The sequence below is a fragment of the Macaca fascicularis genome, chromosome X (assembly GCF_037993035.2).
Source record: "Macaca fascicularis isolate 582-1 chromosome X, T2T-MFA8v1.1".
Lineage (NCBI taxonomy): Eukaryota > Metazoa > Chordata > Mammalia > Primates > Cercopithecidae > Macaca > Macaca fascicularis.
The window spans coordinates 47,174,701-47,451,422 of NC_088395.1; the positions used below are offsets into that span (position 1 = coordinate 47,174,701).

Here is a 276,722-nt window from a genome sequence, read left to right on the forward strand (position 1 = left end):
ATCACCAGAGAGATAGATCCTATCTAAAGTGACAAGACTGAAAAGGCTTCAGTCAGGCATCTCTTAAATATATACTCTTTACAATATTCTGTTTGGAGTCTTGTGAGTATGTTGATGTCATGGGATTATGTGGTGTCAAGGGGAGCTTTTAGGCATTATAAACATTTTCATGATTGAAAAATGTACTTGCCAAAGGTCACTGGGTAAATCAGTAGTGAAGATAAAGGTGAAGTTGGTTCTCTTTCTCTCTCTCTCTCTCTCTCTGCTAGAGAACTGAAACTACAGGTATACCCCGTTATAGCCAACAAAAGCTATTGAGTTTATACTAATGTGTACATTTCCAATGGGAGATGAATCTTTGTCCTTGTGTTGAAGCAACTTTAAATTCAGAGGATAAGCCAAAGGATGCACAGTCCTGGGTTATTTTCCTTATAGGACTTTAAAATCCTCAGTATGCTTGCTGACCTTTCAGAATTGGGGGAAAAGTACATGATAGAAGTAAAAACTAACTTACCACTGAATAGCTTTTATGTGATATTTTCCAAAAAAATCTACTTATTTATAAATTATATTAGATTTTCACAACCTTAATTCAGCTATTTGCAAGTTTTAATAGAAAGCAGCAATTGTGTGGGTTTTTTTATTTATTCTTTTAACTAACAACCATGCAAGCTTGGATTTTTTTAAGTAACTTTTAGTTAATAAAGACCCACCCTGAGGCTGTCACTTCTATGTGGGAGCTTTATAACTGTCTAGCACTGTAAAAGAAGTTTCTTTGAATATGGTTAATTTTACTATACAGATTGGATCAAATTGCATGACCTGAAGAGGAGAGGATAGTTGTTCTTCAAATAAATCAATGTTAAGGAGGATCAAGCCCCAGACTAGTGTTCCCTACTCTATGTAGTCACTGATGATCTTTTTTTTTCTTGAGTCAGGGTCTTGTTCTGTCACCCAGGCTGGAGTGCAGCAGCACGATCAGAGCTCACTGCAACCTCCAACTCTTGAACTCAAACAATCCTCCCGCCTCAGCTCCAGAGTAACTGGGACTACAGGTGCATGCCACCATGCCTGTCTACATTTTTCTATTTGTAGAGATGGAGTCTCACTATATTGCCCAGGCTGGTCTCAAACTCCTGGGCTCAGGCAGTCTTCCCACCTCGGCCTCCCAAAGTGCTGGCATTACAGGCATATGAGCCACGATGCCTGGCCACTGATGAATTTTTTTTTTTTTTTTTTTTTTTTTTTTTTTAGGGTCTCAGAGCATCTATCATTTCTCATTTTGTTAAGATGGATTTGGATGTGAGCAGTCCAGCCTCAAGGCTTGAATGCCCCAAGCTTTAAATTTCTTTCCCCTCCTCTCACTACTTCCACTCTTCTTCTCAATTTCATTTATTATAACTGAATATCAGGTTATAAACAAGGTGGAAAGATGGAATTGGTCTGTTCAAGCTGTACTGATTACAGTGAGTTATCTTGAGTTGGGAGGCCATTTGCGGAACCATCTTTTGCTCAACATTGCTTTCTAAAGTATTGCCATGATGTAATGACGCTGCTTTCATACACCACACATGGAAATGGATCTCATTATTTTATAGTCATTTCTCACATGAGAAAACTTCATTAGAAAAATTGCTGAAATTTTGAAAATTATAATCACTTCAGCCTCACAACAGAAAGACACTTCAGGTTGGACCAGTACCATTTTAGATCTTTCAGCTGCTTGGGGAAAAAAACATTAAATATGTGTTCCTGCTTCAGATAAGCCTGGCATAGGTGCCAGCGTTCTGGCAACAGATTTTTCCTCTCTTCGCCTTAACTTTTCTACTTTCCGAAACTGGATCTCTGGTTATTTCTTTCCCCTCCCCCTAGCTCTGCAGACAAAGGTGGCTCTAGGGGTTAAGCAACAACAGTGTTCACAAGGTGGTGGTTAGCTGTGTGCAGTACTATGGCCACTCAGTCTTTTCAGTCATATTTGCCTTCAAGGACAACAATGAACAAGATCAGACAGTGCTGCCTCCATCTTTGGGGCAGAATTTTTGCCCATGTCTTGTCCCCCAGTCCTTAAAGATGGACTGAGAGCTGCATGAGCAGTTTCAAGCTAAAGGTCAGTTTCAAGACAGCTACTTGGGGCCGGGCATGGTGACTCATGCCTGTAATCCCAGCACTTTGGCATGCTGAGGTGGGGAGGATCGCTGGATCCCAGGTGAGACCAGCCTGGGCAACATGACAAAACTCCATGTTATAAAAAATATTTAAAAAAAAAACCTTGGTCGGACAAGCCAGGAAACTTGTTTGGGACCCGTCAAGCCTTCAAATAATAAAAGTTACAATATTCATCAAGCCCTTAACCTATGGCAGGCCTTTTGCTCAACCTTTTACATGGAGCTACCTTTTATTTAGTTCTCACAACAACCATATGAAGATGATACTATCAGCTGCATTTGATACGTGAAAACTGAGGCCAAATGTTTAAGACAGTTGTTCAAAGCTAGAACCTGTGAGGTTGCCTCAACAACTCATAATTTTAGTCACTTTGCTTGACTCCTGTGCCAAAGCCCCCTCTCTAAACACTCTTACTCAGTTTCTTCCTGAAGAAAGCAACCTGAGTTGGGGTTTGGTCATAAGGATTCTGTACCACTTGATCCGTGACACCTGGACAGAGCTGATTGGACCAAAATTAGTCATGTAACACAAAGTCAGTTTCAAGGTTCACATCCAAAACACAAGCTAATTCACACAAATCTGAACAGTACAGACCTCACAGATCTAGGACCTGGTGAATTTGCCTTCTCCATAGCTAGTCTAACTTGTAACTGGGCATAGTAAAGATAAATAATGGCTCCCCAAAGATGTCCACTTCCTAATCCCTGGAGCCTGCGAATATGCTACCTTGCATGGTAAGAGGGGTTTAGCAGATGTAATTAAAGTTAAGGGCTTTCGTCCCCAACCATTACACATGTAACAAACAAGCACATGTACCCCCGACTCTAAAATAAAAATTTAAGGACCTTAAAATGGGGAAGTTATCCTGGATTATCTAGGTGGGCCCAACCTATATAGTCACAAGGGTGCTTATAAGAGGGAAGCAGGAGGATCCGAGTCAGTAGTAAGAGATGTGACAATGGAAGCAGGAGGTTGGAATGATGCAAAGAAGAACCATGAGCCAAGGAATGCAGATAGTTTCTAGAAACGGAAAAAGACAAGAAACAGATCCCCCCCATCCCAGAAGGTTTTCAGAAACAACTCAGCCCTGCCTACACTGTGATTTTAGACATTTGACCTCCTGAACTCTAAGAGAATACATTTGTGTTGTTTTAAGCCACTAAATTTGTGGTAATTTTTACAGCAGAAATAGAAAACTAATACACTAGGCATACTGAAAGTGCTCCTTACCCTTTTGGGGGAGTGTTCCTTTCCCAGTGTGCCCATCTCTGCTGTGATACTCTAGGTTGTCCCCGTACTTTCGTTAGTTGAAACTCTTTGCATTAAATGGAAAACTAGTGTGTTTTTTGATCAATAGAATCCTCCCCTAGAGAAATTAGTTTTCTCTTTCTCGCCCCATCCCCCCAACACTTTTTCCAAGGTAGCCTTTGGTACTTCTTAGGTAGCCTTGGATAATCCTCCATGGGCCTGCTGGATCCACCGCAGCTGAATCTGGCACTGCCAGAGGAGTTGCCCATAGGTTTGTATGGTCCTATTGTCTGAAAAACTGTCCTGGGGAAGTAGAAATAATTCCTTGAGTGATACTCCACGGGGGAAGTTATAGAAGGCACATATGGCTCATTATGAGAAATGCTTTCGTTATCAGAGCCTCCTAAAAGGAAGTGAATGGCTTGAGAGTTGAGTTCTTAAACACCCCAGATACCTGAGCCGAGCTTGGAGGTTAAAGAATGCAACTCTATGCTGCCTACAAGAAGCCCACTTTAAATATTGGCCGGGCGCAGTGGCTCACACCTGTAATCCCAGCACTCTGGGAGGCCAAGGCGGGCAGATCACCTGAGGTTGGCAGTTCGAGACCAGTCTGACCAACATGGTGAAACCCCGTCTCTACTAAAAATGCAAAATTAGCCAGGTGTGGTGGCACATGCCTGTAATCCCAGCTACTCAGGAGGCTGAGGCAGGAGAATCACTTGAACCCAAGAGGTGGAGGTTGCAGTGAGCCGAGATCACAACGTTGCTCTCCAGCCTGGGCAACAAGAGGGAACTCCATCTCAATAAATAAATACAAACAAACATACTGGCTGGGGTGGCTCGCGCCTGTAATCCCAGCACTTTGAGAGGCCAAGGTGGATGGATTACCTGAGGTCAGAAGTTCAAGACCAGCCTGGCCAACATGGTGAAAACCCATCTCTACTAAGTACAGATCACTACTAAAAGTATGGGCATGGTGGCACGCACCTGTAGTCCCAGCTACTCAGGAGGCTGAGGCACAAGAATCACTTGAACCCAGGAGGCAGAGGTAGCAGTAATCCAAATTGCGCCACTACACTCCAACCTGGGCGACAGAGTGAGACTCCATCTCAAAAAAAAAAAAAAAGGAGATAACCTGAATAGCTCTTTATTATTAAATAAATTGAATTTGCAGTCAAACTTTTCTTTGAGGAAACTCTGCCCAGATGACTTCACTGGTAAATTCTAACAAGCTCTTAAGAAACAGATAATACTAATTATACATAAACTCTTCCAAAAAATTGGACAGGAGAGAATACTTCTCAACTCATTCCATGAAGCCAGCATTACCCTGATACCAAAACCAGACAAATACATAAGAAAACTAGAGACCAATATAAAAATTAATGCAAAAGTGGCCGGGTGTGGTGGCTCATGCGTGTGATCACAGCACTTTGGAAGGCCAACGCAGGAGGATCACTTGAGGCTGGGAGTTCAAGACCCAACCTCGCCAAGATGGTGAAGCCCCAGTCTCCACTAAAAATACAAAGATTAGCTGGGCGTGGTGGTGGGTGCCTGTAACCCCAGCTGCTTGGGAGACTGAGGCAGGAGAATTGCTTGAACCGAGCAGGTGGAGGTTGCAGTGAGCTGAGATCGTGCCACAGCACTCCAGCCTGGGTGACAGAGTGAGACTCCCTCTCAAAAATAAAAATAAAAATAATGCAAAAGTTCTTAACAAAACGTTAACTAATTGAATCGAAGAATATATCAAAAGTAGGATTTACCCCAGACATGCAAGATGGACTTAACATTTGAAAATCAATCAATGTAATTTACTGTATCTCAATAGATACATAAAAAGCATTTGAGACCAGGCGCTGTGGCTCACGCCTGTGATCCCAGTGCTTTGGGAGGCTGAGGCGGGTGGATCACTTGAGGCCAGGAGTTCGAGACCAGCCTGGCCAACACGGCAAAACCCTGTCTCTACTAAAAATACAAAAACTAGCCGGGTGTGGTGGCAGGCGCCTGTAATCCCAGCTACTCGGTAGGCTGATGCATGAGAATTGCTTGAACCCTGAAGGCGGAGGTTGCAGTGAGCCAAGATTGTGCCTCTGCACTCCAGCCTGGGTGACAGAGTGAGACTCTGTCTCAAAAAAATAAAAACATTTGACAGTATCTACTGCTGATAGTAGTGTTCAGTAAACTGTGAAGAGAAGCTGAATAAAGGATATCTACCCAGAACCTTATAGAGGACACCTACAAAAAACCCTACAGTTGGCCAGGCACATTAGCTCACACCTGTAATCCCAGCACTCTGGGAGGCCGAGGTGGGAGGATCACTTGAGCCCAGGAGTTCCAGACCACCCTGAGTAACATAGTGAGATCCCATCTGTACAAAAATAAATTAAAAATTAGGGTGTGGGGGCATACCCATTTTTTTAATCAGATCATTAGATTTTTTCCTACAGTATGAACTCCTTATATATGCTGGTTATTAATCCCTTGTCAGATTGGTAGTTTGCAAATATTTTCTCCTATTCTGTGGGTTGTCTCTTCACTTTGTTGATTGTTCCTTTTGCTGTGCAGAAACTTTTTAACTTGATGTGATCCCATTTGTCCATTTTTCTTTGGTTGTCTGTGCTTGTGGGTTACTCAAGAAATCTTTGCCCAGGCTAATGTCCTGGAGACTTTCCCCAATGTTTTCTTGTAGTAGTTACATAGTTTGAAGTCCATTTTGATTTGATTTTTGTATATGGTAAGAGATAGGGTTTGTGTGTCTGTGTGTGTGTGTGTGTGTGTGTGTGTTTTGTTTTGTTTTTTTTTAATAGAGACAGAGTCTCATCATGTTGCCCAGGCTGATCTCGAACTCCTAGCCTCAAGCAATCCTCCCACCTTGGCCCCCCAAAGTGCTGGGATCATAGGTGTGAGCCACCATGCCCAGCCAAAACCACTACTTTTTTAAAGATGCTATTAATAGGCTGAAAAGAGAAATCAGAGACTGGGAGAGAAGAATTTCAAAGTAATTATGCTGAGCCAGACAAAACAGAATACATACTGTATAAATATAATCCCAGGTACCAAAAAACCTACAAAATAGGAGCAAATCTAGAGTGACAGAGAGCAGATCAGTGGTTGCTTGGGGATTAGGAGCAGGGAAGGGTGGGAGGAAGGGATAATAGGGCAGGAGGAAACTTTTGGGGGTGACCAGTATGTTCATTATCTTGGTGGTAGAGATAGTTCTAGACATGTATACATATGTCAAAACTAATCAAATTATACTCTGGCCAGGTGTGGGTGGCTCATCCCTGTGATCCCAGCACTTCAGGAGGCTGAGGCAGGAGGATCACTTGAGCCCAGGAGTTCAAGACCAGTCTGGGCAACATAGCAAGACTCTGTCTCTACAAAAATTTTAAAAATTAGCCGGGTTGCCGGGCGCGGTGACTCATGCCTGTAATCCCAGCACTTTGAGAGGCCGAGGCGGGCAGATCACGAGGTCAGGAGATCGAGACCATCCTGGCTAACATGGTGAAACCCTGTCTCTACTAAAAATGCAAAAAAATTAGCCGGGCGTGGCAGCGGGCACCTTTAGTCCCAGCTACTTGGGAGGCTGAGACAGGAGAATGGCGTGAACCCGGGAGGCGGGGCTTGCAGTGAGCCGAGATCGCACCACTGCACTCCAGCCTGGGCAACAGAGCGAGACTCCGTCTCAAAAACAAAAAAAAATTAGCTGGGTGTGGCCGCATGCATCCGTGGTCTCAGCTACTAAGGAAACTGAGTCAGGAGGATTGCCTAAGCCCAGGAGGTCAAAGCTGCAGTAAGCCATGATCACACCACTGCACTCTAGCCTAGGCAACAGAGTGAAACCCAGTCTCAAAGTTAAAAACTAATCAGCCTGGAATCGGCAGGTTTTACATTGCCTCTTGACCGGCAATGGTTGGCCTTCAGCCAGGTTCCGTAGACACGAAGTTGCCCAAGCATCATCATTACAGCCCATGGACATTCTCATAAGGTCTTCCAAGTCTAAAACTGCAAGTCTTTGATACTAAATATCTGCTTCCTTCATGTTTTCCTTCTATAATGTTCTCCATATGGCACAATTTCTCTAGAGTCAGTTTGAAATTACTGCAGCCACACTGGGGAACTTTTGAGATGAACAAGGTTGTTCATTTAAGAGGCATCTTAGAACAGAGTGAAGAAAACCTTATTAGGAGATTATTTGGTTTTGCCTAAAAGAAAAATTGTTTTGGGGGGTAGGTGACCCCCCTCCTTTGTTTCCACTTTTCAAGGATTAGTGAGTGGTAGCTTTAAAATTATTTACGTGGATAAAACTGTCAAAGGCCCAAGTTATTGTCTCCCTCCCCACCCCCCAGTGTGTTTGTCAAAATGGGCTTTCTATATTTATATATTCTTCCCTGTCCTTCAAGAAAGAACGAAATTAGACTTTGATTATGTTGATGCAAAAGTAACTGCAGCTTTTGCCATTAAAAGTAATGGCAGTTCCTTTTGCACCAACCTAATAAATGACAATTTCATATTCGTCTGAAGCTGGCTTTTTGTTGTTGCTGTTCCTCTCCCTCTCTTTTACTCCCTTGGGAAACTTTAAAGATTAACTGATCAAAAAAATATAATAATAATTCAGGGCCAGGCGCAGTGGCTCAAGCCTGTAATCCCAGCACTTTGGGAGGCCGAGGCAGGTGGATCATTTGAGGTCAGGAGTTCAAGACCAGCCTGGCCAGCATGGTGAAACCCCGTCTCTACTAAAAATACAAAAATTAGCCGGGTGTGGTGGCAGGCACCCAGCTACCTGGGAGGCTGAGGCAAAAGAATCCCTTGAACCTAGAAGGCAGAGGTTGCAGTGAACCAAGATCACACCACTATACTCCATCTTGGGCAACAGAGCGAGACTTTGTCTCAAAAAAAAAAATATTTAGTTGTTATGCATACGCTCTAGAAATATCTAGTCCTGATAAACTGTCAAAAGTGTCTAAAAGAAGGAAAGAAAAAGTTATGGAATGTGTTTCTTTTGGGGAACACTAGAAAGTATATTTAACACAATAGTCTTTGTCATTATACTTATGAAAAAATAAGAAAAGAATTTAATTTCAAGATAAAGAAGAGCTTTCAATTATGATTGAAGGTCTTTAAAAATAGTTTACCATTTTAAAGTAATGTCAGAACAATATTTTTGCTTGTACAAAAATCAGGATTAAATTACTTAAGCTTTCTAAATTTCCTACACTGGTTTTATGGGTTAAGTAAGTTACCATTGTTCCTGTAACTTCATACATAGATGAACGACTGAAAGGAATAATACGAACAGGTGTCTTTTTAAGTAGTTTAATTTTATGAAAAAGAAAATTTTTTGAGACAGGGTCTCACTCTGTCACCCAGGCTGGAGTGCAGTGGTGCAATCATAGCTCACTGCAGCCTCGACCTCCTGGGCTCAAGCGATCCTCCCATCTCAGCCTCCTGAGTAGCTGGGATTACAGGCATGAGCCACCAGGCCTGGCTAATTTTTTTTTTGTTTTATTATATTTTGTCATTCTGCACCTTCATGAAATAATTTTTATTGTTGTTTTTGTTTTTGTTTGTAGACACAGTGTCTCCCTATGTTGCCCAGGCTGGTCTCAAACTCCTGGGCTCAAGCGATCCTCCTGCCTCAGACTCCCAAAGTGCTAGGATTACAGGTGTGAGCCACTGCACCCAGCCTGAAAATTTCTTAAATTTCTACAAACCATAAGGATTTAATGTATTGGCTAAAATTGAAATCTCTGGATCCTAACTTTAAGACTTGAGATAAAAGATTAAGTTCATTAATAAATAATCTTTGGACACATTGGAAACTGACAGTTTCTGAGTAAGGAATAGATAGAAAACACTGGTCACTGAAGGTGATTTTTTATTCTCATTTCCTAGAGTGGCACGGTCCTTATCAACTGTCAATTCAGAAAATGTACAGAGAACTGGACAGGCATGGTGGCTTACACCTGTAATCCCAGCACTTTGGGAGGCCAAGACGGGTGGATCACCTGAGGTCAGGAGTTCAAGACCACCCTGGTCAACATGGTGAAACCCCGTCTCTACTAAAAATATTTAAAAAAAAAAAAATTCGCCAGGCATAGTGGTGCATGCCTGTAGTCCCAGCTACTTTGGAGGCTGAGGCTGGCAAATCGCTTGAACCTGGGAGGCGAAGCGTGCAGTTAGCCAAGATTGCGTCACTGCACTCCAGCCTGGGTGACAGAGCGAGACTGTCTCAAAAAAAAAAAAAAAAACAGAGAACTCTTGGAATTCTAAAACCACCATAATCAAAGCTCTTAGAAACCCCTCGAACTTCCATAGCCTCGAGTATTGCCATTATTTTTCATGGCAATAAGATCTGCACCCCCCTACCCAAAGGATTCACAAGTTATCTGCTTCTGAGATAATAACAGGTTTCCCTATGCATTTGGAAAGTATTCCTAATCCTAGACTCCACCCTATGACAGGCTGATATAACTCATTACTGCAGGGGACTCCTACAATACCTCCAGCTTTCTCACCAACAGGTATAAACTGCATTTTCTTTTTTGTTTGTTTGTTTTGAGACAGAGTTTGGCTCTGTCTCTCGCCCAGGCTGGAGTGCAGTGGCCCAATCTCAGCTCACTGCAACCCATGCCTCCCGGGTTCAAGTGATTAGCTGAGTAGCTGGGATTACAGGCGTACGCCACGATGCCTGCCTAGTGAATTACATTTTCAAAACCCCCACCTCAGCAGGATCTCAAACCCGAAGGTTTGGTTTTCTGAAAAGACATCAGAGAAAAACTACTTGAGTCCCCATGGAAGACCTTATCAGGGACTGTTAGCAACTGACACAGCAATAAAACCCCAACGGGACACTTAAGTTCCTGTTTCCCAGCTTAAAAGATATACATCAGTTTATCCTGACTCCTGGATGTCTGTTCCATTGGGACACTTTAAACTAAGAGGCTCTTAGGAGCCCTCCAGAAACTTCTTCACTTCTCCAGACTGCAGAAGTGGCCAGATTCAACTCAAAGTTAATTTTCTGATTCTTCAGCAGCCCTTTTCTTTCCCTTCATTCTCTTACTCATCTTGTCTGTTGTACTTTACACTCTCTCTATGATACTAACAGACTAAAAGGCTTCTCAGTGTGTTCTCCCTTATCCTCATCCTGTGACTTCTGAACCTTTACAGTCCCCTCTCACTTAAGAAAAAACACAGCCTGGGCAACATGGCGAAACCCCATCTCTACAAAACAAATACAAAAATCAGCCAGACTTGGTGGCGTGTGCCTGTAGTCCCAGCTACTCGGGAGGCTGAGGTGGGAGGATCACTTGAGCCCAGGAGGTTGAGGCTGCGGTGAGCCATGATCGTGCCACTGCACTCCAGCCTGGGTGACAGAGCAAGACCCTGTCTCAAAAATAAATTTTAAAAAAAGAAAAAAGAAAAAACAAAGCACTCTGATAAGTTTTTCTCAGAGCATAGCTACTGCTCTGAATTTAACTGTTTGCTGACAAAAAAAATTAATCATTCTTCCTTAAACACCACAGAAGGTGCATTTCCTTTAGTAAGCCTCTTCTGGTTCTTAAGTTTCCCTTGCATCATTAACCCCAAACTTTGGTCTTATAAAAACTGGCCAGGCACAGTAGCTTACGCCTATAATCCCAGCACTTTGGGAGGCTGAGGTGGGAGGATTGCTTGAGTCCAGGAGTTCAAGACTCGTGTGGCCAACATAGTGTGACCCCCATCTCTACAAAAAATAAGAAAAAAAAATTAGCCAGGGGTGGTGATGTGTGCCTATAGTCCTAGCTAATCACAAGGCTGAGATGGGAAAATTGCTTGAGCCTAGGAGGTCGAGGCTGCAGTGAGCCACAGTCCTACCACTGCACTCTAGCCTAGGAGACAGAGCAAGACACTGTCTCAAAAAAAATTTTTTTAAAGGGTGGGGAGACTAACCCTTGTTCTACTACAGACAGTTTTCTTGGAGCCACCTGTAGATCAGCAAAATCCAGGTAAATGGTGAAGATCACAAAATTGAATCATATCCTATGGCCTTTACTTAATCTGATGTTGGACAAAAGGGGAGATTGAGAAAGAAAAGCAGTCCGTGACATCCAAAATCCGCCATGGCACCCACAGCTAGGCCTTGGCATTCTCCTGCTGAACATGAACAATTCAGAGATCACCAACATCAGACAAGGCCATTCTGGGACTGTGATGGATCAAGACAAAAACAAGATTAATCGTAGACTGTCCAAATGACAAAAATGGACTAGACGTGATGGCTCATGCCTGTAATCCCAGCATTTCGGAAGGCGGAGGTGGAAGAATCACTTGAGCCCAGGAGTTCAAGACCAGCCTGGACAACAAAGGGAGACCTCGTCTCTACAAAAAAATTAAAAATTTAGGCCAGGCTGGTGGCTCATACCTGTAATCCCAGCACTTTTGGAAGGCTGAGGCAGGAGGGTTGCTTAAGGCCAAGAGCTCAAGACCAGCCTGGACAAAACAAAGTAAGACCCCGTCTCAATTAAAAAAAAAAAATCACAGGCTGGGCGCAGTGACTCAGGCCTATAATCCCAGCACTTTGGGAGGCCGAGGCGGGTGGATCACGAGGTCAGGAGATGGAGACCAGCCTACCTAACACGGTGAAACCCTGTCTCTACTAAAAATACAAAAAATTAGTCAGGCATGGTGGTGCACGCCTGTAGTCCCTGCTACTTGAGAAGCTGAGGCAGGAGAATCACTTGAGCCCAGGAGGTTGCAGTGAGCGGAGATCACGCCACTGCATTCCAGCCTGGGCGACAGAGCGAGATTCCGTCTCAAAAAAAAAAAAAAGAAAGAAAGAAAAAAGAAAAAAAAATCACAAAAATGACTAAACATCGCCCCATCCTGGCTCATCTGAGTGAGGGCTGCTTGTTCTTCAGCCCATTCTCCTTGTCTTTTAGATGAAAATTAAAATACCCAATCATGGAGTCACCCCTACTCCCTGACAGCATTCAATCCTTGGACTCGCCCCAAAATCACATCACCTAATACAAGGCCAAATTCTATAGTAGGTTCTTTTTTTTTTTTTTTTTTTTTTTAGACAGAATCTCACTCTGTCACCCCAGCTGGAGTGCAGTGGCATGATCTCTGCTCACTGCAACCTCCGCCCACCAGATTCAAGTGGTTCTCCTGCCCCAGCCCCCCACGTAGCTGGAATTACAGGCATGTGCCACCACACGCACTAATTTTTGTATTTTTTGTAGAGACAGTGTCCCCTATGTTGGCCAGGCTGGTCTCGAACTCCGGACCTCAAGTGATCCGCCCTCCTCTGCCTCCCAAAAGTGCTGGAATTACAGGCATGAGTCACCGTGCCTGGCCTATAGTAGGTTCTTTCTAACAGCCTGTTACTGAGATGTCCCAGGGTACCCCATGGAGTGTGTTCTCCCTCCTCACTGTAAAGAGTCAATAAACCCAGATTTGTTTGACTGCAGGTGGTCTGCGAATAAAGAGCACTTATATTGTAATAAAAGATCCCGATGTACCCTCAGAGAACTCCTGATAAAGCAGGAGAGACAGATAAACCAATGGATCTCAGTGTGATGAGTAATGTAATAAAACATAACAAGGCGCTGGTTATGGTTATTGAAGAGCAATAGGTCAGAGAGCCAGGAGGGTCAGCGAAGTCTTCCTGATGGAGGGGACATTCAACTGACTCTTAGGTAGAAGTTAGTCCAGTGAAGAAGGGAGCATTGGATTAGTGGTTAGAGAAAAGTGTTCTAGGCAGAGGGAATAGCAAGTTCAAAGTCAAGAAGCAGAGAACGTGGCTAGAACATGACAGAGATCAAGAAGGGACTCCCCACAAGTTCGAAGGGCCTTGTGTGCTCGGGGTCCATTGCAGGGTGCTATGACATTTTATTTTTTTACTTTATTTATTACTATTTTTTGAGACAGTGTCTCACTTTCTCGCCCAGACTGGAGTGCAGTGGCATGTTCTTGGCTCACCACAACCTCCGCCTCCCGGGTTCAAGCAATTCTCCTGCCTCAGCCTCCTGAGTAGCTGGGACTACAGGCATGCGCCACCATGCCCAGCTAGTAGAAATGGGGTTTGACCATGTTGGCCAGGCTGGGACTTCAAGTGATCCACCTGCCCCGGCCTCCCAAAGTGCTGGGATTACAGGCATGAGCCACCATGCCCAGTCAATTTTAAAAGATTCATAACCACATATTATGATCAAAGTTAACAAATCAACATTCGTTTGCCTCCAGATGCTGAGAATACAGCATCACTTTTGTAGCATTGCCAAAAAGGCATAGCCTGAATTAACCACGAGGAAAAATTAAGGAATCCCAAATTAAGGGACATTGTACATTTTGAATTCCAAAAACGTCAATGATGTCAGAAAACAAAAATAAAAGGCTGAGGAGCTGTTCCAGGTGAAAAGGAACTAAAGGCAGCTAAATGCAATGCCTCACCCTGGATTGGGTTTGGGCATGAAACATCTTTTTTACTGTAGCCTCAACCTCCTGGACTCAAGTGATCCTCCTGCCTCAGCCTCCTGAGTAGCTGGAACTACAGGCACGCACCACCACACCCAGATATATATATAATTTTTTTTTTTTTTTTGAGAAGTAGTTTCACTCTTGTTGCCCAGGCTGGAGTGCAATGGCACAATTTCAGCTCACTGCAACCTCCACCTCCTGGGTTCAAGAAATTCTCCTGTCTCAGCGTCCCGAATAGCTGGGATTACAGGCATGTGCCACCACGCCCGGCTAATTTTGTATTTTTAGTAGAGACAGGGTTTCACCATGTTGGTCACGCTGGTCTCGAACTCCTGACCTCAGGTGATCCGCCTGCCTCAGCCTCCCAAAATGCTGGGATTACAGGCGTGAGCCACCATGCCCGGCCAGTATTTTTTTGTTTTTCATTTTTGGGGATTTTTTTTTTAATTTTTAGTAGAGACGAAGTCTCCCTTTGTTGCCAGGTTCATCCCAAACTCCTGGGCTCAATCGATCCACCCACCTCGGCCTCCCAAAGTGCTGAGATTACAGGCCTGAACCACTGTGCTGGTCCTGGCTTTTTTTTTTTTTTTTTTTTTTTTAATGTGGGTTATTTAGAGAAAGCCTGTACGGTCAGATGGCAGGACCAGGAATACATTTAGGCTAAGAATGGGGTTGTGGAGCTGCGTGCCCTTGAGGAATGTGTTTTCCATATGATTTGAAAATGAAATCGAGCCTTTCCTCTTCCCCCACCAAAAAAGTTTTTGCAAGAGTTGGCCTTCAGCCACCAGGGTCTTCTCCACTAGGATGGAGAGGAGCTTTGTTCTTTCCTTTTTAACCTGTTTGGGTTTAACCCTCCCAGTCTCTCTCTGTTCGGCATTTAACAACTTTTTTTGGTTGAAGTAAGAGGTAAACTAGCTATTCGTCCAAACTCCAAAGCTCAGGTTCACTGGGCCGTAAGCCTGTACCCACCATCCCCGTGCCTGCCAGGGGCGGCTTTGCAGGATTCTTCCAGCCGCGGGGTACAGGGACGGGGACGGGGCGGGGTCCCAGGCCCGTGCCATCCACCTACCAAGCCGCCGGGTCCCGGGAGGCGTTTCCCCTCTCCTTGGCCCGCTGCCTGACCTTCGAGCCGCCTGAGAAGTTTCCAGCCTGGCGAGTGCCGAGCCAGGACGGCCTCCCCGCCCCCTCCTTGGAAAGGAAAGGCCCCGGCGACAACAGAGCCAGACCCGCTCCTCCCGTCCCAATCTCCCGATCGGGGGCAGCCAGAAGGAGACTGACCGCCCTGTGCCCACCCGGGAACCCGGGCCCTTTCAACCGGGCTGGCTGGTGCGCCCTCTGCAAAGCCTGAGCCAGGGACGAGGCAGGCTCAACCTTCAGATTCCCAGGGCCTCTCTGTCACTGTCGCCGTCACCGTCGCCCGAGGCCCCAGCGGCTCTACCAGACTGTTGTGGAGGCCTCTCACCCGCACAGGTACCCCGGGGGCAGCTCGGGCGCTTGACGCCCCCGTCCCCGCTCCCTGCTGCCCAGCCACCCCTTTTGTGGCCACGGGCCGGACCTAAATGGAACATTTGGCTCCCCTGTCCCCTCCCCACTGGCTTCTATGAGGGAGCATGGGGTTAAAAGTCGCTATGGCAAAACTCCTGCCTCTGATCTTGAGCCTTATCTAAGACTGATAGGATGAAGGCCTTTGGAGTCTGAACACTGCCCGCCCCCTCCCTTTTTTTTTTTTTTTTTTTTTTTTTTTTTTTTTTTTTTTGAGACAAGGTCTCAGTCTGTAGCCCAGGCTGGAGTACCATGGCCCAATCTTGGCTCACTGCAACCTCCTCCTCCCAGGTTCAAGCGATTCTCCAGCCTCAGCCTCCCTAGTAGCTAGGACCACAGGCTTGAACCACTAAGCCGGGCTAATTTTTTGTATTTTTTGTAGAGAGGGGCTTTCAGCATGTTGCCTGGGCTGGTCTCAAACTCCTGACCTCAATGATCCTCCCACCTCAGCCTCCCAAAGTGCTGGAATTACAGGCACGAGCCACCGGCACCGGCCTGAGCCCATTTTTAATAGCCAAAAAACATTCCAAATGCTGCTGCAGATGCGGATACTTTGTATTTGGGACTGGTTTGGGCTGTGGTTTTTTTGTTTGTTTTGGTTTTGGTTTTTTGGTTTTTCTGTTTTTTTTTTTTGTTTTTTGTTTGTTTGTTTGTTTTTGAGAAGGAGTCTTACCCTGTCGCTCAGGCTAGAATCCAATGGCACAATCTCGGCTCACTGCAACCTCTGCCTCCCGGGTTCAAACGATTCCCCTGCCTCAGTCTTGTGAGTAGCTGGGATTACAGGCATCCGCCACCGTGCCCGGCTAATTTTTTTGTATTTTTAATAGAGATGCGGTTTCACCATGTTGGTCAGGCTGGTCTTGAACTCCTGACCTCGTGATCCACCTGGCTCAGCCTCCCAAAGTGCTGGGATTACAGGCGTGAGCCACCACGCCCGGCATGTATTTCTTTTTTAAAATATAGCTTATTGGAGGAAATATTAGATCAAACATTATTTTTCTTTTTCCCCCCTCTATTCATTTGCCCACCCATGTGTAGGATCACTTACTTCAAAGCAGATAGCTACCCTGGGAGAAGGATGAAGATGCAGGCAATTTTTACTTATTTATTTAGAGACAGGTTCTTGCTCTGTTGCCCAGGCTGGAGTGCAGTGGCATGATCACGGCTCACTGCAGCCTCCATCCCCCGGACTCAAATGATCCTCCCACCTCAGCCTCCCGAGTAGCTAGGACCACAGGCATGTGCCATTACACTCGCTAATTTTTTGTTGTTTTGTAAAGTCAGGCTCTCACTATGTTGCCCACACCGGTCCCAGACTCCTGGGTCCAAGCAATCTTCCTGCCTCAGCCTCCTAAAGAGCTGGGATTACAGGCCTGAGCCCCTGTGCCTGACAAATGCAGGCAGTGTGGATCATTCCTGGAAACCGCCTACTCAGGGCAGAGGTACAGAAAGAAAAGATTGCTTTTGCAAGTTGCCTGTCTTTCCTCTCCCACATGGGATTCTTATCTGATTTTTTCTCCTTTTCAGATAATTTTTCTGTCTTCTCCCAGTTCGCTGGTCATGGTCTCTGGCCTAAAGTCCCAGCATAGAATGTTCCTCTCCTGTGGAGTCCAACACTCCTTGCCAAACTGGCACGGTGTCTTCCTGGGAAGCAAGAAATCACTGAAGGGCTGTCAGTTCCTGCCAGGGTGGTTCAATGCTGTCCTTTTCTCCACTCCTTCCATGGTCTGCGTTGGAAAATGCGTGTTAGTTCGAATTCAGCGAGTTCTCATTGGGGTGAACATAGTCCTAAAAATGCAGTTCATAAAAATCAACCACACAGAGAAGAAAAATAAATCAGTAAAGCAGCTCAGAAAAATACAGGTGTGGAGGGCCCTGGCCTCTGCACCCTCAAAGAAGGGGCTCAACAGCATCAACAGAAGGGGGGGAGCAGAAAGTGCCCTGCAGACACCCAGAAGGGCCACCAATGAACAAACTGCCGGCTCCCTGACCCGCCCTGGGGCCCGGGGTATTGACATAAAGGGCAACCTTGCACTATTTCAACAGCCAGTTCTCTGAGGATCACAAACACCAAGGAGTGGAGGTCAGGGTGTCGCTTTTTTGTTCTCTTTTTGAAAGATCATTTGAGAAGCACGTCACTGGTAAGTTGGTTGAAGATGTTTCATGGTCTGTTATCAGCTCTTTTCTTTTGCCTACATGTGTCTCTCCCTGTCACATTGCATATCCTTGTCTGATCTGGGGGAAGTGTATCCAGCCTTGCCAGTTCTTAGCCAGGTGTTTTACTATATTTGTTCTGTGCGATGACCTTTCACTCACCTCTGTTACCTTCAATAGATCTCCCCCGCGACCATGTCTTCCATTAAGATTGAGTGTGTTTTGCCGGAGAACTGCCGGTGCGGTGAGTCTCCAGTATGGGAGGAAGCATCCGACTCTTTGCTCTTCGTAGACATTCCTGCAAAAAAGCTTTGCCGGTGGGATTCACTCACCAAGCAAGTACAGCGAGTGACCGTGGGTAAGGATGAAGGCTGGGCTGAGATCAGCCAGCTACCTTTTCCCACGGCACCCTTCTTGTCAAAGCACACTGAATACACTTGTCATGTTGTCTGTCCCCACTCCATATCCTTCCACTCTGACCCAGGGTTTAATTATGGATGGTCAATACTGTCCTCTTCCTCTTTGAATGAGGGACAACATTCCAATTTTTTGGGGGGGAGGAGGGAGGTTGTTTGTTTTTTTGTTTGTTTGTTTGTTTGTTTTGAGACAGGGTCTCACCATGTTGCCCTGGCTGGAGTGCCATGGTGTGATCACGGCTCACTGCAGCCTTGATCTCCTGGGGCTCAAGGGATCCTCCTGCCTCAGCCTCCCTAGTAGCTGTGACTACAGATGTGTGCCACTACGTCCAGCTAGTTTGTACTTTTTGTAGAGGTGGTGTTTCACCATGTTGCCCAGGCTGGTCTCAAATTCCTGGGCTCAAGAGATCCACCCACCTCAACCTCCCAAAGCGTTGGGATTACAGACATGAGCCACCACGCCCAGCCCATTCCCAGTTTTGTTTGGATGCTGGGTTACTCTAGTTTCTGTCTTTCCTTAATACCATCAGATAACCATGGAAAGTTAAAGACGCAGCTATCTGCCTTGGGTCAGGCCAAGACCTTAATTTTCAAAACAAAACAAAACAAAACAAAAACAGGTGCCTCCCTTCTTTGAAAGTGAAAACTAGCTTTTGGATGTATAAAGAGTTAACCAGGACCATCTTTGCTCACTGCACAAAATAGGATTCATGATGCAATTTCATGTGAATTTGAGTGTGATGCGTTTATGGCCCTGTGAATTCTAAAGAAGGAATTTATCACTTCCTATGGCCCAAGGGAATGGGCTTGATGTAATTACCGATAGAGAAAAAAGTTTCTGGTTTTCACTGAGCCCATGGGAAAAAATATCAGGAATTCCTATAATCTTGGGACATTCTTTCTCAATCCGGAACTCGGACCTCAACTTTTTTCATTTTTTTAGACAAGGTCTGGCTCTGCCATCCAGGCTGGAGTGCAATAATGCAAACATGGCTCACTACAGCCTCAATCTCCCAGGCTCAAGCAATCCTCCCACCTTAGCCTCCTGAGTAGCTGGAACCACAGGCGTGTGCCACCACACCTAGCTAATTTTATTTTTATTTTTTGTAGAGACAGGGTCTCCCTATATTGCCCAGGCTGATCTTGAACTCCCGGGCTCAAGCAATTATCCTGCCTTGACCTCCCAAGGTGCGGAGATTACAGGCATGAGCCACCACCGCCCGCTTTAAACTTCTTTATTTTTAAATGAAAGGGAACAACTTTGTTTTTTTTGAGACGGAGTCTCGCTCTGCCGCCCAGGCTGGAGTGCAGTGGCGCAATCTCCACTCACTGCAAGCTCCGCTTCGCGGGTTCACGCCATTCTCCTGCCTCAGCCTCCGGAGTAGCTGGGACTATAGGCGCCGCCACCACGCCCGGCTAATTTTTCGTATTTTTAATAGAGACGGGGTTTCACCGTGTTAGCCAGGATGGTCTCGATCTCCTGACCTCGTGATCCGCCCGCCTCGGCCTCCCAAAGTGCTGGGATTACAGGCGTGAGCCACCGCGCCCGGCCCCGGGAACAACTTTTTAATTCACCCAGAAGTATGACTGTGGTAAAGTGACTGTGACCTCTGAGGGTAGAATGGGGATGCGTTCCCCTTGCCTTTTCTAGTCTCTTTTGCAGCAGACACACGTGCCAATCTGTGATCTGAAAAGCGCCTCCCCCCCGCCCCCCACCCCCAACCCATGGAAAAAGCTGTGGTGTCAGCAGTAGCTTAGAGAGCTACCAAGAGAAGTCTCAGGCTGTAGGTTGGGATCCCCGATGAGAGTTGTCCTACACATTCCCTGGGACCCTTGATGACTCCAATCAAAGTGTGAGCAGGGCTTTGAGCTAAGGGTGGCTCCTGAAGCTCCCATTATCTTACACTGAATGGGTGCTTAGGAAATGTTTTCAAAATCAATTCTGATAAATTTATTTCACCACAGCAGTCAATCTCTCCACTTAAAAAAAAAAAAAAAAATTCTTGGCCGGGTGCAGTAGCTCATGCCTGTAATCTCAACACTTTTGGGAGGCTGAGATGGGTGGATCACTTGAGGCCGGGAGTTCAAGACCAGCCTGACCATGATGGTGAAACCCTGTCTATACTAAAAATACAAACATTAGCCAGGCATGGTAGCACAGCCTGTAATCCCAGCTACTTGGAAGGCTGAGGCAGGAGAATCCCTTGAACCCAGGAGGCGGAGGTTGCAGTGAGTCAAGATCATGACACTGCACTCCAGCCTGGGCAACAGAGCAAGACTCCATTTCAAAAAAAAACAAAAACAAAAAAAAAGTTTTCTTATACATGGAAAAATATTAAACAAAGAAAACCTAAAATTTAAAAACATAAAATATAGTAATATAATGAAGAGATGTGATTATACTATCTCTGCATCTACATTTCTATCTGTTTATTATTTTTTACCGTGGTTACTTCCAAAAAAGGATCTGAGAAACAATTTGCAATTAAATCCATATAAAATAGGGCCCCTTAGAAAAGACAAATCCTGGGTCAGGTGCGGTGGCTCATGCCTAATATCCCAATACTTTGGGAGGCCAAGGCGTGTGGATAACCTGAGGTCAGGAGTTCGAAATCAGCCTGGCCAACATGGTGAAACCATCTGCTAAAAATACAAATAAAATTTAGCCAGGCGTGGTGGCACATGCCTGTAATCCCAGCTACTCAGGAGGCTGAGGCAGGAGAATTGCTTGAACCCAGGAGGCAGAGGTTGCAGTGAGCTGAGATTGTACCACTGCACTCCAGCCTGGGCAACAAGAACAAAACTCTTGTCAAAAAAAAAAAGGCAAATCCTGTATCGGAGAGGCAGAGAGATGTCACAAAACCTAGTTGCTATAACTAAACTCAGTTTGTGTCTCTGAATTTTCTGGAGCATTTTTTGGCAAAATGGGGTATCACTTGCTCTGCGATGACTGTCCCAGTGCCCCTAGATTAGAAACTCCTCCTCTGAACTGGATGTGGCACTTGCTCCATATCATGGCCACTGTGCTTTCACTCCTCTGCTTCTCCCACTAGACTGGGAGCTTCCAGAGGAATTAGGTTTTATTCACATTTCTATCTATTGCTGCCCAGATCAGCACACATAATTCATACTCAACAAATGTACTAGGTTACATAGCCTTCCCTACTCAACAGAAGGAAGAGAGCGCTCCCATTGTCACGAGAGCTGGGCTCCCACTCTAAGCGATGCCAGGTAGCACAGTGACCTCAGTGGCCTCAGCCACTAAACTGGTACTGCTTTTTAACTGTTGCTTTGCCTCTACAGATGCCCCAGTCAGCTCTGTGGCCCTTCGCCAGTCGGGAGGCTATGTTGCCACCATTGGAACAAAGTTCTGTGCTTTGAACTGGGAAGAACAATCAGCAGTTGTCTTGGCCACAGTGGATAACGACAAGAAAAACAATCGCTTCAATGATGGGAAGGTGGATCCCGCCGGGAGGTACTTTGCTGGTAAGATTTCTCTTAACACCTACTTACTGAGCCTTGGAGGAAATACTTTGACATACAAAGTTCTCACTACTGGCCAGGGTGGTGGCTCACGCCTGTAATCCCAGCACTTTGGGAGCCAAGGCGAGTGGATCGCATGAGCCCAGGAGTTCGAGACCAGCCTGGGCAACATGGTGAAATTCTGTCTCTACCAAAGTTACAAAAAATTAGCTGGGTGTGGTGGCGTGCACCTGTGGTCCCAGCTACTCAGGAGGCTGAGTTGGAAGGATCATCTGAGCCCAGTAGTTTGAGGCTGCAGTGAGCCAAGATCGTGCCACTGCACTCCAACCTGGGTGATAGAGTCTCGAAAGAAAAGAAAGGAGGAAGGAAGGAAGGAAGGAAGGAAGGAAGGAAGGAAGGAAGGAAGGAAGGAAGGAAGGAAGGAAGGAAGGGAAGGAGGGAAGGAGGGAAGGAGGGAAGGAGGGAAGGAGGGAAGGAGGGAAGGAGGGAAGGAGGGAGGGGGGGAGGGAGGAAAGGGAGGGAGGGAGGGAGAGAAGGGAGGGAGGGAAGAAAGAGAAGAAAGAAGAAAGAAAGAAAAGAAAGAAAGAAAGAGAAAGAAAGAAAGAAAGAAAGAAGAAAAAGAAAGGAGAAAGAAAGAAAGAGACAGAAAGTAAGAAAGTAAGTTAGTTCTCACTACCTCAAAAGTGTTATTTATAATGAATCTTGGGTTCTTCTTTTATTATTGCCTGAGTAACTTGTAGCACACACACACACACAAAAAATCCTATGATAAAATCTTCATTTGTATTTCCGTCTCTAGCAGAGACTAAAATCTGTATGGTATTTTGGTGGTTTAAGTGAGTTTTAAATACAGGGGTTTTGTTGTTGATGTTTAAATCAGAAATATTTTCAAATTTACAGAAAAAAATAAGAATAGTACAGGCCGGGCGTGGTGGCTCACGCCTGTAATCCCAGCACTTTGGGAAGGCCGAGGCGGGCAGATCATGAGGTCAGGAGATTCAGACCATCCTGGCTAACAAGGTGAAACCCTGTCTGTACTAAAAATAAAAAAATTAGCCAGGCGTGCTGGTGGGCACCTGTAGTCCCAGCTACTGGGGAGGCTGAGGCAGGAGAATGCGGTGCACCTGAGAGGCAGAGCTTGCAGTGACCCGAGGTCACGCCATTGCACTCTGGCCTGGGCAATAGAGAGAGGCTCCATCTCAAAAAAAAAAGAATAGTACAAACAACACTTGTATTGTATACCTTTTACTCAGGTTCACCTATTGCTAACATTTTGTTCCATTTGCTTTATCATTCGCTGTCTGTATATGTCTAAACATATTTATCTCTGGAGTCCTTTATTTAAAAAAAAAAAAAAAATAGAGATGAGATCTCACTCTGTTGCCCAGGCTGGTCTTGAACTCCTGAGCTCAAGTGATCCTCACACCTCATCCTCCCAAGTGCTGGGATTACAGGTGTGAGCCACTGCGCCCGGCCTATCTCCAGAATCATGTGAGAGTAGGTTGCATGTATATCCTATGTGCCTTTACCCCTAAAATGCTGCAGTGTGAATTTCCCAAGAAAGATGACATATTCTTACATGACCACAGTTAGAGTGATCGACTTAAAAAAGTTTAGCATTGATATGGTCATTTTATCTGATATACTATTTAAATCCCAGTTTTGTCAATTGTGCAAAAGTGTTCTTTCTCACGTTTTTTCCCTCCAGCACAGGATACAGTCTAGGATCATGGATTGCATTTCCTTTTCATATCTCTTTGATCTTTTTTAAAACTGGAACATTTTCATAGCTTTTTTTGTTGTTGTTTTTTATAACATTGCCATTTTTGAAGAATACAGCCAGCCCTACCCAACTCCCCCCTTTTTTAACAGGGCATTCCTTATTTAGTATCTGTCTGGTGTTTGTGATCAAGTTGATGTTATACATTCCTGACGGGAATACTGCATAGATAATGTTCTGTTCTCAGGGTAACCCATCTGGAGGTACACGATGTCCATGTGTCCCCTCGTTGGTGATTTTGATCGCCAGGTTAAGCCTCTGTCAGATTTCTCTACCACATAACTATTTTTAATTGCAATTTATAAACAATTTGTGGGGTTTGTTAGTTATCTATTGCTGGATAACAAATTACGCTGAAACTTAGAGGCTTAAAATAAGAAATATTTATTATCTCAGATGGTTTCTGAAGGTCAAGAATCTGGGTGCAGCTTAGCTGGATGGATCCAGTTCAGGCTATCTCATAAGACTGCAGTCAAGCTTTCCGCAGGGACTGCAGCCTCGGAAAAGGCTGGATTCTCTGAAGAGGCCTAAAGGATCCACTTCTAAGCTCATTCACATAGGGGTTGGCAGGAGGCTTCAGTTCCTTAGCTGGTGGGTCTCTCCATAGGGCTGCTCAGGACATGGCTGCCCCTAGAACTAGTGATAAGAGGAGAGAGAGAGAGAGAGAGAGGAGAGAGAGAGAAAACGCATGCACCCAAGATCCAAGATGGAAGCTACAGTCTTTAGCCAATTGGAAGTGACATACCATCACTTCTGCCATATGCTATTTGGTCACACAGACAATGACAGAGGGAACTATCCAAGGGTGAGAATGCTGAAAGGTGGGAATCATTAGGCGCTATCTTGGAGGCTGGCTACAACATGGGGAGATACTCTAAGTCCACACAAATATCCTGGTCCTCATCGAAATTTCTCCCTTAAGTTTTGCATTCGTTGATGATTCTTTCTTGAACCAAAGTTTACTATGATGGTTGCAGAATGACTTATATGCAGGTTTAAAAGAATTTTATCTACCGTTTTAAATTAGATAATGCATTTCACATATATTTCTCATCATAATAACCTTCTAAGTTAGCCAAAGTTGATTCTCCATCTCTGCTATTCCCACCTTCCCACACTGCCGCCTCATATTGTTGGCCCTGCTGTCCTGGCCCTGTGCATGTTCAACCTGGAAGGCAGGAGAGGTCAGAGCAGCTGACTGTAGACTGCTTCCCATCTTCCTGGGCTTTATACAACCACAGATATGGTCAGGGACAGGTTGAAAGATTAAAGATGAGGATCTGTTGGAAGCCCTTCTGCAGTAATTTCTGCAGGATAAAGATATGTGATTGGATATTTCGCCTCCTGGTGAAATTGATTTTCTTTCCCTCTTTTGAGTAGAAGTTGACAGTTCTGCGCTCGCTTCAGCAGCATATCTACTAAAATTGGAACAATACAGAGAAGATTAGCATGGCCCCTGCACAAGGATGACACGCAAATGCATGAAGAGCTCCATATTTTTTTAAAAAAGTTTACAGTTCTGAGGCACTTTGTGAGACAAAAATAAAGATGGCCTCCAAGGCCTGCATTCTTAGCATGGAGTCTCTGGGCCATCAAGAGACCTCTTAAAATTGTAGGTGTCTGGCCGGGCGCGGTGGCTCAAGCCTGTAATCCCAGCACTTTGGGAGGCTGAGGCGGGCGGATCACGAGGTCAGGAGATCGAGACCATCCTGGCTAACACAGTGAAACCCCGTCTCTACTGAAAATACAAAAACTTAGCCGGGCGAGGTGGCAGGCGCCTGTAGTCCCAGCTACTCGGGAGACTGAGGCAGGAGAATGGCGTAAACCCAGGAGGCGGAGCTTGCAGTGAGCTGAGATCCGGCCACTGCACTCCAGCCTGGGCGACAGAGTGAGACTCCGTCTCAAAAAAAATAAATAAATAAAAATAAAAATAAAAAATAAAAAATAAAATTGTAGGTGTCATTGTGGGTGTAACTATTAGGTATTACTATAATATTCTATAGTACTAATACTAATACTATAATATTATACTTATAATAATATATAGTTTTACTTTATATATTATAATATATAATTTTAATTTATATATTATAATACAGTATAATTATATAAGTACATATAATTATATTAATATAATTATATATTATATAATTGCATTATATAATATATAATACAACTATATATAATATTATATATTATATTTATATATTATATTATATTATATATAATTATGTTATAATACTATAGTATTCTTGCAGATGCCTAACACTAGTACAGTAGTATATACCTAATAGGTTACTCCGAGGTGCCCCAGGCCCAGAAAAAGGTGGGGTCATCTTATAGTCTAGATGGATTCTCAAGGTGATCGCACCCTGAAGATATCACCACACCCAAGATCTGACCTGTCTATGCTTGTTACTAGATAATGAAGCTGAGGCTCTAGATTATTCTGTCCACCAAGGAAGAGGCTTTCCAAGCAGCAGGAGATTCATGTGCATGTTCCAGGCCTCTTTTTCTGTGAGGCAGATATTGTGCAGGGAGAGCCATGAAACAAACCCAACTGACCTAGAGCAGGAAACTGCCAAGGGAACATCTTTCTCCCCAAGGAGGGAGGATCAACCCTGTCTTGCTTGCTATTCAGGCTTCCCATCTACATTATCTCTTTGGCATCTGTGCCATCTCATTTTTGGCATCTGTTGATTCTCTTTTCCTATGTGAGTCGAGATTTCCATGTTTCTTTGTGTTGCCAAGTAATCTGGGGTTGTGTTCTAGACATTTTGAATATTATGAGGCCCTGAGTCCTATTGAAATCCTTTGGCCGGGTGCGGTGGCTCAAGCCTGTAATCCCAGCACTTTGGGAGGCTGAGGCAGGTAGATCACTTGAGCTCAGGAGTTTGGGACCAGCTTGGGCAACACAGTGAAATCTCGTCTCTACAAAAATAAAAAATAAAACAAATGAGCCAGGCATGGTGGCTTACTCCCACAGACCCAGCTGCTCAGAGGCTGAGGTGGGAGGAACGCTTGAGTCCGGGAGGTTGAGGCTGCAGTGAGCTGTGATCACGCCACTGCACTCCAGCCTGGGCAACAGAGCAAGACTCTGCTAAAAAAAAAAAAAAAAAAAAAAAAAAAAAAAAAAAAACAGAAGAAGAAAAAAAAAGAAGAAGCAGAAGGAGAAGGCGAAGGAGAAGGAGAAGGAGGGGGTTTGGCATGGCAGCTCATGCCTGCGACCCCAGCACTTTGGAGGCCAAGGCAGGTGGATTGCTTGAGTTGCTTGAGCTACTGGGGAGGCTGAGGTAGGAGAATCACCCGAGCCTAGAGGAGGTCGAGGCTGCATGAGCCGAGACCGCATCACTGCACTCCAGCCTGGGCAACCAGAGTGAGTCTAGGAGTTTGAGACCAGCCTGGGCAACATGGCAAAACCCCGTCTCTACTCAAAATACAAAAACAAAACCAAAACAAAACAAACAAACCTAGCCTGGCGTGGTGGTATGTGCCTGTAGCCCCAGCCACTCAGGAGGCTGAGGTAGGAGAATCGCCTGAGCCTGGGAGATTGAGACTGCAGTGAGCCATGATCGTGCCACAACACTCCAGCCTGGATGACGTATCGAAGAAGAAGAAGAAGAAGAAAGAAGAAAGAAGGAAGAAGGAAGAAGAGGAGGAGGAGGAAGAAGAGAAGGAGGAGGAGGAAGAGGAAGAGGAGGAGGAGGAAGAGGAAGAAGAAATCCTTTGAAGAATGTTGTTATAGTTGTCTTAGCAGGCAATGTATATGTGTAGGTTCAGGCCACAAGTTCCAACCTGTTTTTTATTAGATGTTATTAGGATCTGTCTCACACGTGTGCCACCCAGTGGTCAGTCTGGGACCCAGAAGGAGTTCTATCAGCTCTGCTCTCAATGTCTTCAGTAGGCTAATTCGAATCCAATTCATGCATGTATAAGTCCAAGTTGGGGTGAGCCTAGGAGATCGTAAACAGCTTAACGGGATTGCGTTCCTAAGCAATTGCCCCTTCACTATTTCTCAGTCATTTCCAGTTTCCTGGACCTCTCCTTTTCATTCCACCAGCCAGAAACCACCCATTTCTATGACTGTGCTGCGTCTGGGACCAAGCAGCGAGGACAGAGAAAGATTATATAAAAGCAACAGTATTTGGCGTCACCCTTTTGGGGCTGCAGCTTCACCCAGTGGAGATGAACGTCTCCTTCCCTTGGAGTTTGCATTCCTACAGTTTCCTGCTGCTGGCCATTCTCTCTGCCATTGCTGCTGCAGACTTGTCTGGGGACTGGTGCGTGAGAGAATGGAGAAAAAGGAGTGGAAAATAACCTAGGGATTTTCTCCACTCTCTCTGAGCTTCAGGAGTTTCCTTTTCTGCTCCTTGAACCAGATCTAGGGGGTTTCTCTTGGATCTCTGTCTGCATCACAGTGCACATTTCCAGATTTCAGGGTGCGTTGAGTTCAGGCTGGCAGATACCAGAGAAGAAAATGAAGAGCTCACCATCAATTCCATGGTACTTCCACGTCTGCTGTTCTTCCCTGAGCTACCTGCTAATATTTGCTTTTCAGAGTTCTAAGATGGCTGTGCCATGTATTTTATCCAGGTTTTATAGCTGTGCTCAGTGGGAGAAAATGAGGTTCGTGCATGTTTACTCCTTCTTGTTTTGAACCAGCACCTCTAGGCACAGTTTTAATTTGCATTATATGCAAGGTAATTGTCATTTTTAAAAAATGTATATATATATATAGGGCCCAAATTGGAATTGTATAATGATTTCCTTTGATTTAATCACTGGAAAGGATCCCTGGTGAGAAAGGATGGTGTCGTGCATGGGGCAAGATGCTCTGGGGCAGAGCTGAGCGCTCTTTGGTTTTCATAGGCACCATGGCTGAGGAAACAGCTCCGGCAGTTCTTGAGCGGCACCAGGGATCCCTGTACTCCCTCTTTCCTGACCACCACGTGAAAAAGTACTTTGACCAGGTGGACATCTCCAATGGTTTGGATTGGTCGCTAGACCACAAAATCTTCTATTACATTGACAGCCTGTCCTACTCCGTGGATGCCTTTGACTATGACCTGCAGACAGGACAGATCTGTATGTATTTTTCATTATTTGTCTCAGTGCTGCCAGTATTGTTTTCACGTGTTTGTGACTAGTAAGGCGCCTCTCCCTTGCCTCATGTGAAGAGGTCCTTACTTAAATGGAGAGCTTTCTGATGCTACTATTCCAATACAGTAACGATAGCACAGACTTGACTGTGCTGCCAGTCAAATCATGGCCCTCAACATATTTAAATATGGCAAGAGTTTGGCATAATGTGGATAGATCTGGGGAAGCTAATAAAAAATAATTAATACAAATATAGATTCTCAATCCTCTTCCTTGCCATCATCACCAGAAAGAGGCTCACTGCAAAAGGGATCCTGTTCTACCAGGAGGTGCCTAAAGGCAGATAATACTTAATGGAATATTGGCGCAAAAGAACAGAAATCTTGAGGTTTTTGATTGCTATTTCTTGTTTGTACTTTAGTTAACCATAGGCAAGTACTCAGAAGCTAATTACCAACCTTTCAAAATGGAAATGCAAAAAAAAAAAAGTAATTGCACGTTGTCCAACTCCATCAATATGCTTGAAAGGAGCCATAGTTGGAAAATGGGAGGGAAGGAATTATTTAGAATCTAGAAGGGAGTCCTTGAAACTGTTTCATGAAAGGTGCCAAACCTTTTATGAAACAAAAGAGCAACACTAATAATAAAAATGACTTCGAAAAAATATCCCCAGAACTCTGCATGCAGATTTAATCAGAGGCAAACTATTCTGGTGCAGATGTTTTGCTTTGAAATATGTAGTGCTTGGGAGGCTGAGGCAGGAGAATTGCTTGAACCCGGGAGGCAGGGGTTGCAGTGAGCCAAGATCGCGCCACTGTACTCCTGCCTGGCAACAGAGCGAGACTCCATCAAGAAAGAAAAAGACAGAAAGAAAGAGAGAGAGAGAAGGAAGGAAGGGAGGAAGAAAGGAAGGAAGGAAAGAAGGAAGGAAGGAAAGAAGGAAGGAAGGAAGGAAGGAAGGAAGGAAGGAAGGAAGGAAAAGAAAGAAGGATGTAGTGCTCTTTTTTATGACTGTTTGTACCCGTTGTCATTATACGTGGTTTTAACATTTTTCCATTATACCTCAATCTGATGACTGTAGTGACCTGGACTTTGTAGCATAAAGTTCTGGATTTTGATATTTGTTTTTTGTATACCACGGTTACCCCCGCTTAAGGGCACCTAGGTGGTTTCTGCGTGCCCCTCCTGCCAGAAACAGGCTCTTCTAATATTTAGTCTTGATTTTGGAGCACTCAGTCAGGCAGAAAAAGAACTCATACATCTTGCTAGTTTTTGTGCATGAACTGTTCACGTGATACCATTAAGTTGCCTTGTGGATCTCAAGAGTTTTGTAACTGAAACAGCAAAGGTCTAACCACAAGCTGACATGTACTTGACATAGACATGCAGGGCCCCAATTCAGGTCAGCTTCAAAAAGAACTATTATTGGCATTTTAGTAAGAATTCTGCTTTCTTTTTTCTCTCTCCCTCTGAATGCTTAAACAGATGCCTGTACCCAAACAAAAGACAATGAATCCATCCCAATCATGTGGTAAAAATCCTTTGTTCACATGCCAGACACTGGATAAGCTGAAGTGATCAGTATTTATAACCAGCTTGAGAGCTCCCTGTTTGATTCTCAGTATTTAGTGGCCTGTTGTTTTGTTGTGGTTCTGTTTTTGTTTTTGCCTTTTAACCATAGCCAACCGCAGAAGTGTTTACAAGCTCGAAAAAGAAGAACAAATCCCAGATGGAATGTGTATTGATGCTGAGGGGAAGCTCTGGGTGGCCTGTTACAACGGAGGAAGAGTGATTCGTTTAGATCCTGTGACAGGTAGGCCCACAGCAAAATGAAAAAATCCTTGTCATGGCCAAGCAGAGATATAGCCCGAAAGTTAGTCAGAATTTCTCTTCCTGTAGAAGTGCATCTTTTTGCTCAAAATAAATTGTCAGGGAAAGTAGATTAAATATTAAATGCACAGATGAATCCTGACCTCCCCAGTCTTCTTAGATCTTCCCTAGAAACAATACACAGGTTGGAAATTGCTGCAACTAAACTTTAAATAAAATACTTGGTGGTCTAGGGAAAAGACTTCAAACTGTGAAGCTGCCTGTTGATAAAACAACTTCATGCTGCTTTGGAGGGAAGAATTACTCTGAAATGTACGTGACCTGCGCCCGGGATGGGATGGACCCCGAGGGCCTTTTGAGGCAGCCTGAAGCTGGTGGAATTTTCAAGGTGATAGGACTATTTCTTTGATTTTGGGGGTTGGGGAGGATCCCCTGTAAGTAACTGAGTGGTTGGTACTTTTGTATACTTCTAAAGCATGATCCTATTTAGTATGTTAAGCTCATCATGCTAGACTGAAAAGCATTTTATTTCGATTTTCTAGAGAGTAAGTTATCCGAATTCCAAGATGATGTGTTTAGCCTACTTTGTACATTAAATTTTTTTACTTCCTGTTTATTGAAATTCTTCAAATCAGTAGAATGAACTTGGAAAACCAATATTTACATCATGCCTAGAAGATCAGTTGATTGTTTTGATGTCTTAAGGATTTTTCAGATTTTTAACATCTTTTAGCAGCAGAATAAACCCTGATAAAAATCGTAGAGCTTTTGAGCTGAAAAGAAATACATAATGTAGAAACCCCTTTCTTAGCAGGCGGCAGATGATAGAACTAATTCAGTTTTAAATCTAAGTTAGTCGTAAAAGATTGCTAGTTGAATTATAAACTATATGAATAATTGGGTTGGACCATAAATATCCAGTCAGGTAATTCCTTTTTATGATAGGAAATAAAACAAAGATAATAGGTGGCTACGTATATTATTACAAATCATAAAAATGCTTTTGAAGAATACTTGTGAATTACCTTTCGCCTGAGATTCTCTCTTTTCTTTTTCAACAGATAACTGGTCTGGGGGTCAAAGGAATTGCTCCCTACTCCTATGCAGGATGAGGATAGGTCTTCTTTCCTGCCAGAGGGAGCTCTGAAGACAACTAGACAATTCTGGGGCTGAAATTTCAATCTAGTTAGAAAGAAAAATGAGGCAATGATATTTTTAACGGGGTTAAGTTTTAATGTACAACTTTTAAAAGGCAGAGCGTTTTTAACAAGGAGTGACAGGTGGCTTTGATAACACACTTATAAGGCTTTCTGTAAAAGGTACTATAGAAGAGCAAAGAATCGTTCAACTGTCAATCAGCCTCTTGATTCTTTGTAAATTGCCAGGGTGGGTGGGTACATATCTCTTCTTGATTCTGCATTTCATACTTAACTATATTAAAGCTTCAAGGAACAATAAATAATAATCTGGTAACGACCTATTATGTTCCCTTTTATTTTCATCATAATCTTATAAAATATACCACAATGCTAACTAACCTACATAGATATTACACTTCCTATATGTTATTTTACAAACTAAAATACGGCTGGAGGATAAGACGCAAACATACTGTCAAAATCCATGGTTCCAGCTGCCACCTACTGGATGTAAAAGTAATATGTCTCTTTGGAAAGACTTATTTCAAAAATAGCTTTATTGAGTTATAATTGGCCTGTACATATTTAAAGTGTACAATTTGACAAATTTGTCACAAATATACATTCATGAAACCAACACCACAAACAAGATAATGAATCTATCTACTACTCCAAAACTTTCCTTGTCCCGTCGTAATCCTTTCCTTCAGCCCCTCTGCCTGCCTGTTCCCCGCCCCCAGGAAACCACTGATCTGCTTTCTGTCAGTGTAAATTAGTCTTAAAATTAGGTAGTATGATTTCTCTAACTTTGCTCTTTTTCAAAATAGCTTTGGCTATTTTAATTCCTTTGACTTTCCATATAAATTTTCAAATCAGCTTGACAATATCTACAAAAGAAATCCAGCTACAATGTTTTAACTGGAATCGTGAATCGCTTTTTTTTTTTTTTTTTTTGACGGGATGTACTCTGTCGCCCAGGTCGGAGTGCAGGGGCGCGATCATGGCTTACTGCTGCCTCTACCTCCCAGACTCAAGCAACCCTCGCACCTCAGTCTCCCAAGTAGCTGGGCTGAGACTGCAGGTGCGTGCCACTATGGTCATTTTTTCATTCATTTGGTTGGTTGGTTTTTGGGGGTTTTGCTTTTGGAGATAATTGACATCTTTACTATTCTGAGTCTTATCCATGAACAGGGCATGTCTCTCCTGTTATTTAGGCCTTCTTCAATTTTTGTCATCAGTGTTTTGTAGGTTTCAGCATACAGATCTTGTACTTGTTTTGTTAGATTTATATCCAAGTATTTCACTTTTTGGAGCTATTGTAAATGTTATTATTATTATTATTTGAGACAGGGTCTTGCTCTATGGGCCAGGCTAGAGTGAAGTGGCACGATCATAGCTCACTGCAGCCTCGAACTCCTGTACTCAAGCAGTCCACACACCTCAGCCTCCCAAAGTGCTGGAATTACAGGCATGAGCCACCACACCCAGTCTTATTATTATTTTTTGGATTTGTTTCCAGTTGATCATTGCTTGTTCATAGAAGTGTGATTGACGTTTATAGGTTGACTTTGTATCTGATGAGTTTGCTAACCTCACTAATTGGTTCTAAGAGTATTTCTGTAGCTTATCTGAGATTCTTTGGATATATAATCATGTCTTCTATGAATAGAGACAATTTTCTCTCTTTCTTTCCAATTCATATGTTTTTCTTTTTCTTGCATTATTACACTGGCTAAGATTGCCACTATTATGTTGAATGGAAATAGTAAGAGTAGATAGCCTTGTCTTATTCCCAATCTCAAGAGAAAAGCATGCAGTCTTTTATTATTAAATATATTAGTTATATGTATTTTTGTGGATGGCCTTTCTCAAATTGAGGAAATTCCCTTCTCATTTACTTTTCTGCATTTATTAATGTGATTATGTGGTTTTCCTTCTTTAGACTGTTAATATGATCAATTCTTGCATTCCTGAGATAAACCTCCCTTGGTCATGATATATTATTACTTTTATATGTTGCTGAATTCCATTTTCTAATATTTTGTTGAGGATTTTTGCATCTACTATCTTTTGTCTGTGGTTGACATCAGGGTAATTCTGGCCTTATAAAATGAACTGGAAAGTATTCCCTCTTCTACTATCTGGAAAAGATAATGTATAGGCCGGGCACGGTGGCTCACACCTGTAATCCCAGCACTTTGGGAGGCCGAGGTGGGCGGATCGAGACCATCCTGGCTAACACAGTGAAACCCCGTCTCTACTAAAAATACAAAAAATTGGCCAGGCGTGGTGGCGGGCGCCTGTAGTCCCAGCTACTCGGGATGCTGAGGCAGGAGAATGGCGTGAACACGGGAGGCGGAGCTTACAGTGAGCCGAGATCGCGCCACTGCACTCCAGTCTGGGTGACAGAGCAAGACTCCTTCTCAAAAAAAAAAAAAAAAAAAAAAAAAAAGATAATGTATAATTTTTATTATTCTTTAAACATTTGGCAAAATTCATCAGTGAAACTATTTGGACCCGGAGATTTCTTTTTCTGAAGTTTTTAAACATTCCTTAATAATTATAAGGTCACTTGGGTGCCTTATTTAATTTTGGTGAGGTCTATTAGCTTGTGGCTTCCAAGGAATTGATCCTTTTCATCTAAGTTGTCAAATTTATATGTGTAGAGTTATTCGTAGTATTTCCTTATTATCTTTTTAATAATGCCTGAGAGGTTTGTAGTGATATCCCCTTTTTTGCCTGCTATTGGTTATTTGTGTCTTTTTTCTTTGTCAATCGTGCTAGAGGTTTATCAGTTGCGCTGATCTTTCAAACTAGCTTTTGATTTCATTTTTTGGTTGTCAATTTCACTGATTTATCCTTTTATCTTTGTTATTCCTTCCTTCTGCTTTATTCTGATTTATTTTGCTCTTTTTCTAGTTTCTTACATTGGAATCTCAGATTATGGGTTTAAGACATTTCTTCTGTTCTAAAATAACATTTAATGCTATACATTTCCTCTCAGTACTGCTCTTTCTGCAGCCCACAAAGTCTGATATATTGTCTTTTCATTGTTGGTAAATTCAAAATATTTTCTAATTTCCTTAGAGACATTTTCTTTGACCCATGGATTATTTAGAAGTGTGTTTAATTTCTAAATGATTGGAGATTTCATTATTATCTTTTTGGGTATTGATTTCAGGTTTAATTCCATTATGGTCAGAGAGCATATTTTTTATTTCAATTCTTTGAAATTCAAGTTTGATTTGTTTTTTGTTTTTATTTTGAGATGGAGTCTCTCACTCTGTTGCCCAGGCTGGGGTGCAGTGGTGTGATCTCGGCTCACTTCAATCTCCACCTCCCAGGTTCAAGTGATTCTCCCACCTCAGCCTCCTGAGTAGCTGGGATTACAGGTGCCCGCCACCGTGCACAACTAATTTTTGTATTTTTAGTAGAGACGGGGTTTCACCATGTTGACCAGGCTGGTCTCGAACTCCTGACCTCAGTCTCCCAAAATGTTGGGATTACAGGCATGAGCCTTTCTCCTTCATGTTACAAGTGTATTATATATTCTGTATACATTGAAAACTCATCAATGTTAAATTTTTTTGCTTTGAACAGTCAAGCATGTTTTAAAGAACTAAAAAGGAGAATAGTCCCTTATATTTACCAAGATGTTTACCATTCCCATTCTTCTTCCTTCATTCCTGATGTTCCAAGTTTCCTTCTTGTATCCTTTTTATAAAGAACTTCCTGGCTGGGAACGGTGGCTCTCGCCTGTAATCCCAGCAGTTTGGGAGCCTGAGGCAGTCGGATCACCTGAGGTCAGGAGTTGAAGACCAGCCTGGCCAAGATGGTGAAACCCTGTCTCTACTAAAAATACAAAAATTAGCCAGGCATCATGGTGGGCGCCTGTAATCCCAGCTACTCAGGAGGCTGAGGCAGGAGAATGGCCTGAACCCGGGAAGTGGAGGGAAGTGGAGGTTGCAGTGAACCGAGATCACACCACTGCATTCCAGCCTGGGCAACTTGATAAAAAAAAAAAAAAAAAAAAAAAAGGAACTTCCTTTAGCAATTCTTTTAGAATAGGTATCCTTTAGCAATTCTTTTAGAATAGGTATCCTGGCTATGAATTCCCTTAGTTTTCTTTTCTTTCATATGAGAATGTCTTTATTTCACTCCTTCATATGAGAATATCTTTATTTCACATGAAGGCTATTTTCACTGGATGTGCAATTCAGGGTCAATAGTTCTTTTCTTTCAGCCTTTCAGCACTTTAAAAATGTGTCATTTCCTTCTGTCTATCAGAGTCTGTTTTGTATTGCTATCATAGAATACCTGGGTCTGGGTAAACTTACGAAGAAAGAGGTTTATTTTACTCACAACTCTGGTGGCTGGAAAGGTTAACAGCATGGTGCTGGCATCTGCTCAACTTCTGGTGAGGGCCTCATGCTGCACCACAACATGGCAGAGAAGCCAAAGGGGCAGCAGGTGCCTGCAGAGAAACCAAACACAAGAGACAACCTCACTTTATAACAACCTGCTCTCATAGGAACCAATCCATTTCAGAGAAATAATCCATAAGAACTAATCTAGTCTCACGAGAAAGACATTAATGTATCTTAACAACCTAATCATCTCTTAAAGGTACCCTCTGCCAACATTGCTGCACTGGAAACTAAGGTTTCAACGTGAGTTTTGGTGGGGATGCTAAAACCATAGCGCTGACCTTCACGGTTTGTGATGAGAAATCCATAGTCATTGAAATCACTGTTCTCCTGCAGGTAATGAGCCATTTTTCTCTCACTGCTTTCAAGATATTTTATTTTGCCTTTAGTTTTCAGCAATTTGATTATGTGTCTGGATGTGGATTTCTTTGGCTTTATCCTATTGGGGGTTTGCCCATCTTCTTGACTTTATGTCTTTACCTAACTTGGAAAGTTTGGGGCCATTATTGCTTTAAATATGTATATTTTTTGAGACAGTGTCTTTCTCTGTCACCCAGGCTGTAGTGCAGTGGCACAATCACAGCTCACTGCAGACTTGACCTCCTGAGCTCAAGCAATCCTCCCACCTCAACCTCCCAAGTAGCTGAGACCACAGGCAAATGCCACCACACCTAGCTTTTAAATTTTTTATTTATTTATTTTTTATTTTTTAGAGACAGGATCTCCTTATGTTGCCTAGGCTGGTCTCAAACTCATGGGCTCAGATGATCCTCCCGTCTTGGCTCCCCCGTAGTGCCGAAATTACAGGCTTGAGCCACTGGCTTCACCCAGCCTCAAATACTTTTTTTGCCCCACACTCTTCTCTTTCTTGGACTCCAATAGCTTGAATATTAGACTTTTTGTTGTTCCACAAGTTCCTCAGACTGTTGTTGTTTTTCAATCTTTTTTTTTCTCTGTGTTGTTCAGATTTAATATTTTTTATTGATCTATCTTTAAGTTCACTGGCTCTTCACTCTGTCATCTCTATTCTGCTGTTGTGCCTACCCAGTGATTTTTTAAAATTTTATCTTTCAATTCCAAAATTTCCATTTGGTTAGTCTTTGTGTCTCCTCTTTTCTATTCCAATACTTTCCATTTTAATATTTGTTTCAAGGATGATTGCTCATTCAATCATTTTTATAAAGCTGCTTTAAAGTTCTTGTCAGATTATTCCAACATCTGCATCATCTCATTCTTGGCATCTACTGGTTGTTGTTCCCCATTTGAATTGAGCATTTCATTATTCTTTGCATGCTGAGTAATTTTGGATTGTATCCTGGCCATTTGGAATATTATGTATTCAAAATACATAATATGGGCCTTGTTTAGATCATATGAAGAATGTTGATACATTTGTTTTAGCAGGCAATCTATACGGTTAGGTTCAGGCCACAGGTTAGGTTCCATCCTGTCTTCTGTTGATGTAGGGTTTTTTTTTTTTTTTCCATTCAGTTTTTACAGACTTTACAGTGTTATTCAGGTCCATCCCATTGTGTACCACCCAGTAGTTAGTCTAGGACTTGGACAGAGGTCTAGCATTAGCTCAGCTCACAGTCTTTGGTATGTAAATCAGGATCCAATCCATGCACATGCGGTCAGGAGCTGGGGAAAGCAAAGTAAAGTTGTTTATGAATTCCTGGGCTCAAAGCTAACCTGCAAAGACCATTTCGTTGGAGCTCTCCAAGGTACCAGGTGGATATGACGGCCCAGGCTGGCCTCCTTCTCCCCATCTCCAACCCTCACTGTGGCCTACTAGTTGTCTGATCTCTACTTGGTTCTTTTTCATTCCCATTTCTCAAAAAAGAGTGTTGAGAGAGCAACAAGGCTGGCACAGGGAGGTTCCCAATGCTCCAAAGAGAGTATAGAGGTCTTTATTGAGGACCCTCAGAAGGCCAGGGATGATCTGAAGCCTAAAATAGGGAACCTTCCCCCACCTCAACAGAACTGGCTAGCCTCCTAATCCAGTCACTTCCAGCCCATTTCTCAATCAAGGTAGAGGGGAGAGGAGTGGAATGGCTCCAGGGAGCTCCAGGGGCCACAGTGGTGTGTCCCGAGGAGTCTGAGGAGGAGATCACCAGGAATTACAGGTGATCCGAGGTCCCCAGTGTGGCTCTCTTGCCCTCTCTGGAACTCCTGGACCTGGGAACTCAATCTAGTGGGGCAGAGGCTGTAGCTCCACTCCCCAGTGGTGGAAGCCTCTGCCCTGACAAACTTTAAAGTCCAGCACTATCTGAGTCTTTTTTGGCCAATTGTCTAAATGGACATCTAGTCAACTAAACTTCTAAAAGGAACAGTTGGTTGAATCAAGACATCTGGTCAACCTGTGAACCCAGAGTTATGGTCAACCCCCAAATCAGAACATCTTATCAAACCACAAAGCAGGCCATGCGGTCAATCTGACTTACCAAAAGGCAATGTGCCATGGTTCCTGAGGGTCCCTGCACATTCATGCCAGGCATGCCAAGAATGCGAGGCCCTGACCACTCTTTACAGAAGCAGTTGCTCAGTGAGCTCCCTTGAGAAATCAGGTAATATCTCCTTCCAGACAAAAGCAGGGCTTGTCACTGTTCATTATAAAAGCAACAAATCCACCACATTCAGTGTACCTCTCCTATAACACAACCCCACTATGTGCACACACATGCATCTAGGCCCACCTGCATACCTCTCTGAGACCTGGGGGCATGGCAAACCAGCCCAAACGTCATGCTGATACTCTGGCTACTGCTTTTGCTGTGAATAGTAAAATCCTTTATCTCTGACCAAGGAATCTCTTGTCTTCTGCTTGCCTCCATGATATAAGACATCTTATTGGCTTGAAAATAGGGTAAAACTTCAATTCCTTTACAGTTCTAGACATTGATTCTCACCCATCAGACACTGAGTTTAAGGTCCCCAGGCAGACACTAACACCAGACTCCTCATACCAGACACTAAGTCCTGCCTTCCCCCTGCCAGATACTATGTCGCCTGCTACTAGGTCCCCAATTCCCCCTTCAGAAGCTAACTCCACACTAATAGCTCTAGGACCTAAGTCCTACTTTATGCTTCAAGGCTGAGTCTTGACCTCTCTTGCCAGAAAGCAAGTCGGGATCTCTGCCTCCAGAGGATAAGTCCCAATTTATGCCACCAGTACCAGGTTCCTCGAATCCCCCTCCAGGGACCAACTCTCCTCCACTCCCCCTACAGATGCTAAGTTCTGATTTCAGCTCCCAAGTCTAAGTCCCCACTTCATAGTCCTGATAGGAAGTCTCTAATTTTCTCTGCAGAGGCTAAGTCGCAACTGTCACAAGCAGTCACTGAAGCTGTCTTACCACTCGACCTCAGCCTGGAGATTTTGTGACCCCATTTCTCATGCAGGGGAGAAAGGAGAAGAGAGGGATTGGCAGAGGTAGCCCTGGAGACTTCCACAGAGGATGCAGAGTCCTTTTAGAACAGACCTAAGGGAGGCCGGGCACGGTGGCTCAAAGCCTGTAATCCCAGCACTTTGGGAGGATGAGGCGGGCAGATCACCTGAGGTCAGGAGTTCAAGACCAGCCTGGCTAACATGGTGAAACTCCATCTCTACTGAAAATACAAAAAAAAAAAAAAATAGCCAGGCGTGGTGGCGGGCACCTGTAATCCCAGCTACTTGGAAAGCTGAGGCAGGAGAATCACTTGAATCCAGGAGGTGGAGGTTGCAATGAGCCGAGATTGCGCCACCGCACTCCAGCCTGGGCCATAGAGTGAGGCTCCATCACAAATAATATAATAATAATAATAATAATAATAATAATAATAATAATAATACTTTCTCTAATTAGCCATAAGAAGTTACTTTGAGAAGAGTGTGTTATTTTGGTGTTTTCACTGAGCTTATTCTCACAAATACTGCTGATTTCATCTAAATTTATTCTAACTCACAATAAAAAGTTACTTTGGGACCAGGTGCAGTGCCTCCTGCCTGTAATCCCAGCACTTTGGGAGGCCAAGGTGGGCAGATCACCTGTGGTCAGGTGTTCGAGACCAGCCTGGCTAACAAGGCAAAAGCCGTCTCCACTAAAAATACAAAAAAAAAAAAAAATTAGCCACGTGTGGTGGCACATGGCTACTCGGGAGGCTGAGGCTGAGGCATGATAATCACTTGAATCCGGGCAGCAGAGGTTGCAGTTAGCCAAGATTGTGCCACTGCACTCCAGCCTGGGTGACAAAGCGAGACTCTGTCTCAATTAAAAAAATAAAAATTAAAAAAAATAAAAACAAAGAAAGAAAAGTTAATTACTTTGGAAGAAAAATGTGTGATTTTTGGCCAGGCACAGTGGCTCATGCTTGTAATCCCACCACTTTGGGAGGCCAAGGCGAGCAGATCACTTGAAGTCAGGAGTTTCAAGACAAGCCTGGCCAACATGGTGAAATCCTGTCTCTACTAAAAACACAAAAAAATTAGCCGGGCATAGTGGCACATGCCTGTAGTCCCAACTATTCCAGAGGCTGAGGCAGGAGAATAGCTTGAACTCAGGAGGCAGAGGTTGCAGTGAGCCAAGATCACGCCACTGCACTCCAGCCTGAGCAACAGAATGAGACTCTGTCTCAAAAAAAAAAGAAAAAGAAAAAAAAAAGAAAGAAGAAAGAAAGAAAAGAAAGAAAGAGAGAAAGAAAGAAAAAGAAAGAAAGAAAGAAAGAAAGAAAAGAAAGAGAGAGAGAGAAAGAAAGAAAGAAAAGAAAGAAAGAAAGAAAAAAAAGAGAGAGAGGGAGGGAGGGAGGAAGGGAGGGAGGAAGGAAGGGGAAAGAAAGAAAGAGAAAGAAAGAAAGAAAGAAAGAAAGAAAGAAAGAAAGAAAGAAAGAAAGAAAGAGAGAGAGAGAGAGAGAGAGGGAGGGAGGGAGGGAGGGAGGGAGGGAGGGAGGGAGGGAGGAAGGAAGGAAGGAAGGAAGGAAGGAAGGAAGGAAGGAAGGAAGGAGAGAGAAAGAAAGAAAGAAAGAAAAAGAAAGAAAGAAAGAAAAGAATGTGTGATTCTAAGCACATTTTTACTTATAATGCTTATGCTTAGACTAATCTAAATTTGCTCAAACTTTGCTCAAAGAATTGGTTTCCTTGCCAAAGAATGTGAGGTTCTAAGCTTATTTTAAGATGTGCTGCTTCTTTTCATCTAATTTTGCCCTAACTCACAATGGGAAATTACTTTTGAGAACAATGTGTCATTCTAAGCTTGTTTTCACTTATATTGCTTAATTTTACCTAGAGTTGCACTAAGTCACCATATGCAGTTATTTTTTAGAACTATGTGTGATCTTTTGCTTGTTAGTACATATACAGCTAGTTTCATCTTCACATACTCTTAACTCTCCATAAGATATTACTTTTGAGAAAAAAAAATTATGATTCTGAATATTTTAAAATAAAGCTCTTAGTTTCACCTAGATTAACTCACTATAAAAATTTATTTAGGGAAAATATGTGATTCTAAGTTATTTTGTACATAAATTGCTTAGTTGTGCTAGATTTATTCTAACTGATATTGAGAAGTTACATTGGAGTAGAATGTGTGATTCTGAGCTTGTTTTCACATCAATTACTCAGTTTCATTTAGATTTACTTTAATCAGTTAAGAATTTTTTAGGGCCCAAGTTATTTGAAAGTAAACTGCTTGGCCGGGCGCGGTGGCTCACGCCTGTAATCCCAGCACTTTGGGAGGCTGAGGCAGGCAGATCACAAGGTCAGGAGATCCAGACCATCCTAGCTAACACGGTGAAACCCCATCTCTACTAAAAATACAAAATAAAATTAGCCAGGCGTGGTGGTGGGTGCCGTGGTCCCAGCTACTCAGGAGGCTGAGGCAGGAGAGTGGCGTGAACCCGGGAGGCGGAGCTTGCAGTGAGCCGAGATGGCGCCACTGCACTCCGGCCTGGGTGACAGAGCGAGACTCCATCAAAAAAAAAAAAAGGTAAACTGCTTAGTCTCATCTAGATTTCTTCTAAATCATATTGAGAGGCTATACTGGAGAAGAACATATGATTCAGATTTGATTGTCCCAAAGATGGACAGGGATCAGATTTACCCTCCCACCTGAAACAACCAAAGAAACCAGAAAAATGCATGAAACAACAGGTTTTGAACAATGGACAGCAGGCAACCAAGGATTGAGAGATGGGAAACAAATGAGATGAAGAGTTAAACGATTCCCCAGTTTACTGCCTTTTTTTTTTTTTTTTTTTTTTTTTGAGACAGGGTCTTGCTATGTTGCCCAGGCTGGAGTGCAGGTGGCATGATCATGGCTCACTGCAGCCTCGACCTCCTAGGCTCAAGGGATCCTCCTGCCTCAGCTTCCCAAGTAGCTGGGATTACAGGTGTGCACCACCACATGCAGCTAATTTTTTTTTTATTATTTAATTTTTAGTAGAGACAGCATCTCCCTATGTTGCTCAGGCTGGTCTCAAACTCCTGAGCTCAAGTGATCCTCCTGCCTTTGTCTCCCAAAGTGCTAGGATTTAGAGGCGTGAGCCACCACTCCTGGAAGACCAGTTTGGCCCCTTGAGAAAGTGTTCAGGCTTTGGCACAAGGTGGGAGAACTGAGGTAGAGCCCACCTGACTCCCTGAGTTGAGGATTTGGAGCTAAGACTTCTGGGAGATCAAAATAGCTAGAGTTGATAGAACAGAGTACCAGAAAGCGAAACGCTACACAAAGAATGTGATGGTTAATTTTATGTGTCAACCTGGCTAGGCCTTGGTACCCAGATATTTGGTGAAACATTATTCTAGATGTTTCTGTGAAGGTAGTTTTTAAATGAGATTGACATTGAATCAGTAGACTTTGAGTAAAGCAGATTACCCTCCATAATGCACACGGGTCTCATCCTATCAGTTGAAGGCCTTAATAGAAAAAGACTGATCTCCCCAGAAGAGAGAATTCTGCCAGGAGGCTGCCTTCGGACTCACACTAAAGCATCAGCGCTTCCCTGGGTCTCCAGCTTGCTAGTCTACCTTGAAGGTTTCGAACTTTGCCAGCCTCCACAATCATGTGAGCCAATTCCTTAAAATCTCTGGGTGGATGGATAGATAGATAGGTAGGTAGATAGATAGATAAATATAGATACATATATCCTAATATATCTCATTGGTGCTGTTTCTCTGGAGAACCCTAATATAGACAGAGAACCCTGGAGATCTGAAGAGCATATGCTTCGGTATTCAAAAGACTACTTACTGATCAGTATATGCATGTGAGGAGACTGCCTGGGGCCAGGGAGAGAACATCTGAAAGGATTAGAGGGAATAGTGCCTCATGCTCACACAGAGCCAGTAATAGTGCCTGCTCCCACCAGTCAGATTGGAAAAAATGCATAATTCATGAGGTATTGGGTAGAGTCCTCAGGAAGGTCTTGTCTCAGTTGTGGAGAATAATTAGCCCTACAAAAAGCACTGCTCAAGACTCCATCAAACAGATCATAAAAGCTAGACCTTAAAAGATAAAAATATTTCCAAGGAAACTTAACTGCAACTCAACAAAGTTCAAGAAGATTTATATTGAATACAAAAATATCCAGCACCCAAAAAGAAAAAAAAAATCACAATGTTTGACATCCAATCAAAACTTAATAGGGCCGGGCGCAGTGGCTCATGCCTGTAATTCCAGCACTTTGGAAGGCCGAGGTGGGTGGATCACCTGAGGTCAGGAGTTCGAGACCAGCCTGTCCAAAATGGTGAAACTCTGTCTCTACTAAAAATACAAAAAAATTAGCCAGGTGTGGTGGCGCGTGCCTGTAATCCCAGCTACTCAGGAGGCTGAGGCAGGAGAATCACTTGAATTCAGGAGGCAGCCATGTCAGTGAGCCGAGATGGAGCCACTGTACTCCAGCCTGGGCGACAGAGTGAGACTCCGTCTCAAAAAAACAAAAACAAAAGTAAGAAAAGAAAAGAAAAACTTAATGGGACCAGGCACAGTGGCTCATGCCTCTAACCCAGCACTTTAGAAGGCTGAGGAAGGAGGATTGTTTAAGGCCAGAAGTTCCAGGGCAGCCTGGGCAACATAGCAAGATCCTGTCTCTACAAAAAATTCAAAAATTAGCTAGGTGTGGTGGCGCATGACTGTAGTCCTAGGTGTTCAAAAGGCCATTTGGGAGGATTGCTGGAACTCAGTAGTTCAAGGAGGCAATGACCTATGATGGCACCACTGCACTCCAGCCTGAGTGACAGAGCTGACCCTGTCTCTAAAAACAAACAAACAAACAAAAAACTTACTAATCAGGCGGGGCATGATGGCTCACGCCTGTAATCCCAGCACGTTGGGAGGCCAAGGCAGGTGGATCACGAGGTCAGGAGTTCAAGACTAGCTTGGCCAACATAGTAAAACCCCGTTTCTACTAAACATACAAAAATTAGCTGAGTGTGGTGGCGGGCGCCTGTAATCCCAGCTACTCAAGAGGCTGAGGCAGGAGAATTGCTTCAACCTGGGAGACAAAGGATGCAGTGAGCTGAGATCGCGCCACTGCACTCCAGCCTGGGCGATAGAGCAAGACTCCATCTTGGGGGAAGAAAAAAAAAATTACTAATCATGCAACAAGGCAGGAAAATATGAAGACAACAATCAATCAATGAAAACCAACCCAGATTTGATGCATAAATTAATTAGCAGAGAAGGACATTAAGAGTTATTAAAGCTATGTTCCACAACTTCAAAAGAGTTCAACGAGAGACATAGAAGATATAAAAATGGCCCAGTGGTGCAACATTTTTCAAAGAATGAATTTTAAAAACTGTCAACCTAGGGAGCAAGATGGTTGAATAGAAGCCTCCTGATCATCCTCCTCACAGGAATGCCAAATCGAACACCTATCCACATAAAAAAGCACCTTCATAAGAACCAAAATTCAGGTGAGCAATCACAGTACCTGGTTTTAACTTCCTATCACCGAAAGAGGCACTAAAGTGGGTAGGAAAGACAGCCTTGAATCACCTACACCACCCCACCCCCATCCCCTGGTAGTGGGTATGTGGCATAGAGAGAGAATCTGTGTGCTTGTGGGCAGGAGAGCACAGCAGTTGTGAGACTTTGTACTGGAACTCAGTGCTTCCCTGACACAACAGAAAGCAAAAACCGGAGAGAACTAAGCCGGCACCCCTGGGGGGAGCACTTGGACCAGCCCTAGCCAGAGGCAAATTGTCCATCCCAGCAGTCAGAACCTGAGTTTTGGCAAGCCTCACCACCGTGGGCTAAAGTGCTCTGCGGTCCTAAATAAACTTGAAAGTCAGTCTAGGCTACAAGGACTACCATTCCTGGGCAAGTCCTAGTGCTGTGCTGGGCTTGGAGTCAGTGGATTTGGATACACAACCCAGTGAAACATCGGCTGGGGTGGCCAAGGGAGTGCTTGAGCCACCCCTCTCCCAACCCCAAGCAGTGCAGCTCAAACCACTGGAAGAGATTTCTTTCCTCTACTTGAGGAGAGGAGCGGGGAGAGTAAAGGGGACTTTGTCTTGCAACTTGGATGCCAGCTCAGCCACAGTAGGATATGGCACCAGGCAGAGTCCTGAAGCCACTGTTCCAGGCCCTAGCTCCCAGATGACATTTTTCAAACTTTTTTTTAGAAGGAGTCTCACTCTGTCACCCAGGCTGGAGTGCAGTGGTGCGATCTTGGCTCACCGCAAATTCCGCCTCCTGGGTTCAAGCAATTCTCCCTGCCTCAGCTTCCCGAATAGCTGGGATTACGGTCACGTGCCACCACACCCAGCTAACTTTTGTATTTTTAGTAGAGACGGGGTTTCACCGTGTTGGCCAGACTGGTCTCACACTCCTGGCCTCAAGTGATCTGCCCACCTTGGCCTCCTAAAGTGCTAGGATTACAGACGTGAGCCACTGTGCCTGGCCCCAAATGACATTTCTAGACACACCTTGGGCCATAAGAGAACCTGCTGTTGGCTGGGCGTGGTGGCTCACACCTGTAATCCCAGCACTTTGGGAGGCCGAGGCTGGCGGATCACAAGGTCAGGAGATCGAGACCATCCTGGCTAACACTGTGAAACCCCGTCTCTACTAAAAATACAAAACATTAGCCAGGCGTGGTGGCGGGCGCCTGTAGTCCCAGCTACTGGGGAGGTTGAGGCAGGAGAATGGCATGAGCCCAGGAGGCGGAGCTTGCAGTGAGCTGAGATCGCACCACTGTACTCCGGCCTGGGCGACAGAGTGAGACTCCATCTCAAAAAAAAAAAAAAAAAAAAGGAAAAGAAAAAGAGAACCTGCTGCCTTGAAGGGAAGGCTCTAGTCCTGGTATAATTCAACATCTGCTGACTAAAGAACCCTCGGGCCCTGAATAACAAACAGTGGTACTCAGGTAGTACACCACGGGCCTTGGGTGAGACCCTGAAACATGCTGGCTTTAGGTGTGACCCAGCATATTCCCTGCTGTGGTAGCCACAGGAAGAGACACTCCTCTGCTTGGAAAAGGAGAGGAAAGAGTAAAGGGGACTTTGTCTTGCAGCTTATGTTCCAGCTTCACCACATGGGAGTAGAGCACCAAATAGGCTCTTGGGGTCCCTAATTCCAGGCCTTGGCTCTTAGACAACATTTCTGGACCCTGCCTGGGCCAGAGGAAAGCCCACTAGCCTGAAGAGTGAGTCCCAGGCCTGACAGCATTCACGACAAGCTGAATAAAGAGCCCTTGGGCCCTGAGTGAATAGCAGTGGTAGCCAGGCAATATTTGCCAAAGACCTGGGTCAGTGCTGGCCACAGAGAGAGACTCCTTTGCTTATGGAAAGGGGAAGGAAGAGTGGGAATGACTTTGTCTTGTGGCTTGGGTGCCAGCTCGGCCACCATAGAATAGAGTACCAGGTAGATTCACAAGGTTTCCATGCCTAGGCCCTGGCTCCTGGATGGCATCTCTAGGCCTGCTCAAGACTGGGGAAACTTGCTGCTCTGAAGGGAAGGACACAAGCCAGGCTGGCATTGCCACCTGCTCATTGTAGAGTTCTAGGGCCTTGAGTGGACATTAGTGGTAGCCAGGCAGTGGTTACCATGGGCCTTGGGCAAGACCCAGTGCTGAGCTGGCTTCAGGTTTGACCTGGTGCAGTCCCACTGGTGGTGGCCACCGGGGTGTTTGTGTCACCTCTTCCCTAGCTCTAGGTGGCTCAGAACAGAGAGAGAAACTGTGTGTTTGGGAGAAAGTAAAGGAAGAGAACAAGAATGTTTCCCTGGTAATCCAAAGGAATCTTTTGGATCTTATCCAAGACCACAAAGGTGGTACCTCTATGAGTCTACAAGAGCCACAGTGTTACTGGGCTTGGGGTTCCCCCAATGCAAATATGGCTTCGATGACAAAAAACATAGATCACAACACCCAAGTCCCTTCAAATACCTGGAAAGGCTTCCCAAGAAGGATGGGTACAAACAAGCCCAGGATGCAAAGACTGCAGTAAATACCTAACTTATCAATGCCCAGACAAGCATCATGACCATCCAGGAAAACATGACCTTACCAAATGAACTACATAAGACACCAGGGACCAATCCTGGAAAAACAGAGATATGTGACCTTTCAGACAGAGAATTCAACATAGCTGTCTTGAGGAAACTCACAGAAACTCAAGATAACATAAAGAAGAAATTCAGAATCCTATCAGATAAATTTAACAAAGACACTGAAATAATGAAAAAAGAATAAAGCAGAAATTCTGAAGCTGAAAAATGCAATTGACAGACTGAAGAATGCATCAGAGTCATTTAGGAGCAGAATTGATCAAGCAGAGGAAAGAATTAGTGAGCTTGAAGACAGGCTATTTGAAAACATATAGTCAGAGAAGACAAAAGAAAAAAGAGGCCAGGCACGGTGGCTCACGCCTGTAATCTCAGCACTTTGGGAGACCAAGGTGGACAGATCAGAAGGTCAGGAGTTCGAGACCAGCCTGGCCAAGATGGTGAAACCCCATCTCTACTAAAAATACAAAACTTAGTCAGGCCTGTAATCTCAGCTACTCGGGAGGGTGAGGCAGGAGAATCGCTGGAGCAGGAGGCGGAGGTTGCAGTGAGCCGAGATCGCGCCATTGCCCTCCAGCCTGGGTGACAGAATAAGACTCTGTCTCAGGAAAGAGAGAAAGAAAGAAAGAGAGAGAGAGAGGGAAAGAGAAAAAGAGAGAAAGAAAGAAAGATTGAAGAATGCCTACAGAATCTAGAAAAGAGCCTCAAAGGGCAAATCTAAAAGTTATTGGCCTTAAAAAGGAGACAGAAAGAGAGATAGGGAAAAAAAGTTATCTGTTAAGGGCTAATAACAGAGAACATCCCAAACATAGAGAAAGATTTCAATATTCAAGTACAAGGTTACAGAACACCAAGCAGATTTAACCAAAATAAGACTACCTTAGGATATTTAATAATCAAACTCCTGGCCAGGCGTGTCGGCTCATGCCTGTAATCCTAGCATTCTGGGAGGCTGAGGTGGGTAAATCATGTGAGCCCAGGAGTCTGAGACCAGCCTGGGCAATATGTCAAAATCCCATTTCTACCAAAACAAAAATACAAAATTTAGCCAGATGTGGGATCATGTGCCTGTAGTCCCAGCTACTTGGAAGGCTGAGATGGGAGGATCACTTGAGCTCAGGAAGCCAAGGCTGTAGTGAGCCATGATTGCACCACTGCACTCCAGTCTGGGCAAAAGAGCAAGATCCTGTCTCAAAAATAATAATAAAATCCCAAAGGTCAAGGATAAAGAAAAGATCCTAAAATCAGCAAGAGAAAAGAAACAACACAATGGAGCTCTAATACATCTGGCAGCAGACTTCTCAGTGGAAACCTTACAAGCCAGGAGACAGTGGCATGACATATTTAAAGTCCTGAAGGAGGCTGGACGTGGTGGCTCACGCCTGTAATCCCAGCACTTTGGGAGGCTGGTGGATCACCTGAGGTCGGGAGTTCAAGACCAGCCTGACCAACATGGAGAAACCTCATCTCTACTAAAAATACAAAATTAGCCAGGCATGGTGGCGCATGCCTGTAATCCCAGCTACTCGGGAGGCTGAGGTAGGAGAATCACTTGAACTCGGGAGGCAGAGTTTTCGGTGAGCCAAGATCATGCCATTGTACTCCAGCCTAGGCAACAAGAGTGAAACTCCATCTAAAAAAAAAAAAAAAAAAAAAATGAAAAGATGAGCCAATTGAAAATGATAACTATGACAGCATTTCAAGACATAGTACAATAAGATATAAATAGGAACAACAAAAAGTTAAAAAATGGGGGATGAGGTTAAAGTGTAAGAGTTTTTATTGGTTTTCTCTTTGCTTATTTGTTTGTATGTTTATACCATCAGTGTTACTTTGTCATGAGTTTAAAATAATGGGTTATAAGATATTTGCAAGGCTCATGGTAACCTCAAATCAAAAAACATACAACAGATATGCAAAAAATAAAAAAGCAAGAAATTAAAACATACCACCTGAGAAAACCACCCTCACTAAAAGGAAGACAGGAAAAAGGAAAGGAGGAAGAGAAGACCACAAAACAACCAGAAAATGAACAACAAAATGGCAGGAGTTGATAAAGCTCAACATCCCTTCATGATAACAGTCCTCAAAAAACTGAGTATAGAACAAACATATCTCAACACAATGAAACCATATATGATAGACCCACAGCTAGTGTCATTCTGAATGGGGAAAAATTGAAAGCCTTTCCTCTAAGACCTGGAACAAGACAAGGATGCCCACTTTCGCCACTGTTACTCAACATAGCACTGGAAGTCCTAGCTAGAGTAATCAGACAAGAGAAAGAAATATGGCGGGGCAGGATGACTCACACCTGTAATCCCAACACTTTGGGAGGCCAAGGTGGGTGGATCAACTGAGGTCAGGAGTTCAAGACCAGCCTGGCCAACATGGTGAAACCCCATCTCTACAAAAAATACAAAAAAATTAGCTGGATGTGGTGGCGTGTGCCTGTAATCCCAGCCACTCCAGAGGCTGAGGCAGGAGATAATCGCTTGAACCCAGGAGGCAGAGATTGCAATGAGCCAAGATCGAGCCACTGCACTCCAGCCTGGGTGACAGAAAGAGACTCCGTCTCACAGGAAAAAAAGAGAGAGAGAGAGAGAGAGAGAGAGAAAGGAATAAAGGGCATCCAAATTGGAAAGGAAGAAATCAAATTATACTTTTTTGCAGATGATCTGAGCTTATATTTGGAAAAACCTAAAGACTCCACCAAAAAACTATTAGAACTGATGAACAAATTCAGGAAAGTTGCAGGATACAAAATCACCATACAAAAATCAGTGGCATTGAGACCCCCATATCTACAAAAGCAAAAAAAAAAAAAAAAAAATTAGCCAGTTGTGATAGCACATGCCTGTAGTCATAGCTATTTGGAGACTGAGGAAGGAGGATTGCTTTAGTTCAGGAGGGTGAAGCTACAGTGAGCCGCACTATAAGAAATGTTACAGAGGCTGGGTGTGGTGGCTCACACCTGTAATCCCAGCACTTTGGGAGGCTGAAGTGGGCGCATCATAAGGTCAGGAGTTCGAGACCAGCCTGGCCAATATGGTGAAACCCCATCTCTACTAAAAATACAAAAATTAGCCAGGTGTGGTGGCATGCGCCTGTAGTCCCAGCTACTTGGGAGACTGAGGCAAAATAATCGCTTGAACCCAGGAGGTGGAGGTTGCCTTGAGCCAAGATCACGCCACTACACTCCAGCCTGGGTGATAGAGTGAAACTCCGTCTCAAAAATAAAAAAAAAGAAAAAAATATGTTACAGAAATGCATCAAGCAAAAGGAAATTACTCCAGTTGTAAATAAATAAATGGTAATTATATGGATAAATATATGTTTTTTCTATTATTTAAATATATTTAAAATATAATTGGCTCCTTAAGGTTTACAACATATGTAAAAGTAGAATGCATTAATGAATAGCATAAAGGCTAAAAGGAGAGAGATAAAAGTATAATACTGTAAGGTTTTTTAATACTATACATGAAGTGATATACCCCTTGAAAGTGGACTCTGATAACAATGTATACTATAAACCCTAAGGCAACCACCAAAGCAACAAAACAAAGACTTATAGCTTATTAGACAACAAAAGACATGAAATAGAATCATGAATGTATTTAATTGATCCAAAAGAAGACAGAAAAAATTTAAATTTGGAACAAAGAACAGATGGGACAAATAGAAAACAAATAGGAAGGTGATAGAATCAAACCTAACTACCACATCAATATGACATTAAATATAAGTGGTTTAAACCCTCCAATACGGCCGGGCGCGGTGGCTCAAGCCTGTAATCCCAGCACTTTGGGAGGCCGAGGCGGGCGGATCACGAGGTCAGGAGATCGAGACCATCCTGGCTAACACGGTGAAACCCCGTCTCTACTAAAAATACAAAAAACTAGCCGGGCGCAGTGGCGGGCGCCTGTAGTCCCAGCTACTCGGGAGGCTGAGGCAGGAGAATGGCGTAAACCCGGGAGGCGGAGCTTGCAGTGAGCTGAGATCCGGCCACTGCACTCCAGCCTGGGTGACAGAGCAAGACTCCGTCTCAAAAAAAAAAAAAAAAAAAACCCTCCAATACAAAGGCAGACATTTCCAGATTGGAAAAAAAAGCAAGACCAATCTCCGTGCCCCCTACAAGGAATGCACTTCAAATACAAAGACGCTAATTTAAAAAAGTAAAAGGATAGAAAAAAATATATCGTGCTCGTATTTTTAAAAAACTTGGAGTGACTATTAATATTGAAAAAGGTCAATTTCAGGGATAAAGAAGGTCAAGAAGATATAAAAATCCTTAACATTTATAGCCTGAAAACAGAGCTCAAAATGCATGAAGCAAAAACTGATAGAACTGCAAGAAGATGTAGACAAACCCACAATCATAGTTGGAGATTTCAATAAGCCTTCATGTTTTTTGTTTGTTTGTTTGTTTTTGTTTGTTTTGTTTTTTGTTTTTGAGATAGAGTCTTGCTCTGTTGCCCAGACTGGAGTGCAATGGTGTGATCTCGGCTCACTGCAACCTCTGCCTCCCAGGTTCAAGCGATTCTCCTGCCTTAGTCCAAGTAGCTGAGATTACAGGTGTCCACCACCACGCCCAGCTAATTTTTGTATTTTTAGTAGAGATAGTAGAGACGGGGTTTCACCATGTTGGTCAGGCTGGTCTCGAACTCCTGACCTCAGGTGATCCACTCACCTCAGCCTCTCAAAGTGCTGGGATCACAGGTGTGAGCCACCTTGCCTGGCCTCAATAAACCTCCTTTTTTTCTTTTTCTTTTTTCTCTTTTTTTTTTTTTTTTTTTTTTTTTTTTTGAGATGGAGTCTCACTCTGTCACCTAGGCTGGAGTGCAGTGGCATGATATTGGCTCACTGAAACCTCTGCCTCCTGCGTTCAAGCAATTCTCATGTCTCAGCCTCCCGAGTAGCTAAGATTACAGATGTGTGCCACCATGCCCAGTTAAATTTTTTTTTGTATTTTTAGTAGAGATGGGGTTTCACCATTTTGGCCAGGCTGATCTCGGACTCCTGACCTCAGGGGATCTGCCCTCCTCGGCCTCCCAAATTGCTGGGATTACAGACGTAAGCCACCGAGCCTGGCCAATAAGCCTTCTTAATAATTAACAGAATAAGTAGTCAGTCAATATCAGCAGGGACATAGTAGACATGAGCAACACTACTAACGAATTAAACGTTACTAACATTTGTAGAATACTCCTTCAACAGCAGAATACACATTATTTTCAAGTGCACATAGAACGCTTACAAACGTATATTCTGGGCCATTGACAGGCTTCAATACATTAAAATGGGCTCAAGTCTAATGAGAAATGTTCTCTGACCACATTGGAACTAAATTTGAAATAAATAATGGGCCGGGCGCGGTGGCTCAAGCCTGTAATCCCAGCACTTTGGGAGGCCGAGACGGGCGGATCACGAGGTCAGGAGATCGAGACCATCCTGGCTAACACAGTGAAACCCCGTCTCTACTAAAAATACAAAAAAACTAGCCGGGCGAGGTGGCGGGCGTCTGTAGTCCCAGCTACTTGGGAGGCTGAGGCAGGAGAATGGCGTGAACCCGGGAGGTGGAGCTTGCAGTGAGCTGAGATCCGGCCACTGCACTCCAGCCTGGGTGACAGAGCAAGACTCCGTCTCAAAAAAAAAAAAAAAAGAAATAAATAACGGAAAGATTCTTGTGAAATCCTCAAATAAAGGGCTTCTACAAAAATCCTACATCTAACAGCATACTTAATGGTGAAAAACAATGCTTTCCTCGTAAGATCTGGAATAAGACAAGAATATCTACTCTTATCGCTTCTCTTCAATATTGTACGCAAAATTCTAACTGGCTTCACCAGTGAATTCTAGCAAACATTTAAACAGGAAAAAAACACTAATCCTAGGCCAGGCACAGTGACTTACACCTGTAATCCCATCATTTTAGGAGGCCAAGGCAGGAAGACTGCTTGAGTCCCAGAGTTTGAGACCAGCCTGGACAAAACAGCCAGACCCCATCTCTACAACAAATTTAAAAATTAGCCAAGTGTGGTGGTGCACACCTGTGGTCCCAGTTATTCAGGAGGTTGAGGTGAAAGGATTGCTTGAGCCCAGGAAGTTAAGGCTGCAGTGAGCCATGTTCACACCACTGCACTCCAGCCTGGGCAACAGAGTGAGAACCTGTCTCAAAAACAACAAAACACCAATCCTATATAAACTTTTCTGGAAAAGATATCACAGACCTGAGGTTGCACAAATAGTATAAGGAGGAATTTATTGCATCAGAAATAATTTTACATGAAGGAATGTATCCTCTATTTCTGGACAAACTAATCTTTTCCCAAAGTCTCAACAACCATCCACTTTTATTTTTCTTGAAATGGAGTCTCGCTCTGTCACCCAGGCTGGAGTGCAATGGCATGATCTTGGCTCATTGCAACCTCCACCTCCTGTGTTCAAGCAATTCTCATGTTTCAGCCTCCTGAGTAGCTGGGATTGCAGGCACCTGCTGCTATACATGGCTAATTCTTGTATTTTAGTGGAGACAGGGTTTCACCACGTTGGCCAGCTAGTCTTGAACTCCTGGACTCAGGTGATGCACCTGCCTCAGCCTCTCAAAGTGCTGGGATTACAGGCATCAGCCACTGTGCCCGGCCACAACCATCCACTTCTGAACATGCATCCCAGGCCCCTCTGCAGAGCCCAGACATACATATCCAATTGCCTCCTGGATATTACATATGTGTGTGTGTGTGTGTGTGTGTGTGTGTATCCAGAATGTATTTTTTCTGACCATTGGCACTCCATGAGGGCAAGGACTTTGCCTGTCTTGTTCCCACCTATATATTCAGTGCTGAAGATACACAGTAGATGACTAAGAGTTTAGTTCCTATTTAAGAAATACCTTCCCACAAAGAAAATAGTGAGCCCAGAGGGCTTTGCAGTTGAGTTCTACAAAACACTCAAGGAACAGATTACTTTAGTACTGCATAAACTCTTACAGGGAAGAGGAAAAAAGAGGCTTAAATCTCCAATTTATTTTAGGAGGATAGTGTATTAGCTCCATAGAAGTGCCATTACAGACTACCACCAACTGAGTGACTTAAAACAACAAAAATTTATTCTCTCACAATTCTGGAAGCTGGAAGTCTGAAGTCAAGGTGTCTGCGGGGCCGTGCTCCCTCTGAAACCTGTCGGTGAATCCTTCCTCTCCTCTTTTAGGTTCTGGTGGTTTGCCAGCAACTTTCGGCATTCCTTGGCTTGCAGCTGCAAAACTCCAATCTCTGCCTCCGTGGCCACATGGCATTCTCCCAGTATGCTTCTGTCTTCACATGGCCGTCTTCTTATAAGGACATCATCCTAACTAATTACATCTGCAACAACCTTATTTCCAAACTTTACATAAGATCATATTCTGAGCTACTAGGAGTTAGGACTTCAACATCTTTTTGGCGGGGAACACAATTCAACCCATAAAAGATAGCATAACACACAAGGATCACTTGAGGCCAGGAGTTTGAGACCAGCCTGGGCAATATGGTGAGACTCTGTCTGTAAATAAATAAAAATTTAGCCAGATGTGGTGGCATGCACCTGTAGTTCCAGCTACTTGAGAGGCTGAGGTAGGAGGATCACTTAAGCCCAGGAATTCAAGGCTGCAGTGAGCCGTGATTGCATCACTGCACTTTAGCCTGGACAACAGAACGAGACCCTGTCTCTAAAAAATAAAAGTAATGATAAAATTTTTTCAATAAAGAAAATTTTCAGGTTTATCTCCTTCATGAACATAGATGCAAAAATCCTAAAAAGCTAGTAATACATAAAAAGGTTAATATATTATAAACAATAAACAAGTTGGGTTTATCCCTAGAATACAATATTAGTTTAATACTGGAAAATTAAATAATGTAATTTACCTTTTCTCTTTCTTTCTTTCTTTCTTTCTTTTCTTTGAGACAGTCTCAGTCTGTCACCCCAGGCTGGAGTCCAGTGGCATGATCTCAGCTCACTGCAACCTCCGCCTCCCAGGTTCAAGCAATTCGCCTGCCTCCCAAGTAGCTGGGACCATGGGCATGCACAACCACACCTGGCTAATTTTTTGTATTTTTAGTAGAGAGGGGGTTTCACCATGTTGCCCAGGCTGGTCTCGAACTCCTGGTCTCAAGTAATCCACCTGCCTTGGCCTCCCAAAATGCTGGGATTACAGGCATGAGCCACCTTGCCCAGCCAATTTACCATATTTACAGATTAAAAGAGAAGACTCTTGTGGTTGCCAAGAAAGACACAGAAAAAGCATCTGACAAATCTTAACATCCATTTATAATTTTTTTAATTAAAAAATTAGCCAGGTGTGGTGGTACACACCTGTAGTCCTAGATACTTAGGAGGCCAAGGTGGGAGGATTGCTTTAGCCCAGGAGGTCGAAGCTGCAGTGAGCTATGATTGCACCACTGCACTCCAGCCAAAGTGACAGAATGAGACCCTGTCTCAAAAAACAAAACAAAACAAAATGCTGAACATGATGGCTCACACCTCTATTCCCAGCATCCCAGCCCTTTGGGTGGCTGAAGTAGGCAGATTGCTTGAGTCCAGAAGTTCAAGACCAGCCATGGGCAACACAGCAAAACCTCGTTTCTAGAGAAAAAAAAAAGAAATAGCTGGGCATGGTGGCATGAGCTTATCCTACCTACTTGGGAGGCTGAGATGGGAGGATCGCTTGAGCCCTGGGAGGCCAAGGCTGCAGTGAGTGGTGAGCAATGATGGCGCCACTGCACTCCAACATGGGCAACAGAGCAAGACCCTGTCAAAAAAAACAAACAAAAAACTCCTATCAAACTAGGAAAAGACAGGAAGGTTTTTTTTTAACATGATAGTCTCTATAAAAAATTGTTCTCAATGGGAAAAGCTGAAAGACTTTCCTTTAAATCAGGAAAAAGACAAGGGTTCTAGTATCAATACTGCCATTCAACATTGTACTGAAATTAGCTGGGTGTGGTGGAGGGTATCTGTAATCCCAGCTTCTCGGGAGGCTGAGGTGGGATAATCGTTTGAACCCGGGAGGCAGAGGTTGCAGTGAGCCGAGATCGCACCACTGCACTACAGCCTGGGCGACAGAGCGAGACTCCGCCTCAAAACACAAACAACAACAACAAAAAACACATTGTACTGAAGATTCTAGCCAGTTCAGTAAAACTAGAAAAAGAAACGAAACTATAAAAACGAGTAGTCTGTGGAGGTCAGTGATTGTGGAGGGCAGGGGGCATCTGTGAGGCTCAGGTCAAGAGCTCAGGCTGCAGGATGACAATGTCAGGGTTACTTAAAATAAAGCTCCTGAATAGTTCAGTGCACATCCTGGGCAACCTACACTGCCTACCCTCTGCTGACAAGATTACAAACTTCCCTGCTGATAAGATTACCTACCTAGGCCAAAAACCAGGAGATCTGTCCTAGGACTGTCTCTGTGCTAGCCTTTCTCTGAGTCAAAACTGTGAACCTGATAGGACACGTGGAGGTCGGATTTGTCCAAGGGAGTGGAGGTACCTCACAAGACACATGGAGATAGATAGGATTTACCACAGAGAGGTGGGGGAGCAGCTGCCCTGCAGCACAGCCAGTCCCCATTCACATTCTCCCCACCTCCCGCCCTGCAAGTCCCGAATCCATAGGGGTGTATCCCAGTGTGTTACTGCCTCTGTTCTCACAAATCTTCTATGACTTTGCACTATGGACATGCTGAGGATTTTCCACAATACTAGGACATCATATATATTATATACTCTATATATTACAGTATTATATAGCATATGCATTCTATATTATCTCCATTTTCTAGATAAGGAAACTTCTGAGGCTCAGAAGGAATCAGAAACTCGACCAAGGTCATACTATGTTAGTAAGTAGTAGAGCTATGTACCAAATAAATGTAGGTCTGAATCTAAAGGGAGACTATTACCTAAAAAATTCAACTCCATGCTTTCCTGAAGACCCATTCCCACCTGCCTGGGGCAGCTGTTTCCCACAGGGTCCTCCAAAGTCTCCAAACAGTAATCATACATAGGCCCAATCACTGACCCTCCAAGAATCCAATTAAGGAACCAAAGAAACCACAATCAAGGCCAGGCACTGTGGCTCATGCCTGTAATCCCAGTGCTTTGGGAGGCCAAGGTAGGAGGACCTCTTGAGACGAGGAGTTTGAGGTTGCAGTGAGATATGATTGCACCACTGCACTCCAGCCTGGGTGACGGAGCAAGAAAGAAAGAAGAAAGAAAAAGAGGCTGGGTGCAGTGGCTCATGCCTGTAATCCCAGCACTTTGGGAGGCCAAGGTTGGCAGATCACTTGAGGTCAGGAGTTTGAGACCAGCCAGGCCAACGTGGTGAAACCTCATCTCTACTAAAAATACAAAACTTAGCTGGGCGTGCTCGCTTGAACCCAGGAGGTGGAGCTTGCAGTGAGCCGAGATTGTGCCACTGCACTCCAGCCTGGACAACAGAGTGAAACTCTGTCTCAAAAAAAAAAGAAAAAAAGAGAGAGAGAGAGAGAAGGAGAAAGAATGAAAGAGAAAGAGAAAGAATTAGAGAGAGAAAGAAAAGGAAGAAAGAGGAAGGAAAGAAGGAAGGAAGGAAGGAGAAAGAAAGAAAGAAAGAAAGAAAGAAAGAAAAGAAAGAAAGAGAAAGAAAGAAAGAAAGAAGGAAACAAAGAAAGAAAGAAAAAGAAAAGAAAGAAAGAGAGAGAGAAAGAGAAAGAAAGGAAGGAGGGAGGGAAGGAAGGAGAGGGAGGGAGGGAGGGAGGAAAGGAAGGAAGGAAGGAAGGAAAGAAGGAAGGAAGGGGAGGGAGGGAAGGAAGGAAGGAAGGAAGGGGAGGGAGGGAAGGAAGGAAGGAAGGAAGGAAGGAAAGAAGGAAGGAAGGGGAGGGAGGGAAGGAAGGAAGGAAGGAAGGGGAGGGAGGGAGGGAAGGAAGGAAGGAAGGAAGGAAGGAAGGAAGGGGAGGGAGGGAAGGAAGGAAGGAAGGAAGGAAGGAAGGAAGGAAGGGGAGGGAGGGAGGGAGGGAAGGAGGGAGGGAGGAAGGAAGCACAGAGTGTCAGTCATCACTGGCTCACACAAACACTACCACTATGGCCCCTCTCCCAGTGACTGACAGCCACAGACACTCAATCAGTAGCCTCAAAGGCCTCCAATTATTAATTACCTCAGGATTCAAATCCCTGGAGCCTCATCCTGACACCATTGGCAACCAATCACTACCTTCCAAAACTGCCAGTGACCAGACCATAGAGACTGTCAGAGCATAAAGAAAAATCCCTCCACTGTTGATTGTCAGGGTCTGCGAAAGGTCTGAGACTCCACCCTCTTACAAGCTAACATGTTTTAGAGATGCTGACAGAAAACATGAGACTCCTGGGGCTGAGACAAAGGACCTTCCTGCTCCTGGGACAGCAGCAGCATGCATGTCACAGGGGCACCTGCTCCCCTTGTCCTCCATCTCCCACAGCAGTGATGCAGAGGGTCCCTGGTGGATGTTGCACACACAATAGGTTTACATCACAGCCAAGAAACACTGAGCTTGGGTCATCCAGCCTGTCTTTCACCCCAGAGGGAGACATTGCCTCATCCCACAGGGTTGCTCGCTGTCATCACAACCCTGAGAAATGGCTGAGGTAATCAGTGATTGGGGCCTTGTATCTTTAGGCAGCCACAAAGTAGTAAAACTAAGGCCAGGCTACTATATGTACAACCCACACAAAGGAATTTAGACTGATGTGCTGATGTTTGGTGTATTGTCAATAATTTAGGGGGCAATACATGGGCCCCAAAGCAAACCCTATCCCAAGTGGAGAGACATTCTGTTTCCCACTGTTCTCCCCATATACAAATATACCATCCAAAGGGGAACAGTTCATTTCACTTCAACATTTGTTGTTCAAATTGATTTGACTCACCATTACATTGGTTTGGTAGTGTTATAAGAGGTAGTCTATTCAGGCTGCTATAATGGAATACAATAGACAGGGTAGCATATAACCAACAAGTTTATTTCTCACAGGTCTGGAGGCTGGAAGTCCAAGATCAAGTTGCCAGCAGATTTCTGCATCTGGTGAGGGTCCACTTCCTGGTTCACAGATGGCCATCCTCTCACTGTGTCCTGACATGGAGAAAATGACAAGGGAGCAAGCACTCTGGGGTCCCATTTATAAGGGCACTAATTCCTCTCATGAGGGCTCTGCCCTCAAGACCTAATCACCTCCCAAAGGCCCTACCTTCTAATACCTTGGGGCTTAGGATTCCAACATATGAATTTTGAGGTAACATAAACATTCCACCTATAGCAAGTAGCATCTTAGTACTTGTAGCTCAATTGCTAAACATGGCATAATCCAAGACCACTCGAGTGCCAGGAGAAGCAGATGAATTTGGATCAGCCAGATCTAAACAAGGTTGTGCTGGTCCACGTATGTCTACAGGTATGAGGGAAGCCTGTCTTCAGGAGCTGCTGTTGATGGCATCAGGCACAGCAGAGTAATTCAGGAGCAGCCGTGCTCACATGCTTTTTTCTGTTTTTGTCACCCAAGGACAGTGATGGCAAACCTAGCAGCAGGTCAGATTGCCAGCTGCACCTGCTGCTTGACTCCAGCAGACCAGATGATTGTTTCGTTGGACTGCAAGTGCTCGATCTAGGGGACAAACAGAGCATTCATTGTCTCCCCATCTTGCACCTCTCAGGGTCTAAGATATTTCCTCCCTGTATTAGTCCATTTTCACACTGCTATAAAGAGCTACCTGAGACTGGGTAACTTATGAAGAAAAGAGGTTTAATTGACTCAGAGTTCTGCATGGCTGGGGAGGCCTCAGGAAACTCACAATCATGGCAGAAGGTGAAGCAAAAGCAAGAACCTTCTTCACAAGGCGGCAGGAGAGAGAACAAGGGAAGAAAGCCACCCAGTTTTTTGTTTTTTTTGAGACAGGGTGTTGCTCTGTTACCCAGGCTAGAGTGCAGTGGCGTGATCTTGGCTCACTACAACCTCCACCTCCCATTCTCCTGCCTCAGCCTCCTGAGTAGCTAGGGCCACAGGCACACACCACCATGTCCAGCTAATTTTTGTATTTTTAGTAGAGACAGAATTTCACCATGTTGCCCAGGGTGGTCTTGAACTCCTGAACTCAGGCAATCTGCCTGCCTTGGCCTCCCAAAGTGCTAGGATTACAGACGTGAGCCACCGCACCCAGCATCACGCACTTTTTAAACCATCAGATCTCGTAAGAACTCATTCACTCACTATCACAAGAACAGCATGGGGGAAACTCCCCCCATAATCCAATCACCTCCCATCAGGTCCCTCCCCTGACACAGGGGGATTCCCATTCAACGTGAGATTTGGGTGGGGACACAGAGCCAAGCCAACCATATCACTCCCCAAATGCTCTCCTTCCACACCTCATGAAATCAATGTATCCCATCTCAGAGCCTGTAACTTCACTTTTTCCCAATCATCCCCTATTTGTACCCAGACCTTTCATCCAGAAGGGTCAAGTACAAAAGGGCCAAAGGCATTTTTATAAAATTTACAGACTTTTTTTTAAATGTCTTCTATCTTAGCCCATGTGAGCTGCTGTATGGGAACTTGGTGAGTAGTGTACTCAGTCAAGCGGTCATTGTCATTAGGATCTAGGACCGTGTCCACCCAACAAGAGAATTCAGGTGACTGACCAGAATTAAGTTTAAGTCCGAGCCAGGCATGGTGGCTCACGCTTGTAATCCCAGCACTTTGGGGGGCCAAGGTGGGCAGATCACCTGAGGTCAGAAGTTCGACACCAGCCTGGCCAACATGGTGAAACCCTGTCTCTACTGAAAATACAAAAATTAGCCAGGTGTAGTGGTAGGTGCCTGTAATCCCAGCTACTTGGGAGGCTGAGACACGAGAATTGCTTGAATCCAGGAGGCAGAGGTGGCAGTGAGCTGAGATTGCACCACTGCACTCCAGCCTGGGCAACAGAGGGAGACTCAGTATCAAAAAAAAAAAAAAAAATAGTTTAAGTCCCCTCGGGCTCTTTTGGGCTGGGCTGCTGCCTGGAGGGTTACCAACTAGGTTAGCCTGGGACCTGGGATTACTGTTAAAGGAAAGAAAAACACATCACGTCCAGGAATGGCAACGGTAGTATCCCAAATGCCTCTATGGCCCACCCCTTTTGTCCTGACTGTTATCCGAGGTACACAATGGGAGATGATCCCATTCTTGGGACAGCCACATTTAGTGACCAAACTGCCTTACTAAGGTGAGTAGACCAGGAGAAGGAGAGAGAGGTAGGTTCTGAAATCCTTTTGAGTTCATTTTTGAGGAGGCCATTTCAATGTTTAACAATATCAGATACCTGCCCATGGTAGGGCACATAGAACATCTATGGAAGGCTTTGACTACTGGCCCATAGTTGGTTGGCCTTTGCAACAAAAGGCACACCACTGTCAGACTGCAAATGGTCTGTGTCAGAAACATACAGTAATTTACTTTGTGCCCAGTCTATGATGGTGGATGCATTGCCATGTTCAGGGGGCAGTGAACTAGAAGTGCATCAGCTGTTTGATTCCAGTCGGCCTCATCAGAGAATAGGCTCTTACTATGGGCATCTACATGAGTGACCCAGACTGACCACTTCCACCAGTAGCTCCCCACCCACTTATCTGTTAAAAAGGCATACAATGTTTTAAAACGTTTGAAAGTCACAGCTTTAGAAGTTTAGCTTTTCCACTAACCATCTATTACTGATCTCTACAGACCCCAATATTGTCCCTAGAACCCTCCCATCACTCACCCCAGAAATCTTCTATCAGAAACACCCGTCCTCCATCGTAGCCTCTCAGGCCTAAAATCTCAAATCAAATTCCAATCCTAGGCCAACTCCCCAACCCTAAGACTGCCTTTTCTGGGGCAGCTCTTTCTTCACAGGTGCAGTGAGGTCATCGTTTCTGTACAGCGCAGGAAAGCTAAACTTCTAAATCTGTAACGTTCAAACTTTAAAAAAAAAAAAAAAAAAAAAAAAAAACAGGTAAGGCTGGGCGCGGTGGTTCACGCCTGTAATTCCAGTACTTTGGGAGTCCGAGGCGGGCGGATCACCTGAGGTTAGGACATCGAAACCAGCCTGGCCAACACGGTGAAACCCCGTCTCTACTAAAAATACAAAAATTAGCCGGGCGTGATGGCGTGCACCTGTAATCCCAGCTACTCAGGAGGCTGAGGCAAGAGAATCGCTGGAACCCGGGAGGCGGAGGTTACAGTGAGCCGAGATCGTGCCACTGCACTCCAGCCTGGGCGACAGAGCTAGACTCCGTCTCAAAAAAATAAAAAATATAAAATAAAAAACAGATAAGCGGGTAGGGAGCTCCTGGTGGAACTGGGTTTCCTCTTTAAGGGAAACGAGGAAAAGGACAAGATCCCGTCTTTTCTGCACTCAGTCGCCCCGCCCCCAACTGAAGCGGGCATGTTTATTGGATATTAAGAGGGTCAGTCAAAGCAAGGACCAACTCTCTACTGCCAAAATACACGTACTACTCAAGAGCCCCTGACTCAGACGTTCTCACTGGTCGGAATGCCATCAATCAAGTTCCAATCCCCGCCCCCTTCTCGCGGAAGAACTGTAGGGTCTAACCTCTCTCTTACTGTCAGGTCTGCTGTCAATCGGCTCCGCATCCTCTAGTTCTGCACGTCCCCAGCCATCAGAGCAGGAACTTCTGATCGGTCCGCCTGCCGATCTTTCACCTATAGAGCCCACCCTCTAAAAGTGTCCAAGCTGCTCCAAAGAACAATTGATTAACCCAACGGCTGTCTTTGGCCCTCAGAGCTGTCACACCTGGCTCCGCCTCTTCCCGGACATCATCTGTTGCCCCAGACAGTGTCGGGCCTGGAAAGAGGCTCTGAGCCCATCCACCTGTCTCTGTTGGATCCTGTCAGGTCTCTTGTTCCATGCCCAATGTCACTCGAGTAGGGAGGCAGTGGGGCACTGTTGGTTCTCATCCCAACCCCGAGTCTGCGCAGCCGCAATTCGGGAAAACAATCTGGAGGCGAGTTCAAAACACTAAGATTGAACGCGCTCATGGTTTGGTTTTCTCCTATAGCGCTTTGGTAGTGGCTTTTATCCAGATCCCCCCGGAATGAATCCTGGTATAGAAATGTAACCTGTATGTGTGCGTGTGATTTTTAATATGTTTAAATTTGATGAATCAAAAGCCTTTTTCAAGGTCAGATCCCAGACCGACCCCTCTGCCCCTCCCCTCGCTTTTTTTTTTTTTTTTTTTTTTTTTTCCCCAAAATGAAAGCTTTCCCAAAGAGGCCACGTTTGTAGGGCTAGTGGAATTTTTTTAGAAAAGGGAGAAAGCGGATTCTGGATGAGGACAATGGTGGCCCAAAAGTCGCTATGACTTAAGAGTCTTGGCGGAGGCAGAGGCTGGGAAAAGCAAGCAGATAGTGTTTTTCATTTAGGTGGCATCTGTATGAATCCTAGTTTGGAAAGGTGCAAATGTTATGTGCCTTTGTTTTTAATATTTTGGCTTTTTAATTTTTGGTTTCTTTTTTTCACTTAGTTTTTATCTTCGAATTTTAATTTTGCTGTTTTATTTCATGTTTTTAAAAATTGTATAATTAAACAAATTTTATTGCTACTGGCTTTTAATTAATTCATTAATTAATTTTGAGACGGAGTCTCACTCTGTTGCCCAGGCTGGGGTGCCGTGGCAGGATCTCAGCTCACCACAACCTCCGCCTCCTGGGTACAAGCGATTCTCCTGCCTCAGCCTCCCGAGTAGCTGGGACTACAGGCGCCTGCCACCATGCCCAGCTAATTTTTGTATTTTTAGTAGAGACGGGGTTTCACTATGTTGGCCAGGCTCGTCTCGAACTCCTGACCTCATGATCCGCCCGCCTCCGCCTCCCAAAGTGCTGGGATTACAGGCGTGAGCCACCGCGCCCGCCTTACTTTTTTTTTTTTTTTTTTTTTTTGAGACGGAGTCTCGCTGTGTCTCCCAGGCTGGAGTGCAGTGGCATGATCTGGGCTCACTGCAAGCTCCGCCTCCCGGGTTCACGCCATTCTCCTGCCTCAGCCTCCCAAGTAGCTGAGACTACAGGCGCCCGCCACCACGCCCGGCTAGTTTTTTGTATTTTTAGTAGAGACGGGGTTTCACCATGTTAGCCAGGATAGTCTCGATCTCCTGACCTCGTGATCCACCCGCCTCGGCCTCCCAAAGTGCTGGGATTACAGGCTTGAGCCACCGCGCCCGGCCTGCCTTACTTATTTTTAAAGCAAATTCTTCCAGATCCTGAGTTTCTGGCTTTTTAAATTAAAATTACAAGAAAATGTATTTATTACTCTGGTGTTAACAGGTCTAGAGACATACATTTATGATGCTTTGGACCTACTGATAATCTATAGAGTACTTTATTCATTAATTGTTTCATTCTAAAAACCCTGCTTTATATATCCCCAGAATACCAAGGCCTGGTGGGGAATATCTTATAAATAATGAATGGTTATTACTAATTATTAATAATAACCGTCAATGAAAATAAGATAGACACTGTTAAGAGATTCAATTAAGTACTGTGTAATTTCGTGTTGATTATATCTGCCACTAATATTCATCATGCATTGCATAGAAGTGGGATTGTCTCTTTCTTTTTCTCCTAGTTGGTTTGTGAGAAAATTGTGAGCAATTTTGCACAGGGAGGCTTCCATGTCTTACTAACATTTATTGACTGCTTGTATGTACTAGGAATAATTCTAAATGCCTTTCATGTATTTTTTTTCTCTTTCTTTTTCTTTGTATTTGTCATTCTAAATGCCCTTCATGTGTTGTCTCATTTAATCCTCACAAATAGGCACCTTTATTCTCCTCATACTACAGACAGGGAAACATCTGTAAGTGGCAGAGATGGGATTTGAACCCAAGCCCCCTTAAGGACTGCACTGGAAGGATGGTTTTTTGTTCTCTAAAATGGGGGTAATAATATATGTAAAGTGATTAGGACATATAGTTAGCTCTGAATACATGGCAGAACTTACTGTTTTTACAGCCTTGTTTAAAGCTCCCAGCCACGCTGTGAGTTAGGGACCAACACGATCCCCCTTTTCTACAAGAAGAAACGGGTTCTGAGAGAATAAACGACTTGCCCAAGGCCACTCGGTGCATGGTCTAGCTGAGCTCATGCTGTGGTTACTTTCCTGCTATAAACCCTTCCCAAGTTCCACACCCTGCTCTGGATAAACTCTTGGTGCATCAAGGCTTTTGATTCATAAAATTAAATATATGTCTAAGCTGGGTATGGTGGCATGCACCTATAGTCCCAGCTTCTCGGGGGCTTAGGTGGGAGGATTACTTGAATCCAGGAATTCAAGTCCAGCCTGGGCAATATAGCAAGAACCCATCTCTAAAAATAAATAAATACATTTCTAAACACACACATGTCAAACCCCTGTGTGATCTGGCCCCAACCCACCAGCCCTGCTTTATCTTAATGGGTTTAGGGGTTTTTGTTTGTTTGTTTGTTTTTTGTTTTTACTTATTTTTATTTTATTGTTATTATTTCAGTAGTTTTGGGGGAACAGGTGGTGTTTGGTTACATGGAAAAGTCCTTTAGTGGTGATTTCTGAGTTTTGGTGCACCCATCATCTGATATGGAGTTTTTTACCCCTTACCCCCTTTTCACCCCTCCCCCAAGTCCCCAGAGCCCATTGTATCATTCTTATGCCTTTGGGTCCTCATAGCTTAGCTCACACTTGTAAGTGAGAACAAGGCGGGCGCGGTGGCTCACGCCTGTAATCCCAGCACTTTGGGAGGCTGAGGCGGGAGTGGATCAATTGAGGTCAGGAGTTCCAGCCCAGCCTGACCAACATGGCGAAACCCTGTCTCTACTAAAAACACAAAAATTAGCCGGGCCTAGTGGTACACACCTGTAATCCCAGCCACTCGGGAGGCTGAGGCAGGAGAATCGCTTAAATCTGGGAGGCAATGAACTGAGATCACGCCACTGCACTCCAGCCTGGACGACGGAGCGAAACTCCATCTCAAAAAACAAAACAAAACAAAAAAGTGAGAACATACGATGTTTGCTTTTCCATTCCTGAGTTACTTCATTTAAAATATAATGGTTTCTTTCCTTCCTTTCTTCCTCCTCCTCCTCTTCTTCTTTCTCTCTCTCTCTCTCACTCTTACTCTCTCACTAAAATAACCTAATTTATTTTTTTTAATTCCCAGTACTTTGCCTTAAACTTATGAGTAAGGAAAATAATGATTCGGGGTGATGCCCGAATCCTCACTGCTAATGTGAGACGAATTTTTGAGCGGTAAAGGTCGCCCCTAAGGTGACCAGCCTACTTTGCGGGATGCCTGGGAATCGCGATCTGCCTGACACCTTTACACCTAAAAAATAGACTGGGGGCCGGGCGCGGTGGCTCACGCCTGTAATCCCATCACTTTTGGAGGCTGAGGCAGGCGGATCAAGAGGTCAGGAGATCGAAACCATCCTGGCGGGCCGGGCGCGGTGGCTCAAGCCTGTAATCCCAGCACTTTGGGAGGCCGAGACGGGCGGATCACGAGGTCAGGAGATCGAGACCATCCTGGCTAACACGGTGAAACCCCATCTCTACTAAAAAAATACAAAAAACTAGCCGGGCGAGGTGGCGGGCGCCTGTAGTCCCAGCTACTCGGGAGGCTGAGGCAGGAGAATGGCGTGAACCCGGGAGGCGGAGCTTGCAGTGAGCTGAGATCCGGCCACTGCACTCCAGCCTGGGCGACAGAGCGAGACTCCGTCTCAAAAAAAAAAAAAAAAAAAAAAAAGAAACCATCCTGGCTAACACGGTGAAACCCCGTCTCTACTAAAAATACAAAAAGAAATTAGCCGGGCGTGGTGGCGGGCGCCTGTAGTCCCAACTACTCGAGAGGCTGAGGCAGGAGAATGGCGTGAACCCAGGAGGCGGAGCTTGCAGTGAGCCGAGATCACACCACTGCACTCCAGCCTGGGCAACAGAGCAAGACTCCGTCTCAAAAAAAAAAAAAAAAAAGTAGACTGGGGCCGGGTGCGGTGGCTTACACCTGTAATCCTAGCACTTTGGGAGGCCGAGGTGGGCGGATCACTTGAGGTCAGGAGTTCCAGACCAGCCTGACTAGCATGGTGAAACCCGGTCTCTGCTAAAAATACAAAAATTAGCCGGTGTCCTGGCACACACCTGTAATCCCAGCTGCTAGGGAGGCTAAGGCATGAGAATCACTTGAACCCCGGAGGCAGAGGTTGCAGTGAGCTGAGATGGTGCCACTGCACTCCAACCTGGGTGACAGAGCGAGACCCTGTCTAAAAAATAAAAAATAAATAAAAAATTTCCCAGTACCATGACCATAACTAAAAGAACACCATGCCTAATGCAGTTTGTGTGTGATATGGAGGGAAAAAATTTGGAGAGTGAGTAATAAAAGGGGATTGGAATTTTAAATAAGGAAAGTCCACTTTGAGAAGTTGATGTTTACCAACGACTTGAAGGAGGTGAAGGAGTTGGAAAGAAAATAAAAAGACAAGACTGACTGATCACAGTGGCTCTCACCTGTAATCCCAGCACTTTGGGAGGCCAAGGCCTAGGAGGTGGGGGGGAACTCCTTGAGCCCAGGAGTTCCAGACCAGCCTGGGCAACATAATGAGACTATGGAGACTATTTCTTAAAAAAAAAAAAAAATTTTTTTTGAGACAGAGTTTCGCTCTTGTTGCCCAGGCTGGAGAGCAATGGCACGATCTCGGCTCACTACAACCTCCGCCTCTCGGGTTCAAGCAATTCTCCTGCCTCAGCCTCCCAAGTAGCTGGGATTACAAACATGTGCCACCACCACGCCTGGCTAATTTTTTCTATTTTTAGTAGAGACGGGGTTTCTGCATGTTGGTCAGGCTGGTCTTGAACTCCTGACCTCAGGTGATCCACCCGCCTTGGCCTCCCAAAGTGCTGGGATTACAAGCGTGAGCCACCGCACCTGACCAAAAAAAATTTTTTTAAAAAAAAGGAACAAATAATTTTGGGTAATGACAATAGCTAAATAAATATGTAAATATATACCACCATTTTTTTTTTTTGAGACAGGGTCTCACTGTGTCGCCCAGGCTGGAGTACAGTGGCACAATCACGGCTCACTGCAGCCTTGAACTCCCGGACCCAAGCAAGCCTTCCACCTCAGCCTCCCAAGTAGCTGGAACCACAGGTGTGCGCTACCACCTGGGTAATTTTTAAAGATTTCAAAGATGAGGTTTTGCCATGTTGCCCAGGCTGGTCTCAAACTCCTGAGCTCAATCAATCTACTCGCCTTGGCCTATCAAAGTGCTGGGATTATAGGCGTGAGCCAACACATCCTGCCCCACCACTTTCAATAACAGAGCCAAAACCTCGAAGCAGTGACTGCCAGGGTTCCAAAACCACCTTCCATCTTGGGGTCCACAGTTTGAACATTCCCCAAACCATTTTACCACAATCTCATTTTTGAAGAAGTTTTTTTTTTTAATTTAAAAACTTCCATGATTACAGTATTAATATGAAGATTAATTCATTCAGCCAGCCAATGTTTACAAACAGTTAATCTGTGTCAAACAACGTTGTAAGCACTCAGATTAATCCTCTCGATATCCTTACAAAGTAGTTAATATCATTAGCCCCAGTTTACAGAGGGGGAAAATAGGAGTATGAGGTCACACATTTAGTATGGAGGAAACTGGGATTTGAACAAAGGCAGTATGGCTCCAGCGGACCTTCCCCTAACCCCTGTGTTAGACTGTCTTGAAAGTCTTACTCTTTCAAAGTTCTCTCTTCAATTAGACACTTCCCTCAGGTCTTCATCAAACGTCATTTTTAAATTTAATTTTTTTTAAGAGATGGGGGTCTTGCTCTGTTGCCCAGGGTAGAATACAGTGGCAGGGATCATAGCTGACTGCAGCCTTGACTTCCTGGGCTCAAGGAATCCTCCTGCCTCAGTAGCTAGGACTACAGGTGTGCGTTCACATACAAACACATACACACACAAATACTCACTATATTCTTCCCTGCTTCATTTTTGTCCTCAACATATATCACTATCATATTATATATTTTACTTTTTTTTTTTTTAAGGCAGGGTCTCACTCTGTCGCCCAAGCTGGAGTGCGGTGGCACAATCTCAGCTTACTGCAGCCTAGACCTCTGTGATCCTCCCACCTCAGCCTCCCGAGTAGCTGGGACCACAGGCACATGCCACCATGCTCAGCTAATTTTTTGTATTTTTAGTGGAAATGGGGGTCTCGCCATGTTGCCCAGGCTGGTCTTGAACTCCTGAGCTCAAAGGATCTGCACCCCTCAGCCTCCCAAAGTTCTGGGATTACAGGCATGAGCCATGGTGGCTGGCCTATATTTTACTTATTTAGCTATTATCATTACTCCAAATTGTTAATTGTTCTTTAAATTTATCATCTGTCCCCTGCACTGGAAGAAAGCTCCAAGAGGGCAGGAATTTTTGCCTGTTTCATTCACTGCTATATCCCTGTCACATAGTAGGCACTTGATCAATATTTGTGAGATGAATGAATAAATGATTGAATGAGCAAATGAATCCTTCTTCACACTTATGTATAGGTAATGGTTGTTGATTCCCAGCTGCTTTGCCTGGATCCTGTGCCTTCAACTGGCCCTGGATTCACCCCTCTGACTCACATGCAAGTGACCTCTAAAGTATTGGCCCTGCTTACGAATACTAACATTTAAAATTGGAATCAGACCGGGCGCAGTGGCTCAAGCCTGTAATCCCAGCTCTTTGGGAGGCTGAGACGGGTGGATCACTTGAGGTCAGGAGTTTTAGACCAGCCTGGCCAACATGGTGAAACCCAGTTTCTACTAAAAATACAAAAATCAGCCCTGCATAATGGTGCTCAGCTGTAGTCCCAGCTACTCAGGAGGCTGAGGCACAAGAATCACTTGGACCCAGAAGGCAGAGGTTGCAGTGAGCCAAGATCACACCACTGCACTCCAGCCTGGGCGACAGAGTGAGACTCTGTCTCAAAAATTAATTAATTAATTTAATTTAATTTAGTTGGAATTAAGGCCGGTCTCGGTGGCTCACACCTGTAATCCCAGCACTTTGGGAGGCCAAGGTGGGTGGATCGCTTGAGCCCAGGAGTTTGAGACCAGCCTGGGCAATGTGGTAAAACCCTGTCCCTACTGAAAATACAAAAAATTAGCCAGGCATGGTGGTGCACGACTGTAGTCCCAGCTACTCTGGCAGCTGGGGCACAAGAATCGCTTGAACTTGGGAGGTGGAGGTTGCAGTGAGCCAAGATCATGCCACTGTACTCCAGCCTGGGCAACAAAGCGAGACTCCATCCCCAAAAAAAAAAAAAAAAAAAAAAAAGGCTGGGGCGGTGGCTCACGCCTGTAATCCCAACACTTTTGGAGGCCGAGGCGGGCAGAGATCACAAGGTCAAGAGATCGAGACCATCCTAGCCAACATGGTGAAACTGTCTCTACTAAAAACACAAAAATTAGCTGGGCGTAGTGGTGTGCACCTGTAGTCCCAGCTACTCCGGAGGCTGAGGCAGGAGAATCACTTGAACCTGGGAGGCATTACAGTGACATTACAGTGAGCTGAGATCACGCCCACTGCACTCCAGCCTGGTGATAGAGCAAGACTCTATCTCAAAAAAATAAATTAAAAAATAAAAAATAAAATTGGAATTAGACCAACTCAACTCAGGTGAATTTTTAGTGAGCAACTTTGAACCAGAGTGAATTCTCCTGAGCCAATTTAATTCCTTGATCAATGCCATGCAGTGGTGCAATTAACCCAAAACCAATTTTGGCTGTTTTCATTTCTCTGAAGTTATTTTCACTATGATCATTTTCTGGTTAATTTTTACAATAAAGATTTAATCCATATATTGATTCTCTTATCTGTGTCAAATTCAAGCAGTAACAGCTTCCCTCAGATAGCTCCTTGGCCTCAGGCTGCTCATTGACCATCTCAGGCACATTCTTGCTTCTGGAACTTGGTACCCATTGTTCCTTCTGCCAGAAATGCTCTTGCATCTGTGTGTTCATCTCTGGCTTCCTTCACATTTTTTTCCTTCAAGTAATGAACTTTGCTGACTACCCTATTTAAATTCAGGTTCCCCCTCCCCCCAACTCCCTGACACCCCCTTACCAGATTTATTTATTTATTTATTTTTGGAATAGGGTCTTGCTCGGTCACCTGGGCTGGAGTGCAGTGGCCCAATCTCAGCTCACTGCAACCTTCGCCTCCCCGGCTCCAGTGATTCTCCATCTCAGCCTTCCGAGTAGCTGGAATTACAGGCGTGTGACACCATGCCCAGCTAATTTTTGTATTTTTAGTAGGGACAGGGTTTCGCCCTGTTGCCCAGTTGCCCAGGCTGGCCTCAGGCTCCTGGCCTCAAATGATCTGCCCACCTCAGCCTCCCAAAGTGCTGAGATTACAGGTGTGAGCCACCACACCCAGCCCCTGGATTTATTTTTAACTTAATCCATACTTACCACTTCCCTACATACATATAATATACAAATTAATTGTGCTGTTTATTTTCTGTCTCTCCCAGCTGTAATACAGGCTCCATGAGGGCGGGCATTTTTAAATCTTTTGTTCCCTGCTGTGTCCCCTTTGGCTATAACAGTGCCTGGGCAGGAGGATCGCTTGAGTCCAGGGTCCAGGCTGCAGTTAGCCATGGTCATGCCACTGCACTCCAGCCTGAGCAACAGAGAAAGACCCTATCTCAAAACAAAAATAAAAACAAAACAACAGAGTGCCTGGGGTCCGGTAGGCACTTCAATAAATATTTGTTGAATGAATACCTCCTGTCATTCTGAGCTTTGTTTGTGGACAGTTTCCATTGAGTCCAATATTTCAGGATCAAAATTTGCAGGTCCACATTTTGTTGAGAACATCAAAAACTTCCATCAATTTTTCCCTCAATACAGTTTCAAGTTCACAGTTTTGGCTGCTGTCAGTTTATTCTGCGGTGCTTACATTTATTGGTAATAGTCACTGTGAATCTGGTAAGATGTTCTATTTTTATTTTCTGGGTAATGTCCTATTAGATTGAAGGATAAAGGAGGCTGGTATCTGTTATGTTGGCAGAACAAAGTTGCGTCCAAAATATGAAAGTTCAAAGGTCCCTGGGGTCGAACAGCAGGGTGAAAACATTGTGTTAAGGTCTCGGACCACCCCCACCAGCCTCCGCCCTCATCCTGGGAAATTCCTAAGGGCAGGGACCCTGATATCCACCAGTGCCTGGCACACCGTTGGGGCACACTGTTGGGGCTTAGCACTCAGTAGGCAGTCCCTCCCTCTTCATCCCAATGTGGTCCTTACAAGGTCAGCCATCCCCAGCCTGACCAACATGGTGAAACCCCATCTCTACTAAAAAATAATACAAACAAAATGAGCCGGGCATGATGGTGGGTGCCTGTAGTTCCAGCTACTCAGGAGGCTGAGGCAGGAGAATCGTTTGAACATGGGAGAAGGAGGTTGCAGTGACCCGAGATCGTGCCACTGCATTCCAGCCTGGGCAACAGAGCGAGACCCTGTCTCAAGAAAAGAAAAGAAAAAAAAAAGTTCGGTCATCCACCAGAATGGCTACAGTGAAAAAGACCAGAAACGCCGAATGATGGGGAGTCACCTCTGGGAAAGTGTAGATTGGAAAATTGGCATGATTTACTGAAGCTGATTGGTCACATGTCTACCCAATGACTTAGCAATTCCATTCCTAGGTATATACCCAAGAAATGAGTGCATATGTCTATCAAAAGATGTGTACAAGAATGTTCACAGAATTATTCTTAGCCAGGCACAGTGGCTCACGCCTGTAATCCCAGCACTTTGGGAGGCCAAGGCAGGTGGATCACTTAAGGTCAGGGGTTCAAGACCAGCCTGGCCAACCTGGTGAAACCCTATCTCTACTACAAATACAAAAATTAGCAGGGCCTGGTGGCTCACGCCTGCAGTCCCAGCTACTCAGGAGGCTGAGACACGAGAAATGCTCGAACCCGGGAGGTGGAGGTTGCACTGAGCCAAGATCACACCACTGCATTCCAGCCTGAGCAACAGAGCAAGACTGTCTCAGAAGAAAAAAAAAATTCTTAATAGCCCCAAATATAAAACAACTCAAATGCTCAGCAACGTAAGAATGGCTAAAGTCTGGTCTGTTCATACAATGAAATAGACTACAGCAATGAGGATGAACTAACTACTCACGTATGTGATGATGTTGATCAGTCTCACAAACATTGTGCAGAATGAAAGAAACTGGACACAAAACCAGACCAAAGTAACCTAACATTGTTAGAAGTCAGGAGAATGGCTACTTTTGGTGGGGAAGAGGGAAGACCTGAAGGGAGCTTCTAGGGTTTGCCATGTTGTGATTTTTGTCTGTCTGTTTTTGAGACAGAGTCTCACTCTGTGGCCCAGGCTGGAGTGCAGTGGCATGGTGCGATCTCGGCTCACTGCAACGTTTGCCTCCTAGGCTCAAGCGATCCTCCCACCTCAACACCCTTAGTAGCTGGGACCATCAAGCCTCGTTAATTTTTGTATTTTTTGTAGACGAGGTTTCACCATGTTGCCCAAGCTGGTCTCAAACTCCCAAGCTCAAAACATCAGTCCGCCTCTGCCTCCCAAAGTATGTTTCTTGACCTAAGTGCTGGTTATATGGGTGTGCCCAATTTATAAAAAGTAAATGAGCTTTGTGTGCTTTTCTGCATGTATATTTTAATTCAATCATTTATAAAGAGTCAGCCAGTGTGGCTGGGTCACGATGAGGGAGGGGAAGGTAGTATTGTAGTCAAAATGGGGCCAGGGCTTGGATTTTAGGATTAAGTCTAAGCGCAGCCTTTTGTTTGACCAGAATGGAGGCTTCTGGAGAGCCCTAGAGCTTGATGAGGCAGAGCAGAGGGGAATGAGAAGTGTTCATCCTCAGGGGGTGTAAGCCAGAAGGCAAGGATGGGGATGGGATGTCACCTACACAGGAGGTATCAATACCAAATGTTTATCAAGCACATACCGTGCCAGTCACTGCTCTAAGTGAATAGAACATATGTGAATACCTGCCCTTCTGGAATTTACATCCTGGTGGGGAGTGGAGAGAATGTGCTCTCTGGGCACCAGGCTGAGGCTTATTATAGGGGTTATTGCTCCAATATACCCAGGTACTTGGTGGCTGGGGTAACATGCCCCTTTCACTTCCATAGTCCCACTAACTTCAGGGGGGAGGGTAGAGAGTACTCCCTTCACACATCAGTACTCTCTGCTTTGTGGTACACTCGAGTTGGGAGCCCTCAGGGTCTTCCTCACTTGCAGGAAGGCTCATGCAGATATGGCTCCTCCCTCAGCCACATGTAAGTGGATTTGGGCTCTCCTGAGACCCAGTAGCTAGAAGTAGGGCATTGCCTCTAGTGGTGAATTTGGCAAGCCAGATTTTCTTCCTGTAGCCAGTGGCTGGAGGCTCCTATACCCTTCGAAGCCCCAGGCAGGGACAAGCACAGAGATGGTAGCAATGAATACATGAGGTGGTGATTTGAATGTGGGAGCTGTGGAAGGAAGAGATGCCAGGAGGGTGAAGAGAAGCCCACACTTAACAGAGATGCCTCTGAAAGAAACAAACTCAGCCAGGGCCAGAACAAGTCCCCTACTCCATCTGCCAGACTGAGAGACAGCAACCCTGGTGCAAGGAGACAGCCTATTTCCACAGAGGAAGAAAGTAAGGGAGAAAAGACTTCTTGATTTTGAGACACAGAAAGACAAAGAGAGGAAAGGGGGTGAGGAGAGAAGCAGACCCACATGCACATACATACACACACATACAGATGCATATCTTGAGTTAGAAGTCATCCAGATTTGGGGCAGAAGGGAACACAGGCATCCAGACTCACCAACACACAGGACAGGGGCAAAACACACAGGACAGGGGCAAAACCCAAAGCTCAGAGAGAAGCAGAGAACACAGGGAGGAGAGACAAAACACCCACCCTTAGCAACAGAAAGCCCTGCACTCACTCTCCACCTTAATCCCTGGTTGCCCTGGCCTCTCTTCAAACATAGGAGGTCCCAGTGAGGTGGTCTGGCTCTAAAGATAGGTGCCAACAATTTCTTCCCATGTGCCACACTCTCATCCAGCGGAGCCCCAAGCCATCATGTAAGAAGCCGAGGTTAGGCCCGGTGCAGTGGCTCATGCCTGTAATCCCAGCACTTTGGGAGGCTGAGGCAGGTGGATGATCTGAGGTCAGGAGTTCGAAAACCAGCCTGGCCAACATGGTGAAACCCCATCTCTACTAAAAATAGAAAAATTAGTTGGGCATGGGGTGGGCGCCTGTAATCCCAGCTACTCAGGAGGCTGCAGCAGAATTGCTTGAACCTGGGAGGCGGAGGTTGCAGTGAGCCGAGATCATGCCATTGTACTCCAGCTGGGTGACAAGAGCAAAACTCCTTCTTAAAAAAAAAAAGAGGCTGGGCACGGTGGCTCATGCCTGTAATCCCAGCACTTTGGGAGGCCGAGGCAGGCGGATCACGAGGTCAGGAGATCGAGACCATCCTGGCCAACATGATGAAACCCTGTCTCTACTAAAAATACAAAAAATTAGCTGGGTGTGGTGGCAGGCGCCTATTGTCCCAACTACCCTGGAGGCTGAGGCAGGAGAATCGCTTGAACCCGGGAGGCAGAGGTTACAGTGAGCAGAGATCATGCCACTGTACTCCAGCCTGGGTGACAGAGCAAGGCTCCGTCTAAAAAAAAAAAAAAAAAAAAAGTCAAGGCTGTTCTGCTGGAGAGAGGCCATATGGAAGAGGACTGAAGTGCCAGACATGTGAGTGAAGAAGCCATCTTAGACACCCAGCCCAGTTGAGCCTTCATATGACTCCAGTCCCAGCCACCATCTAACTACAACTACCCGAGACCCCAAGAAGAGCCACCTTACTGGGCCCAGTCAACCCACAGGGCCATGAAAGAGAAGACTGAATTGTGGTCTTAAGCCACTAAGTTTTAAGGTGTTTGTCACACAGCAATATATAGCCAGAACACCCAGGGAAGGCTGCAGCAGCCCTTTTAAAGCTTCTGACACCCCTACCCCATATCCCCTTCACAACACAATCAACATTAGCGAGTTGGACTTTCAGCCCCTTTAATTAGGTGCTCTGAGAAGAGGTCAGAATGGCAGGCAGGAGGTGGGGAAGGTGGTACTTCTTGAGCCCCACTCAGCAACTGGTCACTCATCCTCTGGCAGCTGGATCTTGCTGGGGTCGAAGTAGTTGGATTCTATGAGGGGAAGGCCATTGGCCTCTCGGTATTTCACAAGTCTCTCAGCTTCGCGGCGGGACCACTCTTTCATCCTGGCAGTGCAAATAGCAGGGGTAGACGTGAGGGAGCCTCAATTGACACCAATCCCTCATCTCAGCTCCCTATTCCCAATGGTGCAGGAATAAGACTCCTGCAGAGTCCCCTTCAACCTCCATCCCTGCCTCGGGCTCCTACCCATCCCACGCTCTTGGACACCCCATGCACCTGTAGTCAGGCAGATAGGCCACATAGGTGCTGCCAAGGACCAGGACGACGGAGACGCCAAAGAAGAAGACAACTCGCATGTTCCAGACGTCTAAAACGGGGTCCTTGTCATAACCATGGGAGTCTGGGTTCTGTGGAGAAAGAGAGGTCAATGAGGGCTTCCTGCTGCTCCACAAAGCCTTATTCTGGCCCTGCATAACTTGGTCTCCATACGCCCCTCTCACTAAATTCCTCTGTTTCCATTCTTGGGATATGTCAAGCTCCTTCCCACCGCAGAACCACTGCACTTGCTGCTGTCTTTGCCTGGAAAGCCTTTCTTCCAGCTCTAGTCATGGATGGATCTGTCTCCTCATTCAACATTTTGGATTCATCACCACTTCCTTCAGGAGGCACTCCCTAGTTACCTTGTCTTTCAAAGTTGAAGCATAGGAAACTGCTATTTTTATAGGTCACAAATAGTTGAATACTGGCAATTTCTTATGGCTCAACCTAATGAAATAGCCCCCTACACCCAAGTCATCCTCTATCCACTTACCTTGCCTAACTTTGTCTTCACATCCTCTCTTCCTTCCTTGTCTCTTTCTAGCCTATGTTTACCTAAGTAGCACACCTTCCCCATTCTCTGTATATCATACATTCTCACATTATACTATCTATTATACTACTCTGTATTATTGTTTTTTAATATTTTACGTGTTTATTTTCTGTCTTCTGCACTATCATGTAAGCTCTATGAGAGCATGGGCTTTGTCTGATTTCCACACTGCTGTATCCCCAGGGCTCTGAACTGAGCCTGGCACACAGCAGGCCCTCAATACATATTTACAGAATGAACGAGCATCCTATACATCCAAGCCCCTTAACCAGAGATTAGTATTGCTGAAGTACTTACTATGTGCCAGTCTTTTCACATAGACAAACCTCACAAAATCTCAGTGAGATGAAACATGGCAATAATAACACATTCTAGTGCTGAGTACATACTTACGAAGTGCCAGCTGCTGTTCCGACCATTTTTACTCATTTAATCACATGAGGCAGGTGGGGTGTCTTACTTTTTAGGTGTCCTATTACTGTTCCCATCTTACAGACAAAGAAACTGAGGCACCAAGGGTTTATGCCACCAAAGTCACATGGGTAGGTAACTGTCAGTGCTGCCTGATTTCACAGCGTCTGCTATTAATACAGCACAGCAGACCTGGTAGCCCTAAATTCAAATACCAGTTCCACCTCCACCATTTATTCAGTTATGTGAGCTAGGGCAATCTACTTAACAGCTCTGTGCTTCAGTTTCCTTATCTGTAGGATGAGTATAATAATAGTGCCTACCTCGAAATGGGGTTTGTTTTTAGGATAAGATGAGCTAATGCACATCAAGTGTTTAGAACACAGATGGGGCCCAGAGCGGTGGCTCCTGCCTGTAATCCCAGCACCTTGGGAGGCCGAGGCGGGAGGATCGCTTGAGCCAGGAGTTCGAGACCAGCCTGGGCAACAGAGCGAGATCTCGTCTCTAAAAAAAAAAGAACACAGACAGCAACGAGCAAGTACCATATCGGTGTTTAGTATTATCGTTGTTGTACTACTATATTGCTTCTAATGCGTTTTGAGCGCTGTCCACTTGAGGCGTGATTTCTGTCTGCAAAATAAAACCAGTCCTGCCTCTGGCCCTGGAACGCGGATATCCACAGATAAAGGAGGAACACAAGATAGGCAAAATTCCCAAGTCTTCTAGGCTTTCGCCGGCCGCGCAGGCCTCTACTGCCTAAGAACGTCCTCTACAGCGCCCCACCTGCCGATCCCGGATTGACCCCTTCAGGGTTCCGTCCCCCCCCACCCCCCCCGCCTCTTACCTTCTCATACAAGTTTTGGTCTTCGGGTTCTGGGTCCTCTTGCCACTGTGTGGTCGGTTCCAGGGCCCGCTTTCTCGCCACAGCGGACGGGGCGACCACAGTCCTGGAGAAGCTAGATTCCCAGCGGACGCGGGCGGCCGGGAGCCCTCGCGTTGCCGCTGCCGCCAAAAGACGGCGAGCGCTCAAACCAAACAGCCCAGCCGCCATGACAGATGGTGCTGCAGGGTCTGAGGGGCGGGGACGGAAATGCGACTGTGCGCAGCTGCAGTGGGTGAGAGCGCGACAATTATCGCTCCGCCTCCGCCATGCTATATAGGTCCCAGATCTGATTTTGTTTTCCAGTGAGGCGGGGCGTTGAGCAACCCTCTTTGCCTCCAGTTGTCGTGGCTTCGTGGGGCCAACCATTCTCTCCCCCTTTCGGCCAGGCTGAGAAATTTCTTATTGATGGATCTGCTCATTTCCTGGATAGGAAGAAATCGGTGACATTGGGTGGATATAGTTCCCAGCCAATCGCCCAGAGTTCCCTCGCCCTTTGGGGAAAGAGGTGGAGCTTCCGCTAGTCTTTCATCTTCAAAGGAAATCAAGCTTCTAAAAAGCGGGCCCTGCCGGATTGGCCAATAGCTACTTCTTTTCTCCACTAGGGGAGCGTTCGCACGGGTGTGGGGAGGTGTGGGGAGGTGGCCAGCGCTTGCCAATCAGAGGAGGCCAGGGCTGTCCCCTGGCGGGCGGTGACCAATCGCCGGGGCCGGCCAGAGCGCGCTTCCTTAGTAGGTGGATGGTGGTCGGAGCGCCGACTCCCTTCTCGTCGTCGCCATTTTGAGCTGGTGACTGGCCGGCTGGGAGTAGGCGGCAGTGAGTTTCCTTGGGAGGGCAGCGCGCTTGGCGCTTCTCCCCTCCCCCCGATCTGCCTGCAGTCTCGGACTTGGTAGTTGCGCGCTCCGGCTCCGGCTGAGCTGGGAGAGTTGGAGGAGGTGGCGGCGGGCCGAGGTGATGTCTGGGAGCCCTCCCTTGACAGCCCGGGCCGAGAAGGTGAGCGTCGACGCTGGTCGTGGGGGCGGAGGTAAGGGGCCCGGGGCGGGGACGTAGAGGAGGCGCGAGGGCGGACTTCGGGTCGGTGGGATGCGCGGAACGGAGGGGTTCGTGCAATGTCTGTACCCGGGAGGGGTTTTTTTTGTTTTTTTTTTTTTGGTGGTTTTTTTTTTTTTTTTTTTTGGTGTGAGCAAAGGCGCGTGCGCGACTGGGACATGGGATGGGTGCGTGCGGGTTGGGGGAAGGGAGGGACGAATGGGAGTGGGCTACTGTGGATCACTGTGTCGGCTACACCGAAGTTTATCATTGGGGAAGCGGTTGTCTGCGACTTGTGCATAGGAGAGGGGATGCTGCTCTGTGTTACTCTGGTGTTTATCGATCCATTGGGAAATATTCTGTGGTTCTGGTCTTTATTCCTGGGGGATCAGAGGGAGGATGTGGCTCTGGTCTTTACCCTTTGAGGGAGAGTGTCTGTGACTCAGATCCTTATCCATGGGGCGGGGCTTGGGGGACGACTGTCTTGTGATTGACCCTAACCCACTTACTGGGTGGGGAGGGGGATGCAGGGAATGTGTGTGTGACTCATTGCCCCTTCTTTTGGGGAGTTTGTGAGAGTGACGCTCATCCATGGAAAGAGGACCTAGTGTGTAATTGTGGTCCTTACTGTGGATTCCTTCTGTGATGTGGGCCCGTAGTTATTTGGGGCTCGTGTCTGTGACTGGCCCTTGGCTGTGGTGGATGTTACTGTGTGACTCTGGCCCCTTTGCCAGAGTCTCTTGAGGGTTTTTGTGCTCTCAGCCGCCAGTGCCTCTGGTGTGATTCTAACTCTTGCCCACCTGGGAGCAGGTAATTCGGGTTCCCTGTGGCTTGAGGAGGAAGAGAAAGTTGGAATGTGCGTGTGTCTGTGTGTGTGTATGTGCACGCGCATAGAGCAAAGGCGTGGCAGCAACCTAGTGTTGGGCAGGTGCTATTTTTGCCTGGCTTTACCTGATTCCTGTTCAGAGGGTGGAGCCTGAAGATCTGGGATTCATCCTGACCTCTGGCTGGGTCACAGGGTTCTCAGGACTCCTTGAGTTCTCACCACAGCCCTGAGGGTTGGATGAAGTGGCTGCTGCTCCATCCCAGTAGAAGAGCACGGTGGTTCAGAACAGCCTCCAAAAGGGCCCCTTTTGCCTCTGGAAAACGGGCTTGAGCCCTGGGGAGGGAATCACCTTGGGACCTGGCTGCACATAGGAGACAGGGCTCAGGGCTGAGCCAGTTGCTGTGTGAGGGCCAAGGCTGTGTTGGCCAGGAGCCCAGGGAGGTAGCAGCTGTCTCGTTGCCAAGTTAGCCCCTTCATACACACCCCCAAGAACCTTTCATGGTCTTTTGCTGCCTTATAGGGGACAGCCAGCAGCTTGTTGGGAGGATGAGATGGTCCCTTGGGGCCCATGGAAGGAGCCTGGTGGGTGCCTGGGGCTCCCATTGTTGTGAAGTCTTGCCTGATGTGCTGAATCTCAGGCAAGACTTTCAGCCCTGAGAGTATCCCTACGGCCACCCTGGGATGCAGCCCCAGGCTTGAATTTGTCTACCTGTCTTAGGTGGCAAAGCCCTGATCACACCGTGGGTGGCCCCGCCAGGTCTCTCTGCAAGATGCCCCTTGTCTGCTGAAGTCTTTGCTGTTTTCTTTATTTTTTTATTTATTTTTTTTTTTTGAGACGGAGTCTCGCTCTGTCACCCAGGCTGGAGTGCAGTGGCCGGATCTCAGCTCACTGCAAGCTCCGCCTCCCGGGTTCGGGCCATTCTCCTGCCTCAGCCTCCTGAGTAGCTGGGACTACAGGCGCCCGCCACCTCGCCCGGCTAGTTTTTTGTATTTTTTAGTAGAGACGGGGTTTCACCGTGTTAGCCAGGATGGTCTCGATCTTCTGACCTAGTGATCCACCCGTCTCGGCCTCCCAAAGTACTGGGATTACAGGCTTGAGCCACCGCGCCCGGCCGTCTTTGCTGTTTTTTAAGGCAGTGGGCTCTAGCCTCATGTTTGCGGGGAAAGGGAGGAGCAGGCCAAGTAGGGGCTACCTTCACACTGTGATGCACAGGAGTGCTGGGAGCTAGAAGACAATGTCCCTGGGCTAAGGGGCGGCAAAGAGCCTTGACAACGAGGGTTTCTCAAGGAGGCCTTCTCTGTCCCAACTGTTTTGACCCCTTTTTTCCCTCTATTCTCCGCAGAGTCCCTGCAGGAAGCATCACCCAGGCTGGCAGATCATGGTAGCAGCAGCGGGGGTGGCTGGGAAGTGAAACGGAGCCAGCGGCTGAGGAGGGGCCCCAGCAGCCCCCGAAGGCCCTATCAGGACATGGAGTATGAAAGACGGTGAGTTACCCGTTCCCAGCCTCCCAAACAGCCTAGGCTTGCCTCTATGTGAGAATTGATCCAAGAAGGTGCTAGGTTGGGGCTTCTGGGTAGAGGAAACAGCAATAGCAGATGAGGAGTTTCTTTTCAGCAGACAGGTATTTGGCACCTGTTGTGAGCCAGGACTTGTGCTGGGCTCTGAGAGTGCAGTGATGAATGAGACATGAGATTGTATCCTTCTCAGTACTCATGGTGTCGCAGTGAGGCTATGCAGTTAACAGGTGGGAGGTTGAGGTTGGGGCTATAGCCTGGGGTATGAGGGATGGGTGGGAATGGCACCATCAGAGTCAGGATTTGCCCAGTACCACTAGGGAACAAGTCAGGTTAGATAGTGGGAGATTCCAGGGACAGTATGGGCTACAGTTGGCATGATACTTGCTTGGAATGGATACTCTCAGATAGTTATTTCTTCAGCTCTGCTATGAACAAGGAATAGCCAGAACACTGGGTAAAATACAGAAATCCTGAGTAAAATTCAGTGATCCCTTGCCATCCAGGTGATTCCGAGGCAGGTAACCCAGCCATGACACTTGAAGATTGCCTAGAAAAGCAGACTTAACTCTCCCAGAAAGCCTCTATTAAGACTCAAGAGTCGATAGCTTCATAAAAAGAGAAAATAATTTTTAAAATGTCTTACAAAGAGTTTCTTCTACCACCACCCCTTTTAAAAATGTAGAATTGTAATATTTTGTTTTCTGAAAAGTGAGCCCAAATTTGAGATAAGGTCATCACCTAGTGTTATTCAGTCTTGGCTTTCATTAGAAATGTTTTTTGAAGGCCGGGCGCGGTGGCTCACGCTTGTAATCCCAGCACTTTGGGAGGCTGAGGCGGGCGGATCACAAGGTCAGGAGATCGAGACCACGGTGAAACCCCGTCTCTACTAAAAATACAAAAAATTAGCCGGGCGCGGTTGTGGGCGCCTGTAGTCCCAGCTACTCGGGAGGCTGAGGCAGGAGAATGGTGTGAACCCGAGAGGCGGAGCTTGCAGTGAGCCGAGATCGCGCCACTGCACTCCAGCCTGGGCGACAGAGCGAGACTCCGTCTCAAAAAAAAAAAAGAAATGTTTTTTGAAAGACATTTGATTTTGGATGGTATTCACTAGAAGTGCACTGTGGCCATTTCTGAATTTGAGTAGCTGACATACATACTTTGTTCAAACTTTATTACCAAGTAAATCCATTGACTTTTAAAAGCCCTCAAGTGCAGAGGTTTGAATTCATCATACTTTCCAGTTCAAGGTAGGTTTTTGTCATAGGTCAGCACAAGGCTTCCTCTTGCCACGTTTATTTTTTCATTTTATTCCCAATTCGCACCTCTGTGGGCAGCTGCTCTGTGTGTTTGATATGTATCCTTCTATGATACATATCATAGAAAATGTATCAGATTTATTATATACATTGTTTTCATATAAATGTATCATAGATACATGTGTCATATAAATATACATACATATACAAATGTATTATATAGATACATGTATCATATAAATATACATACATATATAAATGTATCATATAGATACATTTTCATAGAAAATGGAAATATGAAGTGTTTTGAGCGACTGTGTTTTCAGTTGACACACATGGCATAGTGCCACAGTTTTCATTTTGTTTCCTGAACTTTGTATTACTTAGAGTGGGAGGTTTTTTTTGTTTTTTGTTTTTTGTTTTGAGACAGGGTGTCTCTATGTTGCCCAGGCTGGTCTCAAACTCCTGGGCTCAGGCAATTCTCCTGCCTTGGCCTCCCAAAGTGCTGAGATTAAAGGCATGAGCCACTGTAACTGGCCAACAGTGCTGTTTTTTTGTTGTTGTTGTTTGTTTATTTTGAGACGGAGTTTCACTCTTGTCGCCCAGGCTGGAGTACAATGGCACAATCTCGGCTCACTGCAATCTCTGTCTCCGAGGTTCAAGTAATTCTCCTGCCTCAGGCTCCCAAGTAGCTGGGATTACAGGCGTGCACCACCATGCCCGACTAATTTTGTATATTTAGTAGAGATGGGGTTTCTCCATGTTGGTCAGGCTGGTCTCGAACTCTTGACCTCACGTGATCCTCCCAAAGTGCTGAGATTACGGGCATGAGCCACTGCACCCAGCACAGTGCTGTATTTTTGACATCTGTCTGTATTGCCGTGTGTATGTTACTGCTTTGTTTCCAGTTGCTGGCAAGGGCATCATGGGGCATGTCTACTGCATTTTACTTAATAATTCCCCAAAGAGTAGATGCCTGTTGTTAATTTTGATGTGCTGACATCACTTTTTTTTTTTTTTTTTTTTTTGGAGACAGAGTTTCACTCTTGTTGCCCAGGCTGGAGTGCAATGGCACAATCTCGGCTCACCGCAACCTCCACCTCCTGGGTTCAAGAGATTCTCCTGCCTCAGCCTCCCAAGTAGCTGGGATTACAGGCATGCACCACCACGCCCAGCTAATTTTTTGTATTTTTAGTAGAGATGGGGTTTCTCCATGTTGGTCAGGCTGGTCTTGAACTCCTGACCTCAGGTGATCCACCTGCCTCGGCCTCCCAAAGTGTTGGGATTACAGGCGTGAGCCACCGCGCCTTGCCCAACATCACCTTTTTTGCCTTACCTTTTAATGTATAGTTGTTTTTGTTTGTTTGTTTTTTGAGACGGGGTCTCTCTCTGTCACCCAGGCTGGAGTGCAGTGGCCGGATCTCAGCTCACTGCAAACTCCGCCTCCCGGGTTCACGCCATCCTCCTGCCTCAGCCTCCCAAGTAGGTGGGACTACAGGCGCCCACCACCAAACCCGGCTAATTTTTTGTATTTTTATTAGAGACGGAGTTTCACCATGTTAGCCAGGATGGTCTCAATCTCCTGACCTCGTGATCCGCCCGCCTTGGCCTCCCAAAGTGCTGGGATTACAGGCGTGGGCCACCGCGCCCAGCCTAATGTATAGTTTTTACCTTTTGCATTCAGATCTTTAATCCATCTAGATTCCACTCTTGAATATGGCATAAGGTAGGCTCCGGTTTTATTTTCTTCCATATAGTAGGCAGTTTTTCCAGTACCACCTCCTAAGTAGTCCATTCTTTCTTTATTGATCTGTGGTACCGCATCTGATTTCAGGTTCCCTCATGTACATGGATTCGTCTTGAGCGATGTAATTTGTTCCGCTGGTCTATTTACACATTCTTGTGCCAGCACCTTACTGTTTTTATTATTATGGCTTTATAGAATGTCTTAATAGCTCCTTTGCACTTATTTTTCAAAGTTGATTTAATCATTCGTGGGGCTTTATTCTATATCAAAAGTTATCAAAGCCCCTCAACAACAACAAGAATTTTGATAGATATTGCACTGAACTTCTCTATTAATTTGGGGAAAATCATCTTTGTAAGTAGTCATCTCATCTAAGACCTGTGTAGAGAATATTTTGAAATTTATGTGAAGAGCATAAAAAGCTTTCATTTTCATAAATAGAAATACAAGTCTTATGTATTCTTTTTTAAAGTAATCCCTAGGTACTTCAGTCACTTTCATTATCTTTTTCTTTTTATCGAGACTTGGTCTTGCTCTGTCACCCAAGCTGGAGTGCAGTGGTGACCTCCACAGGCTCAGGTGATATTCCTACCTCAGCCTTCCAAGTAGCTAGGACTGTAGGCACGTGCCACCACGCCCAGCTAATTTTTTGTAGAGACGGAGTTTGCCATGTTGCCAAGGCTGATCTTGAACTCCTGAGCTCCAGCAATCCACCCACCTTGGCCTCCCAAAGTTCTGGGATTACAGGCCATTATCTTATTTTTTGAAAAATATTTTTCATGCTGGTATTTGCTGGGGTAGAGGAAAGCTGTTGATTTCTGTAAGTTACCCCTGCTGTATGCCCTTGTTATTTCTAATACTTCATTGTTGATTCTGATGTTCTTTCTAAGTAGTTGGTCATATTGTATGCAAATCTATCCTGTCACTTATTTATTTTTCTTCATTTATAGCATTGTCCAGGACTTTTAGTACTATATTAAATAGTATAAGTGATTCTGGGTGCACAAATTAAGATTTACTTTGGCTAGTTGTGGCAGAAAATCCAAAGAATAATGGCTTAGACAAGATAGTTTACTTTTCTTTCCTACAAAGGCAGTCTGCAGAAGAGCAATTAATCTAGGGCTGACAGGCAGCCCCTTCTGTGTAGCCATCCTCAGCACATGGCAGTTGAGACAGTAGGAAGAAGGGGGAGGAATGAAAGGGAATGTGTCTAAAGTTTCTCCATTAAGTATGATGCATGCAGTAAGTTTTTAGAATGTATCCTTTAATAAATCAAGAAAATTATCTGATGTTCGTTTGCTAAGATTGACCATAAATAAGTATTAAACTTCAAAATCCTGTGCTTTTTTTCTCCCCTTGTCCATTAATTTCATAAATTGTGGCCTGGCTTGGTGGTGGATCACAGCACTTTGGGAGGCCAAGGTGGGTGGATCGCTTCAGGCCAGGAGTTCAAGACCAGCCTGGCCAACATGGTGAAATCTCATTTCTACTAAAAATACAAAAATCAGCCAGGCGTGGTGATGCATGCCTGTAACCCCAGCTACTGGGGAGACTGAGACATGAGAATCGCTTGAACCTGGGAGGTGGAGGTTGCAGTAAGCTGAGATCGTGCCACTGCACTCCATCCTGGGCAACAGCGAGATTCCATATCAAAAAAATAAATAAAAATTTCATAAATCGCATTAAATTGTATCCTTGGCATTCTTGAGCTATACCCCACTTGATCATGGTATGTATGTATATGTTTATGACTTCTTACTTTGAAAATATCTCAAATTTACAGAAAGGTTGCAAGAAGAAGTATAATGAATTCCCATATATCCTCTAGTCAGAATTACTTTTTGTAAGTATTTTGCCACATTTGCTCTATCACTCTATATCCTTTTTTTTTTTTTCTTTTTTTTTTTTTTTGAGACAGAATCTCACTCTTTCGCCCAGGCTGGAGTGCAATGGCGTGATCTTGGCTCACTGCAACCTCCACCTCCCGGGTTCAAGTGATTCTCCTGCCTCAGCCTCCCAAGTAGCTGGGATTACAGGCGCCCGCCACTACGCTTGGCTAATTTTTGTATTTTTAGTAGAGACGAGGTTTCACCATGTTGGTCAGGTTGGTCTCGATCTCCTGACCTCAGGTGATCTGCCTGCCTCAGCCTCCCAAAGTGCTGGAATTACAGGCGTGAGCTGCCGCACCTGGCCCACCCTATAGCGCTGTATCTTTACATAGACACACACACACATGCACACACAATTTTTTTTTTAATCGTTTGAGTTGGTGGCAGACATGCCTTTTTTTTTTTTTTTTTTTTGAGTCAGAGTTTCACTCTTGTTGCCCAGGCTGGAGTGCAATGGTGCAATCTCGGCCCACTGCAACCTCTGCCTCCTGGGTTCAAGCAATTCTCCTGCCTCAGTCTCCCAAGTAGCTGAGATTACAGGCATGCACCACCACGCCCGGCTAATTTTGTATTTTTAGTAGAGACAGAGTTTTTCCATGTTGCCCAGGCTGGTCTCAAACTCCCGACTTCAGGTGATCCGCCCGCCTCAGCCTCCCAAAGTGTTGGAATTACAGGCGTGAGCCACCGCGTCCAGTCTGACATGACCTTTTAAGTCTGGCAGCATGTATGTCCTAAGAACAAAGGTGTTCTCTTCCATAACCACAATATACTTATCAATATCAGGACATTTAACAATTATATAGTACTTTTATCGTATATAAAGCCCATATTCAGATGTTATCACTCTTCTCAGTAATGTCCTTTATAGCGGTTTTCCCCAACCCAGGATCCAGTCCAAGATCATGTATTGCATTGAGCTCCTTGTCTCCTTTAATCTGAAACAGTTATTCTATCTTTGTCTTTTATGACCTTGTCATTTTTTTTTCCTGAACCTATGGATTATATTGAAAGCATGTTTTAAGGTTAGTTGTTTTGTAGAATGTCTCTCAGTTTGGATTTTTTTATGCTTACTCATGAGTTTTTGGCAGAAATGTTAGTGATTTATGTATATTTTTAAAACCTTGTTAGATTTTATTAGCTGTTGTATCATCTAGGATATCTACACCTGTATTTATCAGTGAAGTAGTCCAATAATTTTATTTTCAGTATTTATCTGGCATTGGAATCAAGGTAGCCTTATGACATGAGTTGGGCAGCCTTTGTTATTCTCTCTTTATTGGAGAAACTTGTAGAAGAATTATCTGTACCTTGAAAAACTTGGTAGAACTTACCTTTAAAAGCATCTGGAGGCTGGGCGCAGTGGGCCAAGGCAGTTGGATCACTTGAACCCAGGAGTTTGAAACCATCCTGGGCAACATGGCAAAACTCTGTCTCTACAAAAAATACAAAAATTAACTGGGCATGGTGGCAGGTGCCTATAGTTCTAGCTACTCAGGAGGCTGAGGCAGGAGGATGACCTGAGCCTGTGAGGTTGAGGCTGTGGTAAGCCGTGATCATGCCACTGCACTCCAGCCTCAGTGACAGAGTGAGACCCTGTCTCAAAAAATATAAAAGCATCTGATGAGCTGGTTTTTGATTACCATTTCATCTCTTCTGCCAATTTTAGCATTTTATATTTTCTAGAAATACTCATTTTGTGAAGATCCTCATATATGACGATTCAGTCCAGCATCCTAGAAATGCTTTATAAAAGGGGTATGCCTTTGGAAGGTGTTTGTTCAGAGTGCTCTGGTGGCCAATTAAAAGTATTCCTTTCTATCTAAATATGTTCCCTTCCTGAGTTTAGATAGCAAGAGTTCAATACCTGAATTTATTTAGTTTGGATATTGGATGTCAAGAGAGTTCAGGATAATTTCATCTGAAAATTTATAAATTTATTCGTATCTGTTCAGTTCTTGATTTTTTTTTTTTTTCCTTTTTTTTGTTTTTGTTTTTGGAGATAGTCTCACTCTGTCTTCCAGGCTGGAGTGCAGTGGCATGATCTTGGCTCACTGCAACCTCTGCTTTCCAGGCTCAAGGGATTCTTGTGCCTCAGCCTCCTCAGTAGCAGGAATTACAGGCGTGTGCCACCACGCCCGGCTAATTTTTGTATTTTAGTAGTGACAGAGTTTCACCATGTTTGCCAGGCTGGTCTCGAACTCCCTACCTCAGGTGATCCACTCGCCTCAGCCTCCTGAAGTGCTGGGATTACAGGCGTGAGCCACTGTGCTGGCCCCAGTTCTTGAATTTTGATGACTACAGTTCAAATCGATTGTATCAAGAACCTTAAAACTACTCATACCACTAACAGTGATTTCTTCTCCAGGCATTTACTGTAAGGAAACAATTTGGGGCCAGGTGCTGTGGCTCACGCCTGTAATCCCAGCACTTTGGGAGGCGGAGGCAGGTGAGTCATGAGGTCAGGAGTTTGAGACCACCCTGGCCAACATGGTGAAACCCCATCTCTACTAAAAATATAAAAAATTAGCTGGGCGCGGTGGTGGGCGCCTGTAATCACAGCTACTCGGGAGGCTGAGGCAGGAGAATTGCTTGAACCCAGGAGGTGGAGGTTGCAGTAAGCTGAGATCGTGCCACTGCACTCTAGCCTGGGCGACAGAGTGAGACTCCATCTCAAGAAAAAAGGAAACAATTTGGGTTCCAGGCTGAGTTCATTGGAACAGTGACTTCATTTTGTTCACAGCAGTATCCCTATCACCTAGAACAGTACTTATCGTATAGCAAATGTTGGGTTAATATTTCTTGAATGAATACATGAACAAGTAATTGTTTAAAAAAATGGAAATCCACATTTTTTTAAAGAGACAGTGTCCAGTGGTGTGATCATAGCTCACTGCATCCTCCAGTTCCTGGGTTCAAGCCGTCCCTCCTGCCTCAGCTTCCCCAGTAGCTGGAACTACAGGTGTGTGCCATAACATCTGGCTTTAATTTTTTCTGTGGGGTCTCGCCATATTTCCCAAGCTGGTCTCAAACTCCTGGGCTCAAGTGATCCTCTGCCTCAGTCTCCAGAGTATCTGGGATTGCATGTGTGGGCTACTGTGTCTGGCTGTTCACATTTTTGAGCACTATTTGCTTGTGAAAAGGTATAATGAAGTGGTAGTTTTCATTTTTACTGTGTCTCATGTTTTGTGTATTTTTGTTTCATCAACTAAGATGCACTGTAACATATCTGAAATCTGGATATATTATCAATGGTTTGTCATAGTTTTGTTAGCCATACATTGCCTTTTAGTGGTGCCTAAAATAATGGTACAGTTGTGAGGTGATCTTAGAGTTGATGAAGCATAGTATGCAGGTAGGCCTAATGGAGGAAGATGGTACTATAAAAGCAAGAAGTATTTTTTTTTTCGTAATGACCGAACGCTGTTCTGTGGATGACCTACCCTTTCCTTTAAACACGATTCTCTCACTTCTAACTCCAAACTTGCTCAACTAATCCTTAAAAATAAACTTGAGGTGGAATTTGAAAAAAAAAAAAAAAAAGGAAATCAACCAAAATGTTTGGAAACATGTTTAATGGATATTTGCCCCATTTGTTACTTATCTTTATGGTGTTTTCCATATTTTAGTGTGAAATTTCAAGCATGTAGCAAAGTTTAAAGAATTTTACAATGAACACCATATATACCCATCCACTAGATTCTTTTTTCTTCTTCTTCTTTTTTTTTTTTTTTTGAGATGGAGTTTCGCTCTTACTGCCCAGGCTGGAGTGCAATGGCACAATTTCACCTCACAGCAACTTCCACCTCCCGGGTTCAAGTGATTCTCCTGCCTCAGCCTCCCAAGTTGCTAGGATTACAGGCATGCGCCACCACACTTGGCTAATTTTGTATTTTTAGTAGAGACGGGGTTTCTCCATGTTGGTCAGGCTGGTCTCAAACTCCTGACCTCAGGTGATCCGCCTGCCTCGGCCTCCCAAAGTGCTGGGATTACAGGCGTGAGCCACCATGCCCGGCCCACTAGATTCTACTATGAACGTTTTACCATACTTGCTTTATTACATATTTATTTCTAAGTTTCTCGTATTTTTTACACTCTATAGAGATTTATAATTTTTACAAAGCCAGATTTATTCATTTTCCTTTTATGACTGCTGGGATGTGGCTTGCTGAGGAAGACCTACCCCACTCTTTAAAAGATACATTTTTTTCTTATGATTTCTTTCTAATATTTATTTTCTTTTTTTTAAAGTTCAACTTTTATTATAGATTAAAGGATGCACATACAGGTTTTGTTTTGTTTTGTTTTGTTTTGTTTTGTTTTGTTTTTTTAACTCAGTGAAGAAGTCTGCACAGCAGGAATCAGGTGGGATGGCCCTTTTCCCCAACGCTGGACTACTTGATGTTCTCTTCCATCTTCCCTCAACCCTCATTTAGATCATGACGTCAGAAAATCAGGTTAAAAGTTAAGAAAAAGAATAATCAGATCATTGGGGATTCTCAGTAGTAGCAGTGCTGTTGGGAGCTGCTAGCCCAGCGGGTATGCCCCATGCCACCCCTCTGGATCTTGGCTCCATGGCTACTGGGAGGAGGTCTTGTTGGCCAGGGAGGCCACGCAGTGCTGCTAGAAGCTGGGCGACATGCTAGCAGTGCAGCCAAGTCTTGGGTGCGGCAGCTTGGAGGTACCACCCGCATAGGCGTTGGCCTTCCAGGGTGCGTCCTGGCCCATCATGCTGCTGCAGCAGCCGGGGCTGGCGCTGCATGTCCGCTCGCCTGCTAGGCTGCCCACCGGCTTAGCCAGGAGCTTGCTGTGCCTCAGCAGGGCCACATCCCCCATGGCTGCTGTGGCTGTGCTCTGGTCTTGCAAAATGGTGGTGATGTGGTTCCGGAGGTCTTTGAAGAACTCGCTCACACCCTTGTAGCCTGTGAAGGCGCTGATGTCGATGACGGCATGCTGCCCCATCTGGTTGTTGATGATGATGTCGGTGCCGAGCAGCAATATTCCCAGCACCTGCCACAGGGCCTGGGGGAGTTCCCAGATGATCTTTTTGCTCGGCTGCTCTTGAACAGACCAGACCCCTCAATCTTGTGCACCTCCGTCAGGACCAATGATGACTCCGGCTTTGACTCCTCGTGGCTATTGAGGAAGATGGATTCGCGGTCACATTGTGTCCGTGGAGTTCTTGAGCAAGGGTCAGAAGAATGAAACCGGACCCTTACCTCTCACCATATACAAAAATTAAGATAGATTAAAGATTTAAGGCCGGGCGCGGTGGCTCAAGCCTGTAATCCCAGCACTTTGGGAGGCCGAGACGGGCGGATCACGAGGTCAGGAGATCGAGACCATCCTGGTTAACACGGTGAAACCCCGTCTCTACTAAAAAATACAAAAAACTAGCCGGGCGAGGTGGCGGGCGCCTGTAGTCCCAGCTACTCGGGAGGCTGAGGCAGGAGAATGGCGTGAACCCGGGAGGCGGAGCTTGCAGTGAGCTGAGATCCGGCCACTGCACTCCAGCCTGGGTGACAGAGCGAGACTCCGTCTCAAAAAAAAAAAAGATTTAAATGTAAGACTTCAGACTATAAAAGTCCTAGAAGGCCAGGTGCGGTGACTCATGCCTGTAATCCCAGCACTTTGGGAGGCTGAGAGTTCAAGACAAGCCTAACCAACATGGAGAAACCTTGTCTCTACTAAAAATACAGAATTAGCCAGGCATGGTGGTGCATGCCTGTAATCCCAGCTGCTTGGGAGGCTCAGGCAGGAGAATCACTTGAACCTGGGAATCACTTGAACCTGCGATGAGCCAAGATTGTACCATTGCACTTTAGCCTGGGCAACAAGAGTGAAACTCTGCCTAAAAAAAAAAAAAAAAATCCTAGAAGAAAACCTAAGAAATGCCCTTCTTGATACAGGGTTTGACAAAGAATTTATGGCTAAGCCCCCAAAAGCAGTTGCAACAAAACCAAAAATTGACAAGTTGGACCTAATTAAAGAGCTTCTGCACAACAACAGAAACTACCAACAGAGTAAATGGACAGCCTAGAGAATGGGAGAAAACGTTCACAAACTACGCATCTGAAAAAGGTCTAATATCCAGAATCTACAAGGAAGTTAAATCAACAAGCAAAAAGCAAAAGTTCCAGTTAAAAAATGGGCAAAGAACATGAACAGATACTTCTCAAAGGATAACATACAGGTGGCCAACAAACATGAAAAAATGCTTATCATCACTAATCATCAGAGAAATGCAAATCAAAACCACAATGAGACACCATCTCATTCCAGTCAGATGACAATTATTAAAAAGTAAAAAAAAAAAAAAAATTGGTGACGCTGCAAAGAAAAGAATGCTTATATACTGTTGGTGGGAATGCAAACTAGTTCAGCCATGGGAGAAAGCAGTTTTGAGATTTTTTTTTTTTTTTTTTTGGAGAGAGAGATTTATTTAATATTTTTATGGTTTCTATTTGGGGATTTAAGTTTTCACCCATCCAGAGTTTATCTGGCATAAGAAGTAAACAACTTTGTTTTCTTAGTAGGCAACACTTTTCTGTAAAGGATCAGATGGTAAATATTTTTGGCATTGCATTGCAAGACCATCTCTGTTGCAACTAAACTGAAAGCAGTCACGGACAATTTATGAATGAATGAATGAATATAGCTGTGTTCCAGTAAAACTTTATTTATTTAATTAATTTATTTTTTGAAACAGGATCTCGCTGTGTTGCCCTGACTGGCTGGAGTGCAGTGACGCGATCAGAGCTCACTGCAGCCTCTGTCTCCCTGGCTCAGGGGATCCTCCTACCTCAGCCTCACACACTGCTAATTTCTTTTTTTCTTTCTTTCTTCTTCTTTTTTTTTTTTTTTTTTTTTTCTAGTAGAGACAAGGTCTGACTATTGTGTTACCCAGGCTGGGTCTGGAACTCAAGGGTTACTCCTGCCTTGGCCTTCCAAAGTACTGGGATTACATATGTGAGCCACTACACCTGGCCTCTACTAAAACTTTATTTAAGGAGACTGGATTTGGTCCACTGGCTATAGTTTGCTGATCCCTAGGCCAGATATTTATTGTAACTATTATTTATTGACTAATTCATTTTCCCCTTGTTAGTTTGAAATATAACCTTTGGCTTATACTGAACTTCCATGTGTGTTTTTGTATGCTGTAGATTCTATGTCACTGATCTGTCTATTCATGTTTTAATTCATTTACCTTTATGATGTTTTTTGTTTTTGTTTTTGTTTTTTTGAGAGAGAGAGAGAGACAGAGGGGTCTGGCTTTGTCACCCAGGTACAGTGGTGCGATCATGGCTCACTGCATCCTTGACCTCCTGGCCTCAAGTGATTCTCCTGCCTCAGCCTCCCAAGTAGCTGGGGATACAAACACACACCACCATGCCTAACTAATTTTTGTATTTTTTTGTAGAGATGAGGTTTTGCTATGTCACCCAGGCTGGTCTTGAACTCCCGGGCTCAAGCGATCCGTCCACCTCATCCTCCCAAAGTGCTGGGATTAGGGGCATGACCCACTGCCCCTGGCTTATCCTTTGTTTTTTTATTTTGTTTGTTTGTTTGGAGACGGAGTCTCACTCTGTTGCCAGGCTGTAGTGCAATGGCGCGATCTCAGCTCACTGCAATCTTCGCTTCCTGGGTTCGAGAGATTCTCCTGCCTCAGCCTCCTGAGTAGCTGGGATTACAGGCACGCGCCACCACACCCAGCTAATTTTTGTATTTTTTGTAGAGACGGGGTTTCACCACGTTGGCCAGACTGGTCTCCATCTCCTGACCTCGTGATCCGCCCACCTTGGCCTCTCATAGTACTGAGATTACAGGCATGAGTCGCTGCCCCCAGCCTATCCTTTGTTTTTTTAAACAGTGCTACAGTAACTTTTTTGTACATGTGCAAGTATATGTGTACTTTAAATTCCCAGAAGTAGAACTGTGGGTCAAAGGGTATGTAGATTTTTAGTTTTGTCAGCTGTTGCAAAATTCTCCTCCATAAGTATTATTCCATTTTTAACTCCTACCAGCAATATGAAAGTGCCTGTTTTCCACACAGCCTTGCTGTTTGTTTTCAAACATTAGACTGTTGTAAATCTGTTAAAATAAAAATGTTCTATCAAATCTTCCTTACAGAAGAATTCTAAATAATAATGATTATTGTATAGTACAATATAGTATTTAATAGTTATTATAAATAATAATTTTTATGTAATTCCAAATAATGTAGATACTCCCTCCAGGAGGTAGAACACAATTACCCTCCTTTTGACTGGGCTGGTCTTGGGAGACTCACCTCTAAAGAATAGAGTATGGAGGCCGGGCGCGGTGGCTTATGCCTTAATCCCAGCACTTTGGGAGGGCGAGGGGGGTGGTTTGTGAGGTCAGGAGATTGAGGCCAGCCTGGCCAACATGGTGAAACCCCATCTCTACTAAAAACGCAAAAATTGGCTGGGGGTGGTAGCGGGTGCCTGTAGTCCCAGCTACTCGGGAGACCGAAGCAGGAGAATTGCTTGAACCCGGGAGTCAGAGGTTGCAGTGAGCTGAGATGGTGCCACCGTACTCCAGCCTGGCAACAGAGTGAGACTCCATCTCAAAAAAAAGAAAAAAAAAAGAATAGAGTATGGAAAGAGAAATAGAGAAATTTTACAGGGAAGAAACCTGGCAGACACCACCTTAACTAGGTGATCATGGTTAACATCACCAGAGATAAGTCATGTTGTTATCATGTACTCTCTTTTGTGATATGATCAGAAGGGCATCTCACTATCTCCCTTCTGTTGTATGCTTCTCCAAAAAAAAAAAAAAAAAATCCATAATCTCAAGTCTAATCATCAGAACACATCAAACAAAACCAGTTAAAGGGCATTCTACAAAATACCTGGCCAGTGCTGTTCAAAACTGTTAAGGTTGTTAAAAACAAACAAGGACAGACTGATAAACCTTCACAGGCCAGAGGAGACTGAGGGAATGTGACAACTACATGTAATGTGATATTTAGGATTAAATCTTGGATCAGAAAAAGGGTATTAGCGAGAAAATTGGTGGAATCCTAATATAATCTGTAGTTTAGTTAATTCCTTAGTTTTGACAAATTTGCCCTAGTTTTGTTAATATTAGGGGAAGCTGGGTGAAGGGTATACAGGGATTCTTTGAACTTTTCTGTACATGTAAAATTATTTCAAAATAAGAAGTTTGACTTCATCAAAATTAGAAACTTTTGTTTATTTTTATTTGTTTTATAGCAATGAGTTTCCGCTATGTTGCCCAGGCTGGTCTCAAACTCTTGGGTTCATGTGATCCACCCATCTTGGCCTCCCAAAGTGCTGGGATTACAGGTGTGAGTCCACCATGCCTGGCCAAGATTAGAAACTTTTGGAAGTCTCTCTGAACCTATTCTAGTTCAGGGACTGCTAGTAACAACAACAAGAGATGAGAAACTTTTGTACTTCCAAAGACACTATCAAGAAAGTGAAAAGACAACCCACAATGGGAAAACATATTTGTAAATCATATATCTGGTAACGGATTAACATCCAGAATATAAGAACTCTTACAACAACAAAATTACCCAATTTAAAAATGGGCAAAGGGTTCATGACCAGCCTGACCAACATGGTGAAACCCCTGTCTCTACTAAAAATACAAAACATCAGCCGGGTGTGGTGGCAGGCGCCTGTAATCACAGCTACTCGGGAAGCTGAACCTGGGAGGCGGAGGTTGCAGTGAGCTGAGATCGTGCCACTGCACTCCAACCTGGGTGACAGAGTCGGACTCCATCTCAAAACAAAACAAAAAAAAAATGGGCAAAGGACTTGAATAGACATTTCTCCAATAAAGATATACAAATGGCCAGTAAGCACATGAAAAGATGCAAAATAACAAGTGTTGGTAAGGATGTGGGGAAATTGGAACCCTTGTGCAACACTGGGTTGTATGTAATGTAAAATGTAATGTAAAATGGTACAGCTGCTGTGGAAAACAGTTTGGCAGTTCCAGAAAAAGTTAAACATAGGATTACCATGTGATCCAGCAATTCCACTCCTAGGTACATACCCAAAAGAATTGAAAGCAATAATTCAAACAGATACTTGGACACCAGTATTCATAGCAGCATTATTCACAATGTCCAAAATAACAAAGGGGTGGAAGCAACCCATCTGTGTATAAAGAGATGAATGAACAAAATGTGGTGTGTGCATACTACAGTAGAAGAGTATTATTCTGCCATACAAAGGAAGGAAATTCTAACATATTGCCTTGTGGATGAACCTTGAAAACATGCCAGGTGAAATAAGCTAGACACATAGGGACAAATATTATATGATTCCAGTTATATGAAGTACCTAGAATAGGCAAATTCATTGAGACAGAAAGTAGAATGGAGGCTGTGGGGTGGGGTGAGAATTGTTTAATTGGTACTAAGGTTTTGTTTGGGATGATGAAAAATTCCTGGAAAAGGTGATGATTGCATAACATTGTTAGTATACTTAATGCCACTGAATTAGATAATTAAGAATGGTTGGCTGGGCGCGGTGGCTCATGCCTGTAATCCCAGCACTTTGGGAGGCTGATACAGGTGGATCACCTGAGGTCAGGAGTTCAAGACCAGCCTGACCAATATGGAGAAACCCTGTCCAGTGGTGGTGCAGGTCTGTAATCCCAGCTACTCGGGAGGCTGAGGCAGGAGAATCGCTTGAACCCGGGAGGTGGAGGTTGCGGTGAGCCGAGATTGCGCCATTGGACTCCAGCCTGGTCAACAAGAGTGAAACTTGTCTCAAACAAAAAAAAAAAGTCTGGGCGCAGTGGCTCACACCTGTAATCCCAGCACTTTGGGAGGCCAAGGCAGGTGGATCACCTGAAGTCAGGTGTTCGAGACCAGCCTGGCCAACATGGTGAAACCCCATCTCTACTAAAAATACAAAAATTAGCTAGGCATGGTGGCACACACGTGTAGTCCCAGCTACTCGGGAGGTTGAGGCACAAGAATTGCTTGAGGCCGGGCACAGTGGCTCACGCCTGTAATCCCATTATTTTGGGAGGCCGAGGCAGGCGGATCACGAGGTCAGGAGTTCGAGACCAGCCTGACCAACGTAGTGAAACCCTGTCTCTACTGAAAATACAAAAATTATCCGGGCGTGGTGGTACACGCCTATAGTCCTAGCTACTCGGGAGGCCGAGGCTGCAATGAGCCGAGATTGTGCCACTGCACTCCAGCCTGGACAACAGAGCAAAACTCGTCACCAAAAAAAAAAAAAGAATCGCTTGAACCTGGGAGGCAGAGGTTGCAGCGAACTGAGATTGTGCCACTGCACTCCAGCCTGGGTGACAGAGCAAGACTCCATCTCAAAAAAAAATAAAATAAAAGGATGGTTAAATGGTAAATGTATATTTTACCACAATAAAAAAAATCTAGAAAAAATATACAGAAATTAAAATTTTAAGTATATTTTAGGCCATGTGCAGTGGCTCATGTCTGTAATCTCAGCACTTTGGGAGACTGAGGCGAGAGGATCACTTTAGTCCAAAAGTTCAAGATCATGCTGGGCAACACAGTGAGATCCTGTATCTATAAAAAATTTGAAAATTAGCTGGATGTGGTGGTGCATTCCTGTAGTCCCAGCTAGTTGGGGCTGAGATGGGAGGATTGCTTAAGCCCAGGAGGTAGAGGCTACAGTAAGCTATAGTTGCACTACTGCACTCAGCCTGGGCAGCAGACCGAGACCTTGTCATAAGTAAAATAAAGTTTATTTTAAAACAGTCTATCCAATGTAGTTTTAATTATCATCTTTCTCTTGAGATGGAGTCTCACTCTGTCATTCAGGCTGGAGTGCAGTGGTACACTCATAGCTCACTGTAACCTAGAAGTCCTAGGCTCAAGCAGTCCTCTCGCCTCAGCCTCCTGAGTAGCTGGGATTATAGATGTGCACTACCATGCCCAACTAATACGTTGTGGTGGTGATTGATGGTGGTTTTGTAAAGACGGGATCTTGCTATGTTGTCCAGGCTGGTCTTGGCCTCAAGCGATCCATCCTCCCACTTTGGCCCTGCAAAGTGCTGGGATTACAGGATGAGCCATCTCACCTAGCAAAATTTTCATCTTTCATTGTAAGTGAGATAGAGCATGTTTTCAGATACACATAGTTTATATTTTTATCTGTGAATTCTGTTCACTTCCTTTCCCCATAGTTTTTCTTAGTTTATTGTCTTTTGACTTGGTTAATGATGTTTTTTGTTTTTCTGTTTTTCTGTCCAAGCAAAAGTATTTTATTTTTATGTAGTTGAATTTAGTAATCTTTTCTTCTGTGGCTTCTGGATTTGGATTATAGGTTTCCCCATTTCAAGATTATAAAGAAATTATTCAATTATTCTATATTTTCTTCTTTTACTTTTATGATTTCATTTCTTTCTTTGTTTTTTTTGTTTGTTTCTTTGTTTGTTTGTTTGTTTGTTTTAAAGACAGAGTCTTACTCTGTCATCCAGACTGGAGTTCAGTGGCTTGATCTTGGCTCACTGCCGCCTCTGCCTCCCGGGTTCAAGGGATTCTCCTGCCTCAGCCTCCCAAGTAGCTGGGATTACAGGCGCGTGTCACCACACCCGGCTAATTTTTGTATTTTTAGTAGAGATGGGGTTTCACCATGTTGGCCAGGCTGATCTCGAATTCCTGACCACAAGTGATCTGCCCACCTCAGCCTCCCAGAGTGCCGCCCACGCCTGGCCTGTGGTTTCATTTCTTATATTTAAATCTTTGATCTGTTTGAAATATATCCTGGTATATATGTGAAATATAGTCATAATATCTTGCACATGTCTAGGTATTTAACCTTTTTGATGAATTGTACTTGGGACCTTTCTATTTTCTAAACAGTGGTTACATTAATTTGTACCCAGCATCCTTACTGATTTATTATTTATAACAGTTTTTTCAGTTGATTCTCTTAGGCTTTGCAGGTATATTCTCTTATCATTTACAAATAATGGTAATTTTACCTTCTTCTTTCCAGCTTTTAACCTTTTTTCTTCCTTCCCTGTTTAATTGTTTTAGCTAGTGTCTTTAGAATAATGTTAAGAATGCTGTTGATAACGGACATTCTCATGTTGTTCCCAACCAGAATTGGAATCCTGTTAGTATAGTAGCATTCTTCTATGTCATCTAGTTTTTTCTATTTTAAGTAAACATATATTGGTTGCTTTTAGAATGCTTTTTTAGTCATTATTTGTTCAAAATAATTGTTGAGCGCCTACTGAGTGCTAGGGAATATGGCAGTGAGCCAAGGTCCCCTCATTTCCTGGAGCCCATATTCTAGTAATTTTTTAACTCATCAAAGAAACACAGATTAGGCCATGCACAGTGGTGGAGGCCTGTAATCCCAGCACTTTGAAGGCTGAGGTGGGTGGATCACTTAAGCCCAGGAATTTGAGACCAACCTGGCAATGTGGTAAAACCCCATCTCTACAAAAAATACAAAAATGAGCTGGGTGTGGTGGCACGTGCCTGTGGTCCCAGCTACTCAGGAGGCTGAGTTGGGAGGATGGCTTGAGTCTGGGAAGTTGAGGCTGCAGTGAGCCCTGATCATGCCACTGCCCTCCAGCCTGGGCACCAGTGCCAGATCCATTCTCAAAAAAAGAGAAAAGAAAAATGCAGATGAAATCAGCTTTGAGATAATTATTTTACAGTTATTGCGGTAGGAGAAATTTTAATGAAAGAGCTGCTAGTGTCGGCAAGGTGACAGTGAAGCAGAGGTAGGGGACGTGGTGCAAGACAGGGAGGAGGGCCCTCACCCTTGGGGATCCTGCAAACTGCATGGGACCTTGGTGAGCATTTTGGTGTTTGATCCTGAGACTGAGGGGGAACCACTGAAGGGACTGAGATGGGTTTGAGTGGCTTTGCCTTAGAGAGCACTCATATTTGGGATTTGGGATGTAGAGACTGAACTGGGGAGGTCCAGGTAGAAGTGAGGAGACCAGCCAGGCCACAACCAAGGTGCTCATGAGAGAAGCCAGCGGCATGGACCGGAGAGTGACATAGGACCAGAGAGAGGCGGGTTGCACTTCAGAGATGTGGAGTAGATATTTAGGAATCCCTGTTCAGGGGCAGGCCTGAGGGCTTCCAAAGAATAGAGTAGAGGGAGGGAAAATGAAAGTTTACAGGGGAGAAACCTGGCAGACACTGCCTTAACCAGATGACCAAGGTTAACATCACCAGAGCTAAGTCATGGTGGTAGCATGTACTTCCTTATCTGATAGGATCAGAAGGGCACCTCACTTCTGTTGTATGCTCCTCCAAAACAACGAAACCCTATAACCATGAGAACACATCACCTGGGCCTCTTGCACCTTTTAGAAAGGGCAACCTTCTGATCCCTCCCCATCCTTCTTCCTCCACTAGTGGTGGTCGTGGTGACAGGACTGGGCGCTATGGAGCCACTGACCGCTCGCAGGATGATGGTGGGGAGAACCGCAGCCGAGACCACGACTACCGGGACATGGACTACCGTTCATATCCCCGCGAGTACGGCAGCCAGGAGGGCAAGCACGACTATGACGACTCATCTGAGGAGCAGAGTGCGGAGGTGAGGAGGGGCGAGCTGCGCCAGGCCTGACTGGGATGGGCTCCCGAGAGCCCTCTGTGTCTGGCTGCAGCACCGTGTGCAGGCGGCTCTCCACTCCCATGCCTTCAGACTGTGCTCGGTGGCTTTGCCTCACCTGGAGGGCCTGTTCCCACTCCCCTCTCTGAGGGCTCCTCTCCCAACCTGGGTCTCCCTGGCTTCCACATGCTTGGCTCTGTACTTCTGAGGGCCCCTGGCCACCACTCTTTCCTTCTCCCTGTTGTTCAGTTCGGGCCCATGGCTCACTGTGAACCCTATACTGCCCACTCCCAGCCAACTTGAGCACTTGAAGAGCCTCTTCCGTGGGACCCGGCGTCTGGGGTTGGGAGGACAACCAGGGGAATGCAGACTACCAAGCTGAGGAGCTCTGGGAGGCCAGCCATGGACATTCCCAGTGGTGACAGAGCCCCTAGACAGAAGGGAAGGATACTTCTAGAAAAGCCAGTGCCATGTTGGGTAGTTCACCCTAGCCTAAGGGATGAGGCATGATGTTTACACCATCAGGAGCCCCTACCGGAGGGGAACAAACAGGCTTGCCTTAGGGGAATCCCAGTTGGAGGGGCAGTCAGGGCCCTGGTCCACACGAGCAGGCAGCTCTCCTGTCCAGCAGGCTGGGAAGGGTGTTCTTGCAAGCCCAGCCCTAGGGGGCAGGCTGTGAGCTGCCCACTGCCCTCTGGAGGGTCCAGGGCGAAAACTCCTTTGGTGGACTGCCTGGCTTCTCCAGTGGCAGCTGTCAAGCTGTACCCAGACGTCTCCAGGAGCACTGGGCCCTGGCCAGGGTAAGAATGGAGCACCAAGTTATCTGGCGCTTCCCCACTGTGGGTAGGAGGGCTTTGGCCCGAGGCCTGGTCTGCTTAGTCCTGGAATAGATGAATGGGCAACAACCCAGAGCCCAACAGCCATACCATTTTGAGCGTGGTGTGTGGTGGAGGACTGGCCAAGGCTGAGGATCAGGGACTGAGGAGGAAGTGTCTGCAGCCCTCACACCACCTCTACCAGCTCTTGCTGGCTGGCTCTGGCTGAGATCTGAAGCTGTTCTTATGCCCCTAGCTTAGTTGCAGGGTGGAACCATAGGAGACACACAGCCTTCGGTGGTACAGTGAGCAATTGAGCACACCCCCTGAGCTGGCCAGAGAGGAGGGGGAAATCAAGGGTGGGGTCTGGTGTGCTGACCCCAGGCCGTCTTGCCTCAAGGAGGTTTAAGCTGTGTTTTGTCAGCTACCTTTGAGAGATCCCCCCCAACACCAATACTGCCACCTACCTCTCCCCACCCCCTGAAGGCAGTCCCCAAAAGGACCCCATGGAGAATTTCCAGCCCCAGAAGGATTGCAGGCCAGGGCCTGCCCACCCTGCCTGCCTGAGCCTTTAGCCGGAGCCCGCACATCCCTGGCTTTCAGAGCCTGCCCGCCTCACAGAGCCAGCGGCCAGCTCCTAGGCCTGCCCAGACTGACTGCCCGTCTGGTGTCACTCATCTCATTCTGTCGGCCAGGATTCCTACGAGGCCTCCCCGGGCTCCGAGACTCAGCGTAGGCGGCGGCGGCGGCACAGGCACAGCCCCACCGGCCCGCCGGGCTTCCCCCGAGACGGCGACTATCGGGACCAGGACTATCGGACCGAGCAAGGGGAGGAGGATGAGGAGGAGGAGGATGAGGAGGAGGAGGAGAAGGCCAGTAACATCGTCATGCTGAGGATGCTGCCACAGGCAGCCACTGAGGATGACGTACGTGCCCCCCATGGCCCCGGGCAGGAGGCCAGGCTGGGTCTCCTCCAGGGCCCTCAACTTTTCCCCACCCCTCCCTCACCCGCAACCTCAGTGCCTTTCATCCCTTCTCCCCCTCCAGCTACTATCCCCCAGCACTGATCCGTCCTCTGTGGGCAGGTCCCATTGGCCCCCCGGTCTGGAGGGAGGAGTGTCAGAGAGGCCGGCTTGGCCAAGGGGCAGCGGCTGTGGGTATCCGGCAGTGGTGGGTTTGGGCGGGAGAAGAGCAGTCCTGCACATTCCACTGGTCGTCCAGCCATTTTGCATGTGTGCATCAAGGGCCAGATACTCACCGGGCCAGTGCTGGCTATTGCTGGTAGCAGAGATGACACTGGGGCCCTGCAACCATTGGGGGAGGGGTGGGATTTTCTGAAATTTCCTTCTCCTTTTTCCCCATCCTCTTTTGTCAGCAGCCTGGCCTGGCCTCAGAGCCTTGGGTGGCTGTTAACAGCCTCCCCGCCTGCCTCCCTTTCCTCGCGTTTCCTTTTCATACATACTTCTCATGACAGCCACACTGAAGCCCCATGAGGCCTACCAGAATAACTTCCAAGAATAGTCTCCCTGATCCTGGTCCTTCTTAGTCCACTCTGCCGCCCCTCACCCCCCACCCCCATGAATTCTCTGAAATTCCCTCACCCCCTAGCCCTCCTCTGAAATCTGCTAGCTGCTCATTTTGTAGCAGAGAAAATCCCACTTGTGTATTTGAGGGTTTCTAAGGTCTGGCCCACCTGCCCTGTCCAGGGTCAGACAGTAGCTGGTTGCTGACATTTGTTGAGAATGTATCTCAGGATGGGCCATGTGTTAGGTGTGATTCAGTCCCCATGGCATCCCAACAGGGAAGGTACTGAGTGGGAATGTGACTTGCCTGAGGTCTTACAGCCAGTGAATGGTGGAGTGGAGCTGGAGTCTGAACCCAGGCAGCTGGACCCCAGAGCGCACTTTTTGCTGCTTCCTCAGCCTTCCCTGAGTTTGGAGTCCTGATAAGCTCTTCTGTGTGTTTTTCCTTTTCATCCTGTGTATGGGTGTGTGTAAGTCTAATCTCCTGTCTTGTTTAACCTGGTGGGGAAACTGAGGCCCAGAGACATGAAGACTCCTTCCCAAGAATGGTTGGCATAGGCTCCTGGTCCTCTGTGAGAGACCTCACTGGCCTAGAGACCCTGCCTCACCTGTTCCAAATCCTGAATTGCCTCTGCAGTCTCGCTCTGGCCTACTCCATCCAGGAAGCAATCCCCAGGACTATATCTTTTTGCTTTTTGTCTCCACCCTAAGTTATTGCTGCAGTCATGGTCTAGGGTACATGGCTAGGATTTGCTCAGACTCCTGTCCTCCCCAGTTTGGCATTTATGTCATGGATCTCTTTTGACGCAAGCTGCAGGTCAGCGGGGCAGGGGCGGGGGCATGGGTTATCCCCTTGCCAAGGGCAAGAATTACTTCCCAGGTTTCCTTACTTCATGGCTGCCACGGAGCCCTTTGTCAGATCACCCTGCCCACCGTTCTTAAATGGCTGGCTCACTTGCTTTCTTGTTCTCTGTGTCCCTGAGGGTCGTCCTGCTGCCATGCTTTACCTTGCTCTGTGCCCATTTCTTCATTTGATTCACTTTCTGCAAGTCTGGGGCTGAAAGTCAAGACTGTGAACTGGTGTGGGCCTGGGACTGTTGTCACTCAGGGAAAAGCTGCGAAAGAGGCAGAGGAGACTGTGTGCACATCACGGATGACCCCTTGGGATCCAGAGGCCTCCAGCCAGCCTCAGGTACCCAGCGGCCCCATTGTGCTGAGCCTGCCCCACTCTGTATCTCCCCATATAGATCCGTGGCCAGCTGCAGTCCCACGGCGTGCAAGCACGGGAGGTTCGGCTGATGCGGAACAAATCTTCAGGTGAGCTTTTGTTCCCAGTGCCCTCCCCTTCCAGTGGCCAGCCTCAGCCTCGGAATCTCCCTCCTACCTCTGCCTTCTCCCCGACTCCCTCCACCACCTTCCTGCCACAGCTGGGAATGGGCAGTGTGGGGGGTGCCCTCTCTTCTCTCCCCTTCCCCACACTCTCCTCACAGCTCCAGCCAAAAGCCTCTTCAATGGGGCTGTCGGGGCAGGGGTGCAGCTCTGAGCTGAGCTGGGTGCTCCCCGGGGTCACGGCCAGGGCCAGGCTCCCAGGCATCTCCTCTCTGGGACTCTTGAGTATCTGAGATGGTAACCCCCTCCCATACACTCCCTTCCCTCTCCTTTCTTCTTCCTCTGCCCCTCACTTTCCCCTACATTTTTTGGTAACAGCCTCTGACCAGAAAGTAGCTCTGACGTGGTGGTCCCACGTGTGTGTCCCAAGGGGGAAGCAGGGGATGGCTCTTATCCAAGGACACATCCCAAGGAACAGCCAGGACTTCCTGGCCTCGCCTGTTCCCTCCCTCCCTCTTGCAGGCTGCTTGGAGCTGGCCTGAGGTTAGCAGGGTGGTGGTGGGGGGAGTTGTCTCTACAGGACCTCTGCCCAGGCTCCCCAAGGCAGGCACAGTGGGGCCTCACTCTGCCTGGGCTTCTCTCTCCATCTCTCAGTCTCTCCTCCCCACACCTCCATCTCTCTCTCTCTCTCTTTCTCTCTCTCTCTCCCTTTCTCCCTCTCTCTCTTTCTCTCTCTGCCCCCCCCCACTTATATTATTCATTCCATCCTCCTATGCATCCTAACGGTTATTCTTTTGAACATTAAGCATGCCCCCCCCAAGCCCCTCTCATCCAAGCCCTCCCCGTGTATCTGCCTCTAAAGGACATGCTATCCTGAGGCCTCAACCCTGAATCCCTTTCCTAAGCCTGGAGTCTTGGTTGCATGTAGGTCTTGCTCTGCATCACCCCAACTACACCACACATGGACAGCTTCTGGGTCTCTCTCTCCCCAAGGTGTTACAGGTGCAGACCCCTCGATGGCCCTGGGCGCTTCTCCCAGGCACCCATTGATTCTTACCTCTAAGGTCCTCCTGGCCAATCCTGGCCACCATTCTCCTTTTGTCCAGGGGAACCTGGACTGTTTGTGGCTGTAGTCTCCACCCTGTGGCCCTGAGGTGGCTCCCTAGAGAGGCCCGCCTCCCCTGCGCTGCGGTGAGGCTGAGATGAGGTCGTGTCTTTAACCGCCCCTGGTTCTCAATGGGCCAAGAGCCTTCCTAGCCTCACAGAGCAGCCTGGCCCAGCTTCTCTTTTGCTCCTGTGATTCAACACCTGTTACAGGACCCCTCCTGGGTGCCCCTGGCCTCGAGCCGGGTCCGCCCTGGAGTTACGTATTGTGGCTTGTGTGGAGCCAGCAGCCTGCCCACCGTCCCCTACCTCCTTCTCTGGAGGCAGATCTCTCGTATTCTTTCCCTCCCGGCTGCTTCTCTCCGTCTCTGTCACCCCAGGCTGGCTCGGCAGGTCTGCCCGAGCCCCATCTCTTTCTCTCTTCCCAGTTGGTGTGTGTGTCTCTCCCACTACCGACCTCTGGTCTCTGTTTTTCTCCCTCCGCCTTCCCTGCCCCACCTGGCCATCTACCTTGCCCCCCACACCTGCTAGTCTTTCTCTCTCTGATTGCCTCTTTCTCTTTCTTCCTTTCTCCTCTTCCCCTTTCCCTCTCTCTGCCCCCGTCCTCTCCCCTCGGGTCCCGCCCCCGGGAACGCCGTGTGTCCAAAGCTGTTGACTAACCCACTGCGTCTGTATCTGAATGCTGTCTCCAGGTCAGAGCCGGGGCTTCGCCTTCGTCGAGTTTAGTCACTTGCAGGACGCTACACGATGGATGGAAGCCAATCAGGTTGCTTTGCCGCACTTGAACCCCCCCCCAAACAAATACTACTTTGTAATCGAGCGCTCCCCATCGCCTGATTCTTATGGACACAGTTCCCTGCCCTGTGGCCCTGTGTCCCATTCCCCCTGCCCCCTCTCTTCCCTTCCTGACCCTCACTATCTCCTCTTCCCATCTCTCGCTACCCCACTGGGCTTCCCATCCAGAGCCCACACTCACCACTGGCCCCTTCCTACCACCAGGCACTAGCGCTGCCCCTTCACCTCTCCCAGCTGACCGTTCAGAGAAACAGCTGCCAGGGTGGGTTCTTTCACCTAGCTTCCCACTCCCCCCGGGCGGGGGTGGGGGTGGGGCACCCCTCTCTGGGGTTAGCCAGAGCCAGGACCTCATTCTACCCTCAGGACCACTGGAAGTCCTGCCAGTGAGGAGCTTAGCTATTGGCACAGTCACTAGCAAGACTCATTTTGTCAGCCCCCTCCCTGCATGTGAATTTGGCCCTTTGATTTTCATGCAAGGGGACAGCACTGCTCTGTTGATCTCAAGTTCCTGTCGAGTATGATAGTTTTATCGACACCCTGGCCTCACTTCGCCGCCCCTACCCTTCCTATCACATCTCCACGCTCACAGGAGGTACTACCTCAGGCAGCTCCGTCTTCTCGGCAAGGACCCGTGCACAGTCAGCCCCCGGGGGAGCCTCTTCCCCAAGCCTGCCTCGGGATCCCAACTCAGCAGCTTTGGGACCTCCGAGACCCAAAGATCTGCCTGGACACCCACCCCTGCCCAGATCCCTGGTGTAGGGCACTGGAGAGAAGTTTCAGGGGAGGAAGGGGCAGAGGTGGTAGAATGGGGGATCCCGGCAGAGGCAGCCCTGAGGCCGTCTCCTCAGGGTCGGTAGGCTAGTGCCACGGGCCCAGGACCCAGCCATCCATGGGAAGACGGCCTCACGGCAGAAACTTCCATCTGTTCGAAATGGCTCTTTCTTTTTCCCCTTCTCCAGCACTAGCGCACCTGCGCTCTCTTTCTCTTTCTCTGCCCTCTCCCTCCCCCTCCCTGTCTCCCCTTACCCCCCAAGTGTAACCTGTGTAGTCCTGGCCCTGGGTGTGGCCTGGCAGTGTCAGGGCCGAGTGGGGGTTTCTCCCCACTGTCCGGCAAGCGTCGGTCAGCCGAACACTGTGTGCCTGGTGGTGTGTGTTCACATGTGTGCGTGCGTGTGCCCGGCAGAGCAGCAAACAGCTGCGCCCGAGAGCTGTGGCGCTTTCCCTCCCTACTTCCCTTCTTCCCTCCATCCGCTCTCCGACCTCCCTCCGCTCCCTGTCCCTCATCCATCCAGCTGAAGGGCTCGCTCACTCTCTTCTCCTGTGCTGAAACGGTGCGTGGGGCACTGCTGCCTGGGCCTCACTGTGCTCTGCTTTTTCCTGCAGCACTCCCTCAACATCCTGGGCCAGAAGGTGTCGATGCACTACAGCGACCCCAAGCCCAAGATCAATGAGGACTGGCTGTGCAATAAGGTACAGGGGCGGTGGGCAGCAGTTGTCATGGACAGAGACAGCAACACAGCAGTGGCGGCGATCCCTCCCTCCCTCCCTCTCCCACTCTTTCTCCCCCCATCTCTCCCTCTCCCCCAATCTCTCTCCTTTCCCTCCCTCCCTCTCTCTCTCATTCTCTATCCCTTGATCGCTCAGCTTGAGTAGTCACCATTCCTAGCCAGCCATATACAAATGTGTAGTGAGCGTTCACTTGATGCAGGCTCTGTCCTCCTAAAATGCAGTCTTGCCTGGAGTTCCAGTAGACTTTAAGGAAATATATACGTGGATGATGAATTAGTGACAGTGTAGGCTTGAAGTGGTGGTGTGGAGAATGTGGGCTTCAGAGCCAGACTGGCTGAAATGAGACTATCCTAGATTGGCCTTGATTTTGGCCAAGGTGCTTAGCCTCTCTTTGCCTCACTTTCCCCATCTCTAAAATGTGAATATTAATGACACCTCTCCCAAAAGGTGGTTGGGAGGATTCAGCTCTGTTAATGAGAGGATAACACTCAGAACAGCACCTGGCCCACAGTTAACACAGTCGAATTGTTAACTAATCATGAAAGCAAAGCACAGAGCGTTCTGAGAGCCCATATCAGGTAGCTCAAGCCTGAAGGCCACTCTGACCAGGCCACGTCAAAACTGAAACTGGAGGCTATGGTTTTGTAGTCACCTCTGTCTTCCCTAAGGGGAAGTTGAGGCTCAGAGAGGTGGAACTATGGGTGAACCTTTAGCTGTGCCCTGTGCCTTGCTCCTGATCACAGGAACTTGGATGCCACAGTGGCTTCAGGTCTGCCCTGGGGCCAGCATTGTGATTCTACAGTTTGTAGAGGCCCCAACCCTCTCCCCAGGAAGTACTCTGCCTAGTCAGGGAGAGTGGCGCATCTTTTTTTTTTTTTTAAAAAAAGGCCTATCAGAGGATTGGTGTTCAACGCTTCTGGAGAGAGAAAGACAAAGTGACAGTGGAACGCCTTCCTGTATTTCCAGATAGCCTCAAAACCAGGGAATTCTCTTTTTTTTTTTTTTTTTTTTTGAGACAGGATCTGGCTCTGTCACCAAGGCTAGAGTGCAGCAATCTGGGCTCACTGCAACCTCTGTCTCCAGGGCTCAAGCCATCAGCCTCCAGAGTAGCTGGGACCATAGGCGCATGCCACCATGCCCACTAATTTTTGCCTGTTTTTTTTTTGGTAGAGAGGGTTCCGTCATGTTTGCCAGGCTGGTCTTGAACTCCTGAGCTCAAGCAGTCCTCCCGCCTCGGCATCCCAAAGTGCTGGGATTACAGGCATAAGCCACCACGCCCAGCCCCAAACCAGGGAATTCTCATGAACTCCTTCCCCTCCCCTGCATCCTGTTGGCCACCAGGTCCTGTCACTTCCATCACAGAAACGCCACCTTCCCTCCCTTGCCATTCCCGCTGCTCATGCCAATCGTCACGCTCTCACCCGCTCGCTATGGAGCCCTCTCTGGTATGCCGGCCTCTTGTCCTCTTTCTCCCATGCCCTCACCTGGAACATTCCTCAAAACCACCTCTGACCACCCACGCCCATCCTCTGCTTAACCAGCCCCAGCTCAGCTTAAGCATAAGATCCTCCATTACCTAACTGACTTCCTTCCCTGGCCTTGGCTTTTGCTTCTCCCCTTACTCTCCCACACCAGTTTTGGAAAGTCCAGTGTTCCCTCCGATAACAATTCCTCCCCAGCAAGGCTTAACAAAATGAAACTTCTGGGCATCCCAGGTCAGACGTCCCTGCTTCTGTGCAGGGACTGTCCCTGCCAAGTAAGTGGCACCCCACCCCCAGCCCGTTTCCCTCCCCGAGCCCCTGCTGGATGGTCCACACAGACCGACCTGCCCCTCTTCATGCTGCATCTGCCCCCGTGCTATTAGGCCATGAGGGCAGAGACCATGTTCTGGCCATGTGCAGCAGGACCTGGCCCGGGACTGGTGCTTAGTACCTGAGTCTGGAATAGAGATGGAATGTAGTAGAAGCTGGGTATCCAGATGCTGGAACATTCAAGGAAAATTTCTCAAGCAAAGCAGGATCCAACCCAGTCCTAGAGCTAAGAGGAGGGGTGCAGGTCTGGCCAGAGGCTACTGACTTCTAGGGCTGAAACACTGAAAGGTTTCTGAATAGAGAAGCAAGTTTCAGGGAGAGGAACCTAATAAAGGGATTGAATACGTGAGGCGGGGAACAGTCCTGGGAGTTGGTGGCCTTAAGAAGGCAGAGGAAGGAGAGGAGGGAGTTGTTGTAACAAGGGGGGAGTTGTTCATTCCTGAGCTGAGCGGGCTGGCACAGAGAACAAATGAGAGTCTGGAAAGGGAAGATGCACAGTACTGAGAACCACATCAGAAGGTTCAGAAGGCACCTGCCACCCTTGCCTGGGGACTTTCCTTCCTGGGGCACTGCGGGGTCCCTGGGAGATCTCTGCATCCAAGTTTGGAGGGTGCAGTGGGAAATCCCTGCTCCCTCTGACGGCCTGGCCTGTGCCTCACAGTGTGGCGTCCAGAACTTCAAACGCCGAGAGAAGTGCTTCAAATGTGGCGTGCCCAAGTCAGGTGAGGCCCACCTACCCCTCGCACTCCCCAGGGCGGGGCAATTGGGGAGAAGGGAAGGTGAGGGGTCTGTGCTCAAGGCTTGGTATAGGGAGGAGGGTGACCAGTCATGGAGCCTCCCCCTTATCACCAGCCTGTCTCCCACCGCCCCTGACAGAGGCAGAGCAGAAGCTGCCCCTCGGCACGAGACTGGATCAGCAGACACTGCCACTGGGTGGCCGGGAGCTGAGCCAGGGCCTGCTTCCCCTGCCGCAGCCCTACCAGGCCCAGGGAGTCCTGGCCTCCCAAGCCCTGTCACAAGGCTCAGAGCCAAGCTCAGAGAACGCCAATGACAGTGAGTCAGTTGTTCCTTCTTCCTCTGTGCCCTAGGGTGTCTGGGCTGGGCTCACCAAGACCAGAGAAATGGCAGTGAGCAGGACCTCATCCTCATGGAATCTCCACTTGGTGCGGGGATAGACATTTGATGTAGGGAGAGCAGAGGGAGTGGCAACATCCTACCTGACTTTGGGGGTGTGTCGGGAAGGTTCTCAGTAGACAGGCAGCCAGCCTGGCACCTGGACCGCCAAGCAGAGTTGATCCCGGAGGAAGCAGTGAGGGAAGCGGCAGTTGCAGAGGCATGGGGGGGTGGGGGCAGAGGAAAGGGAGCGGTGGGGGGCATTGAAGGGCAGGGCTGGCAAGAGTGCCGGGGGCGTCCTCTAACACTGGGCCCCTTCCCACAGCCATCATTTTGCGCAACCTGAACCCACACAGCACCATGGATTCCATCCTGGGGGCCCTGGCACCCTATGCAGTGCTGTCCTCCTCCAACGTGCGCGTCATAAAGGACAAGCAGACCCAACTGAACCGCGGCTTTGCCTTCATCCAGCTCTCCACCATCGTGGTGAGGGCGGCACAGTTGGGGGCCGGGCAGCCAGGGTCCCGGCCCCCAGGGTGGGGAGGAGGGTCCCTTTCCCCAGCCTCCTACCGCGGCCCCCAGCCTGGAAACCGGGCAATGGAGCCGGGGGCCTCCCCGGGCCTGACCCTTCTGTCCCTGCCTCACCTCCTCCCACAGGAGGCAGCCCAGCTGCTGCAGATCCTGCAAGCCCTGCACCCACCACTCACCATCGACGGCAAGACCATCAATGTTGAGTTTGCCAAGGGTTCTAAGAGGTCAGGGCCCCACCTATGTGCCTTCCCACCCTTCCCCTCCCCACCCTCCCACTCCCCCCCACCGCTTGGGGGCTCCCATCTCACTCCCAGTCTCTAACATCCTCCTCAGGGACATGGCCTCCAATGAAGGCAGTCGCATCAGTGCTGCCTCTGTGGCCAGCACTGCCATTGCTGCGGCCCAGTGGGCCATCTCACAGGTACTCAGACCCCTTGTGCCTCCCAGCGTCCTGAGACCTGGGCTTTCTCAACCCTCCTGCACCCTCTCTGAAGCAGGAAGGCTGGCTTGCTATCCATGGATGCAAAACCCTCTCCCAGTAGCTGGCATGGCCATTCTACCTTGCTCCTGGCTCTCTAGACCCCCTGGGACATTCCCCTTCATCATCACCGTAGCTTTCTTCCCAATTGCCTCCCATGCGCTCATGTACGACGCCATTGTGCCTGGCATTCTGTTCTGTTTGGTGGGGTTTTTATTGTCCTGAATTGGTATGATATACACATATCCTTATATGTAATATATACATATATGATATACACATATCATATGTTCCCGAATAAAAATAATGTATAAGTGGTTGAGAGAAAATTGGGAGAAGAGAATAAAGAAGTGAGAAGATGGTGTCTTCCTTGGCCTGACACCCAACACACACACCACACACAGCAGAATCAGCAGAATCAGCCCTGGAACATTTTGGCGTTCGTCTGTTTTTATGTCTTGTGTTTGCCACTGGCCTATTTGTTCTCTTGTGGCCAGGCAACCCTTGCTTTCCACTTGTCTTAGGCTGCATGCTTTTCTGTCAGGTAGAAACACTAGCCCCACGTGTGGGACAGATGCTTCTAGCAGGTTCCCCACCTCCCCATCCCCACACCTTCCTGTTCTAATGAACCCCTCCCACCTGCCCTTCAGGCCTCCCAAGGTGGGGAGGGTGCCTGGGCCACCTCCGAGGAGCCGCCGGTCGACTACAGCTACTACCAACAGGATGAGGGCTATGGCAACAGCCAGGGCACAGAGTCTTCCCTCTATGCCCATGGCTACCTCAAGGGCACCAAGGGCCCTGGCATCACTGGAACCAAAGGGGACCCCACCGGAGCGGGTGAGCCCCAGCATCTCTCTCTGCAGCTGTGGTGGGGGCCAGCAGGCATAGAGTCCCCGGCCCCATTATTCACAGGCATTCTCCCTGCCCTGTCCTTCCTTACAGGTCCTGAGGCCTCCCTAGAGCCTGGGGCTGACTCTGTGTCGATGCAGGCTTTCTCTCGCGCCCAGCCTGGTGCTGCCCCTGGCATCTACCAACAATCAGCCGAGGCAAGCAGCAGCCAGGGCACTGCTGCCAACAGCCAGGTGAGTGAGCCCTGTGGGTATGTATCCCAGGGAGGCAGGCAGGTGGCAGGGGTGGCATGGGCAGACACTGAGCCCTGTTCTCCTGTCTGGCCCCATGACCAGTCGTATACCATCATGTCACCCGCTGTGCTCAAATCTGAGCTCCAGAGCCCTACCCATCCTAGTTCTGCTCTCCCACCGGCCACCAGCCCCACTGCCCAGGAATCCTACAGCCAGTACCGTGAGTACCCACAGCCTGTGGGTAGGGATGGGGAGTTCTTAATAAAGCAGGGAAGAGTGTGACCCCGCTCCCCTCACCCCCTAGCTGTTCCCGATGTCTCCACCTACCAGTACGATGAGACCTCCGGCTACTACTATGACCCCCAGACCGGCCTCTACTATGACCCCAACTCCCAGGTGATAGGGCAGCCCAGAGAGGGCAGAGAGGGATGGGGTCGGGTCAGGTCGCATCGGGGGCAGCTGGCCCTGCAGGTTCCCTTCACAAGGTCTTCCCTCACATCCCTTCTTCACTCCTCCTCCCTCAGTATTACTACAATGCTCAAAGCCAGCAGTACCTGTACTGGGATGGGGAGAGGCGGACCTATGTTCCCGCCCTGGAGCAGTCGGCTGATGGGCATAAGGAGACGGGGGCACCCTCGAAGGAGGGCAAAGAGAAGAAGGAGAAGCACAAGACCAAGACAGCTCAACAGGTGAACACCAGGGTCCAGCAGTCACTGGCTGACTGTGTGGTGTCTTCCAGCAGCGGCACTCTGTCAGCTCTCGCCCTCTCCTGCCGAGGGAGATGGCAGGCGGGTGTGGATGTGGGCGGTGACTGCTTAGCAGACCATGCTCCTGCTCCAGCTCTGCTCTTTGCTGAATGGCCTTGAGCCAGAGCAGTCTCCTCAGTGCGTGACAGGGTTGCCCAACTCCAGGAGGTGGCTTGTGCCATCCGAGTAAGCCCTGTCAGGTGTCTTCTGTCCCATGGTGGGGACCCTCACATGCTGCTGGTGGATATGTATATATATGCCAGAGAAATTCTCACAGGCCCATAAAGGGGTGGGCAGGAAAAAAGCCCTGCAGTGTTTTGTGGGAGTGGGCAAATGGAGGGCACCTCAGTGTCTGTCTGTGGAGAAAGGGTGTGACACTGTGAGTGTAGCATTTACAAGCAAGCACAAAGTGTTCCCTCAGCAACCTGGTGAATTCTAAAAATGGTGCTGTGCTGGCGGGGGAAACATGGAAATATAGAATGTGGCATTGTGTCATGCATATAAATTCAAATTATACACAGATAAACATTCCTATGCATTTTAAAATGATAAAATGGAAATGCACAACAAATGTGACAGCGTGGGTATGTGTGAGGGGAAGAGGAGTGTCTTCATCCATTTGCTGCTCTATAACAATACCACAGACTGGGTAATTTATAAGGAAAAGAGATTGATTTGGCTCACAGTTCTGTAGGCAGGGAAGCCCAGTGGTGTTGGCATCTGGTGAGGGCCTTCTTGCTGCATCATAACATGCGCAAAGGGCAAGAGAGCATGCATTAGAGCAAGAGAAAATTGGGCCAAACTCCCCCTTTTTATCTGGAACCCACTCTCAGTGATGGCATTAAATGGAGACTCAAAAGGTGGAGGGGGGCCGGGAGTGGTGGTTCACACCTGTAATCCCAGCACTTTGGGAGGCCGAGGCAGGTAGATCACCTGAGGTCAGGAGTTCGAGACCAGCCTGGCCACGTGGCGAAACCCCGTCTCTACTAAAAGTACAAAAATTAGCCGGGCATGGTGGCAGGCGCCTGTAATCTCAGCTACTCAGGAAGCTGAGGCAGGAGAATCGCTTGAACCCAGGAGGCGGAGGTTGCAGTGAGCTGAGATCATGCCATTGTACTCCAGCCTGGGCGACAAAAGCGAGATTCCTTCTCGAATCATATATATATGATTCATATATATATATATAAAGGTGGAGGAGGTGGGAGAGGGTGAAGGATGAGAAATTACTTAATGGGTATGATGTACATTATTTGGCTGATGGATGCTCTAAGAACCCTGACTTCAGCGCTATACAATCTGTGCATGTAACAAAAGCACTTGTTTATTTTATTTATTTATTTATTTATTTATTTGAGATGGCGTTTCACTCTTATCGCCCAGGCTGGAGTGCAGTGGTGCAATATTGGATCACTGCAGCCTCCACCTCCTGGGTTCAAGCAATTCTCCTGCTTCAGCCTCCCGAGTAGCTGGGATCACAGGCATCCACCACCATGCCCGGCTAATTTTTTTGTAATTTTTGTAGAGACGGGGTTTCACCATGTTGACCAGGCTGGTCTCGAACTCCTGACCTCAGGTGATGTGCCCGTCTCGGCCTCCCAAAGTGCTGGGATTACAGACATGAGCCACGGCGCCCAGCTACAAAAGCACTTGTTACCCCATAAACTTGGACAATTTTTTTAAAAAGCAGCCGTGATCTCTTGAGGAGGGCAGAGCCTTCGTGACCTAATCACCTCTGAAAGGCCCTGCCTGTCAACACTGTTGCATCAGGGATTAAATTTATTTTTTGAGACAGAGTTTCATCCTTGTTGCCCAGGCTGGAGTGCGATGGTGCAATCTTAGTGCACTGCAACTTCTGCCTCCCAGGTTCAAGCAATTCTCCTGCCTCAGCCTTCCGAGTAGCTGGGATTACAGACATCCACCACCACGCCCAGCTAATTTTGTACTTTTATTAATAGAGCTGGGATTTCACTATGTTAGCCAGGCTGGTCTCGAACTCCTGACCTCAAATGATCCACCCGCCTCGGCCTCCCAAAGTGCTGGGATTACAGGTGTGAGCCACCGCACCCAGCCGAGATAAAGGCTCACCTGTCAACGCTGTTGCATTAGGGATTACATTTCTGACACATGAACTTTGAGGGACAAAAACCATAGCAGAGAACACAGCCAGAGAGGGGCTTGACAAGAAGCACTGGTGACTGGTGACGGAAAATAGGAACTTGTACTACTATGTCCCTCACCTTCTGCTTGTTCTGCCTCAGCTTCCTCTCATCTGCCTCCCAGATGGACCCGCCACCCTGTCCACACTGCTTCTGCCACCTCACCATTATAGACCAGTGGGGGTAGGGTCACGGGGTGTGTTCAGTGATGAGGTCAGGAGTAGCCAGGTGCCGAGTGCCTTGCAGGCTGTGGTTGCTAGTGTTTGGGTTTTATCTTGGTGTGGTGGGAGGCGAAGGAAGGGTTTTAAGGACATTGTATTTGGGGTGGGAGTGGCTTATACTTCGTAAAAGAGTGCTCTACTGGGAGAAGGGGTCAGGAGCCATAGCCCAGAAGCCAGATGAAGCCTTCTGCAGTAGTTCAGACTACGGATAGTGGCCAGCCTGTGTTTGAGGATGCAGGGCAGTGGGTCAGCGGATAGTTGGTAGCCCCAGGGGCATAAGCGTTCTGGGAACCTCACCTCCACTCTCACCCCCAGATTGCCAAGGACATGGAACGCTGGGCCCGCAGTCTCAACAAACAAAAAGAAAACTTCAAAAATAGTTTCCAGCCTATCAGCTCCCTGCGAGATGACGAGAGGCGGGAGTCGGCCACTGCAGATGCTGGCTATGCCATCCTCGAGAAGAAGGTGTGTTGGGGCCACCCCCTTGCACCCTGCCCCACAATCTTGTCCTTCCTTTGGGCCCTCTGCGGAGTCCCTGAATTTCTGTGTCCCTCCACCCCAGGGAGCACTAGCCGAGAGACAGCACACCAGCATGGATCTCCCGAAATTGGCCAGTGACGACCGCCCAGTGAGTGCCTAAGGCAGAGAGGGGCGGGGGCTCTGATCTGGCCAGGCCTGACCTCCCACCCTCACCCTCTATAGAGCCCTCCGAGAGGGCTGGTGGCAGCCTACAGCGGGGAGAGTGACAGTGAGGAGGAGCAGGAGCGTGGGGGCCCCGAGCGGGAGGAGAAGCTCACCGACTGGCAGAAGCTGGCCTGTCTGCTCTGCCGACGCCAGTTCCCCAGCAAAGAGGCGCTCATCCGGCACCAGCAGCTCTCAGGGCTCCACAAGGTAACTGAGTGGATGATTGGCCGGGCATGCTGGGGCTTGGCCCACTGAGGCTCAACCTCTTCATTTCTTATCCTGTCCCCCTTACAGCAAAACCTTGAGATTCACCGGCGAGCCCACTTGTCAGAAAACGAGCTAGAAGCACTAGAGAAGAATGACATGGAGGTGAGGTGTGACCTGCCCCTGGGCTCCCTCCCCTCTGTCCCTTCCAAGTCCCCATCACCTCAGGCAGCTGGAGTTCAGTTTCTCACGTGGTAACCCCATGAGCCTTCTTCCCCATTCTCCTACCTCGGCTGCTTGTGCCCGTGATGGCCTGACCCTCAGGACCTGAGCCTCATTGGCCAGATGGCACACCCTGTGGGACCCCACTCCCCATGCCTGTGTTGCCTGAGAAAAGAGACTAGCTCCCCAACATTCACACACACACACACAAACTTTCAGCAAATGAAGTACCGGGACCGTGCAGCTGAACGCAGAGAGAAGTATGGCATCCCCGAGCCGCCAGAGCCCAAGAGGAGGAAGTACGGCGGCATATCCACAGCCTCCGTGTGAGTGGCTGGACCAGGTGAGGGGGTCTGGGGCCTGGGGCTGGCAGGCCAACCACTCATGCTGTGCACCGCCCCTGCAGAGACTTCGAGCAGCCTACTCGGGACGGGCTGGGCAGTGACAACATTGGCAGTCGCATGCTCCAGGCCATGGGCTGGAAAGAGGGCAGCGGCCTGGGCCGCAAGAAGCAGGGCATTGTAACGCCCATCGAGGTGAGTCTCAGGCAGTCCTGTCCCATCCCCCAGCACCCCTCACAGCATCCCTCACCAGCCTGACAGAGCCTGCCTCCCTCACACAGGCCCAAACACGGGTGCGGGGCTCCGGCCTGGGTGCACGGGGCAGCTCCTACGGGGTCACCTCAACCGAGTCCTACAAGGAGACACTGCACAAGACAATGGTGACCCGCTTCAACGAGGCCCAGTGAGCAGCTTCAAGAGCAACTTCTCCACATGTCGGGTGTCCATCCTGGGGCAGGGAAGGACAGAGTGTTGGATGGCTGGGACGGAGCCTTGCTCTTGTCGGCCAGCCCACTCCCCAGCCAGAGAGGGCTTGACCAAATCAAACTGAGGTGGTGACTTTTGTTGGAAAATTGGGCTGGCATCATGTCCTTTTTTGTAATAAAAGCTGAAAAGCCTGCACATTGGCCTCTCCTCTTTCTCGTGCTCTAGCCCAGTTGTGTAGTTTATAAAGACACGGGGACCCAAGCAGATGGACAGGGGCCCTTATATCAGGCCAAGGTGGATGGCAGTGGTGGCATTCACAGTGTCTGGAACATAGTGGCTACTAGAACATGGGGTTCTGACCTGTACCCCAACCCATGATATCCTGCTTGTGACCCCTCTCCCTTGTTGGGTCCAGCAGGTTATGCTGTACCAGGAAATCCAGTATCACCACGCATGAAGCCCCCCGATCAGAGCTAGGACTGGGAATCCCCATCCCCTGTCCTTGCTGCCCCCCAGCTGTACTTAGCCTTCAGTCCCAAGGCTAAACTGCAATTTGTGTCCCTAGATCTGGGGATAATGCCCTCAGGCATTTCCAAGTAGAAGACAGCAGGTACTCAGGCACCAGTTGGCCCAGAGCCCTCAACATGCTGATGACTTCAGAGTGGGGGAGGTGGAGCTTGGCCTGCAAATCCAAGGCCAGGTCCCAGGGATGCCCCTTGAGAACGATTCAGGCCTACCTTCTCTGTTGTTACCACAGCACCCCACCCCTCTAGTCACTGCAACGCATGATTCCCAAGTATGTGCTTGTGCTCTCAGCAGAGGTTCTGGGTACAGTGGACTGTGATGCTGGGGCTGCCCTCTTCCAGGCCTCAGAGGGCCACAGTGTGAAAGGGGGATGGTGCTAGAAGACTAGTTGGTGCAAAGCCCCTCCCCCATTTATTAATATACATTGTGACACCACCCTGCACCAGTCATGGGAGGTGGGGTTAGAAAGAAGGGACCCCTAGAGGTAGGATGGTGCTGATCTGGGGTGGCGGGTGTTGCCCGATGAAGGAAGGGGATGGGAGAAAAAAGGGGTGAAGGAAACAGGAATAAAAAGAGGCCTCTTGGGCCTGGGCACAGTGACTTGCACCTGTAAGTAATCCCAGCACTTTTAGGAGGCTGAGGCACGCAGATCACTTGAGCTCAGGGGTTCAAGACCAGCCTGGACAACACAGCCAGACCCTGTCTCCAAAAAAAAAAAAAAAAAAAGTCTGGGCACAGTGATTTCACGCCTGTAATTCCAGCATTTTGGGAGGCCGAGGCAGATGGATCACTTGAGCTCAGGAGTTTGAGACCAGCCTGGGCAATATGGTGAAACCCCGTCTACAAAAAAAATGTACAAAAATATAGCCAGCTGTAGTGGCGCACACCTGTAATCCCAGCTACTCGGGAAGCTGTAGTGGGAAGATTGCTTGAGCCTGGGAGGTGGAGGTTGCAGCAAGCTGAGATCGCGCCCCTGCACCCCGGTTTGGGGGACAAGAGTGAAACCCTGTCTTGAAAAAAAGAGGCTGCCCTAGTCTCAGGATGGGTGTGTCTTAGCAGAGATGCCTCCACGTTCCCTTCCCTCTTCCCACCCCAGAGCACTGCTCCCAAAATCCCACAACAAGGAACCCTCATACCTCAACTGGCAGGAGTGCAAAATAGTACAGCCACTCTGGAAAACTGGCTGCTTCCTATAAAGTTAAAGTATGCTTAACCTATGGCCCAGCAATTCTACTCTTAGATATTTAGCCCAAATACATGAAAACATGTCAACAAAAGACTTGCATACGTATATTTGTAGCAGCTGTATTCCTAATAGCCAAAAACTGGGAACAACCCAAATGTCCAACTAGAGAAGAATGGATACAGTGTGGTATATTCAAAGGATAGACTACAGCTCAGCAATCAAAAGGAACAAAATGCTGATACAGATATCAAAGGATGAGCCTCACATGGTGAGATTGTTCATACGGTGAAAGAAGCCAGATACACAAAAAGCACATAATGTTTCATTCCATTTTTATGAAGTTCTAAGTCAGGCAGAACAATTTTATGGTGATAGTAGAAGAGGGTTGGGGTGGGGAGGGCGTCACTGGAAAGGGTTACAAGGTAGCTTTCTGGAATCATGAAAAGTTTGTGTGTCTTGATTGCAGTGCTGGTCACATGGGTGTATACCTATTTAAAAGTCCAACAAGCTGTATAACTAAAATCTGAGTGTTTTATCGTATGTAAACTATACAAGAAGTTGGAAAAAGACCACCACAGCAAACCTCAATAAGAAGGAAATAATGAACAGAAATTGATGATACAGAGAACAAAAAATGTCAGATTAATAGAAACCAAAAGCAGAATCTGAAAACAAAAATTAAGAGGAAACACTTGTGGCAAGACTGGTCAATTGAAGAAGATAGAAGATGCAAATGCAACAGAGGTTTTAAAAATAAAGAATGTATCTGAAAATCTAGATGAAATGAATATATTCCTAGAGAAATACCAAATGCCAAAACTGTTCCATGGAGAAACTGATTACTCAAATGGAGCAAGTAGTAATATAGAAATTGAAATGGTAGTGAAGATCTTCCCTTTCCCCACCAAAAAAAAAAGGGGCCCAGATGATGTGTGTTTCTTTCTTTCTTTCTTTCTTTCTTTCTTTTTCTTTTTCTTTCTTTCTTTTTCTTTCTTTCTTTCTTTCTTTCTTTCTTTCTTTCCTTTCTTTCTTTCTTTCCTTTCTTTCTTTCTTTCTTTCTTTCTTTCTTTCTTTCTTTCTCTCTCTCTCTCTCTCTTTCTTTCTTTCTTTCTTTTTTTTTTTTGCATGGAGTCTCCCTCTGTCACCCAGGCTGGAGTGCAGTGGCGTGATCTCAGCTTACTGCAACCTCCACCTTCTGGGTTCAAGCAATTCTGCCTCAGTCTCCTGAGTAGCTGGGACTACAGGTGTGCACCACCACACCCAGTGAATTTTTTGTATTCTTAGTAGAGATGGGGTTTCACTATGTTGGCCAGCTGGTCTTGAACTCCTGACCTCAGGTGATCCACCCGCCTTAGCCTCCCAAAGTGTTGGGATTACAGGCGTGAGCCACCTTGCCTGGCCCAGATGGTTTTTCTAAATGCATTCTACCAAACTCCCAAGGATTCCTTTAAGTTAATTCCTTTCTTATTAAAGTTTTTCTAGATATTAGAAAAAAGAAAAGATGTCTATTTTAAGAAGCTAGTGTTAGGCTGCGCGCGGTGGCCCATGCCTGTAATCTCAGCACTTTGGGAGGCTGAGGCAGGTGGATCAACTGAGGTCAGGAGTTAGAGACCAACCTGGCCAACATGGTGAAACCCCATCTCCACTAAAAATACACAAAATTAGCTGGGCGTGGTGGTGGGCATCTGTAATTCCAGCTACTCAGGAGGCTGAGGCAGGAGAATTGCTTGGAAGCAGTGGAAGTTGCAGTGAGCTGAGATCGTGCCACTGCACTCTAGCCTGGGCGACAGAGTGAGACTCTGTCTCAAAAAAAAAAAAAAAAGCCATATCCTCGGTGAAGCTGCGAAGGAAGAGGCACTCTCATACATTGCTGGAGGCAATGCAAAATAGTACAACCCTCTCTTCCACCCTCCCGCTCCCTCTCCTTTGTCTATTTTCCTGGTGGTGGTGGTGGTGCTGGTGGTGGTGTGTGTGGCAGGGGGTGGGGGGTGGGGGTGTCTCACTTTGTTGCCCAGGCTGGTCTTGAACTCCTGGGCTCAAGCAATCATCCTGCCTCGGCCTGCCAAAGTGATGGGATTATAGGCGTGAGCTACCGCGCCCGGCCAAGACTCCATTTATTAAAAGGCTGAAGAATTTTGCCGGGTGCGGCGGCTCACGCCTGTGATCCCAGCACTTTGGGAGGCCGAGCAAGCCGTATCGCCTGAGCTCAGGAGTTCGAGTCCAATCTGGCCGACATGGCGAAATCCTGTCTCTACTATGGTAATATATGTAAACATGGAAAAGATAACAGTAAAATGTTCTGTGTTATAGGACCGTTGACCGAAATGTAATGCAGCACATGATTGTATAGACATAATTTATATTACTGTGTATAGTCACAGATATCTATTATAATACGGATTTGTATGTGAAACTATAATTTCACTTATTGTTATGTTTACGGTCTGTGTCTCTTGCTAGAATGTCAGGTCCATGAGCTCAAGGAAGAATTTCCAGCATCTGGCCCATGTCAAATGAACTATTTTGGCCACCTGAGTCTCGGTCTCCCCATCTGTAGGATGGGTGTGTCTTTCCATGTGGAGGCACCTACACATTCCGTTTCCTTTTCCCACCCTACAGAGCACGGCTCCGGCATTCCATAGCCCAGGCTTACATTTTCCCATATTCTGGACGCTGATGCCCACCACGTGCACCAGGCACTGGCCAGACAGGACTACCACCCCCAGCATGCCGCGCGCATTTGGGCCGTACCACAACCTGTAGGGGCATCTGGGTCTGAAACGGGCACCAGCGACGCGGGAGCAGGGACCTACGCCCCTCTAGCAGAGCATCTGTGGTACATCCCAGACCCGGGGCTCTCCGAGGCCCCGCGCTTCCGAGCTCCGCGCAAACTCTGGCTTCTCTTGTACGACGGAGGTGGTTTGCTCTTCCGTTGCCCCGTGGCTTCAGCTCATCTTTGGCAGGAAGGCGAGGCTTCCGCCCGGCACAGGGGGTGAGCTGGAGCACCGTGCCCCCAAGCCTCTGGACAGCATTTGGAGGAGGGTGCTTCCCTAATCCCAACTTCGGGGATCTCCTCATGGGCGTATTTGGAGCCTCCAGGCCCGGGGTGATATTTAGGGGGCGTCTACTTTTGAGGAGACCCTTAGGGGGTGCCGTTTGGGGACTTTGGGGTGGGATTTGGGAGTCTGTTTTGGGGAGCACCCCTCGGAGACAGGGTTTGGGGGGCTTTGGGGAGATTCTTAGGGTCCGTGTATGGGCACCCTTGTCCGTGGAGCAGGATTTGGGTTATTCTTCAAGGGGAGAAGCAAAGTTTGAGGTTACTAAAGTCAAGGCGGGACTGGGGGAGGGCTTGTTTCGGGACGGGGTCCTGGTGACAGTGAGAACAATCGGGACCGACGTGGCATAGTGGAGGTGTCAGGCCTTTGTGACCTCTGGCTCTGTGATGAGGTCCTCCCCGCGCCTGGAGGCTCAGGACTGCGAGACTGGACACGTCGGGGGCCCAGATGTTTCTAGGGAGAGGAGCCTCCCAGCTCAGGCTAGGGAAGGGACGCCGGAGCCCAGCTCTTCCTGAGCCGACGCGGCGCCACCCGGCCTTCATTTGGTCGCGGCTTTATTCATTATTCATAAGGAGGTGGGGCTGTGGTAGGAGGCAGTTTTTTGCCTCTTTCGCACCTGGTCCGCAGAAGGGAAGGTATCGGCTTGTGAGTCATTCACGAGGGGCGGATCAGCGTGCTGAAGGGGCGTTCTGAAGTCTGCCGCGCAAAGGAGAGTTCATTGATGATTCGCAAAAGTTAAGTAGCACTCTGAGTTTTCAGTGCTTTTCTAGGGGTTCCGTGCTTAATTCATGAGGAGCGTGGCTTTTGCAGCTTTATCTGCATGATCCGCGGTTAGCTTTCCCTTACAGGTACCAGAGTTAAAACCTGGCGTCTAGCGAAGGGATGAGGCCTCCTACATTGTTCATTTCTTATGGCCTGGTAATCTCAGATAATCAGCCGGGGCTCTGGATTCAAATCCCATCGATCCTTTCCAGTTGTGTGATCTTTGGCAAATCGTTTTGTAAGCCTGAATAATGGGTAGGAGGATAATGATAAGATTAGCTTACACTCGTTTAGCTACTTAGCGCATTTAATCTTCACGACAATCCTAGGAGGTAGGTTATTATTACCCCCACTTTATAGATAAGGAAACTGGGGCACAGGAAGGCTAAGTAATTTGCCTAAGGTCACACAATCAGTGAGTGGCTGGGCCGGGATTCAAATTGGGGTCTAGTTCCGCAATCTGTAGTCTTAACCAGATGCCATAATGTCTCCCCTCCCCACTCCCCCGCGCCGCCGTTTAATAGTACTACTACTAATATAACACTTAGTATGTGCCAGACATTGGTCTAAGCCCTTTCTACATATTTCTTCATTTAAACTCCATCGCAAGGTAAGTTGCTGTTGTTATTCCTATTTTATGGATGGGGAAGCAGTGGCCCAAGTTGGGGGTTTCTCTTGTGGCTGAGTATTCATAACTAATTTTATATTAATGTAAATATATATTTACATATCTTAACATATTACCTTTATATTAATATATAATGTTTTAAAAATTTAACAGTGCCTTGTGCCAGCAATGTTCTAAGACTCATCCCATAATTTATATTCTCTGATTTTCTTTTTTTTTTTTGAGACGGAGTTTCACTCTTGTCGCCCAAGCTGGAGTGCAATGGCACGATCTCGGCTGACTGCAACCTCTGCTTCCCGAGTTCAAGGGATTCTCCTGCCTCAGCCTCCGCAGTAGCTGGGATTAAAGGCGCCCGCCACCACGCCCAGCTAATTTTTGTGTTTTTAGTAGAAACAAGATTTCACCATCTTGGCCAGACTGGTCTCGAATTCCTGACCTCAGGTGATCCACTCGCCTCGGCCTCCCAAAGTGCTGGGATTACAGGCGTGATCTGATTTTCATAATAACACATCTCTGTGAGGTGGATGGGCTCTGTTACTATCCTCATTTTACAGTTGTGAAAACTGAGGCACCTGCCAAAGACATGTAATGAGTTTGGGTTTGATTGGACTAAGGCAGCCCTTGTTCCTGAGGCGGGGAGAATGGAGGGAGGTGTGGGGAGAGGAGGCAGGGGCAGAGAGAACACTTCCCCTGGGTTTTCTGGTGGCACTGCAGTGACATCTTTCATTATTCATGAACAGGAAGGCGTGCTCACTTTGCCTTGGCTATAGCATCGTAATCTCTATTTGCTGGGTAGGGCAGTCTTGGGTGTTTGTTCGCCTTATGCATAATTCATAAATTGGGTGGAACCTTTCTTGACCTCTCTTGAGTTTCCAGGTTGAGCTACTGCAGCAGCGTAATTCATTATTCAGAACCTGGGAGAGTGTGTTTTCTCTGCAGTAGCCCCATTTCCCTGCTTATAGTGTATTAGGTGCAGCAATAGGTGGGCGTGCTCCTTTTATTCCAACCCACTGGGTCTTATGCATTATTCATGAGTAAGTTGTGGCCTGGGTCTCCTTGGATTCCGGGCCCCTGCAAGATCATCATTATTCATGAATGGAGGTGTGTGACTTCCATGTTTTAATATCTGCTGTCTGGTTGCTGGTTGTTAGTCTACCAACCACTCAACTTTATGCATAACTTATAATCAGGAAGCGTGACCTTAATGGTTTTTCTTCGCTTCCATGACAGCCTGGCTGCAACCATTCATTATTCACATTCCATGAGGCGTGGCCTCTCTTTTACCTGTTTTCGTTGTTACTGCCACAATGCCCACCAGGTGGTACTGTTCCACTTCTAACCGAATGAATCGCAACCGGACCGGGAACTTTATGCATGATTCATAAGTAGGCGCGGCCCGCTTGCATCCGGGTTTCTGGGGGTGGGGCCCAAGGTTTTGTTCCGGCCCCAGGCTCAGCGGCCGCCATCTTGTGTCGGCGGCTCGGCTGAAGGAGGTGGCAGGGACAACCACAGCCACAGCGGCCGGGGGAGGAGAAGGCGGCAGCGGCGATTCTAGGCGGCCCAGGCGGCGGGGAGGAGGAGAAGGAGGAGGGTGGCGGCCGGGCTTGGCTTCGGCTCCTTGAGGAGTTGGCGGCGGCGCGACCCGGGGAACCGGCATTGGTAAAAAACGTCCTTTCACTGCGCCTCGCCCGGGGCAGGGGTTTCGGGGAGGCACTGGAAGGGCCTGAGCCACGCTGCTGTCGGGGCGGGCCGCGGTGACTCGGGCGCCAGGAATCAGCGGAGTAGGGAGGGGGAGCAGAGCCTGGGGCGGGGCCGACTTTCCCCGGCCAGGACCACCCCGGATCCCTCTAGTTCCAAAATCTGACCTTGGAGTCGGACCCCCACGATGTGCTTTTAGAGACTCATGCCCAACATCTCTAGTCTGGGACCTGACTCCGTCCCGAACCTTGTATCTCAGATCAGAACTCTCCCCAGTCTCCGATAGAGATTTACGGGGATCAGCATTGCTGATCAGAGCTTCTCACCATTGAATGCCATTAAAGACCTGCCCCAGAATCTCCTTTGAGACACCTCCTAGCCTCTCAGTATTTGCCCTCAAGGCTTCCAAGACAGGCTAGACCTGGAAGGGGTCCATAGGCTCTTTATCTCTGTAAGAGAGTCCTCGTTTGCATTTTCCTTCAGACCCCCCATCCCACACACATGTTAGCCACGCTCAGAGCTTCCAGGGGTACTAGACCCTGTGAAAGGCCATTTGGGCCTGGCCTTTGTGTCGGGGAACCCTCTTCGCCTCACCTCAGGTCTCCTAACCCCACCCTGGCCCTAGCGTCTTTCATTAGAGACTCTGCCCAGTATTTCTACTCAGAGACCCCTCTTAGCATCTGCCTTGAGAGACTTCAATTCCTAGACTCCGTCCTTTGACACTTTCTCTACTTTTACGGAATTTCTTGCTTTTCATACTCCCAGTATTCAGAGACTACTGAGAGGCTTCAGCATCTTCCCCATCAGACACCTTGAACCCCCAGAGCCTTCCGGTGCACCAGATAGCAGGGAGGAACTGTTTGGATACATAATCCTCCATCAAAGAGCCCCTGCGAGCATCTGCTCTTGCAGTCCCGGTTGGCTTCTAGCCCCTTCCATCAGAGACTCGCCTCCCCTACCCCACCCTAGACCCAGCCTCTGCCGTCAAAAGACAACCCGGGTTCTAGCTGCTTTTTTCAAAGATCTCTTATCCTCACATCAGGCCTCAGAATCTGCCCTCAGATACTTTCAAGGTCCCTAATGTCTGCAGTCAGGGGTTTTCAGCTTCTGCTTTCAGACTCCTTGGACCCCAGGATCATTGTCAGATGTCCCTTCCACCCACAGGCCCTCTTGTTTTCTTTCTTCTTCCTTTTTTTTTTTTTTTTGAGACGGAGTTGTTTCACTGTGTCGTCCAGGCTGGAGTGCGGTGGCGCCATCTCGGCTCACTGTAACCTCCACCTCCCTGCTTCAAGCGATTCTCCTGCCTCAGCCTCCCGAGTAGCTGGGATTACAGGCATGCACCACCACGCCTGGCTAAATTTTTGTATTTTTAGTAGAGATGGGGTTTCACCATATTGCCCAGGCTGGTCTCGAACTCCTGACCTCAGGTGATCCACCGCCTCGGCCTCCTAAAGTGCTGGCATTACAGGCGTGAGTCACTGCGCCCGGCCATGGCCCTCTTGTTTTCTACCGCAATAGAAAACCCTCTTCTTAGCATCTACCTTCAGCGTCTCCATGGGGTCCTACATAATTGGTCAGAGAAACCCAACCCCATTTGGGGACCTAGCCAGTGTTTGCTTACTAACCTTTTTAAGGCCTGAACTATCTGGGCCCAGCTTCCCTTTTCCACCCCCTCAGAGCAGCTGTGATACCTAGCATGTCCTGTCAGAGATTGACACAGGGCCTTTGTGTTCCATTAGAAACCTCTCCCAGCCCCTCACCATCCACCCTCAGAGCCTCCTGGGATTCTGTAGTAGGAATGTCAGATACAGCTCTCCTCTTGCATGTCCCTATCTATTATTTTTGGTTAAAGATTTCTCTCTGCTACCAGCATCTGTCTCCAGAGACCTCCAGAGCCTCAACATCCTCCTGATGGAGACTACCCCTCCCCCCAGACCCCAACGTCTTCCTGCTGCCTCCTCAGACTCTAGAATCCCCCACCCATTCCCTTTGCAGCTTCCATGGGGCCCAGCAACTGCCCTCCTACCTCTTTGCAGCCTCTGGGGGCCTCCACTGCAATTTTTCAGCCTTTCTCTAAAAGATCCTTTTCCAGAGATCCGAAATTTGAGTCTTTTCCTAACACCCTAGCCTAGTCCCTTCCCTCCCAGGACTTCTAACATCTCCTTTCCCATTTGCCTCAGAGCCTCCTTGCTCTTAGACACCCACTTCCTGATTTTCCTCTCACGTTCCCATGGACTTCTCAGTTAACCCCTCCCGGAAAGCTTGACATGCTCCAGCCCCCCTTCTCTATGCCCTAGCTTCTCCATCCTGCTAACCTGCCTCCTCTCACACCTCCAAGACTCCTCCCTCAAACCCTCTGGTTTGAGAATAGAGAATGCTTACGCTTGAAAATCTTCAGTTTGGAGACTCAGGTATGTTTAGAAACTAAGCCGCAGCTCAGCTTTGCCAAACAGTTCACAGTGTGTATGTTATAGTGGGGGCCTGAGCAAATGTTGAGGGAGGAAGGGTGTAGATTGTTTTTCTGCTGGGGGTGGGGGATCTTTAGCTCCTATCCAGAGTTTCTGTCCCAGACTCCTGCTTGCCTTGAGACAGGGCTGTTCTAAACATTTGCAGTCGAAATCCAGTTGAACAATCATCTGAAACTTCTTAGACCCCTGCTGCCTGCACTAGGGATCCAGAGGGGAAATGTCTAGAAGTTAAAGTGCTCTCTGGCCCTGGATCATCTCTAATTTACGGAGTGAGGAAATGGCGTGTCCCGAACAAACTGACCAATGACAAGGCAAGGAGATAACTAAGTAATGGAGGCCACTACAGGTGCCCAGGGAGGAACTCACATCCTCAGGTCAGTGAGTTCTGACCACAGACCTTGGCTTCTTTAACCCTGCCAGCAGCCCCTTGAAGACAGTTTCGTTTGTCCCAGCTTTTGGAGAAAATGAGGCTCAGAGGAAATGAGATCTCTAACCCAGGTCAGTCAGAGAGTCAGTAAATGGAAAATATGGTTCGCCTTTGTCTCTACTAACTCACCAAGTCTCTTGCTACCTAGGTTGGCTCTTAGCATTCCAAGCAATTCACCTGGCTATCTCAGGGGCTCCAACTAGCCTCCTGCCTCCCCTCATCTCCCATTTCTTAGTCCTCTGGACTGGGCCCTGAGCCCAGGGGCGTTTGGCAAACAGTCCCCCACCAGCTGCATGCCTCTGGGCGAGTGAATGGGGTTCTCTGAGCCTTTGTTTTCTCATTTGTGATTTGGGCATAGGGTTATCTGGGTCATGGGGATTGTTAAGATTAGACAAAGCCCTTTCCTCTTTGATTGACATGCAGTATGCTCTTGGTAGATAGTAGGGAGCTCTTGTCATTGTGGTTGGTGCTAGTGACAGGTGCCAAGATGGAATCTTAGGTACACTGGGATACTTAGTGTCATAAAAGTCTCAGTGTAGGAGGACTTGTGTGAACGGAAGACTCAGTGCCTAGAGGAGCACTGGGGGTGAGGGGAAGTGACGCTGGGTCCTCCCATCTCCAACATCTGGACCCAGTCACCCGCACCACCAGATTTCACTTCCACAGCAGGCTGTATTGTTCTGTCTCTGGAACCTAGCAGTTGACCCTGGGCGAGTTACTTGACCGCGTGAGCTCACGTTTTCTCATTTGTCCTAAACTCTGCCTTGCTGGGTCAGGGTCATGGAGGGGATGAAACGTGATAACACGAGGAAGCAGCTTGGGCTCCAGAGTCAGCAGATCCTGGTCTGGTCCCAGCTCAGCTACTGTGTGGGAACCTTGGTCACCGAACGTCCCTGAGTGAATTTTTTTCCTTCACTTTAAAGTTGGGGGGTATTATTGACAGCAGTCCAAACCCCACAGGAGTGCCCTGAGGACACAGTGAGACAAGGCTTAGAGAAGTGCTTACTATGGCATCTGGCACGGGGAGGACTCCTAATAAGTCTAATACTCATTTATCATTGTGGTTAACCTGTTTAAGGGAGTCCACATGCAGATGAGGCTTGGGATGTGTTTGTTTTCTCTCTTTCTGCAACCTCTTTTATTGGTCTGTGTCGGTTTTCCCCTCCCAAAGCTGGGGGCAGGGTTGGGCTTTATAAAACTTCCCTCCCTGAGCCCCTCTGGGGACTGGGTTCTCAGCAAGTTACTGCTCCTGCCATCATGCCACCCTGATGGATGTCCAAGCCTCACTTCCCTCCTGCACTCCCCCCTCCCGCCGCCGTCCCTGGGATTAAGGGAGAGGAGAATGGCTGCTTGTTACTGCCTACCTACTCTGTGCCAGGTTCTGTGCTCTGTGTTATTTATCATCTCGATAACCCCATGGGGAAGGTAAGTGGTATTATCACCCCTGTTTCACAGGTGAGAAAACTGAGGCCCACGGTGGTTAATTATTACTGTTAGTGGCAGGCTCAAGATTTGAAACCAGGTCTGTCCTGAATCCACATCTTTTCCCCTGACCTCTGCACAAGTACATTCTTGTCATTCCTTTCACTCCAGGATTGGAGTCTCTCCCTCATTGTCCTGTGCTGGGAAGAAGCAAATGGCTTAGTGGTCAGCAGTGTGGATTTGCAAATCAGACCACCTGGGTTCAGATCTTAGCTCTGACCACTGTGTTACCCTGGGCAAGTCCTCACCTTTCTGTGCCTGTCCCCTTTTTGCTGTAAAATTGGGGTACTAATACTTGTCTTCCCTTCCCCCACAGTTGCTACTAACAAACAGAAAAACGGTACCCATGTGCCCCAGGGTCACCTCTGTCCTTCTTTTTTTCCTCCAGATGTCCAGCTCGCCGCTGTCCAAGAAACGTCGCGTGTCCGGGCCTGATCCAAAGCCGGGTTCTAACTGCTCCCCTGCCCAGTCCGTGTTGTCTGAAGTGCCCTCGGTACCAACCAACGTGAGTGTCCTCTCCCTGGAGACTGGCAGACGAAGTGGTGGGTGGGAAAGTCTTCTGTATCACTGTCTGTCTATCCATGCTCCACTCCTGTGTGTCTCCCTGAACTTGTTCTTTCCCTCTATCCCTAGGGAATGGCCAAGAACGGCAGTGAAGCAGACATAGACGAGGGCCTTTACTCCCGGCAGCTGTAAGTGGGGCCAAGGCTGGGCCGAGGGGTGTGGAATGGGACATGGAGAGGATAGGGTTGGGTGGGGCAGGCCCTGACCTAGAGTACCCCCTAACCTGGCAGGTATGTGTTGGGCCATGAGGCAATGAAGCGGCTCCAGACATCCAGTGTCCTGGTATCAGGCCTGCGGGGCCTGGGCGTGGAGATCGCTAAGAACATCATCCTTGGTGGGGTCAAGGCTGTCACCCTACATGACCAGGGCACTGCCCAGTGGGCTGATCTTTCCTCCCAGGTACCTCTTCCTAGCACCCTTCCCCCTCTCCCCCTTCCCGAGGCACCACCGTTCCCAGTGCCTCAGCCATTTCACCTTTTTTCCCTACTGCACACCCTTACAGTTCTACCTGCGGGAGGAGGACATCGGTAAAAACCGGGCCGAGGTATCACAGCCCCGCCTTGCTGAGCTCAACAGCTATGTGCCTGTCACTGCCTACACTGGACCCCTCGTTGAGGACTTCCTTAGTGGTTTCCAGGTATCTTAGGGGTACCACCCAGCCTTCTGCCCAGTTCTCTCACAGCCCATCTCTGGTTTGTTCAGTGGTGTTTAATATAGATTTAATGGGTCGGCCTGAATCCTAGGTTTTGTGCTGGGGGACTAGAGTATGCAGGCAGCAGTTAGCCCCTGGCCCTGCCTTTTCTGTTCTGTTCTGTTCTTTTTTTGAGACCGAGTCTTGCTCTGTCGCCCAGGCTGGAATGCGGTGGCACGATCTCGGCTCACTGCAAGCTATGCCTCCTGGGTTCACGCCATTCTCCTGCCTCAGCCTCCCAAGTAGCTGGGACTAACTACAGGCACCCGCCACCACACCTGGCTAATTTTTTTTTTTTTTTTTTTGTATTCTTAGTAGAGACGGGGTTTCACCATGTTAGCCAAGGTGGTCTCGATCTCCTGACATTGTGATCCGCCTGCCTCAGCCTGCCAAAGTGCTGGGATTACAGGTGTGAGCCACCGCGCCCGGCCTGGCCCTGCCTTTTCAAGTGGGGAAGATGTGTACAGACAGTACGGCATAGTGGTTGTGGGCACAGACTGTGGAGGGAGCCATACTGCCTTGCTGCGGGCCTCCAGCCTTGGTAGTGTGACTTCAAGCAGGTTGCTTCATCTCCTGTACCTTAGTTTTCCTGTTTGTAGTCAGTGCGTGGTAGCAGCACTGACTTCATGGACTTTTTGTGAGGGTTAAACACGTGGAATTGCAGCTGGCACGTAAGAACTGGATAGGTGTTTGTTAATTAAAAAGTCCAGGCCAGAAAGAGGTGCTCTGGAAGCTGAGAGTCGGCCCTGGGTTGCCAGGGCACTGCAGCTAAATCCGGATGGAGGAATAGGAGCTCACCCTGGTGGGGAAGGATGGACATTCAGGCAGAGAGCAAAATCCCAAAGATCACGCGGAGCAGGCATTGTCTTGGGAATTGGAAGCAGGTGGGTGTGGTAGGAGTGAGCTCAGACTTTGGCGGGAGACAGAGTTTTACTCCAGTGTCTCACAGGGCATGGCAAGCAGACAGCAGCGGGTGTTTGTCAAATAAATGAGTCAGCTCTTCTCCAAACTCCGTCCTCCCAGCTACCTCTTCACCTTTCCTGGTATAGTCTAGGAGTTCATTTTTGACCCCCACAGAGTCTGATGCACAGTAGGTGCTGTGTGTTTGTGAAAGAGGCTGACCCAGCAAAGCCTGGATGTGTCTGCCTTGAGGACTGCCTGAGTCCTTGACATCAGCCCTCCACCATTTTCTCCTCTTCACCCCAATGCTGGGCCTGAGCCTCCATCTCTCCACAGGTGGTGGTGCTCACCAACACCCCCCTGGAGGACCAGCTGCGAGTGGGTGAGTTCTGTCACAGCCGTGGCATCAAGCTGGTGGTGGCAGACACAAGGGGCCTGTTTGGGTGAGTGGCGGCCCACCCCGCTCCCTGTCCCCTTTTCCTCCAACTCCTACCAGGCCCAGGCCAAGACCTCTAGGCTCTCCCTGCCCTCGTCCCTCCTCAGCTACCCAGATTTTGGGTTCTTTGTGTTCATCTCTCCTCATGTGGCACAAGTACCATCTTACATCCCAGCAGTGATAGGCTGAGTTTGCTCAGCAAGTTTTCACTACATCTTGAGGGACCTGTGGGGCCTGTTTGTGCATGGGACACGGGCATCAGCCCTATTGCTTCCCTCTACAGGCAGCTCTTCTGTGACTTTGGAAAGGAAATGATCCTCACAGATTCCAATGGGGAGCAGCCGCTCAGTGCTATGGTTTCTATGGTTACCAAGGTAAGGAGACCAGCCCTAGGGTTCCTGGCGGGCAGGTGGGCTGTGGTAGTCCTTCCTGTCCGCTCTTGGTACCCTGGGCCTGTTTCTGAGACTCACTCTTCCTTTAACCAGGACAACCCTGGTGTGGTTACCTGCCTGGATGAGGCCCGACACGGGTTTGAAAGTGGGGACTTTGTCTCCTTTTCAGAAGTACAGGGCATGGTTGAACTCAACGGAAATCAGCCCATGGAGATCAAAGTCCTGGGTGAGTTGGGACCATGGGGGAAGCAGAGGGAAGCTAGGAGATATGTTCCTGGGTTCTGGCTAAGGAGTTGAAGGGAGGAGACATGGCCCTTGGTTCAGATTGGGGAGACACATCCTGTTGTTTAAGATGAACTACAGACAGAATCCCGTGGGGTCCAATAAGAGCTGGTGGGCATGGGGGAGAGGTGCTGTGTTCGAGCTATTCCTGGGAGAATGTGTCCCTGGTATCTGAGCTGAGGGGGAAAAGGTCTCTGGTGTTTGAACAGGGCAGGTCAGAGGATCTACTGTGTGTGAGCTGATTTGGATGGGAAGCAGATAAGGTCTTCCCATGTAGACTTGGAGCCAGGGACATAGGGTCTCACAGGGTCTGAGCTGGGTCTGGGGCACAGGAGAGATGTTTTCTGATGTCCATGTGGAGCCTGGAGCAGAGGGGAGATGGCGTCTGATGTCTGAGCTGAGTTGGGGCAGGAGGTTCCTTATCTTGCAGGGGTTGTGGATTTTAGGGAGAATGGGTAGACTGATAGCTCTCTTCCTGCCCTCTATAGGTCCTTATACCTTTAGCATCTGTGACACCTCCAACTTCTCCGACTATATCCGTGGAGGCATCGTCAGTCAGGTCAAAGTACCTAAGAAGATTAGCTTTGTGAGTGTGTCAGTGGGAACAGTGGCTATGTGGGGTAGTTCTAGGCATTCCCGAGTTCTCCATTCCTCTCTTCTGGTTCTGATGACCTCCCCCTTCCCCCGCCACAGAAATCCTTGGTGGCCTCACTGGCAGAACCTGACTTTGTGATGACGGACTTCGCCAAGTTTTCTCACCCTGCCCAGCTGCACATTGGCTTCCAGGCCCTGCACCACTTCTGTGCTCAGCATGGCCGGCCACCTCGGCCCCGCAATGAGGTGGGTGGGTAGGCGAGCCAGCCAATGCAGACATGCCTGGCACTGAAGGCCCACCATGCTTCTGCTTATCCACACTCCCTGCCCTCATTGTGGCCTGACAGATCCTCTTTTGGTTCTTTCTGGCCTACCAGGAGGATGCAACAGAACTGGTGGCCTTAGCACAGGCTGTGAATGCTCGAGCCCTGCCAGCAGTGCAGCAAGAGAACCTGGACGAGGACCTCATCCGGAAGTTGGCATATGTGGCTGCTGGGGATCTGGCACCCATAAACGCCTTCATTGGGGGCCTGGCTGCCCAGGAAGTCATGAAGGTCAGCATGGGTTAGGAGAGGCAGGATTGGGGTGGGCCAGGTGCCTCCCTGACTCCATCACTTGCTCTCTGTGTCAGGCCCCTGTTAACCACTGACCACCCCCTCTCTCCCTTCCCCTCTCCAGGCCTGCTCCGGGAAGTTCATGCCCATCATGCAGTGGCTATACTTTGATGCCCTTGAGTGTCTCCCTGAGGACAAAGAGGCCCTCACGGAGGACAAGTGCCTCCCAGTATGTGGGTGGGACCTGTGGGGAGGGCATCATTGGGGGCATTTCTGGGGAGGCCTCTCTCTGACCCTCCTCCCTTTGCATTCCTTAGCGCCAGAACCGTTACGATGGGCAAGTGGCTGTGTTTGGCTCAGACCTGCAAGAGAAGCTGGGCAAGCAGAAGTATTTCCTGGTGAGTGGTCCCCTTGGATGCCTGCTCCCCTCATCTTGGCCTCTGACCATCTGCCCTGGGGCTTCCTTCAGCATTTCAACGCAACCTGTGGGGCATTCCCTTTGCCATTCTCCTTATCTTGAAGGGAAGCCCAGTGCATCCCTCGTTTCCCGCTCTGGTTCCTCCTTCCTCACACGACTGCATGTCATTTCTTAGAGTCCTGGAACCTGAAGATGTGGTGTTAGCCCCTCTCCCCATCTCTCAGGGGAGTGAGGGGTGATGGGTAGCCTCACACTAACCTGCATCACCCTGACCAGCCTCTGCCTGTCTTCTTGGTTGCCTCTTAGGTGGGTGCGGGGGCCATTGGCTGTGAGCTGCTCAAGAACTTTGCCATGATTGGGCTGGGCTGCAGGGAGGGTGGAGAAATCATCGTTACAGACATGGACACCATTGAGAAGTCAAATCTGAATCGACAGTTTCTTTTCCGGCCCTGGGATGTCACGGTGAGTAGGGTAGGAGGTGGGGCTTTGTCATCTCACTTTCCTCCTTTTTCTTTTTTTTTTTTTTTTTCTTGAGACAGAGTTTTGCTCTTGTTGCCCAGGCTGGAGTGCAGTGGCATGATCTCTGGCCCACCGCAACCTCTGCCTCCTGGGTTCAAGCGATTCTCCTGCCTCAGCCTCCTGAGTAGCTGGGATTACAGGCATGCGCCGCCATGCCCGGCTAATTTTGGTTTTTAAGTAGAGACAGGGTCTCTCCATGTTGGTCAGGCTGGTCTTGAATTCCCGACCTCAGGTGATCCGCCTGCTTCAGCCTCCCAAAGTGCTGGGATTACAAGTGTGAGCCACCTCACCTCGCCCCTCCTTTTTCTTGTTCCCATTCTTTCTGTCAGAGATCTTTCCACCTCGGCCAGAAGCCTTTCCCAGCTTCTGTATCTTACTTGTTTTTTTTGGTTTTTTTGTTTTTGCCTTGACCTTAGTGCTGGTTGGGACAGTGTGTCTGGGGTCCTCAAAACCACTCTCAAGCTCAATTCACCAAGAGAACTCATGGGACTTAGCATATAGTCGTGCTTGTGGCTACAATTTATTACAGCAAAAGGAAACAGACCAAAATCAGCAAAGGGAAAAGGCTGGTGGGGTGAAGTCTGGGGGAGCCAGGTACAAGTTTCTAGGAGTCTTCTCCCTGTGGGAGTTAAACAGGGCAGCCTTTATTTCCCCAGTAGCAACAGTAACTACAGAAATAACAACAACAAAGTGTAACAAGATGTGAAATGTTGCCAACCAGGGAAGCTTGTTAGACTCAGCACCATCGTGAAATGTTGCCAATCAGGGAAGCTTGTTAGACTCAGCACCATCTCTTTTACTTGGGACTGGTCATGTAGGCGCCCCCTTCCTGGCACATACCAAAATTTCCAGACTCCCAGAAGGAAAGGTGTTCAGCATAAACTGTATTGTTTGCATGAACAGTTTAGGCACAGTGAACCACTGATATCAGGTAGGGAGTGGTGGGATTCTTCCCGAATTCCAAGTTCCCAGACTCCAGCCAAGGGTGGACCTTGGAAGCAGGCCTTTCCAAGGGTTGCAGTTTCAGTCTCCTAGGCTTACACTTCTCTGCCCATATGGAAACTGGGTTGGTTATGCAGGGATCTCTGAGAAGCCTTCTGTAGGGAACAATGTCATTTTTGCTTACCCAGGATTTATTCCCCCTTTCATTCATTTCATTTATTCACCAAATAGTTACTGAGGTACTGTTTTAGGTATTGGGGATATACCAAGGAATAAAACAAGATTTCTGAAAGGGGAGGGGAACGGACAGCAAACAATAGATACAATACGATCGTGAGGTATATAGTTAATGTCGGTGATGAGTGCTCCTCAAAGGAAACAACAAAAACCAGACAAGGGAAGTCAGGGTGTCAGGGAGAATGGTTTGTAGTATTGATGACAGTGGTTAAGGAAGGCCTGAGTTCTGCAGAGACCTCAAGGATATGAGGGACTAGAGCGCCTTCTGCTGCGGAAGAGCCCACGCAAAGATCCTGAGGTGGGAGGGTCAGGGAGCCAACTCATTTTACGGTAAGTGGAGGTGGGATCCAGGGGAGGATTCTGAGCAGAGGAGGGATGTGGCCCACCTTGGGCTTTGAAAGGATCCTGCTTGTCTGTGCGCTAGCATCCTGGTGCTGGTTGGGGGAGTCTACGTCAATCCTGGGTGCTATTACCTGAAAAAATAGTAGGTGTTAGATGAAAGAACAGATGTCTGGCCCATTGTCTCCAGTCTGTTCCTGTCCACAGCTTCCCTTTCCACTGATCCCCTGCCACATGCGTCATCATCCTGGCCATGTGGCATTGTCACAGACCGTCTCTCCTGCTAGCCACCTAACTCAGGGCCTGGGTCTTCCCCAGCATTAAGTAAATCCATCTCAGGCAGGCAACCCTTTATAGATGTTTGGGCCAGGTGTGGTGGCTCACGCCTGTAATCCCAGCTCTTCGTGGGGCCGAGGTCTTTGAGCTCAGGAGTTCAAGACCAGCCTGGGCAGCATGACAAAACCCTGTCTCTACCAAAAATACAAAAATTAGCCACGCATGGTGGTGCACACCTGTGGTCCCAGCTACTTGGGAGGCTGAAGTGGGAGGATGGCTGGAGCCTGGGAAGTTGAGGCTGCAGTGAGCTGTGATCATGCCACTGCACTCCAGCCTGTGTGATGGAGAGAGACCCTGTCTCAAAAAAAAAAAAAGATGTTTGTTGGGTGAATGAACAGATAAGTGAGCTCTGTTCCCCCGTCCCCACCCTGGAACTGCACTTTCTTAACCCTTTAGAAGTTAAAGTCTGACACGGCCGCTGCAGCTGTGCGCCAGATGAATCCACATATCCGGGTGACAAGCCACCAGAACCGTGTGGGTCCTGACACAGAGCGCATCTATGATGACGATTTTTTCCAAAACCTAGATGGCGTGGCCAATGCCCTGGACAACGTGGATGCCCGTGAGTTTGGAGGCGGGTGAAGTGGTCAAGGGCAAAGTTGTGTGTGTTTTGGTGTGTATATACCAAGAGGGGTGTCTGTCTTCCTGTCCTCTCCTAATGTTCCTTTCCCGGCTGTCGCTTTGTCCTCCCCGCAGGCATGTACATGGACCGCCGCTGCGTCTACTACCGGAAGCCACTGCTGGAGTCAGGCACACTGGGCACCAAAGGCAACGTGCAGGTGGTGATCCCCTTCCTGACAGAGTCGTACAGTTCCAGCCAGGACCCACCTGAGAAGTCCATCCCCATCTGTACCCTGAAGAACTTCCCTAATGCCATCGAGCACACCCTGCAGGTGATAAGCTGTGGGAGAAGGGGAAGAGGCCGGGCATCTGGCCAGGCCGCTGCCTCTCTGCCCCCAGGCCCTTGCCTTGCCTTCAGATGTTGCATGCCTAAGTGTAAGATGTACCTTTTCTCCAAACCTCCCTCCCTCTCTTCCCACCAAGCAGCCTAGGTTTCTAGAATGACTCATTCTTTTTTCACTTTTACTTTGAATTTTTTTCAACACATAGAGAAATATTAAGAATATTATGATGAATACTCAAATACCATTCCTCACCTAAATTTAGCAATTCTTAATGTTTTGCCACATTTTCTTCTTAGATGTATATAGATTTTTCTTCTTTGTGCTTAAATGTGTCACGGACATAACAGCCTTTACTCCCCTACTATTTCAGTGCCTCTGCCAAGTGAGGATATGTTGCTATAGAACAGGGTTTCTTAGCTTCAGCACTACTGACATTTGGGGCTGGTTACTTCTTTGTTATGGGAGAGGGGATGCCCTGTGCACTGTAGGATGTTTCTCAGCATTCCTGACTTCTTATGTCAATAGCACTCCCCCTCCATCATGACATCTAAAATGTCTCCAGACATTGCCAGATGTCCCCAGGGGTGCCACATCACTCCCAATTGAGAACTACTTCTATCTAACAGAAACATCACTTTCATGCTCAACAAAATTAACAATCATTCTTACCATCTCCTCCAGTTATTTATTTGTCTCTAATAGTCCATATTCGGGTTTTCCCCAGCTGTTACTTAAAATGAGTTTAACAGCTGGTTTGTCAGGATGATTCTGTGTGTATGGTGCATGTACCTACAGAACAGTGCACATATTATCTAGCTCAGGGGTGTCCAATCATTTGGCTTCCCTGGGCCATATTGGAAGAATTATCTTGGGTCACACATAAAATATACTAACACTAACGATAGCTGATAAGCTGAAAAAAAGATCCGTGCATAAATCTCATAATGTCTTAAGAAAATTTACAAATTTGTGTTGGGCAGTATTCAAAGTCATCCTGGGCCACATACGGGCCACAGGTTAGACAAGCTTGATCTAGCTGAAGTTTTACAAAGTGAACACACAAGTGACTACCACCTAGGCCAAGAAACAGAACCTAGGGATTACCATTGTGCTGTCAGAATAATTCTTAGTGCAGTGTTTGAGGCCAAACCATTTAGAATAGTAGGAGTATGAGGGTGGGAACAAAATAGGGAAGGGGAAAAAAAAAACCAGTTCCATCTGTCACTTTCTCCCTTCTGACACTGCAGTTCCAGAGTGGGTATGTTTGTATTTGTGCACCCACCACAGTCTTACTAGGTCATGTGTGACCTCTCTGTGCCTCAGATTCCTGTTCTGTAAAATGGGAATGACAGTAGCATCTACCTCACAGGACAGTTGTGAACCACTTGCCATTTACCGTGTGCCTGGCACTGTTTTAACCAAGCTTTAAATATATACGTATTTGCTCATTTCTTCCTAGCAACCCCATGAAGTAGGTATCACTGTTGTAACATCTGTTCTAGAGATGAAGCACAGAGGTAAAGATGTTATCCTGTGTGCCTGAAGTCACAAAACTAGGTAATACGTGGCATAGCTGGAATCTGAACATGAATTTCTCACATCTGTACACTCCAAACCACCTCGCTAATGACTGCGAACTGTCCTAGGAACTCTCAGAGGCCAGAACATCTGTCTTGTTTGCTATTTTATTTTTTGAGACAGGGTCTCATTCTGTCACTCAGGCTGAGGTGCATTGGCACAATCATAGCTCACTGCAACCTTCAGCTCCTGGGAAGTGTGTGTGCGCGCATGTGCGCCTGTTAACGTTGACCAGGCTGGTTGCAAACTCCTGGGCTTAAGTGATCCACCTACCTCAGCCTCCGAAAGTGCTGGGATTACATGTGTGAGCCCCTGTATCCAGCCTCTGTCTTGTTTTCTGCCGAGTCCTCAGGGCCTGGATAGGGATCATTTTTGGTTTGGTCTGAGTTTTTTCTTTTTTAAAAAATTGTGGTAAGATACACTTAGTTGAAGTTTTTCTTTTTTATGGAGGCATAACATATCTAGAATAAAGTACACAGTTTTTGTTTTGTTTTTGTTTGTTTGTTTGTTTGTTTTTTGAGGTGGAGTTTTGCTCACGTTGCCCAGGTTGTAGTGCAGTGGCGCAGTCTTGGCTCACTGCAACCTCTGCCTCCCGGGTTCAAGCGATTCTCCTGCCTCAGCCTCCCAAGTAGCTGGAATTACAGGCGTCTGCCACCACACCGGGCTAATTTTTGTATTTTTAGTAGAGACAGGGTTTCACCATGTTGGTCAGGCTGGTCTTGAACTCTTGACTCAGGTGATCCACCCGCCTCAGCCTCCCAAAGTACTGGGATTACAGGCGTGAGCCACCTCACCCAGCCTGGTACGCAGATCTTAATACATTTTTAGGCTGGGCTTGGCGGCTCACACCTATAATCTCAGCACTCAGGAGGCCAAGGAGTGAGGTTTGTTTGAGCCCAGGAGTTCAAGACCAGCCTGGGCAACATAGCAAGACCTTGTCTCTACAACAAATCTTAAAAATGAGCCGGGTGTGGTGGCATGTGCCTGTGGTCCCAGCTACTCGGGAGGCTGAGGTGGGAGGATTGTTTCAACCTGGGAGGTCAAGGCTGCTATGAGCCGTGATTGCGCCACTGCACTCCAGCTTGGGTGACAGAGTGAAACTTTGTCTCAAACAACAAAACAAAACAGTTTTCCATATACACAGCACTATTGTAACCACTGCCCAAATCAAGTTCATTGGTTTTTCTTTTTTTTTTTTTCTTTTTTTTTTTTGAGATGGAGTCTTGCTCTGTCACCCAGGCTGGAGTGCAATGGCATGATCTCGGGTCACTGCAACCTCCGCTTCCCGGGTTCAAGCGATTCCTCTGCTTCAACCTCCCGAGTAGCTAGGATTACAGGCGTCTGCCACCATGCCCGGCTAATTTTTGTATTTTTAGTAGAGATAGGGTTTCATCATGTTGGTCAGGCTGGTCTCGAACCCTTGACCTCAGGTGATCCACCCACCTTAGCCTCCCAAAGTGCTGGGATTACAGGTGTGAGCTACTGCACCTGGCCTGGTTTTTTTTTTTTGAGACGGAGTCTTGCGCTGTCACCCAGGCTGGAGTGCAGTGGCCGGATCTCAGCTCACTGCAAGCTCCGCCTCCCGGGTTCACACCATTCTCCTGCCTCAGCCTCCCGAGTAGCTGGGACTACAGGCGCCCGCCACCTCACCCGGCTAATTTTTTGTATTTTTTAGTAGAGACGGGGTTTCACCGTGTTAACCAGCATGGTCTCGATCTCCTGACCTCGTGATCCGCCCGTCTCGGCCTGCCAAAGTGCTGGGATTACAGGCTTGAGCCACCGCGCCCGGCCCTGGCCTGGTTTTTCAATTGAGGTGGGGAAATGGGGAAGGCTGGGGAGCTTCCCCACTTCCAGAGTAACTGTGAGCCTTGTACTTGCTTTATTCACTGATGGTCCTTCTAATAATGCCTGCGGTAACCCATTTTGTCAACTGTGGCCACATGTAATCTGTTTGCTATGTCTGCAGTGGGCTCGGGATGAGTTTGAAGGCCTCTTCAAGCAGCCAGCAGAAAATGTCAACCAGTACCTCACGTGAGTAACTCCAGTGCCCTCTCGCCCTATCCTTGTCCACCAGCCAAGGCATCCCGCCTGCTTTCCTCATCACAGTAACACTTGGCACCAGGCACACTTTTCACATGAATGAGTGGCTGCTCGGGCCTCGTATTGTTTGGGGTCGGGACTAGTTTTCCATGGAGAAAATAAGATTGCTCTGGAGCCCACTCCTGAGGCTGACGTGTAATCCTGTCCTCTGTCCTCTTCGATTCCTGATAGAGACCCCAAGTTTGTGGAGCGAACACTACGGTTGGCAGGCACCCAGCCCTTGGAGGTGCTGGAGGCTGTGCAGCGCAGCCTGGTGCTGCAGCGACCACAGACCTGGGCTGACTGCGTGACCTGGGCCTGCCACCACTGGCACACCCAGTACTCAAACAACATCCGGCAGCTGCTGCACAACTTCCCTCCTGACCAGGTAATGCCCAGTTGTTGGGTCCATTTGACAGAATGTATTTCCCTGAAATGGGAGCCTGCAGTGTGGGTCCTCCCACTGTGGAGTCCAGCTGTGGCAGGTGCCCTGAGGCATGGGGATCTGAGAAGAGTGATTGACCCTAACCTGCTTTTTCCTTACCCTAGTTCCTTTGAGCAAAGAGGCTTGGTTGCTGTTTACCCTGACTGTGGTGTGGGCTGCGTCATACCTGATTCCCAGTCAGGGCTGTAGGGGTTATGGGGGAGAAATTCTGGAGTTAAGTGCACAGGAATCAATACGGGTTTGGGTTCAAATCTAAACTCGAACAAATCACGTAACTTCTTTCTGTACCTCAGTTTCCTCGTCTGTGAAGTAGAAATAATAGTGATCTATGTCATGGGGGGTTTGGGGAGGATTAACTGGTATTTATTAATATGAAGTTAGTACAATGCCTGGTAATCCATGAGTTTGTTAAATGATGGGCTGTCTAGCACAAAATGACTACCCAGGGATTGGTAGTTGTTCTCTCAGCCAGATCTGTGGTTCAACCTGTGGGACCCTACAGTTGGGGTATTTTGTGATTGGCTCCAGTCCCCATCGAGTGCCCAACCCGAGATAGTGAGTTGGGGGCACCTCTGGGGCCTAGGTGAAGTGCCAAGATTGTCAGAGAGGCCTTCACTCTCAGGTCCTGTTCTCAAAAATCTCTCCATCCCTTAGCTCACAAGCTCAGGAGCCCCTTTCTGGTCTGGCCCCAAACGCTGTCCACACCCGCTCACCTTTGATGTCAACAACGTAAGTCTCCTCTCTAGGGTCTTCTGGGGTCAGGTGGAGGGTGAGTAGGTGGGAAGGAGGTGGTGGCTCCCCACTCGAAGGCTGATGTGCTCACCCTTCCCTGCCCTGCCTTCTCCTAGCCCCTGCATCTGGACTATGTGATGGCTGCTGCCAACCTGTTTGCCCAGACCTACGGGCTGACAGGCTCTCAGGACCGAGCTGCTGTGGCCACACTCCTGCAGTCTGTGCAGGTCCCCGAATTCACCCCCAAGTCTGGCGTCAAGATCCATGTTTCTGACCAGGAGCTGCAGAGCGCCAATGCCTCTGTTGGTGAGGGTGTTTGGCCAGTTGGCCAGTAGTCACCCCCAAATGTCCCCGGCCTAGTCTAGCCTCCCCACCAGTCCTCTACCCCTGGCTCTGCTCTGCTCTGTGACCCCAGGCCTGAGGTTTACCCACACCTTCCTTTGAGCCTCCCTTTGACATGAAGAGGGTAGGTTGGGGCAAATTGTCTCCCTCCCTCCTCCTCTCCACTCTCTGGCCCGCAGGAGAACTTGCTGTTTTACTCTTGCTCTGTGTATTTCCCTTAGTTTTGTTCTTTCTTCTTGATCTGTTCATCTAAGACGTATGATCTCTACCAATGGTCTCTCTCCCGTGATACCTTCCTGCCTTGTCTCCTTCCAGATCTGCCCCCATCTGTACATCTATCCCCATGTTTCTCTATGCATCTTCACCCTCCATAGTTTGGGGCTGCGGTTTACTGACACCCCCGCCCCACCCCATCTACATATTTTTTCACCACTCCTCCCTTCTGTATATAATGCCTCTGTAGCTCTGTAATGCCCCCTACATTTACCTTCCTTATATCTCATCCCTCTTCCTCTCCACAGATCTCCTCCCATTTCCCCTTCCATGGTCCCCATCTTCCTTCTGAAATATCTACTCCTTCATATTCCTCTATGTACGTCTTCCAATCTTTCCTTCCATATCTCTCATCACCTTCATATATTTCTCCTCCCACCTGTCTCACCCTCTGTATACCCCCACTCTCCCCTTTTATATCTTCTCCATCTCCCCCCATATCTTTCCTCTATGTCCACATCTGTACATTCCCCCCAACTTCCCCTCCATATATATTTTTTACTCCCCTTTTCCTCCCTGTATCCTCTGTGTTCCCCCATCTCGCTCTACATCATTCTTCCCAAGATCTTTACGTTTCCCATCTTGATCTCTCCATCTCCACTTTCTCCTAACACTTTCATTTCCATTCCTTAGTGTCTCTAGAGAGATCATTCTTGATAGCCTCAGCTCTTTCTCTGTGTTTTTCAGGTTTGTATTCTGTTCTTCTCTACCTCTCCTCCTTGCCCCTTTTCTCTCCCAGGATGTCTCTCCTTTCCAAATCCTTTTTCTACCTGAATACCTTTTGCCCCACACTGGGCTCCCATTTCCACCTCAGACCTTAGCCTGGGATCTAAAGGGCTGACAGTGTCCCTCTCTTCATGCAGATGACAGTCGTCTAGAGGAGCTCAAAGCTACTCTGCCCAGCCCAGACAAGCTCCCTGGATTCAAGATGTACCCCATTGACTTTGAGAAGGTACAGGGTGGGGGCCCAGGACAGGGAAGGGAGGATGGGCAAAGCATAGACAGGCTGGAGAAAAACAGGAGGAGTATCTGGAGACAGCCCTGGGCCTTTGTGGGGATCAGATCGTGGGCCTGCCACATGGCTCTGAATGAGTAGGTGTTCCCAGCCATCCCTTTGTGATCTGGGAGAGTCCATCAGGCAGTTGCAGTGGAGGATAAACATTTTCTTTAACTGATCCTCTCCCCACTGCCCCTTCACACCCTCCCCACTCATAACAGGATGATGACAGCAACTTTCATATGGATTTCATCGTGGCTGCATCCAACCTCCGGGCAGAAAACTATGACATTCCTCCTGCAGACCGGCACAAGGTGAGGGGAATCTAGACCTGATGTTCCACACTCCTCCAGGTTTGAGTTACCCACACTCAGCCCCTCTATAGACCCTGAGGCTCTTGTACTTAACTACCACCATTTTTTGTCCCTTCCTGTCTCTCAGAGCAAGCTGATTGCGGGGAAGATCATCCCAGCCATTGCCACGACCACAGCAGCCGTGGTTGGCCTTGTGTGTCTGGAGCTGTACAAGGTTGTGCAGGGGCACCGACAGCTTGACTCCTACAAGAATGGTTTCCTCAACTTGGCCCTGCCTTTCTTCGGTTTCTCTGAACCCCTTGCCGCACCACGTCACCAGGTGGGGGCCCGCATCAGAAGTGGGGTTTGGGTGGGGTATGTCTGTAGATTCTGGTTCTAATTCACGTCATACCCTGTCACCAGGTGAGGGTTTCTGTCTATGTGTACCTACCTTTTTTATGCATCCTTTTTCGTTTATTCATTAATCATATTGTTTGAGTACATGCGAAAAGATGGGATATTTGAATTGTGCCCTGGGAGATTATTAGTATTATTAACTACACAATAATGGCAGCCAAAATTTATTGGATGCTTCCTACACTTATATGCTTTGCTTGCTTCATTCATGAATTCACTCAAATATTTATTGAGCACCTGTTGTGTGCAGGTACTCTTCTAAGTTATGTTCCTCAAGTAGATGATATAAATAACCTATTAAATGATCTTGGAATCAAAAAAGGATAAAAAGAGGCCGGGCGTGGTGGCTCACGCCTGTAATCCCAGCACTTTGGGAGGCTGGGGCACATGGATCACCTGAGGTCAGGAGTTCAAGACCAGCCTGGTCAACATGATGAAACCCTGTCTCTACTGAAAATACAAAAAATTAGCTGGGCATGGTGGTGGGCACCTGTAATCCCAGCTACTCGGGAAGCTGAGGCAAGAGAATGACTTAAACCTGGGAGGCGGAGGTTGCAGTGAGCCGAGATCGTGCCATTGCACTCTAGTCTGGGCAACAAGAGCAAAACTCATCTCAAAAAGATAAAGAGGACTTGAGAATACCAGGGGGCAAGGGGATGTGTTTGAGATTTTGCGTGGGATGGTCAGAAAAGGCCTTGCTGAAAAGATGACACTTGAGATCAGAATTGGAGGATGTGAGGGGGCAAACCGTGCAGGCTTGGTGGTGAGTGGGGACACATTCCAGGCAGAGGGACCAGTTCTTAAAAGGGTACCAAGATAGGGGTGTGCCTGGCAAGTTGGAGGAATTCAAAGTCCACGGAGTGAGTGTGAGACTGAGGAGAGTAGGAGATGAGAAGAAAACAATTTCAGTGCTTGGGGTGAGATGGGAGCCACAAGAGGATTTCGAACAAAAGAGGATTGTGATCTGACTGAACACGTCTGCATGGGGGTGAGGGGGATGGAGACAGATGGGGGCTGGACCCTCTGGGATGGTCTCCATCTTACACTCCCCTCTTTGTCCTGCAGTATTATAACCAAGAGTGGACATTGTGGGATCGCTTTGAGGTACAAGGGCTGCAGCCTAATGGTGACGAGATGACCCTCAAACAGTTCCTCGACTACTTTAAGGTAAGGCCCCTCCCTCTCTCTCTCACCCCACCTTGGGGGGCGAGGTGTGCAAGGTGACTTGCTGGCCTGTCCACCCCCATGACCCTGCTGTTCCCCGTCCCTCTCCAGACAGAGCACAAATTAGAGATCACCATGCTGTCCCAGGGCGTGTCCATGCTCTATTCCTTCTTCATGCCAGCTGCCAAGCTCAAGGAACGGTTGGATCAGCCGTGAGTTGGCCACTGGCCAAGCTGGGGGGAGGCCCTGTATGGGTTGGGGAACCTCAACATCCAGCTGTCCCACTCCAGTTCACTGCCCCCACCTACCTGCCCGTCCTCTCTTGCTTTCTGCCCTCCTGACCCTATGCTCCCATCCCCCTGTCCCCAGGATGACAGAGATTGTGAGCCGTGTGTCGAAGCGAAAACTGGGCCGCCACGTGCGGGCGCTGGTGCTTGAGCTGTGCTGTAACGACGAGAGCGGCGAGGATGTCGAGGTTCCCTATGTCCGATACACCATCCGCTGACCCCCGTCTGCTCCTCTAGGCCGGCCCCTGTCCATCCCTCTCCACGCCCCTTCCAGCCCAGGGTTCCCATTTGGCTTCTGGCAGTGGCCCAGCTAGCCAAGTCTGGTGTTCCCTCATCATCCCCCTACCTGAACTCCTCTTGCCACTGCCTTCTACCTTGTTTGAAACCTGAATCCTAATAAAGAATTAATAACTCCCACGTCGCCTGCCCTGCTGGTTCCAGGCAAGGAAGGGACTTCCTGGAACTATCTGGTTCAGATGGTAACTCAGAGGGCTCAGCCCCACCACACCTGCCAGTTTTCTGGGCAAAGAAAATGTAATTGCCACCTCTTCCTGCCCTCTCTGCCTAGGAAGAAAAGGAGGCACCAGTGAGGCCAGTGAGCAGGTACTTGGGTCCATGTGACTATTAATTTGAGCTGGGTTCAATTCTCACCTTCTCCATGTCCTAACTCCCTGCTCTGTGAAGAGGAAAGTTGTGACCAGGCTGCTAGGGCATGGCCAGCATGCCTTATGTCCTTAGAGCAGATCCCCTCCCACCTGGCTCAAAGCACTCAGACCCTGGGCAGCCTTTTGTAGTCATGGTTCCCAGCACCAGGAATGCCTGTGGTGCTCTTAGTTCAATTTCCTTGCTGCAGGGGTGTCTTAAACAGCTCTGCTGAATGCCAGTGCCTGCAGGCATACTTTGCAATTTTTATGGAAATATTTGAGAACCTTGGTAGAGGAAAAGCCCCTTGCTTGTCTTACGCTGCCCCCCTCAGCCCCAGGTCTGCCTGTGTGCCCCTTGATCTTCAGCCTCCTACCTTGGAAAAGACAGCTGGCAATGGGGACTGAGGGGTGTTCATCGCTTAGAGCAGGTAGCAGGAGGCCCAACACCAGCCCCACCAGAACTGCAGAGCTACCATGCTCTGTCCTTGGTCTTCGCTGAGCGCTCCAGATGATTGAAAGCACCAGTCTGACCACTGCCACATCTTTGCCTTCCTCTATTGTACTGGCTCTTGGTGCCTGAGGAATCCATTCATACTTTTGTCCCTCAACTAACCAGACAGTAATTTTATCTACCTTACTAGAAACAAGATCCCTCACTCTTCTACTCAAACTTGAGTGTAAGGAATAGCTCAACCTGTTCTGAACTGGCCTGATTGCCATCACAGCCTGTGCCCACATCTGCTGTCTCCTGGGCCAGTAGTTCCTGGTCCTGGGCACAGTATATGCCCTTGCCCACCTCCTTCTGATTATTTTATTTTCTTGGCCTGCTCTGCGTGGGTGACCTCATCCTTCCACAGTTTCTTCTTCCCCAATAGGACATTGAGGACAGAGGCATTTTCCCTTTGGTATCTAGTGGTGATGCTGTCAAGTGGAAAGTTTTTCCCACCACAGGAACTTTCCCATTATTGCTCTAGAGTATCCTAGACACCACACCGCAGTCCACTGGTCATGCCACTACAGCAGCTGAGGCTTGAACACAACTGTTGTCTTCTTTCTCCAGTATGCCAGCTCCTTTGCAGATACTCTGTAGACACCTTGTTCGCTGCACCTCCCCCATTACAGCTCCATTTCTTCCCTACCACAACTCCTGGATCTCCTTGACACCTTATTCGTACCTGACACCCTTCTCCATCAAAACAAGCTTTTGAGTCATGCATGAATCCTGGTTGCATCTTAGTTGCTCTCCCTCCACCTCATTCCATTTTACTCTGCAGTTTGTCTCCCATTACAACACCAGCCAGAGATCAGGGCTCAGCAGGCGGGGGTTGCGTCATTGCACCGAGCCCCCTGCACCCAGCAGCCACAAAGGATAGGGTGGGACAAAGGTTTCTCTTGTCATTGCCTGGAACTATTTGCCCACCTCCTTCTGATCATTTTATTTTCTTGGCCTGCTCTGGCAGGCATTCAACAAACATTTGTTGCGTGCTGTGTGCCAGTCACTTTCTAGGCACGTGAGACAGCACGTGCCTAGAAAGTGAAAACAAAGATCCCTGTCTTCTTGCGGTTTATGTTCTGCTAGCTTGAGACCCAGAACAGACTATAAGCACAGTAAGCAAATTGTACCTTAGAAGTTGATCAATGTTCTTCAAAAGGCGAGGAACAGAGCCTGATGTGGGGATCTGGAATGATGGCAGTGCAGGTAGGAATTTTTAAATAGGAAAGGCTTCATGGAGATGACGTTGAAGCAAGCACCTGGAAGAAGTGAGAGAATGAGGCACGTGGATGTGGGGCAGGAGCATTCCAGGCAAAGGGAACCACAGCAAATGCAAAACCCCTGAGGCTGGATTGTGCCCGTTTCACTCAGAAACGGCTAGAAAGAGCGCTAGTATGGTGGCAGTGAGTCAGGGGAAGAAGAGGAAGAGATGAGGTCAGAGAAGTGATGGACCTATTCTAGGCCAAGGCGAGGACTTTTGTCTTTGTCAAATGTTTCCACTCCCATCATGGCCCGGGAAATCTTCACTAATATAAACCTTACTGAAAATCCTAACTGGTGTGACCAAGGCTGCCATAAAGGGAAGCCCGGAAGAGGCGGGAGGCTGCTTTGGAACAGGGTAGTGTAAGGATGTGCCAGAAGGCCTGCTGGAGGTTGCAGCCCTTTGAGCGGGACTTGGGGATAGTGTGGTTTTCCAGGCAGAAGGAAGTGAGGGATTAGGTCGACCTGTTAGTGCTTGTCACACAACAGGCGCCCAATAAATAAAATGGAAATAAAATCGCGGAGTGTTCTACTTGTGTTGACTGACATCAAAACAAAACAAAAAACCCGCAGAGTGAGGGAAGGCACGGGCGGGGCTGTGGCGGGCAAGAGAGGTGGCAGGAAAATCCAACGCACGGCGCCTATGCAAATACTCGTGTGAGGCAGAAGAGAGGCTCCGCCCGGCTAGAAGTTCCAAGCATGCGCAGTAGCGGCTCCTGCACCTCTAAGGATCCGCCTCTTTCCCCTTTCTCAGCTTCGCTTTCACCCCGGGAGGCCCGCTGTATGAGATGGAGGGCGGGCTAAAGGCGGGACGAGACCCGATTGAGCGCAGTTGTGACCAATCACCTTGCGGAATATTCGGCCTATAGCGAAGGAGAAGCTCAGAACAAAAAGAAGGCCCCACCCCCGCTGACGGAGAAAACCTATGAAACCCGGGCGGAGGCGTGTGGAGTTGGGTAGAAAGCGAAATCACGCCTCTTCAGTCAGCCACGCCCTTTATTCTTGCTCAGCCTCGCCACAGAGAGCAAATCCGATTGGCTGGGCGACAACCTCAAAGGGCGGGGCTGTACACGTTCACTATGGGAATAAGGTAGCGGTTGGGGGGGCAGATGGGCGGGGATAGGCTGTCCTAGGTAAGGTGGTAAAGGCCAATAACTCTTCAGGCTGCCTCTCCTCGAAAAGTCATCTTCTCGCGAACCTTTAAAATGCCTTCCTCCCCAGGCACCTCAAGGGACTAGAACGGAGTGCTTCATTTCTCTTTTTCCTCCTTGCCAAAGTCCCGTTTGCCACCATGGGGATGTACCAAGTGAGACTGAGTAGGGGGAGCGAGTGGTGATGGACGCGCCAGGTTACTGGCCGCTGCTCACCTAGGCGCTAGCAAACTTCTGCCAAGATCGGAACTGAGTACTAAACAGCCTCCACACTTCTCCCTGGTGCCGTCCCCGGCCTGGCGCCGCATCCCCCTGTGGGCTCGCGATGGCCGCGTCCCCTCCCGCTGCGGACGGGTCCTTTGGTACAGGCAGTCCGAGGTGAGTCCCCTCCTTTCTACTTCACCCTTCCGAGCGCCTGCGTGCGCATGCGCGGAGCGCGGCGCGCGCGGCGGTTGGGCCGTTGGCTGTTCGGCCCTGGGATCCGCCGCCACTCCGCGATCAGCCGGCTCTGAGCCGCGAGCCGCCGTGAGCACTCGGATTCGAGCCGGCGCCAACGAGCCCGGGGGCATCGCCCGCAGCGGCCAAGCTCATGGCCGGCTGAGCGGGACGCCGCCTCCGCCTCAGCCACCGCCGCCGCCGCCGCCTCCTCCTCCTCAGCCGGCGGCGGCCCGGGCCCAGCAACCATGGCTGAAGACTACTGGGACGGGCGCCTGCGGCGAACAGGAGGAGAAGGAGGTCGCGCGGCCTCATCCCGGGCCGCCGCCCCAGGCGCCGCCGCGCCGGCCCCGCGGCTCTGAGGTTGCTCGCGCGCCCCCGCCGGTGAGCGCGTCCCCGAGGCGTGGGGGCTGCCCCTCCTCCTTCAGAACCCACCCCGGGCGGTGCCCAGGGGTCTGGGCTGCCGGGCTGGCAGGTGCCCCCACCCCCGGCGAATTTCCCAGAATGCACCGGGGCGGGGGTCATTTGGGGCCTCCCTGACCTTGGCCCCGCCCTGGGCCGGTCCTGGGAGCTGGGGTGGGAAGTGCTGTGGGTGCTAATGGGGAGCAGGGGAAATCAAAGGACCAAAGGGTGGGGAAATGGGTGACAATGGGGTGAAAGACTTGGGGGGTTTGCTAATGGGGGTCGGAGCATGTGGCAGTAAGCCTCATGCCAATAAGCCGTGTAAGGTTCAAGGCCCCGTGTGTGCTTGTGGAAGGAGGGCGGGGTGCGGAGCGGGTGAGGGACCCGAGGGTGTATAACGGGGGATGTCGAGGAAGTTCCAAGACATGCTCATAGGGGTTATGTCCGCGGAGAGGCCCGGTGTGTGTTCATGGGGGACAGGGTGGCACAGGTACCAGAACGTGTGCTGATGGGGTCAGGGCTCTGAGGCCTGGCGTGTGGCAGTGAGGCCCGGGATGCTGTTAATGCTGCGTGTCTGTCCCTGGGGCCTGCGGTGTGTGAGAATGCAGTGTGTGCTTTTGGAGGGCAGGTAGTTAAAGGACTCGAGTGAGGCGTGTCTGCCAGTGAGGGTCATGGCTGTAGAGAGTGTATGCCTGTGGCCTCGAAGGTCTAGGTAGTTTGGGACCCAGTATATGCTAATGAGGGCAGAGTGGAGGAAGATCCTGAGGGTATCTAATGGAGGAAGAACTGTGGAAGACCTGAGCCTGGCCTAAGGGAGATGCAAATTGTGTGTCTGCCTGGGCCCAGGAAGGGGTGGTGGGGAAGGAAGTGTTTTAGCACCGTCAGAGGCTCAGTGGATGAAGAGTCAAGGTGATGTGAGGTGTGAGTGTGTCCATGGACACAGGGAATGAGAGTCTCGAGGGCACACTAGGAAGGAGCAGGGTAATATAAGTAGTTCTGGTGGTTGCTAATGTGGGTTTAGAGCCATAGAGGCTCTTCAATGTGTGCCATTGGGAGAGTCAGCTGTGTAAAGTCTGGAATATGCTAATAAGCATCAGAACCTTGCAAAGATTGTGCCCTTGTGTCCGCGGAGGACCAGAGTATGTTGAGGTTCCAGGGGGTGCTACTTGGGGGTAGGGCTGCAGAGGGAATCTAGTGTGTAATAAGGGGGATCAGGGCTTTCATGAAGGGATCCAAGTGTAACCAACAGGGATTATATCTGTGGAGGGGTCGGAGCAGAGAGCAATAGAGGACAGGAATGTGTGATGATCTCGGTGTGCTAAAGTGGATTACAGCTAGGGAGGGCTGAAGTGTGTGCTAATGGGAGTCAGGGCTGAATGGAGACCTGTGTGCACTAATGAGGGTCAGGCCATGGTAGAACAGTGTGTTCTTGTGTCCCTGGGGAATAGGGCTGAGTAAGGGTTCAGAGTGTACTAACGGGGAGGCAGGACTGTGTGAGGCCCAGCGTGCGCTAATAGAAATGAGGCCTGAGTGAAGACTCAGTTTGTGCTGACCAAGGGGACAGGACAGTAGAAGGACTGGAATGTGTGTTAATGATGGTCATAGCTGTGAAGGGGCCTGAGTGTGGGTAACACTGGCTAGAGATCTTTCTGTAAGGTTCACTTTATGTTAACAGCATTCAGAGCAGCATGAAGAAAGTCCAGTGAGTGCTAATGTGGGTCAGCTATAGAGTACCCCAAGTGCATGTTAATAGAGGTCAGAATCATGTAAGGGGAACAATATGTTAATGTGGGGAGTCAGTGCTATGGAGAAGGTAAGAAGAAGCTAGGCCAGGGAGGGGCCCAAGAATGTGGTGGCAAGAGTTACTCAGAGGAGGCTGAGTGTGTGCTGACAGAGTTCAGGGCGGTATGTTATGTGTTAGGGCTTTGAATGCTGATGGGTATATGAGATAATAGCAGGTAAGATGTAGTGAGGCCTCCTTGAGGGTCTAGCGTGTATTAATGGGGATCAGGACATAGAGTGCGATGACCAGGTCCTTAGTGGTTGGTGTGGTGAGTATCCTTGAGTATGAGAGTAGTCTGAGGATGGGTGTATGTCTTTGGGGATCAGGAAGGGTCAGGCAGGACATGTGCCCTTTTTGGGGTGAGGTTTTATGTCCAGTTTCTTGCTGCCTCCTTCACTTTTTTGAAATCTAAAAAGCTCAATCAACTGAAATGATATTTAAAAGTTTCCTTGAGTATAAATGTTCACTTATCTCTGTTCACAGGGGCTTGCCTGAGCCCCCCCCATCCCCCTTTCTGGGAGTGTCATGTGATATACAGATTTTACACCCCATCTTCCTAAAATCCCAAGAAACTGAACTCCAGAGCATGTCCAGCCCTTGGGGTTTCCAGTTAGAGGTCATGGACCCATGGCTCCTCCTGGCTCCCTCCCCATCCTCCATTCAGCCCTACTTCCAGTCTCCCCCAGCCCCTCCCCTACTCCCTGTCGCAACATGCAAAGCAACTGGGTATCTGTGCCATATGGGGACACAAGGTTGTCTTTGGGAGCTGGCCATGCTTTACCTTCCTCGCCTTAGGCCCAGTATTCAGCCTCCCACGTCAGGATGTTTTGTCATTATCCTGGGTTCTCCATGGATGGACCTCATCCTGTATCTGAGGTCTTTCTGCTAGGGTGGCCCCTACCCCTCCTGGGGATAGTGAGTTCAGCCAGGTGGGGGTGGGAACTGCTGGGGGAAGCACCTGATTTCAAGGTAGCAGATGACCCATTTCTCTCCTCAAATCCAGCCCCAGCCTCATCCTCGACCTCCTATCTAGCTCTACTTCCCTTGGGCCCGGGGCCATCTTAGGCCCTGCTGTGAGTCCAGATGGTTCCTGGGCCAGGTCTTTCCCCCTCCTTGCTGGCCCAGAGCCCAAGAGGAAGCAGAAGATGGCTGGCCTAAGCCTTTTGGTGGCCCCATTCCCTTCAGCAATCCATCTAGGTCATCTTCCTGTCGATGCCAGCATCCCTGGGCTACCTTGTTTAGGGTTGTTCAATGAATAGCAGGGACTCATCACCTCAGCAGAGGTTGGTCCTAGGCCCTCAGCCCCCTGATTCACTTATTTCTGCCATAAGCACTTTTTGAGCATCTACTCTGTGTCAGTCACTATTCCAGGTCCTCAGGACATAGCCGTGACCTAAACACAGAAATCTACCCTGGCGGAGCTGATCTTCTAGTTGTGGCGGTGAGGAGATAGACAGTAAAGACTAAAGAAACAAATAAGTAGGTGGTGTCATTTCTGAGGAGGTAATGAGTGCTGGGGGGATAACTGGCAAGGTAAGGGAGCTCGGGATGGTTGAGATTTTAAATAGGGTTATTCATGGAGGCCTCATGAAAAGGTGACTTTTGAGCAATGGCCTGAAGGGAGAGGGGAGTGAGCCATTTCGAAATTTAGGGGAAGGGTGTTCCAAGGTACCAAGAACAGCCAGTGTGAAGGCCCCGAGGTAGGATTCTGCTGGGTGTGGTTGCAGAACAGCAAGTAAGAATGGTGGCAGGGCGGTTGGGGGGGTGGTGGGCAGAGAGGTAATAGGGCCAAATGAGGTAAAGAAAGACCTGTGGGCCACACTGAGGACTGGGGTGTGTATTTGGGGTGATGGGAAACGTAGTACATTCTTGAGTAGAGGAGAAATGTGACCTGGCTTGTAAAAGTCTAGATTGGACCCTAGGGGTCCTAACCTGATCAAACCTTTCTGGCAGCCCTGAGAACAGCTGGTATACACTGAGATCCCCCCCTCCACACAATCCCACCCAGTGGGTGGGTCTGGGCAGGACACCCTGACACAGACTCCCCCCCCCACCCACCTGGGTAGATGAATGGGATGATGCAGTGGTTGTCATGACGATGAGTGCTAGAGAAGTCAGGAGGAGGGTCCCTGTGGCCACAGGGAATAATCTGCCTTGGCCTTTGAGGGTGGTGCCAGGGGAACTATGCCACTCTATGGGCGTGCTCGAGGCCATGTCACCCATCCTTCAATTCTGGGCACACGCCCTGGCCGACCCATGGCTGGGCCCATCACTGCAGCTGTACCTGAGAAGATCTGCTATGGAGCCTTCTGCTCCTGCAGTGGGGCTTTTCCCCTAGAGGCCAACAATCCATCGTTTGGGCCCTTGCCCTCAATCAGCCACCTAAATCTGAGAACTCAGGTGGGCTACTTAGGAGCAGGGTCCCAGTGGAGTTGGCTCTGTGGGTGGGCAGGTACTTACAAAGATCCCCGTCCATGTTGGGTTTCCAGAAATCCTGAGTGGCTCTGGGGTCCATATTGGTTGAGTGAGCACTGACAAGTCCATGTCAGTGCCCCCTGCTAGACTGTGGGCTTTAGGGGACCCATGGTGATCAAGCAAATGCTAATATGAGACCCATTTCCATCCTTGTCCCTTGCTCAGATCGCCATGGATCGGATGAAGAAGATCAAACGGCAGCTGTCAATGACACTCCGAGGTGGCCGAGGCATAGACAAGACCAATGGTGCCCCTGAGCAGATAGGCCTGGATGAGAGTGGTGGTGGTGGCGGCAGTGACCCTGGAGAGGCCCCCACACGTGCTGCTCCTGGGGAACTTCGTTCTGCACGGGGCCCACTCAGCTCTGCACCAGGTGGGTCCACTGGCTACCCCCTCTCCCATATGACCCCAGGCTGCTTCCCAGGTGTTGCCTCGTGGCCACATTCCTCATTTTCCTCTCAATTTTCTGCCCTTTCTCTGCCCCCCATGTGCTCTCTTCTCCGCCTTCCTTCCCATCTTCTCTCAACACCCTCGGTCTATCTGTCCATCTGCGCTCCTCTCCTTGCCTTTCTGCCCAGGCCCCGTTGTAGGGGGGCACAGGGTGCCTCGCCTGTCACAGTTGCCCCAAGGCTCCCTCTGCCCTTCTGCCCTCTGTGATGGCCTCCTCAGGCCTCTGGTACCTGCCTGCCCTGGGCCTGCCTTCCCAGGACCCTTGGCTTCCCCTGCCACCACCTAACTACCAGCTCTGAGCTCAGCTTTCCCTTGGAAGGAAAGGTTCCACCAGGTGACTTTTGCCTCCCCACCCCCCAGTTCAACCTGTCCTAGATGGACCTGAGCTTCCCTGGGCCCTATCACCCTCTCCCCGAGGGACTCCAGGTTTCCTCTGGGGGCCATGTGCACACGTGTGATGATGGAATATGTCTCATGGGGGAGGGGGTGTCCTGTGGTTTCTGACCCCACCTGGCCTGCCCTACCCCTCTCCCTGCCACCAGAGATTGTGCACGAGGACTTGAAGATGGGGTCTGATGGGGAGAGTGACCAGGCTTCAGCCACTTCCTCGGATGAGGTGCAGTCTCCAGTGAGAGTGCGCATGCGCAACCATCCCCCACGCAAGATCTCCACTGAGGTGCTTGACCCAGTCTGGATGGTGGAGGAGCTGGAAAAGGGGGTTGGACCTGGGGAGGTGGAACTCATGATCCTGTTTCTCTCTCGCCTTACCTGCTAGGACATCAACAAGCGCCTATCGCTACCAGCTGACATCCGGCTGCCTGAGGGCTACCTGGAGAAGCTGACCCTCAATAGCCCCATCTTTGACAAGCCCCTCAGCCGCCGCCTCCGTCGTGTCAGCCTAGTAAGCACCTTGTGTTCCTGTTCTCTCCTTTTTCTCCTCCTCTCCCAGACCCTTCTGAACTTGCTTCAACCTGCCTCATTTGTCCCACAGTCTGAGATTGGCTTTGGGAAACTGGAGACCTACATTAAGCTGGACAAGCTGGGCGAGGTGAGAGGCAGCTAGGAGGCCCATGGTGGGGATGAAGGTCAGTGGGAACTCCTGGAATCTCATAGCACCTCTCCTGTCACACTTCCTCACATTCCAGGGTACCTATGCCACCGTCTACAAAGGCAAAAGCAAGCTCACAGACAACCTTGTGGCACTCAAGGAGATCAGACTGGAACATGAAGAGGGGGCACCCTGCACCGCCATCCGGGAAGGTACACACCCCCATCCCATCTGCCCCAGGCTTCCCCAACTCACCCCTGGTGCACACACTCCATAATGAGAACAAAGACTGGTTCTGGGACCCCCTGCAAAACACTCTGGCTTTCATGCCTGTTACCCACATATCCAGGTAATAATCAGGGTAACCAGGAATCTGTTCCCATTTGGATAAAAGGTGGATGAATTGCAAACCAGGGTTTGGTTCCGAGAACACCCCTGGAAGTGCTCACCAATTTATTTACTGTAACAATTTCTAGTCAGAATATCACATGGAATGAATTTGAATTGCACTGAAATTGAGTGTGCAAATTCAATTTCACATGATGCTGCAGGCCTGTGTACTGAGGGTTGGAGCCAGGCCCCTTCCCAGAAACCAAAAACAGGTTGTGAAAATCTAGTGTCACATGAGCCTGGGGCTGCAATCCCAGGTTCTTGCTCCATACTCTCCTCTGAGTCTTGTTTTCCACATCTGCAACATGGGGAGACAACTTGCATGAGGTGGGTTAGAGCTGGTGGCTCCGAGGCATTACCTTGAACTGTCTGGAGAAAGAAAAAAAACCTGGGCTTGTCCCTTTCTAGTCCTTGTCCTCACCTCTGTCCTGAGGGTAGGACCCTGACTCTTCCCGTCCCACTCCCATGCTTCCTGCAGTGTCCCTGCTCAAGGACCTCAAACATGCCAACATCGTTACGCTACATGACATTATCCACACGGAGAAGTCCCTCACCCTTGTCTTTGAGTACCTGGTAAGGCTGGGTGGCACTGGGTCCCGGGGGGAGGTGGGGAGAAGGCCAGGAGCCGTAGGAAGTAACCCTCATTCCTGTACCACCTCTTCTTTCCTCAGGACAAGGACCTGAAGCAGTACCTGGATGACTGTGGGAACATCATCAACATGCACAACGTGAAAGTGGGTGTGGGGCAGGAAGCAGGGGCACAAGGGGGCCCCCACTCACCCACTCCAACCCACAAATCTCCCAGAAATGGACTTTTCCCTTTGGCTTTTTTTGCTAGGAGCCCTTGGAGGGCACTGGGACCCTGTCCTCTATTGTGTGACAAGGCTCTGGGCCTGGTGTCTGTGTTTGGGAGGGGAGCAGTGCCTGCTGGGGGTCGGGCTAGTGGATAGTCTTTGATCTCTGCCTGCCATTCCTGGGTCCCCAGCTGTTCCTGTTCCAGCTGCTCCGTGGCCTGGCCTACTGCCACCGGCAGAAGGTGCTACACCGAGACCTCAAGCCCCAGAACCTGCTCATCAACGAGAGAGGAGAGCTCAAGCTGGCTGACTTTGGTACCACTGGCCTCCCCCTTCTTCTCATTGGCTCACCAGCCTCCTACTTTCCCATGACCACTTAGTCTCACTTCCCTTCAGCCTTCCCAGATTTTGCCTAGGACACCCTCAGTCTCAACTGCACTCTCCCCCAGACTTTGCCCATGACCCCCTCACTCTAGCTGTCCTTTGTCTGATTTCCAGGCCTGGCCCGGGCCAAGTCAATCCCAACAAAGACATACTCCAATGAGGTGGTGACACTGTGGTACCGGCCCCCTGACATCCTGCTCGGGTCCACGGACTACTCCACTCAGATTGACATGTGGTAAGGACAGGTGGAAGTGTGGCAGGGGCCACGTGGTAAAGGGGGTGGCTTGGTCACAACAGCCACCCAGTCAGCTGCCTCTCTATTCACTGTGCCCTCCCTGCCCAGGGGTGTGGGCTGCATCTTCTATGAGATGGCCACAGGCCGGCCCCTCTTCCCGGGCTCCACGGTGGAGGAACAGCTACACTTCATCTTCCGCATCTTAGGTGAGGAGGCATGGGCCCTAGACGCTGTGGAGACACAGAGAGGACCTGTGAGATGTTTGGGGTAACTCCTCTTCCCTACTAGGAACCCCAACTGAGGAGACGTGGCCAGGCATCCTGTCCAACGAGGAGTTCAAGACATACAACTACCCCAAGTACCGAGCCGAGGCCCTTTTGAGCCATGCACCCCGGTGAGGCTGGTGGGTGGGTGGACGTTAGGGGCCAGAGTGTCCAAACTCATTTTAAAGCAGGTCTCTTTGTCCTTGTGGCAGACTTGATAGCGATGGGGCCGACCTCCTCACCAAGCTGTTGCAGGTGAGACCACCTTGGGTCAGCCTTGGGGGTATGGGATTCCAGGTGTGGGGAAACAGGGACCTCCCCCCCCCTCAAACCAGGGGCAGGGTCTGAGGTGGGCAGAGAGACCTACTCGTTGAAGATAATCAATACTATCCCCCTCCCCCCACCCCCATTCAGTTTGAGGGTCGAAATCGGATCTCCGCAGAAGATGCCATGAAACATCCATTCTTCCTTAGTTTGGGGGAGCGGATCCACAAACTTCCTGACAGTGAGTGGAGCTGGGGAATGGACCAGCCAGTGTGGGGACTGGGAAGCAGAACTGCTGGGGCCAGCTGGCGGGTTGTGTAGGATTCTGGCTATGCTACTCTAAGTGGGGGGACATCTTGTTCACAGGTGTGATGGGTTGTATTTGTTATGAAAACATTTTTTAGTTTTCAGTTCCTTTTACCTTTCATGAAAAATTTAAAACATACATAAAAATATATGCAATAGCATTTTACCTTTTTTAAAGTAAACATTTCCTTACATGTGCTAAAAAATGCACAAATCATAAGTATACTATACAATGAATTTTCATAAATGAAACGTATCCTTGTAACTAGCACAAAAGTCAAGAAACAATGTTAAAAGCTCCCCACCCCCAGCTCCCTTGCATCTCCTTCAGTTATTCCCAGCCCCTCCCCAAAGGGTGACCACTGTTTTGACCTCTAACAGCAAGGATAAGTTTTTTTCTGTCCTTGTATTTTATAGAAATAGAATCACATGTGATGTTCTCTTTTTCTATCTGGCTTTTAAAAACTTTTTAATATGGATATTTTCAAATATATATGTATTTATATATTAGTCAAAATAATATGATGAGTCCCTAAGTACTCCAATAAATCATCAATCCGTGGTCAATCTGGTTTTATCTATATTCTCTCTGATTATTTTGAATCACATCCAATCTCAGACATCATAGCATTCATCCCTAAATAATTTCAGCATATACCTATAAAAGATTTTTTTAAAAACAAATTATCAAACCTACAAAAAACATTTGCTCACTCTCCCTATCTCCCCACTGGATTAATACATAAAGCAAACCCCAAACACCACCCATCACCTAGACTTAACCAGTGGTAACTGCAATACCATAATCCACTTGACAAAATTAATAATGATTTCTTTGTGTCATGTAATAGTCCGTATTTTATCTTCCCTGGTTGTAGCTTGTTTGTATATGGAATTGTTTGACAGATGAAGGTCAAGCCTCTCAGAGAAGAGGCAGCGTTTTCTAATTCTTCCAGTGGGGTCATATGGGGCTGGTCCTGAATGACCTCATGGGTCATCCCCCACTTCTATGTCTCCCCCATCTGTAGCTACTTCCATATTTGCACTAAAGGAGATTCAGCTACAAAAGGAGGCCAGCCTTCGGTCTTCGTCGATGCCTGACTCAGGTAGGTACAGCCCCTTGTCTTCCTCCCCACCCTACCCACCTACCTGCTTACCCACCAACAGCCGTCTGCTCTGCTTTCCCCCACAGGCAGGCCAGCTTTCCGCGTGGTGGACACCGAATTCTAAGCCACAGACCGAGGCCCCAGCAGGCAGCGGCTGGAGGGATGCCACACCCCTCACAGGGCAGCCCCCAACTACATCTTCCCTGCTTACTCTGCCTACCTGCCTGAGCCATGTTCACCTGCCCACTTGTCCCTTGCTGCCTGTCCAAACACCCGACCATTGGCCTGTCAACCCACCCATTGGCCTGTCTGCTGGGTGCTAACAAAGCTCTCATCACTCCTTCACTTGGTCTGTCTGTCTGTCTGTCTCTATCTTGGTAGTTGCCGGTGGACAGCATGGCCGTGCCAGCCTCCCACACTGAGGCCAGGCCTACCCCTCATCATACCATCCCCCAGGACCACTACCCCACGGCCAGCCAGGGGTCCAGAGCTAGCTCAGGCTGGGAATCTCGACTCAGACAAGATGGTGACAATGCCTTGAGTCTGAGGCATCCCCTGCCTGCTTTCCTGCCTGCCCCACCTGCCTCATATTGTGTGGGCCTTTTTTTGTTTGTTTCATTCATTGTTTTTTTTTTTAATTATTTTAAATGAGGTTTTCATTTTTTTAAATGCAATATCTCTGTATACAGATTGGCTGGGCCCCACCCCCTGCGTGTGGCCCTCCCACAGTATTTTGTGCAATGAAGCCCTGCTCCCAGCCTTTCAGAGACAGGGACACAGCCCCTATTTGGAACCCTGATCATCACCAGACCCTGGGATCGGCTATGGGAAAGCATGCCATGGCCACTCGCCTTCCTACCCCCGCCTGCCATCCTTAGCTGCAGGAGGATCTGGGGACTACCAGAGACTCTGGGAAATGGACAAGGTGGGGGGCCCCACTCTTTCTCTCCTGCAGTCCCATAGCTGGGGCCTCCTTCCTTCTCAGGGTCTCCCCAGCTCAGCCCTCTTGCTCCCATCCCACTAGGTGCTGTTGGGTAGGGGCCCTGCCAGGAACTGACCAGCTCAGCAAGGAGCCATACTGTGCATATGTGCACAAGCAGGGTTGGGGGAGGGGGTTGTGAGGGGTTGTGCCCAGGTGTTGCCCCCTATCTCCTGGGGAGGGTGAGCAGGGCAGGGACAGTCTCCAGGGTCAGTCCCTGGATGGGTGGTTACCTCCCCTTCCTCCACCCTAAGCCCTGGGGCCTGAAATGGGGTGGGAGGGCAGGGGTGGGAGCCCTCCTAGTGGGTTTGGGGGGTTGGGTTCCTGAATGCACCATAATCGCTGTATGAAATATTAAAAAGTCTAAAGTGAAAAGCCTGCTTGCAAATCCCTGTAGGGGTGGAGGGTGGCCAAGCTGGAGTGATTACTGGGACCTTGGAGAATTCATACCTGATCACCACTGTCTAGGAAAACACTGGGAGTGGACCAGGGACACGTCACAACTATGAAAAAGGCATCTAAGGTATTGCACATGTAACAGTAGAACATGGAGTTGAAGCAGGTAGGGCAGGCTGAATGGTGTTGATGGGCTGAGAAGCAGAAAGGGGAGTTAGATTTGCCCAGGAATGTGAGAAAGCCTGATAAGAGGGTGGAGACAGGGGAGTGGAGAGATGATGTCTGAAAGACACTGGAAGGCCCAATAGAACCATCGATGGGAAGATGAGGCAAAGGCCCTGTATGACCACTACAGCATCGGACTAGGAAACCATGAAGAGGAAGGAATCTTGACAGTAAAGGGTAGATTGTGGACCACTGAGTAGGTAGAGAAATCCTTAACCTGGAAATTTCAATTATTAGTGTCCAGGAAGTAATAGAAACCATGGGCATGGGTGAGAGAGTTTGCAAGAGGCCAGGGATCAATGACACAACCTAGGATTTGCTCTCAGGTATGAGGATAGTTGAGACTTTTATTTCCTTTGTCCTGTGAGTTCCAGCCCCAGTCCCACCATCTTAGGCAAAGCCAAGGATTGTTTTGCAAGCAGAAGAGGTGGGGTGAGCAGGGCCAGGCAAATACTGCAAGTAATGGCAAGCCTAATTAAGTGGCCGTTTACTAAAGCCCAGTGGTGGGGGCCCATGGACTTCTAATCACTCTACTGTGTTTTGTTTGTTTTTTGAGATAGTCTCTGTCGCCCAGGCTGGAATGTAGTGGCACAATCTCGGCACACTGCAACCTTTGCCTCCTGGGTTCAAGGGATTCTCCTGCCTCAGCCTCTGAGTAGCTGGGATTACAGGCATGCGCCACCACACCCAGCTAATTTTTGTATTTTTAGTAAAGATGGGGTTTCACCATATTGACCAGGTTGGTCTCGATCTCCTGACCTTGTGATCCGCCCGCCTCGGCCTCCCAAAGTGCTGGGATTACAGGCTTGAGCCACCAAGCCCAGCCTCTACTGTATCTTTGTAAGCACTTTAGTGATGTTTCAGCTTGCAGCTTCATGGTGCCATGATGACTGCCATGTCCCCAGAGGTGGAAAAGCAAGCAGGGAAAACAAAACACCTTCCTTACCTGCCTGTTTTCTTTTAACGGCTGGAACTTCCACAAGCTCCTCAGCAGACTTCCGGTGCCGTTTCTTGGCTAGAATCAGATGACATGGCCACTTCTGGCAGCAACGGAGGATGGGAAAAGGAGGGCCTTGCAAAGGGGGACAGGATTGCCAGGGTGGATTTAAAAGGATTAGACTTCACCCAACTGCTCTGGGAAGTGGTAGGGTCACTGGTGTGGGCAGAGGTTGGCCTCTGGAAGGTGAAAAAACGGTCTAGGGCTGGAGGTCTCTTGGATTTACCTGGCTGCCCAGATAAATGGGGAGGGGGAGTCTGCAGAGGTATAATGGGGAGAATCAATTCAGAGAATCTGACAAGATTCAACTGGGCTTAAAGAGCAGCTATCTGCCATGTGTCTGACTCAACTCAAATGCCACTTTCTTTGGGGACCCTTAAGTGAAAGGGCTGCTCCCTTACCTCACCCAGCGCTTACAAAACTGACCCCTCATCTATGCCAGGTCTGGGCTGGGGGCTGGAATCAGAGTAATAAAGACACAATCCCTGCCCCGCAGAGGTTAACTGAAAATAGGTAAATTACGAGATTGTGAGGGGGAAGGGAGGTTCGAAATTAAAGTCATCACCAACAGGGCTGGCAGCCCTGGCAGAGAAAAGAATAGCATAGCCTAGTGCAGTGGTCCTCAATCAGAGACATTTTTCCCCCAAAGGACATTTGGTAATGTCTGGAAACACTTGGTTGTCCTGAGGGGTACTACTTGGTATCTAGTAGGTAGAGGCCAGGGATGCTGCTACACATCCTGCAATGCCCACAACAAAGAAATGACAGTGCTGAGGTTGAGAGACCCTGGCCTAGTGCAAGACTTCTCAAACTCTGGGCCTCGGGATTCCTTTATGTTCTTAAAAGTTTAAGACATTCAAAAGAGTTCTTGTTTATGTCATATAGCCTCTGGATTCAGAAGCCTCTAGATAATTACACTGTACACCCCTGAGAGAATGAGAGTGAAAAAGTATTGTGAAAATAGTTTTCATTTTGTGAACCCCCAAGAGGAGTTTTGGACCGGTAGACAGGCTGGGACCACACGGTTGGAGAATGTTTGACCTGGTGTTTAAGGTCACAGCTCTGGAACGAGATTTCTCAAGTTTAAACTGCAGCTCCATCACTTATTAGCTGAGGGACATTTCTGGTACTCAGCGTCCAGTTGTTACCCATGGGTGATAAGGACAGTACCTGCTGCCTGAGGCTACTATTTTAGTCCAACAAAGCACTTAAACTGGGCGGACAGCTAGTTTAGTTATGATTGCTATGACTCCAACAAACATAGGGCCTGGGGCTAACTTGCCTTCAACACCTTGTCTAGTGAATAAATCTAGTTCAGGAAGAGAAACAATGACCCGCAGGCCTAGGTGGGTCTCTGGAGGTGGAAACCTCTTTTGCATTGGGTTTTGATGGTTAAGGGTAGTACAATGAAGGGCATTCTGATCAGGCTAACAAACGCTGCTCCCAGGGTAGGAGTCCTCGCCCACCTCGGGAACCTCAGCCTCCACTTTCCATGCCACCTGTGCCCTAACTCTACAGGGCGTTGGAACCCCACAAGGCACTTTTGTCTTTCTTGGTTCCCACTGAAGATTTTACCCCACCTAACCCTTCGACGCGTCTGTGCGCGGGGCCATTTCCAATATGGCAGTAGCCCCGCGACTGTTTGGGGGGCTCTGCTTCCGTTTCCGGGACCAGAATCCGGAAGTGGCTGTTGAGGGGCGTCTTCCAATCTCGCACAGCTGCGTTGGCTGTAGAGGAGAACGGACAGCGATGGCGACGGTCGCAGCAAATCCAGCTGCTGCTGCGGCGGCTGTGGCGGCGGCGGTGGCGGTGGCTGAGGATAGAGAGCCACAGCGCGAGGAGCTGCCAGGCCTAGACAGCCAGTGGCGCCAGATAGAAAACGGCGAGAGTGGGCGAGAACGTCCACTGCGGGCCGGCGAAAGCTGGTGAGGCTGGGCTGCGGTGAAGCCTCGGCAGAGGGGACAGTGGGGGCATTGACAACCGCTGGAGATTCGGCGGCCGAGGGCGGCGGGAAAGCTGCTGCGGGGTGCGGGGGCGGGGGAGTGGCCGACGGGACAGCGGGCTAAAGGGGCGGGGAAGTGTCTTTGAATGAATCGCAACGTCTGGAAAAGGGGCGGGGCCTGTGTGGTGCAGTCTGACGCCTGAGAACAAAATGGGGTTTGTTGTGATGAGACCGGTTTCAGCCCTGGAGGTGGGGCCGGGCCTGCGTAGTGAAACTGCGTAGGAACCTGGGAGGAAGGTGGGTTCTGCGATGTAAGGCGGGGGCGCGGCCTGCGCTGCGTAATGCAACTTTTGGGGGCGGGGAGCGGTCTCCGATTGCTCTGGCGTGGCTGGGAACGAGGCGAGCTTTGTGACGTCAGCAGAAGAGCGGGATGGAGCCGAACGGTCCGAGGGAGGGAGCGGGGACCTGCGTGGGGGAGGAGCTTGGAGCCTGGGAACGAGGTTAGGTTGGTGACGTGAGCCGAGGGGCGTGTTCTGAGGCCGAGGGACGACAGTGGAGGGGAGGTGGTTCCTATAAGGCAGAAAATGGCGCCTGCGAATAAGCAAAGTTTATAATGCGCAGAGGTTTTTTATTCTGGCAGAAGCCTTCCTGAGTCGAGAGAACGTGCAAGTGATTAGCACGGGAGGGGCCTTCCATGTTCAATTGATTTTCTGTCTTGGTACTGTTTTGGTTTTAGAATCAAGAAAAAGTCGTTTTTTTTAAAAACCGATAATTTTGATAAATCGGCTTGTTTTACTGATTTCTTGCTAAACAGTGCTTCTTGAGATTTACTGCTTCTGGGTTCATTTTATTTCTGGCCGAGTTGCATCTGGTTTTTTAATTGTGAAATACGTAAGACCTAAGAAGATTGTATAAAACATTTACGCAGCCCAGATTGACGGACATCCTTTTAAAATAAACGGCTACACTCTTCAAAAATGTCAGGGTCGTGAAAGACAAAGGCTGAAGAACTGTTCTAAATTGAAGGAATTAATGCGATTTAACGAGTCATGATAACTAAATGCAACATGTGATCCTCGATTGGATCCTGGAACAGAAAAAAAAAATTATTTTAAAAATCAATTTTTTATCATAAGATTATTTTTGTCTCTTTTACTGTAAAAGGCAATGGAAACATCGGTGAAATTTTATTAAAGTGGGTAGATATTAGTACTACTAATTTCTTAATTGTGATCATTGTGGCATGAAAAAGAATACCCTTGTTTATAGGAAATGCTGAAAAATTTAGGGATAAGAACTCATTGTGTAAGCAGTTTATTCTCAAATGCCTGAAAAATTAGCATATATAAATTTATATGTGGTGAGGGGAAAGGGGAAATTAGGGAGATGTTGGTCAAAGGATACAACATTTCAGTTAGACAAGAAGAATAAGTTCAGATCTATTGTACAACTATAGTTAATAAATTCATTGTATACTTGAAAATTGCTGAGAGATTTTACATGTTCTACCACCCCCCAGAAAATTGATAAGTATGTGACGTAATGGATGTGTTAATTGCCTTGACTTAGTCATTCCACAATGTATACATAAGTCAGAACTTCATGCTGTACACCATAAATATATACCATTTTTGTCCATTTTTAAATAAATAAAAATACCAAAAAAGAATGCATGTAAAGAAACAACGATTGAGCAAATGGGTAAAATATTAGATTTGGAGGATCTGGATGTGGGATATGTGGGAATTCTCTGTATTATTTTTGCCATTTTTCTCAATCTATTTCAAAGTTTAAAAATTAAATAATAATTAAATAAAAACGTGTGAATTCACCATCCAGGTTAAGATTCAGAACACTGTCTTGAGAAATCCTTCTTTGCCCCTCCCAGATGGAAATTCCCCTCCTTGCTCCATGGGAAACTGTTATCCTGAATTTTGAGTTAACAGTCTCTTCCTTTTCTTTAATGTTTGACCACAACTGTATGCATCCCTAAGTAGTATGTAATGTCTAAGCTTTCACTTTATACATATATGGAATATATATATAAAATTCTACTGGATGCATACTGTGAGCCCTTCTCTTCCTATCAGGTGATACATGGTATCCACATGACATCATTGGTGATGTTAACCTTGATCACTTGGTTATGGTAGTGTTGGCCAGGTTTCTCAACTGTAAAAGTACCGTTTTCCTCTTTACGTACGCAATAATTGTTTTTAAAACATGTATCATGTCCAACCATTCCTCAAAATACCCCTAACAGCTTCCCATCTCTTGCAACGTAGATGCTAAAATCCTTACAGTGAATCGTAAGACTTTATGAAGCTGGTCTCCAGCTTGCATTCTGATGTCTTCCCAGATCTCTCCTCTGATTACGCACTCCCTCTCTGTCTCCATCCAGGCCGGCCATATTGGACTCTTGCTGTTCCTCAAACACATCTAACCTTAGGGCTTTTTCGAGTGAGGTTTACTCACTACAGAGTTCTTTAATAACCACACCAGTGAAATGCGTATCTCTGTTACTGGGGAGATGAGTTGAGATTTTCCAGATCGGGAATACAAACCCAAGCCGTGTTTTTCTGCCATTACGTCATACCTTTCCTACAAGAAAAAGCCTCATTTCATCCTGAGAATAAACAAAATAACCACAATGTTTTATAACCCATTTGAAGATGTTCAAAAGGGCCTTGAGGCTTTGGTCCTTGCCTCTTCCTACCTTTGTGGCCTTGTGATTGTGTCACTGGTAGATAGGACATTACATCCTGTCATCCTTGACAATACCCTTTAAAATTACCCCACCAGTACTGGATTTTCTTTTGGGATGATGAACTATTTTGGAACTAGGGAGAGGTTGTGGTTATACAACTGTGAATGTTCTAAATGCCACTGAATTGTTCACTTTAAGATGGTTAATGTTATGTGAATTTCACCTCATTAAAAAAATTACCACACAAGTGTTGGTTCAGTATTGAAGCCCGTTTGTCTCTGCTGTCATGGGTATTATCATGAAGCATTTTTGCTAAACTCCACTTTGTTAATGCTTCTCTATTTAGATAAGAGCAAAGCATCTCAAGGTTCTTTATTGCTGTCCATTTTCCATTTTATAGGGGTTTGCTGAAGTGGCCAGGATATATGTATTTATAAAGCATTTTGAAATCATGGACTAACCCCAAATCATATATCTTGTATCAGTATTAATATTTGCACCTTCTGTCTTTTGTCAGCTGTTAGATTTGGGTGAGAGTAGTTAATTAATTTGGTAATCACAACTGATTTAATTTCTGGGAGAAGCTTATATTTTAAGGCAAATTCAAATCTGTAATAATATAGCCTCCTTGGAAATTTTCACTTTTTCCTTTTGTGGGATGAACCACCTTCAAACACAAATCAGACACAAGAGAAAACTAGAAGACAGAAAATAAAGAATTGTTTAGTAACTTTTTTCCATAAGCACATATTTCATATCATTTCAACAAATTTGAGGAAGCACAAATAAACCTAAGTGACTTTAGCAAGATCAGTTGTACCTGTATATACTGGCAACAAGAAACTAGAAAATTAAATTGTATTATACCATTTATGATAGCATCTAAAAAATTGAATACCCAGCTGTAAATATAATAATTTGGGTGTTATTGGTACAGACCATGACACCTTTGTTGTGACTGCCACCTGGCCTGACAGAGATTGTGAGACGTCCTGATTTCAGAGATGTTACAATGATTTTTTTAAAGTGTCTTTGACTTGAAGCAATATGGTAATAATATTCTGTGAAAAATTATGTAAAACGTCAGTCCTCCATGAACTCTATAGAAATTCAACCTGTGGCCAGGTCTGGAAGTTTTGCTTACCACTGTACAGAGTGATTTTAATGTTAATTTTTGTTCAAAATCTGCTCTTAAAAGGAAGTTGAGCAATTCCTACCTTTGCATTGGAAGGTACTGTTAACTATAGCTTTACTGAACAAATTAATTTCATAGACTGGCTACGGAGGCAAGTAAAGCCACAAAGGGTGGATGGTGGTGTGTGTGGTACAGGGTTGGGTTTGAGCACTGAGCCACCAGCACAGAAGAATTTGTTTCCCTGGTGTGAGTGATACGGCAGGGTCTGTGGGGGTCAGTGCAGCAAAAAAAACAAAACCAACAAAAAACTCACAGAAATGTTTGCCTATCCAGGTGACTTGTGACTATTCCAAGATTTGTCTGTCCCTCCATCCTCCCACCTCTCTGATCCTTTCATGAACAAGGGAAAGTTGACATTTTAAAGAATCACATTAATGAGGTTAAATTGGGAGAATCACTTGAACCCGGGAGGCAGAAGTCGCAGTGAGCTGAGATTGTGCCACTGCACTCCAGCCTGGGCGACAGAGCAAGACTCTGTCTCAAAAAATTATGATAATAATAGGTTAAATTGCTGGAAAACCAACCAATATAATGTTATATGTATTTCATCAAAATTTGGTTATGTTTTAAAAAACATTTATTTGAGGCTGCTCAATATTTGGGATAGCCTTTTATGTGTCAGAAATGCCATAGTAGAACAGGTGTATGTGTTTGTGTGTGTTCAGGCAGGAGGAGGTTTATGTCTGTGAGCTTTTATGTCCAAGCCCTGAAGTCCAAGCTGTCAGAACAATGACAGCTAAAATTCATTTAGCACTTACTATATGTCAAGTATTTTCCACACTTCAGGTTTTCTCACAAAGGCAGATTTCAATATAGTTCTAAATGGTTATCCTTATAGTACATATAAGTTTCACCTTTAAAAGAGAGCTAGTTGAACTGTATACTGAAAAATGGTTGATGATAAGTTTTATGTTACGTGTTTTTATCACAGTTTTTTTTTTGTTTTGTTTTTTTGTTTTTTGTTTTTGTTTTTTGTTTTTGTTTTTTTTTTGAGACGGAGTCTCGCTCTGTCGCCCAGGCTGGAGTTCTGCCGCGCAATCTCGGCTCACTGCAGACTCCGCCTCCCGGGTTCATGCCATTCTCCTGCCTCAGCCTCCCAAGTAGCTGGGACTACAGGCGCCCGCCACCACGCCCGGCTAATTTTTTGTATTTTTAGTAGAGATGGGGTTTCACCGTGTTAGCCAGGATGGTCTCGATCTCCTGACCTCGTGATCCGCCCACTTCAGCGTCCCAAAGTGCTGGGATTACAGGCGTGAGCCACCACGCCCAGCCTTTATCAAAATTTTTAAGAGAACCATAAGCTAAGAAATTTATTATAAAGCCAAAATAAATTCTAAATTAAAAAATGAACCATAGCAATATGCAGTCCTTTTTTTTCTTTCTTTCTTTTTTGTTTGAGATAGAGTCTCGCTGTGTCGCACAGGCTGGAGTGCAGTGGTACAATCTCGGCTCACTGCAACTTCTGCCTCCAGGGTTCAAGCGATTCTCGTGCCTCTGCCTCCCAAGTAGCTGGGATTACAGGCATGTGCCACCACGCCTGGCTAATTTTTTGTATTTTTAGTAGAGACAGTTTTGCCATGTCGGCCAGGCTGGTCTTGAACTCCTGACCTCAGGTGATCCACCAACCTTGACCTCCCAAAGTGTTGGGATTACTGGCGTGAGCCACTGTGCCCCGTCTTTTTTTTATTTTATTTTGTTTTTCATTATGCAGTTTTTGAAGGAAAACCTAATGGTTCTTTTTAGCATTTTAAATTCTTTGCTCCTTTTAAGCAGATTTTCACGATTTATCAATCCAGTTCTTAGCTCAAGAATTATGCTTCCATTGATATATCCTTTAGAAACAAACATGTAATGAATGGCTAAAGCCTTATAAAATTAGCTGCAGATGGCAGATATCTTGAGCCTGACTTAACTGGGTTATCCCACAGACTAATTCAAATGAATTATCTTTTATTCTAGAATAAAACCTCATGTTTCCTAGCACTATAAGTATGGACTTTTTGTTGGTTTGTTTGCCATTGTTGAGCACATTTTCTGTTTTTAATCAGATTTCTTTTTTAATACTAAGAAGTAATCTAACATACAAATCTGAGCTTCGCTGAATAAATTTTGCTTCTGATTTATTTTTATATGACGCTGAAACTTTTCATCTTAAATTATAATGTGTCAATACTTTCAGTCTGATGAGCATGGGAAGTTGTATAGCTAACCCTCAGCTACCCATGTAATACCCTTGTTACCTGTCTGGGCCCCAGGTTCCTTGTGGAGAAGCACTGGTATAAGCAGTGGGAGGCATACGTGCAGGGAGGGGACCAGGACTCCAGCACCTTTCCTGGCTGCATCAACAATGCCACACTCTTTCAAGGTACAAGGCCTCTGCCTCCTCCTCATCTTAGCCCTGGAGTTCTCTTCCCTTCCATCCCTACAGATGATCATAAGCCTATTCTGTGTGCTAGGTCACTGGTGGGGTGGCCAGAGTTATTTGTCAGTTTCCTTTGCTAATTCTTCCTCTGCCATCTCCACCCCCGCCCCACAGATGAGATAAACTGGCGCCTCAAGGAGGGACTGGTGGAGGGTGAGGATTATGTGCTGCTCCCAGCAGCTGCTTGGCATTACCTGGTCAGCTGGTATGGTCTAGAGCATGGCCAGCCACCCATTGAACGCAAGGTATAGTGGATGGGGAGGGTGCATGGTGGGGAGTGGGTAGTAAGAAAGCCTTGTAGGCCCAGCATGGGTCCAGATCCTTGTATGCTGAGTAAGTACACATATGTCTGCTCTCTTCCCCCTCCTAGCTCATCATATAGGTATCTTTGTGTGTCTGCTGTGTGTGTTCCCCTGTGTGGCTCCCTTTACAGACCATTGTATATGTGTGTGGGTATGCTATGTGTGTAAAGCAAAGTGTGTGCTCCTCTTAGCTTAGAGGTCATAGCGCCGTGTCTGTGTGGGTACACCTGTGTCTGCACCCCTCTACCCTTACAGGTCATAGAGCTGCCCAACATCCAGAAGGTCGAAGTGTACCCAGTAGAACTGCTGCTTGTCCGGCACAATGATTTGGGCAGATCTCACACTGTTCAGTTCAGCCATACTGATTCTATTGGTGAGTCTCAGGGTCACAGAATGGGTTGGTGTTCCTAGCTACTGGTCCCAACTCAGTGACTTGAGGATGCATAGAGTTAAGCTGTAGCTGACTGAAAAGGCACTGGTCAGACTTTGGAAGACCCAGAAGGCATTGGCTAAATTGGGCGGAGGCACTGAGGGGATCTCCTAGAGCCCTGAGGGTATGTGAGCTACATTCCAGTGGCTTACATGGTGTGGCAGAGGGTATTTGCTGGAAGTCTCCAGTCTGGAGTTGTGGGCCAGTCATTTGGAGATTGATTGAGGACACAGGTACTGGGCAAGCATGTGAGGTCTGTAGGGATGTCAGGTATGCCCAGATGAATCGATCATTTTGGGTCTCACAAAGATCTTGAGTGCACTCCATCACCCTGCACAGGCATGGTATTGCGCACAGCTCGGGAGCGGTTTCTGGTGGAGCCCCAGGAAGACACACGGCTTTGGGCCAAGAACTCAGAAGGCTCTTTGGATAGGTTGTATGACACACACATCACGGTTCTTGATGCGGCCCTTGAGACTGGGCAGGTAAGGATGGGGAGGGCTTTTCTGTTCAGGTGGACTGGCAGATAGATTCATCTGGCAGTACTCAGGTTGGGGGAAATTAAGGCTAGGTACCCATAATGTTCTCCATTAATACCTTTTCTTCTTTCTCTTTCTCCAACCCAGTTGATCATCATGGAGACCCGCAAGAAAGATGGCACTTGGCCCAGCGCACAGCTGCATGTCATGTGAGCCCTTGGGGTATCTGATCCAGAGCGGGGGCGTCCCACAGTAGGCAAAATGATTTAGCCCGTGAGCACATTGCACCCCCATGCAGCAGGCCCTCAGCTGACAGTTTCTCATCCAACCCCAGGAACAAGCACATGTCGGAAGAGGATGAGGACTTCAAGGGCCAGCCAGGCATCTGTGGCCTCACCAATCTGGGCAACACGTGCTTCATGAACTCGGCCCTGCAGGTTGGGCCATTATAGTTGTGTCTGGCACAGCCACGGGGTTGGGCTTTGAGAGCTAAGGACTGGGGACAGAGCTGGGGTCCTAAGGGGACTACAGGGCAAGGGGTCAGGCTGAAAGCTAAGGCCCCACAAGTCTGAAATGACACGTCCACATTCATTCCTGAACTATCAGCCTCTTCTCCCAGCTTGTCCTTGTTTTCCGTCTTCTCTCCCCTGCTCTCACGTTCTTCCTTCTCGTGAAATCCTAATGCCTTCTCTCCCTTACTCTCCTGCTCCTCTCTCTCCTCCCTTCCCCTTCTCTCCCATTTTCCTCTCTCTTCCCTCCTGGCTTATTTTTCTGTATCCTCACTTTGAACCTTCTGTCTCCCCTCTGCCTCATTCACTTGACCCCTGGCCCCTGCAGTGCCTCAGCAACGTGCCACAGCTCACCGAGTATTTCCTCAACAACTGCTACCTGGAGGAGCTCAACTTCCGCAACCCACTGGGCATGAAGGGTGAGATTGCAGAGGCCTATGCAGACCTGGTGAAGCAGGCATGGTCTGGCCACCACCGCTCCATCGTGCCACATGTGTTCAAGGTGTGACTCAACCCTGGGCACCCCCGACCCCCTGCTTCTCTTGGCTCTCCTAACTCCCTCTCACTCTGATGACCCTGCCCATCTTCTTAGAACAAGGTCGGCCATTTTGCGTCCCAATTTCTGGGCTACCAGCAGCATGACTCTCAGGAGTTGCTGTCATTCCTCCTGGACGGGCTGCATGAGGACCTTAATCGGGTGAAGAAGAAGGAGTATGTGGAGCTGTGTGATGCTGCTGGGCGACCGGATCAGGTAGGCTGCCCCTGCATTTGCAGTACCATTAACACCACTAAGGCCTCTGCCTCGGGGATTTTCTGGCCTCCCTGGGATACTAACATACCACCATTTTCTGTTAAGTTCCTCTACCCTGACGTCAACTCCAGCCTCACTCCTAACCTTAGCTCCAATACCGTATCTGCCGCCACACTCAACCCAGAGTGAACCTCAGCCCAGTCTCCTGCCCTAAATGACCCCCAGTCTTGACCGTGAACATAGTCTCCGTGTATCCCTAGCTGGAGCTCTGCCTCTGGACTTTAGCAGTGGCCTTCCCCTTCACCCCATTTGAATGCACCCCAAGGCATGATTTCCTCCTACCCTGGGCAAGCCCCACCATCCACCATGACACTATCAACAGGAGGTGGCACAGGAGGCGTGGCAAAACCACAAACGGCGGAACGATTCTGTGATCGTGGACACTTTCCATGGCCTCTTCAAGTCCACGCTGGTGTGCCCCGATTGTGGCAACGTATCTGTGACCTTCGACCCCTTCTGCTACCTCAGTGTTCCACTGCCTATCAGCCACAAGAGGGTCTTGGAGGTCTTCTTTATCCCCATGGATCCGCGCCGCAAGCCAGAGCAGGTGCGGGGCAGTGGGGGCCTGGGGACATGATGAGGGACACGTAGAGTTTGATTAGCTGCCATAGCTCAAGGCTTCCTGCATTAACTCACCACAAGCCCTTTTGGTCTTTTGTGGATACTGTTTCTCCCTTAGCACCGGCTCGTGGTCCCCAAGAAAGGCAAGATCTCGGATCTGTGTGTGGCTCTGTCCAAACACACTGGCATCTCGCCAGAGAGGGTGAGACTGCAGAAGGAGGCTGGATGGGATTCTGGGGCAAGGAGGCAGGAGGGCCTGGGGAGGCCATGCAGACTAACAGCCCCCTCTCCGTATCCCATTCCTAGATGATGGTGGCTGATGTCTTCAGTCACCGCTTCTATAAGCTCTATCAGCTGGAGGAGCCTCTGAGCAGCATCTTGGACCGCGATGATATCTTCGTGTGAGTGGGGATGACGGGGAGATGGCGGTCCCTCAGGAACTTGGTCCACTTCCTTCTATATGGTCCTGCCTTAACCACCTTCTCTCTTCCCTGCTCTGCCTCATTCACTGGGCACCTGCCCTGTGCAGAGCTTCAGCCACGTGCCTTGGGAGACTGAGGCAGGAGAATGGCGTGAACCCGAGAGGCGGAGTTTGCAGTGAGCCGAGATCACGCCACTGCACTCCAGCCTGGGCAACAGGGCGAAACTCCATCTCAAAAATAAATAAATAAAAAAAAATAAAAATACTTTCAGGCTGTGAGGATGAGTGGGTGGGGCAGCCAGGGCAGAGTTAGGGAGTCTCTGGGGGCCCCGATCAGGTGTGCCTGCTCTCCACCCCCCACAGCTATGAGGTGTCAGGTCGCATTGAGGCCATCGAGGGATCGAGAGAGGACATCGTGGTTCCTGTCTACCTGCGGGAGCGCACCCCTGCCCGTGACTACAACAATTCCTACTATGGCCTGATGCTTTTTGGGCACCCCCTCCTGGTATCAGTGCCCCGGGACCGCTTCACCTGGGAGGGCCTGTATAACGTCCTGATGTACCGGCTCTCGTAAGTGTCCTCTTCCCCAGGGGCGGGGGTGGTGGGGTCTGAACTCCAACTTGGGTGTTCAGCTGCTTATTTGACACCTCCCCTGCAACAAACAAAAGACAGTCCAAACTTTACGTGGACATAGAAGAACTTGTAGGGTTTTTTCTTTCTCTAGACCTCTGGCTTTGCTACTGCCTCTCTTGGGTGCTAGGGATACAGAGGTGAACAAGATGCACAAAACACAGACAACTTCATCTTGTCTTCAGTTGTCTCTCCTGGGGTCAGTTGTGCCTCCTGGGAGAGTCTTGGTTTTTTGTCTTTTTGCTGACAAATTTTCATTGTGCCAAAAATCTAGAGTCTTTACCGTGGCACACAAAACATTGTGTTATCAGAATTCTAGCCCCTCATCTTGCACTCAGAAGTCACTCCTTAGAGGCCTTCCCTGATGGGAAGTTACAGCTGGCATGTGCCTGTCTAGCAGTGGCTTATTAGACTAAAAGTCCACGCTCCACACTCTTTTTTTTTCTTTTTTTTTTTTTGAAACGGAGTCTTGCTCTGTTGCCCAGGCTGGAGTGCAGTGGCACAATCTGGTTCACTGCAACCTCTATCTCCTGGATTCAAGCAATTCTCCTGCCTCAGCCTCCCAAATAGCTGAGATTACAGCCGTGTGCCACCATGCCCAGCTAATCACACTCCACACCTCTGACTGGGACACAAGTTCCTTCATTCTCAGGCCACTGCTGACAGCCTTGGCCTCTTCGTGCATTTACGCATCACGCCCTCAGCCCTTTCACACCTCAAATTCAGAATGGTTTACGTGTGGGTCTTCCAGTGGCTTCCCATTATCATCTAAGTAAAATCCTGGGCTCTATCCCCACTGTCCTTGTACCCCTGCCTTGGGAGTCTCCTTTGCTCTGTTGCAGACGCTACGTGTCTAAACCCAACTCAGATGATGAGGACGATGGGGATGAGAAAGGTGAGGGGGCTAACAGTCAGTGGGCGGGGGCTCTGGGTTAGGTCTTACCCACACGGGGTTCGTCTAGGTGTGCATTGCATCTTAGCACTTGAGGCTCACACCTTCCCATCTCTGACATCCTCCTGTCCTAGAAGATGACGAAGAGGATAAAGACGACGTCCCTGGGCCCTCAACTGGGGGCAGCCTCCGAGACCCTGAGCCAGAGCAGGCTGGGCCCAGCTCTGGAGTCACGAACAGGTGCCCATTCCTCCTGGACAATTGCCTTGGCACATCTCAGTGGCCCCCAAGGCGACGGCGCAAGCAGCTGTTCACCCTGCAGACGGTGAACTCCAATGGGACCAGTGACCGCACAACCTCCCCTGAAGAAGTCCATGGTATTCTCCTTTGGCTATCAATGAGGGCTGGGGAGGCCGGAGGGGAGATTTCCTGGCAGCAGGAACCATGACCATCTCTCCCTCGCCCCCAGCCCAGCCATACATTGCTATTGACTGGGAGCCAGAGATGAAGAAGCGTTACTATGACGAGATAGAGGCTGAGGTAAATGAGATCCCAGGGATGGGGGGTACTTTCAGCTCTTGCCCCTCAACTCTTCGTACGTCCTCTCCACAACTCCTCTAGCTAGGAACAGAGCCAAGAGATCCAGGTCAAGCCTGGTCTTGGGGCCTGAACACCTACTGAGAGCTCCAGGGCCTGAGGTTCCTAGCTTCAAAGTCGGTGCTCTGACCCACTCGGTGCGTGTCTCCCCTCCTGGGCCCCTACTCCCCATTTCTCCACCCGTCCTCACACCCGGCCACCTGGCCGTCTGCTCACCCAACCCTAGGGCTACGTGAAGCATGACTGCGTTGGGTACGTGATGAAGAAGGCTCCCGTGCGGCTGCAGGAGTGCATTGAGCTCTTCACCACTGTGGAGACCCTGGAGAAGGAAAACCCCTGGTGAGGGGCCAGAGCGGGGCCTGTGTGTGGGGGTTTCATTGGATGGCACTACTATATTTAGCTTTTTTTTTTTTTTTTCGAGACAGAATCTGGCTCTGTCACCCAGGCTGAAGTGCAGTAGCGCAATCTCGGCTCGCTGCAACCTCTGCCTCCCAGGATCAAGCAATTCTCCTGCCTAAGCCTCCTGAGTAGCTGGGATTATAGGCACCCGTTACTGTGCCTGGCTAATTTTTGTATTTTTAGTAGAAACAGGTTTCGCCATGTTGGCCAGGCTGGTCTCGAACTCCTGACCTCAGGTGATCTTCATCTTGTCTTCAGTTGTCTCTTCCAAAGTGCTGGACACTTCCAAAGTGCTGGAATTACAGGCGTGAGCCACCGCGCCCAGCCTATATTTAGCTTTTTAAATACACTTCTCTCCTCCCTCCTCCACGCTCAAACCTTTCCTGCTACCCTGGCCACCGATCCCCTGAGCAGACTCCTACCCCAGAGCCTTGACCTGGGCTGTTCCTTCTCCGGGAATGTTGTTTCCCAATGATCTATAGGATTTCACTCCTTATGATGCTCAGGTCTCCGATCAAACGTGACCTCATCAGAGAGACCTCCTCTGACTACCCTGTTAGAAATCACCCTTCCCCACCATCCCCCTCCATCCCCTCTCTGTGCTCTTTTCTTCCTAGCCAAGCATTACTTTCTAGCCCAGTGATGCCACTTGATGTGATGCCTTCTATCCGCTTTTGTGTTATTTGTCATCGTTACAGTCAACTCCTTGAGGGTGAAGACTTAAGTTCACTGTGTGTTGCTTCTACCTGTTTATAATAGTGTTGAGTGTTCGGTTCATGCTCAGTAGGCACTTGCAGAATAAACAAAAAGAGAACCAAAACCATACTCTCTAGTCTCAGAAATAAGAGCAGCATGTCCGTGGAGCAGAAATGGAACAGAAATACAAAATAGTTCCAGAGGGTTAAACAAGCAATCAATAAATACTGCTGAATGAATGAATGACTAAAATATGAAGAGAGGAAACTAGAAGGATAGAGGTGGGCTCTAAAATAAGACTAGCATCTCATGGAGCAGAAATCAAACAAAAATGCAAAAAATAGTATGAGCGCATATAGAAAAGACAATCAGTAAGCACTTGACGAGTGAGTGAAAGGATTTTAACAGGAACAGAGCAAACTAGAATATTTGAAGGGCTAATAGTAAGAGCAGTGTCTCTGTGAGCCAGACATGGCACATGAGAGGCAGTACAAAGGGCACACAGTAGGTGCTCAGAAAAAGTCTGTTTTGTCTGGGCATGCTGGCTCATGCCTGTCATCCCAGCACTTTGGGAGGCCGAGACAGGTGGATCACCTGAGGTCAGCCTGGCCAACATGGCGAAACCCTGTCTCTATTAAAAATACAAAAATTAGCCGAGCATGGTGGTGCACGCCTGTAATTCCAGCTACTCGGGAGGCTAAGGCAGGAGAATCCCTTGAACTCAGGAGGAGGAGGCTGCAGTAATCCAAGATTGTGCCACTGTACTCCAGCCTGGGCAACTGAGCGAGTCTCTGTCTCAAAAAAAAAAAAAAAAGAAAAAAAAAAAGAAAAAGTCCGTTTGCTGACTCGGGCTCTGTCTGTAGGTACTGCCCCTCCTGCAAGCAGCACCAGCTGGCCACCAAGAAGCTGGACCTGTGGATGCTGCCAGAGATTCTCATCATCCACCTGAAACGCTTTTCCTACACCAAGTTCTCCCGAGAGAAGCTGGACACCCTCGTGGAGTTTCCTATCCGGTCAGGGGCCAGGGAGAGGATGGCTGGGGGAAGACAGGGAAAGGAGGGGGTATACCAGTATTAACCCTCTCCCCACCCACAGGGACCTGGACTTCTCTGAGTTTGTCATCCAGCCACAGAATGAGTCGAATCCGGAGCTGTACAAATATGACCTCATCGCGGTTTCCAACCATTATGGGGGCATGCGTGATGGACACTGTATGTGCCAGGCTGTGGGTGGGGCCTGCTGGGGGGTGATCAGGACCTTCCCAGTGAGTGACTAGGGATGTGAGTCAGTGGTGAGGTTATCGTGGTGGGAGGAGTGACAGAGTGAATCTGGACACTTCTGAGAGGCAGGAAGGGTGGGTGAGGATAACTGTTCCTCCCTTTCAGACACAACATTTGCCTGCAATAAGGACAGCGGCCAGTGGCACTACTTTGATGACAACAGCGTCTCCCCTGTGAATGAGAATCAGATTGAGGTGTGACTTCCATCCTCCCTCCTCCCCTTCTTCCCTTCTGACTCCACCTTCCCACCCCTACAATCCACACTGACTCCTGTCCTCTCCCCACAGTCCAAGGCAGCCTATGTCCTCTTCTACCAACGCCAGGATGTGGCGCGACGCCTGCTGTCCCCGGCCGGCTCATCTGGCGCCCCAGCCTCCCCTGCCTGCAACTCCCCACCCAGCTCTGAGTTCATGGATGTTAATTGAGAGCCCTGGGTCCTGCCACAGACAAAAAAAAAAAAAAGCTCTCTCTGCAATCTTGCTTTTCGTGTCCACCCCTCTTCTCTTATTCGTGTTAGGTGCCCCCGCCAGACATTGCAGGCTTAGTTGTGGCTACTGTTTTCCTGTGCCGCTGCATCGCTCTCTCCCAGGAAAGAACAAGTCGTGTCTCCTCCTGGCAGTGCGCGCCCCGCCTGTGTTTGCCCTTCCAGCAGTTGACCCTCCCTTGTAGTCTTTATTTATGGTCGTGCCCTTCCCTCTCCTCAGCCCGGAGTGTTCTGCGTGGGTGGTGATGGGGGTTCACCTGAACACAGAGTGTATTTTCTTATTGAGGCCCTGTACCTTCTGCTGTCTGTGTGTATATATAAAGCGCCAGTCTGCTCCCCGCTCAGCAGTGTGGTTTTTTTCCTCCGTGGACTTAACTAAGCACCAGTTTTGTGCCTGTGTTCTGTGTTCTTATCAAAGGCCGGATGTGTGATGGGTGCAGCTCTGAGTGATTAGTGAGCACCCGCTGTGGGCTGGGTGCTGCTGTTCTAAGTGCTTTGAAAGCACCCTCTGTGTGCCAGGCACGATTCCAAGCACCAATGGCATGCCCAGTTTTTTCCAAAACATTTTCCAAATATTGATACGTAATCCTCACAACAATCTCATGCAAGAGTTGTCATCGCCAGTTTCGGATGGGGATACTGAGGTACAGAGGTCACAGAATTGCTCAGGGCCTGTCAGGAGGTCAGTATACCTCATGTGCTACCCTAGAGTCGGTGCCTGGAGGGGGTGCTTGGCTTGTCTGGACCCAGGACTGCTACTCAGTCTGCAGACATGAGCTGCCCTACAGGCAATGTGGAAATGGAACATGTGGAACGGATGCATCCATGTGGGCAAATTTGTGGTTTGGGAACATAAAAATACTCCTCTCAGGCCAGGTGCCACCTGTTATCTGAACAATTTGGGAGGCCAAGACAGGAAGATCACTTGGGCCCTGGACGTTGAGGTTGCAGTGAGCTATGATCGTGCCACTGCGCTCCAGTCTGGGCCACAGAGTAAGACCCCATCTCAGAAAAAAAAGGATGCTATTCCCCAGACCACCTCACAGACCCCCAGTAGTGACCTCTGAGATTTTTGTCCCCCTGAGACCTCCTTTGGAGATGGTACATGCACTTGGCAGACCAGCCAACCTGCCAGGACAAATGTGCTGTGTATGTGTGGCCCCTGTTGTCAGCCCCCTCTCCCATCATGACCCCAGCTCCCACACCAGACAGGTTCCCTCCAACCTCACCCCAGACGACACTGAACACCTGCCGCAGGAATCTCGACATAAATTAGCCATCCAACCCCTCACACTGATGGATGAAGGGAATCCTGATCGGTGGCAGCTGAGGGACCATTCCCATGGGCAGGGCCTCAACACTCCCTCCAGCCTTCTGCCTTTGCACTGGGTCTGGGTGTACCCACTGTGAGGGTCACTCAGCCCCAGCATCACCACCCACAAACCTCCCAGTCACTCTGCTGACACAGGCAGGAATCAAGGCAGTTGCTGTGAGGAGCCCAGCTCAAACTGACTTAGCAAAAGAAAGAACAGAAATACTAGTTTCAGGTATGACTGGATCCAGGAACTCAAAAGCTGTCATCGAAGGCTCATGAAGACCCTATGACTGAAGCACTACAATCAGTCACCCCATTTTGCAGATAAGGAAGCAGGCATAAAGAGCTAGGTGAGAATGGGCTCTAAGGGCCGGGCGCAGTGGCTCATGCCTGTAATGCCAGCACTTTGGCAAGCCGAGGTGGGTGGATCACCTGAGGTCAGGAGTTTGAGACCAGCCTGGCCAGCATGGCAAAACCCCATCTCTACTAAAAATACAAAAGTTACCCAGGTGTAGTGGCACCCGCCTGTAATCCCAGCCACTCAGGAGGCTGAGGCAGGACAATTGCTTGAACCCAGGAGGCGGAGGCTGCAGTGATCCGAGATCGCGCCACTGCACTCCAGCCTGGGTGAGAGTGAGACTCTGTCACAACAAAAAACAATGAACTGTAAGTACAGGAATGTCTCCTTCCTGGTAATCAGTCCCAGACCAAGCCCACCCAAAATAAATCCATTTGAAATAACTTCTCTGATCTAACCAGAAATCAAGACCTGCCTAAGACTCAGGAGAAATAAGAGACAACTGGCTCACGCCTGTAATCCCAGCATTTTGGGAGGCCGAGGCAGGCAGATTACTTGAGGTCAGGAGTTTGAAACCAGCCTGTCCAACATGGCAAAAACCCATCTCTACTAAAACTACAAAAATTAGCCAGTCATGGTGGCACATGTCTGTAGTCCCAGCTACTGGGAGGGTGAGGCAGAATTGCTTGAACCGGGGAGGCGGAGGTTGCAGTGAGCTGAGATAGCAACACTGCACTCCAGCCTGGGCAACAGAGCAAGACTCCATCTCAAAAAAAAAAAAAAAAAAAAAAAAAAAAAAAAAAAAAAAAAAAAAAAAAAAAAAAGGATATCGTACTAAAGAACAGAAAACAGATGGACAAATAGAAAGCACATACATAACAATTTGCAAATAAGATCTCTGCTCCCTCCAGTTCAAGGGAGGGAACTGGGAATGAGGCAATTGCTTTGAGACTGACCAAGACTGCCATCGTGCCAGGCAGACAGTGGGGAAGGGCAAGTAAAAATGCCACAATACTCCCATTTTCAAGATGGCTTTTTCTTGGTTGGACAGTTGCTATAAACTTTTGACTGTTGTATTAGTCTGTTCTCACACTGCTATAAAAAAATACCTGAGACTGGGGAATTTATAAAGAAAAGAGGCTTAATTGGCTCATGGTTCTGCAGGCTCTACAAGAAGTATGGCTGAAAGGTCTTAGGAAACTTACAATCACCGTGGAAGGTGAAGGGGAAGCAGGCACGTCTTACCTGTCCTGGAGCAGGAGGAAGAGAGTGAAGTGGGGAGGTGCCACACACTTTTAAACAACCAGATGTCATGAGAAGTCACTATCGTGACAACAGCAAGGGAGAAATCTGCCCCCATGATCCAATCACCTACCAGGTCACTCCTCCAACATTGGGGACTGCAATTCTGTATGAGAGTTGAGCAGAGACACAAGTCCAAACCATTATCAACTATTTTCCAGTGCTCCGACACAGTTAGCTGTAACAATTCTGCTTGCTTTTTGATGATTCTGTTAAGGAGCCAGAGCCTGGAGCTTCTTAGTCTTTCATTTTGGTGACATCACTCCTCTTTTTTTGTTTTTGTTTGTTTTTGTTTTTTGTTGTTGATGTTTTTTGTTTGTTTGTTTGAGACGGAGTCTCACTCTGTTGTCCAGGCTGGAGTGCAGTGGCACAATCTCGGCTAACTGCAAGCTCCGCCTCCTGGGTTCATGCCATTCTGCCTCAGCCTCCCGAGTAGCTGGGACTACAGGTGTGTGCCACTACACCCAGCTAATTTTTTCTATTTTTTGTATATATTTTTTTGGAGACAGAGTCTTGCTCTGTCACCCAGGCTGGAGTGCAATGGCGTGATCTCGGCTCACTGCAACCTCTGCCTCCTGGGTTCAAGTGATTCTCCTGCCTCAGCCTCCTGAGTAGCTGGGATTACAGGCACGCGTCACCACACCCGGCTAATTTTTGTATTAGTAGAGAGACAGGGTTTCACCATCTTGGCCAGGCTAGTCTCAAACTCCTGACCTCGTGATCCACCTGCCTCAGCCTCCCAAAATGCTGGGATTACAGGTGTGAGCCACCGTGCCCGGCCTAATTTTTTGTATTTTTAGTAGAGACAGGGTTTCACCATGTTGGCCAGGATGATCTCAATCTCTTGATCTCATGATCCGCCCGCCTTGGCCTCCCAAAGTCCTGGGATTACAGGTGTGAGCCACTGTGCCTAGCTGACATCACTCCTCTTGTATCTTATGGGTTTTGTTTTTTTTTTTCCCCACACACAACATGGATTTTTATCTCTTTTTTTTTTGGATATAGGATCTCACTATGTTGCCCAGCCTGGTCTCAAACTCCTGGGCTCAAGGGATCTTCCCTGCCTTAGCCTCTCAAGTGGCTGGAATTATAGGCCTGAGCCACTCCACTATGCCTAGCCCGCTTTATCTTTTCTTGGCTTATCAACCATAACTCGGATTTTTGGTTTGAGTTTCTTTTGTAATTTTTAGAGATGGGGTTTTACTCTGTTGCCTAGGCTGGAGTACAGTGATGCAATCATGGCTCACTGAAGCCTTGGCTTCCTGGGCTCAAGCAATCTTCCCAGTTCAGTCCCCCAAGTAGCTAGGACTACAGGTGTGTGCCACCATGCCCAGCTATTTTTAATTTATTTTTATTTTTTGTAGAGATGGGGTCTTGCTATGTTGCCAGGGCTGGTCTCAAACTTCTGGGCTCAAGTGAGCCTCCTGCCTCAGCCTCCCAAAGTGCTGGGATTACAGGCATGAGCCACTATGCCCAGCCAACTGTTGGTTTTATTTTACTGATTGCTTTAGGGTTTATAGTATTCACCTTTAACTTATCATAGTCTACCTTCAAGTGATATATACCACTTTGCATACAGGAGTGCAGTGGCAAAATCATAGCTCACTACAGCCTTGAACTCCTGGGCTCAAGCACTCTTTCCACCTCAGCCTCCCAAAGCACTGGGATTCTATACACATGAAATACAATTTTTTGGCCGCGTGCAGTGGCTTACACCTGTAATCCCAGCACTTTGGGAGACTGAGGTGGGCAGATCACCTGAGGTCGGGAGTTTGAGACCAGCCTGACCAACATGGAGAAACCCCATCTCTACTAAAAATACAAAATTAGCCTGGTGTGGTGGCACATGCCTGTAATCTCAGCTACTCGAGAGGCTGAGGCAGGAGAATTGCTTGAACCTGGGAGGCAGAGGTTGCAGTGAGCCGAGATTGTGCCACTGCACTCCAGCCTAGTGACAGAGTGAGACTCTGTCTCAAAAAAAAAAAAAAAAAAAAAAAACACCAATTTTTTGTAGAGAGGGTCTCTGCAAAAAGCTACTGTGCCCCAACTCACCTTATTTTTTGAAAGATATTTTCATGAGTATAGAATTATAGGTTGACAGTTTATTTTAATTTTTTTAGTACTTTGAAGTTTTTTTTTTTTTTTTTTTTAGATGGAGTCTTGCTCTGTCTCACCTAGGCTGGAGAGCAGTGGCGTGATCTCGGCTCACTTCAGCCTCCGCCTCCCGGGTTCAAGCAATTCTCCTGTCTCAGCCTCCTGAGTAGCTGGGACTACAGGTGTGTGCCACCATACCCGGCTGATTTTTGTATTTTTAGTAGGGACGGGGTTTCACCATGTTGGCCAAGCTGGTCTCAAACTCCCGACCTCAGGGGATCCACCTGCCTCGGCCTCCCAAAGTGCTGGGATTACAGGCGTGAGCCACCATGCCCGGCCACTTCCCAGTCTTCTTGTTTGCATTGTTTCGAGTGAGAAATCTGATGTCATCCTTCTCTTTGTTCCTATGTACATAACATGTCCCATTTTTCCCACTGGCTGTTTTTAAGATTTTCTCTTCAGCACTGGTTTTGAGCAATTCAATTATGGTATGCCTTGGTGTAATTTTCTTCATGTGTTTGGGGTCCTTTGAGCCTCCCGGATCTGTAGGTTTCTGGTGTTCATCAAATTTGGAAAAATTTTGTCCGGTATTTCTTTAAAAAAATTTTTTTTTCTGAAGTTCTCTATTTTCCTTCGTGGATACAAATTACTTATAAATTAGGATGCTTAAAGTCCCATGGCTCATTGATGCTCTTTTCATTTTAGGAGTTTTTTTTCCTCTGTGTTTTGTTTTCAATTGTTTTTATTGCTATACTTTCAAGTTAACTAATATTTCCTTCTGCGATGTCTAATGTGCTATTAATTCCATTCAATGTATTTTTTATATCCTCAATGTCTCTATTTAACTTTTTTAACATATGGCATACTCTGAACTGTTTTTCCTCAGAACACTTCTGATACTAAATGTGTGGGTTTTTTCCATACCAACAACCAGTTCGCCAACTCTCCAGATGCCAACTGGGTGTCCAACAATTCAATTCAATTCTAACACTAACTACCTGGCATTGGTGTCAGACCCCACAAGTTAAGGGCTTGGTCCCACATAACTACCTCCACTTGAGACACCAATTGAAAACCCCAGGCCTCCCATACTTCTGATTGATCGGCTATAAACAGGGGTTCCCCACAACCCCTTCCTCAGGTTGAATAATTTGTTAGAATGGCTCACAGAACTCAGGAAGGCACTTTATTTACTATGACTGGTTTATTATAAAGGATACAACTCAGGGACTGCTAAATGGAAGAGATGTATAGGACTAGATATGGAAGGGGCACCCTCCCAGCATGTTGATGTGTTTACCAACCCAGAAACCCTCCAAACCCTTCATTCAGGGGTTTTTATGGACTTTTCATCATGTAGGCATGATTGATGAAGCCATTGGCTGGAGATGGATGATTACCTCAATCTCCAGACCCTCTCCCCTCCCTAGAGGTCCAGGGTGGGGCGGGCAAACAGCCCTCATTTGAAGCCATCTAGGGGCCCTCCAAGAATCACCTCATTGGCATAAACTCAGGGATGATCATAAACTCAGGGATGATTGAAAGAGGCATGTTATGAACAACAAGATGATCCTGTCACCTTGTCATTCAGGAAATTATAAGAGTTTTAAGAGCTCTGTCTCAGGAACCAGGAACAAAGACCAAATGTATACTTACTCTTTTTTTTGAGACGGAGTCTCTGTCACCCAGACTGGAGTGCAGTGGTGCGATCTCGGCTCACTGCAAGCTCCGCCACCGGGTTCACGCCATTCTCCCGCCTCAGTCTCCCGAGTAGCTGGGACTACAGGCGCCCACCACTATGCCCACCTAATTTTTTGTATTTTTAGTAGAGACGGGGTTTCACCACGTTAGCCAGAATGGTCTCGATCTCCTGACCGCCTCGGCCTCCCAAAGTACTGGGATTACAGACGTGAGCCACCGCACCTGGCCTACTTACTCTTATATCACAATATCACACATAAAGTTATAATAATAGTTGTGTTAATGTCCTTCACTGCTAATTCTAACATCCTTGTCGGTTCTGAGTCTGTTTTGATTGATTGATTATTCTCCTCATTATGGGTACTTTTTCCCTTCAAAGGCATTCCTGGTAATCTTTGCTTGGATCTCAGACATTGTGCATTTTACCTTATCGGTTGCTGGATATTTTTGTATTCCTAAAAGTATCCTGGAGCTTTTGTTCTGGGATGCATTTCATTGTTTCTTTCTTTCTTTCTTGACTGTTGTGAATAGTGCTGCAGTAAGCATTATTCTTACTTTTTTTTTTTTTTTTTGAGACGGAGTCTTGCTCTGTTGCCCAGGCTGGAGTGCAGTGGCACAATCTCGGCTCACCACAACCTCCGCCTCCTGGGTTCACGCCATTTTCCTGCCTCAGCCTCCCGAAGAGCTGGGACTATAGGCGCTCGCCACTACGCCCAGCTAATTTTTTGTATTCTTTAGTAGAGAGGGGGTTTCACTGTGTTAGCCAGGATGGTCTCAATCTCCTGACCTCATAATCTGCCCACCTCGGCCTCCTAAAGTGCTGGGATTACAGGCGTGAGCCACCGCGCCTGGCCAATTTTTGTATTTTTAATAGAGATGGGGTTTCACCCTGTTGGCCAGGCTGGTCTCGAACTCCTGACCTCAAGTGATCCACCCGCCTCAGCCTTTCAAAGTGCTGGGATTATAGGTGTGAGCCACCGCGCCCGGCCAACCTTACTATTTTTGTGCAAGATTTCTTGGCTTTTAGGAGCCTCTCTCACTCTCTTTCCCCCCCCCCCCCCTTTTTTCCTTTTTCCTTAGATCCAGGGACAGACTGGATATTCTGGGTCTTTTGTGATTCCATATAAATTTTAGGATTGTTTTTTCTATTTCTGTGAAGAATGTCTTTTTTAATTTTTATTTATTTCTTTATTTTTTGACACAGTGTCTCGCTCTGTCACCCAGGCTGGAGTGCAGTGGCGTGATCTTGGCTCACTGCAACCTCTGCCTCCCAGGTTGAAGCAATTCTTATGCCTCAGCCTCCCGAGTAGCTGGGATTACAGGCACCTGCCACTATGCCCGGCTAATTTTTGTATTTTTAGTAGAGACCGGGTTTCACCAGGTTGGCCAAGCTGGTTACGAACTCTTGACCGCAAGTGATCCACCCGACTCAGCCTCCCAAAGTGCTAGGATCACAGGTGTGAGCCACTGCACCTGGCTGGTATTTTTTGTATTTTTGAGACAGAGTCTCACTCTGTTGCTGAGGCTGGGGTGCAGTGGCATGATCACGGTTTACTGCAGCCTTGATCTCCCGGGCTCAAGTGATCTTCCTGCCACAGCCTCCCAAGTACTTGGGACCACAGGTGTGCACTGCCACACCTGGCTATTTTTATTTTTTAATTTTTTTGTAGACACAAGGTCTTACTATATTGCCCCGGCCAGTCTCAAACTCCTGAGCTGAAGAGATCATCCCACCTCAGCCTCCCAAAGTGCTGGGATTACAGGCGTGAGCCACTGCACCCAGTCAAATTCTTTCTTCTGAGGAGGCAAGAATTGAGGTTGCTGCAGACCTGGATGGATTTGCCACTGCTAACAGGCTTACATCATTTGTTTCCGCTGTCCTCCATTTTCTGATGTTATTGTTTTGAAAACCGTCATTGCACGTACTTTGTGTAAATCTATTGTTTCAAGCAGGTACTAAGTCTTGTCCCTGTTACTCCATCTTGGCCAGAAGCAGAGGTGCTTTCCCACAACTTTTACAAATGTACTTTGCTCTTCTTCTTTTTCATTTCTGGAGATAGAGGCTTACTTAGCTCAGTAATTATTCAAACTTTTTGCCTCGATATGTTTCTAATCATAGATACTAAAAGACAGTAAAAACTCCATATACATACATGTATTACTTTTAACACTGTTGGATTTTTTATAATTCTTTATATAATGCTCTGCGATGTGGTACTGATCATTCTCATGTTACAGATGATGGAGCAGTCACTTGGGAGGTTGGGCATCTCGCCCAAGGTCATGTAGCATGTAAGGGGTATCTTTAGCTAGGTCTTCTCTCCAGCGCCACACCCTTTCTACTGTGTCGCTTCTAACATGTACCTAAAAGCAATTTTATTTGTTTCCAGAAAAAGAAACTACTTTTCAGTTCTCCTAATGAATATGATTATATGTAAGCTTAAAAAAGTAAAAGGAAATGTGAGCCAGGCATGATGGCTCATGCCTGTAATCCCAGCACTTTGGGAGGGGCAGGTGGATCCCTTGAGCCCAGGAGTTGGAGACCAGCCTCGGCAACATAGTGAGACCTCACCTTTACAAAAAAAAAAAAAAATTACCAGCTGTGCTGAGGTGCATCTGTAGTCCCAGCTACTTGGAAGGCTGAGCCAGGAGGATTGCTTGAGCCCAGGAGGTTCTAGACTGCCACAAGCCGAGATGGTGCCACTGCACGCCGTCCTGGGTGATAGAGTGAAACCCTGTCTCAAAAAATAAAAATAATTTATTTTATTTATTTATTTTTTTTGAGACGGAGTCTCGCTCCGTCGCCCAGGCTGGAGTGTAGTGGCACGATCTTGGCTCACCTCAAGCTCTGCCTCCCAGGTTCACGCCATTCTCCTGCCTCAGCTTCCCGAGTAGCTGGGACTACAGGCGGCTGCCACCATGCCTGGCTAATTTTTTGTATTTTAGTAGAGATGGGGTTTCACTGTGTTAGCCAGGATGGTCTCGATCTCCTAACCCTGTGATCTGCCCGCCTCAGCCTCCCAAAGTGCTGGAATTACAGGCATGAGCCACCGCACCCGGCCAATAAAAAATTTTTTTTTTAGAAAAGAAGTGTATTTCTATTATTCAAAGGGGTGAGCCATGTGAGTAGGGTCAACTCTTTAGAAACCAGTTAGTTATTCTAGATCAGCAGTCCCCAACCTTTTTGGCACCAGGGACCGGTTTCACGGAAGATGATTTTTCCACAGACCAGGGGTTGGAGGGGGATGGTTTCAGGATGATTCAAGTCATCGCATGATTGTGCACTTTATTTCCATTATTATTATTACATTGTAATATATAATGAAATAATTATACAACTCACTGTAATGTAGAATCAGTGGGAGCCGTGAGCCTGTTTTCCTGCAACTAGACAGTCCCATCTGGGGCTGATGGGAGACAGTGACAGATCATCAGGTATTAGATTCTCATAAGGAGAACCTGCACAGTTCACAATAGGGTCCGAATTCCTATGAGAATCCACTGCTGCCACTGATCTGACAGGCGGCAAAGCTCAGGCGGTAATGCTAGCTCACCCACCACTCACCTCCTGCTGTGTGGCTGGTTCCTAACAGGTCATGGACTGGTACCCACCCACGGACCAGGGATGGGAACCCCTGCTCTAGATCATCTTATTCTTTAGCTTTACCTCCTTCTACCCTGCCATGGTGGGATTAATGACATCTTAGCTTGTGAAGGGCATTCCATCACAGGATGGGCAAGGCAGCAGATGTTGTGAATTTGCTGGGATTGCTACTTTATTGGTGGTTCTGGCATGAGGTTTGAAAGCAACCAGTTTAGGCCGGGCGCGGTGGCTCAAGCCTGTAATCCCAGCACTTTGGGAGGCCGAGATGGGCGGATCACGAGGTCAGGAGTTCGAGACCATCCTGGCTAACACGGTGAAACCCCGTCTCTACTAAAAAAAAAAAATACAAAAAACTAGCCGGGCGAGGTGGTGGGCGCCTGTAGTCCCAGCTACTCGGGAGGCTGAGGCAGGAGAATGGCGTAAAAACCCGGGAGGCGGAGCTTGCAGTGAGCTGAGATCCGGCCACTGCACTCCACCCTGGGCGACATAGCGAGACTCTGTCTCAAAAAAAAAAAAAAAAGAAAAAAAAAGAAAGCAACCAGTTTAGCAAAGCTAACTGACTTTCTCCAGGATTTTTGTTTTCAAATTTCAGCTATTTGCAGTAGCTCTTTGTCTTAATCCAGAATGGAAAAACTGGAGGTTGTTATTCTGTTGCTAGGGCAAAGAGAGAACATCACCTGCTTTGACTGCTACAATGTATTTCATCTATGTTTCCATTCCTACTTCCCGTAACCACCAAGGCCACAGGACTGCCTCCCCATTTTTACAGGACATAGAAACACCAAGAGCCTCAGATTGTGCTGTTGTGGAAATTGCCAGCGTTCAGGTGAACGCTGACAAGAAAATAAGCTAAAAAGATTATTTTTTGTATTTGGAGAATGGAGTTTGTAATAATCATATTCCAAAGCTTACATCTCTTCTGATGTTAAAACAGCTGAAAGCTGCAACAGAGGCCGGGCACAGTGGCTCACACCTGTAATCCCAGCACTTTGGGAGGCTGAGGTGGGCAGATCACTTGAGGTCAGGAGTTTGAGACCAGCCTGACTAACATGGCAAAACCCCATCTCTACTAAAAATACAAAAAATTAGCTGGGTATGGTGGTAGGCGCCTGTAGTCCCAGTTACTCGGGAGGCTGAGGCAGGAGAATGGCGTGAACCTGGGAGGCGGAGCTTGCAGTGAGCCAAGATTGCACCACTGCACTCCACCCTGGGCGACAGAGCAAGACTCCGTCTCAAAAAAAAAAAAAGAAAAAGCTGCAACAGAAACTTGGAGATGATACAACAGAGAACTGCTCAGTAGCATCAGACCCCAGCAAGGAGGCTACTTTGATGGGATTTACTGAATTAAATAGATAACAAGGAAATATATTCAGTGCATGTGTTACTTGTCGTTGACTACATCTAAAGCCCTAATGGCAGCAAAGGGATCTGAGCATGCAAGGAGAGAGTGCACTGAGTCCACAGCTGCTATGTTCTCCAGGGAGTTTGTTTGTTTGTTTGTTTGTTTGTTTGAGACAGAGTCTCTCACTCTGTTATCCAGGCACAATCACAGTTGCAGGCTTGACAACAACTGCCCGGCTCAAGCAATCGTCCCACCTCAGCCTCCTGAGTACCTAGGACTACAGGTGTGTGCCTGTACAAAAAAACATCCGGTTAGTTTTTTATTTTTGTAGAGACAGGGTCTCCTTCTGTTGCCCAACCTGGTCTCGAACTCCTGGGCTCAAGCAATCCTCCTGCCTCAGCCTCCCAAAGTGCTGTGATTACAGGTGTGAGCCACTGTACCTTGCCCCAGAGAGGTTTTTTTTTTGTTTTCTTTTGTGTTTTGTTTGTTTGTTTGTTTGTTTTTTTGACGGAGTTTGGTGTGTTGCCCGAGCTGGAGTGCAGTGGCATAATCTCAGCTCACTGCAACCTCCATCTCCCAGGTTCAAGTGATTCTTCAGCCTCAGCCTCCCTAATAGCTGGAATTACAGGCGCCCACTACCACACCCAGCTAATTTTTTTTTTTTTTTTTTTTTTTTTTTTTTTTGTATTTTTAGTAGAGACAGGGTTTCAACATGTTGGCCAGGCTGGTCTTGAACTCCTGACCTAGGGTGATCTGCCTGCCTCAGCCTCCCAGAGTGCTGGGATTACAGGTGTGAGCCACCGCACCTTGCTCCAGAGAACTTTTTGAGGGAAGAAGAGACATCTTTAATTTCTTCTTCTTCTTCTTTTTTTTTTTTTCTTTTCGAGACAGAGTTAAGCTCTTGTCACCCAGGCCCGAATGCAGTGGTGCAATCTTGGTTCACTGCAACCTCTGCCTCCCGGGTTCAAGCGATTCTCCTGCCTCAGCCTCCCAAGTAGCTGGGATTGCAGGCGCCCGCCACCATGTCCAGCTAATTTTTGTATTTTTAGTAGAAACAGAGTTTCACCATGTTGGCCAGGCTGGTCTGGAACTCCTGACCTCAAATGATCCTCCTGCCTCGGCCTCCCAAAGTGCTGGGATTACAGGCATGAGCCACTGCTCCTGGCTGCCATCTTTCATTTCTTATTGGACTGCTGTGATGTTTCTCATTTCTCTCACTCTTCTAGCATTCCATCTGCTCCCTTTCCCCGCTTTTCCTCCAACAGTCTCCTGAGTAGGATTTATGGAAAATATGTTTGGTTGTTTTTCTAAGTTAGAATTTTATGAGTATTCCCAAGCAATCAGGAGTTATGTGTCTATTTTGGAAGCACAATTTTAAAAACTGCAGCATTCACTTAACACTTTCACTGAAAGTATAGCTTCAAAAAGTGATATTTGCACTCTTAAAGCATTTAGATGAGTGAATCAGAGATAAAGGAACAATTCACATCCCAGAACTCCGTAATGTCCTGAAAGAGGTGCTTTATATGTCACAGACATCATTCTCAAATGTCACTGAGTCTTTCCTTGGTCTGAAGGTCGCATTTCTCCCGTGTCTCTTCCATACCATCTTGCTCTCAGGAAAAGGAGAATATTTGGGTTCCGGTCAGAGCCCTCCTCCTAACCTCCATTTCTGGCCTTGATCTCATTCTCTACAGCTGTAAAAGTAATAAATTGAATGATCCTCTGAACAGAGAGCTCCTGTAGCTCTGAGTTTTCATGGTTCCAAGAGCACAAATGAAATAACAGCATAACCTAAATTTTATAGGAACGTGACACTCACTTGACTGTGTCTAGACTGTGTGTGTGCGTGTGTGTGTTTTAGTATTCTGGGAAGACTGAGAATTGCAGTGAATGCGCTTCCAAGCAACGACAAGCAATAAAACTCGGCGCAATATGGCTGACCGTTTCTATGGCAACCTCTGTTGACCCTGTGTATGCATGTTTTACTCATTTTGGTGAATCACATTTTAAAATATAAATTATCTTATGTTGATGATCATGATTTTGCGACCATCAATTATTCGTGACTGTGATAACTCCGCTATTGTTTCTGTTCCAGAATCAGAAAAGCTGTGGAGGAGGTTGGGGAAGGACACACTGGGAGAGAGATGACTCATTTTAACCTTTTCTGGAACAAACAAGTGATTACTTCAGAAAAAGATGACCTCAGCATGTACTTCCTCCCACCACCCCCATGAGCTGTTCATGGTGATGTACACATGCCTGTCTGCATTGACCCTGTCCTTTAAGCACTGCCATCAGGCTGGGGCTTTGTTCTTTTGTTTTTGAGACAGGGTCTCACTCTGTCACACAGGCTGGAGGACAGGGGCACAATCACAGCTCACGGCAGCCTTCATCTCCCAGGCTTAAAGGATCCTCCCACCTCAGCCTCCTGAATAGCTGCGACTACAAGCATGCACCACCTTGCCCAGCCAATTTTTAAATTTTTTGTAAAGATACGGTCTCACTACTTTGCACGGGCTGGTCTTGAACTCTTGGGCTCAAACAATCTTCCACCTCCACCTCCTAAATTGCTAGGGTTACAGGCTTGAGCCACTGTGCCCGGCCAGCTTCCGTTGTTTTCTTTCTTTTCTTTTCTTTTCTTTCTTTTTTTTCTTTTTTCTTTTTTTTTTTTGAGACGGAGTCTCTCTCTGTTGCCTGGGCTGGAGTGCAGTGGTGCAATCTCAGCTAACTACAACCTCTGCCTCCTGGGTTCAAGCAATTCTTCTGCCTCAGCCTCCCGAGTAGCTGGGACTACAGGGTGCCCTGCCACCATGCCAGGCTAATTTTGTTTTTTGTTTTTGTTTTTTTGTTTGTTTGTTTTTTGTTTTTTTGAGATAGAGTCTTGCTCTGTCACCCAGGCTGGAGTACAGTGGCACAATCTTGGCTCACTGCAACCTCGCCTCCCGGGTTCAAGAGATTCTCCTGCCTCAGCCTCCCAAGTAGCTGGGACTATAGGAACCCGCCACCATGCCAGGCTAATTTTTGTATTTTTAGTAAAGACAGGGTTTCATCACGTTGGCTAGGCTGGTCTTGAACTCCTGACCTCAGGTGATCCACCCACCTTGGCTTCCCAAAGTGCTGGGATTGCAGGCATGAGCCACTGCACCCAGCCAATTTTTGTATTTTTAATAGAGACAGGGGTTCACTATATTGGCCAGGCTAGTGTCGAACTCCTGACGACAGGTCATCCACCCCCTTCAGCCTCCCAAAGTGCTGGGATTAGAGATGTGAGCCACCACACCCAGCTCAGCTTCTGTATTTAAATGAGTCTGGAGGAAATTTTTTGGTGAGACACTGGGTTGTCCTATTCTTGTTGGGGACAACTCTTTGAGGGCCTCGATTTCTAACATCTCATCATGGGAATTTAAGAACTGCTAAGAAGCATCTTCATCAGCCCCATTAAACCAGATGGCCACACAGACTCTGACATGACAAATCTGAGGCTTCCTGGTGTCACAACTAGGATAGTGAATTATAGATTCAGATCCTGGCTGGGTGTCGTGGCTCACAACTGTAATACTAATGATTTGGGAGGCCAAGGTGAGAGGATTGCTTGAGACCGGGAGTTCAAGACCAGCTTAGGCAACATAGTGAGACCCTGTCTCTATAAAAAATTTAAAAATTAGGCAGGCATGGTGACATGTGCCTGTAGTCCCAGCTACTTGGGAGGCTGAGGTGGGAGAATTATTGCCTGAGCCCAAGAGGTTGAGGCTGCAGTAGGCCAAGTTTGCACCACTGCACTCCAGCCTGGGTGACATAGCTGGGCCCTGTCTCTTAAAAAAAAAAAAAAAAAAAAAAAAAAAACTAGATTCAGGCCTCTACATCTGCAGGACACCAGCATTTCAGAAGTCGCTTGTCTCCATGGCCTGGCACTGGATTTCATCCTGGTATTAGAAATGCATCAATGATCCCCGGAGAAGGGGCCAGTTTCACCAGCACCTGCCGCATGAGCCGTGAAAATGCACATTCTAAGAAGGAGCCAGACAGGGCCCGAGTCCCTCTGTGACTCACGGGCCACGATAAAGGTGTCATGTTGGCCAACAGGAAGCACGATTGTTCTCTCCTTGTGCATTGCAGAGGCTGGAGGTTGAAGGCGCTACCTGTACTGTTGTCCCAGGAGCCGGGGCTTTCTCAGAAGTCCTTTTCTTGTGATGCCCAAACAACCACGCAGAAAATGCTAATTGGTTACCCTCCAAAACAACTATGAAAAATGATGCTTTGAGTTTCAAAGCCCCATCACAGCTTTTATCTCACCAAGACCCCCTAGGCCAAGCTTGTGCACAAGCTGGGCCACATGCGGCCCAGGACGGCTTTGAATGAGGCCCAACACAAATTCCTACACTTTCTTAAAACATTACGAGATGTTTTTGCCATTTATTTTTTAGCTCATCAGCTATCATTAGTGTTAGTGTATTTTATGTGTGGCCCAAGACAATTCTTCTTCTTCCAATATGGCCCAGAGAGGCCAAAAGATTGGACACCCCACCTGGGCTTTTCCGATTTAGCCCTCCCGCATTTCCCAGAGCAGGACAGTCCCTCACACCAGTCTCAAGGGCCAGCAGGGCTTTTCCTCACAGACTGAGCTGTGGTTGCTAAAGTGTTCAGAAGCGATGATAACATAATCAAGACTCTTCCTTAGGGCTTGAGGGTTCCAGCAAACATCTCTGCCATCTGGCTGCCTGCTTTTTCTGTCACTTCTGAAATTCTGGTATCATGCCTATGGTCAAAGCAACTAACTTCTGCGGCTACTAGAACTTTCTTCCTGCTTTTCTCATTCTGTGCTTCCTGCTGCTGTCGATGAAACTCAGCTTCTTATTCCCAGGCACTCTCAGAGTGAGGATCCACAGGAGGCTTTGATTCTCAGGACAGATAACCCCATCTTTCCTCTGGTTCTGACCTATTTTTCTGTGTCCTTGTTACTGTGGTCATACCCAGAGAAGTAACATTTTGTCTTGCATTTGTAAAAATCTCTACCTTTCCCCACAAAGGAATTTCAGCACGGTGGTTGTTTTAACAGATATCTTGCAGCACGTACCACATGTTCCCTTCCTGAGTCCTTGAAAGTAATTTTCAGCTTTTGATCGGCTACATTGTTCTTCCCAGCTACATTTTTGGGAATCCCAGCAGAATAACTTGTTACTCTTTTGAAGGTCCTAATGATCAAATGAAACAAAACATCCCCTTTTTAGCATCACCCACAAAGCCCTAATGCTTGCAACAAAGATTGTGAAATGGCCAGGGAACAGTTTGTGAGACAGAAAGGATGGCTTTGTTGATTAGCAAAAAGTTACAAAGTGGACACTGGCAACACAACAGGATTGTGTTGCTTCAAGTGAAACTTGCTTCAAGTGAAACAAAGTTGGAATTATTTTCACTTTCAGTGTTAAATGGGCTTTTTGTTTGTTTGTTTCCAAATTACTTGAAAAGTTACTAATCCAAGCTGGTATGAGTGGTATCATTTTAGTAATTAGATTAATGCGCTACCAGATCCTAGAATTTCCCACTTTACCAAATAAAAGAATGTCCTGTGGAATTCTGCTAGACCAAGACAGGCTTTTCCTCTGAGCAATAGTGATAAAGTTGTCTAAATACATGAACTGATGGCATTTTTTAAAAAGTAATAATGTTATAATCGAGAGGTGGTCTTGCTATGTTGCCCAGGCTGGTCTGGAACTCCTGGGTTCAAGTGATCTGCCAGCCTCGGCCTCCCAAAGTGCTGGGATTACAGGCATGAGCCACCATGCCTGATGGTGGCATTTTGTCTTCTTCAAGGAAAAAGTTAAAAGATGAGTCAAATGACATTGTCAACAACATAGTGAGACCCCGTCCTTTCAAAAAAATACCAAAAATTAGCCACACGTGGTGGTGTACCCCTGTAGTCCCAGCTATTCGGAAGGCTGAGATGGGAGGATCATCTGAGTCTGGGAGGCCAAGGCTACAGTGAGCTAAGATTGCACTGCTGCACTCAAGCCTGGGTGACAGGCTGAAACCCTGTCTCAAAAACAAAACAAAACAAATACTGCCACCATGCCTGCCTAATTATTTTTATTTTTAATTTTTTTTTTTTTTTTGTAGAGATTGATGGGAGGGTCTCACTAGGCTGTCCAGGCTGATCTCAAATTCCTGATGTCAAGTGATTCTCCCGCCTTGGCCTCCCAAAATGCTGAGATTACAGGGATCTTTAAATGCTGGGGCTTGGCATATTTAAAACGAACACACTGTTTTAGTTTAAGAGACTAAAGAGGTGCATGTGTATGGAATAAATGAGCCTGGACTGAATCTTGTCTTTTAAAAAAGTTATAAAAGATGTATGGGACAACTGGGGAAAATTAAATATGGACTGGATATTAAGTGATATTAGGGAATTATTGCTAATTGTCTTAGGTGTGTAAACATAACATGATAAAGTAAGAGAATGTACTTACTTTTAGGAGATGCATGCTGAAGAATTTAGAATTGAAGGGGATTGTTGTCTGCAACTTACTTTCAAATGGTTGGAGGCCAGGCACAGTGGCTCACGCCTGTAATCCCAGCACTTTGGGAGGCCCAGGCAGTGAATCACCTGAGGTCAGGACTTACAGACCAACCTGGCCAACATGGTGAAACCCTGTCTCTACTAAAAATACAAAAAATGGGCCGGGCGCGGTGGCTCACGCCTGTAATCCCAGCACTTTGGGAGGCCGAGGCGGGCGGATCACAAGGTCAGGAGATCAAGACCACAGTGAAACCTCGTCTCTACTAAAAATACAAAAAATTAGCCGGGCGCGGTTGTGGGCGCCTGTAGTCCCAGCTACTCGGGAGGCTGAGGCAGGAGAATGGCGTGAACCCGGGAGGCGGAGCTTGCAGTGAGCCGAGATCGCGCCACTGCACTCCAGCCTGGGCTGGGCGACAGAGCGAGACTCCGTCTCAAAAAAAAAAAAATAAAATAAAATAAAAAAAATAAAAATACAAAAAATTAGCCAGGCATGGTGGCGAGCACCTGTAATCCCAGCTATTTGGGAGACTGAGGCAGGAGAATCGCTTGAACCCGGGAGGCAGAGGTTGCAGTGAGCTGACATTGCACCATTGCACTCCAGCCTGGGCAACAAGAGCGAGACTCCATCTAAAAAAAAAAAAAAAAATGTAACCTTGCAAGAAAAAGTACAGAAAAGACTGTAAGTCATATACAGACACATGATTGAAATTAAATCATATAAACATTTCCTTATATCTGTGCAGAGGCAGTTTCATGTAGTAATTAAGATTCTGGAGCCAAACTGCCAAGGTTCAAAGTGAAGCTCTGTCACAGCTGGCTGACTGTATGGCCTTGGGCACGTTATTTTTATTTGCTGGGCCTCACATGACCCCAGTGCTCAGTCTGGAAAATTTTGCCTTGTGACATTTTAAAAATTATTAAATTGGCCGGGCGCGGTGGCTCAAGCCTGTAATCCCAGCACTTTGGGAGGCCGAGACGGGCGGATCACGAGGTCAGGAGATCGAGACCATCCTGGCTAACACAGTGAAACCCCGTCTCTACTAAAAATACAAAAACTTAGCCGGGCGAGGTGGCAGGCGCCTGTAGTCCCAGCTACTCGGGAGGCTGAGGCAGGAGAATGGCGTAAACCCGGGAGGCGGAGCTTGCAGTGAGCTGAGATCAGGCCACTGCACTCCAGCCTGGGTGACAGAGCGAGACTCCGTCTCAAAATAAATAAATAAATAAATAAATAAATAAATAAATAAATAAAAATAAAAATAAAAATAATTAAATCTAGACGGTGGACATATTAACATTTATTGTACCAGTCTCTGTACAAAACCTTAAGTAAGCTGGGCACAGTGGCTCACGCCTGTAATCCCAACACTTTGGGAAGCCAAGGAGGGTGGATCACTTGAGGCCAGGAGTTTGAGACCAGCCTGACCAGCATGGTGAAACCCCATCTCTACTAAAGATATAAAAATTATCTGGGTGTGGCTGCAGGGGTCTGTTATCCCAGCTACTCCGGAGGCTGAGGCAGGAGAATTGCTTGAACCTGGGAGGCGGAGGTTGCAGTGAGCTGAGATTGCACCACTGCACTCTGGCCTGGGAGAAAGAGTGAAACTACCTCTCAAAAAAAAAAAAAAAAAAAAAAAAGTGTGCAGATAACCTTGGTTGGTATTTTAAAATATATTACTTTAAAACAATCCCAAACTTACAGAAAAGTCACAGGTATAGTACACATAACTTTTCTCTCTGAACCACTTAAAGTTAAGGTGCTTAGTCACATACTTTTTGGGTTGAAAAAAAAAATTAAGTTGTTAACCTGAGGCCTGATCATCCCTGAATGCTTTAATGTGTATTTCCTACAAATAAGAATGGTGGCCAGGCGCAGTGGCTCATGCCTGTAATCCCAGCACTTTGGTAGGCGGAGGTGGGTAGATCACCTGAGGTTAGGAGTTCAAGACCAGCCTGGCCAAACATGGTGAAACCCCATCTCTACTAAAAATACAAAAATTAGCCAGGTGAGGTGGCGGGCACCTACAGTCCTAGATACTCAGGGGGCTGAGGCAGGATAATCACTTGAACCTGGGAGGCAGAAGTTGCAGTGAGCCAAGATCACACCACCGCACTCCAACATAGGTGACAGAGGGAGGCTCCCTCTCAAAAAAAAAAAAAAAAAAAAAAAAAAAAAAAAAAAAAAAACCATTCTCTTATATAACCAAAATATAGCCATCAAAATCAGGAAACAATGTAATATGTTGTTACCACATAATCCTCAAACCCCATTCAAGTTTTATCACTTATCTCAATAATGTCCTTTAATCAGGCATGGTGACTCACATTTGTAATTCTAGCACTTTAGGAGCTAATACTTTTGAAGGTTAGAAGCCTGTTATTTTGTAGCATGTCCCTCAGTTTGGGTTTGTCTGATGTTTCCTCGTGGCTAGGTCAGGTTCTGCATCTTCTTCTTCTTTTTTTTTTTTTTTTTTTTTTTCTCCTTCCATAAGTATTTATTGATCTTGCTGCATACCAGGCCCTGGGCTGAGGACACAACCATGAATGAAGCATGGTCCCTGCCACCACAAGGTCCTCTTCACTCACACACACACTGAGGACTACTGCTTCATCACCCTTTCAGAAGCAGCTGAGTGGGGCTATGTAAGAACTCATGGATGAGAGCAGAAGGTGACCACCAAAAGGTCACTGAACTCCCCCAAGAAAACTGTTGAGTCTCACACATGTCCAGTTTTCCAGGTCCAAGACATACAGCAGCACTACTTCATAATAGCCACCAGGGGCGGAGCCAGGAAGAACCAGAGGGAAACAAGGTTTTCTCACATGAGGGAAGAGCAGCCTGCATCACTTAATGGTTGTCCTGAGTTAATGGAGGACAATACATGGAACACGTTCTAGTACGTCAGCCCAACTCAACTGCACTGAGGTGAGGGAGCAGGCAGAAGATGGGAGTGTGCATGTTGGCAAGAGGGGCAGAGGGCACTCAGGGATTCTTAGTAAGTACAACTGACTAAAGTGTTTTTGGGTAGAAGGAAGAATTGAGCTGCAGCCAGGCGAAGACAGAGCGCCCCCCTGCCAGGAGCTCATGCTGAAGCAACACAGTAAGTCCCCGAGAATCTTGAATCTGTGAACATCGCCCAGACAGAACAGGCATGCAGGCAACACTTGGAATGCACAGCAAACACACTTTGGCCTCTGGTGGCCCAAACAAGTCTGAGTGGGCACAGAAAGGCCAATATCTTGGCTAGGAGCCACCATTCAAGTGTAGGAGAGCAAGTTCAGGTCATAAAAGCCATCCACATCAAAGTGGCCGATCCTTGCGGAGGTGTGACTGGCCCGGATCATCTCTGTCAGTGCCCACATCTGCTGCACCTTGGAGGATAGCCTGCTGGGGTCTGGGAGCCCCTCATAGAGGAGTGCAGATTGCTCCCAGGGCACTGGGGGAGAGAGCCACTTGGGGGAGATCACGGAGGGGCTCTTTGGTCCCTGCTGATAGATCTGCAGCTCCTCCACTGTGAAAGGCAGCCACAGTGGTGATGGTTGCTGCAGAATCAGGCGTAGCTCCGATACTCTGGCCATATCACACAGTATCTGATACTTGAACAGCGACACATATTCCTGGGCTCCTTCCTCACTGTGTGGGTCAGGCATCAGAGAGTAGTCCCGTAGTCAAGTCACCCACTTGGCTGATGTGTGTGCTGAGGTGTGCTGACAGACACGGATGCTCTAAAAAGCTGTGTAGTAATTCTTTTTTTTTTTTTTTTTTTTTTTTTTTTTTTTTTTTTTTTGAGATGGAGTTTCACTCTTTTTGCCCAGGCTGGAGTGCAATGGCACGATCTCGGCTCACCACAACCTCCGCCTCCCAGGTTCAAACAATTCTTCTGCCTCAGCCTCCCGAGTAGCTGGGATTACAGGCATGCGCCACCACCCCAGCTAATTTTGTATTTTTAGTAGAGACGGTGTTTCTCCATGTTGGTCAGACTGGTCTTGAACTCCCGACCTCAGGGAATCCACCTGCCTCGGCCTCCCGAAGTATTGTGATTACAGGCGTGAGCCACCGTGCCCGGCCGCTGTGTAGTAATTCTTAAACATGATCTCCTTGAGGGGAGTGACTCAGGGGAAGATGACATCAATGACCAGCATGCCAGGCCAGCATTGGGAGGTCTGCACGTCACCCACCTGCAGGGCTATGGTGCCTTTCACATGGTAAGGCACCAAAACGCAGGACATGGTGCCAGCAGCTGAGATTAAGTGCAACCGCCACTCCAGGCCCCTGACCACCAGCCCTTCCCGCCATCCTCAGGTTCTCATCTTGGATAGGAAGATGACAGAGGCAATGTTGTGCCCTTCTCATTTCAGCCTATGAGGTGGCACATGATTTGAATACTGGTGATATTCACTTTGATTCTTTCGTTAAGGCAGTAGCTGCCATGTTTCTCTATTTTAAAGTTATTATTTTCCTATTTCAGTTCAGAGTTGGGAGGTACTTTGAGGCTACGTCAATATCCCATTCCTCATCAAACTTTCCACTTATTCATTAATTTATGGCAGTATGGACTCACGGTTTTCCATTTTACTCAATAGGTTATAATTCATTCCTTTCATTATTTATTTTGATTTTTAACTTTTTGTTTTAAAATAAGTATAGATTCACATGCAGTGGTAACAAAAATTATAAGGGAGAAGCCATGCACTCTTCACTCAGTTCCCCAATTGGTAGCATCCGGCATAACTATAGTACCACGTCAAAACCAGGATATTGACGTCGGTGCAATCCAGAGTGTATTCAGATTTCACCAGTTTTATGTGCACTTATTTGTGTGAGTTTAATTCCATTCAGTTATTTCACCTGTAACCACCACCACATTCAAGACAGAGAAGGCTTCCATCCCCATAAAGCTCCCTTGTGCTACCCCTTTATAAACGGAACAGACACCTACCTTCTCCACCACCCTAATCCCTCGCAGCACCTAATCTCTATTTTCTTATTTCAGGATTATTGTAGAAAATAAATCATACAATACGCAATTTTTTCAGATTGGCTTTTTCACTCAGCATAATCCCATGGAAATCCATCCAAATCGTTGTATGTATCAAGGGTTTGCTCCTTTGTATTGCTGAGCACTGTTCCATAGTATGGACATATCACAGAGATAAACATTCATCCCTAATGTTGAAAAGGCATTTGGGCTGTTTCACTTTGTGGCTATTACAAATAAAGCTGCTATGAATGTTCATGTACAGGGTTGTATTTTTTGCGATCCTCCCACCGCAGCCTCTAGAGTACTTGGGACCACAAGCGCAGAACGCCTTGCCTCGCCCCACCCCAAGACGCCCGGCCTCGCCTCGTTCTTTTTTTTTTTTTTTTTTTTTTTTTTGAGACAGAGTCTCGCTCTGTCGCCCAGGCTGGAGTGCAGTGGCCGGATCTCAGCTCACTGCAAGCTCCGCCTCCTGGGTTTACGCCTTTCTCCTGCCTCAGCCTCCCGAGTAGCTGGGACTATAGGCGCCCGCCACCTCGCCCGGCTAGTTTTTTGTATTTTTTAGTAGAGACGGGGTTTCACCGTGTTAGCCAGGATGGTCTCGATCTCCTGACCTCGTGATCCGCCCGTCTCGGCCTCCCAAAGTGCTGGGATTACAGGCTTGAGCCACCTCGCCCGGCCTCGTTCTTTTTTTAGATGGAGTCTTGCTCTGTCACCCAGGCTGGAGTGCAGTGGTGCAATCTCAGCTCTCCACAACCTCTTCTGGGTTCAAGTGATTCTCCTGCCTCAGCCTCCCAAGTAGCTGGGATTACAGGCACCCACCACCACGCCCAGGTATTTTTGTATTTTTAGTAGAGATGGGGTTTCACCATGTTGGCCAGGCTAGTCTCGAACTCCCGACCTCAGGTGATCCACCTGCCTCGGCCTCCCAAAGTGCTGGGATTACAGGCATGAGCCACTGCGCCCAGCCTCTTTTTTTTTTTTTTTTTTTTTTAATAGAGATAGTCTCGCCATATTGCCTAGGCTGGTCTTGAACTCCTAGGACCAAGCGATCCTCCTGCCTCCCAAATTGCTGGGATTATAAGCATGAGCTAGCGCACATGGCCCGTAGAATATATTTTCTTTTCTTTTTTTTTTTTTGAGACGGAGTCTCACTCTGTTGCCCAGGCTGGAGTGCAGTGGCATGATCTTGGCTCACTGCAACCTCCACCTCCTGGGTTCAAGCAATTCTCCTGCCTCAGCCTCCCGAGTAGCTGGGATTACAGATGCCTGCCACTGCGCCTGGATAATTTTTGTAGTTTTAGTAGAGACAGGGTTTCACCATGCCAGGCTGGTCTTGAACTCCTGACCTTGTGATCCACCCTTCTCGACCTCCCAAAGCGCTGGGATTTTAGGCGTGAGCCACCATGCCTGGCCAAGAAAGCCATCCTTTCTGTCTCACAAATTATTCCCTGGCCATTTCACAATCTTTGCTGCACGCATTAGGGCTTTGTGGGTGATGATAAAAAGGGGGTATTTTGTTTCATTTTATCATTAGAATCTTTAAAAGAGTAGCAAGTTATTTGGCTGGACTTCCCAAAAATGTAGCTGGGAAGAACAATGTAGCCGATTAAAAGCTGAAAATTACTTTCAAGGACTCAGGAGGGGAACATGTGATACGTGCTGCAACATATCTGTTAAAACAGCCACTGTGCTGAAATTCCTTTGTGGGGAAAGGTGGAGATTTTTGCAAATGCAAGACAAAATGTTACTTCTCTGGGTATGACCACAGTAACAAGGACACAGAAAAACAAGTCAGAACCAGAGGAAAGATGGGGTTATCTGTCCTGAGAATCAAAGCCTCCTGTGGATCCTCACTCTGAGAGTGCCTGGAAATAAGAAGCTGAGTTTCATCGACAGCAGCAGGAAACGCAGAGTGAGAAAAGCAGGAAGAAGGCAGGGTGCAGTTGCTCACGCCTGTAATCCCAGCACTTTGGGAGGCCAGGGCAGGTGGATCATCTGAGGTCAGGAGTTCGAGACTAGCCTTACCAACACGGAGAAACTCCATCTCTACTAAAAATACAAAATTAGTTGGGCGTGGTAGCACATGCCTGTAATCCCAGCTACTCGGGAGGCTGAGGCATCCCTCAGAATTGCTTGAACCCAGGAGGCAGAAGTTGCGGTGGGCTGAGATCACAGCATTGCACTCCAGCCTGGGCACCAAAAGCGAAACTCAGTCTCAAAAAAAAAAAGAAAGAAAAAGAAAAAGAAAAGTATAGACACTAGATTGTAGTTGTAGAATTACATCACAATGGAAATATGTTCAGGCTGAGTCCTTCCTTTGGCATGTTTGCATTGTGTGAACACTGGAATGAATCCATTTCTGTTACCATTACCATATGTTTTCCTCATCCCGTAGGGTTTTCTCAGTACGTAGCATTGTGTAAGCCACTCTAACACTGGAGTTCAGAGAACTGGTTTGAGTTCCAGCTTGCTAACCAGGTGGTGCTGAAAACACAGCCATGGCCACAAAAGCCCATTCTCTGAAGTTGGTGTGTGATGTATAAACTCATAGCCTAATTCTCCTTTTGACTCCTCAATACACTGTTTCAGAAAGATGGTAGCCAACCACCCTTTTGTGGTTCATCAGTGTGGTGGTTCAGTTTTCACACTCATGTGTGAGACGTGCCTCCCTCCAACCTTGTTATAGCACAAGCACATTACCCATCTGACATGAGGGGAAAAAAGGTTACGGTTCTTTTTTTTTTTTTTTTTTTTGAGACGGAGTCTCGCTCTGTCCCCGGGCTGGAGTGCAGTGGCCGGATCTCAGCTCACTGCAAGCTCCGCCTCCCGGGTTTACGCCATTCTCCTGCCTCAGCCTCCCGAGTAGCTGGGACTACGGGCGCCCGCCACGTCGCCCGGCTAGCTTTTTGTATTTTTTAGTAGAGACGGGGTTTCACCCTGTTAGCCAGGATGGTCTCGATCTCCCGACCTAGTGATCCGCCCGTCTCGGCCTCCCAAAGTGCTGGGATTACAGGCTTGAGCCACCGCGCCCAGCCAGGTTACGGTTCTAAATGTCATTTTTGGAAAAGAAAAATTCAGCCAGGAGCGGTGGCCCACGCCTGTAATTCCAGCACTTTGGGAGGCCAAGGTGGGCGGATCACTTGAGGTCAGGAGTTTGAGACCAACCTGGCCAACGTGGCGAAATCCTGTCTTTACCAAAAAAAAAAAAAAAAAAAAAAAAAAATAGCCATGCGTGGTGGCAGGCACCTGTAGTCCCAGCTACTCGGAATGCTGAGGTGGGAGGATCACTTGAGCCTGGGAGGTGGAGGTTGCTGTGGGCCGAGATTGCACCACTGCACTCCAGCCTGAGTGACAGAGTGCAACCCTGTCTCAAAAAAAAAACACAGAAAAGAAAAGAAATCCAAAGACTGTGATACTTTCTTCATAATTCCCTAGTTTTAACATAGAGGGAGGGTATATATTAAAATATATTTGTATTTCATATTATATATGTTATATATGACACACACATAAAACATATGCACAGGACAAGAGACAAGCCAGGACATCATAGGACTTTAGTACTTCAAATACAGCCATCACTTTTGCCATATCCATGTACCAAATGAACATTATTTACTTAACATGTTTCTTTAAATTGGTGCACATTTTATTTATTTATTTATTTATTTATTTGAGATGGAGTCTCAGTCTGTAACCCAGGCTGGAGTGCAGTGGTGTGATCTTGGCTCACTGCAACCTCCACCTGCCAGGTTCAAGTGATTCTCCTGCCTCAGCCTCCTGAGTAGCTGGGACTACTGGCGCCCGCCACCACGCCCAGCTAATTTTTTGTGTTTTTAGTAGAGATGGGGTTTCACCATGTTAGCCAGGATGGTCTCGATCTCCTGACCTCGTGATCTGCCCGCCTCGGCCTCCCAAAGTACTGGAATTACAAGCGTGAGCCACCGCGCCCGGCCTATTTATTTTTGAGGCAGGGTCTTACTTACTCTATTGCCCAGGCTGGAGTGCAGTGGTGCGATCTCGGCTTACTGCAACCTCCACCTCCCAGGTTCAAGTGATTCTCCTGCCTCAGTCCCCTGAGTAGCTGAGATTACAGGCACCCGCCACCATGCCCGGCTAATTTTTGTATTTTTGGTAGAGACGGGGTTTCACCATGTTGGCCAGGCTGGTCTCAAACTCCTGACCTCAGGTGATCCACTGGCCTCGGCCTCTCATAGTGCTAGGATTAAAGGTGTGAGCCATCACTCCTGGCCCACATTTTAAAACGTAAGTAAAAATGCATTTATTTGTCTCTGATGGAGTTAATGGGCACAGCAGGAGACAGATGGTACCTTCCCCAGTTTCTTTCAGCCTCCATGGTGTATATCTTTTTTTTTTTTTTAAGAGACAGGAGCCAAGCAAGGTAGCTTACATCTGCATTTCCAACATTTTGGGAGGCTGAGACAGGAGGATGACTTGAGGCCCAGAGTTTGAGACCAGCCTGCACAACTTAGTGAGTCCCCTGTCTCTACAAGGAAGGTGTGGTGGCTCTCACGTGCAGTCTCAGCTACTCAGGGAGGCTAAGGTGGGAGGATCACTTGAGCCCAGGAGTTCAAGCCTGCAGTGAGCTATGATTGCATCACTGCACTCCAGCCCGGACCAGAGATTGAGACCTTGACTCTTAAAAAGACAGAGAGATGCCGGGCATGCGTGGTGGCTCACACCTGTAATCCCAGCACTTTGGGAGGCCTAGGTGGGCGGATCACAAGGTCAGGAGTTCAAGACCAGCCTGGCCAACATAGTGAAACTCCATCTCTACTAAAAATACAAAAAATTAGCCGGGCGTGGTGGCCGGCACCTGTAATCCTAGCTACTCGGGAGGTTGAGGCAGGAGAAACGCTTGAACCCGGGAGGCAGAGGTTGCACTGAGCTGAGATTGTGCCACTGCATGCCAGCCCCTGTGACAGTGTGAGACTCCGTCTCAAAAAAAAAAAAAAAAAGGGAGAGAGAGTCTCACTGTCATCCAGGCTGGAGTGCAGTGGTGCAATCATAGCTCACTGAAGCTTCAAACTCCTGGGCTCAAGGGATCCTCCTGCCTCAGCCTCCTGGGTAGCTGGGATTACAGGCATGAGCCACCATGCCTGGCCCAGTACATCTTTGGACAACAGAAGAGCAGATTTCAGGCCCAGAGCTTCCACCAAACAGTAGTATTCAGCTAAAATTCAGTAACTTTTGTTTTTGTAGTACTGACCCCAGTATAGAAAGAAAAAACAAAAAAAACAAAAAACAAACAAAAAAACCAATAACTTGGAAAAACATTTTGTGATTACACAAACATTCTCTTTTAAGGACATAAATTATGAAATAAAGTTAATTTTCTTTAAAAAGATATAAGTTAACATGTTAGACATCAGCATATTGCTATCACTTTAATTTAATCAAAGTGATTCAGTTATTGGAGGGATATTTTCAAACAGCCACATTGCAACTCAGAAAAGAAACTAAAGCCAGGTCAAGAAGGCAGAGCTTTCTAGTATTTTACTTCTCATGCAAATATTGAGACTATGTTTGTTATGTAACTCACTATAAGTAGCCATGTAACTTGTAGTTCAATAAGTGTGATTAATGTGTATAATCAAAAACTGCAAAGAATATTTGATTCTCTTACTAATATCCCTCTACAAACCCAGAGAGACATCTGAATATGCAACATGCAATGGTGGGGTGATGGCCTCAGAACAGAGATCAGGAGTGAGAGGGTGGCCAGCCATAGAAGCGAAATCATTACAAACACTGGCACAGTGGCACACAGGCAAGTGATGCCCTTCTCGTGTGAGTACCGAGAGAAAGACTATCACTTGCACGCTAGTATTGCACCCTCAAAACTACCAGCGCTATAGACTAGCATTTGCCACATTCCCAGAGCACCCCAGATAGTCACATTTTTAGGGCATATGTTTTCTTTTTGTTGTTGTTGTTTGTTGTTGTTGTTGTTTTGTTATTGTTGTTGTTGTTGTTGTTGTTTTTAGACAGTTTGGCTCTGTCACCCAGGCTGGAGTGCAGTGGTGTGATCTCGGCTCACTGCAACCTCCACTTCCCAGGTTCAAGTGATTCTCCTGACTCAGCCTCCCGAGTAGCTGGGAGTACAGGCACGCACCACCATGTAGGGCATATACTTTCTATAAGAGTGAAAAATTTCATCTGTTGGCCTGCCTGAAGATTTTGCTTAATGCAACATTATGTTTTAACTTTTCTTTCTTCCCTTCCCCCTTCTCCTTCCTTCCTTCCTTCCTTCCTTCTTCCTTTTTCCCTTCCTTCCTCCTTCCTTTCTCCCCTCCCCTTCCCTTCCCTTCCCTTCCTTTCCTTCTCTCTCTGTCTCTGTCTTTCTTTCTTTCTGAGACAGAGGCTTGCTCTGTTGCCCAGGCTAGAGTGCAGTGATGTGATCTCAGCTCACTGCAGCCTCAACCTCCCTGGCTTAAGTGATCCTCCCAGCTCAGCCTCCCAAGTTGCTAAGACCACAGGCACGTGCCACCACACCCAGCAATTTTTTTTTTTTTTTGTATTTTTTTGTAGAGAGAGGTTTTCACTATGTTGTCCAGGCTGGTCTCAAACTCCTGGCCTCAAGCGATCTGCCTGCCTCAGTCTCCCAAAGTGTTGGGATTACAGGCTTTTTTAACTTTTCAAAGGGGAAAAGAATTGCAAACTAAAGACTGAGAGCATATTCTTTGTTGTAGGTGTACGTGTTTGCTCACAGCTTGTGTAAGGAGCCCAATTTTTGGTGGAAGAAAGGGAAACTGTCAGTCTCAACTGCACAAGTGAGATATTGGATAAGTCACTTCACAGTTCGGTGTTTCTGTTTCCTGACCTGTATGACAGATACAAGACTGTGTACCCATTTGGTTTAGTTTGGTTTTGGGCTTAACTAATCTCCAAATACCCTTTTTACTGTGAAATGTCTGTGATCTGCATTCTTAGGTTACACTGATTACTAATTTCTTTGCACTGCAGTTTTGTTTTTTTTTCCTAGTAAAAGTACAGTTATGGTTTCTTGTCTTCCTTTTTAGAATATCTTAAGTAACCCCCCACATCCAAGTTTCCAGTAGGTTTCCAGTCCTAATATGGTTCATAGTTCCATAGTGCTCAAGGGTATTGATGTATTAGGGCAATGTGACCCAGGAAACTGCTGCGGAAAATTGTAAGGTGAGGTGACATTAGAAAGATGTTTCATCAAAATGTCAAAGTGTGCGAGAGTGTATCCTCCCTCGCATTTCTGCACATTTGTGTCAAGTGGTCAAGCAGTTCCTAAGCAACGGTGCGGAGGTGGTTGCTAGGCTGGTTTGTCACGTGTCCACGGATTCAGCCGCTAAAGAAATGGTGGGCCCAACTGCATTCAGACAGTTTATTGTTTAAAGAGACAGTAAGACCATCAAGGTGTCAGCTCCAACATCCCTAGTCCCACAGGATGACACTGAACCAGAGGGGCCAGGTGACATTGAAGGGCCAACTCAAAAACGACCACAAGCAGTTTTGTAATAGACTTACACAGAAGCCTGCAGCTGAAATATAAGTCTGGGCAAAGTAAAAAGCCCGATACCACACCAGAGCCAGGGAGGCTGATGAGAAACTGTCTCATGGTGGCTCCTCAGCAGGCTGCTTGTCTTGCCCAATTCCAGGAAAAAAATCACAGGACGTTCTGCCAAGACTCAAGTCTTCAGGCAAGCCTTTGCCTTTTGCCCACGTGGAGATGTGCAGGGTCTCCATGGCATCATGGCAGAGCTGGTCCCTACAACTGCACTGCCTGGCCTTTTGGGTAACCAGCTAAGAATTTCTTTTCAAGAAGCACAGGCCAGGTCGGGTGCAGTGGCTCACACCTGTAATCCCAGCACTTTGAGAGGCTGAGGTGGGTGGATCACCTGAGCTCAGCAGTTTGAGACCAGCCTGGCCAACATGGTGAAACTCCATCTCTACTAAAAATACAGAACATTAGCCAGGCGTGGTGGCGGACGCCTATAATCCCAGCTACTTGGGAGGCTGAGGCAGGAGAATTGCTTGAACCCAGGAGGCAGAAGTTGCAGTGAGCCGAGATCACACCACGGCACTCCAACCTGGGCAACAAGAACAAAACTCTGCCTCAAAAAAAAAAAAAAAATTCAGCAGGCATGCTGGCGCACGCCTGTAGTCCTAGCTACTTGGGTGCCTGAGGCAGGAGAATCACTTGAACCCAGGAAGCAGAGGTTGCAGTGAGCCAAGATGGTGCAACTGCACTACAGCCTGGATGACAGAGCAAGATTCTGTCTCAAAAAAAAAAAAAAAAAGAAAAGAAAAGCACAGGCCACTCTATCAGATGTCCCAATTAATTGTACTGTGACAGGGGCATGGATGAAATCCTTTTTATTGGTATTAAGTGACATCAGATAAGAATAACTGTGGCTATGATCAAGTAGAATGATCAGATCCACCTGGAGAATAGACCACAGTCAGGTTCCTGGTCAAAGCCAAGCCAGCTAAGTTGGTCATTAATCCAGGTGCAGCAAGAGGTGTCAGCAACTGCACACAGCCAGCTCTGACTGCCGGCAGGAAATCCAGGGCAATATGACTGCTCCTCACCACTCATGTTGGAGAGCTTAGTCTGGTCTGTGTGTGCAAGCAAGGATAGGCCTGATGTCTATGAAAGAAGAGGTCCCCTATTGGGGCATGAACTGCAGCTAGAGTTTAAGACCCTGTTTTTTTTTTTTTTTTTTGGCTTTTTTTTTGGGGGTGGGTGGGGGTGGAGTCTCACTCTGTCGCCCAGGCTGGAGTGCAGTGGTGCAATCTCAGCTCACTGCAGCCTGTGTCTCCTGGGTTCCAGTGATTCTCCTGCTTCTGCCTCCCAAATAGCTGCAATTACAGCCACCCGACACCACGGCCAGCAATTTTTTTTATTTTTATTTTTATTTTTTTTGAGACGGAGTTTTGCTCTTGTTGCTCAGGCTGGAGTGCAATGGCATAATCTTGGCTCACTGCAACCTCCGCTTCCTGGGTTCAAGAGATTCTCCTGCCTCAGCCTCCCAAGTAGCTAGGATTACAGGCATCCATCACCATGCCCAGCTAATTTTTTTGTATTTTTAGTAGAGACAGGGTTTCACCATGTTGACGAGGCTGGTCAAGAACTCCTAACCTCAGGTGATCCATGCACCTCGGCCTCCCAAAGTGCTGGGATTACAGGCATGAGCCACCATGCCCAACCAATTTTTGTATTTTTAGTAGAGATGGGTTTTTGCCATGTTGGCCAGTCTGGTCCTGAACTTCTCACCTCAAGCAATCTACCCTCTTCAGCCTCCCAAAGTGCTGGGATTACAGGCATGAGCCACCTTACCGGGCCTTTTTTTTTTTTTTTTTTTTTTTTTTTTGAGACAGGGTCTTGGTCTGTCACCCAGGCTGGAGTACAGTGGCATGATAGCTCACTGCAGCCTCTGTAAGAATTAAAGAGGAGAGAAACACGAAGGGTGGCTAGACAGTCAACCGATTTATTTTAAACCTGGGAGGGACTTCTGACCCTTTTGAGTTAGGTCAGAGCCACACTCTCTTACAGACTAAGAGTTTTCAAAGATTTAAGGTGGGAGAGTTTATCAGAGGCTTGGACTGCTTCTGTGTCTCTGTGTTGTGCTTATCTGGGAAGGAGAGTTGTGTGTCTGTTCCAATACATCTTTCTGCAGCTGCAGGCATCCTGAGTCTGTCTTTAGCTTCCCTATCTTAGTGAACCTGAAGGGAAAGGAATGTGCTTATTAAGGCCCACTGTTTTACTGGGGCCCCTTGTATGAGGGTGAAGTTCGGCAGTTATCCAAGAGACTTTCTTCCTGCCTCCCTCTGTGCCTGTGCTGTCTTATCTGTGTTTTACTGTCTGCTCTTTTCTGGCTGCTTATAGTTAGAATAAAAGTGATTTCCTTGAAATTCATGAGGCTAGAAAGGGAGCTGGAACTTAAAGTGGCAGTGTTTGTCGGAGGTGACGGTGCTCCTGCTCTGTCATTGCAGACCCTATAGTTATAAAAGGATGAGGGGGCGACGTGTTCTTTCTGGCTACTTCCTGCTGACGGGGGAGCGGAGAGTTTCTTGGTCTCAGATTGACTGCAGGAGTAACACCATCTGTAAATGTTTATGGGTGGTTGCAAAATGGCCATGATTCTGTCAGTTAAAAATTTTTGAAAAAGGTTAATTAGGCAGGATTAAAACATTAGTCCTTGGCATATTACTAGGAGAGGACCCAGGAATGGGATGACTCATGCTATGATTTTATTTTTAAACCAATAATTTATTTGGTTGTTTTGGTATTCCCTTAGCTTTTTAGCCCCTCTTTTTAGTTTTTCAGCAGCACTTCTTACTAGGCCCAATTGGTTAAGATAGAAACAACATTTCTGGCCGGTTGCGGTGGCTCAAGCCTGTAATCCCAGCACTTTGGGAGGCCGAGACGGGCGGATCACAAGGTCAGGAGATCGAGACCATCCTGGCTAACACGGTGAAACCCCGTCTCTACTAAAAAAAAAAATACAAAAAACTAGCCGGGCGAGGTGGCGGGCGCCTGTAATCCCAGCTACTCGGGAGGCTGAGGCAGGAGAATGGCGTGAACCCGGGAGGCGGAGCTTGCAGTGAGCTGAGATCCGGCCACTGCACTCCAGCCTGGGCGGCAGAGCGAGACTCCGTCTCAAAAAAAAAAAAAAAAAAAAAGAAACAACATTTCTTACCCAATGAGAGACAGAGGCCCCCTTTTTCAGCCGTTATAAGATTTAATCCCTGTTTGTTTTGGAGGACTACTCCAGCCAAGGAGTCTAGTTGGTCGTGGACTCTTATAAAGCTTCAGGCTATATCTTCTAAAGAGCCCTGTAGTTTTGTTGAAAGTGCCTTAAAGTATGTTAAGGAGGTGGCTAATCCGCTTGCTCCCAATCCAAGTCCAGAGGCTATACCTAAGGCGGCCATTAAAGGAATGACGTGGATGGCCCTTCTTTTTCTAACGTATTGGACGGGTGGGATGGGCAAAGGCTGATTAGGAGGAACTAGTCCAATGGAGGGAGATAGATAAACTAGGGTACAGGTTCCAGTCCAGCTGGTGGGGAGACAAAGATAGGTGTTGCTGCCACACAAAAAGAATAAGACTTTGTTGGCCGGGTACGGTGGCTCAAGCCTGTAATCCCAGCACTTTGGGAGGCTGAGACGGGCGGATCACGAGGTCAGGAGATCGAGACCATCCTGGCTAACGTGGTGAAACCCCGTGTCTACTAAAAAAAAATACAAAAAACTAGCTGGGCGAGGTGGCGGGTGCCTGTAGTCCCAGCTACTCGGGAGGCTGAGGCAGGAGAAGGGTGTATACCCAGGAGGCGGAGCTTGCAGTGAGCTGAGATCCGGCCAATGCACTCCAGCCTGGGCAACAGAGCGAGACTCCGTCTCAAAAAAAAAAAAAAAAAGACTTTGTTGTAAACACAGGCAGAAATATGGGAAGAGAACAAGTGAATTAAAGATGGGGTGTTTTGTTGTTGTCTTTCTGTTTGTTTTGTTTTGTTTTGTTTTTTTCCTGTGGCTCATTACTCCAGACTGACAAAGAGGAGGCCAGGGAGACACCTACTATAGTAGAGATATAAGAAGAGTTACTTTTTACACATTTAATGTGGTCGGATGTTGCGCCATTAATATTGAGCCATGGAAAAAGGTGGGCATTAGGGACAGCACAGATTAGGCCAGAGGCATTGGTTAAGGGAGAGGCTGTGAAACTAGCCGGTTGCAGAAATATTCCCATTTGCTTCCAGTGACACTTGGTAGTTAATTTGATTAGTTTGGTGGTCAGACGGGTGTTTAACAACGATAGTGCGGTTGCATTGGTTAAATGTTAATGAACCTACAGGGATATTTCCCTTAGAGGCCGAAAAGTAAAGTGAGGCTTGTTGAAAAAGGGGAGTGTGTTTAGTTATAGGCCCTTCAATGGGAGGGCCTTGGGGCTTAAGTCATTGTAGGGAGTTGTAGTAGGTCTGAAATAATTTGTTAGCTTGATTGGCCCTGAAAGTGGGATAACTGCCGATTAGAGTGTCAACTTTTTTAAAAAGGGAAACTCCTTTTTGGAGTTTATAAATTAGGGTTATATTTCCAGTTAAAATGTCATGAAGGAGTGCAGAAAGGGCTGAGTAAGCTGAGGAAGACAGTGATAAACACATCCAGCATTCTGAAGCAAGGGAAGAGTTAGCTGACAGTAAGAGGGATTGTGTAAGGTTTATAGAGCGTTTGAGCTTGAGAGCAGTGAGGAGCGGTTGTATTGGTGAGATTTATGTACTTAGGGAATTTATATTAAAAGAAGCAAGCAAAAAGAGAAAAAGGTTATTTGGGTAGCAGTAAAGTCCTGGAAAGTTCCTTGAAGCCATAGGTCCCATAAAATAGTAAGGAGCTGATCAGGATGTGCAATGGGAGCTTCGTAAGGGTACCACTGAAGGTCTGTAGCAAGGCAGATTAGGAAGCGATGAAAGTTTGGAAGAGAAAGAGACATAAGCGGCTTATGTGGAGTTTTCCTTTTTTTCCTCTGGGATTCGGGTGAGGCAAAGGGAAGCGGGTCCTGTGGAGACACAAGAAAAGTCTGAAGGAGTTTTAGATTCAGTTGTTTGAGCATGTGGTGAAGGGAAGTTTATTTTTTTTGAGAGAAGTATAATGAATCCAGTTAGGGAGCCCCTGGAGTTTTGCTGCTGTAGGTGTGGTGAGGATGATCTGGTAAGGTCCCTTCCATTTAGAACTAAGGGGGGATTTGGGGATAGGACTGGGAATTTTTATGAGAACCCAGACAGGTTGTGGCAGGTATTTGTCAGCATATTCCCAAATAAAATGGCGGACAGTAAGTAGAAGAGGGCAAACGGGAGGAGTTGGTTGAGGTGGTGCTTGGCCGTGAGGTGGAACAAAGGGGGCGAGTGGTCTCCCACACATGAGCTCAAACGGGCTGAGCGTTAAGGGTTTACATGAGAGTGCCTGAATTTTTAGGAGGGCCAAAGGTAAAAGTGTAACTGAAGGTAAAAGTGTAACCCAGTCTTTATGTGTTTGGAGTGAGTGAGTAGCTGGTGAGGTGTTTTTTGAATGCCATTCACTTTTTCAACCTACCCTGAAAATTGAGGTCGATAGGGGATGTGTAGCTTCCAGGTGATTTGTAGAGCTTGTGCAAGTGTTGGAGTAATTTGAGAAATGAATTCAGGACCATTGCTGGATTGAAAAGAATGAGGCACCCCAAACCTGGGGATGATTTCTGTTATTAATTTGGAGGTGACAGTAAAACCTCGTTTGTTGGTTGTGGGAAAAGCCTTGACCCATCCCAAAACGGTATCGACCAGAACTAAAAGAAATTTAACCTTTTTTACTGGGGGCACATGGGTAAAATCAATTTGCTAATCCTGTCCTAGAAGGTGTTCCCTAGCCTGATGGGTTGGGAAAGAAGGGGGTTTAGTGTTGGAATGCGGTGAAGTATTCTGGCAAATAGAGAATTGATGGGAAATGGCTTTTAACTGTTCCTTTATATCTGGGGCTATGTGTATATGGGAACTTAAGAAATGTAGAGGGGAATGGCTGGTGTGGAAGAGGTTGTGAATGTCCCGTAAAAGAGTTGTTTTTTCAGGGTCAGGTAGGACTAATTTGTTTTCTATGAACCAGTGTGGGGGGCTGAATTGTGCCCCCACCGTGATTAGTTGTTGTGTTGGTGTTTTGCATAAAAGGAGGGGATATGTTGTATGAGGGGAAATAGGTACTGGGGAACTGGATGAGTGGTTGAGGCTTGTTTTGCCCAACAGTCAGCTTTACAGTTTCCTAAAGAAATGTAGCTGTTATTTGATTGATGTCCTTTGCAATGGATAACTGCAAACTTTTCTGGGAGTAAAGTTGCCTTTAGCAAATGATGGATTGATTTTTCACGAGTTATTAGAGTTTCTTTAGCCATGAGATAGCCCCACTTGCTCCAAATTTGGTCATTGGAATGGATGATGTTATAGGCATATTTAGAATCGGTGTATATATTAACTTGTATGCTCTTTGCTAGGGTTAATTCTTTTATTAGGGCAATTAATTCTGCTTGCTGGGAGGATGTGCCCAAAGGCAAAGGGGCAGCCTTTACAATGCTTCTAGGTGGGAGAGAGTGGGTATTATTATGATATTCCTCAATGATGGCATATCCTGCTTGGAGGGTAGGGTTTTTTGATGTGCTGCCATCTATAATCCAATCTGGGGCTCCCTTTATGTGAGTGGAAGTAAGGTGGTGAAACATGGTGAGCAAACTTTCAATTAGATTAGAGCATGAGTGTTGGTCGGGGTCCAAAGTCGGTGTTGAAGGTAAAAGAGTGGTGGGATTTGGGGGGGAGCATTTATGAATGGAGATAGAGGGTTGAAGGAGAGTTGAATGTAGGACTTGCAAGTGAGAGGATGAAATTGAGGTGAGCGCCTTACGGCTGAGCATATCTTGTAGACTGTGAGAAGAAAATACCTGAAGGGGTTCGTAGAACGTGGGTTTTTGTGCCTCAGGGATGATAAGAGAGGCTGTGGACAAAATTTCTAAGCAAAGGGGCCAGGTTTTATAAATGGGGTCTAGTTGTTTTGAAAAATATGCCACTGGTTGGAGAGAATATCCCATAGGTTGGACTAATAGTCCAAGGGCCTGATTATGAGAACTGTGTATATATAGGTGAAAGGGCTTCAGGGGGTTTGGAAGGTCTAAAGCAGGGGCCTGTAATAAGGCATGTTTTAGGTGACAGAAAGCATGAAAAAGGTCTGGGGTGGAAATGAGTGGTTGGTCAAGATTTCCTTTTGTGTGTTCATAAAAGGGTTTAGCAATAATGGCAAAATTTGCTATCCATAATCAGAAATATCCCACTAATCCAAGGAAAGAAAGTAAGTCCCTTTTTGTTTTGGGAGATGGGATTTGTTGAATGCCTTGCTTTTGTGACAGTGGAATTTCTTGGGTATTCGGAGTTATGATTAGTCCTAAATGTGAAACTTTTGGGGAGATCAATTGGGTCTTCCCTTTTGATACCTGGTACCTGCATTCAGCCAAAAAATTTAAAAGCCTGGTAATGTGTTGAATGCAATGTTCTAAAGAGGGGCTGCAAAGAAGTAAGTTGCCCATATATTGAAGCAAAATGCTAGGCTATAGAGATAGCTGGCAAAGATCCAATTGAAGTACCTGACTGAAATAGTGAGGGCTTTCCCTAAACACCTGAGGAGGGACAGTCCATGTGAGTTGTTGGGAGCAGCCTGTGTCAGGGTTAGTCCAAGTGAAAGCAAAAAGGTTTTGAGTGGAGGGATAGTTAAAAAAAAAAAAAAAAAAAAAAAAAAAAAAAAAAAAAAAAGCATCTTTGAGGTTTAATACAGAGAAATGGCTAGTGTTGGGAGGAATTCGTGGTAGGAGGGTGAAGGGGTTTGGGACAACAGGATAAACAGGAACAACAGCAGAGCTGATTTGTTGCAAATCCTGAACCAGTCTATAAGAGCCATCCGGTTTTTTAATTGGGAGAACCGGAGGTATTGTGGAGAGAACAGGTGGGGATTAAAATATTGGCAGCCAAAAGTCAGGAGATGATGGGTTTGAGTTCCCGCAACCCACTAAGGTTGAGGGGGTATTGTGGGACCACTATATGGCACTTAGGATCCTTCAGTGAAATTTGAATTGGAGAATAGTGGGTAGCTATTATGAGGGAGTTAGTGTTTCATACCATGGAATTTACATGGCAAAGGAATTTGGGGTTTAAGTCTATTTGATGTTGAGTGTCTGAGGAGGGGTTCTGTTCTTGATGTAATAACAAATAAGGGTGGCTTTGGTGTAGGGCTGATAAATGGATGATTCTCCCTAATTTCTGTAGGATGTCCCTTCCTAGTAAAGGAGTGGGACAATGAGGGATGACCAAGAAAGAGTGAGTGAAGGTGACACCCTGAAATGAGCAGTATAGAGGTGGCGTTTTGTGTGGGTTTTTTTTTTTTGTGTGCCCTTCATGGCAACAACAGAAATGGATGAGTGTTTTCATGGGCCTTGATACTCAGTTAACATCGAAAGACTCGCCCCGGTATCCAAAAGAAAGGAAATAATCTTACCGGACACCGTCCTAATTACCCTGAGTTCCGTGGACTCACTAGGCGTGGAGGCGAAGGATCCCGGTCACTTTCAGTCTTCTGTTGTCAGCACCAGCAGTGAAGAGATTTCCTCCTGTGATGGTCAGGGGGCTTTATTATGAGCCGCACCCAAACGGGGAGGGTGTCCCTGTTGGGGGCAGTCCACTTTCCAGTGTCCCCAAAGACCACAAGCTGGACACGGTCTGGTGGAGGTCCGGTAGTTAGGACAAGCCTTTGCCCAGTGTCCAGAGTTGCCACATTGGAAACAGACTCCCAGAGGCGTCGGGGAGTTTTATTTTGGGTCATTGGGAGGCTTTTGTGTAACTGACTTTTGGATAGCAGAGGCGAGCATCTGGGTTTTTAATGAGAGATGTTTGTCTTTTTGAATTTTTTGTTCCTCCTCTCTGTTGTTAAAGACATGGAAGGCTACATTTGGGAGGTCCTGCCAGGATGTCTGGGGACCCTCCTTTAAGTTTTACAATTTTTTCCAGATATCTGGGGCAGACTGGGAAACAAATTGGAGGTGGAAAAAAGTTTGACCTTCTCTAGATTCTGGGTCCAAATTGGTATATTTTAGCATAGCTTCAGTGAGGCGTGATAAGAAAAGGGCAGAATTTTCTTGGGGGTCTTGTGTAATTTCTCTAAGTTTCTCATAATTAACTGCCTTATGGGCATTTTTGTCCATACCCACAAGGAGACAGAAAATCATGTGGTCTCTTCATCTGATGCCATTGTCTCCCTATTGGTAAGTCCAATCTGAGTCTCTACGGGGGACTGCATCATTAGCCACTGGATTTTGTATAGGCACTTGATTATGGAGTTCATCTGCGTGGGCTTCAGCTGAATGTCAGATGAGCTCTTTTTCATCAGGAGTGAGGGTGGAGGTTAGAATTATATAAAAGTCGTGCCAAGTTAAATTAAAGGATTGAGTTATGTGCAGGAATTTATTGTGATAATGAGATGGATTTTCAGAGAAAGATCCCAGATGCTGTTCAATTTGCGGCAGATTAGACATGGAGAAAGGAACATGAACGCAAGTAATGCCTTTAACTCTAGCCACTTCCCGGAGAAGGAAAATGACAGAGGTGGTTTGACTGGATGGAGTAGTTTTTGAACGGGTTACAGGTGGAGAAGGAGGAGGGGCAGGGTTAAGGGCTGCCGGGGTGGAGGGTTCGGACAGGCGAGGAGCAGGTGCAGGGGGTTGAGAATATGGAGGGGGTTCATTTGCAGGGTCAAAAGGAGCTTCAGAGGAAGGGGTTCCAGGGGAAGGAGACACCTGGGGAGGGTTTTCATTAAGAAGAAGGATTTCATGAGGAGTGAAAGCTTGACATAGGGAGGGTCGGGATCTAAGGTAGAAAAAAGCCTGAATATAGAGAATCTCTTGCCATTTGCCATTCCTGGTTATAAAGTTGTCAAGATCCCTGAGAATTTGAAAGTTAAAGGTGCCATTTTTGGGCCATCGTCTGTTGTTATTTAATCTGTATTGGGGCCAAGCCGTGTTGCAGGAGAAAATTAGACGCTTTGGCTTTAGGGTCCCCTGTAAGCCAAATTTGGTGAGGTTGTGAAGGAGACAGCCCAGTGGGGAGGACATAGGAATGTGGGATTGTTTGGCACCCATGTGGACTGATAAGAGGAAGCCAAGGGTGTCTGTTTTGTTTTAGGCATCCCCAGACAAAAGACAGAGACCCAGAATCTTCTTTCCAAAAGAGGATAGTTAAGCTAAGAAGAAACTGGGCTTCCCCAGGATTTCCTCTAGCTTAGTCCTGTTGGTCCTCTGAGGACCTGGATAGCAGGCTGGACTTTTTCTGGTACTGGGAGAAAGCCAGGAGAAGGCAGATCTTACCAGTCAGCTGAATTAGTGTCCGATGTTGGATGTTCCGGTTGGAATCAGCAAGGGGCCTCCCAGACTGGAGCCACACAAGGAAGAGAGAGAGAGAGAGCGAGAGAGCGAGAGAGCAAGAGAGAGAGAGAGAGAGAGAGGAGACAGAGAGAGAGAGAGAAAGAAGAAGGAGGAAGAAGGAGCAAGGGTTAGGGAGTGAAATACCTGTTACAGGCGGTCGGAGGTAAATTCCTGAGACCTGAGGGTTTTGAAAGCTCATGGGGGAGTAGCCCCAGCCTGAGCCTTGCAGTCCCCTTCAAGTCAGTTGTCCTCCTCATGCAAATCACTAGAAAATTGAAGTGAAAGAAAAGACTGGGAGGGTGGCCAGAGACCCTCAGGATCCGGGAGTTAACTCAGGATGCACTGCCATTGTCCATTGGTTCCTGGGTTGCAAGAGACTCTCTGCCCCCAACACCCGTCCTGGGTTTCAGATCAAATGTAAGAATTAAAGAAAGAGGAGAGAAACATGGAGGGTAGCTTGACAGTCAACAGGTTTATTTTAAACCTGGGAGGGACTTCTGGCTTCTGGTCAGAAGCTGCACTCTCTTACTTTAAGGGTTCAGGGCAGGAGAGTTTATCAGACGCTTGGACTGCTTCTGTGTCTCTTTGTTGTGCTTATCTGGGAGGGAGAGTTTTGTGTCTGTTCACATACATCTTCCTGCAGCTGCAGGCATACCCCCACCCCCCCGAGTCTGCCTTTAGCTTCCCTATCTTAGTGCACCTGAAGGGAAAGGAATGTGCTTATTAAGGCCCACTGTTTTACTGGGGCCCCGTTGTACGGGGGTGAAGTTTGGCAGTTACCCAAGAGACTTTCTCCCTGCCTTCCTCTGTGCCTGAGCTGTCTTGTCTGTGTCTTACTGTCTGTTCTTTTCTGGCTGCTTGTAGTTAGAAAAGAAGTGATTTCCTTGAAATGCATGAAGCTGGAAAGGCAGCTGGAATTTAAAGTGGCAGTGTTTGAGATGACGGTGCTCCTGCTCTGTCAGCCTCGACCTCCTGGGCTTAAGCAATCTTCCCACCTAAGCCTCCCAAATAGCTGAGACTACAGGCATGCAGAGCTAGTTTTGTTATTATTAATATTATTATTAACTTTTATTTTATGTTCAAGGGTAAATGTGCAGGTTTCTTATATAGGTAAACTCATGTCATGGGGGTTTGTTGTACAGATTAATTCATCACCCAGAGGCCTAGTACTTAATAGTTATTTTTTCTGATCCTCACTCTCCTCCCACCCTCCACCCTTAAGTAGGCCTCAGTGTCTATTGTTCCCTTCTTTGTGTACATGAATTCTCATCATTTAGCTCCCACTTATAAGTGAGAACATGTAGTATTAGGTTTGCTGTTCCTATGTATTATTATTTTCTTTTAGAGATGGCATCTCCCTATGCTGTCCAGGCTGGTCTTGAACTCCTGGGCTCAAGTGATCCTCCTGCCTTGGCCTCCCAAAGTGCTGTGATTGCAGGCATGAGCCACTACACCTGGCCTGAATCATTTATTAAAACAGGAATAAACCAATTGTGTGTCCCTCATAGGAAACAAACTCTTTGAGCAGAATTAAATAGCTGGAGGCCAGGTGTGGTGGCTCACGCCTGTAACCCCAGCACTTTGGGAGGCTGAGGTGGTCAGATCACTTGAGGTCAGGAGTTCAAGACCAGCCCGGCCAACATGGTGAAACCCTGTCTCCACTAAAAACACAAAAATTAGCCAACTGTGGTGGCACATGCCTGTAATCCCAGCTACCCAGGAGGCTGAGGCAGGAGAATCGCTTGAGCCCAGGAGGTGGAGGTTGCAGTGAGGCAAGATCATACCACTGCACTCCAGCCTGGGTGACAGAGCAAGATTCTGTCTCAAATAAAAATAAAAATAAAAAATAAAAAAGTAAACAGCTGCAAAGCAGGCTGGAGTGCTTCTGAAGAGGACGATGAGGCTATCACTATGACCTGAATATTTGCATCCTCCTGACCCCCAAAAATTCATCTGTTGAAATCCTAACCACAAGATAATGGAATTAGGAAGTGTGGCCTTTTAGAAGGTGATTGAGTGATTAGGGACTAGTGCCCTTATGAAACAGGCCCAGGGAAGCTTGTTGGCCCCTTCCACCATGTGTGGACACAGTGAGAAGGTGCCATCTGTGAACCAGAAGGAAGGTCCTCACCAGACACTGAATCTGCTGATGCCTTAGTCTTGGACTTCCCAGCCTCCAGAACTATGAGAAATCCATTTCTGTTGTTTACAAGCCACCTACTTTGTGGCAGTTGGTTACAGTAGCCCAAACAGACTGAGACAGCCCTTAGAGTCAGCAGGGCCCCACCACTATGGCCTCCTCAGAGTGCACTGGATTTTGTTAATAGGTTCGTTACCACCTCAGCAGCAGCATTTTTTTTTACTTAAGGTCTAGGACAAGGTTACCAAAGCATTCGGAGACAACAGGTCAGGCCAGGAGATAACTGTAAGCAAGAGCCCAAGAGAGACTAAAATGGTTCCAGCTCTACACCTCTCCTAGGCCACTCGCAAAACCCAGAACCCAGTTTCCATGAGGTGGGCATGGAAGGGACAAAGGTAGAGTGGAAAGGATTCCTTGTGTGGTTTGGGTCTCTTACAGCCAGTTTGGGCCTCTTCCTCTTCCCCTTGAATGCATAATTAAACATTTTATCCAAATGGGAAATGCTTTTTGGACAATTGCCATATTTAGAGCCTATATTGCCTGTTTTAGATATATACTTTGCTAGGAGCTAAACCTTGGTGATCCAGTTATCTTTTTTTTTTTTTTTTTTTTTTTTTTTTTTTTTGAGACAGGGTGTTGCTCTGTTGCTCAGGCTGGAGTGCAGTGGCACAATCATGGCTCACTGCAGCCTCAACCTCCGGGACTCCTGTTATCTTCCCTCCTCAGCCTCCTGAGTAGCTGGGACCACAGATGTGTGCCACCACATCCAGCTAATTAATTTTTCTTTTCTTTCCTTTCTTTCTTTCTTTTTTTCTTTTTTTTTTTTTTTTGTACAGACAAGGTCTCCCTATGTTGCCCAGGGTGGTCTCAAACTCCTGAACTCAAGTGATCCTCCTGCCTCAGCCTCCCAAAGTGCTGGGATTACAGGTGGGAGCCACCACTCACTGCCTTTTTAACTATTAATTTAGAAATAATGAGCCGGGTGCGGTGGCTCATGCCTCTAATCCCAGCACTTTGGGAGGGCAAGGCGGGTGGATCACGAGCTCTGGAGATTGAGACCATCCTGGCTAACACAGTGAAACCCCCCGTCTCTACTAAAAATACAAAAAATTAGCTGTGCGTGGTGGCAGGCGCCTGTATTCCCAGCTACTCGGGAAGCTGAGGCAGGAGAATGGCGTGAACCTGGGAGGCAGAGCTTGCAGTGAGCCGAGATCACGCCACTGCACTCCAACCTGGGCGACAGAGCGAGAGTCCATTTAAAAAAAAAAAAGAAATAATGATACATTCTGTTGAAGTTGGAAAAAAAAAAGTACAAAGGTTCTGTGAATAATTTACGCAATTTTTGCATAACTATAGTATAATATCAAAAGGAGGAAATTGATACTGGTACAATCCACCAATTTAATTCAAATTTCTTCAGTTTTACAAGCACTAATTTGTGTGTGTGTGTGTGTGTACTGCTATGCAATTGCACCACACACATAGATACACACAAATAATTCGTTACATGAATCACATGCGTAGATTCATGTAACAACCACTACCATTGAGATTCAGAATCATTCCCTCAGCACAAAGAGCTGCTGCTAGCCTTTCATAGCCCCTTTTCCCCATCCCTGTCTCCTTGACAACCACTAATCCCTTCTCCATTTCTGTAATTGTGTTATTTCAAGAATGGTACATAAATGGAATTACACAGTACAAAACCTTTGAGATTGGCTTTTTTTCACTCAGCATAATTCTTTTGAGATCCAACTAAGCTGTTGCATTTATCATATGGAGGTACCACCGTTTGTTTAACCATTCACTCACTGAGCAACATCTGGGCTAATTCCAGTTTTTGGCTGTTATGGATAAAGCTGCTAAAGCCATTCATTGTACAGGTTTCTGCGTGAACGTAAATGTTCATTTTTCTGGGATAGATGCCCAGGAATGTAATATTGGGTCATATGGTAGTTACATGTTTGGTTTTATAAGAAACTGTCAAAATATTTTCTGCCAATCTGTAGCTTGTCTTTTCACTCTCTTCAAAGAGTCTCTCTGAGGGCAAAAATTTTTGGTTTTGAAGCCCAGTTAATCACATTTTCTTTTTATGGACTGTGATTTTGCGTCATGTATGACACTTCGTCAGGCCTGAGGTCATGAGGATATTTTAGGCTGGGGGTGGTGACTCATGCCTGGAATCTCAACACTTTGGGGGTCCGAGGCGAAAGTATGGCTTGAGCTCAGGAGTTTGAGATCAGCCTGGGCAACATAGTAAGACTCTGTCTCTATAAAAAGTACCAAAGGCTGGGCGCAGTGGCTCACGCCTGTAATCCCAGCACTTTGGGAGGCCGAGGCGTGTGGATCATGAGGTCAGGAGATCGAGACCATCCTGGCTAATGCGATGAAACCCTGTCTCTACTAAAAATACAAAAAAATAAAAAATTAAAGTACCAAAAAAATGAGCTGTGCATGGTGATGCATGGAGACTGAGGTGGGAGGATCGCCTGAGCCAGGGAGGTTGAGGTTGCAGTGAGCCAAGATTGTGCCACTGCACTCCAGCCTGGGTGAGAGAGCGAGGTCCTGTTTCAAAAATAAATTAATTAAATTAAATAATAAAAAATAATAGTGTACTCTATTGCAAAGGTTTCTGATCAGCTTGTGACAGGCTATTAGTGTTGTCACTTTCCTATGTTACTCTTATCTCTAAAGCAAAACCTGTTCTTAAACTAAGAATGCTTTTTCTTGTTAAAGTACTAGGACATTTCCATAAGTTCTGGGTCTTTATTCAGTTAGTTAACATTATTACCTTGTTCCCTCAACCGCGAACATCTTGTGACCAAGAGTGCCCAACCCTCGGGGAATGTAACCCAGCAGGTTTGGCTTTTTCTGGCCTTTATTTTTTTTGAGACAGAGTCTCACTTCGTCATCCAGGCTGGAGTGCAGTGGTGCAATCACAGCTCACTTACAGCCTTGATCTTCTCCCGGGCTCAAACAATCCTCCTACCTCAGCCTCCTGAGTAGCTGGGACTATAGGTGCACACCATCACATCTGACTATTGTTTGCATTTTTTGCAGTGAGAGGGTTTCACTATGTTGCCCAGGCTGATCTTGAATTCCTGGCCTCAAACCATCCTCCCACCTAGGCCTCTCAAAGTGCTGGGATTACAGGCGTGAGCCACTGCACACTGCTCCTTTCTACCGTGTTGTCTTCCAATTCGTGAACATGATATGTCTCTATTTATCTGGATCTCCTCTGATTTCTTTCATTTATATTTTGTAATTTTTTTTTTTTTTTTGAGAAGGAGTTTCACTCTGTCACCCAGGCTGGAGTGCAATGGTGAAATCTCTGCTCACTGCAACCTCCACCTCCCAGGTTCAAACGATTCTCCTGCCTCAGCCCCCCAAGTAGCTGGGATTACAGGCATGCGCCACCATGCCTTGCTAATTTTTGTATTTTTTAGTAGAGATGGGATTTCACCATGTTGGTCAGGCTGGTCTGGAACTCCTGGCCTCAGGAGATCTGCCCGCCTCAGCCTCCCAAAGTGCTGGGATTACAAGCATGAGCCACCATGCCTGGCCTATATTTTGTAATTTTTAAAATACTAACCCTTTACATGTTTTGTTAGCTGTATACCTAAGTATTTTATCTTCTCTGGAGCAATTATGTATGGTATTGTGTTTCAAATTTTGGTGATAATATATAGAAATGCTAATCATTTTTTGTGTTCCAATAAAACTTTATTTACAAAAGCAGAGGTCCACCAAGGTCAGGAGTTTGAGATCAGCCTGGCCAACATGGTGAAAACTGTCTCTACTAAAAATACAAAAATTAGTGGGTGTGGTGGTGGGCACCTGTAATCCCAGATACTTGGGGGGCTGAAGCAGGAGAATCACTTGAACCCAGGAGGCAGAGGTTGCAGTGAGCCGAGATCATGCCATTGCACTCCAGCCTGGTCCACAAGAGCGAAACTCCATCTCAAAACAAAAACAAAACCAGAAACAGTGGTCCATATTTGGTCACAGGCCATTGTTGGCTGGGCCCTACTCTAAGAGAACATAACAATAACTAGGCCGGGCACGGTGGCTCATGCTCATAATCCTAGCACTTTGGAAGGCCGAGGCAGGCGTATCACCTGAGATCAGGAGTTCAAGACCAGCCCAGCCAACATGGCGAAACTCCGTCTCTACTAAAAATACAAAACTTAGCTGGGCGTGGTGGTGGGTGCCTGTAATCCCAGCTACTCAGGAGGCTGAGGCAGGAGAATCGCTTGAACCTGGGAGGCAGAGGTTGCAGTGAGCCGAGATCGCGCCATTGCATTTCAGCCTGGGCAACAAGAGCAAAACTCTGTCTCAAATAAGTAAGTAAATAAATAAATAAAACTTAAAGCAGATATACTCAGGGTTTCTTCTCACAGGCAGAGTTCCATTATTTCTAAATAAGCAAAAAATGACAATTATCTTTTCCATTTAAAAATTTTTCTTTTCTTTCTTCCTTCTTTCTTTCTTTCCTTCTTTTTTTTTTTTTAGACAGAATTTTGCTCTGTTGCCCAGGCTGGCAGGCTGGAGTGCAGTGGTGCAATTTCAGCTCACTGCAACCTCTGCCTCCCAGGTTCAAGCAATTCTCCTGCCTCAGCCTCCCAAGTAGCTGAAATTACAAGTGCATGCCACCACACCTGGCTAATTTTTTGTATTTTTAGTAGAGACAGGGTTTCACCATGTTAGCCAGGCTGGTCTTGAACTCCTGACCTCAAGTGATCCACCCACCTCAGCTTCCCAAAGTCCTGGGATTACAGGCATGAGCCACCACACCTGGCCCATTTTTAGAAATTTCTAACGTATGACTGTCAGAAATATTATGATTAGTCCTGGTGCGATGGCTCAAACCTGCAATCCCAGCACTTTGGGAGGCCGAGGTGGAAGGATCATTTGAGGTCAAGAGTTCCAGATCAGCCTGGCCAAGAGTTTGAGACCAGACTTGGCAACATAGTGAGACCCTGTCTCTACAAAAATAAAAAATGAAAGAAAAATTAGCCAGTCATCATGGCATACAACTGTAGTACCAGTTACTTGGGAGGCTGAGTGGGGAGGATTGCTTGAACCCAGGAGTTCAAGGCTGCAGTGAGCTATGACCCACTGTACTCCAACCTGGGTGACAGAGTCAGATTGTCTCTAAAAAAAAAAAAAAGCTGCGGGCCGGGCACAGTGGCTCAAGCCTGTAATCCCAGCAGTTTGGGAGGCTGAGGCGGGTGGATCACGAGGTCAAGAGATGGAGACCATCCTGGCCAACATGGTGAAACCCCATCTCTACTAAAAAATACAAAAATTAGCTAGGCGTGGTAGGCACACGCTTGTAGTCCCAGCTACTTGGGAGGCTAAGGCAGGAGAATCACTTGAACCTGGGAGGCAGAGGTTGCAGTGAGCTGAGATTGTGCCACTGCACTCCAGTCTGGTGACGGAGCAAGACTCCGTCTCAAAAAAAAAAAGCTGGGCGCAGTGGCTCATGCCTGTAATCCCTGCATTTTGTGAGGCTGAGGCAGGTGGATCATCTGCAGTCGGGAGTTCAAGATCAGCCTGGCCAACATGATGAAACCCCGTCTCTACTAAAAATACAAAAAAAATTAGCCAGGTGTGGTGGCAGGTGCCTGTAATTCCAGCTACTCAGGAGGCTGAGGCAGGAGAATCCCTTGAACTCAGGAGCTGAGATCTCGCCACTGCACTCCAGCCTAGGCAACAAGAGGAGAACTCCTTTGAAAAAGAAGAAGGAGAAGAAGAAGGAGAAGGAGAAAAAGAAGAGGATGAGGAGGGGGAGGAGGAGGAGGAGGGGGAAGGGGAAGGGGAGAGGGAAGGGGAAGGGGAAGGGGAAGGGGAAGAAGAAGAAACAATATGGTTAATTTTAGGCCAGAGTCACATAGGCTAACACATATCTCCATGACTAAACCATATCAGTTCTGAATCCCTTTTACATATCTCCTCATCAAATGAAAATAATCTCTTTTATGCTTTTTCCCCTGGATGAAACCTTTAGATGGAAGATCACACATGGCCAGAAATTCAAGTGTGGGGGCCACAAGCTGTTGGCCCTTTAAAAGTTCACTGAAAATCACTGACACGAGGTGAATGGATTGACAGGATAAAAGGCATCCAGATGTATTTAACAAGTGTACACAGGAGGCTCCTGAAATACCACTTTGAGGTTACAGGAAGAATGGAGTTTTAGATTCTGGTCACCCAGATTATGGGAGGGGGAGAAGAGGCTTGGCTGGCAAAGGTGGCCTTGTTATGCAGATGAAGTATCCTCCCTCAGAGAGAATTGATGGTGAAGTCTTTTTTTTTTGAAACAGAATCTATTGCCCAGGCTGGAGTGCAGTGATGCGATCTCAGCTCATTGCAACCTCCGCCTCCCGGGTTCAAGCAATTTTCCTGCCTCGGCCTCCGAAGTAGCCGGGATTACAGGTACGTACCATCACGCCAGGCTAATTTTTGTATTTTTAGTAGAGACAGGGTTTCGCCATGTTGGTCAGGCTGGTCTCGAACTCCTGACCTCAGGTGATCTGGCCTTCTTGGTCTTCCAAAGTGCTGGGATTACAGGCATGAGCCACCGCACTCAGCCTGATGGAGACTTTTAAAGGTGCCGGATTCTCAATCTCTCCTGGATCCAGGAAAAGGCAGAGAAAGGGAGGGGACATGGATGCATTTGTGAAGATTCTCTACAGATGCACATTCTCCTCACTTCAGACAGCTCTGCCAGGCCGCTGCTGTCAAGATGGCCAAGCGGCAGCCATTTCCAAATATGTCAAAGAAATGTATTCTGGGGTAAAATATTTTCATTTTTTTCATAAGCAACCTGTTGGTCTTTGTTATATACATAGCAAATTTGTTGTCAAGCCCTTTTGTATCATCATATGTTGTGTATCAATTCTCTCTTTTTTTTTTTTTTTTTTATGGAGTTTCACTCTGGTATCCAGGCTGGAGTGCAGTGGTACGATCTCGGCTCACTGCAACCTCTATCTCCTGGGTTCAAGTGATTCTCCTGCCTCAGCCTCCCGAGTGGCTGGGATTACAGGCATGCGCCACCCGCCCAGCTAATTTTGGATGTTTAATAGAGACGGGGTTTCGCCATGCTGGCCAAGCTGGTCTCGAACTCCTGATCTCAGGTGATCCGCCCACCTCAGCCTCCCAAAGTGCTGGGATTACAAGCGTGAGCCACTGCACCCGACCCATATGTATCAATTCTGACATTTACCTTTCTTCCCCTTGTGAAAGGAAACTAAAAACGCAGGACCCCAATTCACTCTTCCAAAAGGAAAAAATTAAGCTGAAAGCTGAGTCATGCAACTAACTGTCTTTCCTTTTGTTCCTAAGCCAATAGCTACAGATAGAAGGTTAAATATCTGTAGGGGTAGCTACTCTGTGCTCCCTTATCTTATGTAAAGTGATTTACTGAGATGAATACATAATTGACTCTTCCTCTGCCTGTTCCTTTCCTCTTGCAGCATGTGGATGACCCATACCCTCCTCCCTCTTTCCCCTCCAGTCTGCTTTTCCCCTTTAAATATTGAAGCCCTCAAAATCATCTTTGGAGAAAGGCACAGATGTGTCTCCTGGGCATTGTCCTTAACCTTGGCAAGTAAAAAAAACATTTTTTTTTAAATTGAGACGGAATCTTGCTCTGTCACCCAGGCCAGAGTGCAGTGGCACGATCTTGGCTCACTGCAACCTCTGCCTCCCAGGTTCAAGCGATTCTCCTGCCAGCAGATAGCCAGGGAGTAAGACTCGAGAAATGACATGGTGCTGAGCCCTGTGGGTTTTCTTACATATCCAAGACCAGGTGCTAGAGAAACCAACAACCCAGAACATCAAGCGGTGCAGACAAAAAAGACCCAGGAAAGCCTGGCGGGCACGGTGGTGCGCGCTTGTAGTCCCAGCTATCCAGGAGGCTGAGGCGGAAGGTTCGCTTGAGCCTAGGAGTTCAAATCTTACATGGGCAACATAGTGAGACCCCCATCTCTAAACAAACAAAGACCCAGAGACCCAGGGAAACTTCTTCCCCTTAGCCAAAGGACCAGGTAAAGAAGGGGCAACCTCGTAAGAGGGTGTAAACCAAAAAGCATCTCAGACAGGTCTCAATCAGTTTCGAAGCTTACTTTGCCAAGGTTGGAAAAAAAAATCATGTAGATTTAAAGTAATTAGTAATATATGTTTTTTATTTTTTTATTGAGACAGAGTCTTGTTCTGTTACCCAGGCTGGAGTGCAGTGATGCAATCTCAGCTCACTGCAACCTCTGCCTCCTGGGTTCAAGTGATTCTCCCGCCTCAGCCTCCTGAGTAGCTGGGATTAAAGGCATGCCCACCACACTCAGCTAATTTTTGTATTTTTAGTAGAGACGGGGTTTCCCCACATTGACCAGGCTGGTCTTGAACTCCTGACCTCAGGTGATCCACCCGCCTCAGCCTCCCACAGTGCTGGGATTACAGGCGTGAGCCACTGCGCCTGGCCAAAAGTATCCCAGACAGGTCTCAATCAATTTCGAAGTTTACTTTGCCAAGGTTGGCCAGGCATGGTTGTTCATGCCTGTAATCCCAGCACTTTGGGAGGCCGAGGCGGGCAGATTACCTGAGGTCAGGAGCTCAAGACCAGCCTGGCCAACATGGTGAAACACCCTCTCTACTAAAAATACAAAATTAGCCTGGTGAGGTGGCGCACACATGTAATCCCAGAGACTCTAAAGGCTGAGGCAGGAGAATCCCATGAACCTAGGAGGCAGAGGTTGCAGTGAGCCGACATTGCACCACTGCACTCCAGCCTGGGCGACAGAATGAGATTCCATCTCAAAAAAACAAACAACAAAAAAAATGTGCATGCTAAGTAATTAGTAATATGTTTAGGCTTGTGTCTGCCATTTAATTTTATTTTTATTGTAAATTGGCAAATTATAATTGTATTTGTATATGGAGTTCAAAGTGATGTTAGGATATATGTATACAATGTGGAATGATTAAATCAATCTAATTAACATATTCATCACTTCAAATACTTGTCATTTCTTGTGATGAGAAATTTGAAATTTACTGTTAGCAATTTTAAAATATATAATATGCTATCATTAATTATAGCAATCATACTATGCAAAAGGTGTCAAAAAACTTTTTCCTGTCTAACTAAACTTTGTACCCTTTGACCGACATCTCCCCATTCCCCTCACCTTCAGCCGCTGGTAACTACGATTCTATTCTCTGCTTCTATGAATTTGTTTGTTTTAAATTTCATACACAAATGAGAACATGTGGTATTTGTCTTTCCGTGTCTGGCTTATTTTACTTAGCATAGTGTCCTACAGGTTCATCCATGTTAGTGCAAATGACAGAATTTCCTTCCTTTTAAAGGCTGAATAGTGTTCCATTGTGTGTATTTACCACATTTTCTTTATCCATTCATGTGTTGATGGACACAGGTTGATTCCCTATCTTGGTTATTGTGAATAATGATATCATGAACATAAGATTGCAGATATCATTTTAACAAATTGATTTCAAATCCTTTGGATGTATACCCAGAAGTGGGATTTTTAATTTTTAAGGAACCTCCATACAATTTTCCATAATGGTTGTACTAGTTTACATTCTCCCCAACAGTGGGTAAGTGTTCCCTGTTCTCCACATTCTCACCAACATTCGTTATCTTTCATCTTTTTAAAAATTGTATTTTATGGTCTGGGTGTGGTGGCTCATGCCTGTAATCCCGGCCCTTTGGGAGGCTAAGGTGGGTGGATCACGAGGTCAGGAGTTCAAGACCAGCCTGACCAATATGGTGAAACCCTCTCTCTACTAAAAATACAAAAATTAGCCGGGCATGGTGGTGCATGCCTGTAATCCCAGCTGCTCGGGAGGCTGAGGCAGGAGAATTGCTTAAACCCGGGAGGCAGAGGTTTTGGTGAGCCAAGATCGCACCACTGCACTCCAGCCTGGGCAACAGAGCAAGACTCTGTCTCAAAAAAAAAAAAAAAAAAAAAAGGAATTGTATTGTTTTGTTTTTAGAGATGGGGGTCTCACTATGTTGCCCAGGCTAGCCTAGAAGTCTTGGGCTCAAGCAATCCTCCCATCTCAGCTTCCCTAGTAGCTGATACTAAAGGCATCCACTGCTGTGCCCAACTTCGTCTTTTGGATAACAGCCATTCTGACAGGTGTGAGGAGATATCTCATTGTGGTTTAAATTAGTATATTTTATTACTTTTTTCTGTTTGTTCCCTCTGATTCTTATTCCTTTGTTTCTCTCCCTTTGCCTTCCTTGGGGTGGATACGTTACCATTTTTTTAGAATTCCATTTTGACTTATTTATATAATTTTTGAGCATATCACTGTTATGATTTGAATGTTTTTGTCCCTTCCAAAAATTCATGTCTAAACTTGATCCCCAATGCAACAGTGCTGGGAGGTGGAGTCTTTTGGGATGTGTTTAGGTCATGAGGACTCTGCCCTTATGAACAGATTAATGTTGTTAGAATAGGGCTTGATGGAGGGAATGCCTCCCTTTTTGCCCTTTCCCCTTTTTTGCCATATGAGGACACAGTGTTTCCCCTCTCCAGAGGATGCAGCATTCAAGGCACTGTCTCAGAAGCAGAGAGCAGCCCTTCCCAGATGCCAGACCTCTTGGTGACTTGATCTTGGACTTCCCAGCCTCCAGAACTGTGTGAAATAAATGTGTTTTATAAATTTTCCAGTCTCAGGTATTCTGTTACAGCAGCACAGAATGTACTACGACAATCACTTTGTATGGTCTTCTTAGTGATTGCTGTGGGTATTACAACCTGCAACTGTGTAACTTATCACAGTCCACCCATGTCAGTGTTTCACCACTGTAATTGACATGGAGGAATTTACATCCCTTTAGATCCCTTTACCCATCCTACTTTCAAAATGTAATTGTCCTAAGTATTCCCTCTATATACATTGAGAACTGTATCAAATGTTGTTACAATGTTTTGCTTCAAACATCAAATATGGTTTAAAAACCTCATGAGAAAAAAAAAAAAGTTCATGAGAAGAGTATTTACTCCTATTGTAACCCATTCTGTTGTTCTCTTTTCCTTTCTGAAGTTCCAAGTCTTTGTCTGTTATTTCACTTCTGTTTGAAGAACTTCCTTTCACCTTTCTTTAATAGCAGGTGTCCTAGAAACAAATTTGATATGGACTGAATTTGTCTCCCCCAAAATTCATGTGTTGAAGCCTTCACCCCCATGTGACAGTATTTGGATGTGGGACTTTGGGGAAGTAATTGGGTTTAGATGAGGTCATCAGAGGCCCTTGTGATGGGATGAGTGGCCTTATAAGAGACACCAGAGAGCTTGCTTCCCCTACCCTTCTCTCTCCTCCCACCATGGAAGGACACAGCCAGGAGGCAGCCCTCTGTAAGCTGCGAAGAGAGCCCTTTCCGGGAACCAGATCAGCCAGCATCTTGACTGAGGACTTCCCAGCCTCCCGAACTGTGAGAAATGAATTCATGTTGTTCAAGCCACCCATTCTATGGTATTTCGTCATGGTAGCCTGAACTGATTAACACAGACTTGTTTTAGTTTTCCTTCGCCTGAGAATGCCTTTATTTCTCTCTCATTCCTGAAAGATACTTTTGCCCAATGTAGGACTCTCAGTTGACAGTTCTTTCAGTACTTGAAGAATATCATGCCACTTCCTTTTAGTTTCCCTAGTTTCAGATGAGAACGCCACTGTCATTCTAATCAGTATCCCCTATGCCTCGTGTGTGCGTCGTTTCTCTCTAGCTGCTTTCAAGGGTTTTCCTTTGTTTTTAGTGTTAAGACGTTAAATGATGACGTATGGGCGTGGTTTTCATTTGGTTTATCCTACTGGGCTTTGCTCAGCTTCTTCAATTGGTAGCTTTATATCCTTTGCCAAATTTGGGAAGATTGGGCCGGGTGCGGCGGCTCATGCCTGTAACCCCAGCCCTTTGGGAGGCCAAGGCGAGTGGATCACCTGAGGTCAAGAGTGAGACCAGCCTGGTCAACATGGTGAAACCACGTCTCTACTGAAAAAAAAAAAAAAATTAGCTGGGCGTGGTGGCGTATGCCTGTAGTCCCAGCTACTGAGGAGGCTGAGGCAGGAGAATTGCTTGAGCCCAGGAGGCAGAGGTTGCAGTGAGCTGAGATCGCACCACTGCACTCTAGCCTGGGCAACAAAGGGAGACTCTGTCTAGGGGGAAAAAATAAAAAATATAAAATATATATACATGAAGCTTTCAGCTGTTATTTCTTCCAATATTTTTTCATCACTACTCTGTTTCTTATCTACTTGTAGAAGTCCAGTCCAGTGATATAAATCTTAGATCTTTGTTATTGTTCTGTAGGTCTCTGAGACTGTCCATCTTTTTTTCAGTGTATTTTATCTCTGTTGATGAGATTGGACAATTTATACTGTTCTGTCTGCAAGATCACTTCTCTGTCACATTCATCATGACATTGAACCCTTTGCATTAGTTTTAACTTTTTTTTTTTTTTAAGATGGAGTTTCGCTCTTGTTGCCCAGGCTGGAGTGCAATGGCACGATCTCGGCTTACCACAACCTCCACCTCCCAGGTTCAAGTGATTCTCCTGCCTCAGCCTCCTGAGTAACTGGGATTACAGGCATGCGCCACCACGCCTGGCTAATTTTGTATTTTTAGTAGAGACAGAGTTTCACCGTGCTGGCCAGGCTGGTCTCGAACTTCTGACCTCAGGTGATCTTTTTGCCACAGCTTCCAGTCTGCATAATTGTCAGTCTCTGGCATTCAAAAGGCCCATTAGGCCTGACCTGCCCAAGTGTGATGGCACTCTGTATATCCCGTTGGATTTTTTATTCAGAGCACTGCCATCTCTATTAGGTTTTTTGTTTATATACAATGATCTTCCCCCCACCCCTCCTCCATCTTGTGTTATTTTACTGATACCTCATGGTTGGGCGAAGGAAGCCAGATGGACTCCTGCTTGTGTTCTATCCCACGGCTGCTGTTTTAATTGTAGCATTCCTCCATTGAGAACATCTCATATAATCTGGAGAAGGTGGGGCATAGTGGCTCATGCCTATAATCCCAACACTTTGGGAAGCTGGGGTGGGAGAATTGCTTGAATCCAAGAGTTTGACACCAGCCTGGGCAACATAGCAAGACTATGTTTGTACAACAAATACAAAAATTAACTGGGCATGATGGTGCACACCTGTAGTCCCAGCTACTCGGGAGGCTGGGCAGGAGGATTGCTTGAGCCTGGGAGGTAGAGGCTGCAGTGAGCCATGATTGTACACTACACTCTAGCCTGAGCAACAGAGTGAGACCCTGTCTAAAAAAAAAAAAAAAAAAAGAAAGAAAGAAAACCAGGAGCAGTATTACACATCTATTATTACAGTATTTTTATTATTTATTTATTTTTCTGGAGACTGAGTCTTGCTCTGTTGCCCAGGCTAGAATGCAGTGGAGCAATCTTGGCTCACGGCAACCTCTGCCTCCTGGGTTCAAGTGATTCTCCTGCCTCAGCCTCCCAAGTAGCTGGGATTACAGGCGTGCACCACCAAGGGCTAATTTTTTTTTGTATTTCAGTAGAGACGGGTTTCACCATGTTGACCAGGCTGGTCTTGAACTCCTGACCTCAGGTGATCTGCCTGCCTCGGCCTCCCAAAGTGCTGGGATTACAGGCTTGAGCCACCGCACCCAGACTATTGCAGTACTTTTAGCAGCATCAGTGCAAACCACTTGGGTGTGTGTCCATCAAGTAAAACATGACACAGTTTGAACAAGTATTGTTCGCAGTGGCAAATCCATGTGGGTCTGTGGCAACCTCAATCCTTGCCTCATAAGAAGAAAGAATTCAACCGAGGGGCATAAAACAGAAAGAGAGACTGAGGCAAGTTTTAAAGCAGGAGCGAAAGTTTATTAAAAACCTTTAGAGTAGGAACAAAAGGAAGTAAAGTATACTTGGAAGAGGGTGAAGTGGGCGACTTAAGAGTCAAGTGCATGGTTTGACCTTTGACTTGGGGTTTTATACTTTGGCATGCTTCCAGGGTCTTGCGTCCCTTCTCCCCTGATTCTTCCCTTGGGGTGGGCTGTCCCCATGCACAGTGGCCTGCCAGCACCTAGAAGGGGCCACATGCACACTGGTTTACTGGAGTTGTACGCAAGCTCACTCGAGGCATTCTTCCCTTACCAGCTGAAAGGTCAGTACCAGTTAAACTCCGCCTCTTAGTGCGCATGCTTGAGTCAATTTGCCCAACTCCTGGGATCTTATCAGAAAGCTGCTGATCTCCAGTTTCAGGTGTTTTCTATTTATTGGGAGACCACCTTTCCCTGGTGCCAATCTCAACCAATTACCATTTTAGAAAAACAGTTTAACAACCACCTGACCGTCGTCACCTGATGGTCGCCTGACATTCCTGGGGGTGGGGAGTGGGGGCTCTCCTGCCCTGCTCGTGTCTGCCTGACTACCTACTGTAACAGTATCAACCATAGTGAGGCACCCCTGAGAACCTGAGAGGGTGTCACAGTTTCGATGTGGTCAATCTATTAGGAGCAGGTGGGGGCCAATGCCTAGTGTAATGGGGACTCTGTAACCACAAGACTAATGGACTGATGGTCTGGCATCCAAATCAGAAATGTAGAGTTCTCTACTTTGTAACAAACAGCAATTTTCCCCCCTCTTGGCTTCCAGAGAGCTGAGTATTTTGAATCCACCCCTGCAGATTCAGTATAAGAAACTTTACTTGGCAAGCAGGGCTCTGGATTTTGTTGGGGTTGACCAGCTACCCCTGCTGGTGGAGGCGAGACAACACCTTAGTTGGGGCTGTTGAGACTAAGGGTTTTTGTTTTGTTTTGTTTTTGTGTGTGTTTTTTTTTTTTTTTTTTTTTTTGAGACAGAGTCTCGCTGTGTCCCCTAGGCTGGAGTGCAGTGGCGCGATCTCGGCTCACTGCAAGCTCCGCCTCCCGGGTTCACGCCATTCTCCTGCCTCAGCCTCCTGAGTAGCTGGGACTATAGGCGCCCACTACCGCGCCTGGCTAATTTTTTGTATTTTTAGTAGAGACGGGGTTTCACCGTGGTCTCGATCTCCTGACCTTGTGATCCGCCCGTCTCGGCCTCCCAAAGTGCTAGGATTACAGGCGTGAGCCACTGCACCCGGCTTGTTTTTGTTTTTTTGAGATGGAGTCTCATTCTGTCACCTAGGCTGGAGTGCAGTGGCGCAGTCTCGGTTCATTGCAACCTCCACCTCTTGGGTTCAAGTGATTCTCCTGTCTCAGCCTCCCGAGTAGCTGTGATTACAGGCACCCATCATCATGCCCGGCTAATTTTTTGGTACGATTAGTAGAAACGGGGTGTTGCCATGATGGCCAGGCTGTTCTCGAACTCCTGACCTCAAGTGATCCACCTGCCTCATCCTCCCAAAGTGTTAGGATTACAGGCGTGAGCCACTACGCCCAGCCATGACTAATGCTTTTGAATTGCCACCCAACAGAACATCAGCTATGTAGTGAAAGCTCCGGACATCAGAGGGTAGAGGCACTTGCACTGATAACTCACCCACTGGTGACAAACGGTAGTAGAGTTTTCCCTGTGAGTGCTTTTTACATGTGGCAGTGCCCTGAAAAGAGAAAAAAAGCATGTGTGATCAGACCTGGGCGGCGGTGAAGGGCGTGGTGGGGGATGGACGGTGTCACCTCATTGCCCTTAACTTGGCTTGCAGAGCTCCTCTGTCTTCTCTCCAAAAAGACATTATGACCTTACTTGGCTTCACATTGGATGCCAATTTGTCAAGCGGCCAAGCAGTTGTTAAGCAGCAGCACAGTAAAGTTGGCTTGTCACATTTCTATAGATTCAGCTGGTAAGGAGACAACAAACTCATTTTTATTTTTGTTTTCATTTTTATTTTTTTTTTTCAGACACGGTCTTGCTCTGTCACCCAGGCATGAGTTCGGTAGCACAAGCACGGCTTACTGCAGCCTCGACCTTCCAGGCTCAAGCGATCCTCCCACCTCAGCCTCCTGAGTAGCTGGGACTACTGGTATGTGCCACCATGCCTGACAATTCTATTTTTATTTTTTGTAGAGATGGGGTCTTGCTATGCTGCTTCAGCTGGTTTTGAATTCCTGGACTTAAGCATTCCTCCTGTCTCAGTGCTGGGATTACAGACGTGAGCCACCGCGCCCGGCTTTAATGGGCAAATCTTAAATTTAGCTGCTTAAAAGAAAAAAAAAAAAAAATGAGAACAGGTGCAGTGGCCACGCCTGCAATTTCAAGCACCTTGGGAGGCTGAGGCGGAAGGATCGCTTCAGTCCAGGAGTTCAAGGCTGCAGTGAGCTATGATCGCACCACTGCAATCCAGCCTGGATGACAGAGAGAGGCCTTCTCTCAAAAAAAAAAAGAAGGCCGGGCGCGGTGGCTCAAGCCTGTAATCCCAGCACTTTGGGAGGCCGAGACGGGCGGATCACGAGGTCAGGAGATCGAGACCATCCTGGGTAACACAGTGAAACCCCGTCTCTACTAAAAATACAAAAACTTAGCCGGGCGAGGTGGCAGGCGCCTGTAGTCCCAGCTACTCGGGAGGCTGAGGCAGGAGAATGGTGTGAACCCAGGAGGCGGAGCTTGCAGTGAGCTGAGATCCGGCCACTGCACTCCAGCCTGGGTGACAGAGCGAGACTCCGTCTCAAAAAAAAAAAAAAAGAAAACTAAAAACTAAAGGTCCTTTGCATTCTGACATTTATCCTTTGTACAGTTGCTGTGTATTCATAGCATAGTGACTTTATTTTATTTTATTTTATTTTGAGACAGTTTCACTCTTGTTGCCCAGCCTGGAGTGCAATGGTGCCATCTTGGCTCACCGCAATCTCTGCCTCTCGGGTTCAAGCAATTCTCCTGCCTCAGCCTCCCAAGTAGCTGGGATTATAGGCTTGTGCCACCACACTCGGCCAATTTTTGTATTTTTAGTAGAGATGGGCTTTCTCCATGTTGGTCAGGCTGGTCTCGAACTCCCGACCTCAGGTGATCCACCTGCCTCGGCCTCCCAAAGTGCTGGGATTACAGGCGTGAGCCATCGCGCCTGGCCATAGTGACTTTTTGCAAACCCTCAAGGGCTGTAAATAAAACAACTTTCCATTGCCAGAGAATTATATTTAAATCAATGTTCCTCTCCAAACATTTAAATGTCTTTTAACACATGGTTACTTGTTTATTTCTTCTCTATTCTTCTATGCAGGATAAATTCAGACTCTTGTCCTCAGGAGTCTGTATTAAAAATATACTTTGTATTGCTGGTAATATTGTCATAAAATTAAATTTTCTTAAAAGGATACATTAAAAAGCACAGGGAGGCCGGGCGCGGTGGCTCAAGCCTGTAATCCCAGCACTTTGGGAGGCCGAGATGGGCGGATCACGAGGTCAGGAGATCGAGACCATCCTGGCTAACACGGTGAAACCCCGTCTCTACTAAAAAATACAAAAAACTAGCCGGGCGAGGTGGCGGGCGCCTGTAGTCCCAGCTACTCGGGAGGCTGAGGCAGGAGAATGGTCTAAACCCGGGAGGCGGAGCTTGCAGTGAGCTGAGATCCGGCCACTGCACCCCAGCCTGGGCGACAGAGCAAGACTCTGTCTCAAAAAAAAAAAAAAAAAAAAAAAAAAAAAGCACAGGGAGTGCTGGGCTTGGTGGCTCATGCCTGTAATCCCGGCAATTTGGGAGGCTGAGGCAGGTAGATCACTTGAGGCCAGGAGTTCAAGACCAGCCTGGCCAACATGGTGAAACCTTGTCTCTACTAAAAATACAAAAAAAAGTAGTGGGGAGTGGTGGCATGGACCTGTAATCCCAGCTACTCGGGAGGTTGAGGCAGGAGAATCGCTTGAACCTGGGAGGCAGAGGTTGCAGTGAGCTGAGATCACGCCACTGCACTGCACTCCAGCCTGGGAGACCCCGTCTCAAAAAAGAAAAAAAAGAACAGACAAAATGAATCTACAGTGCAACAGGTGAGAAAAGTGGTTACTTTGAGGAGGTAAGAGGCAAATGCTTGGGAAGGACACAAAGGGAGGTTCCGGGGGTGCTGGTGATGTTCTGTTTCTTGACCTAGGCATTGTCACTGTGGGGAGTGTGTATTCACTTTGGAATAATTCGGTCAGTTGGACCCATGGGTTGTGTATATATTTTTTCCTGGCAGGTGAGTGGTTACACACTCCACTCCTTAGTGGATTTTGGCTTCCATGGCTACCGTCCCGCTGCTTTGTACATTTTTCTGATAAAAGCTTCAGTGAAAGGTTTTACGAATCAACCGAAAGAATAAACTATGAAGAGGAAAATGGCCTGGGAAAAAAATGATTTCATACAGATAAGCTTCCCAGATGCTCTTGTTTCCTGGCTCCTGTCGAAGCGCGGTGACCAGCCATCTAGGCAGCCTTCCTCAGGCTTTCTCTCGGCTTCCGCCTTTGTCTGCAGCCCTCCTTTCCTTTCACTACAGGGGCTCTTTATTGATCTCCTTGCTGCCATGCCTTCTGTTCCCATGGTAACGCAGGGACTGCCCCATGCTGTTATGCACTTTTCTCTCCTAGGCTCAAAACAAGCATTGCAGAAACGGTTCTTTGGAACGTGAGTCCCCCTAGATACTCTATGGAAAGAGAAACCGGTTCGTCGTCAAAATAATTTTCGGGGGGCAGATATGGTGGCTCACGCCTGTAATCCCAACATTTTGGGAAGTCGAGGTGGGAAGATCGCTTAAGGCTAGCAGTTCAAGACCAGCCTGCGCAGCAAAGTGAGAGACCACCCCCTCCCCGCCCCCCCCACCCGCCGCCACACACACACAATCTCTAAAAATAAATAATGAATGCCCTTATTCTTGGAATTTCCCAGTAGATATTAGCATCTTAAAGGCTCTGCACCTGTTTAACTACAATTTTCCCTAACTTCTTTGACCCTGGAGAGCCCTCCCACCGCTTTCCCTTTAACATTTGCTGGTGTCCTGGGGGACTATCTTTTGTGGCAACCTTTTTGGGAAACGCTGCCCTTAGCCCTTTTATATAACTATTTGATGGATAGCTCTATCTGGATGTCACAACGATACATCAAACTCATCTTGTTCAAAACAGGTCTGATACTGTCCCTATAATCTTCAGTTCCTACATCTAATCAGTCCTCCAACCCTAGGATTTACTTTCTTCAATGTCTCTCAACCCCCTGACACACCTCATGCTTACTGGTTGTTTTTTTTTTTTTCCCCAATGAGATCTCCCCCTGTTGCCCAGACTGGAGTGCAATGGCACGATCTTGGCTCACTGCAACCTCTGCCTCCTGGGTTCAAGCAATTCTCCTGCTTCAGCTTCCCAAGTAGCTAGGATTACAGGTGCCTACCACCACGCCCAGCTAATTTTTGTATTTTTAGTAGAGATGGGGTTTCACCATGCTGGCCAGGCTGGTCTCGAACCTCCAGCCTCAGGTAATCTGCCGCCTCAACCTCCCAAAGTGCTGGGATTACAGGTGTGAGCCACCATGCCCGGCTGCTCACTGCTTTTTAAAAAATTTATTGATTTTTATTTTTATAGAGACGGGGGTCTCCATTATGTTGCCTAAACAGGTCTTGAACTCCTGGCTTCAAGCAATCCTCCTGCCTCAGCCTCCCAAAGTGCTGGGATTACAGCCAGGTACTACCATGCCCAGCTAATTTTTGTATTTTTAGTAGAGACAGGGTTTCACCACATTGCCCAGCCTGGTCTTGAACTCCTGGGCTCAAGTTATCCACCCACCTCAGCCTGCCAGAGTGGTGGGATTACAGGTGTCAGCCACCACGCCCGACCTAATACTCCAATTTAACAAGCTCTGACTTTGCAAAAGAAGATCTTGGTTCCAGTTGTCAAGAAAAGGTTTCCCTGGGGTCAGGGTGTATGGGCCAGGAGGTGCGCATGCAGTGAGCTAACAGGGAAACTGGCTAAGAGTGCTCCCTATTTTTACTTCAGGCCTTGATTACATTTTGCACCTGAACTACTGCAGTAATATCTTAAATATCTCTCAGATCCCCACTTCTCTCCCACTCCTTAAATGTACACTTTGCACGGCAATGTGACTGCTGGAAATACACCGTGATTATGCTATTCCCACTAGTTAAAACTTCCCATTGGGCCAGGCACCGTGGCTCACACCTATAATCCCAACACAGGGAGGCTGAAACGGGCGGATCACTTGAGCTTAGGAGTTGGATACCAGCCCAGCCAACATGGCAAAATCCCATTTCTACAAAATATACAAAAATTGGCCGGGCGCGGTGGCTCAAGCCTGTAATCCCAGCACTTTGGGAGGCCGAGGCGGGTGGATCACGAGGTCAGGAGATCGAGACCATCCTGGCTAACATGGTGAAACCCCGTCTCTACTCAAAATACAAAAAACGAGCCGGGCGTGGTGGCGGGCGCCTGTAGTCCCAGCTACTCGGAGGCTGAGGCAGGAGAATGGCGTACACCCGGGAGGCGGAGCTTGCAGTGAGCCGAGATCGCGCCACTGCACTCCAGCCTGGGTGACACAGTGAGACTCCGTCTCAAAAAAAAAAAAAAAAAAAAAATATATATATATGTATATATATATATATACACAAAAATTAGCCAGGTGTGGTGTTGCGTGCCTGTAATCCCAGCTACTCGGGAGGCTGAGGCACGAGAATCACTTGAACCCAGGAGGAGGAGGGGGATGTAGTAAGCCGAGATTGCACCACTGCATTCCAGCCTGGGTGACACAGCAAGACTCTGTCTCCAAAAAAAAAAAAAAAAGCGAAAGAAAGAAAAAGAAAAGAAACAAGGTAGGGTGTGGTGGCTTACGCCTGTAATCCTAGCACTTTGGGAGGCTGAGGTGGGCGGATCACAAAATCAGGAGTTTGAGACCAGGTTGGCCAACATGGTGAAACCCCATCTCCACCAAAAATACAAAAATTAGCAGGGCGTGGTGGCAGGCACCTGTAATCTCAGCTACTTGGGAGGCTGAGGCAAGAGAATTGCTTGAACCCGGGAGGCAGAGGTTGTAGTGACCCGAGATCACGCCACTGCACTCCAGCCTGGGCAACAGAGCGAGACTCTGTCTCAAATAATAATAATAATAATAATAATAATAATAATAAATTTGAAAAGAAACAAACCTCCCATTGGTTTCAATGAAAAGCTTGAATTCCATCACCTCTGAAGCCTCTCATGCCCCACCTTCTCTTCCCCTGCTCCGTGTACAGATCACAGAAGGTAGCAAAGGTATTCCCACCCTCCACTCACTCTGCCTAGAATTTCTTTATCATCTTTATAGATTAGTAAAGTCAGACCTGGGTTCAAATCCTTGCTTTACATCTTGCTAGTTATGTGACCTCATGCAAGGTATTTCAGCACTACAGGCCTAATTTTCCTCATCTCTTAAATTGGGAATCATCATAGACCCGGTGCTTAGCAAAAACAAGCAAACAGGCCAGGTGCAGTGGCTCACGCCTGTAATCCCAGCAGTTTGGGAGGCCGAGGTTGGTGGATCACATTAGGTCAGGAGTTTGAGACCAGCCTGGCCAACATGGCAAAACTCTGTCTGTACTAAAAATACAAAATTTAGCTGGGAATGGTGGCATGCGTCTGTAATCCCAGCTACTTGGGAGGCTGAAGCAGGAGAATCACTTGTACCCAGGAGGTGGAAGTTGCAGTGAGCCGAGATCGTGACGTTGGACTCCAGCCTGGGCAACAAAAGCAAGACTCCGTCTTAAAAAAATAAAGAAATAAATACAAATAAAGCTGTGGCCGGGCACAGTGGCTGATGCCTACAATCCTAGCACTTTAGGAGGCTGAGGCGAGAGGATTGCTTGAGCCCAGGACTTCAAGACCAGATTGGGCAATATAGCAAGACCCTGTCTCTATAAAAAATACAAAAATTAGCTGGGTGTGGTGGAGCGTGCCTGTAGTCCCACCTATTCAGGAGGCTGAGGTGGGAGGATCACCTGAGCCCGGGGAGTTGGAGGCTGCAGTAAGCTGTGATCGCGCCACTGCACTCCAGCCTGGGCCATAGAGTGAGACCCTGTTTCAAAACAACAACAACAACAACAACAATTTTAAGACTCAGTGTTAGGCCGGGCGCGGTGGCTCAAGCCTGTAATCCCAGCACTTTGGGAGGCCGAGACGGGCGGATCACGAGGTCAGGAGATCGAGACCATCCTGGCTAACACGGTGAAACCCCGTCTCTATTAAGAAATACAAAAAAAACTAGCCGGGCGAGGTGGCGGGCGCCTGTAGTCCCAGCTACTCGGGAGGCTGAGGCAGGAGAATGGCGTGAACCTGGGAGGCGGAGCTTGCAGTGAGCTGAGATCTGGCCACTGCACTCCAGCCTGGGTGACAGAGAGAGACTCCGTCTCAAAAAAAAAAAAAAAAAAAAAAAAAAAGAAGAAGACTCAGTGTTTTGTATACAGTCCTTATTCTAACTCTGAATCTAATATTTAACCAAAAGTTACACATCTCAAGCCAGGTTCACCCAGAACACTGCTAGAGAGAATCAACCACCTTAACCCCACCCAGCTTCAAGCTTTACAAGGAGACCCAAGCTGCACACGGGCCTCTGCTTACAATGCAGAAGAGAAGGTATGTTGTGAGCCTGCATGCCCCTTCACTCTGAGATCTGATTCCCTGTCATCTCCGACATCCTCTCTTTCTTCTCTCTTTCTGGTCCTCCCCCTCCAACTTCCCTCAAGCCCCATGCCTCTATATTACACCCAGTAACTTCTCACTTCAAGCCTTTGTGTTTGCTCTTTCCCAGGTGCCTCGGTGGCTTCCTGCTCCCTCCTGTCTTTGCTCCAATATCACCTCTGCATGGAGGCCTGCCTTGACCTTCTTTCCCCAAGTCAGAAAGCCATCATCCAGAATTTGAAAATGATAGCTTTTCGTTGGTATATCCATACCGATGGATCTATTGATTTACCTATTGATAGATATAGTGCCTTCTTTAACTTTCTTTTGGCCTGACCTGTCTGGAGTGCAGTGGCATGATTTCAGCTCACTGCAGCCTCCACCTTCTGGGCTCAAGCGATCCTCCCACTTCAGCCCCCTGAGTAGGTGGGATTACAGGCATGCGCCACCACGCCCGGCTAATTTGTGTATTTGTAGTAGAGACGGAGTTTTGCCATGTTGCCCAGGCTGATCTCAAACTCCTGAACTCAAGTGATCCGCCCCCTCGGCCTCCCAAAGTGCTGGGATTACAGGTATGAACCACAGCACCTTGGCCTTGAGGAGATCCTTAATGTAATTGTTCACTTTACATTATATAAAAGTGTAAAATGATTAATTTCTATATAATTATATATGTATATCTCTAAATTTATACTTTCTCGGTTTCCCATGTTGATATAAGAGCTGTTTTCTTTATTTAATTAATTTATTTATTTGAGACGGAGTTTTGCGCTTGTTGCCCAGACTGGAGAGCAATGGTGTGATCTCATCTCACTGCAACCTTCGCCTCCCGAGTTCAAGAGATTCTCCTGCCTCAGCCTCTCGAGTAGCTGGGATTACAGGCATGCGCCACAACACCCAGCTAATTTTGTGTTTTTTGTAGAGATGGGATTTAGGCTAGTCTCGAACTCCCCACCTCAGGTGATCCACCCGCCTCGACCTCCCAAAGTGTTGGGATTACAGGCGTGAGCCACCGTGCCCAGCCTTCTTCACTTTAAAAGTATGGTCTGCCATTGAGATTTTATTAAGTTAACCATGTTCTTAAACCTGGCACAATCCCCATAGGCTCCATCTAGGAAGCTGACAGTCTCCTTCGGGCAAGCTCACTAGGGATTTGCGGTTGTAGACGAGGGGAGTAGGGCGGTGCTATTCATCCTTTAGCATCCTTTGCCTCAACCTCAAACAAAATGGCGGCGCCCATACTGTAGCCTTCCTCGGGAGCCGCCATGTTGGATGACTTTTAGCTTCTCACTCCCCCGAGAGTCAGCTCGGTTTTAGCCACGCCCACCCCTGGGCTTGCGTGATTCCCCCTCCCCCAGATGCTCTGGGCCTCAATCCCATCCTCCTCACCACACCTGGCCAGGCCTGGGTACGATACAGTCTCCAGGACAGATATACTCTGCGGAGCATTCTGTCTCTGATCCTGACCTCCAGGCCTCAGCGTGACCTGCCAAACGTTCCCAGGGGAGGTCCGAGGCCTGCATTGCTAGTGCCCCCACTGTAACTAAGGGGCTGGCTTGTTGCTAGGAGTTTCCCTGTAGCTAAATTCCAGTTTAGGAACTTAAGCTGCTTGATTGCAGGACAAAACCCTAAATCCCAGGCCTAAGCGTAGTGTTAATGTCAGTCCCTAGACTGATCACCAAGCCCAAGCTTGCGCCCCTCAACCGATTAGACGCCCACACACCAAGGGGAATGCCTTGCCTGAGTCCACTCTCAGCACTCCCAACGTCACCCCACCCCCGCTAGCGTGGCACTCTTGACCCTGTCTGAGCCTCCGTGTGGCCACCTGGTCCCATTCAGAGGTGGAGAGCAAGTGGTGAGACGCACAAGAGTTTATTCTGAGCTCCTTGCGTTGGCCCCTCGCACACCGCTCAGTAGCTTTGTCTCGAGGCTTTCTCAGTCCTCGCATAGTGAGCCGCGAGCAACGGTCGCTTCTGCCGTCTGCCTGGGCGGATCATGCACACTGAGAGGAGAGACATGGTACCTGCGGGGAGAGCAGCTGGGGGCCGCTGAGGAGAAAGGGAAAACAATACAAGAGAGGATGAGGGCCAGGACACAAACATCCCTACACTCTCTCCTCAGGCTGTCCCCTTCACCTTAGGACACTGTCTTTCCCTCTTCCTCCCTCCCACACTGCCTCCCAGGCATCCCTCCCTGCTCCTGGGGACAAGCAGGTCCCTGACATCATTTTTGGCCTTTCAGGCCCACTCACAAGTGCCAACCTGTTCTGGCTGCGGTTCACAGGTCGGCCCGGGGAAACAGCTTTAACTCTTATACAGGAGTACACACCTCTCATGCCCATCCAGGAAAGAATGGGTGAGCCTCTGCCTGAATGACCAACATTCACCACTGCCACCCAGGACCTTCAGAGACGTCTTGAGGCAGGAACTGGCGTCTTGGGAGGTGATGGTTATGATCGTAGAGTCCCTGAGACCTGCCCACTGATATTTGTCATCCATGAGACTGTTAATGCCCACTGGGGGCACAGTGGGGGAGGACTTGCAATTGTCATCAGCAGCAAGAAGTTACTTCTGGGGTAATGACTCATTTGGAACGCAGTGGCTCATGCCTGTAATCCCAGCACTTTGGGAAGCTGAGGCGGGGGGAATCAGTTGAGGCAAGGAGTTCAAGACCAGCCTGGGCAACATGGTGGAATCCCTTCTCTACAAAAGTACAAAAACTAGCCAGGTGTGGTGGTGGGCACCTGTAGTCCCAGCTACTCAGGAGGCTGAGGTGGGAGAATTGCTTGAACCCGGGAGGTGGGGGAGGTGGAGGTTGCAGTGAGCCGAGATCACCCCATGGCTCTCCAGCCTGGGCAACAGAATGAGACCTCAGGTGATCCACCTGCCTCAGCCTCCCAAAGTGTTGGGATTACAGGTGTGAGCCACCACATCTGGCCAGCTCACATTTATTTCAATATTTGATATGAGAAGTATCTGGGGTCTTTATTTAGAAGTTTGGTGATATTTTGGTGATCAGAAATATGCCATAGGAGCTTAAGTCTTGTTATGTCAATTAGTCTATGGAAAGATTGGTTTTTGTTATATGTCGTTTCTTCTAAAGTCAAAGTTTCCAAGAACCTATGGAGAATGTTAAGTGAGGACTCCCTGTATACCAGATGAGTTGAAGAAAATTTCAAGATGTGAGTGAGAAAGCAACTAGGGTTTTACAATGTGATCTTATCTTTGTAAAAAAAAAAAAAAAAAAAAAAAAAAATGCCGGGCGTGATAGCTCACGCTTGTAATCCCAGCACTTTGGGAGGCTGAGGCAGGCGGATCACCTGAGGTTGAGAGTTCAAGATCAGCCTGACCAACAAGGAGAAACCCCATCTCTACTAAAAATACAAATTAGCCAGGCATGGTGGCACATGCCTGTAATCCCAGCTACTCGGGAGGCTGAGGCAGGAGAATCGCTTGAACTCTGGAGGTGGAGGTTGCAGCGAGCTGAGATCGCGCCATTGCACTCCAGCCTGGGCAACAAGAACGAAACTCCATCTCAAAAAAAAAAAAAAAAAAAAATACAACCCAACCAAAAACAGTTCAAATATGTGTTGGTTGTGTGCCCTTGAGAAATTTCCTCAGCTTCTCTGTTTGGCAACACCATGGCAATAATAACAGTATGGGGTTTTTGTAAAATATAGTATATATGTAAAGTCCTGGTTCTTGCTTTGTAGTAAACGTTCAATACATGTCAGCAACTTATCAGAAAAAGGCATGGAAGGACATTGCCAATCGAGAAAAATGATAAGATAAGTCTCAATCATTTTAGAAGGTTTATTTGCTAAAGGTAAGGAAGTGTGCCATGACACAGCCTCAGGAAGTCCTAATGACATGTGCCCAAGGTGGTTGAGACACAGCTTGGTTTTATACACTTTAGGGAGACATGAACATCAATCAATATATGTAAGAAGTACACTAGTTTCATGCAGAAAGGCAGGGACAGCTCTTGAAGCTGAGAGGGGGTTTCCAGGTCACAGGTAGGTGAGAGAGAAATGGTTGCATTCTTTTGGTTTCTGATAAGCCTTTCCAAAGGAGGCAATCAGAATATGCATCAATCTCAGTGAGCAGAGGCATTACTTCGAATAGAATGAGGCAGATTTGCCCTGAGCAGTTACCAGCTTGAAGGGGCCCAAGATATTTTCCTTTCACAACATAAACCAAGATGCAGAAACTGGTTACCAAGTGGAAGGAGGAAAGAAAACAAAATAACATTAAAATAGATAGCTGTGAAAAATCATTATAATGACATAAATATTATGATCCACTTTGGTAGAATTACGTGTGTGTGTGTAGTGCTAACTGTACGGTGGTAGGATTTCAAGTCATTAATACTTTTTTTCTTTCCTTTTTTTTTTTTTTTCTTGAGATGGAGTCTCACTCTGTCACCCAGGCTGGAATGCAGTGGCATAATCTCGGCTCACTGCAACCTCTGCCTCCCAGGTTCAATGATTCTCCTGCCTTAGCCTCCCAAGTAGCTGGGATTATGGACCCATGCCACCACACCCGGCTAATTTTGTGTTTTTAGTAGAGATGGAGTTTCATCATGTTGGTCACTCCTGACCTACAGTGATCCACCCAACTCGGCCTCCCAAAGTGCTGGGATTACAGGCATGAGCCACTGTGCTTAGCCTTTTCTTTCTTTCTTTTTTTTTTTTTTGAGACGGAGTCTTGCTCTGTCACCCAGGCTAGAGTGCAATAGTGTGATCTCGGCTCACTGTAACCTCCGCCTCCCGGGTTCAAGTGATTCTCCTGCCTCAGCCTCCCAAGTAGCCAGGATTACAGGTGCCCGTCACCATGCCTGGCTAGTTTTTTGTATTTTTAATAGGGATGGGGTTATGCCATGATGGCCAGGCTGGTCTCAGAGTCCTGACCTCAGGTGAATCACAGGCGTGAGATACCGCACCCAGCCCCAAACCATTTGAAAGTTAGTTGTACACGGTAATACCCTTCAAGTCTAAATAATTGTAAATAATTCCCTAATATTCTAAATAACTCCCTAATATCGCCTGATATCCAGTCCATATTTAATTTTCCCCAGTTGTCCTTTTTTTTTTTTTGAGACGAAGTCTCACTTTGTTGCCCAAGCTGGAGTGCAGTGGTGAGATCTCGGCTGACTGTAACCTCCACCTCTTGGGTTCAAGCAATTCTCCTGCCTCAGCCTCCTGAGTAACTGGGACTACAGGCATGTGCCACCATGCCTGGCTAATTTTTGTATTTTTAGTAGAGACAGGGTTTCACTATGTTGACCAGGGTGGTCTTGAACTCCTGACCTCGTGATCCGCCTGCCTTGGTCTCCCAAAGTGCTGGGATTATAGGCATGAGCCACTACGCCCGGCCCCCATACATCTTTTATAACTTTTTTTAAAACACAAGACTCAGTCCAGGCTCATTTATTCCATACGGTTGCACCTCTTTAGTCTCTTAAACTAAAACGATGTGTTCATTTTATTTTTATTTATTTATTTATTTATTTTTTGAGACGGAGCCTCTCTCTTGTCACCCAGGCTGGAGTGCAGTGGCACGATATGACTCACTGCAACCTCTCTTCCTGGGCTTAATCGATTCTCTTAGCCTCAGCTTCCCAAATAGCTGGGATTATAGGCACCCACCACCATGCCCGGCTAATTTTTGTATTTTTAATAGAGACGGGGTTTTGCCATGTTGGCGAGGCTGGTCTCGAACTCCTGACCTCAGGTAATCCACCTGCCTCGGCCTCCAAAAGTGCTGGGATTATAGGCGTGAGCCACTGTGCCTGGCAGTGTGTTCATTTTAAAGATGCTGACCCCCAGCATTTAAAGACCCCTGTAATCCCAGCATTTTGGGAGGCTAAGGCAGGCGAATCACTTGAGTTCAAGAGTTTGAGATCAGCCTGGACAGCATAGTGAGACTCCTCAATCTCTACAAAAATAAAAAAAAAAAAAATTAGGCAGGCATAGTGGCAGTATTTTGTTTTGTTTTGTTTTGTTTTTGAGACAGGGTTTCAGCCTGTCACCCAGGCTTGAGTGCAGCAGTGCAATCTCAGCTCACTGTAGCCTTGGCCTCCCAGACTCAGATGATCCTCCCATCTCAGCCTCCCGAATAGCTGGGACTACAGGGGTACACCACCACGTGTGGCTAATTTTTGGTATTTTTTTTTTTGAAAGGACGGGGTCTCACTATGTTGTTGACAATGTCATCCGACTCATTTTTTAACTTTTTCCTTGAAGAAGACAAAATGCCACCATCAGGCATGGTGGCTCATGCCTGTAATCCCAGCACTTTGGGAGGCCGAGGCTGGCAGATCACTTGAACCCAGGAGTTCCAGACCAGCCTGGGCAACATAGCAAGACCACCTCTCGATTAGAACATTATTACTTTTTTTAAAATGCCACAGTTCATGTATTTAGACAACTTTATCACTATTGCTCAGAGGAAAAGCCTGTCTTGGTCTAGCAGAATTTCACAGGACATTCTTTTATTTGGTAAAGTAGGAAATTCTAGGATCTGGCAGCGCATTAATCTAATTACTAAAATGATACCACTCATACCAGCTTGGATTAGTAACTTTTCAAGTAATTTGGAAACAAACAAACAAAAAGCCCATTTAACACTGAAAGTGAAAATAATTCCAACTTTGTTTCACTTGAAGCAAGTTTCACTTGAAGCAACACAATCCTGTTGTGTTGCCAGTGTCCACCTTGTAGCTTTTTGCTAATCAACAAAGCCATCCTTTCTGTCTCACAAACCGTTCCCTGGCCATTTCACAATCTTTGTTGCAAGCATTAGGGCTTTGTGGGTGATGCTAAAAAGGGGATGTTTTGTTTCATTTGATCATTAGGACCTTTAAAAGAGTAACAAGTTATTCTGCTGGGATTCCCAAAAATGTAGCTGGGAAGAACAATGTAGCCGATCAAAAGCTGAAAATTACTTTCAAGGACTCAGGAAGGGAACATGTGGTACGTGCTGCAAGATATCTGTTAAAACAACCACTGTGCTGAAATTCCTTTGTGGGGAAAGGTAGAGATTTTTACAAATGCAAGACAAAATGTTACTTCTCTGGGTATGACCACAGTAACAAGGACACAGAAAAATAGGTCAGAACCAGAGGAAAGATGGGGTTATCTGTCCTGAGAATCAAAGCCTCCTGTGGATCCTCACTCTGAGAGTGCCTGGGAATAAGAAGCTGAGTTTCATCGACAGCAGCAGGAAGCACAGAATGAGAAAAGCGGGAAGAAAGTTCTAGTAGCCACAGAAGTTAGTTGCTTTGACCATAGGCATGATACCAGAATTTCAGAAGTGACAGAAAAAGCAGGCAGCCAGATGGCAGAGATGTTTGCTGGAACCCTCAAGCCCTAAGGAAGAGTCTTGATTATGTTATCATCGCTTCTGAACACTTTAGCAACCACAGCTCAGTCTGTGAGGAAAAGCCCTGCTGGCCCTTGAGACTGGTGTGAGGGACTGTCCTGCTCTGGGAAATGTGGGAGGGCTAAATCGGAAAAGCCCAGGCGGGGTGTCCAATCTTTTGGCCTCTCTGGGCCATATTGGAAGAAGAAGAATTGTCTTGGGCCACACATAAAATACACTAACACTAATGATAGCTGATGAGCTTAAAAAATCACAAAACATCTCATAATGTTTTAAGAAAGTGTTGGGCCACATTCAAAGCCATTCTGGGTCACATATGGCCCGCGGGCCGAGGGTTGCACAAGCTTGGCCTAGGGTATATTGGTGAGATGGAAGCTGTGATGGGGAATTGAAGCCCAAAGCATCATTTTTCACAGTTGTTTTGGAAGGTAACCAATTAGCATTTTCTGCGTGGTTGTTTGGGCATCACAAGAAAAGGGCTTCTGAGAAAGCCCCGGCTCCTGGGACAACAGCGCAGGTCACTCCTTCAATCTCCAGCCTCTGCAATGCACAATGAGAGAACAATCGTGCTTCCTGTAGCCAATATGGAAACATGATTGTTCCAACACCTTTATCACGGCCCATGAGTCACAGAGGGACTCGGGCCCTGTCTGGCTCCTTTTTAGAATGTGCATTCTCACAGCTCATGGGGCAGGTGCTGGTGAAACTGGCCCCTTCCCCAGGGAGCATTGACGCATTTCTAATACCAGGATGAAAACCAGTGCCAGGCCAGGCCATGGAGACAAGCGATTTCTCAAATGCTGGTGGCTTGCAGATACTGTGGCCTGAATCTATTTTTTTTTTTTTTTTTTTGGTCTCGCTCTGTCACCCGGGCTGCAGTGCAGTGGCTTGATCTTGGCTCAATGCAACCTCCGCCTCCCGAGTTCAAGCAATTCTCCTGCCTCAGCCTCCCGAGTAGCTGGGACTACAGGCATGCGCCACCACACCCGGCTAATTTTTGTATTTTTAGTAGAGATGGGGTTTCACCATGTTGGTTGGCCAGTAGGGTCTCAATCTCTTGACCTTGTCATCCGCCCGCCGTGGCCTCCCAAAGGACTGGGATTACAGGCTGAGGCTTCACGCCAGCCTTTTTTTTTTTTTTTTTTTTTTTTTAAGAGACATGGTCTGGCTATGTCGCCCAGGCTGGGGCACTGTGGTGTGACCTTGGCTCACTGCAGCCTTGACCTCCTGTGGTCAGGCAATAATTCTCCCACCTCAACCTCCAGAGTAGCTGGGACTACAGGCACATGTCACCATGGCTGGCTAATTTTTTTAATTTTTTGTAGAGACAGGGTCTCACTATGTTACCCAGGCTGGTCTTGAACTCCCTGCCTCAAGGGATACTCCCACCTAGGCCTCCCAAATCATTAGGATTACACTTGTGAGCCACAACACCCAGTCATGGTCTGAATCCATAACTCACTGTCCCATTTATGACCCCAGGAAGCCTCAGATTTGTCATGTCAGAGTCTGTGTGGCCATCTGGTTTAATGGGGCTGATGATGATGCTTCTTAGCAGTTCTTAAATTCCCATGATGAGATGTTAGCAATTGAGGCCCCCAAAGAGTTGTCCCCAACAAGCGTAAGACAACCCAGTGTCTCACCAAAAAATTTTCCCTAGACTTACTTAAATACAGAAGGTGGCAGGGTACAGTGGCTCATGCCTGTAATCCTAGCAGTTTGGGAGGTCAAGGTATAAGGATCCCCTGTTCAAGACCAGCCTGGGCAACATAGCAAGACCCCATCTCTACAATAAATTAAATAATAATACTAATAATAGTAATTAGCCTGGGCTGCAGTGAGCCATGAAGTGAGGAGACTTACTTGAGGCTGGGGTGTTGAGGCTGCAATGGGCCATGGTCATGCCACTGCATTCAGGCTGGGTGACAGAGGGAGACCCTGTCTCAAAATAACAATAATAATAATCTCTACATAATCTGTACATTATGCCACTGCACTTACTCCAGCCTGGGTGCATTCCAGCCTGAGTGACAGAACGAGACTCTGTCTCAAAGAAAAACAAAATAAAAAAATATATATATTTTGATATACACAAAGTATGTACAGATTTTTAACAAAATGTGTACAGATTTTTTTTTTTTCTTGAGACAGGGTATCACTCTGTCACCCAGGTTGTTGAATGGCACAATCATGGCTCATTGCAGCCTTGACCTCCCAGCCTTAAGTAATTCTCCCTACCTCAGCCTCCCAAGTATCTGAAACTACAGGCGTGGATCATCACACTCTGCTAATTCATGTTTTGTTTTTAGTAGAAACTGGGTTTTGCCATGATGCCCAGGTTGGTCTTGAACTCCTGGGCTCAAGTGATCCGCCCATCCTTGGCCTCCCAAAGTGCTGGGATTACAGGTGTGGCTAACACTTTTTTTTTTTTTTTTTTTTTTTTTACTTTTTTGTAGAAATGGGGTCTTGCTATATTGCCCAGGACGGTCTTGAACTCAAGTGATGCTCCCACCTCGGTCTCCCAAAGTGCTGAGATTACTGGCATGAGCCACTGTGCCCAGCCCATGTACAGAATTTTTAAAAAATGTATTATTTATTATTATTTTTGTATGTACAGAATTTTTATGATAATAATTACAAAATGCCAATCCAAGAAATCAAAGGACAAAATCAATGTAGAGATATACCATGTCCAAGACTTAGTAAAGTCAATACAATAAAGATGTCAGTCCTCCTAAAAGGATCTACAGGCTTAATGCAATTCCTAGCAAAATCTCAGCAAGGTTTTCTTTTTGTAGGCACAAGCAAGCTTATTGTAGAATTAATATGCAAAGGCAAAAGAACTAGAATGGCCAGCACAATTTGGAAAAGAAGAAAAAAGTGAGTGGGCTCACTCCACTTGATATTAGGGCTTACTGTATAGCTATAGTAATTTGGGTGGTGTATTCGTGCAGGAATAAACATATAGATCAGCGAAATGGAATAGAGCCCAGAAATAGATCCACGCACAAATCTGATTTTTTTTTTTTTTTTTCTGTGATGGAGTCTTACTCTGTCACCCAGGCTGGAGTGCAGAGGTGCAATCTTGGCTCACTACAACCTCTTCCTCTTGGATTCAAGCAATCCTCCCACCTCAGCCTCCCAAGTAGCTGGGATTATACAAGCGTATGCCACCACACCTGGCTAATTTTTGTACTTTTGGTAGAGAAGGGGTTTCACCATGTTGGCCAGGCTGGTCTTGAACTCTTGACCTCAGTGATCCGCTTGCCTCAGGCTCCTAAAGTGCTGGGATTACAGGCATGAGCCACCACACCCAGATTTTTGACCAAAGGTGTAAGAACAATTCAGTGGAGGAAATACAGCCTTTTCAACAAATGGAGCTGGAGCTATTGGACATCCACAGACAAAGAAAAAAAAAAAAGCCTTGGACACACTTTATAGAAAAACTATCTCAAAGTGAATCAGAGTTAAATGCAAAATGTCAACCTGCAAACTTTTAGAAAAAAATGTAGCAGAAAATCTTTGGGGTCACAAGCTAGGCAGACTTCTTAGACTTGACACCAAAAGCATGATCCATAGAAAAATTGGATTAACTGGACATCATCAATATTTAAAACTTTTGGCCAGGTGTGGTGTGGCTCATGTCTGTAATTATAGCACATTGGGAGGCCCAGGAAGAACTGCTTGAGACCAGGAGTTTGAGAGCAGCCTGAGCAACATAGTGAGACCCTGTTTCTACAAAACAAAGAAACAAAAATAAACAAAAAAACTTGTGCTCTGCTGAGGACCCCATTAAGAGGATGAAAGACATCTGCAAGCTACATACCCTATGAAAGACTAGGATTTTGAATATATAAAAAACTTTCAAAATTCAATAGTAAACAAAAAATCCAATGAAAAAGTCTCCACAAGAGATGAACAGACATTTCCCAAAAGGATATATAGATGAAAAATATTCACATGAAAATATATTTTAAGGGCTGTGTGTGCTGGCTCATGCTTATAATCTCAGCACTTTAAGGGGCCAAGGTGGGAGGATCACTTGATCCTAGGAGTTTGAGGCCAGCGTGGGCAATATGGTGAGATGCTGTCTCTAAGAAGGAAGGAAGGAAGGAAGGAAAGAAGGAAGAAAGGAAGGAAGGAAGGAAGGAAAGAAGGAAGAAAGGAAGGTAGGAAGGAAGGAAGGAAGGAAAGAAAGAAAGAAAGAAAAGAAAAGAAAGAAAGAAAGAAAGAAAGAAAGAAAGAAAGAAAGAAAGAAAGAAAGAAAGAAAGAAAGAAAGAGAAAAGAAAAGAAAAGAAAAGAAAAGAAAAGAAATTAGCCAGTCATGGTGTTGTGTGCCTGTGGTCCCAGCTACTCCGGAGGCTGAGGTGGGAGGATTGCAAAAAATACAACCCTGTACATGAACGTTCATAGCAGCTTCATTTGTAATAGCCACAAAGTGAAACAGCCCAAATGCCTTTTCTTTTTCTTTTTCTTTTTTTTTTTTTTTTGAGGCGGAGTCTCACTCTGTCACCCAGGCTGAGTGCAGTGGCGTGATCTCAGCTCACTGCAAACTCCGCCTCCCGGGTTCAGGCCATTCTCCTGCCTCAGCCTCCCGAGTAGCTGGGACTACAGGCGCCTGCCACCATGCCCAGCTAATTTTTTGTATTTTTAGTAGAGAGGGGGTTTCATCGTGTTAGCCAGGATGGTCTCGATCTCCTGACCTCGTGATCCACCCGCCTCGGCCTCCCAAAGTGCTGGAATTACAGGCTTGAGCCACCACGCTCGGCCCCAAATGCCTTTTCAACATTAGGGATGAATGTTTATCTCTGTGATATGTCCATACTATGGAACAGTGCTCAGCAATACAAAGGAGCAAACCCTTGATACATACAATGATTTGGATGGATTTCCACGGGATTATGCTGAGTGAAAAAGCCAATCTGAAAAAATTGCTTATTGTATGATTTATTTTCTACAATAATCCTGAAATAAGAAAACAGAGATTAGGTGCTGCGAGGGATTAGGGTGGTGGAGAAGGTAGGTGTCTGTTCCGTTTATAAAGGGGTAGCACAAGGGAGCTTTATGGGGATGGAAGCCTTCTCTGTCTTGAATGTGGTGGTGGTTACATGTGAAATAACTGAATGGAATTAAACTCGCACAAATAAGTGCACATAAAACTGGTGAAATCTGAATACACTCTGGATTGCACCGACGTCAATATCCTGGTTTTGACGTGGTACTATAGTTATGCTGGATGTTACCAACTGGGGAACTGAGTGAAGAGTGCATGGCTCCTCCCTTATAATTTTTGTTACCACTGCATGTGAATTTATAGTAACAATAATAATTATTATTATTTTGAAATGAGGTCTCACTCTGTCCCCCAGGCTGGAGTGCAGTGGCACGATCTCAGCTCACTGCAACCTCCACTTCCCAGGTTCAAGCGATTCTCCTGCCTTAAGCCTCCCCAGTAGCTGGGATTACAGGCAAGTGCCACTACGCCTGGCTAATTTTTTTTTTTTTTTTTGAGACGGAGTCTCGCTCTGTCGCCCAGGCTGGAGTGCAGTGGCGCGATCTCGGCTCACTGCAAGCTCCGCCTCCCGGGTTCACGCCATTCTCCTGCCTCAGCCTCCTGAGTAGCTGGGACTACAGGAACCCGCCACCGCGCTCGGCTAATTTTTTGTATTTTTAGTAGAGACGGGGTTTCACCATGTTGGTCAGGCTGGTCTCGAACTTTTGACCTCGTGATCCGCCTGCCTCGGCCTCCCAAAGTGCTAGGATTACAGGCATGAGCCACAGCACCTGGCTTTACAATTATTTTAAAACAAAAAATTAAAAATCAAAATAAATAATAAAAGGAATGAATTATAACGTATTGAATAAAATAGAAAACTGCCATAAATAAATTAATGAATAAATGGAAAGTTTGATGAGGAATGGGGTACTGATATAGCCTGAAAGTACCTCCCCACTCCATATTGAAATAGGAAAATAATAACTTTAATGTAGAGAAACTTGGCAAATACCATCTTAATAAAGGAATCAAAATGAATACCACCAGTATGAAAATCACGTGCCACCTCATAGGCTGAAATGAGGAGACAGCATCACCTCTGTGATCTTCCTATCCAAGATGAGAACTTGAACCTAACCACAAGGAAAGGTCAGACGCACCCAGACTGAGGGACATTCTACAAAATAACGGGCTTGTAATTTTCAAAAGTATCAAGGTCACAAAATCAATAATTTTTTTTTTTTTTTTTTTTTTTGAGACAGAGTCTGTTGCCTAGGTTGGAGTACAGTGGCACGATCTGGGCTCACTGCAACCTCTGCCTCCCAGGTTGAAATGGTTCTTCTGCCTCGGCCTCCCAAGTAGCTGAGATTACAGGCGCCCACCACCATGCCCAACTAATTTTTGTATTTTTAGTAGAGACGGGGTTTCACCATGTTGGTCAGGCTGTTCTTGAACTCCTGACCTCAGGTGATTTGCCCATGTCGGCCTCCCAAAGTGCTGAGATTACAGGCGTGAGTGAACTTTTTGAATTACCAGTTTATTTACGTATTTTTTTTATTTGAGTCAGGGTCTCACTTTCTCGCCCAGACTGGAGTACAATGGCGAAATCTGGCTTGCTGCAGCCTTGACCTCCCAGACTCAAGTGATCCTCCTACCTCAGCCTCCTGAGTAGCTGGGACTACAGGTGTGCACCACCACACCTAGCTAATTTTTAATTTTTTTTGTAGAGACAGGGTCTTACTATGTTGACCAGGATGGTCAAACTCCTGGCCTCAAGTGATCCTCCCACCTTGGCCTCCAAAAGTGCTGGGATTACAGGCAGGAGCTCAACCTGATTGTGTTTTGAACATCTTCTATAACCTTGCTGATTTATGTCTAGTAGTTGTATAAAATGGGGAGCAGTGCCGGGCGCGGTGGCTCAAGCCTGTAATCCCAGCACTTTGGGAGGCCGAGACGGGCGGATCACGAGGTCAGGAGATCGAGACCATCCTGGTGAACACAGTGAAACCCCGTCTCTACTAAAACTACAAAAAACTAGCCGGGCGAGGTGGCGGGCGCCTGTAGTCCCAGCTACTCGGGAGGCTGAGGCAGGAGAATGGCGTGAACCCGGGAGGCGGAGCTTGCAGTGAGCTGAGATCAGGCCACTGCACTCCAGCCTGGGCGACAGAGCGAGACTCCGTCTCAAAAAAAAAAAAAAAATGAGGAGCAGTGGGTATTGATGTTTCCAACTATAATTGTGGATTTAAGAATTTCTCCTTGTAGCTCTATCATTTTTTGCTTAATGTATTTTGAGGCTCTGTTGTTTAATGCATAAATAATTGGGATATTTATGATTTACTGGTGGATTGATTGATACTTCTATCATTATGCAATATTTCTTTTTTTTTTTTTTTTTTTTTTTTTTGAGACAGAGTCTCGCTCTGTCACCCAGGCTGGAGTGCAGTGGCCGGATCTCAGTTCACTGCAAGCTCCGCCTCCCGAGTTTACGCCATTCTCCTGCCTCAGCCTCCTGAGTAGCTAGGACTACAGGCGCCTGCCACCTTGCCCGGCTAGTTTTTTGTATTTTTTAGTAGAGATGGAGTTTCACCGGTTAGCAAGGATGGTCTCGATCTCCTGACCTCGTGATCCGCCTGTCTCAGCCTCCCAAAGTGCTGGGATTACAGGCTTGAGCCAGCACGCCTGGTCCATTATGCAATATTTCTCTTTTTCTCTAGTAATTTTCTTTTCTCTGAAGTCTACTTTATCGAGTTTTAATAAAGCCACTTCATTATTTTTCATTAATATTTGCATGGTATAGCTTTTGTTTTGTTTTGTTTTTCTTGAGACAAAGTCTTGCTCTGTTGCCCAGGTTGGAGTGTCGTGATGCGATTATGGCTCACTGCTGCCTCGACCTCCTGGGCTCAAATGATCCCCCCACCTCAGCCACCCCTGGGACCACAGGTGTGCACCACCACATCCGGCTAATTTTTCGATTTTTTTGTAGAGATGAGGTCTGACTGTGTTATCTGGGCTGGTCTTGAACTGCTGGACATAAGCAATCCTCTTGCCTCAGCCTCCCAAAGTGCTGGAATTACAGGTATGAGCCATCCAGCCCGGCTAAATGTCTGTCTTTGAATTGGCATATTTTACATTTGAGGCAGTTATTGTTATGTCAACACTTGTGTTTTTCATTTTATTATTTGTTTTCTGTTTGTTTTCTTTGGTTCTTGGTCCTTTGCTTTTCTTGTCTTACTGTGGGTTACTTGAATACTCTTTAGAATTCTATTTTGATTTATTTAATGTTTTTGAGTGTATCTCCTTCCTTGTATACTTTTCATAGTGATTGTTCTGGGTATTAAAATACGCATGTGTCTCTTAGTCTCTTGTCACAGTCTACTGTGTGTTTTTTTTTTTTTTAGAAGGAGTTTTACTCTTCTCTTGTCGCCCAGGCTGGAGTGCAATGGAGCGATCTAGGCTCACTGCAACCTCCGCCTCCCCAAGTTCAAGCGATTCTCCTGCCTCAGCCTCCATAGTAGCTGGGATTACAGGCGCCTGCCACCACGCCCAGCTAATTTTTTGTATTTTTAGTAGAGATGGGGTTTCACTATGTTGGCCAGGCTGGTCTTGAACTCCTGACCTCAGGCAATCCACCCGCCTAAGCCTCCCAAAGTGCAGGATTTATAGGCGTGAGCCACCACGCCCGGCTCAGTCTACTGTGTCAATAAAGGTGTCTTTTTTTTTTTTTTTTTTTTAATAGCAGTAACCTTCCTGCTATTAACCGTGTCTTTTACTTTCTGTTTTCTGATCCTTTATCATCTGGAGCCTTCCTGACTATGGAGGGGCTGTCCCTTTCAGGCTTCACCAGTTCCTAGAGATATTAGGCAACTTGTCCCTGGGTGTGCCTTTCAAACGCAAACCAGCCAATCCAGAGTCCGTAACTCCAACCATCTCTTCCATGGGGCTGTCACATTCTTGGCCACTATGCCCCTGTCCTAACCTTGCCAGGGGCAGGCAACTAGAAACTACCTCTATGCCCCGTATGCTGAAATTATTCAAACAAGCTAATGCTAAACCTTCTTACCCTGCATTGTCAGAGACAGAGACATGGAGATGCATGTTATGGTGTCTTTTTTTTTTTTTTTTTTTGAAACAGAGTCTGGCACTGTCACCCCAGCTGGAGTGCAGTGGTGCGATCTTGGCTTGCTGCAACCGCCACCTCCCAGGTTCAAGCAATTCTCCTGCCTCAGCCTCCTGAGTAGCTAGGATTATAGGTGCGTGCCACCATGCCCGGCTAATTTTTTGTATTTTTAGTTGAGATGGGGTTTCACCATGTAGGCCAGGTGGTTGTTCTTGAACTCTTGACCTCGTGATCCGCCCGCCTCGGCCTCCCAAAGTGCTGGGATTACAGGCGTGAGCCACCGTGCCTGGCCTTTTTCTTTTTCTTTTCTTTCTTTTCTTTTCTTTTCTTTCTTTTTTTTTTTTTTTTTTTTTTTTTGAGGCAGGATCTCACTCTGTCGCCCTGGCTGGAGTGCAGTGACATGATCTCGGCTTACTACAACTTCTGCCTCCCAGGTTCAAGCAGTTCTCCCACTTTAGCCTCTCTAGTAGTTGGGATTACAGGCATGCACCACCATGCCCAGCTAATTTTTGTATTTTTAGTAGAGATGGGGTTTCACCATGTAGGTCAAGGTAGTCTTGAACTCCTGAGCTCAAGTGTTCCGCCCACCTCAGCCTCCCAAAGTGCTGGGATTACAGGCATGAGCCAAAACACCTTGCCTCATATTTTAAACCTACAGGTACTAACAATTTTTCACTTTATGTGAAATGTGGAAACCTCACTTTCACTTAGGTCCTTTACCTAACCCACTTTTAAATATCATTGTTTTAATATCAAATGCTGTTATAATTTTTGTTTCAATAATCAAATATGGTATATAAAACTCATGAAGAAAAGGAGAGTCTGTTTTATGTACCCATATTTCTGCTGTTTTCATTGAGCATTTTTCCTTCCTGATGCTTCAAGAATTTTTTTCTTTTTCTTTGTTTGTTTTTCTTTTTCTGTTTTTTTTTTTTTTTTTTTTTTTTTTGAGACAGGATCTCACTGTGTTGGCCAGGCTGGAGTGCAGTGGTGCCATTATAATTCCCTGCAACCTTGAACTCCTGGGCCCAGGTGGTCCTCCTGCCTCAGCCTTTGGAGTTACTGAGACTACAGGAGTGCACCACCATGCCTAGCTAATTTTGAATTTTTTTTGTAGAGATGGGGGTCTTGCTATGTTGCTCAGGCTAGTCTTGAACTCCTATCCTCAAGCAATCCTTCAGCCTCAGCCTCCCAAAGTGCTGGGATTACAGGTGTGAGCCACTGCACCTGGCTGAATCTGTCTTTTCTCATTTTCTTTTTCTTTCTTTCTTTCTTTCTTTTTTTTTTTTTTTGATGAACTTCCTTAGCCAATTGTTAAGGGTAGGCCTGCTAGCAACACATTATTTAGTTTTCCTGTCTATGTCTTTATTTCCCTTTTTTTTTTTTTTTTTTTTTTTGAGACGGAGTCTCGCTCTGTCGCCCAAACTGGAGTGCAGTGGCTGGATCTCAGCTCGCTGCAAGCTCCGCCTCCCGGGTTTACGCCATTCTCCTGCCTTAGCCTCCCGAGTAGCTGGGACTATAGGCGCCCGCCACCTTGCCCGGCTAGTTTTTTGTATTTTTTAGTAGAGACGGGGTTTCACCGGGTTAGCGAGAATGGTCTCGATCTCCTGACCGTGTGATCCGCCTGTCTCGACCTCCCAAAGTGCTGGGATTACAGGCTTGAGCCACCGCGCCCGGCCTTTATTTCCCTTTTTACCTGACAGTTTCACCAGATGTAGAATTGGTAGTTGACAGCTCTTTTCTTTCCAGCACTTTGAAAAATGTTATGCTACTTCCTCCTGACCTCCAGATGAGAAATCTCCTGTCATTTATCTTTATTTATTTATTTTTTTTTCCCGTTCAGGAAAGGAAGAATGCTGGCATTTAAAGTGGTGTTCTACTATGAGTAACGCTTGTTTCTCTCTGGCTGCTTTCATGTTAGTTTCATTTTCTTTTTCTTTTTTTTTTGAGACGGAGTCTCGCTTTGTCACCCAGGCTGGAGTGCAGTGGCGCGATCTCGGCTCACTGCAAGCTCCGCCTCCCGGGTTCCCGCCATTCTCCTGCCTCAGCCTCCCGAGTAGCTGGGACTACAGGCGCCGCCACCACGCCCGGCTAATTTTTTGTATTTTTAGTAGAGACGGGGTTTCACTGGGTTAGCCAGGATGCTCTCGATCTCCTGACCTCGTGATCCGCCCGTCTCGGCCTCCCAAAGTGCTGGGATTACAGGCTTGAGCCACCGCGCCCGGCCATTAGTTTCATTTTCTTTAGCTTTCAAAAGTGTTTTTTATTTGTTTGTTTGTTTTAAGATGGAGTTTCGCTCTTGTTGCCTAGGCTGGAGTGCAATGGCATCATCTCGGCTCACCACAACCTCCGCCTCCCAGGTTCAAGAGATTCTCCTGCCTCAGCCTCCCGAGTAGCTGGGATTACAGGCATGCACCACCATGCCTGACTAATTTTGCATTTTTAGTAGAGACAGGGTTTCACCATGTTGGTCAGGCTGGCCTTGAACTACCAACCTCAGGTGATTCACCCATCTTAGCCTCCCAAAAGTGCTGGGATTACAGGTGTGAGCCACCATGCCCGGCAAAAGTTTTATTATAATAGACATGGACTTCTTTGAATTTATCCTCTTTGAGGTTCCCCCTGCTTCTTGGATTTGTAGGTTGGTGACCTTTGCCAAATTTGGGACATTTCATTCATTATTTCTTCAAATACTCTTTTGGCCTCATTGCCTTTCTCATGTCGTGGGACTTCCATGGTATGAATACTGGGTAATATGGTTTGGCTCTGTGTCCTCATCCAATTTTCATGTAGAATTGTAATCCTCACATTTCAGGGGAAAGACCTAGTGGGAGGTGATTGGATCATGGGGGCAGATTTTCCCCATGCTGTTCTCTTGATAACTAGTAAGTTCTCACAAGATCTGATGGTTAAAAAGTGTAGCACTTCCCCTCTTTGTGTGCTCTCTCTCTTTCTCCTGCCACCATGTAAGACGTGCCTTGCTTCTCCTTCCCCTTCCACCATGATTGAATTGTAAGTTTCCTGAGGCTTCCCCAGTCATGTGGAACTGAGTCAATTAAACCTCTTTTCTTTATAAATTACCTAGTCTCAGGTAGTTCTTTATAGCAGTGTGAAAACAAATGAATAAGGCTGGGCGTGGTGGCTCATGCCTTTAATCCCAGCACTTTGGGAGTCCAAGGCTGGTGGATCACCTGAGGTCAGGAGTTCAACACCAGCCTGACCAACGTGGAGAAACCCCGTGTCTACTAAAAATGCAAAATTAAAAATACAAAAAAATTAGCCAGGCATGGTGGCAGGCGCCTGTAGTCCCAGCTACTCAGGAGGCTGAGGCAGGAAAATAGCATGAACCTGGGAGGCAGAGCTTGCAGTGAGCCGAGATCACACCACTGCACTCCAGGCTGGGCAACAGAGCAAGACTCCATCTGAAAAAATAAATAAATAAATAAGTAAACAAACAAAATTAGCCAGGCATCATGACTCATGCCTGTAATCCCAGCTACTTGGGAGGCTGAGGCAGGAGAATCGCTTGAACCTGGGAGGTGGAGGTTGTGGTGAGCCAAGATCACACCATTGCAGTCCAGCCTAGGCAACAGAATGAAACGCCATCACAAAAAAAAAGAAAAAAAAGAAAGAAAAAAAGAAAAAGAAAACGAATGAATACACTGGGTCTTTTGCTGTTGTCTCACAGGTTTTCGAAGCTCTGTTCACTCCTTTATTCATATTGGGTGAATTTTACTGATCTGTCTTCAAAAGTTAACTGATTCTATCTTCTGTCATCTCCATTCTACTATTGAGCCCATCCAGTGAGAGGTGTTTTTTTTTTTTTTTTTTGAGATGGTGTTTCATTCTTGTTGCCCAAGCTGGAGTGCAATGGTACAGTCTTGGCTCACTGCAACCTCTGCTTCCCAGGTTCAAGTGATTCTCCTGCCTCAGCCTCCCAAGTAGCTGGAATTACAGGCATGCTCTGCCACACCTGGCTAGTTTTTGTATTTTTAGTAGAGACAGGGTTTCACCATGTTGGCCAGGCTGGTCTCGAACTCCTGACCTCAAGTAATCTGCCCGCCTCGGCCTCCCAAAGTGCTGGGATTACAGGTGTGAGCCACCACACCAGGCCCCAGTGAGATTTAAAAAAAATTTTTTTTGTTGTTATTTTGTTGTTGTTGTTAATAGAAATGGGGTCTCACCATTTTTCTCAGGCTAGTCTTTAACACCTGGGCTCCCCACCTCGGCCTCCCAATGCTGGGATTACAGGTGTGAGCTACTGCCCCCAGCCCCGGTTTTTATTTCTGTTATTGCACTTTTCAGTTCTATATTTGCCTTTTTTTGTATTAATAATTTCTATTTCTTTGCTGAGATTTTTCTGTTTTCTTGTTTGTTCCAAGAGAATTTGTAGAATTTGTAGTTGATTGTTGAAACTTTTTATGATGGCTGCTTTAAAATCCTTGTCAGATAATTCCATCATCTGAGTCATCTTTAAACAAACTTTTTTTTTAATTTGCATGTCATCCTTGCACAGGGGCCATGCTAATCTTCTCTGTATCATTCCAGTTGTAGTGTATGTGTTGCCAAAGCGAGCACATCTGAGTCATCCTGATGTTGGCGTGAGTTGGTTATCTTTTCGTATTCAAGTTGTGATTTTCTTGGTTCTTAGTATAATGTGTAATTTTCTATTGTATTCTGGCAATTTGTTTTTAATTAAAATTTTACAATGGCCAAAAATTGTGTGTGTATATATATATATATAGTACAACATAATGTTTTGAAATATATATACACTGTGGAATGGCTAAATTGAGCTAATTAACATGTATTACCTCACATATTTATAATGTTTTCGTGAGAATACTTGAAATCTATTCCCTTAGCAATTTATTTTATTTTATTTATTAATTTATTTTTTGAGACAGGGTCTCACTTTGTTGCACAAGCTGGTGTGCAGTGGTGCAATCTGGGTTCATCTCAGCCTTGACCTCCCCGGCACAGGTGATCCTCCCATTTCATCCTCCTGAGTAGCTGGGACTACAGGCACCTGCCACCATGCCTGACTAATTTTCGTATTTTTTGTGGAGACAGGGTTTCTCCATGTTGTCCAGGCTGGTCTTGAACTGTTGGGCTCAAGTGATCCTCCCGCCTCGGCCTCCCAAAGTGCTAGGATTACAGGCATGAGCCACTGCACCCAACCAGCAATTTTCAAGAATACAACACCACCAGGCACACGGTGGCTCATGACTGTAATCCCAGCACATTGGGAGGCCAAAGCAGAAAGATCACTTGAGCCCAGGAGTTTGAGACCAGGCTGGGCAACATAGCAAGAACTCGTCTCTACAAATAAAAAAATCAGCTGGGCATGGTGGCACGCACTTGTGGTCCCAGCTACTCAGGAAGCTGAGGCAGGAAGATCACTTGAGCCCAGGAGATCAAGGCTGTAGTGAGCCGTGGTTGTGCCACTACACTCCAAAGACACAGGGAGACCCTGTCTCTATTAAAAAAAAAAAAAAAAAAAAAGAATACAATACATTACTCTTAACTATAGTCACTGTGTTGTACAATAGATCTCACTTATTCCTACTATCTAATTGAAATATTGTATCCTTCACCAACATCTCCCCAACCCCCTTCACCCCCAGCCCCTAGTAACCACCATTCTACTCTCTGCTTTTATGACTTCAACTTTTTTAGATTCCACATGTGAGACCATGTGGTATTTGTCTTTCTGTGCCCGGCTTATTTCCTTATATACCGTCCTCCAGGTTCATGATATAGTTTCCTTTGGTTATGTATCTAGTAGTGAGATTGCTGGATCATATGGTAATTCTATTACATTTTTGTGTGTGTGTGAGATAGGATCTTGCCCTCTCCCCCAGGATGGAGTGCAGTGGCGTGATCACAGCTCACTACAGCCTCCACCTCCTGGGGTCAAGTGATCCTCTTGCCTCAGCCTCCCAAGTAACTGGAATTACAGGCGTGTGCCACCATGCCCAGCTAATATTTGTATTTTTTGTAGAGACAGGGTCTTGCTATGTTGCCCAGGCTGGTCTTTACCTCCTGGGCTCAAGTGATACTCCCTCCTTACCCTCCCAAAGTCCTGGGATTACAGGTGTGAGCTACTGTGCCTGGCCTATTTTTAATTTTTTTGAGGTGCATCCTGGTCTATTATGTTAGGAGACTCGGAGTCCTATTTAAGTCTTTTATTTTAGCAGGCAGTCACTCTATTTAGGTTTATCATGTAGGTTTTGGCCTAGTTTTTCTGCTGTGTTTCTAATGGCGGTTTAGTCTTCAGAGCCTTTGTGGTGTTATTTTTGTCTGTTTGGTCTATCTGGTACCTCTGAGGCGCCCACTTGTCTCTGCTTGGTGCTGCCTGAGGGAACAGGAGAGCTTTCTACAGGCCAGGTCTCCACGTGTTTCTTTCTTTCTTTCTTTTTTTGACAGAGTCTCACTCTGTCACCTAGGATGAAGGAGAGTGGCGTGATCATGGCTCACTGCAGCCTCGACCTCCTGGGCTCAAGTGATCCTCCTGCCTTAGCCTCTCGAGTAGCTGGGATCACAAGTGCGTGACGTCATGCCTGGCTAATTTTTAATTTTTGGTAGAAACGAGGTCCCCTCATGTTGCCCAGACTGGTCTCAAACTCCTGGGCTCAAACAATACTCCCGCCTCAGCCTCCCAAAGTGCTAGGAGTATAGGAAGGAGCCACCGCGCCCAGCCTCTGGGTGTTTCTTGATGGTGGGGCGATGTGATGAGATCCCCCTACCAGTGCCTTCTGGCTGCCCAGGTGTCTCTGCAGGGAAGCGGAATCCCAGGCCTGCAAGGCCAGTGGGGCTTCCTGGGCCAGGATGCTTGTTGTAGCTGGGTCCCTTTTGCTGGTTCTGCCTGTTTGCCCTAGTGCTTCTGAGCAGGAGAGGGGTTTTCTGAGTCTGGTCACCTGCTGTGGTTATATCATTTCTGCCAGTTTCACCTACTAGTCCCAAGCCTCCTGTTGGGAGAAGGGAGTCTCGAGTCTTCAAGGCACCTAAGGTAAGGGATTGTCCAGGCCTGGCCTCTTGCTATGGCTGTGTCTTTTTGATGCACTACAGGTTCTCTCTGTTGGCCTGGGCAGGGTGGGGTCGAGGGGAGGTCCCTTACTGGGGAGGGGTATCCCTGGCCCTGTGGAGAAGGACAGCACTTCTCATGACCACTTACTGTTAATGGGTTCCCGATCCACCCTCTCACTGTTGGTGTTGGGTTTGCCTCACGTTATCAGAGGGACTTCCCTTTCATCCAGGGGAGGAACTAGCCTATTAGGGCTGCCTTCCATGGCTTGGATCAGGGTTAGGAAATGCTGGGCTCGAGTTGCCTTCTTCTGGTGAGTGGGGGGACATAAGATGCCCTGTAGTAGTGCTGTTTTTCCAATCTTGGAATTCTAAATGAGTTAACTTTCTTTTTCTTTCTTTTTTGAGATGGAGTTTCACTCTTGTTGCCCAGGCTGGAGTGCAATGGTGTGACCTTGGCTCGCCGCGACCTCCACCTCCCGGGTTCAAGCCATTCTCCTGCCTCAGCCTCCCGAGTAGCTGGGATTACAGGCATGCGCCACCACGCCCAGCTAATTTTGTATTTTTAGTAGAGATGGGGTTTCTCCATGTTGGTTAGACTGATCTCAAACTCCTGACCTTAGGTGATCTGCCTGCCTTGGCCTCCCAAAGTGCTGGGATTACAGGTGTGAGCCACTGTACCTGGCCAAGGAGTTCAGTTTTTTCTTACTGCCATTCATAGTTTCCCTTTGGTTGTCTCTTGTACTATTTCCAGGGTTGATAGTTGTGCTCAGCAGGAAGGAGCAGGGAGAAATAGGTCTATGTTACCTCATCCAGACTGGAAAGCTCTGTTTTTTAGCCACCAATGCCTCTCAGGTCTGACCTTAAACCCAAGCCTCTGTTAACTATTCCATCAACAATGCCTACTCTTTTATTATTACTTTTTTTTTAGACAGCGTATCACTCTGTCACCCAGGCCGGAGTGCAGTGGCACGATCTCGCCTCACTGCAAGCTCCACCTCCTGGGTTAACACCATTCTCCTGCCTCAGCCTCCCCAGTAGCTGGTACTACAGGTGCTCGCCACCACGCCTGGCTAATTTTTTTTTTTTTTTTTTTGTATTTTTAGTAGAGACGGGGTTTCACTGCGTTAGCCAGGATGGTCTCGATCTCTTGACCTTGTGATCTACCCGCCTGAGCCTCCCAAAGTGCTGAGCTTACAGGCATGAGTCACCATGCCCGGCCTTTTTTTTTTTTTTTTTTTGAGATGGAGTTTCGCTCTTGTACCCCAGGCTGGAGTGCAGTGGCATGATCTCAGCTCACTGTAACCTCTGCCTCCCAGGTTCAAGCCGTTCTCCTGCCTCAGCTTCCTGAATAGGCATGCGTCACCATGCTGAGCTAATTTTTGTATTTTTAGTAGAGACACAGTTTTACCATGTTGGCCAGGCTGATCTCTTTTTTTTTTTTTGAGACGGAGTCTTGCTCTGTCACCCAGGCTGGAGTGCAGTGGCCGGATCTCAGCTCACTGCAAGCTCCACCTCCCGGGTTTACGCCATTCTCCTGCCTCAGCCTCCCGAGTAGCTGGGACTACAGGCGCCCGCCACCGCGCCCGGCTAGTTTTTTGTATTTTTAGTAGAGACGGGGTTTCACCGTGTTAGCCAGGATGGTCTCGATCTCCTGACCTCGTGATCCGCCCGCCTCGGCCTCCCAAAGTGCTGGGATTACAGGCTTGAGCCACCGCGCCCGGCTGCCAGGCTGATCTCAAACTCCTGAACTCAAGTGATCCGCCTGCCTCAGCCTCCCCAAGTGCTGGGATTACAGCCTTGAGCCACCGCACCTGGCCTCTTTTTTTTTTTTTTTTAAAATACAGAGTCTGGCTCTGTCACCCAGGCTGGAGTGCAGTGGCATGATCTTGGCTCACTGCAAGCTCCGCTTCCCGGGTTCATGCCATTCTCCTGCCTCAGCCTCCCGAGTAGCTGGGACTACAGGCGCCCGCCACCACGCCCAGCTAATTTTTTTTTAATATTTTTAGTAGAGACAGGGTTTCACCGTGTTAGCCAGGATGGTCTCGATCTCCTGACCTCATGATCCGCCTGCCTCGGCCTCCCAAAGTGCTGGGATTTCAGGCGTGAGCCACTGCGCCCAGCCTCTTTTTTTTTTTTTTTTTTTTTTTTTTTTTTTTTTTAGAGACAGGGTCTTGCTATGTTGGCCAGGGTAATCTCGACCTCCTGGCCTCAAGCAATCCTCCTGCCTTGGCCTCCAAAAGTGCTGGGATTACAAGTGTCAGCCACTATACCCAGCCTACAATGCTACTGTTGTCTGTCCTTGAATATGGGCTTCTGTCAATAGTTCACCCTCAATGCCCATCTTTTATACATCTTTAACTCTGGCCTCTGTTAACTCTTATCATTCATGGTCCTCTGGTCTACAATAAAAAATCATGTCTCTCTCAGCTTGATGTGATTTACGATTCTCCTGCCTCAGCCTCCTGAGTAGCTGGGATTACAGGCACGTGCCACTGCGCTTGGCTAATTTTTGTATTTTTAGTAGAGACAGGGTTTCACCATGTTGGCCAGGCTGGTCCTGAACTCTTGACCTCAGATGATCCACCTGCCTCGGCCTCCCAAAGTGCTAGGATTACAGGTGTGAGCCACCATGCCTGGCCGCTAATTTTTTTTTTTAAGAAATGGTACATTAGGGCCAGGCGCGGTGGCTCACTCCTGTAATCCCAGCACTTTGGGAGGCCAAGGTGGGCAGATCACGAGGTCAGAAGATCGAGACCATCCTGGCTAACACGGTGAAACCCCATCTCTACTAAAAATACAAAAAAAATTAGCCGGGCATGGTGGCGGGCACCTGTAGTCCCACCTGCTGGGGAGGCTGAGGCAGGAGAATGGCGTGAACCTGGGAGGTGGAGCTTGCAGTGAGCCAAGATCGCGCCACTGCACTTCAGCCTGGATGACAGAGCAAGACTCCCTCTCAAAAAAAAAAAAAAAAAAAAAAAAAAAAAAAAAGACAGAAATGGTACATTAGGATGTTCTTGCACTGCTCTAAAGAAACACCTGGGGCCAGGTGCGGTGGCTCATGCCTGTAATCCCAGCACTTTAGGAGGCCGAGGCGGGCAGATCACGAGGTCAAGAGATCAAGACCATCCTGGTCAACATGTTGAAACCCTGTCTCTACTAAAAATACAAAAATTAAGGCCAGGCGCGGTGGCTCAAGCCTGTAATCCCAGCACTTTGGGAGGCCAAGACGGGCGGATCACGAGGTCAGGAGATCGAGACCATCCTGGCTAACACGGTGAAACCCCGACTCTACTAAAAAAATACAAAAAACTAGCCGGGCGAGGTGACGGGCGCCTGTAGTCCCAGCTACTTGGGAGGCTGAGGCAGGAGAATGGCGTAAACCCGGGAGGCGGAGCTTGCAGTGAGCTGAGATCCGGCCACTGTACTCCAGCCCCGGCGACAGAGCAAGACTCCATCTCAAAAAAAAAAAAAAAAAAAAAAATCTTTAAAAAGGCCGGGCGCGGGGGCTCAAGCCTGTAATCCCAGCACTTTGGGAGGCCGAGACGGGTGGATCACGAGGTCAGGAGATCGAGACCATCCTGGCTGACACAGTGAAACCCCGTCTCTACTAAAAAATACAAAAAAACTAGCCGGGCGAGGTGGCGGGCGCCTGTAGTCCCAGCTACTCGGGAGGCTGAGGCAGGAGAATGGCGTAAACCCGGGAGGCGGAGCTTGCAGTGAGCCAAGATCACGCCACTGCACTCCAGCCTGGGCGGCAGAGCGAGACTCTGTCTCAAAAAAAAAAAAAACAAAAACAAAAACAAAAATTAGCCAGGCGTGGTGGAGCGCACCTGTAGTCCCAGCTACTCAGGAGGCTGAGGCAGGAGAATCACTTGAACCTGGGAGGCAGAGGTTGCAGTGAGCTGAGATCGCACCACTGCACCCCAGCCTGGCGACACAGCAAGACTCCATCTCAAAAAAAAAAAAAAAAAAAAAAAGACTGGGCGCGGTGGCTCACGCCCGTAATCCCAGCACTTTGGAAGGCTGAGGCGGGTGGATCACCAGGTCAGGAGATCAAGACCATACTGGCCAACACAGTGAAATCCCGTCTCTACTAAGAAACATACAAATAAATCAGGCGGGTGCCGTGGCAGGCACCTGTAGTCCCAGCTACTCGGGAGGCTGAGGCAGGAGAATGGCTTGAACCTGGGAGGCGGAGCTTGCAGTAAGCCGAGATCACGCCACTGCACTCCAGCCTGGGAGACAGAGCGAGACTCCATCTAAAAAAAAAAAAAAAAGAAAAAAAAAAAAAAAAAAGAAAGAAATACCTGAGACTGGGTAAAGAAAAGAGGTTTAATTGGCTCATGATTCCACAGGTTGTACAGGAAGCATGGTTCTAGCATCTGCTCAGCTTCTGAGGAGGCTTCAGGAAACTTACAATCATGACAGAGTGTGAAGAGGAAGCAGGCACAATTTACATGGCTGGAGCAGGAAGAGAGAGGGTGAGGTGCTACATACTTTTAAATAACCAGATCTTTTGATAACTCATTCACTCACTATAGTGAGAACAGCACCAAGAGGATGATGTTAAACCACTCATGAAGGAACACCCCTATGATCCGATCACCTCCCACCAGGCTCCATCTCCAACTTTGGGGATTACAATTCAACATGAGATTTGGGAGGGGACACAGATCCAAACCATATCAGATGGGGGTCTCACTATGTTGCCCAGGCTGGTTTCAAACTCCTGACCTCAAGTGATCCACCTACCTCCGCCTCCCAAAGTGCTGGGATTACAGGGATGAGCCACCACACCCGGCCCCAGGCTAGTCTTGAACTCCTGGGCTCAAGCAATCCTCCCACCTCGACCTCACAAAGTGTTTGGATTACAGGCATGAGCCACTGCCCACAGTGCTTTTGTTTTTTTATGGAGGCTTCATTACCTAGACATGATTAGTTAAACCATTGGCCATTGGTGATCAAGTCAATCTTCAGCCACTCTCCCCTTCCAGGAGGTTGAGGGTGGGTCTCAAAGTCCCAGTTCCCTATTTAGTTGCTCAGCCCCCAACCTGAAGCTATCTGGAGGCCCCCAGCCACCAGTCGTCTCATTAACAAGCAAAAGACACTCTTATCATTCTGGATATTCCAAGGGTTTTTGGAGCCACTTGTCCGGAAACTGGGACAAAATCAAATATATATTCCACAATATCACTCAGCTCCATCACCGTCAATGGCATGTTTGTTGAGGCTGGACGCAGTGCCTCACCCCTGTAATCCTAGCACTTTGGGAGGCTGAGATGGGAGAGTCGCTTGATCCCAGGAGTTTGAGATAAGCCTGGGCAACGTGGCAAAACTCTGTCTCTACAAAAATTAGCTGGGGTGTGGTGACTTGCAGCTGTAGCAGCAGCTACTCAGGAGGCCGAGATGGGAGGATCAACTGAGCCTGGGAGGTCAAGGCTGCAGTGAGCTGTGGTCATGCCACTGTACCCAAGCCTGGGCGACAGAGTAAAACCCTGTCTCAAAAAAAAAAAAAAAAAAAAAAAATGTAATTTTGTCTAGAATTGTGCCATCAGATAAGGCCAAAATAGTCACATGGTTATTGAGCACTTGAGGTTAATGAGGCCAGGTGCAGTGGTCATGCCGGTAATCTCAGCATTTTGGGAGGCTGAAGCAGAAGGATTTTTTGAGCCCAGGAGATGGAGGCTGCAGTGAGCTATGATTGTACCACTGCCTTCCAGCCTCGGGGACAGAGCAATATCCTGTTTCAAAACAACAACAACAACAACAACAACAACAAAAAACTATGGGGCTAATAAGACTGAGGAACTGAATTTTTAAATTTATTCATTTTAGGCCGGGCGCGGTGGCTCACGCCTGTAATCCCAGCGCTTTGGGAGGCCGAGGCGGGCGGATCACAAGGTCAGGAGATCGAGACCACGGTGAAACCCCGTCTCTACTAAAAATACAAAAAATTAGCCGGGCGCGGTTGTGGGCGCCTGTAGTCCCAGCTACTCGGGAGGCTGAGGCAGGAGAATGGCGTGAACCCGGGAGGCGGAGCTTGCAGTGAGCCGAGATCGCGCCACTGCACTCCAGCCTGGGCGACAGAGCGAGACTCCGTCTCAAAAAAAAAAAAAAAAAATAAAATAAAATAAAATTTATTCATTTTAGTTAATTTAACATTTAAATTAGATACACACCCACTGTGTACCCACAAAAATAAAAAATAAAAATTTAACACACACAATAAAATAGATAATTCAATTATTGGAAAACTTTTAAAGTATATTTGGAACGACTTACGAATTTGTTGTTGTTTGTTTGTTTATTTATTTATAGAGACAGAATCTTTCTTTGCTGCCCAGGCTGGAGTATGGTGGCACAATCATAGCTCACTGCAGCCTGGAACCTCTGGCCATAAGCCATCTCCCCTCCTCAGCCTCCTGAGTAGCTGGGACCACAGGGGAGCACCATGATGACTAGCTAATTTTGTTTAGTTTTTGTAGAGACAGGGTCTCACTATGTTGCCCAGGCTAGTCTGGAACTCCTGGCCTTAAGCGATCCTCCCTCCTTGGCCTCCCGAAGTACTGGG

General features: G+C 47.3%; 6 protein-coding genes, 3 long non-coding RNA genes, 4 other non-coding genes and 2 pseudogenes across 73 annotated transcripts; 8 read left to right on the forward strand and 7 right to left on the reverse strand.

Moving 5' to 3' along the window:
* Positions 1–15,066: 15,066 nt before the first annotated feature.
* Positions 15,067–31,658, forward strand: RGN (regucalcin). 3 transcript variants are annotated; one of them, XM_005593393.4, is made up of 8 exons: positions 15,067–15,345; positions 16,945–17,558; positions 17,752–17,929; positions 21,291–21,473; positions 28,120–28,335; positions 30,032–30,163; positions 30,414–30,568; positions 31,242–31,658. In XM_005593393.4, exons 3-8 carry the CDS (start codon positions 17,767–17,769, stop codon positions 31,290–31,292), a joined length of 900 nt encoding a protein of 299 aa, XP_005593450.1. In that variant the 5' UTR covers positions 15,067–15,345; positions 16,945–17,558; positions 17,752–17,766; the 3' UTR covers positions 31,293–31,658. The 3 variants fall into 3 exon arrangements, with proteins under 3 accessions (XP_005593450.1, XP_045240176.1, XP_045240175.1); XM_045384241.2 differs by having other exon boundaries at positions 17,464–17,558; XM_045384240.2 differs by lacking the exon at positions 16,945–17,558.
* On the reverse strand, positions 23,616–63,056 carry LOC102134932 (uncharacterized). 2 transcript variants are annotated; one of them, XR_012430289.1, is made up of 4 exons: positions 62,854–63,056; positions 59,256–59,356; positions 35,682–35,793; positions 23,616–23,886 (listed from the first exon to the last, which is right to left on the reverse strand). It is a non-coding gene; the product is annotated as an uncharacterized lncRNA (long non-coding RNA). The 2 variants fall into 2 exon arrangements; XR_010584456.2 differs by lacking the exons at positions 23,616–23,886; positions 35,682–35,793; positions 62,854–63,056 and adding exons at positions 59,482–59,885; positions 62,020–62,257 and having other exon boundaries at positions 59,228–59,356.
* LOC123571411 (U6 spliceosomal RNA) lies at positions 24,645–24,751 on the forward strand. Its single transcript, XR_006695577.1, has one exon. It is a non-coding gene; the product is annotated as a U6 spliceosomal RNA (small nuclear RNA).
* Positions 63,057–66,455: 3,399 nt separating the features above from the next.
* On the forward strand, positions 66,456–66,604 carry LOC123571542 (U12 minor spliceosomal RNA). The gene has a single exon (XR_006695687.1). It is a non-coding gene; the product is annotated as a U12 minor spliceosomal RNA (small nuclear RNA).
* Positions 66,605–76,349: 9,745 nt separating this feature from the next.
* NDUFB11 (NADH:ubiquinone oxidoreductase subunit B11) lies at positions 76,350–78,830 on the reverse strand. The gene is made up of 3 exons (XM_005593404.5): positions 78,602–78,830; positions 76,752–76,882; positions 76,350–76,579 (listed from the first exon to the last, which is right to left on the reverse strand). Exons 1-3 carry the CDS (start codon positions 78,806–78,808, stop codon positions 76,456–76,458), a joined length of 462 nt encoding a protein of 153 aa, XP_005593461.2. The 5' UTR covers positions 78,809–78,830; the 3' UTR covers positions 76,350–76,455.
* A 537-nt stretch (positions 78,831–79,367) lies between these two features.
* Positions 79,368–118,766, forward strand: RBM10 (RNA binding motif protein 10). 16 transcript variants are annotated; one of them, XM_005593395.4, is made up of 24 exons: positions 79,368–79,661; positions 81,836–81,977; positions 101,283–101,466; positions 102,992–103,222; positions 105,067–105,136; positions 106,945–107,018; positions 108,431–108,517; positions 111,029–111,089; positions 111,244–111,420; positions 111,806–111,966; positions 112,138–112,235; positions 112,345–112,432; positions 113,140–113,326; positions 113,432–113,571; positions 113,674–113,791; positions 113,876–113,967; positions 114,096–114,260; positions 117,010–117,159; positions 117,257–117,322; positions 117,397–117,585; positions 117,673–117,747; positions 118,024–118,130; positions 118,211–118,340; positions 118,427–118,766. In XM_005593395.4, exons 1-24 carry the CDS (start codon positions 79,592–79,594, stop codon positions 118,550–118,552), a joined length of 2,988 nt encoding a protein of 995 aa, XP_005593452.1. In that variant the 5' UTR covers positions 79,368–79,591; the 3' UTR covers positions 118,553–118,766. The 16 variants fall into 16 exon arrangements, with proteins under 16 accessions (XP_005593452.1, XP_005593453.1, XP_065394244.1 ...); XM_005593396.4 differs by having other exon boundaries at positions 111,806–111,963; XM_065538172.1 differs by having other exon boundaries at positions 79,368–79,630.
* On the reverse strand, positions 91,475–100,716 carry LOC135969295 (inositol-tetrakisphosphate 1-kinase pseudogene; annotated as a pseudogene).
* A 4,351-nt stretch (positions 118,767–123,117) lies between the features above and the next one.
* On the forward strand, positions 123,118–147,936 carry UBA1 (ubiquitin like modifier activating enzyme 1). Of its 33 annotated transcripts, XM_045383438.1 has the most exons (30): positions 126,193–126,387; positions 128,724–128,837; positions 129,040–129,205; positions 129,315–129,392; positions 130,700–130,746; positions 131,192–131,308; positions 131,437–131,495; positions 131,598–131,766; positions 131,870–132,004; positions 133,295–133,401; positions 133,678–133,768; positions 133,880–134,012; positions 134,557–134,654; positions 134,762–134,908; positions 135,040–135,216; positions 135,341–135,445; positions 135,534–135,614; positions 135,941–136,096; positions 138,404–138,569; positions 138,704–138,900; positions 142,457–142,521; positions 142,762–142,957; positions 143,669–143,743; positions 143,863–144,052; positions 145,225–145,313; positions 145,580–145,672; positions 145,800–145,991; positions 147,134–147,235; positions 147,344–147,444; positions 147,602–147,936. In XM_045383438.1, the coding sequence occupies exons 4-30, from the start codon at positions 129,359–129,361 to the stop codon at positions 147,735–147,737; spliced, it is 3,258 nt and encodes a 1,085-aa protein (XP_045239373.1). In that variant the 5' UTR covers positions 126,193–126,387; positions 128,724–128,837; positions 129,040–129,205; positions 129,315–129,358; the 3' UTR covers positions 147,738–147,936. The 33 variants fall into 33 exon arrangements, with proteins under 33 accessions (XP_005593467.1, XP_045239373.1, XP_045239384.1 ...); XM_045383449.1 differs by lacking the exon at positions 130,700–130,746; XM_074029917.1 differs by lacking the exon at positions 130,700–130,746 and having other exon boundaries at positions 129,077–129,205.
* On the reverse strand, positions 136,654–150,061 carry LOC141409458 (uncharacterized). The gene is made up of 2 exons (XR_012430291.1): positions 149,787–150,061; positions 136,654–137,805 (listed from the first exon to the last, which is right to left on the reverse strand). It is a non-coding gene; the product is annotated as an uncharacterized lncRNA (long non-coding RNA).
* A 934-nt stretch (positions 150,062–150,995) lies between these two features.
* On the forward strand, positions 150,996–162,756 carry CDK16 (cyclin dependent kinase 16). 8 transcript variants are annotated; one of them, XM_065537760.2, is made up of 17 exons: positions 151,491–151,886; positions 155,047–155,166; positions 156,328–156,535; positions 157,155–157,288; positions 157,388–157,513; positions 157,604–157,660; positions 157,758–157,872; positions 158,529–158,623; positions 158,722–158,784; positions 159,036–159,159; positions 159,343–159,463; positions 159,572–159,669; positions 159,752–159,857; positions 159,918–159,981; positions 160,141–160,231; positions 161,325–161,402; positions 161,489–162,756. In XM_065537760.2, exons 3-17 carry the CDS (start codon positions 156,334–156,336, stop codon positions 161,524–161,526), a joined length of 1,512 nt encoding a protein of 503 aa, XP_065393832.1. In that variant the 5' UTR covers positions 151,491–151,886; positions 155,047–155,166; positions 156,328–156,333; the 3' UTR covers positions 161,527–162,756. The 8 variants fall into 8 exon arrangements, with proteins under 8 accessions (XP_005593473.1, XP_065393833.1, XP_065393832.1 ...); XM_074029946.1 differs by having other exon boundaries at positions 159,939–159,981; XM_015443704.4 differs by having other exon boundaries at positions 155,047–155,128.
* A 2,972-nt stretch (positions 162,757–165,728) lies between these two features.
* Positions 165,729–181,100, forward strand: USP11 (ubiquitin specific peptidase 11). 2 transcript variants are annotated; one of them, XM_005593411.4, is made up of 21 exons: positions 165,729–165,924; positions 172,099–172,208; positions 172,380–172,510; positions 172,823–172,940; positions 173,337–173,482; positions 173,624–173,685; positions 173,811–173,913; positions 174,314–174,487; positions 174,578–174,736; positions 175,119–175,343; positions 175,476–175,559; positions 175,664–175,758; positions 176,142–176,348; positions 177,251–177,303; positions 177,435–177,677; positions 177,770–177,840; positions 178,124–178,236; positions 179,856–180,005; positions 180,088–180,203; positions 180,378–180,466; positions 180,560–181,100. In XM_005593411.4, the coding sequence occupies exons 1-21, from the start codon at positions 165,749–165,751 to the stop codon at positions 180,695–180,697; spliced, it is 2,763 nt and encodes a 920-aa protein (XP_005593468.2). In that variant the 5' UTR covers positions 165,729–165,748; the 3' UTR covers positions 180,698–181,100. The 2 variants fall into 2 exon arrangements, with proteins under 2 accessions (XP_005593468.2, XP_065393831.1); XM_065537759.1 differs by having other exon boundaries at positions 177,438–177,677.
* Positions 181,101–202,098: 20,998 nt separating this feature from the next.
* On the reverse strand, positions 202,099–203,245 carry LOC102142480 (nicolin-1-like; annotated as a pseudogene).
* A 3,272-nt stretch (positions 203,246–206,517) lies between these two features.
* LOC123571523 (small nucleolar RNA U13) lies at positions 206,518–206,621 on the forward strand. Its single transcript, XR_006695674.1, has one exon. It is a non-coding gene; the product is annotated as a small nucleolar RNA U13 (small nucleolar RNA).
* Positions 206,622–213,492: 6,871 nt separating this feature from the next.
* LOC107128479 (uncharacterized) lies at positions 213,493–221,908 on the reverse strand. 3 transcript variants are annotated; one of them, XR_001487748.4, is made up of 3 exons: positions 221,820–221,908; positions 219,959–220,070; positions 213,493–213,631 (listed from the first exon to the last, which is right to left on the reverse strand). It is a non-coding gene; the product is annotated as an uncharacterized lncRNA (long non-coding RNA). The 3 variants fall into 3 exon arrangements; XR_010584133.2 differs by lacking the exon at positions 213,493–213,631 and adding an exon at positions 213,927–214,051; XR_010584132.2 differs by lacking the exon at positions 213,493–213,631 and adding an exon at positions 216,327–216,458.
* A 45,689-nt stretch (positions 221,909–267,597) lies between these two features.
* On the reverse strand, positions 267,598–267,700 carry LOC123571431 (U6 spliceosomal RNA). The gene has a single exon (XR_006695595.1). It is a non-coding gene; the product is annotated as a U6 spliceosomal RNA (small nuclear RNA).
* Between the last annotated feature and the right edge of the window lie 9,022 nt (positions 267,701–276,722).

Excerpts from the sequence above, each read along its gene's own strand:
- RGN (XM_005593393.4), top strand. The coding sequence starts at position 17,767 with ATGTCTTCCATTAAGATTGAGTGTGTTTTGCCGGAGAACTGCCGGTGC. Across the intron at positions 28,336-30,031 it reads CCTGCAGACAGGACAGATCT|CCAACCGCAGAAGTGTTTAC; the intron begins GTATGTATTTTT and ends TTTTAACCATAG. Across the intron at positions 30,164-30,413 it reads TCGTTTAGATCCTGTGACAG|GGAAAAGACTTCAAACTGTG; the intron begins GTAGGCCCACAG and ends TTGGTGGTCTAG.
- NDUFB11 (XM_005593404.5), bottom strand. The coding sequence starts at position 78,808 with ATGGCGGCTGGGCTGTTTGGTTTGAGCGCTCGCCGTCTTTTGGCGGCA. Across the intron at positions 76,883-78,601 it reads ACCAAAACTTGTATGAGAAG|AACCCAGACTCCCATGGTTA; the intron begins GTAAGAGGCGGG and ends CTTTCTCCACAG. Across the intron at positions 76,580-76,751 it reads GCCTATCTGCCTGACTACAG|GATGAAAGAGTGGTCCCGCC; the intron begins GTGCATGGGGTG and ends TTGCACTGCCAG.
- RBM10 (XM_005593395.4), top strand. The coding sequence starts at position 79,592 with ATGTCTGGGAGCCCTCCCTTGACAGCCCGGGCCGAGAAGGTGAGCGTC. Across the intron at positions 111,421-111,805 it reads CTCAGAGAACGCCAATGACA|CCATCATTTTGCGCAACCTG; the intron begins GTGAGTCAGTTG and ends CCCTTCCCACAG. Across the intron at positions 118,131-118,210 it reads GGCATATCCACAGCCTCCGT|AGACTTCGAGCAGCCTACTC; the intron begins GTGAGTGGCTGG and ends CCGCCCCTGCAG.
- UBA1 (XM_074029925.1), top strand. The coding sequence starts at position 130,594 with ATGTCCAAGCCTCACTTCCCTCCTGCACTCCCCCCTCCCGCCGCCGTC. Across the intron at positions 135,217-135,340 it reads CTGCCCAGGAAGTCATGAAG|GCCTGCTCCGGGAAGTTCAT; the intron begins GTCAGCATGGGT and ends TCCCCTCTCCAG. Across the intron at positions 147,236-147,343 it reads AGTTCCTCGACTACTTTAAG|ACAGAGCACAAATTAGAGAT; the intron begins GTAAGGCCCCTC and ends GTCCCTCTCCAG.
- CDK16 (XM_005593416.5), top strand. The coding sequence starts at position 156,334 with ATGGATCGGATGAAGAAGATCAAACGGCAGCTGTCAATGACACTCCGA. Across the intron at positions 158,785-159,035 it reads TCAACATGCACAACGTGAAA|CTGTTCCTGTTCCAGCTGCT; the intron begins GTGGGTGTGGGG and ends CTGGGTCCCCAG. Across the intron at positions 159,160-159,342 it reads GCTCAAGCTGGCTGACTTTG|GCCTGGCCCGGGCCAAGTCA; the intron begins GTACCACTGGCC and ends TCTGATTTCCAG.
- USP11 (XM_005593411.4), top strand. The coding sequence starts at position 165,749 with ATGGCGACGGTCGCAGCAAATCCAGCTGCTGCTGCGGCGGCTGTGGCG. Across the intron at positions 172,209-172,379 it reads CAATGCCACACTCTTTCAAG|ATGAGATAAACTGGCGCCTC; the intron begins GTACAAGGCCTC and ends CCCGCCCCACAG. Across the intron at positions 172,941-173,336 it reads CAGCCATACTGATTCTATTG|GCATGGTATTGCGCACAGCT; the intron begins GTGAGTCTCAGG and ends CACCCTGCACAG.